At 47.4% G+C, this 273,338-nt stretch overlaps 1 protein-coding gene and 2 pseudogenes across 2 annotated transcripts; 1 reads left to right on the top strand and 2 right to left on the bottom strand.

The window, feature by feature from the left end:
* Positions 1–29,941: 29,941 nt before the first annotated feature.
* On the bottom strand, positions 29,942–147,465 carry XPA (XPA, DNA damage recognition and repair factor). 2 transcript variants are annotated; one of them, XM_063914664.1, is made up of 6 exons: positions 147,175–147,465; positions 140,315–140,425; positions 102,972–103,077; positions 96,862–97,045; positions 96,475–96,592; positions 29,942–30,157 (listed from the first exon to the last, which is right to left on the bottom strand). In XM_063914664.1, exons 1-6 carry the CDS (start codon positions 147,320–147,322, stop codon positions 30,009–30,011), a joined length of 816 nt encoding a protein of 271 aa, XP_063770734.1. In that variant the 5' UTR covers positions 147,323–147,465; the 3' UTR covers positions 29,942–30,008. The 2 variants fall into 2 exon arrangements, with proteins under 2 accessions (XP_063770734.1, XP_063770735.1); XM_063914665.1 differs by having other exon boundaries at positions 96,862–97,027; positions 147,175–147,463.
* Positions 147,466–150,174: 2,709 nt separating this feature from the next.
* LOC134950033 (5S ribosomal RNA) lies at positions 150,175–150,293 on the bottom strand (annotated as a pseudogene).
* Positions 150,294–157,322: 7,029 nt separating this feature from the next.
* LOC134946123 (5S ribosomal RNA) lies at positions 157,323–157,441 on the top strand (annotated as a pseudogene).
* Positions 157,442–273,338: the final 115,897 nt, after the last annotated feature.

The raw sequence follows: 273,338 nt of genomic DNA, 5'->3' as shown, positions 1-273,338 counted from the left end.
TGAAAGTCTTATGGGAGGTTAACTAGGAGTCTGGAGGGGCATAGAGGAGGAGCCAGTTCACACCCATTTAAAGTCTTAAAGTGTGCCATGTCTCCTGCGGATCCCATCTATACCCCATGGTTCTTGAAGCATCCCCAGCATCCTCTGGGACATATGAGAAATAAAATGTATTATATAGACATAATAACGAGTATTTGTAAACCAGATCTAAGAATTGTTTGTCTGTTTATTAGCATACAGTATGATACCATCTACACATGCTAGATACTATTAAATAAAAAGCAATTCAAAAGTATGTCTCTTTTAGTATGCAGTGTGTCTGTTCTCATATTTGCTACATTTTTGTGCATCTTTCACCTACTCTATGGGGTAAATTTACTAAGCTCCCGATTTTGACCGAGATGCCGTTTTTCATCAAAGTGTCATCTCGGTAACTATACTAAGCAATAATCACGGCAGTGATGAGGGCATTCGTAATATTTTGAAGTCCAAGAAAAAAATCACGAATGAATACACCATCGGTCAAAACGCGGCTGTTTAAGTATGAATCTCGGTCATTTCTAGAACGTGCACAGCAAAAAAAAAAAAAACACTGCGTGAAAAATTACAACTCGTAAAAAGTGCTAAAAAAAAACAGACCTACTTTTTTTTTCCGTGATTGGATAGGCATGCAGGGATCCATGAGATCCGTGCATGTATATCAGTGGGAAGGGGTGGGAAAGTTGTTATTTTATTAAAAAAAATTGCGTGGGGTCCCCCCTCCTAAGCATAACCAGCCTCGGGCTCTTTGAGCCGATCCTGGTTGCAGAAATATGGGGAAAAAATTGACAGGGGTTCCCCATATTTAAGCAACCAGCATCGGGCTCTGCGCCTGGTCCTGGTTCCAAAAATACGGGGGACAAAAAGAGTAGGGGTCCCCCGTATTTTTAAAACCAGCCACCGGGCTCCACTAGCTGGACAGATAATGCCACAGCCGGGGGTCACTTTGATATAGTGCCCTGCGGCCGTGGCATCAAAAATCCAACTAGTCACCCCTGGCCGGGTACCCTGGGGGAGTGGGGACCCCTTCAATCCCCTTCAATCCCCCCCCCCCAGCCACCCAAGGGCCAGGGGTGAAGCCCGAGGCTGTCCCCCCCCAACCAATGGTGGGAACTTTCTGCCCTGCGGTTGACCTAAAGTGACGTCACCGCTGAGCAGAAAGTTCCCAGCATTGGTTACAATGTAGCGCATAGGCGCTACATTGTAACACTGCCGTGTGCCGCCTGTCAGTTAGGACAGGAGCACACAGCCGATCAGGAGAGTGCTACAACGTGGCGCTCCCTGATTGGCTGAGGAAACCCACTTAGACATCAGTCAGAGTGGGTTTTCTGGCAGTCGGGAAAAGGGGATCCATGTGCAAACATGGGTCCCCTTTTAGTGCGTGGCTCGGGTAAGCGTTTTTTTTTTTTTTCAAGTACGTGGATTACAAAGGATTTCTCCGAGGACCCTGGGCCCCTGGATCTCGTGAGTATAATTTCTTCAACAGGTACCCCTTGGATTCTACTGGAGAAGAGGACCGACCTGCGTGGGAACATAAGGTAAGTATGTATGTATGTGTGTATGTATGTAATAAAATTATACTTTCACGGTGTGTGTGTCTTGTGTTTTTTTGGGTATTTTTTTAGTAGTAGTACTACAGGTACCAGCGGGCCCGTTTTTCCGCCGCATGCTGGTACTTGTGGTTCTCCAAGTACCAGCATGCGGGGGAGGCTTGCTGGGACTTGTAGTACTGCTACTAAAAACAATATCTTTTCATTATCACAAAAGGCTATCAGCCTCCCCATCCGCAGCCCATTGGATGGGGGGGGGACAGCCTCGGGCTTCACCCCTGGCCCTTGGGTGGCTGGGGGGGGGACCCCTTGATTGAAGGGGTCCCCACTCCCCCAGGGTACCCCGGCCAGGGGTGACTAGTTGGATTTTTGATGCCACGGCCGCAGGGCACTATATCAAAGTGATCCCCGGCTGTGGCATTATCTGTCCAGCTGGTGGAGCCCGGTGCTGGTTTTAAAAATACGGGGGACCCCTACTCTTTTTGTCCCCCGTATTTTTGGAACCAGGACCAGGCGCAGAGCCCGATGCTGGTTGCTTAAATATGGGGGAACCCCTGTCATTTTTTTCCCCATATTTTTGCAACCAGGATCGGCTCAAAGAGCCCGAGGCTGGTTATGCTTAGGAGGGGGGACCCCACGCATTTTTTTTTCTTATTTTACATTGTTTAATTAAAAAAAAAAAAAAAAAAATGAACCCCAGCACGGATCACACAGATCCGGCCGAGATTGATTGTAAAAAAAGTCGGCAGTGTTTTGCTAATCACTGCCGTAAAAAAATAAAAAAAAACACGAATGACATCGACATCGGAAGAAAAGAAAAACCCGAATACGACAGCTTAGTAAATCCATCGTAACAAATTCAAAAAGTTGCAGTTTTACACTTTCGATGTCATTCGTGATTGAACTTTGACCTTTTTTCGGAAATTACGAATGTTAGTAAATGTACCCCTATGAGTGAATTATTTAATCCATATGATGGAATCGGTCAGACCAGGTGCAACACATATACGTGACCTAAGAGGAGACCACTTTATCCTCACACCCAACAATTGTACTTTATTAAAAACTTTATTTTGATACTTTATTCTTGTTTAAACTCTCCAATGAATGATGTTTGAGCCATACACTTCAGCTTCCTGAGCTGATTGGTGGACATTACATACAATTACCTATGTATGATTTGAGAGTATTAAGCAAGTTTACTAACCATACAAATGAAAACAGTAATATCAGGGGCATAGCCAGAATGTTGTGGGCCCCACAGCAACATTTTGAAAAGGCCCTGTCCCAATGCTTCCAGAAAGACACCTCTATGCAGCAGTTAATTTAATTTTGTGCCCCATAATAGTGTACTAGTTTATTTTATGAACCATAGTAGTGCTCCAGTTCACACAATGTCACATTTTATGGCTTCCAGTACACATTATGCCACACAGTACCCCCAATTCATGTTCTGACATAGATTGTCCCCAGTCCATATTATGCAACATTATTGTGCCCCTAGTTCATAATATTCCACATTACAGTGCCCCAGTTCTTATTATGTAAAAGTATAGTCCTGTTCATTTTATGCCACATTACAATGAGCAGGTCTAGGGGCATACAGGGGCATACTAGATATATTGTAGGCCCAAAGGCAAAAGTTTGTAAATACCTCTGCATCAAACAATGCAGAAAAATGTGTATAACACACATATCTGTGACTGTGTTAGGGAAGATGGGCCCTTCAGCTCTGGGCCCCATAGCAGCTGCACTCCCTGCACCTATGGTAGCTACGCCCTTGATCGGTAGACTACCATATCTTTATAAAGCTGCTTCACCATGTTTTTTTCCATGAATTAATTCAAGCCCCTAAACTGGCCAAAACTTTACTAATGAACACTAACAAACTATTTTTTTACAGCAGCAATGAACCTGACAATTGATGCCTGAATTATTACACTACTCTGCAAAACCTTATGTAGAAAATATTTCTCCTTCTCAAAGAACCCTTTCTTTTTTGACAACTATGAATTGCTGAAGTTCTCTTCTCCTTGTCATTTACCATCTGATTTGATAACAATAGTTTAGTCATTTCCTGTCATAATAAAACATTTTTTGTTTTTGTACCAGATGATCAGAGGGATTACATGTTAAATATACATACACACTTTTTAAAGAAATTAAAACAGTGTGTACAATAGAGAAAATTCTGTCAGACTGCATCAACAATGAGTAAAACCTTATACTACAGGAATAACTCAGAGTAGTTTGGTGGTAAATACTGCTCGCACATCATCTGTCTAATTTCTCACTGCTTGTAAGAACTATTTGCTGGATTACTGAACATATTTAGGTGGTTTAAGGAAATTGCCCTCAGGAAAAGTTGTGATCTTGCACCTGGAAATAAAGAACTTATTCATGTGTCTTTTACTATATGATCTGGAAATTTCACATTTTATTCTTTATGACTTCTTTACTGTCCTCTGCTCATGTCAGTTTCCATTAAGTTGGATTATGGGATCTTCTATCTGAGTAATCCACTGTTTTGTGACATTAACTACACAATCACTCTGTGGTTAAGTGCTGTCAATTATATTATAAAAAAAAAAGAGCAATGACGGTAGTGTCCAATGTCAAATCTAGGTAGAAAAGCATTTCTCATACGTCCTAGAGGATGCTGGGGACTCCGTAAGGACCATGGGGTATAGACGGGATCCACAGGAGACATGGGCACACTATAAGACTTTGAATGGGTGTGAAGTGGCTCCTCCCTCTATGCCCCTCCTCCAGACCTCAGTTAGATTCTGTGCCCAGGAGTGACTGGACGCACACTAGGGGAGCTCTACTGAGTTTCTCTAAAACACAGGTTCTCAAACTCAGTCCTCAGGACCCCACACAGTGCATATTTTGCAGGTAACCCAGCAGGTTCACAGGTGTATTAATTACTCACTGACACATTTTAAAAGGTCCACAGGTGGAGCTAATTATTTCACTTGTGATTTTCTGAGGAGACCTACAAAACATGCACTGTGTGGGGTCCTGAGGACCGAGTTTGAGAACCTGTGCTCTAAAACACTTTATTGTTAGGTTTTTTATTTTCAGAGAGACCTGCTGGCTACAGGCTCCCTGCTTCGTGGGACTGAGGGGAGAGAAGTCAGACCTACTTCTTCTTAGTTCAAAGGCTCTGCTTCTTAGGCTACTGGACACCATTAGCTCCAGAGGGTGCGATCACTTGGTGCGCCTAGCTGCTTGTTCCCGGAGCCGCGCCGTCACCCCCCTCACAGAAGCCAGAAGAAAGAAGCCGGGTGAGTATGTGAAGAACAGAAGACTTCAGTGACGACAGAAGACTTCAGTGACGGCAGAAGACTTCAGTAACGGAGGTACAGCGCGGCGGTCGCGCTGCGCTCCATGCTCCCACACACCAACGGCACTCACAGGGTGCAGGTCACTGGGGGGGAGCGCCCTGGGCAGCAAGTTACTGAGGGTCAAATCCGCTGGCAAGAAAGGCATATTCGGTGCCCGGGCACCGTGTACGATACCCCAGCCAGTATAAAGCAGCGGCCGCGCTGCCCGCCATTGCTCCCACACACCAAAGGCTTTGCAAGGGTGCAGGGCGCAGGCGGGGGGGGGGCCCTGGGCAGCAATATAAACCTCTTTGTGGGTGATAAAACATGTATACAGTGCGTGGGCACTGTATACGGACCCTCGCCAGCATAAAAAAGTTATTTTAATAGAGGGGCTGAAGCGCGCCGAGAAGGGGCAGGGCTTAGCCCTCACAACAAGATTCAGCGCCATTTTCTCCATGTCCCCGCCAAAAGCATGTATATAGTGCAAACGAGGGGGGGCACAGTGTTTTAGTGCTATATAGAAGGAAATATAGCACTATTTTAGATAATGGGCATGTAATCATTATTGTTGTGCATATATTGCTGTGTGTTCCCCGTCAGATATACCCACTATAGCTTTTTAGTCAACATATGTCGACATGCGTGAGTGCTCTGTCACAAACAGCTGTGGGGAACACTGTCGGCATCGCCGACGCCTGTTGGTACTTGATTCGGTAGATGCAGTATCAGCAGGTTGGTAGTTGTATGATACTTGCCTAGTGGACCCTCTCCATGAGGGAGAAAATGCTCTGTTTCTGGACTTTCCTGGTAATGTATGATTGCCATCACCTGTGGTGAGCTAGTTAATTGATAAGAAAGGTGTTTCACCACAGGTGATGGCAATCATACATTACCAGGAAAGTCCAGGAACAGAGCATTTTCTCCCTCATGGAGAGGGTCAGGTAGGCAAGTATGAGTTGTATGCTTGTTAAAAGTAAACACTGTAGGGGAGACACAGTAGTATGTGGGTGGCCCTGTCGGCACCAACTGTTCTTACTGGGTGTAAATTAACATGCTGTAACTGCCTTATACCTGTATATATATATTTATATGTATGGTACGGTTTCATGGGCCTGTAGCTCGAGCACAGACATGGTAGTATATGTGGGGAGGTGTTATGAAAATTATATATGTACTAGGTGCTTCATCGCGCCCTACGGGCGCTCTTCACACCGTCGAAAGGGGCTACGCCCCCTTAACCCCTGCACGCCTTGCTGCGGTTCAATATTTGTATGAGTGGATAGAGGGGATAGAGAGACGCGGGCCGGTAGGGAGGGGATAGATAGAAGGGTGGCGGTAGGGAGAGGATAGAGAGACGCAGGGCGGCAGGGAGGGGATAGAGAGACGCAGGGCCGTAGGGAGGGGATAGAGAGACGCAGGGCGGTAGGGAGGGGATATATAGAGACGCGGGGCGGTAGGGAGGGGATAGAAAGACACGGGCGGTATGGAGGGGATAGAGAGACGCGGGTCGGCAGGGAGGGGATAGAGAGACGCGGGGCGGTAGGGAGGGGATAGAGAGACCCGGGGCGATAGGGAGGGGATACAGAGAGGCGGGGCGGCTGGGAGGGGATAGAGAGACGCGGGGCGGTAGGGAGGGGATACAGAGACGCGGGGCGGTAGGAGGGGATACAGAGACACGGGGCGGTAGGGAGGTGATACAGAGACGCAGAGCGGTAGGGAGGGGATACTGAGACGCGGGCGGTAGGGAGGGGATACAGAGGCATAGGGAGGAGGGGATAGAGAGAGGCGGGGCGGTAGGGAGGGGATATAGAGACGCGGGCGGTAGGGAGGGGATAGAGACGCGGGGCGGCTGGGAGGGGATATAGAGAAGCGGGGCGATAGGGAGGGGATAGAGAGACGCGGGGCGGCTGGGAGGGGATATAGAGACGCGGGGCGGTAGGGAGGGGATAGAGAGACGTGGGGCGGTAGGGAGGGGATAGAGAGACGCGGGGCGGCTGGGAGGGGATATAGAGACGCGGGGCGGTAGGGAGGGGATAGAGAGACGCGAGACGGTAGGGAGGGGATCGAGAGACGCGGGGCGGTAGGGAGGGGATATAGAGACGCGGGGCGGTAGGGAGGGGATAGAGAGACGCGGGGCGGTAGGGAGGGGATAGAGAGACGCGGGGTGGTAGGGAGGGGATATAGAGACGCGGGTCGGCAGGGAGGGTCCCCAGTGAGGAAGCTGATGAAGAGAGGGGGGAAAGTAGTGGAGGGGGAGGGCACCAGAAGAGGAGACTTGTGTAAAGTGGCGAGCAGACATAGAAACAGTGGGTAGGATGGCCGGAGGGACTCACCGTTGGGGCTGTGGGCGGCTGCTGCAGGCTGGTAAACAGTACAGTGTCCAGAGGCGTCACTGGGTCAGCATTTCAGCATTACTGTTACACACATCTCTCCCCTCCCGCCCCCGCGGCCAAAAAGGGGGCGTGGACAGCTGTGAAAGGGGCGTGGCCTCACGGGTCTGTTCTCTCTCGTTGCGGGGGTGTTTCCAGCTTGCCTGTAGATGCTGGCAGCCCCCGGAGACTGGAGAGTGTGTGCCGGCTGTGTGACAGGAGGAGAGTGCTGCAGGAGATGACGTCACTGCAGCACTCGCCTCCTGTCACAGCAGGAGAGCTGACAGCGGGATTTGTGCGGAGGAGGCGGCGGGTCTGTGTACACGGCGCAGGGAGGGCTATGAGAGCCTTCTCCTGCGCCACCCGTCCCTCCTAATGTGTATGCCGGGGGCGGCATCAGCCGTTGTTGTTGGGCCGGCGCCGCGGCCGGGGAATCAGAGCTGCTGATGGGTGGGGGGAGGGGAGAGAGAGAGCTGGACAGGCAGCAGGAGCAGAGACTTGCTGACTCCGCCCACCGCTGTGACTCCACCCAGCGTTACGGGCACAGAGTCACAGATTTAGACAAATATATAGGAGATACTTCCCTCGGACCCCTCGGGGTTGCAAGAATGTTATTTTGCCTGGTTACTACTCCCTGCTGTCGATGAATACTAGGTTTTCTGTCGACCATAAGGTTTCCTGCTAGATCCACAACTGGAGCATTTCAGTACATGGTCATACACATTCAGAACACATTAATGTCACTAGGGACCCGACGGTTCCGGACAATCCGCTTATATGTATGATATATATACTATATATATATACATATATATATACTATAGCAATAGCTTGGCACTCCGGATAAGATAGACATATGCAGGGTGCCCTCCCCAACGGATAGACAGTCAACTAGTTTCTTATAAATAAGAAAAGGGCGGCACTCCAGTAAACATGTGAAAAAAAAAGTTCTTTAGTAGATACTCATCTGTGTCGTCGTCAACGTTTCAAGGCTCGCAGGCCTTTTCGTCAGGACGTATGTAACAGTGTCAAGTGAATACAGAGCCAGTCGTACAATTGCCATAAACATACCGTTTATATGATGTGGCTGTCTCCTGGGTGCTGGCGTCCATCGTTCCCTCCCGCTCGGCAGCAGTGACGTACTTCCGACACAACGTCACCCAGGCGCCCGTCCGGCCCATCGCTAAGCGTCCCTAGCAATGGCCGCGGCTCTCCCCGTGCCTCACGGTGGTCCGACGTGCACCACCCAGTGGACACCACAATAAAGTGCATAGTGCATATCTATATTGTGAAAAAAATACATGTGAATACAAATTAAACACAAACATAAGTGAATCAGTGATAAATTTAAAAATGTGCACTAATAACTATTAAAAAACATTAAAAGAGACAATGAGCAAGTCAAAGAAACAGTCATATTGAAAACCTCATACTGACTGTATTAAAGATATATCTGTTTTTGTCATGACCCTATACACTCCTCTATCATTGATGGAAAACGTAAGTTATCAAATCACTATCCCGGCGTGGGTCTACCAAATATATACTCTACTTTCTATAGAAAAAATAAGAATTTACTCACCGGTAATTCTATTTCTCGTAGTCCGTAGTGGATGCTGGGAACTCCGTAAGGACCATGGGGAATAGCGGGCTCCGAAGGAGGCTGGGCACTCTAGAAAGATCTTAGACTACCTGGTGTGCACTGGCTCCTCCCACTATGACCCTCCTCCAAGCCTCAGTTAGGTACTGTGCCCGGACGAGCGTACACAATAAGGAAGGATTTTGAATCCCGGGTAAGACTCATACCAGCCACACCAATCACACCGTACAACTCGTGATATGAAACACAGTTAACAGTATGAAACAATAGAGCCTCTCAACAGATGGCTCAACAATAACCCGAGTTAGTTAACAATAACTATGTACAAGTATTGCAGATAAACCGCACTTGGGATGGGCGCCCAGCATCCACTACGGACTACGAGAAATAGAATTACCGGTGAGTAAATTCTTATTTTCTCTAACGTCCTAGTGGATGCTGGGAACTCCGTAAGGACCATGGGGATTATACCAAAGCTCCCAAACGGGCGGGAGAGTGCGGATGACTCTGCAGCACTGAATGAGAGAACTCCAGGTCCTCCTCAGCCAGGGTATCAAATTTGTAGAATTTTGCAAACGTGTTTGCCCCTGACCAAGTAGCTGCTCGGCAAAGTTGTAAAGCCGAGACCTCTCGGGCAGCCGCCCAAGATGAGCCCACCTTCCTTGTGGAATGGGCATTGACAGATTTTGGCTGTGGCAGGCCTGCCACAGTATGTGCAAGCTGAATTGTACTACAAATCCAACGAGCAATAGTCTGCTTAGAAGCAGGAGCACCCAGTTGGTAGGTGCATATAGGATAAACAGCGAGTCAGATTTTCTGACTCTAGCCGTTCTGGAAACATATATTTTCAGTGCCCTGACAACGTCTAGCAACTTGGAGTCCTCCAAGTCCCTAGTAGCCTAGGCACCACAATAGGCTGGTTCAGGTGAAACGCTGACACCACCTTTGGGAGAAACTGGGGACGAGTCCTCAATTCTGCCCTGTCCATATGGAAAATCAAATAAGGGCTTTTACAAGACAAAGCCGCCAACTTTGATACTCGCCTGGCAGAAGCCAAGGCCAATAACATAACCACCTTCCACGTGAGATATTTCAGATCCACGGTTTTTAGTGGTTCAAACCAATGTGATTTTAAGAAACTCAACACCACGTTGAGATCCCAAGGTGCCACAGGAGGCACAAACGGGGGCTGACTCTGCAGCACTCCTTTTATAAATGTCTGAACTTCAGGTACTGAAGCTAGTTCTTTTTGAAAGAAAATCGACAGAGCCGAGATCTGTACCTAAATGGAACCCAATTTAAGGCCCATAGTCACTCCTGCTTGCAGGAAATGCAGAAATCGACCTAGTTGAAATTCCTCTGTTGGGGCCCTTTCGGCCTCACACCATGCAACATATTTTCGCCATATGCGGTGATAATGAGTTGCTGTAACCTCTTTCCTGGCTTTAGTAAGCGTAGGAATGACTTCCTCCGGAATGCCCTTTTCCTTCAGGATCCGGCGTTCAACCGCCATGCCGACAAACGCAGCCGCGGTAAGTCTTGGAACAGACAGGGCCCCTGCTGCCGCAGGTCCTGTCTGAGTGGCAGAGGCCATGGGTCCTCTGATATAAATTCTTGAAGTTCTGGGTACCAAGCTCTTCTTGGCCATCCACGAGTATCGTTCTTACTCCTCGCCTTCTTATTATTCTCAGTACCTTTGGTATGAGAGGCAGAGGGGAGAACACATAAACCGACTGGTACACCCACGGTGTTACCAGAGCGTCCATAGCTATCGCCTGAGGGTCCCTTGACCCGGTGCAATATCTTTTATAGCTTTTTGTTGAGGCGGGACGCCATCATGTCCACCTGTGGCCTTTCCCAATGGTGTACAATCCTATTGGAAGACTTCTGGAGGAAGTCCCCATTCTCCCGGGTGGAGGTCGTGTCTGTTGAGAAGATCTGCTTCCCAGTTGTCCACTCCGGGAATGAACACTGCTGACAGTGCTAACACATGATTTTCCGCCTATCGGAGAATCCTTGTGGCTTCTGCCATCGCCATCCTGCTTCTTGTGCCGCCCTGTTGGTTTACATGGGCGACTGCCGTGATGTTGTCTGATTGGATCAGTACCGGCTGGTTTTGAAGCAGAGGCCTTGCCGGCCTCAGGGCATTGTAAATGGCCCTCAGGTCCAGAATATTTATGTGTAGGGAAATAACCTGACTTGACCAAAGTCCCTGGAAATTTCTTCCCTGTGTGACTGCCTCCCAGCCTCAAAGGCTGGAATCCATGGTCACTAGGACCTAGTCCTGTATGCCGAACCTGCGGCCCTCTTGAAGATGGGCACTCTGCAGCCACCACAGTAGAGATACCCTGGTCCTTGGAGACAGGGTTATCAGCCTATGCATCGGAAGATGCGATCCGGACCACTTGTCCAACAGGTCCCTCTGAAAAGTTCTTGTATGGAACCTGCCTAATGGGATTGCTTCGTATGAAGCTACCATTTTTCCCAGGACTCGCGTGCAATGATGCACCGCTACCTATTTTGGCTTCAGGAGGTCTCTGACTAGAGATGACAACTCCTTGGCTTTCTCCTCCGGGAGAAACACTATTTCTGGTTTATGTCCAGAACCATCCCCAGGAACAGTAGACGTGTCATAGGAACCAGCTGTGACTTTGGACTGTTTAGAATCCAACCATGCTGTTGTAGCACTTTCCAAAATAGTGCTACCCCGACTACCAACTGCTCCTTGGACCTCGCCCTTATAACGAGATTGTCCAAGTACGGGATAATTACAACTCCCTTTTTTTTGAAGGAGTATCAACATTTCGGCCATTACCTTGATAAAACACCCTCGGTGCCATGTACAGTCCAAACGGCAGTGTCTGGACTTGGTAATGGTAATCCTGTACCACAAATCTGAGGTACTCCTGGCGAGGATGGTAAATGGGGACATGCAGGTAAGCATCCTTGATGTCCCAGGATACCATGTAATCCCCCTCGTCCAGGCTTGGAATAACCGCCCTGAGCGATTCCATCTTGAACTTGAATTTTTGTGTTCAAGGATTTTAAATATAAAATGGGTCACACCGAACCATGCGGTTTCGGTACCCCAACCCGTGTGGAATAGTAACCCCGTCCTTGTTGAAGTAGGGGCACCTTGAGTATTACCTGCTGGGAATACCGCTTATTAATTGCCTCTAGCACAGCCTCCCTGCCTGAGGGAGTTGTCAGCAAGGCATATTTTAGGAAACGGCTGGGGGGAGACATCTCGAATTCCAGCTTGTACCCCTGAAATACTACTTGAAAGAAACAGGGATCCACCTGTGAGCGAGCCCACTAATTGCTGAAATTTTTGAGACGGCCCCCCACCGTACCTGGCTACACCTGTGGAGCACCCGCGTCATGGTGTGGCCTCACAGGAGGCGGGGGAAGAATCTTGATTCTGGGAACAGGCTGACTGGTGCAGCTTTTTTCCCTCTACCCTTGTCTCTGTACAGAAAGGAAGTGCCATTTGACCCGCTTGCTTTTCTGAAGCCGAAAGGACTGTACCTTTGTCTGTGAGGAAACCTGAGGTAAAATTATTTCTTCCCAGCAGTTGCTGTGGATACGAGGTCCCAGAGACCATCCCCAAATAATTCCTCACCCTTATAAGGCTCTCTATGCGCTTTTTAAGTCAGCATCACCTGTCCAGTGACAGGTCTCTAATACCCTCCTGACAGAATGGACATTACATTTATTTTGGATGCCAGTCGGCAAAATATCCCTCTGTGCATCCCCCATATATAAGACGACGTCTTTAATATGTTTTTATGTTTGCCAACTAGTATCCCTGTTTGACAGGGTCACCGACCACGCTGCAGCAGCACTATCTGCAGGTCTCAGTCTAGTACCTGAGTGTGTAAATACAGACTTCAGGATAGCCTCCTGTTTTTTATCAACAGGTACCTATTAAAGTGGCCGTATCCTAAGACGGCAGTGCCACCTTTTTTGACAAACGTGTGAGCGCCTTATCCACCCTAGGGGATATCTCCCAGCGTAACTTATCCACCTGGCGGGAAAGGGTACGCCATCAGTAACTTTTTATAAATTACCAGTTTCTTAACGGGGGAACCCACGCTTTCACACACTTCATTTATTCATCTGATGGGGGAACAAAACACTGCCTGTTTTTTCTCCCCAAACCTAAAACCCATTTTTAGAGGTGCTTGGGTTAAAGTCAGAAATGTATAACACATTTTTTATTGCCGGGATCACGTCACGGATGTTCCTAGTGGATTGTGTATATGTCTCCACCTTGTCGACACTGGAGTCAGACTCCGTGTCGACATCTGTGTCTGCCATCTGAGAGAGCGGGCGTTTTTGAGCCCCTGATGGCCTTTGAGACGCCTGGGCAGGTGCGGGCTGCGAAGCCGGCTGTCCCACAGCTGTTACGTCATCCACCCTTTTATGTAAGGAGTTGACACTGTCGGTTAATACCTTTCACCTATCCATCCACTCTGGTGTCGGCCCCACAGGGGGCGACATCACATATATCGGCCTCTGTTCTGTCACCATATAAGCCTCCTCATTCAACATGTCGACACAGCCGTACCGACACACCGCAGACACACAGGGAATGCTCTAAACGAGGACAGGACCCACAAAAGCCCTTTGGGGGGACAGAGTAAGAGTATGCCAGCACACACCAGAGCGCTATATATATACAGGGACTAACTGAGTTATGTCCCTAATAGCTTTTATATAATATACTGTATACAGTGCCAATTTTAATGCCCCCCCTCTCTTTTCCCTCTTACTGTACTGTAGAATTGCAGGGAAGAGCCAGGGAGCTTCCCTCCAGCCGAGCTGTGAGGGAAAAATGGCGCCAGTGTGCTGAGGAGATAGGCTCCGCCCCTTTTTCGCGGCCTATTCTCCCGTTTTTTATGGAATTCTGGCAGGGGTATTTACCTCATATATAGCCCCTGGGGCCATATATTGAGGTATTTTAGCCAGCCAAGGTGTTTTTATTGCTGCCTCAGGGCGCCCCCCCCAGCGCCCTGCACCCTCAGTGACCGGAGTGTGAAGTGTGTGAGAGGAGCAATGGCGCACAGCTGCAGTGCTGTGCGCTACCTTGGTGAAGACAGAGTCTTCATGCCGCCGATTTTCCGGACCATCTTCTTGCTTTTGGCTCTGTAAGGGGGACGGCGGCGCGGCTCCGGGACCGAACATCAAGGCTGGGCCTGCGGTCGATCCCTCTGGAGCTAATGGTGTCCAGTAGCCTAAGAAGCCCAATCCGGCTGCAAGCAGGCGAGTTCGCTTCTTCTCCCCTTAGTCCCTCGCTGCAGTGAGCCTGTTGCCAGCAGGTCTCACTGAAAATAACAAATTCTAAGACTATAACTTTCTAAGAGCTCAGGAGAGCCCCTAGTGTGCATCCAACCTCGGCCGGGCACGAAATCTAACTGAGGCTTGGAGGAGGGTCATAGTGGGAGGAGCCAGTGCACACCAGGTAGTCTAAGATCTTTCTAGAGTGCCCAGCCTCCTTCGGAGCCCGCTATTCCCCATGGTCCTTACGGAGTTCCCAGCATCCACTAGGACGTTAGAGAAATGCTCCATGAAATTTTCTCGTTTAGACCTCTAGGAGATATTGTATCAAGAATGTGAATCCATTTGGATTCACATTGACTCAAACGTTTCTTACGGTCACCCCCTCGTACATCGAGGGGGACGTGATCTATTATCTTATATTTTAAGGCTGTCAATGGATGTCGGGCCTCTCTAAAGTGACGCGCCACCGGTTGGTCACAGTCCTTGTCCTCCAATGCGGCCTTTATAGCCGATCGGTGAAGGGCCATCCTCTCTCTAAAAGTGCGTGTTGTCTGACCCACATAATAAAGCCCGCATGGGCAAATAATGATGTAAATCACATATTGTGATGTGCATGTCAGCACATGATTGATCTTAAATTTATGCCCAGTGCGGGGGTGTTTAAAGTAAGGCCCTGGTTCTAAATAATTGCATGTGGTATATTCTAGTCCAATATAGAATATACACCTAGTTTAGGTAAAAAATCAGATTCAGAAGAAAAAACCGGGGTGCTATAGGTGCATTTCATGCACCACATGCAATTATTTAGAACCAGGGCCTTACTTTAAACACCCCCCGCACTGGGCATACATTTAAGATCAATCATGTGCTGACATGCACATCACAATATGTGATTTACATCATTATTTGCCCATGCGGGCTTTATTATGTGGGTCAGACAACACACACTTTTAGAGAGAGGATGGCCCTTCACCGATCGGCTATAAAGGCCGCATTGGAGGACAAGGACTGTGACTAACCGGTAGCGCGTCACTTTAGAGAGGCCCGACATCCATTGACAGCCTTAAAATATAAGATAATAGATCACGTCCCCCTCGATGTACGAGGGGGTGACCGTAAGAAACGTTTGAGTCAATGTGAATCCAAATGGATTCACATTCTTAATAATAATAATAATAATAATAATAATTTTATTTATATAGTGCTCTTTCTCCAATAGGACTCAAGGCGCTTAACAGATACATAGCATAATATAGTACAGAAAATAATGAAGTACATTTTCATAAAATACAGAAGCATGAAGATACTAAAAGGGACACTATGGAAATGCTTGAGTAAACAGAAAAGTCTTGAGTCTACTTTTGAAGGATTCTATAGTTGGGGCCTCTCGCACTGTGCGGGGAAGTGAGTTCCATAGAGTCGGAGCCGCATGACTAAAAGCTCGACCCCCAGATGAATTACGGTAGATTCTAGGTACTGCTAAAAGTCCTTCATCTACAGTTCGCAGTAATCGAGTGGGGCAGTATGGGGTCAGAAGCTGTTTCAGGTACCTTGGGCCTTGGTCATGTAATGCTTTGAAACTCAGTAAGCCAATCTTGAAGATGATTCGCCATCGTACAGGCAGCCAGTGAAAGGAGTAGAGGATGGGTGTTATGTGGCTAGAACGGGGCTGGTTGGTTAATAGCCTGGCAGCTGTGTTTTGCACCAGCTGTAAGCGCTGCAATTTTTTTGCTGGTAGACCAAGGTAGAGAGCATTACAGTAGTCTAAACGAGATGATACAAATGCATGTATGACTTTTGGCAAATCATCTGAGGGAATTAAGTGCCTGATTCTGGCTATGTTCCTCAGGTGAAAGAATGAGGATTTGATTGTGGCTGATATCTGATGTTTAAGTGTCAAGCCACCATCCAGGACAATGCCAAGATTCCGCACACGATCACTGGTCTGTAATTCTGAATCCCCGAGTGTAAGTCCAGTTGGATGGCTATGCTGCGGTCTTGTCCTTTGATGTTGCGGTCGTATCATAAGGACCTCTGTTTTATCCGGGTTCAGTCGCAGCCAACTGGCGCTCATCCACTCCTGTAGTTCAGTTAGACAGCCATTTAGGGTTGCTATTGGGTTATCAGTGCCCGGAGCAAAGGACAAGTACAGTTGTGTATCATCTGCATAGCAGTGGTAGACCATGCCATGGCGCCTGATTATTTTGCCCAATGGGAGCATGTATACTGCAAAAAGCATGGGGGATAGTATAGAACCTTGTGGGACACCACATGGCAATGGCACTGGTGGTGATGAGTATAAACCAGATGATACTCTCTGTGACCTGCCTGTGAGAAATTATTTGAACCATCTTAAGACTGTGCCATCCAGACCACAGAAATGTATCAGTCGCTCAATCAGAAGCCCATGGTCCACGGTATCAAATGCTGCCGAGAGATCCAGAAGGATTAATATTGAACAGTCACCTCTGTCTTTTGCCATCAGAAGCTCATTTAACACACACACACACCAGGGCTGTTTCAGTGCTATGTCTTCTCCTGAATCCTGATTGAAATGGATCATAAATATCATGGGTTGTCAGGCGGGTTTCCAGTTGATTTGCAACGACTTTCTCAATAACCTTTCCTAGGAAAGGAAGGTTTGATACCGGTCTGTAGTTGGTCATGCAGTCGGGATCTAAATTAGGTTTTCTAAGAAGCGGTCTAACAATTGCTTCCTTTAGGGGTCCAGGAAAAATGCCTGTCTGCAAAGAGCATTGAACAATTTTTGTAAAGACAGGACCAATTATATCCATACAACCTATTAGAAGCTTGGTTGAGGCTGGGTCCAGACGTATGTAACAGTGTCAAGTGAATACAGAGCAAGTCGTACAATTGCCATAAACATACATTTTATATGATGTGGCTGTCTCCTGGGTGCTGGCATCCAGGAGTATCTAGGAGATCTTGATACAATATCTTCTAGAGGTCTAAACGAGAAAATTTCATGGAGCATTTTTCTATAGAAATTTTTCTATAGAAATATTTGAAAAACATTTGAGGACGGTTTATACTCCTTTTTGATTAGACTACTGAGCCTCTAACATCAAAATAACAAATATATGGGTATACCTTTTAGGTCATAAATATTTAGTCCCTCTTACGGGGATTAGACATAACCATAAGGAAGTAAATGATTTGTAGAGTATATATTAGGTAGACCAACGACGGGATAGTGATTTGATAACTTACGTTTTCCATCAATGATAGAGGAGAGTATAGGGTCATGACAAAAGCAGATATATCTTTAATACAGTCAGTATGAGGTTTTCAATATGACTATTTCTTTGACTTGCTCATTGTCTTTTTTAATGTTTTTTAATAGTTATTAGTGCACATTTTTTTATTTTTCACTGATTCACTTATGTTTGTGTTTAATTTGTATTCACATGTATTTTTTTCACAATATAGATATGCACTATGCCAGGGCTGGCCAAACCGGTCCTCGAGATCTACAAACAGTTCATGTTTTCCAGGCCTCCTGGAGATCTGTAGAATTGTCAGTTAGGAATGAATGCAGCACATCTTAATTAGTAATGACTACACCTGTGCACCAGCAAGGTGGTCTGGAAAATGTGAACCGTTGGTAGATCTCGAGGACCGGTTTGGCCAGCCCTGCACTATGCACTTTATTGTGGTGTCCACTGGGTGGCGCACGTCGGACCACCGTGAGGCACGGGGAGAGCCGCGGCCATTGCTAGGGACGCTTAGCGATGGGCCGGACGGGCGCCTGGGTGACGTCGTGTCGGAAGTACGTCACTGCTGCCGAGCGGGAGGGAACGACGGACGCCAGCACCCAGGAGACAGCCACATCATATAAAAGGTATGTTTATGGCAATTGTACGACTTGCTCTGTATTCACTTGACACTGTTACATACGTCCTAACGAAAAGGCCTGCGAGCCTTGAAACGTTGACGACGACACAGATGAGTATCTACTAAAGAACTTTTTTTTTCACATGTTTACTGGAGTGCCGCCCTTTTCTTATTTATAAGAAACTAGTTGACTACACACATATATATATATATATATATATAGATCCATATACTGCCGGCACTCTGTTCACAAAGCAGCTTGCTCCGGTGCCATTTCAAGATTCAAATAAACGTCCATGTAAGAAGGCACTCAGGAGACATCAATGATAGCAAAAGATTCAAAGTGTATTCACGGTCACGGTCGAGTACTTTCGGGGACAGCACCCCGTCCTCAGGACCACACCAATACAGCACAAACAATACAAATACAATAAACTTACCCCCTTATACCCCTACTCATGCCGCAATCTCCTCCCCTGATGCCGCCGTTCAGCTCCCGGGACCCGCCAGCCAAGGACGCACCCGATGATGCACTTCCAGAAGTCGCTCCGCCTTCACCATAGGAACGCCAGCATGCGTTTCAACAGTCGGACCAGATGCGTTCCACCAGTGTTAACTCAGAGCAGCCCCATCCGGCGAGAACCTAAGGCCAATAGTACAGCATAGAGTTAGTGACTGCAGCAGGCATAATGCTTCTAAACATTACATATAGAAAAAAAGGTACATATAGAAAAAAATAAAAATAAAATCACATGCATATACACTGTGCAGAAGGAATGTCATATCTATAAAAACAAAACGCAAACATCAACAGCAGTGTCAATATATCATATATCCCAGAGACCATATATACATAGAGGAAGACATATATTACACCAGGGAATTCCAATTGATTTTGTCATTGAGACCCCCAGGTTTAGTAGTTCCAAGCCTCAAAATCCAGCGGGACTCTTTAATCAATAATGATTTAGCCCTATCCCCACCTCGTAAGGATTCAGGAACATGGTCTATAATAAAATATCGGATAGACTCAAGGGGGTGGTTGGAATCCTTAAAATGACATGGTACTGGTTGATCTATATCTTTACCATTAAGGGAAAGTCTAATGGCGGATCTGTGGGCGTTCATTCGTTCTTTAAACTTCCGAGTGGTCTGCCCGACATAGTATAAACCACACGGACAGACCACAACATATACCACATGAGTGGTATTACAAGTTAGCACAAACCTAATGTCGTACATCTTATCACCATGAGGGTGCTTAAACTTCTTACATGGGATAATGAACTTACATGTAGTACAATCATTACAGGAATAACACCCCGCTGGTTTTATATAAGTATTAGGGGCCTTACAGATATTACGTCCTGATATATCCGTATGTACTAAACGATCTCTCAAATTTCTACCTCGCCGAAAGGCAGCAATAGGTCTCTTACCCTGAAAAATAGACAGATCTTTGTCGGTACTAATTATGGGCCAAAGAGCTTTACTAGCTCTCTTCACAATAGGGCTAGCAACAGTAAAGTCACTACTCCAAGGTAAAGTGTTCTCCTGATCTCGGACTTTGGTTTCCAACAAAGCCGCTCTAGGCATATTAAGAACTTTTACTTTTTGTTCTTCTAAGAGTTTACTGTCATACCCTCTACATGCAAACCTAGCTACCACTTTATCAACCTCACAGGATGCTTTGTCTTTATTACTAGAGATGCGAGCAACTCGCATCATCTGGGATAAGGGCAGTCCCTTCTTTAACGCAATAGGATGGTGGCTCGTTGCCACCAAAAGGGTATTCCTGTCGGTGGGTTTTTGATAAACTGTAGTCTCAAATCTATGGTTCACTATGTTAACCTGAACATCCAAAAAGTTAGTATTGGTATGACTATAGGTATACGTAAACTTAATGGGGGTCTGTAGGTTATTGATCTCACCCATCATGTCCAAAAACATTTCTACACCACCTGTCCAGAGTAGGAAAACATCATCGATGTACCTTTTATAAAGCAAAATATGTCGGCTACGATCAGGGTCAGAGAAAAATATCTTAGATTCAAAATCAAACATGTAAATATTTGCATAAGAGGGGGCGACAGAAGACCCCATCGCACACCCTCTTAATTGCAAATAATATTTACTGTCAAACAAAAAATAATTACGACATAAGGTAAGCTCCAAAAGATGTAAGAACAGATCATGGTCAAATACCTCTACTGGTACATTAGTTTCAATAAACTGCCTCATCGCCCTTATACCCCCCTCATGAGGGATGCTAGTATATAAACTACTAATATCTAAGCAGCACATCAATGTCTCAGATGGAAGATCCGGAAAGTCCTTCAGAATATTCAAAAACGAAGTAGTGTCCTTCAAAAAGGAGTCTTGATGTAACAAGCAGGGTTGCAAAATGCAATCCAGAAACTGTGATACCGGTGAGTATAAAGAGTCCCTAGCCGAGATTATCGGCCTCCCTGGGGGTTTGTCTTCATTCTTATGTATTTTTGGAATTGTGTACAGTACCGGAATTTTAGGGTACTGCATACGTAATGCTTCAAAGATCCTTTTGGAGATCTTGTGCTCAGAGAGTGCCTTTGTTAGAATTTGAAATAGTTCCTTCTGGTAGGATGCAGTCGGGTCACAGGATAACTTCTTATACACCTCTAAATCTGAAAGCTGAGAGACGATCTCAGAACGGTAATCGTCAATGTTCTGAATGACAATCGCCCCGCCTTTATCGGTGGGTCTTATAACTATGTCCTCATAACCTTGTAATGTTTTCAAAGCTATATGCTCAGATCTAGATAAATTTAAATGAGGTTTGCCCGGGGCATTAGCAAATTTATTCACTGCCTCATCCATCAATCTACAGAATGTTTTTATTGATGGATTATTGGATACTGGGTCAAAATTGGACCTGGATCTTTTCTGTAAAAACGGTCTGAATGCAAGATCTTCACTTGAAGGTGCTTTGTTCGCAAAGAATTCTTTTAATCTTAGTTTGCGGGCAAATCTATGGAGGTCACATTTCCAATTAAATTCATTGTGGAAATTAGTAGGTACGAAGCTTAGGCCACGGTTCAATACTTGAAGTTCCTCTGTGGATAAAGTCCTATTCGAGAGGTTAAAGATTAAGTTGTTTTCTTCTTCTCCTGAACTTTTCTTACCCCTCTGGTTCTGCCTGCTCCTGCGGGTGGGAGTTCGTCTAATACTCTCGCAGGATTTTTCTTTCCCGCATCTAAAGGGATAGGTCTGGTCCTACTTCCATCCTCAGACTCAGATACCACAAAGTCACTATCAGTGCTAGATCTGCCCTCTGCCCCATGAGGGGGTTGCTGCTTTCGCTTCTGCCACGGTCGCCGTCTACTTTTAGCAGCTGATCTCTCCTGCCCACCTCCGAGCCATCTATACACCCGATTTTTATCATAGTCTGCATCTACAGCAAACCTCTTGCTCCTTTTAAATTTGAGCAATTCTCTGCGATATTGATCACATTGAGACTCCAGCCGTTCGATCCATTTAACATCGGAATCCTCCTCCAGTATTTTAAGTTAGTTTTTTTCATATGTGGCAATCTTCTGACGGGTGACCTGTAGTTCCCTGTTCGCCTCCTCAACCACCAGGATCATCAGATCAAATGCACACTTGTTTAATATGGCCACCCATTTCCTTACGAACTCGGGGTTATTTCGGCCAATGGTGGGCACATTTTTCACTCTGAACCCACGTGGGATTTTATGATCTCTGAAATAATCCGATAAAGATACACTGTGTAATAAAAAATCTATTTCACGCCTTTTCATCCTGAGGAGTTGATGATACACATCATCAGGGTGATATGAAATATCAGTTGTAGATACAACTTCCTTAGATAAAATCCGGTTAATTTCATCAGCACTGTAACTGAAAGTTTCCCCCAATGGTGTCACCAGTACGCCATGTCCAGGATTCTGGTCCGCTGCCAGCGAACCCGGTATGCTTGACTCCATGGGGATGCAATCTAAACAGTAATGTTCAGTACCAGAAGGAACTATTTCAAATTCTAACAAAGGCACTCTCTGAGCACAAGATCTCCAAAAGGATCTTTGAAGCATTATGTATGCAGTACCCTAAAATTCCGGTACTGTACACAATTCCAAAAATACATAAGAATGAAGACAAACCCCCAGGGAGGCCGATAATCTCGGCTAGGGACTCTTTATACTCACCGGTATCACAGTTTCTGGATTGCATTTTGCAACCCTGCTTGTTACATCAAGACTCCTTTTTGAAGGACACTACTTCGTTTTTGAATATTCTGAAGGACTTTCCGGATCTTCCATCTGAGACATTGATGTGCTGCTTAGATATTAGTAGTTTATATACTAGCATCCCTCATGAGGGGGGTATGAGGGCGATGAGGCAGTTTATTGAAACTAATGTACCAGTAGAGGTATTTGACCATGATCTGTTCTTACATCTTTTGGAGCTTACCTTATGTCGTAATTATTTTTTGTTTGACAGTAAATATTATTTGCAATTAAGAGGGTGTGCGATGGGGTCTTCTGTCGCCCCCTCTTATGCAAATATTTACATGTTTGATTTTGAATCTAAGATATTTTTCTCTGACCCTGATCGTAGCCGACATATTTTGCTTTATAAAAGGTACATCGATGATGTTTTCCTACTCTGGACAGGTGGTGTAGAAATGTTTTTGGACATGATGGGTGAGATCAATAACCTACAGACCCCCATTAAGTTTACGTATACCTATAGTCATACCAATACTTTTTGGATGTTCAGGTTAACATAGTGAACCATAGAGTTGAGACTACAGTTTATCAAAAACCCACCGACAGGAATACCCTTTTGGTGGCAACGAGCCACCATCCTATTGCGTTAAAGAAGGGACTGCCCTTATCCCAGATGATGCGAGTTGCTCGCATCTCTAGTAATAAAGACAAAGCATCCTGTGAGGTTGATAAAGTGGTAGCTAGGTTTGCATGTAGAGGGTATGACAGTAAACTCTTAGAGAAGAACAAAAAGTAAAAGTTCTTAATATGCCTAGAGCGGCTTTGTTGGAAACCAAAGTCCGAGATCAGGAGAACACTTTACCTTGGAGTAGTGACTTTACTGTTGCTAGCCCTATTGTGAAGAGAGCTAGTAAAGCTCTTTGGCCCATAATTAGTACCGACAAAGATCTGTCTATTTTTCAGGGTAAGAGACCTATTGCTGCCTTTCGGCGAGGTAGCAATTTGAGAGATCGTTTAGTACATACGGATATATCAGGACGTAATATCTGTAAGGCCCCTAATACTTATATAAAACCAGCGGGGTGTTATTCCTGTAATGATTGTACTACATGTAAGTTCATTATCCCATGTAAGAAGTTTAAGCACCCTCATGGTGATAAGATGTACGACATTAGGTTTGTGCTAACTTGTAATACCACTCATGTGGTATATGTTGTGGTCTGTCCGTGTGGTTATACTATGTCAGGCAGACCACTCAGAAGTTTAAAGAACGAATGAACGCCCACAGATCCGCCATTAGACTTTCCCTTAATGGTAAAGTTATAGATCAACCAGTACCACGTCATTTTAAGGATTCCAACCACCCCCTTGAGTCTATCCGATATTTTATTATAGACCATGTTCCTGAATCCTTACGAGGTGGGGATAGGGCTAAATCATTATTGATTAAAGAGTCCCGCTGGATTTTGAGGCTTGGAACTACTAAACCTGGGGGTCTCAATGACAAAATCAATTGGAATTCCCTGGTGTAATATATGTCTTCCTCTATGTATATATGGTCTCTGGGATATGATATATTGACACTGCTGTTGATGTTTGCGTTTTGTTTTTATAGATATGACATTCCTTCTGCACAGTGTATATGCATGTGATTTTATTTTTATTTTTTTCTATATGTAATGTTTAGAAGCATTATGCCTGCTGCAGTCACTAACTCTATGCTGTACTATTGGCCTTAGGTTCTCGCCGGATGGGGCTGCTCTGAGTTAACACTGGTGGAACGCATCTAGTCCGACTGTTGAAACGCATGCTGGCGTTCCTATGGTGACGGCGGAGCGACTTCCGGAAGTGCATCATCGGGTGCGTCCTTGGCTGGCGGGTCCCGGGAGCTGAACGGCTGCATCACGGGAGATTGCGGCATGAGTAGGGGTATAAGGGGGTAAGTTTATTGTATTTGTATTGTTTGTGCTGTATTGGTGTGGTCCTGAGGACGGGGTGCTGTCCCCGAAAGTACTCGACCGTGACCGTGAATACACTTTGAATCTTTTGCTATCATTGATGTCTCCTGAGTGCCTTCTTACATGGACGTTTATATATATATATATATATATATATATATATATATATATATATAGTTAGGATATGTGTGTATATGTGTATTACAATATGTATATTCATATTACGATTTCTAATGAATGCTGAAGTATCAGTATTCCTTTTCATGTGCTGGTCGCTCTTTTGATAAAGCTCTAGGTCGGCCGTGACTAGCTGGTCTCAGATCCTCTCAAGGAGTCCGAATATTTATTCCTTTTCCGCCGCAGATAGAATACTGTGAAAGTCAACTCCTGGTCGACACGGGGCCCTGTCACAAAGGATCGTACACAGAAAGCTAAGTGATATTTTATTTCTATGCTTTGGAGTTATTTGCATTACATGCACATGGGGGAGTGTTTGTATCTGGAAAGGCATCCAATAGAATTATCCTACAGAGAGAGGGGATGTTTCTTATTTTGATTCTTTTCTATAACATTGCAGCAGGCTGCCGTGCGACTGCAGGAGGTGTGGCCGAGGGAATGCTGAGGCTGACTCTGAGAGAAACTGGAGTTTTTTTCCTAGGACGGTGTACCGCTGTTTGGGGATGCCTCAGTTAAGTCAATCTCGGCGGATACCACTGGGAAGTCTACCTTCGTGAGTTAATTCCCTCACAAACGTTGGTGACGCATTTTGTTGTGGGATGCAGTCATTTTAACCGGTTCAAATTTGCAGAGACAATCCATCAATATGTTCCGTTGATGAAGATGGTGCGGCCTAAGAGGCTTTTCGGTGAGCAGGTCAATTGCCAGAGTGGTTTAAATGGGGTCAGTTGGAAACGTGGTCTGCGTCTCACCTGCACATGCGCCAGAATGTAATTCTAATGGCCAGGATATCGCTCCTGTGGTGTCTGCTCAGTTCTCACATCCTAGAAGGACGAAGGTTCGGAATACAGGTGGAGATTCTGGTGTCCATGCATGCAGATCTCCGAGACTGGGGAGCAGTCCTTGCAAGGGAAGTATTTCCAGAGGAAAAGGTCAAGCTGGGAAGCTTGTCTGCAATAAGTTTTCTTGAATTTCAGTGAACGTATGCTTAATGATCTGCCCGTGTTAATTCTGTCGGACGACTTGGCAGCAGTGGTGTAAGTAAGCCGCTAGGGCGGAACAAGGAGCAAAGCGGCAATGGCAGATGCTGTAAAAGTTTTCCGCTGGGTGGAAGGACTGGTAAACGCTATATTAGCAGTTTTCGTTCCGGATGTAAACGATGGAGAAATAGATTCCTCTGCAGATGCGATCTCCATCCGGGAGACATACAGTCGCCATCAAGAAGTTTCACTGAAGCGACAAGTCTTTGAGGAGTGCCTCAACTGGACATGTTGGCGTCTCGCCTCAACGAGAGATCTCAGGGATATTGTTCCAGGTCAGGGGAAACTCAAGCTTTAGCAGTGGACGTCCTCGGGACACCTTGAGTGTTTGCAGTTGGTCTATGTGTCCCCTCCGTTTTCACTCTTCTGAAGGTGATAAACGTAAGACGATCAAAGGTTCAGGCGATCCTCATTGTTCTGGTCTAAACATGGAGGGTTGGGTATCCAGTTCTTCAAGATTTACTCATAGAAGATCCCTGGCCTCTTCCTCTACGTGAGGAACTGTTACAGCAAGATCCGGCCGTGTATCAAGACTTACCGCGGCTGCGTTTGACGGCGTGGCGATTGAACGCCATATCATAGCCAGAAAGGGTATTCCCAGTGAAGTCATTTCCACTTTTCTTCAGGCTAGAACAGAGGTAACGGCAAATCCTTACCACCGTGTTTGGAAAAAATATGTCTTGGTGTAAATCCAAGAAGGCTACTACGGAAGCTTCAGCTGGGTCCTTCTTCTCCATTCTTTGCTAGCAGGTGTGGGTGCAGGCCTAAAGTTAGGCTTCATTCGAGTGCGGTTTTTGGCCTTATAAATTTTCTTTCAAGAAAGAATTGGCGACCTTTCCGGAGGTTCGGACCTTCGTGGAAGGAGTACTGCACATCCAACCTCCATTTGTGCCCCCATTGGCACCGTGGGACTTTAACGTGGTATTGAGTTTTCTTGTGTCACAATGATTGGAACCTTTATGAAAGGTTGGGTAAAAATTTCTCTCTTGGAGAGTGGTCATGCTTTTGGCTTTGGCGTCCGCAAGGCGGGTGTCGGAAGTAGCGGCTGGGTCTCACAAGAGACCCTGTTTGATCTTCCAGGTGGATAGAGCGAAATTGAGAACTCGGATAATAGTTCTGCCAAAAGTGGTTTAGGTGTTTCGCAGAAACCAGCCTATTTGATGCCTGTGGTTACTTAAGCATTGGCTGATTCAAGGTCTCTCGCTGTAGTCAGGGCTTTGAATATTTATGTCGCCAATTTGGCTCAGATTGGGAAAACAGAGGCTCTGTTTGTCCGGTATGCTCCCAGCGTGATTGGGGTGCCTGCTTCTCTGCAGTCGGTTACACGCTAGATCTGTGATCTGATTCGGCGTGTTCATTCTACGGCTGGAGTGCAGTTACCGAATTCGGTGGTGACCCATTCTACTAGGAAGGTGGGCTTTTCTTGGGCGGATGCCCAAGGAGTCTTGGCGGTTCAACTTTGCCGAGCGGATACTTGGTCGGGTTCAAACACTTTTGCTAAGCTCTACAAGTTTGATACCCTGGCTGATGGGGACCTCATGTTGCTCAATCGGTGCTGCAGAGTCGCCCGCACTCTTCTGCCTGGTCTGGTGCTTTGGTATAAACCCCATTGTCCTTACAGAGTCCCCAGCATCCTCTAGGACATATGAGAAAATAGGATTTTAATACCTACTGGTAAATCCTTTCAATATAGTTAAATGAAATAAAGGTGCCACAGCTCATTATATTTCAACCTGAGAATACTAGATTGCATGGCTCTTCGTTTTTTAGAATGTCTTTAGCTTTTAGAGATGAGTGAAGATGTCAGGAACTTCATATTAATTTTTCACAGTAGAATGGAATGCTGTTCTGTTGCAGTAATCTCTAAGTTTTGCTTCTGGTTCATAATGCCACACTTTGCTACATTTACAAATTTCCATTTTTACAAAATACATAGCCTATGAATAAAGATAGGACAAGGACAGTAAATTAATTTAGCATTGTGGTGAATTTGGCATACGGCTAAGGCAGGCATTCCCAACCACGGTCCTCAAAGCACACTAACAGTGCATGTTTTAGTGATATCCAGGCTTCAGCACAGGTGACTTAATTAGTATCTCAGTTATTTTGATTTAACCATCTGTGCTGCAGCCTGGATATCATTTAAACCTGCACTGTTGGGGTGCCTTGAAGACCGTGGTTGGGAATGCCTGGGCTAAGGAAACGTCTGATCAAAATGTTGATCACCTATACTTTGCATGCTTCTACTTTTATAACACTGTTTGTCAAATGATTGGTGTAGTTTATGTGCTTTTTCAAAAGAAAACTAAACAAACATATACTGTAGCTATGGAGGCTACAGCTGGAGCAGTGTGTTGCACAATGCAATCACTTTACTTACGGCAGTGGCTCCCAAACTCCATCCTTAAATGCACTAACGATCCAGGTTTTAAGTATAACCACCACTTAGCACAGATGGTTAAATCATATTGACTGAGGTACTAATTAAGTCACCTGTGGTTAAGTAGGGATTCTACATAAAACGTGGACCATCAGTGCTCTAGAGCAGAGGTTCTCAAACTCGGTCCTCGGGGGCACACACAGTGCATGTTTTGCAGGTCTCCTCACAGAATCGCAAGTGAAATAATTAGCTCCACCTGTGGACCTTTTAAAATGTGTCAGTGAGTAATTAATACACCTGTGCACCTGCTGGGTTACCTGCAAAACATGCACCCCGAGAACCGAGTTTGAGAACCTCTGCTCTAGAGGATACAGTTTGAGAACCACTGTCTAAAGGTACCAGCTTCCACAACATGACGGGAAAATGGAAGAAACAATGAAGACAAGAAAAAAAAAAAAGGGATACATTTGCCTTGGATTAACATTATGAGAGCCCTATCATATAATATCTGACATTTGGGGTTTGATTCAGAGCTTTACATAAACCCAATGCTTTACATACATCACTAATGTCTGTGCGTCTGCACATGCACAGGACCTGTTATAAGCCTGTGTAGACAGAGTACTGTGCGATCACTCACAGACTTCCATCAGACCTACACATGATGCAAAAGTACAACTCGGTATAGCCCTCAATTCCTACAAAACTTTGCCCAAGTGTGAACGTCCTGTTTCCATCCAGTTACAAATGGAGATGTAACAGAGCTGCGCACAACTCTGAATTGCCCGTAGTTGCTTATGCTCCGCTATAGAGCATGCACAGTGCTAACAATCGCAAGATTCTACCTGAAGACAGAATTGCATACAACTCATCAGCTAGACTCTAGCTACACTACTATCTTGATTTTTATTGTCTAGAACTTACCACAATTGGATTTTGCTGTAAGGAGTTTACTTGGATAATGCACAAATAATTATTCTATAAAGCAAAAAAAACCTATTGATTCCCCAGGCTGCTGTATGGTCAGATACCAAAACAAGCAATAAGAATGAATAGTGGCTGGGACTGAATTCAAAGTTACATAATTTCCCCGATGCAGTAGGAGAGACCAGCTTATTTTAGTGTTTGTGGTGCAATCTTTTCAATGCAAACATTTTTAACAAATTGTATAATTTAGTAACCAAACTCTTAATACTGTCAAATTATTTAGATTTAGCATGCATTTGTGATTGTGTAGAATCTGGAATGAGAAGTCATATATATGTTGCACCAGTTCCAGCTGTGTAGCAATAAGATCTGATGAAGCACTGAAACAAGTGAAATTTGTTTGGAATTCTAGGATGAACTTCTGGTATTTATATAATTGGAGATACATGCCGATTTTCTTTCTAATTACACTATGGAGGGGAATTCAATTGTCCGCGGTAATTTCTTGAGCAGTAAAATCCAGTTTTTTTAACCACAGTCCAATTAGAGCAGGCCTGGCCAACCTGTGGCTCTCCAGATGTTGTGAAACTACACATCCCAGCATGCCCTCCCACAGTTTTAGCCTTCCCTAATAGCAAAACTGTGGCAAAGCATGATGGGACTTGTAGTTTTACAACAGCTGGAGAGCCACAGGTTGGCCAGGCCTGAATTAGAGCCTGTTATAACCACCCAATTAGAGCCTGTTTTGGGCTGCCATCAGGGCCAATTGGATAGCCTTGGGGAATCAACTGAACTTCTCCCTATGGGTTTATGCAGCTTTTCTCTTATAACTTTTTCTTTTAAGTAATATTTTTTGGTTATAAGTATAATTAATTACTTTTGATTAGTTCTAGTGCTTTCTTTAATTAATATTTGTTATAACAGTGCACTGTAATGGTGATCTGAAGATGAAATCTGTATTTCATTGGAAGAGACAGTTTCATGTAATATTTTATTATATTTACCTTTTAGGTATTATTTGACTATATACTATTTATTAGAATGTCACCTGTTTGCCATTGAACTAACCATTTGCAAAACACAATAAAAATACAAAACCTCTTGCATAGAGACTGTAACACAGCAAATACATCATATGCAAGCAACTGCATAGTGTCCAGAAATACATCTCAACCCCAGTACTTGCTCATAGTTAATACACAACAAACGTCAATAATGCATTTTTTTATTCCAAATACAAAAATGGTTCTTTTTTTATTTTTTTTTCTACCAAAATCACATCCTTTCATAATTTAATTCATAGCCGCAAGTTATGCAAGCCTTTTTGTACATATCCTCTTCAACATGTTCCTCCAGACCAAACTCATGTTGATGACCACTGGCTTCCTTTTTCCATAAACTGCTCCTGACAGCACGTCGTAGTTCTAGGACACAAACATACCATGTAAGCACATTGGGTTGGCATAATAATAATTGCATCAAGCCTACTAATCTTCAATATAGAAATGTCATATCGCTTCTCACAACAAAACATGTCATCCCACCAACAATAACAAGAGTAAATAAAAATTCAGAATGTATTTGAAGGTATCTGGTGCATTTCACAAGATAAGTTCTGCTGCATGCACAACAGTAATGGAAACAACAAATATGGGGACTTGTGAATCCCTGACAGGTTCCCAAATAATTTGTTCAGTGCTTGTTTTGAGGTTGCCAGAGTGCAGAGCAAACAAATGCATTCAATTCAGAACAGCTGGAGGTCAATGAGTAAAATGCACACTATGAATGTACCTTCCTTAGGGCTGAATCTGTTACACATTCTGCTTTATTTCCCCTGGTGTAAAGCACATGTCATTTTCCAACCACATCAAAGCAAAACCATACTATACTGTATTCACGATATCTGTTCCAGATAGGTTTATCGTAAGTTTAGGTGATAATACATTGACATCTGTAGGATACATGCTGTGGATTAAACATATAGGACAAGTATGTAGCACCACCTATCTCAATACTTGCTTAAACAATGTTTTTGCATGGGGGTGGTCTTCAGGTTGCCGGCGGCCGGGCTCCCAACGACCAGCATACCGGAGCCAGCATACCGACCACTTTTCTCCCTCTTAGGGATCTACGACACCCCCCCCCCCCCCCCACCCCCCGGAGGGAGAATAGGTAGCGCACCACCGTGCCCGCAGCGTGGCTTGGGAGCGAGCCCGCAAGGGGGTCATTTGCGCTCACCCAGCTGTCGGTATGCCGGCGGTCGGGATTCCGGTGCAGGTATGCTGGTCGCCGGGAGCCCGACCGCCGGCATTACATACTACACCCTCTGCATGGTACTAATTTAATGCAAAAGTCCATAAATGTTGACGTGTACAGCCAATAAGATTTGTGTTCATCAAAACACCCGTTGGACGAAACACTCCCTGAAAAAAAGTATCCAAATTAATATTTCTCTGACGTCCTAGTGGATGCTGGGTACTCCGTAAGGACCATGGAATAGACGGGATCCGCAGGAGACTGGGCACTCTTAAAAGAAAGATTAGGTACTATATCTGGTGTGCACTGGCTCCTCCCTCTATGCCCCTCCTCCAGACCTCAGTTGGAATCTGTGTCCGGCCAGAGCTGGTTGCACTCTAGGGGCTCTCCTGAGCTTCTAGTAAAGAAAGTATTTGTTAGGTTTTTTATTTTCAGTGAGATCTGCTGGCAAAAGACTCACTGCTACGAGGGACTGAGGGGAGAGAAGCAAACCTACCTGCTTGCAGCTAGCTTCTGCTTCTAAGGCTACTGGACACCATTAGCTCCAGAGGGTTCGAACACAGGGCCCGACCTCGATCGTCCGTTCCCGGAGCCGCGCCGCCGTCCCCTTGCAGAGCCAGAAGACTGAAGAGAAAGTTGAAAATCGGCGGCTGAAGACTTATGTCTTCATTAAGGTAGCGCACAGCACTGCCGCTGTGCGCCATTGCTCCCTCTGCACACCACACACTCCGGTCACTGATGGGTGCAGGGCGCTGGGGGGGCGCCCTGGGCAGCAATTAGAGTACCTTTACTGGCATATAAGCACATAATACAGTCTAATAAACTGTATATGTGCTAAATCCCCCGCCATTAACAATATAAAAAAGCGAGAGAAGCCCGCCGCGGAGGGGGCGGGGCTATCTTCCTCAGCACACCAGCGCCATTTTCTCTTCACAGCTCCGCTGGAAGGACGCTCCCTAGACTCTCCCCTGCAGTTTCCAGACTCCAAGGGTAAAAAAAGAGAGGGGGGGGGGGGGCACATAAATTTAGGCGCAAACTGTGTTTAACAAGCAGCTATAGGGTAAATCACTCAGTATAGTGTAAATCCCTGTCTATATAGCGCTGTGGTGTGTGCTGGCATACTCTCTCTCTGTCTCCCCAAAGGACTTGGTGGGGTCCTGTCCTCAGTCAGAGCATTCCCTGTGTGTGTGCGGTGTGTCGGTACGGCTGTGTCGACATGTTTGATGAGGAGAGTTACGTGGAGGCGGAGCAGGAGCCGATAAGTGTGATGTTGCCCCCTACGGGGCCGACACCGGAGTGGATGGATATGTGGAAGGTATTAACCGACAGTGTCAACTCCTTACATAAAAGGTTTGATGACGTGACAGCCATGGGACAGTCGGCATCTCAGCCCGCGCCTGCCCAGGCGTCTCAGAGGCCATCAGGGGCTCAAAAACGCCCGCTAGCTCAGATGGCAGACACGGATGTCGACACGGAGTCTGACTCCAGTGTCGACGCGGATGAGACAAATGTACAGTCCACAATGGCCATCCGATTTATGATTACGGCTATGAAAGATGTTTTACACATTTCTGACATAAACCCGGTTACCACTAAAAAGGGTATTATGTTTGGGGAGAAAAAGCAGCCAGTGACTTTTCCCCCATCTGATGAGTTGAATGAACTGTGTGAAGAAGCGTGGTGTTCCCCTGATAAGAAACTAGTGATTTCTAAGAGGTTACTGATGGCGTACCCTTTCCCGCCAACGGATAGGTTACGTTGGGAAACATCCCGTAGGGTGGACAAGGCGCTCACACGCTTATCTAAAAGGGTGGCACTGCCGTCTCAGGATACAGCTGCCCTAAAGGAGCCTGCAGATAGAAAGCAGGAGGCTATCCTGAAGTCTGTATATACACACTCAGGTACTATACCGAGACCTGCAATTGCTTCGGCATGGATGTGTAGTGCTGCAGCAGCATGGTCTGATACCCTGTCAGACAACATTGATACCCTCGACAGGGATACTATTTTGCTAACTATAGAGCATATAAAGGACGTAGTCTTATATATGAGGGATGCACAGAGGGACATTTGCCGGCTGGCATCCAGAATTAATGCGATGTCCATTTCTGTCAGGAGAGTATTATGGACTCGGCAGTGGACAGGTGATGCTGATTCTAAAAGGCACATGGAGGTTTTGCCTTATAAGGGTGAGGAATTGTTTGGGGACGGTCTCTCGGACCTCGTATCCACAGCGACAGCTGGGAAGTCGACTTTTTTACCTCACGTTCCCTCACAGCCTAAGAAAGCACCGTATTATCAAGTACAGTCCTTTCAGCCTCAGAAAGGCAAGCGTGTCAGAGGCGCATCCTTTCTGCCCAGAGGCAGGGGAAGAGGAAAGAAGCTGCATCAGACAGCCAGTTCCCAGGAACAAAAATCCTCCCCTGCTTCCACTAAATCCACCGCATGACGCTGGGGCTCCACAGGTGGAGCCGGGTGCGGTGGGGGCGCGTCTCCGGAACTTCAGCGACCAGTGGGTTCGCTCACAGGTGGATCCCTGGGTCCTACAAGTGGTATCTCAGGGATACAAGCTGGAGTTCGAGGCGACTCCCCCTCGCAGTTACCTCAAATCGGCCTTGCCAACTGCTCCCAGGGAAAGGGAGGTAGTACTGGCGGCTATTCACAAGCTGTACCTTCAGCAGGTGATAATCAAGGTTCCCCTCCTTCAGCAGGGACTATTCCACAATGTTTGTGGTACCGAAACCAGACGGTTCGGTGAGAACCATTCTAAATTTAAAATCCTTGAACACTTATATAAGGAAGTTCAAGTTCAAAATGGAATCGCTCAGGGCGGTTATCGCAAGCCTGGAAGAGGGGGATTTTATGGTGTCACTGGACATTAAGGATGCCTACCTGCATGTCCCCATTTACCCACCTCACCAGGAGTACCTCAGGTTTGTGGTACAGGATTTTTTTAGGGGAGATTGTTAGTGTAGGTTACTAGTGGACCTACCACTAAAAGGGGCTTAGTGTGTGGCGCACTCTTTTGAAATGATTATATTATATTAAAATATTTCAAACTTATTTCTATATTTAAAAAATTGGCATCTCGAACAGGCATTCTATCCTATCTGATGGCCTGAAAGGTGCAAAAAGAATTTTTTATTTTTTTTTTAATTTTTTATATATATATATATATATATATATATATATATATATATATATATATAATGTATAAATGTGAAATTCATATATTTTGCCTATGGAATTGAGTCATCACAATGATGCCAATTATCAATAAATTCATTATTTAGGCAAAAAAAGAAAGATGTGATTAAATAAGCAATATGAGATATTAATAAAATTAATCAGTGCTAATTTAGCTACTGCTGAGCTCTTTTGAGAGACTATGTCATAGAAGTGATTCGTATAACATCACTAGATAACGCATCCTTCAATGGAGGAAAAAATGAATGTATATCCCTATCCAAATAGCCCGTTGCAGTTTCCCAAGAGAAATATTACTTATACATATACCAAGGAATGGAAAGGAAAACAAATCCAAGTAACCCGTAATAGTATCCCAGGGATAACATTGTTTATATTATATTTATACCAGGGAGTGACAAAGGAAACAGAAAGGAAAAACATGGAGAGAGCACTATGAATTACATAAAGGTTTTGTAACATATATGCACTCTTTACATCAGTCTACTGTTCAAGACTGCAGTAATAGTGTTAATGTAATTTGATACAATTTTGCATCCACCATTCTGCAACAGTGTAGCTCAGGGGTGGCTAACCAGTCAGAGACAAAGAGCCAAAAAATCTTGTTAGGTACTTCAAAGAGCCGACATCAAGCCGAAGGCGCGTGTGCAAAAATGGGGTGTGACCTTGCGTCTGCTAGGCCACACCCCGGGTATAAAAGACAATGAAAATGCCAGATCCACATAAAATACATTTTAAAGCCAGAATCAACATAAAATACATTGAAAAAGACACTTCCACATAAAATAATGAAAAACATCCAGATCCACATAACATATATTGAAAAAGCCATATTCACATAATACACTTCAGCTCCTCCATGTGTCACTCCAGCCAGCTCCCCCATGTGTCAATGTGTCATTCCAGCCAGCACCCTCCTGTGTCACTCCAGTCAGCTCCCCATTGTGTGTCTCCTGCCAGGATTCTCCTTTGTCACTCCAGCCAGCACCCTCCTGTATCACTCCAGTCAGCTCCCCCATTATGTCTCTCCTACCAGGATCCTTCTGTGTCACTCCAGCCCACCCTCATATGTCACTACAACCCAGTATCTGACTCCCTATGTTTTCAGTCGCCGTAGTGCTGCTGTGTGTCAGGTTGGAGTGCACCAGTTTCCAGGATCTGTTGTGGTCAGGTGACTGTGGGGCAGATGTATGAACCTGGAGAAGGCATAAGGAAGTGATAAACCAGTGATATGTGCAAGGTGCTAAAGGCACCAGCCAATCAGATCCTAACTGTTAATTTACATATTGGAACTGATTGGCTGGTGCCTTTAACACCTTGCACATATCACTGGTTTATCACTTCCTTATGCCTCCTCCAGGTTAATACATCTGCCCCTGAGTGTTGGGAGCCACATTTGAATAAAGAAAGAGCCACATGCGGCTCAAGAGCCACAGGTTGGCCACGGCTGGTGTAGCTGATAAAACCACCCGTACTGGAGACCAGATAATAGATACACTGTCTCAAGTATACTTGTCAGGAGAAAAAACAAAAAGGGCTTATTACTGACTGATATAGAGTAAACAATCAAGGTTATTCTGGTACCAGTAATTTCATAGCATGAGTGAGATGTAAACATACATGTTGTATCCTATTCTAATAGTTAATTGTTGATCCTTTTTCTTCAGAAAAAAGGGGAGGGGGTTACTTGCACTATTGTTCAAATTCATACAAAAACTGTACACAATATTTCCTTGGTATAAGAGATTTAAACAAGGTTATTATTCAGTGAGGTCTTTCTCTGGGTCATAATTGAGGCTAATCGTCGGCACATGGATTAATTAATTCCTATTCTGAGTGGTGACATGATTCATTTTGTATAGGCACTATCAATTATAGGTGGTGGCCTTATAGTAATTAAGCTCTTAAGAGATAAACATTTTCGCTAGACACACTATAACTTGATGTCATTTTCTTAATTTTTCCAGGTAAATCTAAAAGCATACATTTAGGATAAGTGCATTTATATCATTTCATTACCAAGGTACAGACACCAAAGATGAAAAAAAAGAGTCCCAGGTGTGTGGAAACAGATTCCCTTTCTGCTTTTGTCCCATGTGCCCTTTTGGGTACAGGATTGTCATTACCAATTCCAGACGTTGCCGTTTGGTCTGTCCACGGCACCGAGGGTATTTACCAAGGTAATGGCCGAAATGATGATACTCCTTCGGAAGAAGGGAGTTATAATTATCCCGTACTTGGACGATCTCCTTATAAAAGCGAGGTCCAAGGAGCAGTTGTTAGCCAGCGTAGCACTATCTCGGGAAGTGCTGCAACAACACGGCTGGATTCTAAATATCCCAAAGTCGCAGCTGATTCCTGCGACGCGTCTGCTGTTCTTGGGCATGATTCTGGACACAGAACAGAAGAAAGTGTTTCTCCCAGTGGAGAAGGCCCAAGAATTGTCATCTCTGGTCAGGGATCTCCTGAAACCAAAACAGGTGTCTGTGCATCACTGCACGCGAGTCCTGGGAAAGACTGTGGCTTCTTACGAAGCAATTCCCTTCGGCAGGTTCCATGCAAGGATCTTTCAGTGGGATCTGTTGGACAAATGGTCCGGATCGCATCTTCAGATGCATCGGTTGCTCACCCTGGCCCCGAGGGCCAGGGTGTCTCTGCTGTGGTAGCTGCAGAGTGCTCATCTTCTCGAGGGCCGCAGATTATGCATACATGACTGGGTCCTGGTGACCACGGATGCAAGCCTCCGAGGTTGGGGAGCAGTCACTCAGGGAAGGAACTTCCAAGGACAGTGGTCAAGTCAAGAGACTTCCCTACACAAACATTCTGGAACTAAGGGCCGTATATAACGCCCTGAGTCAAGCGGAACCCCTGCTTCAAAACCAACCGGTGCTGATTCAGTCAGACAACATCATGGCGGTCGCCCATGTAAACCGCCTGGGCGGCACAAGAAGCAGGATGGCAATGGCATAAGCCACAAGGATTCTTCGATGGGCAGAGAATCACGTGCTAGCACTGTCAGCAGTGTTCATTCCAGGAGTGGACAACTGGGAAGCAGACTTCCTCAGCAGGCACGACCTCCACCCGGGAGAGTGGGGACTTCATCCAGAAGTCTTCAAGCTGGTTGTAAATCGTTGGGAACGACCACAGGTGGACATGATGGCGTCTCGACTCAACAAAAAGCTAAAAAGATATTGCGCCAGGTCAAGGGACCCTCAGGCGATAGCGGTGGATGCACTGGTGTCACCGTGGGTGTACCAGTCGGTGTATGTGTTCCCTCCTCTTCCTCTCATACCCAAGGTACTGAGGATAATAAGAAGGAGAGGAGTAAGAACTATACTTGTGGTTCCGGATTGGCCAAGAAGAACTTGGTACCCAGAACTACAAGAAAGCCGGATCCTAACGGAAAAGGGCATTCCAGATGAAGTAATTCCTACGCTGATAAAAGCTAGGAAGGATGTGACAGCAAAACATGATCACCGCATATGGCGAAAATATGTTGCTTGGTGTGAGGCCAGGAAGGCCCCAACAGAGAAATTCCAGCTGGGTCGATTTCTGGACTTCCTCCAGTCAGGAGGGACTATGGGCCTAAAATTGGGATCCATAAAAGTCCAGATTTCGGCCCTGTCTATTTTCTTTAAAAAAGAACTGGCTTCACTGCCTGAAGTTCAGACGTTTGTTAAGGGAGTGCTGCATATTCAGCCCCCTTTTGTGCCTCCAGTGGTACCCTAGGATCTCAACGTTGTGTTGGATTTCCTGAAATCCCATTGGTTTGAGCCACTTAAAACCGTGGAGTTAAAGTATCTCACGTGGAAGGTGGTCATGATGTTGGCCTTGGCTTCGGCTAGGCGTGTGTCAGAATTTGAGGCTTTGTCATGTAAAAGCCCTTATCTGATTTTCCATATGGACAGGGCAGAATTGAGGACTCGTCCCCAATTTCACCCAAAGGCGGTATCAGTGTTTCATTTGAACCAACCTATTGTGGTGCCTGCGGCTACTAGGGACTTGGAGGATTCCAAGTTGCTGGACGTAGTCCGGGCCCTGAAAATCTACGTTTCCAGGACAGCTAGAGTCAGAAAAACTGACTCGCTATTTATCCTGCATGCACCCAACAAGCTGGGTGCTCCTGCTTCAAAGCAGACTATTGCTCGCTGGATCTGTAGCACGATTCAGCTTGCACATTCTGCGGCTGGACTGCCGCATCCTAAATCAGTAAAAGCCCATTCCACGAGGAAGGTGGGCTCTTCTTGGGCGGCTGCCCGAGGGGTCTCGGCTTTACAACTTTGCCGAGCTGCTACTTGGTCGGGTTCAAACACTTTTGCAAAATTCTACAAGTTTGATACCCTGGCTGAGGAGGACCTTGAGTTTGCTCATTCGGTGCTGCAGAGTCATCCGCACTCTATTTCGCCCGTTTGGGAGCTTTGGTATAATCCCCATGGTCCTTACGGAGTACCCAGCATCCACTAGGACGTCAGAGAAAATAAGAATTTACTCACCGGTAATTCTATTTCTCGTAGTCCATAGTGGATGCTGGGAGCCCGTCCCAAGTGCAGACTTTCTGCAATACGTGTATATAGTTATTGCTTAACTAGAGGGTTATTGTTATGAGCCATCTGTTCAATGAGGCTCAGTTGTTATTCATACTGTTAACTGGGTATAGTTATCACAAGTTGTACGGTGTGATTGGTGTGGCTGGTATGAGTCTTACCCTGGATTCCAAATCCTTTCCTGGTAATGTCAGCTCTTCCGGGCACAGTTTCCTTAACGGAGGTCTGGAGGAGGGGCATAGAGGGAGGAGCCAGTGCACACCAGATATAGTACCTATCTTTCTTTTAAGAGTGCCCAGTCTCCTGCGGAGCCCGTCTATTCCATGGTTCTTACGGAGTACCCAGCATCCACTACGGACTACGAGAAATAGAATTACCGGTGAGTAAATTCTTATTTTTTCCACATGTGTAATTCTACAAAAGAAAACATTTTCAGCAATTTCAGCAGCAGGATTTTAAGCAGCTATTTATTTTAAAGGCAAACCCCAGCTTGTTGGCTTGGAAAACCAGCACACACACAAACAAGAGGAAAGCCATACTAACCAACTTGAACAGGAACATCAACAGCTGTACCAACATTACTTAAAGTAACAGTGCAGGAAAAACGAAGCACTGGGCTAGCGCCCAGTATCCTCTACCGACTATGAAAAAATAAGAATTTACTTACCGGTAATTCTCTTTCTCGTAGTCCGTAGTGGATGCTGGGAACTCCGTAAGGACCATGGGGAATAGCGGGCTCCGAAGGAGGCTGGGCACTCTAGAAAGATCTTAGACTACCTGGTGTGCACTGGCTCCTCCCACTATGACCCTCCTCCAAGCCTCAGTTAGGTACTGTGCCCGGACGAGCGTACACAATAAGGAAGGATTTTGAATCCCGGGTAAGACTCATACCAGCCACACCAATCACACCGAACTCCTCGTGATATGAAAAGACAGTTAACAGCATGAAACGATAGAGCCTCTCAACAGATGGCTCAACAATAACCCGATTTAGTTAACAATAACTATGTACAAGTATTGCAGATAGACCGCACTTGGGATGGGCGCCCAGCATCCACTACGGACTACGAGAAAGAGAATTACTGGTAAGTAAATTCTTATTTTCTCTAACGTCCTAGTGGATGCTGGGAACTCCGTAAGGACCATGGGGATTATACCAAAGCTCCCAAATGGGCGGGAGAGTGCGGATGACTCTGCAGCACCGAATGAGAGAACTCCAGGTCCTCCTCAGCCAGGGTATCAAATTTATAGAATTTTGCAAACGTGTTTGCCCCTGACCAAGTAGCTGCTCGGCAAAGTTGTAAAGCCGAGACCCCTCGGGCAGCCGCCCAAGATGAGCCCACCTTCCTTGTGGAATGGGCATTGACAGATTTAGGCTGTGGCAGGCCTGCCACAGTATGTGCAAGCTGAATTGTACTACAAATCCAACGAGCAATAGTCTGCTTAGAAGCAGGAGCACCCAGCTTGTTGGGTGCATATAGGATAAACAGCGAGTCAGATTTTCTGACTCCAGCCGTCCTGGAAACATATATTTTCAGGGCCCTGACAACGTCTAGCAACTTGGAGTCCTCCAAATCCTTAGTAGCCGCAGGCACCACAATAGGCTGGTTCAGGTGAAACGCTGACACCACCTTAGGGAGAAACTGGGGACGAGTCCTCAATTCTGCCCTATCCATATGAAAAACCAGATAAGGGCTTTTTTTTTTAATAAAGTAATTTTTATTCAGTAGTCTGGAGAGTAAGGTACAGACATTGCAGAACAAAATCATATCGCAAACATTACATCCATTCATATTGAATTACAGCCATGTTTTACACATATCTAACATCAATGGGATATCAGAATATTTTCAATAAGGATGTATATTAGGATTTCCTAATGTTCAGACTGTCATGATCTACAAAGTCCGCGACCAGCTATATTAGTCTTCATTATTTTTTAATATTTAAACCCGCAACCAAAACTATAAGAAAATAACAAATAACCAAAGAAAGGGCAAGGGAGGAAAAATTGAGAAGGAGATTTTGATTCAGGGCTCCATTAGTCATACACATAAATAAGTATATGGGCTCGCAGGGCCCAGCCGTCGTCGTCTCAGTAGGCATCAGGCACATTAGGTTATTGACATGCCTGCACTTCAGTGTCTACTATATTTGGGGAACAAGATGAGAGTGGGGGGAATCTAGCCATGGAGACCAAACTCTTTCAAACTTAGCTGATGCACCTTGCTTCATGTAGATGTATCTTTCCTTAATTATAGTGTCATTAATTAAGGCCTTTAGTGCGGATATTAACGGACCTTTGGGGGCCATCCACATTCTTGCAATGCAAACCTTAGCCAAGGCACATACATTTAGAGCATAGAGACCCCTTGAAACAGACTCAGGAGCAAGGCACCCCATTCCCAATATACAGAATTGTGGGGTAAGCAGTCCGCCAGGCACTCCCGTACTCTCCAGAATTGACCCGACCCCCGACCAGAACACCCTCAACCTCGGGCAGTCCCACACTAGATGCCAGTATGTTCCCACCGCCCCCCCACACTTAGGACAGAGATTAGATCTGCCCGTCCCAAACGCAGCCAGTCTAGCTGGAGTCATATATGTTCTGTGTAAAATGAAGAATTGAATCTGCTGATATCTAAGGGACTTGGTAACCTTAGCAGGGTATTCTAAAGCGAGGGCCCAGTCCTCCTCATCTATTAGACCCAAATCCTCCTCCCACTTTCCACGGAGACGCGTCAAAGGGTCCGCATGGATCTTGGTAAGAAGATATCCATACGCAAGTGAGACCATCTTAGCCTGACCCAAAGTGGTCACAAATGTCTTGATGGGAAATGGGAGGATTCGCGGAGGTGATTCAGCAAATTGGGTCTGGAGGGCATGACGAAGCTGGAGGTATCTGAAGAAGTAGGAATTGGGTAGGTCAAACTCATCCCTCAGTTGTTGAAAGGATTTTAATGTATTATCTAGATAGAGTTGAGAGACAGATATCACCGATCTAGGGGCCCAAACCTCCCGTCCCTCAAGTGCATGCAGTTCAGGGAGCCAGTCAGAGTACCACAAGGGGGTATCCGGGTCTAGGTCGTCATATCTCAAGAGGTCTCTCAGGGCCCGCCAAATCTTTAGGGCCTGAAAAATGATAGGGGGAAGAAACCTAGCTATGCTCCCACTCAGTAACACCTGCATAGGAGAGAGGTAGGGAAAGTAACAACGGATAAACTCATAATGCAAAGAGTCTGTCTCCAAGTTTTGTGCCCATGTAGTGATATGAGTCAGCTGAGCAGCGAAGTAATATATCTGAAAGTTAGGTAGAGCCAGGCCGCCGTCAGATCTCTGTCTGGTAAGGGTATTTAGCTGTATCCTAGGTCTTTTATTAGCCCAGATCAGTGAGGACAGAACGCTATTCAATTTTCTAAAGAATGTTGGATAGATATACACCGGGGATTGGAGAATAATATACAGGAGTTTGGGGAGTATAATCATTTTAATGAGATTAACCCTGCCAGAGACCGTTAGTGGAAGCTTACACCAAGTCTTAATTTTGCCCATGACCCACTGCGTGGTCGGATCCAGATTCAGGGGGACAAAATGAGAAGGGTCATTAGTTATTTGGATTCCAAGGTACTTAAATTGTACCGTCCAACTCAAAGGCAGGGGGATTCCGGGAACAGTAGGAGGGGGGCCTATGACTGGCATAATGTATGATTTAGGCCAGTTAATTCTAAGGCCCGAATGATCTCCAAAGCTTTCTATCACACGCAGCAGGATGGGCATCGACCTGGTGTAATCCTGCAAAAACAACAACATGTCATCGGCATATAGAGCTATCCTATCTTCACGTGAACCTGTACATATTCCCACAATGTCCGGGTGCGATCTAATCAAGCATGCCAGGGGCTCGATGGCCAAGGCAAACAGCGTAGGGGATAGGGGGCAACCCTGCCTAGTACCTCGGGTCAATTGAAAAGATGGGGACACATAACCGTTCACCAAGATCCTGGCAGTTGGATGTTGATACAATAGTTTAATCCATTTTATATAATTGGGTCCAAATCCCATACGAGCCAACACCTCCCACAAATAAGCCCACTCAATGCTGTCAAAGGCCTTGGCCGCGTCCAGCGAGACCACAGCCGAGTCAGAAGGGGGTCCGTGCGGGAGCTGTAGAATGGTATATAGTCTACGTAAATTGATGGACGTGGACTTTCCTGGCATGAAGCCAGTCTGGTCCGGGTGAATTAGGGAGGTTATCACTGAGTTGAGCCGTATTGCCAATATCTTTGCCAGGATCTTGGCATCGGTGGGAATCAGGGAGATCGGCCTATAGGAGTCCAGAGATTTAGGGTCTTTACCGGGTTTTGGAATCACTATTATGACTGCCTCTGACATGGAGGGGGGGAGATCGTTATTGGCAAATATATCTAAGTACAGGGCATGCAGCCTGGGGCCAAAAAAATCAATATGATTCTTGTATACCTCAGAGGGAATTCCGTCACATCCCGGAGCCTTGCCATTAGGGGACATACCAATGGCCGCAGTCACCTCCTCTAGCGTTAAAGGTGCCTCCAGCAGCTCGCAGGCCTCAGAGGAGAGTGTGGGCAGCGGAACACCCCCCATGTAGCATGAAAGATCCGAAGTGGAGCGCTGCAGCTGTGAATTATAAACCTCAGAGAAGTAAGATCGAAATAACAGCGCAATGTCCGGTGTGGTGTCTACAAGAGAGCCATCCGCTCCGGACATTTGGGTGATCGTGGTGCCAGGACGATCGTAATGTATAAGACGGGCCAGGAGGCCCCCCGTCCTATCAGCCTGCATATATATATTAGTAGCTTTAAAAAGAAGGGAGCGAGAGTTTCTATCGGACAGGTGGGCCAACCAAACTGACTGAGCCGTCAGCCATCGTGTCTTTGTCGCGGGGGCGCTGTCAGCCAAATATTGGGACTCTAAGTCCCTAGCATCTTTTTCAAGGGCCTGTTCTCTCTCCCTAGAGGCCATTTTATGAGCCGCTATGCGTCCAATATATGAACCTCTCAAAAACGCCTTAAACGAGTCCCAAACTACTGTACCCGGGGCAGACCCTACATTGTCGCCAAAGTACCCCTCCCATTGAGTCTCCAGGTCACTGCAGTCCCCCAGCTGGGTCAGCCAAGAGGGGTGCAATTTCCAATAGGAGTGCCCCCTCTGACTTTCCACAGCAAGAGTCATCATCAGAGGGGAGTGGTCGGAAACCCCTCGAGCCTCGTAGTGGACGTCAACTATCCTAGGGACTAGGGTAGGGGACACCAGCATCAGGTCAATTCTGGAGAAGGAGCCATGAGTGCTGGAGAAGCAGGAGAACTGACGAACCGCGGGATGACGAAGTCGCCACACATCTACCCATTGCAAAGTATTCAAAAAATCCGCAAACTTGGTAGGACCTCCTCCCACCAGTGCAGCCTGTGGGGAGTGCCATCGGTCTATAGACAGATCCAGGACGTTATTAAAATCCCCCAAGCAAATCACTGGGGTATTAGGGGAGGGGGCTATGAAGGACGCAGCTTGTTGCAGCACATTATATGAGAACGGGGGGGGGACATACACTGCTAAGATGTAATATGGCTGGGAGTTCAGCTTACACTCTATAAATACATATCTTCCATACGGGTCAGTTTTAAGTGATATCAACTCGAACTGCACTGTCTTTTTAATCAGTACGGAGACACCTCTAGAAAAGGAGGAGTGGGAGGCATGATATGCCCAGCCCACCCAGGCCCGTCGTAAGGACAGTAACCTATGTCCCTCCAAGTGGGTCTCGCTGAGGCATGCAATATCCGGGTCATATTTCTTAATCATATTAAGTACCAAGGAACGTTTGATGTTGTTATTCAGACCTCGAACATTCCATGCCAGAATTTTCAGATTAATCATAACCCCCTATAAGCTCTATACACCTCCCGGATGGATCTCTCCCAGAATACATTTTGAGTATAGGCATTATCAACACCCACAAAACATGACGTGTATGAGCCCTGCGTTGTAAGCCATAGCATCTGAATATAAAACATCCTTGCCTCAGTAAATACTTAAATAAGAAAAATAAGAAACTAAAGAAAAAAATAAAACCCCAAAAACAGCAAAAGGAGGCGCAACTAGCAGCTTCCCAATTAACCATTCCCTCCCCGTATACCACCCCGAACTTCGGCATACTTATATCCCGAACAATCAAGCTAACTACCAAGCGCTAGGAAGGCTAGATTCTCAACTGAACCTCCAACCTTCTCTGACCAACGCCGCTTGGCCGTGCAAGTCTTGAGCCACCAATGCAAAGAGGGGGGGCTCCCCGAACCATGATCAAGCCTTCGGTAGACCAAGTCCCGGGCTGTTTTCATAGGAGATCAGTCCGGAGCCAGTTGCCGAGCACCCGGTGTATATCTGTCCAGCCACTGGGCCGCCTCTCTAGGGGAGTTGAAAAACTTGGTCTCCCCATCCGCCACGACTCGGAGCCTCGAGGGAAACAGCATGGAATATGAAATGTTGAGGTCTCGCAGCCGTCTTTTGATGGGCATAAACTGGGCACGGTCCTTCTGAACGTCTGCGGCAAAGTCCGGGAAGGCCGATACCTTGATTCCATTGCGGACCAGCGGGCCCTTCGTGCGACCTAAACGGAGAACTGAGTCACGGTCTTTATAGTGCAGGAATTTAGCGATGAAGGTGCGAGGAGGAGCACCTGGGGGTAAAGGGCGAGACGGTATCCTATGTGCTCGCTCCACCGTAAAATGGGCCGTAAAGGACTCAGCGCCATACAGTTCTTTAAGCCAGGATTCAAGAAATTCCTCCGGCTGCGAACCCTCTTCCTTTTCAGGCAGGCCTACGAATCTGACGTTGTTCCTACGCAGCCGTCCCTCCATGTCTAAGAGCTTGGTTTGAAGTGAGGAGACCTGCTGGGTCACCACAGATACAGACTGCTTAAGGGGGCCACATAAATCTTCCAGGTTGGAGACCCGTGTCTCCGCCTCACCCACTCGCTCTCGGATACGTTGTACATCTTGGCGGAGCAAGGAGAGATCGCACTGCACCTTTTCCATCTTATCGGAGAGACGTTGTTCACTGCCGGCTATAGCCTCGAGCACTTGTTGGATAGACGGCGCCCCCACTGCCTCCGGGGAATTAGCCGCTGTCTCAGGAGGGGAGGTCGAATGTATTGGAGAGGCTTCATGAGAGGGAGCCGGTGCAGCCCTAGAGTTGGGTTGTCTGGTGAATTTTTCAAGTTTGGCCGCGGCCGCACTCCGGCCGCCTCCCACCATGTTGAGCGGGACCAGTCACACTCTTCCCAGAGTAATGTTATAGTATAGGGTTGAAGCAAGATAATGGATGCAGCCAGGCCACGTATAATCAGTGGCGGGAATCAACCGCGTCCAGTAAATATGTCAGAGTGATAAAGTAGGATGATGGTACGTAGTACACTGTGGGAGAATGATGCAGCACAGCAATGTAGGCAGATCTGATCTATGTGCAGTTCCTGTATGTTATATTGGAAGGGCCGTGCAATATAAATAGCTGACTTCGTCTCCAATCTCAGGTAGGTATTAGCATAGTTATTAGGATAGTAGTAGTAGGAGAGATCAGAGTGTGGTAAACAGATCTTGTGTGCATAAATAGATCACTGGGCAGCACAGATGAGAGCAGCCTTTTCAAGCATGTAGATCAGTTTCCCTTCTCACAAAATGGCCGCAGTGTCTTTTCCCCTTCCCCAGAAGTACCTTTTATTTTTCTCCTCTTCTCCGGGTATTAGAGCTCCGGGCCTCAGCCTATCTAGGAGAGGAGAGGCACCTTCCACCCCCCAGGCTTTTTAGGGTGCTTGTAGGTGTTATTGTCCCGTCGCTCGAGCTCCGCTGTTTTCCGCGGCCGAGGGCGCCGAAATCGAGGCCGGGGATGCAGAGGAGGGCTAGGCCGCAGGGCCGGAAGTCAGCCGGCGCCGTCCCTCGAGTCCCGGAGACCGCGACAAACGGCGTCCCGGATCGCACGGCAGAACAGGGGAGGTATGCAGCCCGGGCAGGCTCACCAGGAGGGTCAGGATGGGTAACAGGAGAAGTTTGTTCGGGGAGCTCCCGAGATCCGCTCCCTACTCCGTTGCTGCCGTGGCCACGCCCCCCAGATAAGGGCTTTTACATGATAAAGCCGCCAATTCTGACACTCGCCTGGCTGATGCCAGGGCCAATAACATGACCACTTTCCACGTGAGATATTTCAGATCCACGGTTTTTAGTGGCTCAAACCAATGTGATTTCAAGAAATTCAACATCATGTTGAGATCCCACGGTGCCACAGGAGGCACAAATGGGGGCTGAATATGCAGCACTCCTTTCACAAACGTCTGAACTTCAGGTACTGAAGCTAGTTCCATTTGAAAGAAAATCGACAGAGCCGAGATCTGTACTTTAATGGAGCCTAGTTTTAGGCCCATATTCACTCCTGCTTGCAGGAAATGCAGAAATCGACCTAGTTGAAATTCCTCTGTTGGGGCCTTTTTGGCCTCGCACCATGCAACATATTTCCGCCATATGCGGTGATAATGTTTTGCCGTAACATCTTTCCTGGCTTTAATAAGCGTAGGAATGACTTCCTCCGGAAAGCCCTTTTCCTTCAGGATCCGGCGTTCAACCGCCATGCCGTCAAACGCAGCCGCGGTAAGTCTTGGAACAGACAGGGGCCCTGCTGTAGCAGGTCCTGTCTGAGCGGCAGGGACCAAGGGTCCTCTGAGATCATCTCTTGAAGTTCCGGGTACCACGCTCTTCTTGGCCAATCCGGAACCACGAGAATTGTGTTTACTCCTCGCTTTCTTATTATTCTCAGTACCTTTGGTATGAGAGGTAGAGGAGGGAACACATACACTGACCGGTACACCCACGGTGTCACTAGGGCGTCCACCGCTATCGCCTGAGGGTCTCTTGACCTGGCGCAATACTTCTCTAGTTTTTTGTTTATGCGGGACGCCATCATGTCCACCTGTGGACGACCCCATTGATTTACAATCATTTGGAAGACTTCTGGATGAAGTCCCCACTCTCCCGGGTGGAGGTCGTGCCTGCTGAGAAAGTCTGCTTCCCAGTTGTCCACTCCCGGGATGAACACTGCTGACAGTGCTAGTACATGATTCTCCGCCCATCTGAGAATTTTTGTGGCTTCTGCCATCGCCGTCCTGCTTCTTGTGCCGCCCTGTCGATTCACATGGGCGACTGCCGTGATGTTGTCTGACTGGATCAGCACCGGCTGGTGTAGGAGCAGGGATTTTGCTTGACTTAGGGCATTGTAAATGGCCCTTAGTTCCAGAATATTTATGTGAAGGGCAGTCTCCTGACTTGACCATAGTCCCTGGAAATTTCTTCCCTTTGTGACTGCCCCCCAGCCTCGTAGGCTGGCATCCGTGGTCACCAGGACCCAGTCCTGTATGCCGAATCTGCGGCCCTCCAGAAGATGAGCACTGTTCAGCCACCACAGAAGAGACACCCTGGTTCGTGGAGACAGGGTTATTAAACGATGCATCTGAAGATGCGATCCGGACCACTTGTCCAACAGGTTCCACTGAAAGATTCTGGCATGGAACCTGCCGAATGGAATTGCTTCGTAAGAAGCTACCATCTTTCCCAGGACCCGCGTGCAGTGATGCACCGATACCTGTTTTGGTTTTAGGAGGTCTCTGACTAGAGAAGACAACTCCCTGGCTTTCTCCTCCGGGAGAAACACTTTTTTCTGGGCCGTGTCCAGAATCATTCCCAGGAACATTAGACGTGTCGTGGGGACCAGCTGTGACTTTGGGATATTCAGAATCCAACCGTGCTGGCTCAGCACTTCCTGAGATAGCGCTACTCCCACTAACAACTGTTCCTTGGATCGTGCCTTTATTAGGAGATCGTCCAAGTATGGGATAATTAAAACTCCCTTTTTTCGAAGGAGTATCATCATTTCCGCCATAACCTTGGTAAATACCCTCGGTGCCGTGGAGAGTCCAAACGGCAGCGTCTGGAATTGGTAATGGCAATCCTGTACCACAAATCTGAGGTACTCCTGGTGAGAATTGTAAATGGGGACATGCAGGTAAGCATCCTTGATGTCCAGGGATACCATGTAATCCCCCTCGTCCAGGCTTGCAATAACCGCCCTGAGCGATTCCATCTTGAACTTGAATTTTTTTATGTATGTGTTCAAGGACTTCAAATTTAGAATGGGTCTCACCGAACCGTCCGGTTTCGGTACCACAAATAGTGTGGAATAGTAACCCCGGCCTTGTTGAAGTAGGGGTACCTTGATTATCACCTGCTGGGAATACAGCTTGTGAATTGCCGCTAGCACTGCCTCCCTGTCTGAGGGAGCAATCGGCAAAGCGGATTTTAGGAAACGGCGGGGTGGAATCGCCTCGAATTCCAGCCTGTATCCCTGAGATACTATTTGAAGGATCCAGGGATCCACCTGTGAGCGAACCCACTGATCGCTGAAATTCCTGAGGCGGGCCCCCACCGTACCTGGCTCCGCTTGTGAAGCCCCACCGTCATGCGGCGGACTTGGAAGAGGAAGCGGGGGAGGACTTTTGTTCCTGGGAACCTGCTGTTTGCTGCAGCCTTTTTCCCCTGCCTCTGCCTCTTGACAGAAAAGACCCTCCTTTTCCCCGCTTATTTTTCTGGGATCGAAAGGACTGAACCTGATAAAATGGCGCCTTCTTAGGCTGTGAGGGGACATGGGGTAAAAATGCTGACTTCCCAGACGTTGCTGTGGAAACTAGGTCGGAGAGACCATCCCCAAATAATTCCTCCCCTTTATAAGGTAAAACTTCCATGTGCCTTTTGGAATCTGCATCTCCAGTCCACTGGCGAGTCCATAAGCATCTCCTAGCAGAGATAGATAGTGCACTTACTTTAGATGCCAGCCGGCAGATTTCCCTCTGTGCATCTCTCATGTATAAGACTGAGTCTTTTATATGGTCAATTGTTAACAGGATCGTGTCTCTGTCTAGTGTGTCAATATTTTCTGACAGGTTATCTGACCATGCAGCGGCAGCACTGCACATCCAAGCTGACGCAATTGCTGGTCTGAGTATAATGCCTGAGTGTGTATATACAGACTTCAGGATCGCCTCCTGCCTTCTATCAGCAGGTTCCTTAAGGGCGGCCGTATCCTGGGACGGTAGTGCCACCTTTTTTGACAAACGTGTGAGCGCTTTATCCACCCTCGGGGGTGTTTCCCAACGTAACCTATCCTCTGGCGGGAAAGGGAACGCCATTAGTAATTTCTTAGGAATCACCAATTTCTTATCAGGGGAAGCACACGCTTCTTCACACACTTCATTTAATTCATCTGACGGGGGAAAAACTACAGGTAGTTTTTTCTCCCCAAACATAATACCCTTTTTTGTGGTACCTGGATGTAAATCAGAAATATTTAACACCTCTTTCATTGCCTCAATCATGCAGCGAATGGCCTTAACGGGCATTAAATTTGACTCATCGTCGTCGACACTGGCGTCAGTATCCGTGTCGACATCTACTTGTGCCACCTGAGATAACGGGCGTTTTAGAGCCCCTGATGACTTTTGAGACCCTTGGACAGGCACGAGCTGAAGACTCGGCTGTCCCACAGTCGGCATGTCGTCAAATTTTTTATGTAAGGAGTCTATACGTGCACTCATTTCTTGCCATAATACCATCCACTCAGGTGTCTGCCCCGCAGGGGGTGACATCTCTGCTAAAGGCATCTGCTCCCCCTCCACATCATTATCCTCCTCAAACATGTCGACACAGCCGTACCGACACACTCCACACACACAGGGAATGCTCAAATAGAGGACAGGACCCACAAAAGCCCTTTGGGGGGACAGAGTAAGAGTATGCCAGCACACACCAGAGCGCTATATATATACAGGGACTAACTGAGTTATGTCCCTAATAGCTGCTTATACTGTATACAGTGCCAATTTTGTGCCCCCCCCTCTCTTTTCCCTCTTACTGTACTGTAGAAATGCAGGGAAGAGCCAGGGAGCTTCCTTCCAGCCGAGCTGTGAGGGAAAAATGGCGCCAGTGTGCTGAGGAGATAGGCTCCGCCCCTTTTTCGCGGCCTATTCTCCCGCTTATTTTGGGATTCTGGCAGGGGTATTTACCTCATATATAGCCCCAGGGGCTATATATTGAGGTATTTTAGCCAGCCAAGGTGTTTTTATTGCAGCCTCAGGGCGCCCCCCCCCAGCGCCCTGCACCCTCAGTGACCGGAGTGTGAAGTGTGTATGAGGAGCAATGGCGCACAGCTGCAGTGCTGTGCGCTACCTTGGTGAAGACAGGATGTCTTCATGCCGCCGATTTTCCGGACCATCTTCCTGCTTCTGGCTCTGTAAGGGGGACGGTGGCGCGGCTCCGGGACCGAACATCAAGGCTGGGCCTGCGGTCGATCCCTCTGGAGCTAATGGTGTCCAGTAGCCTAAGAAGCCCAATCCGGCTGCAAGCAGGCGAGTTCGCTTCTTCTCCCCTTAGTCCCTCGCTGCAGTGAGCCTGTTGCCAGCAGGTCTCACTGAAAAAAAAAACAAATTCTAAGACTATAACTTTCTAAGAGCTCAGGAGAGCCCCTAGTGTGCATCCAACCTCGGCCGGGCACGAAATCTAACTGAGGCTTGGAGGAGGGTCATAGTGGGAGGAGCCAGTGCACACCAGGTAGTCTAAGATCTTTCTAGAGTGCCCAGCCTCCTTCGGAGCCCGCTATTCCCCATGGTCCTTACGGAGTTCCCAGCATCCACTAGGACGTTAGAGAAAAGGACTTACCGGTAGGTAATTAAAATCTTATTTTCTCTTACGTCCTAGAGGATGCTGGGGTCCACATTCGTACCATGGGGATGTACCAAAGATCCCAAACCGGGTGGGAGTGGGGAGTTTCCTGCAGAACTGATTGCCCATTGAGGACCTTCAGTTTGGTCAAAGTATAGAACTTGTAAAACTTAGCAAACGTGTTCGAACCCGACCAAGTAGCTGCTCGGCAGAGTTGTAAAGCCGAGACACCCTGGGCAGCCGCCAAGGAAGAACCCACCTTACGAGTAGAGTGGGCCTTAACAGACGTAGGACACGGCAAGCCAGCGAGCAATAGACTCTTGAAGCAGGACACCAAATTTTCTTGGGATCATAGAGAACAAACAGCGAGTCAGATTTCCTGTGACGAGCTGTCCGCTTCACGTAGATCTTCAAAGCCCTCACAACATCCATGGACTTTGGAGGTAGAAGAGGTGTCAGTAAGCACTGGAACCACAATAGGTTGGTTGATATGAAACGCAGACACCACCTTAGGAAGAAATTGTTGACGAGTTCTGAGTTCAGCTCTATCTTCATGAAAAATCAAATAAAGGCTATTGTGAGACAACGCCCCCAGTACGGACACAAGCCTTGCAGTAGCTAAGGCCAATAGTGTAACGGCCTTCCACGTAAGAAACTTTACGTCAACCTCCTGCAAAGGCTCAAACTATTCCGATTGTAGGAACTGCAACACCAAGTTAAGATCCCAAGGTGCAGTGGGAGGCACAAAGGGCGATTGGATGTGCAGAACTCCCTTCAAGAACGTCTGAACCTCAGGGAGGGAAGCCAATTGTTTCTGGAAGAAAGTGGATAAGGCCAACATCTGGACCTTCAAGGAGCCCAAACGTAGGCCCGCATCCACACCTGACTGTAGAAAAGGAGAAAACGTCCCAGTTGAAATTCCACTACAGGAAATTTCCTGTTGTCACACCACGAGACATACTTTTTCCCAAATACGGTGGTAATGTTTAGACGATACCCCTTTCCGGGCTTGGATCAGGGTTAGAATAACCCTGTCCGGAATGCCTTTCCAAGCTAGAATTTGACACTCAACTTCCATGCCATCAAATGTAGCTGCAGTAAGTCTTGATAGACGAACGGCCCCTGTTGTAGGAGTACCTCTCTCAAAGAGGCAGAGGCCAAGGGTCCTCCAGGAGCATCTCCAGTAGATCCGCGTGTACCAGGCCCTTCGTGGCCAATCCGGAGCAATGAGAATTGCTTGACCTTTTTCCCTTTTTATTCTTTTGAGAATTCTTGGGATCAGTGGAAGAGGTGGAAACATGTAAACCATTTGGTAAACCCATGGAGTCACCAGAGCGTCCACTGCTTGCGGGTCCCTCCACCTGGAACAATACCGCTTTAGCTTCTTGTTGAGACGAGAGGCCATCATGTCTATTTGTGGAATTCCCCACCGACGTGTTAAGGACTCGAACACCAGCAGATGAAGGCCCCACTCTCCTGGGTGGAGGTCGTGTCTTTTGAGGAAGTCCGCTTCCCAGTTGTCTACTCCCGGAATGAAGATTTCCGACAGCGCCACCGTATGTCTTTCTGCCCAGAGGAGAATTCTTGTTACCTCTGACATTGCTGCTAAGCTCTTCGTTCCACCCTGTCGGTTTATGTACGTTACTGTCGTCACATTGTCCGACTGAACCTGAATGGCGTGATTTTGAAGAAGATGCGATGCAAGTAGCAGGGCGTTGTATATGGCCCTTAGTTCCAGAATGGTTTCCCAACCTGACCATTTTCCTTGGAACTGTTTACCCTGGGTGAATGCTCCCCAACCTCTGAGACTTGCATCTGTGGTTAGCAGAACCCAATTTTGAATCCCGAACCTTCGACCCTCGGTCAGGTGAGAAGTCTGAAGCCACCACAAAAGAGAAATCCTGGCTTTTGGTGACAGACGTATCCTCTAGTGCAGGCTTTTTCAACCAGTGTGCCGTGGCACACTAGTGTGCCGCGACCAGTTGCAAAGTGTGCCGCGGAGCCGGAGCAGCTTCCTGCACCTTCAGAGTGAACTGTTGGCCCGGGCTCTTCTTAGAGGATCAGTCGTGCTCCGGCCATGACCTATGCCTTGAAAACGATGTGATATCATTGGTCACAGCCGCCGCGTCTCACCACCCAGCCAGCCCACCCACCTGCATACACATCTTCCAGTTCCCGCCTGCATACACAGCTTTCCTTGCCCACCCACATCCACACCTGCCCGACCGCCCGCTGCTCAGTATTCGCAGAACTCCACTATGAACGGCCCCCGCCACTGAGGGACAGGGATGAGGACAGCAGATAATATTTATTTTATTTCTCCTGTGGGGAACAATAGGATTTCAATAGGATTTATGTGGGGAGAATAAGAATTTATGGATTTATGGGGGGAACAATGTGAATAATTCATGTGGGCTGTAATAGGATTTATGTGGGGAGAAATGTGATTGATTGATTTATGTGTGGAGCAATAGGATTTATGTGGGGAGCAATGTGATTGTTTTTCTGTGTAGGCCAATGTATGTGTGGATTTTTTTAATTTATTTTTTTTCACTGTGAGGGCCAATGTGTGTGTTTTGTTTTTTTCTGTGGGGAACTGATGGTGTGCCTTGGCAATTTTAAAATATTGTTCGGTGTGCCGCGAGTAAAAAAAGGTTGAAAATCACTGCTCTAGTGCATGTGAAGTTGCGATCCGGATCATTTGTCCAGCAGATCCAGCTGGAAGGGCCTTGCGTGAAACCTTCCGTACTGTAGAGCCTCGTAAGAGGCGACCATCTTCCCCAGAAGGCGAATGCATAGATGCACAGATATCCGGGCTGGTGTTAGGACATAACGCACCATCGACTGGATTACCAATGCTTTTTCCAACGGAAGGAATACCTTCTGTGCCCCGTATCCAGTATCATCCCCAGAAACGGAAGCCTCCGTGTTGGTTCCAGGTGGGATTTTGGTAGGTTCAGAATCCATCCGTGATCCTGAAATAGTTGGGTTGAGAGGGCAATGCGGTCCAACAACCTCTCCTTGGAAGGCACTTTTATCAGCAGGTCGTCCAGGTATGGTATTCTGTTCACTCCCTGCTTGCGAAGGAAACATCATCTCTGCCATTACCTTGGTGAATACCCTCAATGCCGTGGAGAGGCCAAATGGCAGGGCCTGAAACTGGTAGTGACAGTCTTGTAGTGCAAACCTCAGATAAGCCTTATGAGGCGGCCAAATCAGAATATGAAGGTACGCATCCTTGATGTCCAGGGACACCAAGAATTCCCCCTCTTCCAGACTTGAGATCACCGCTCTCAGAGACTCCATCTTGAACTTGAACACCCTTAAATACGGGTTCAGTGATATGAGGTTTAAAATGGGCCTTACCGAACCGTCCGGTTTCGGTACCACAAACAGGTTGGAGTAATCTCCCTTGTTTTGTAGTTGAAGTTGAACTGGGACAATGACCTGAGTCTGTACCAGTTTTTGAATTGCTGCCTGTAAAGTCATACTTGCTTCCGGAGAAGCTGGGAAACGTGATTTGAAGAATCTGTGAGGTGGGAGTTCCTGAAACTCCAGTCTGTATCCCTGTGTGGTAAGGTCTGTGACCCAAGGATCCTGGCAAGATGTTGCCCAAACGTGACTGAAATAACGTAACCGAGCTCCCACCTGCTTGTCTACCAGGCAGTGCGGACCACCACCATGCTAAAGGCTTTGAGGAAGCAGACCCAGAGGTCTGTTCCTGAGAGCCTGCAGCTGCTGGTTTTCTGGGTTTACCTCTATTACCTTTGAAAGCTGTAGAAGAACCTTTGGATTTGCCATTGACTTTCGCTGTCCGAAAGGACTGCAGAGTTGGAGCAGAGTAGGTTTTCCTAGCTGGGGGGTGCTGCGGCGGAAGGTACGTAGACTTACCCGCCGTAGCCTTGGATATCCACTTATCCAGTTCATCTCCAAAAAGGGCCTCACCTGTGAATGTTAGGTTTTCCACGCCTTTTCTGGAATCCGTATCCGCAGTCCACTGGCGTAGGCACAAGCCCCTGCGTGCGGACACTGCCATGGCAGTGGTGCGTGCGTTGAGCAAACCAATTTCCTTTAAGGCCTCCACCATAAAGTTAGCAGAGTCTCGAATATGCTGCAGGAGTAAAACTATCTACCCCCTTGGTAAGGTATCCAATCCGTCAATTAGGTTACCTGACCACTTTGCAATGGCTTCAGTGTTCCATGTGCAAGCAACAGTGGGTCTCTGGGCCACCCCAGCAGCAGTGTATAACGATTTGAGATTGGTCTCAATCTTGCTGTCAGCTGTGTCCTTTAAGGATGCTGCCCCAGGAACAGGTAGGACTATCTTTCGTGACAACCTAGATACCGATGTGTCCACAATCGGCAGGTTTTACCATTTCTTTCTATCTTCCAGAGGACAGGGAAAGGATGTATTAACCTTATAGGGAACTGACATTTTTTGTCCGGGTTAGCCCAAGTTTTTTCAAACAGGGCATTTAATTCCTAGTAACATAGTATCTAAGGTTGAAAAAAGACAATTGTCCATCGAGTTCAACCTATTTGTGGTCTCCTATGCACGATTATTTTGTATAAAATTTTGACTGAAGTTGATGACTGCCGTTACGTTTTACCCCTCTTTTTTATAATAACCATAGTGCGTGACTATGCCCCGTAACCCTGGATATCCTTATCCATTAGGAATTTATCTAACCCACTCTTAAAGGTGTTGACTGAGTCGGCCATTACAACTTCCTCAGGCAGGGAATTCTAAACACGTATCGTCCTTACCGTAAAAAAGCCTTTTCGCCGTATTGTGTGGAATCTCCTCTCCTCTAACCTGAGCGAGTGTCCACGAGTTCTCTGTGTTGATCTAACCAAAAATAGGTCCTGCGCATGATCTGTATATTGTCCCATTATATATTTGTAAATGTTGATCATGTCCCCTCTTAATCTCCTCTTTTCCAGTGTAAACATGCCTAGTCTTGCAAGCCTTTCCTCGTATTCCAGCGTCTCCATACCCTTAATTAGTTTGGTCGCCCGCCTTTGAACCTTTTCTAGCTCTAGGATATCCTTTTTGTAGTAAGGTGCCCAGAATTGTACACAGTACACAGGTGTGGCCTCACAAGTGATTTATATAACGGGAGTATAATACTCTCGTCCCTAGCATCAATTCCCCGTTTTATGCATGCTAATATTTTATTAGCCTTCTTTGCTGCAGTCCTACTTTGGGTACTACTGCTTAGTTTGCTATCTATGAGGACACCCAAGTCCTTTTCCAGTACAGAATCCCCTAATTTTACCGCATTTAGTAGGTAGGTGTTATTTTTGTTTTTGTTACCACAGTGCATTACCTTACACTTGTCTGTATTGAGAGCGCATTCTCCATTTCGCTGCCCAAGCTTCTAATTTAAGTCGTTCTGAAGCGACTCAGCATCCCCCTCCGCATTTATAACTTTACACAATTTGGTATCATCTGCAAAAATTGACACTATGCTCTCTAGACCTTCTGTTAGGTCGTTAATGAAAATATTGAACAATAGCGGTCCTAATACGGAGCCTTGCGGCACACCACTTAGCACTTCAGTCCAAGTTGAAAAAGATCCATTAACCACAACGCGCTGCTCCCTATTATCTAACCAGTTTTTGACCCAAGTGCATATTGTGCTTCATCGCCCTGATTCTTGTAGATAAGTCTCATGTGTGGTACAGTATCGAATGCTTTGGCAAAATCTAAAAAGATTACATCCACCTCTTTACCCTGATCTAGGTTTGCGCTTAATGTTTCATAAAAGCCAAGTAAGTTGGTTTCACAGGATCTGTCCTTCATAAACCCATGTTGATTTCTTTTAATGACCTTATTGACTTCAAGGAACTTCTGAATACTATCTCTTAGAATACCTTCCAATACTTTCCCCACTATAGATGTAAGACTTACTGGTCTATAATTACCTGGTTCAGCTTTACTTCCCTTTTTGAATATAGGCACTACTTCCGCTATACGCCAGTCTTTGGGAACCATACCTAATTCCTTTGATGCAGGAAAAGTAGCAGAGGATTTCTTTTTGACATTAAAATAAGATTCCTCCTCTACCTCCGTCATCTTGTCAGGAATGTGCAGGACATTTCTGATAGCTTCTATCAGAGCCTGTATTCCTTGTGAGAGGACTGCTCCCCCCCCCCCCCCCCCACTTGCATCCATTTCCCCCTCATCTAGATCTGATGTATCGCCATAAGTATCATCCTGCATGAGCTGGGCCAGAGTACGCTTTTGTGGGCAAATGGCGGGGGTTTGAGACGCTGGTATGGGAACTGAATCTCTATTCATCAGGTCATCCATAGACTGTCTTAGGAATTGCGTCTCTTTCTCATTGTGGGATAATTTAGTAGAAATATTAGATATCATCCCTTTAATGGAAGCTAACCATGCCCCACTAGCCTAAGAATGTGCACTATCCTGACTACAGGGTAGAGAGTCTCCGGGGGAGGAAAGACACTCAGCTGTGCAGGAAAAACCGTCCCTGGACGTGGTAACGTGAAGGGACACACACACCCACAGACAGAAGGTGAAAACACAGTTTAATCCACACAGAGCCCTCAGAGAGAGACAGAAATTGGAGCCAACCACACAGCGCCCTTGTAGCCAAGTAAAACTAAGCTGGGTTGCCACACAAAGGGGGTCATTCCGAGATGATCATAGCTGTGCTAAATTTAGCACAGCTACGATCATTCACACTGACATGCAGGGGGACACCCAGCACAGGGCTATTCCGTCCCGTATGTCAGTGCCGACTCCCCCCCCCCCCCCCCGCAGAAGTGAAAAGGCATCGCACAGCGGCAATGCCTTTGCACTTCAAGAGTAGCTCCTAAACAGCGCAGCTTTAGCGTGCTGGCCGGGAGCTACTCATCGCTCCCCGGCCCGCAGCGGCTGCATGTCCCCTGTTCGGTCCAGCCACGCCTGCATTGGCCGGACCGCGCCCACAAAAAGGCGGCCGCCGTTCCACCCCCGCCCAGCGACCACCTCTGCCTGATTGACAGTCAGAGGCGGTCGCTGGGTAGGGCGGAACGGCCAACGCAGGATCGTAGCGGCCCGACGGCCTTCTGGCATGCGCCGGCGCAGTTCTGACCCGATCGCACCGCTGTGATAATAGGATTTTAATTACCTACTGGTAAAATAAGAATTTACTTACCGATAATTCTATTTCTCGTAGTCCGTAGTGGATGCTGGGGACTCCGTCAGGACCATGGGGAATAGCGGCTCCGCAGGAGACAGGGCACAAAAGTAAAAGCTTTAGGATCAGGTGGTGTGCACTGGCTCCTCCCCCTATGACCCTCCTCCAAGCCTCAGTTAGGATACTGTGCCCGGACGAGCGTACACAATAAGGAAGGATTTTGAATCCCGGGTAAGACTCATACCAGCCACACCAATCACACTGTACAACCTGTGATCTGAACCCAGTTAACAGCATGATAACAGCGGAGCCTCTGAAAAGATGGCTCACAACAATAATAACCCGATTTTTGTAACAATAACTATGTACAAGTATTGCAGACAATCCGCACTTGGGATGGGCGCCCAGCATCCACTACGGACTACGAGAAATAGAATTATCGGTAAGTAAATTCTTATTTTCTCTGACGTCCTAAGTGGATGCTGGGGACTCCGTCAGGACCATGGGGATTATACCAAAGCTCCCAAACGGGCGGGAGAGTGCGGATGACTCTGCAGCACCGAGTGAGAGAACTCCAGGTCCTCCTCAGCCAGGGTGTGCCCCTGACCAAGTAGCAGCTCGGCAAAGTTGTAAAGCCGAGACCCCTCGGGCAGCCGCCCAAGATGAGCCCACCTTCCTTGTGGAATGGGCATTTACATATTTTGGCTGTGGCAGGCCTGCCACAGAATGTGCAAGCTGAATTGTACTACACATCCAACTAGCAATCGTCTGCTTAGAAGCAAGAGCACCCAGTTTGTTGGGTGCATACAGGATAACAGCAAGTCAGTTTTCCTGACTCCAGCCGTCCTGGAAACCTATATTTTCAGGGCCCTGACAACATCTAGCAACTTGGAGTCCTCCAAGTCCCTAGTAGCCGCAGGTACCACAATAAGCTGGTTCAGGTGAAACGCTGACACCACCTTAGGGAGAAACTGTGGACGAGTCCGCAGCTCTGCCCTGTCCGAATGGACAATCAGATATGGGCTTTTGTGAGACAAAGCCGCCAATTCTGACACTCGCCTGGCCGAGGCCAGGGCCAACATCATGGTCACTTTCCATGTGAGATATTTCAAATCCACAGATTTGAGCGGTTTAAACCAATGTGATTTGAGGAATCCTAGAACTACGTTGAGATCCCACAGTGCCACTGGAGGCACAAAAGGGGGTTGTATATGCAGTACTCCCTTGACAAACTTCTGGACTTCAGGAACTGAAGCCAATTCTTTCTGGAAGAAAATCGACAGGGCCGAAATTTGAACCTTAATGGACCCCAATTTGAGGCCCATAGACACTCCTGTTTGCAGGAAATGCAGGAATCGACCGAGTTGAAATTTCTTCGTGGGGCCTTCCTGGCCTCACACCACGCAACATATTTTCACCACATGTGGTGATAATGTTGTGCGGTCACCTCCTTCCTGGCTTTGACCAGGGTAGGAATGACCTCTTCCGGAATGCCTTTTTCCCTTAGGATCCGGCGTTCAACCGCCATGCCGTCAAACGCAGCCGCGGTAAGTCTTGGAACAGACATGGTACTTGCTGAAGCAAGTCCCTTCTTAGCGGCAGAGGCCATGAGTCCTCTGTGAGCATCTCTTGAAGTTCCGGGTACCAAGTCCTTCTTGGCCAATCCGGAGCCACGAGTATAGTTCTTACTCCTCTACGTCTTATAATTCTCAGTACCTTAGGTATGAGAAGCAGAGGAGGGAACACATACACCGACTGGTACACCCACGGTGTTACCAGAACGTCCACAGCTATTGCCTGAGGGTCTCTTGACCTGGCGCAATACCTGTCCAGTTTTTTGTTCAGGCGGGACGCCATCATGTCCACCTTTGGTCTTTCCCAACGGTTCACAATCATGTGAAAGACTTCCCGATGAAGTCCCCACTCTCCCGGGTGGAGGTCGTGCTGAGGAAGTCTGCTTCCCAGTTGTCCACTCCCGGAATGAACACTGCTGACAGTGCTATCACATGATTTTCCGCCCAGCGAAGAATCCTTGCAGTTTCTGCCATTGCCCTCCTGCTTCTTGTGCCGCCCTGTCTGTTTACGTGGGCGACTGCCGTGATGTTGTCCTACTGGATCAATACCGGCTGACCTTGAAGCAGAGGTCTTGCTAAGCTTAGAGCATTGTAAATTGCTCTTAGCTCCAGTATATTTATGTGGAGAGAAGTCTCCAGACTTGATCACACTCCCTGGAAATTTTTTCCTTGTGTGACTGCTCCCCAGCCTTTCAGGCTGGCATCCGTGGTCACCAGGACCCAGTCCTGAATGCCGAATCTGTGGCCCTTTAGTAGATGAGCACTCTGCAGCCACCACAGAAGAGACACCCTTGTCCTTGGAGACAGGGTTATCCGCTGATGCATCTGAAGATGCGATCCGGACCATTTTTCCAGCAGATCCCACTGAAAAGTTCTTGCGTGAAATCTGCCGAATGGAATCGCTTCGTAAGAAGCCACCATTTTTCCCAGGACCCTTGTGCAATGATGCACTGACACTTTTCCTGGTTTTAGGAGGTTCCTGACTAGCTCGGATAACTCCCTGGCTTTCTCCTCCGGGAGAAACACCTTTTTCTGGACTGTGTCCAGAATCATCCCTAGGAACAGCAGACGTGTCGTCGGAGACAGCTGCGATTTTGGAATATTTAGAATCCACCCGTGCTGTCGTAGAACTACTTGAGATAGTGCTACTCCGACCTCCAACTGTTCTCTGGACCTTGCCCTTATCAGGAGATCATCCAAGTAAGGGATAATTAAGACGCCTTTTCTTTGAAGAAGAATCATCATTTCGGCCATTACCTTGGTAAAGACCCGGGGTGCCGTGGACAATCCAAACGGCAGCGTCTGAAACTGATGGTGACAGTTTTGTACCACGAACCTGAGGTACCCTTGGTGAGAAGGGCAAATTGGGACATGGAGGTAAGCATCCTTGATGTCCAGGGACACCATATAGTCCCCTTCTTCCTGGTTCGCTATCACTGCTCTGAGTGACTCCATCTTGATTTGAACCTTTGTATGTAAGTGTTCAAATATTTCAGATTTAGAATAGGTCTCACCGAGCCGTCTGGCTTCAGTACCACAATATAGTGTGGAATAATACCCCTTTCCTTGTTGTAGGAGGGGTACTTTGATTATCACCTGCTGGGAATACAGCTTGTGAATTGTTTCCAATACTGCCTCCCTGTCGGAGGGAGACGTTGGTAAAGCAGACTTCAGGAACCTGCGAAGGGGAGACGTCTCGAATTTCCAATCTGTACCCCTGGGATACTACTTGTAGGATCCAGGGGTCCACTTGCGAGTGAGCCCACTGCGCGCTGAAACTCTTGAGACGACCCCCCACCGCACCTGAGTCCGCTTGTACGGCCCCAGCGTCATGCTGAGGACTTGGCAAAAGCGGTGGAGGGCTTCTGTTCCTGGGAATGGGCTGCCTGCTGCAGTCTTCTTCCCTTTCCTCTATCCCTGGGCAGATATGACTGGCCTTTTGCCTGCTTGCCCTTATGGGGACGAAAGGACTGAGGCTGAAAAGACGGTGTCTTTTTCTGCTGAGACGTGACTTGGGGTAAAAAAGGTGGATTTTCCAGCTGTTGCCGTGGCCACCAGGTCCGATGGACCGACCCCAAATAACTCCTCCCCTTTATACGGCAATACTTCCATGTGCCGTTTGGAATCTGCATTACCTGACCACTGTCGTGTCCATAAACATCTTCTGGCAGATATGGACATCGCACTTACTCTTGATGCCAGAGTGCAAATATCCCTCTGTGCATCTCGCATATATAGAAATGCATCCTTTAAATGCTCTATAGTCAATAAAATACTGTCCCTGTCAAGGGTATCAATATTTTCAGTCAGGGAATCCGACCAAGCCACCCCAGCGCTGCACATCCAGGCTGAGGCGATCGCTGGTCGCAGTATAACACCAGTATGTGTGTATATACTTTTTAGGATATTTTCCAGCCTCCTATCAGCTGGCTCCTTGAGGGCGGCCGTATCTGGAGACGGTAACGCCACTTGTTTTGATAAGCGTGTGAGCGCCTTATCCACCCTAAGGGGTGTTTCCCAACGCACCCTAACTTCTGGCGGGAAAGGGTATAACGCCAATAATTTTCTATCGGGGAAAAACCACGCATCATCACACACTTCATTTAATTTATCTGATTCAGGAAAAACTACAGGTAGTTTTTTCACACCCCACATAATACCCTCTTTTGTGGTACTTGTAGTATCAGAAATATGTAACACCTCCTTCATTGCCCTTAACATGTAACGTGTGGCCCAAATGGAAAATACGTTTGTTTCTTCACCGTCGACACTGGAGTCAGTGTCCGTGTCTGTGTCGACCGACTGAGGTAAATGGGCGTTTTAAAGCCCCTGACGGTGTTTGAGACGCCTGGACAGGTACTAATTGGTTTGCCGGCCGTCTCATGTCGTCAACCGACCTTGCAGCGTGTTGACATTATCACGTAATTCCCTAAATAAGCCATCCATTCCGGTGTCGACTCCCTAGAGAGTGACATCACCATTACAGGCAATTGCTCCGCCTCCTCACCAACATCGTCCTCATACATGTCGACACACACGTACCGACACACAGCACACACACAGGGAATGCTCTGATAGAGGACAGGACCCACTAGCCCTTTGGAGAGACAGAGGGAGAGTTTGCCAGCACACACCAAAACGCTATATTATACAGGGACAACCTTATATAAGTGTTTTCCCTTATAGCATCTTAATATATAATAATATCGCCAAATAAGTGCCCCCCCTCTCTGTTTTAACCCTGTTTCTGTAGTGCAGTGCAGGGGAGAGCCTGGGAGCCTTCCTAGCAGCGGAGCTGTGTAGGAAAATGGCGCTGTGTGCTGAGGAGAATAGGCCCCGGCCCCTTTTCGGCGGGCTTCTTCTCCCGTTTTTCTGACAACCTGGCAGGGGTTAAATACATCCATATAGCCCCAGGGGCAATATGTGATGTATTTTTAGCCAGCATAGGTACTTTCATTGCTGCCCAGGGCGCCCCCCCAAGCGCCATGCACCCTCAGTGACCGTTGGTGTGAAGTGTGCTGAGAGCAATGGCGCACAGCTGCAGTGCTGTGCGCTACCTCATGAAGACTGAGAAGTCTTCAGCCGCCGATTTCTGGACCTCTTCTCTCTTCAGCATCTGCAAGGGGGTCGGCGGCGCGGCTCCGGTGACCCATCCAGGCTGTACCTGTGATCGTCCCTCTGGAGCTAGTGTCCAGTAGCCTAAGAAGCCAATCCATCCTGCACGCAGGTGAGTTCACTTCTTCTCCCCTAAGTCCCTCGTTGCAGTGAGCCTGTTGCCAGCAGGACTCACTGAAAATAAAAAACCTAACAAAACTTTTACTCTAAGCAGCTCTTTAGGAGAGCCACCTAGATTGCACCCTTCTCGGCCGGGCACAAAAACCTAACTGAGGCTTGGAGGAGGGTCATAGGGGGAGGAGCCAGTGCACACCACCTGATCCTAAAGCTTTTACTTTTGTGCCCTGTCTCCTGCGGAGCCGCTATTCCCCATGGTCCTGACGGAGTCCCCAGCATCCACTTAGGACGTCAGAGAAATCCTTTTCTCGTAGTCCATAGAGGATGCTGGGTCCATATTAGTACCATGGGGTATAGACGGGTCCACCAGAAGCCAATGGCACTTAAAAAGTTTAATAGTGTGGGCTAATTCCTCCCTCTATGCCCCTCCAACCACACTCAGCCTAGAAACTGTGCCAGAGGAGACGACATACTTAGAGAGAAGGAAATACACAAATAGTGGCGAGATTCATACCAGCTCACACAACAGGCAAATCCGGCCAACATGCCGTAAAACTCAGCAACAGCTGAAACAGTAAATAACGCAGAACTTACCTAGGAACCAGGCAGTACTGAACTATAAAATCAATGCGAGCGCCCAGCATCCTCTTCGAAATACGAGAAAAGGATTTACCGGTAGGTAATTAAAAATAAGAATTTACTTACCGATAATTCTATTTCTCATAGTCCGTAGTGGATGCTGGGGACTCCGTCAGGACCATGGGGATTAGCGGCTCCGCAGGAGACAGGGCACATCTAAAGAAAGCTTTTAGGATCACATGGTGTGTACTGGCTCCTCCCCCCATGACCCTCCTCCAAGCCTCAGTTAGGTACTGTGCCCGGACGAGCGTACACAATAAGGAAGGATCTTGAATCCCGGGTAAGACTCATACCAGCCACACCAATCACACTGTACAACTTGTGATCTGAACCCAGTTAACAGTATGATAACAAACGAAGTAGCCTCTGAAAAGATGGCTCACAACAATAATAATAACCCGATTTTTGTAACAATAACTATGTACAAGTATTGCAGACAATCCGCACTTGGGATGGGCGCCCAGCATCCACTACGGACTATGAGAAATAGAATTATCGGTAAGTAAATTCTTATTTTCTCTAACGTCCTAGTGGATGCTGGGGCCTCCGTCAGGACCATGGGGATTATACCAAAGCTCCCAAACGGGCGGGAGAGTGCGGATGACTCTGCAGCACCGAATGAGAGAACTCCAGGTCCTCCTTAGCCAGAGTATCAAATTTGTAAAATTTTACAAACGTGCTCCCCTGACCACGTAGCTGCTCGGCAAAGTTGTAATGCCGAGACCCCTCGGGCAGCCGCCCAAGATGAGCCCACCTTCCTTGTGGAGTGGGCCTTTACAGATTTAGGCTGTGGCAGGCCTGCCACCGAATGTGCAAGTTGGATTGTGCTACAGATCCAACGCGCAATCGTCTGCTTAGACGCAGGAGCACCCATCTTGTTGGGTGCATACAATATAAACAACGAGTCAGATTTTCTGACTCCAGCTGTCCTTGAAATATATATTTTTAATGCTCTGACAACGTCCAGTAACTTGGAGTCCTCCAAGTCGCTAGTAGCCGCAGGCACCACAATAGGCTGGTTCAAGTGAAAAGCCGAAACCACCTTAGGGAGAAAATGAGGACGTGTCCGCAGTTCTGCCCTGTCCGAATGGAAAATCAGATATGGGCTTTTGTACGATAAAGCCGCCAACTCTGAAACTCTCCTGGCTGAAGCCAGGGCCAGTAGCATGGTTACTTTCCATGTAAGATACTTCAAATCTACAGATTTGAGAGGCTCAAACCAATGAGATTTGAGAAAATCCAAAACTACGTTTAGATCCCACGGTGCCACTGGGGGCACAATCGGGGGCTGTATATGTAGTACACCCTTGACAAAAGTTTGTACTTCAGGCACTGAAGCCAATTCCTTCTGGAAGAAGATTGATAAGGCCGAAATTTGAACTTTAACAGACCCCAATTTGAGGCCCATAGACAATCCTGCCTGCAGGAAATGTAAGAATCGACCCAATTGAAATTCTTCCGTTGGGGCCTTCTTGGCTTCACACCACGCAACATATTTTCTCCAAATGCGGTGATAATGTTGTGCGGTCACTTCCTTCCTAGCCTTAATCAAGGTAGGAATAACTTCCTCTGGAATGCCCTTTTCTTTTAGAATCCGGCGTTCAACCGCCATGCCGTCAAACGCAGTCGCGGTAAGTCTTGGAACATACAAGGTCCCTGCTGAAGCAGATCCCTTCTTAGAGGTAGAGGCCACGGACCCTCCGTGAGCATCTCTTGAAGTTCCGGATACCAAGTTCTTCTTGGCCAATCCGGAGCCACTAGTATTGTTCTTACTCCCCTTTTCCGAATAATTCTCAGTACCTTTGGTATGAGAGGCAGAGGAGGAAACACATACACTGACTGGTACACCCATGGTGTTACCAGAGCGTCCACAGCTATTGCCTGAGGGTCTCTTGACCTGGCGCAATATCTGTCCAGTTTTTTGTTGAGGCGAGACGCCATCATATCCACCTTTGGTTTTTCCCAACGGTTCACAATCATGTGGAAAACTTCCGGATGAAGTCCCCACTCTCCCGGGTGAAGGTCGTGTCTGCTGAGGAAGTCTGCTTCCCAGTTGTCCACTCCCGGGATGAACACTGCTGACAGTGCTATGACATGATTTTTCGCCCAGCGAAGAATCCTTGCAGCTTCTGTCATTGCTCTTCTGCTTCTCGTGCCGCCTTGTCTGTTTACGTGGGCGACTGCCGTGATGTTGTCCGACTGGATCAACACCGGCTGACCCTGAAGCAGCGGTTTTGCCAAGCTTAGAGCATTGTATATCGCTCTTAGCTCCAGTATATTTATGTGAAGAGACGTCTCCAGGTCTGACCATACACCCTGGAAGTTTCTTCCCTGTGTGACTGCTCCCCAGCCCCGTAGGCTGGCATCCGTAGTCACCAGGACCCAGTCCTGTATGCCGAACCTGCGGCCCTCTAACAGATGGGCACTCTGCAACCACCACAGGAGAGACAACCTTGTTCTTGGTGACAGTGTTATCCGCTGATGCATGTGCAGATGCGATCCGGACCATTTGTCCAGCAGATCCCACTGAAATGTTCGTGCATGGAATCAGCCGAATGGAATTGCTTCGTAAGAAGCCACCATCTTTCCCAGGACTCTTGTGCATTGATGTACTGACACAGTTCCTGGTTTTAGGAGGTTCCTGACCAGTTCAGATAACTCCCTTGCTTTCTCCTCCGGGAAAAACACCTTTTTCTGAACCGTGTCCAGAATCATTCCCAGGAACAGCAGACGTGTTGTCGGGGTCAATTGAGATTTTGGAAGATTCAGAATCCACCCGTGTTGCTGAAGCACTACTTGGGTTAGTGCTACACCGACTTCCAGCTGTTCTCTGGACTTTGCCCTTATCAGGAGATCGTCCAAGTAAGGGATAATTAATACGCCTTTTCTTCGTAGAAGAACCATCATTTCGGTCATTACCTTGGTAAAGACCCGAGGGGCCGTGGACAAACCAAACGGCAGCGTTTGAAACTGATAATGACAGTCTTGTATCACGAACCTGAGATACCCTTGGTGTGAGGGGTAAATTGGGACATGCAGATAAGCATCTTTTATGTCCAGGGACACCATGAAGTCCCCTTCTTCCAGATTCGCTATCACTGCTCTGAGTGACTCCATCTTGAACTTGAATTTCTGTATGTACAGGTTCAAGGATTTCAGATTTAGAATAGGTCTTACCGAACCGTCCGGCTTCGGTACCACAAATAGTGTGGAATAATACCCCTTTCCCTGTTGTAGGAGGGGTACCTTGACTATCACCTGCTGAGAATACAGCTTGTGAATGGCTTCCAATACCGTCGTCCTTTCTGAGGGAGACGTTGGTAAAGCAGACTTTAGGAACCGGCGAGGGGGAGACCTTTCGAACTCCAACATGTAACCCTGAGATACTATCTGCAGGATCCACGGGTCCACCTGTGAGCGAGCCCACTGATTGCTGAAAATCTTTAGTCGACCCCCCACCGCTCCTGAGTCCGCTTGTAAAGCCCCAGCGTCATGCTGATGGCTTTGTAGAACCCGGGGCGGGCTTCTGGTCCTGGGCAGGGGCTGCTTGCTGCCCTCTCTTACCCTTTCCTCTGCCTCGCGGCAGATAAGACTGTCCTTTTGCTCGCTTGTTTTTATAGGAGCGAAAGGACTGCGGCTGAAAAGACGGTGTCTTTTTCTGTTGGGAGGGGGTCTGAGGTAAAAAAGTGGATTTGCCGGCAGTTGCCGTGGCCACCAGATCCGATAGACCGACCCCAAATAATTCCTCTCCTTTATATGGCAACACTTCCATATGCCTTTTTGAATCCGCATCACCTGACCACTGTCGCGTCCATAAACTTCTTCTGGCAGACATGGACATCGCACTTACTCTTGATGCTAGAGTACAAATATCCCTCTGAGCATCTCGCATATAAAGAAACGCATCCTTTAATTGCTCTAGAGTCAATAAAATACTGTCCCTATCCAGGGTATCAATATTTTCAGTCAGGGAATCCAACCACACTACCCCAGCACTGCACATCCAGGCTGAGGCTATTGCCGGTCGCAGTATAACACCAGTATGAGTGTATATACTTTTCAGGTTAGTTTCCAGCCTCCTATCCGCTGGATCCTTGAGGGCGGCCGTATCAGGAGACGGCAACGCCACTTGCTTTGATAAACGTGTGAGCGCCTTATCCACCCTAGGGGGTGTTTCCCAGCGCGTCCTAACCTCTGGTGGGAAAGGGTATAATGCCAATAACTTCTTAGAAATTAGCAGTTTTCTATCTGGGTTAACCCACGCTTCATCACACACGTCATTCAATTCCTCTGATTCTGGAAAAGCTACAGGTAGTTTTTTCACCCCCCACATAATACCCCTTTTTGAGGTACCAGCAGTATCAGAGATCTGCAAAGCCTCCTTCATTGCCGTGATCATATAACGTGTGGCCCTGTTGGAAAATACGTTTGTTTCTTCACCGTCGACACTAGATTCATCTGTGTCGGTACCCGTGTCGACTGACTGAGGTAAGGGACGTTTTACAGCCCCTGACGGTGTCTGAGACGCCTGAGCCGGTACTGACTGGTTTTCCGGCCGTCTCATTTCGTCTACTGACTTTTGTAATGTACTAACATTATCACGTAATTCCATAACTAAAGCCATCCATTCCGGTGTCGACTCCCTAGGGGGTGACATCACCATTACCGGCAATTGCTCTGCCTCCACACCAACATCGTCCTCATACATGTCGACACACACGTACCGACACACAGCACACACACAGGGAATGCTCTAATCGAAGACAGGACCCCCTTAGCCCTTTGGGGAGACAGAGGGAGAGTTTGCCAGCACACACCAAAAGCGCTATAAATGTATATAAACAACCCTAAAAGGTGTTGTTTTTGTTATAAGCGCTTTTAATATATAAATATCGCCAATTTATGCCCCCCTTCTCTTTGTTACCCTGTTTCTGTAGTGCAGTGCAGGGGAGAGTCCTGGGAGCCTTCCTCACAGCGGAGCTGAGCAGGAAAATGGCGCTGAGTGCTGAGGAGAATAAGCTCCGCCCCTTTTCCGGCGGGCTTTTCTCCCGGGTTTTGAGAAATCTGGCCTGGGTTAAATACATACATATAGCCTTAATGGCTATATGTGATGTATTCTTTGCCACTAAAGGTATTTAATATTGCTGCCCAGGGCGCCCCCAGCAGCGCCCTGCACCCTCCGTGACTGGTCAGTGAGAAGTGTGTAGCAACAATGGCGCACAGCTGCCGTGCTGTGCGCTACCTTCATGAAGACTGAAGAGTCTTCTGCCGCCTGTTTCCGGACCTCCGATCTTCAGCATCTGTAAGGGGGGTCGGCGGCGCGGCTCCAGGACGAACCCCAGGATGACCTGTGTTCCGACTCCCTCTGAAGCTATGTCCAGTAGCCTAAGACTCCAATCCATCCTGCACGCAGGTGAGTTGAAAATCTCTCCCCTAAGTCCCTCGATGCAGTGAGCCTGTTGCCAGCAGGACTCACTGAGATTTAAAACCTAAAAAAACTTTTTCTAAGCAGCTCTTTACGAGAGCCACCTAGATTGCACCCTGCTCGGACGGGCACAAAAACCTAACTGAGGCTTGGAGGAGGGTCATGGGGGGAGGAGCCAGTACACACCATGTGATCCTAAAAGCTTTCTTTAGATGTGCCCTGTCTCCTGCGGAGCCGCTAATCCCCATGGTCCTGACGGAGTCCCCAGCATCCACTAGGACGTTAGAGAAATCCTATTTTCTCTTACTTCCTAGAGGATGCTGGGGTCCATATTAGTACCATGGGGATGTACCAAAGCTCCCAGAACGGGAGGGAGAGCGCGGAGGCTCCTGCAAAACTGCTTGACCAAACTTGAGGTCATCAGAGGCCAAAGTATCGAACTTGTAAAACTTAGCAAACGTGTTCGAACCAGACCAAGTAGCTGCTCGGCAAAGCTGTATAGCCGAGACACCCCGGGCAGCCGGCCAGGAAGAGCCCACCTTACGAGTAGAGTGGGCCTTTACAGATTTTGGACACGGCAATCCTGCCGTAGAATATGCATGCTGGATGGTGAACCTGATCCAGCGTGAAATCGACTGCTTAGGAGCAGGACACCCAATTTTCTTGGGATCATAGAGGACAAACAGAGTCAGTTTTTCTATGACGAGCCGTCCTCTTCACATAAATCTTCAAAGCCCTCACAACATCCAAGGCCTTTGAAGCAATTGAGGAGTCAGTAGCCACTGGCACCACAATAGGTTGGTTGATATGAAAAGCTGATTTAACCATAAGCAGGAACTGCGGACGAGTCCTGAGTTCTGCCCTATCTTCATGGAAGACCAGACGGGGACATTTACAGGACAAAGCCCTCAATTCCGACACGCGTCGAGGAGAAGCTAAGGCCAACAAAGGGACTGCCTTCAATGTGAGAAACTTGATTTCAGCCTCCTGTAGAGGCTCAAACCAATCCGATTGCAGGAACTGTAACACCACATCAAGATCCCAGGGTGCCTTTGGCACCACAAAGGGAGGCTGGATGTGCAGAACCCCTTTCAAAAAGGTCTGAACCTCAGGGAGGACAGTCAATTGTTTTTGGAAGAAAATGGACAAAGCTGAGATCTGGACCTTGATGGAGCCCAATCTCAGACCCATATCCACACCTGCTTGCATGAAATTTCTTGGATTCACACCAAGACACACATCTTTTCCAAATTCGATGGTAATGTTTAGACGTTAACCCCTTCCTAGCCTGTATCAGGGTAGGAATAACCTCGCTCGGAATACCCTTCCGGGCTAAGATCTGGCGCTCAACCGCTATGCCATCAAAAGTAGCTGTGGCAAGTCTTCATAAGCGAACGGCCCCTGCAGTAGCAGATCCTACCGAAGAGGTAAGGGCCTTGGATCTTCCAGCAGAAGATCCAGCAGATCCGCGTACCAAACCTCCTTGGCCAGTCCGGAGCAATGAGGATTGCCAGAACCTTTGTTCTTTTTAAAAGTTGAAGAACTTTTGGAATCAGAGGAAGTGGAGGGAACACATACACTGACGTGAACACCCACGGTGTTACGAGTGCGTCCACCGCCACTGCCTGCGGGTCTCTCGACCTGGAACAGTATCTCCGCAGCTTCTTGTTGAGGTGGGAGGCCATCATGTCTATGTGAGGAACCCACCAACCGGTTACCTCCTCGAACACCTCCGGATGGAGGCCCCACTCTCCTGGATGGAGATCATGTCTGCTGAGGAATTCTGCTTCCCAGTTGTCTACTCCCGGAATGAAGATTGCTGACATCGCCACTGTGTGCCTTTCTGCCCAGAGGAGGATTCTTGACACCTCCGACATTGCAGCCCTGTTCTTCGTTCCGCCTTGTCGGTGGTCACGTTGTCCGACTGCACCTGAACAGCCCGATCCTGTAGAAGGTGTGCTGCTTGAAGAAGGCCGTTGTATACGGCCCTTAGCTCCAGGATGTTTATTGGGAGAAGGGATTCTTGATTCGACCACCTTCCTTGGAAGGGTTCCCCCTGAGCGACTGCTCCCCAACCTCTTAGAATTGCATCCGTGGTTAGAAGGATTCAGTCCTGAACTCCGAACCTTTGGCTTTCCAGAAGGTGTGGTAGTTGTAGCCACCAGAGAAGCGAAATCCTGGCTTTCGGTGACAGACGTATCCTCTAAGCAAAAAATGAGACAGCGCTCTTTCACGTTGTATATAAAAATACTTTTACTTTATATTTTGTACAGAGTACATAAAAATACAGCACACTATGACACCGGCCAGTATCAATAAATCTAAAATAATCCTATATTAAGAACAATTCCACATACAGAAAAAATCATACAATTATATCCAGCTAAAATGGCAAAAAATCTTTGAGCTCTATTTAACTCTATAAATCTTTTAATAATGCTGTGGAGTGAGATATTCTATCCTCTTAGCGTCGCATAGTATGCGTGATTAGTAAGCAGGTAAGTTGTTTCAAAGCTCCACATGCAGATGTTAGTCAGGCAGATATGATTTGCAACCAAATAGTTATAACAATTCGTTCAACCAGACTGTTTTGTTAGTGCACTTATAATCGTAATTAATAATACAGCCGTTAGTTGAAAATCAGCTGTTGGTACTTAAAGTCATATGGTAGATGAACTTCTATTAATTATTACCGTTTTTGCTTAAAATTTAAATAAAGATAATATATATAAATAAGTCTGTTTGGATAAAATGCAGAGATAAAATGCAGAGGTGCCATATATATGTTCAACCACTAGATGTCATGGGAGTAAATCTATTGATTGATTAATAAGTATTAATATAGATATGTTATTAGTATAAATAATATGTTTTTTATATATATTATATATATTAATTAGTTGCGATTCAGCATTGAATTAGTTGCGATTCAGCATTGTGTATAGATGGTTTCTAGCAAAGGATGAAATAATGTGTCTATATATATAGGGAGACATATTCCATTAAACCAAAGTGAGATTGGGAGGAGGAATCTAAAATTAATCACAAGTGACATCTGGAGGAGAAATCTAACACCAGTGAAAAGGAGGCTTGGATCGCAGCGCTATTGCGCATGCGCAGACTCGGAAATGCCGGTATTTAAAGTCAGAAAGAGGAAGGAGAAATATTCAACACTGAGGAAGCAGCCGAAGCCGGAGGGTAGGCAGAGAAACGCGTTTGGTACACTCTCTGTGGATAAAACCACGATACGAACTGCTGCTGCTGCCGCAGCTAACGGAAGCGCCCCGACCAGCACAGGCTGTGCTACGGAGAGCAGAGATCTTCTGTGACGGCTAACACGCTGACTGCCGCGGCTGCTAAAGTGGACACTGAGGTTTGCTGCACTGAGGAGGTAAATCCATTACTGGAGAGGGGGACCAAAACCCCATTCACTATTGCCCCTTGCGGGAGAGGCTGCTACATTCATAAGTACCGGGAGGAGAGGTACTAAATAGAGTACATAGTATACTGTACCCGTGAAGTGTGGATTTTTGGTTATTGACTCCTACATCCATCTTATACCTGGCTTAATAGCGGATTACAAGTAAAGTAGTGATACATGTTTAATAGCATTAAGCTTGGTAAGATCTATGGACGGTAATAATTAATGACATATGAACGGTAATATATATGGACGGTAATAATTAATAGAAGTTCATCTACCATATGACTAAGTACCAACAGCTGATTTTCAACTAACGGCTGTATCATTAATTACGATTATAAGTGCACTAACCACACAGTCTGGTTGAACGAATTGTTATAACTATTTGGTTGCAAATCATATCTGCCTGACTAACATCTGCATGTGGAGCTTTGAAACAACTTACCTGCTTACTAATCACGCAAACTATGTGACGCTAAGAGGATAGAAAATCTCACTCCACAGCATTATTAATAGATTTATAGAGTTAAATAGAGCTCAAAGATTTTTTGCCATTTTAGCTGGATATAATTGTATGATTTTTTCTGTATGTGGAATTGTTCTTAATATAGGATTATTTTAGATTTATTGATACTGGCCGGTGTCATAGTGTGCTGTATTTTTATGTACTCTGTACAAAAATAAGAATTTACTAACCGGTAATTCTATTTCTCGTAGTCCGTGGTGGATGCTGGGGACTCCGTAAGGACCATGGGGAATAGACGGCTCCGCAGGAGACTGGGCACAATTAAAGAAAGATTCAGGACTATCTGGTGTGCACTGGCTCCTCCCCCTATGACCCTCCTCCAGACCTCAGTTAAGATACTGTGCCCGGAAGAGCTGACACAATAAGGAAGGATTTTGGATCCCGGGTAAGACTCATACCAGCCACACCAATCACACCGTATAACTCGTGATATGAACCCCGGTTAACAGTATGATAACAACGGAGCCTCTGAACAGATGGCTCGCAATAATAACCCGATTTGTGGAACAATAACTATGTACAAGTATTGCAGACAATCCGCACTTGGGATGGGCGCCCAGCATCCACTACGGACTACGAGAAATAGAATTACCGGTGAGTAAATTCTTATTTTCTCTGACGACCTAGTGGATGCTGGGGACTCCGTAAGGACCATGGGGATTATACCAAAGCTCCCAAACAGGCGGGAGAGTGCGGATGACTCTGCAGCACCGAATGAGCAAACTCAAGGTCCTCCTCAGCCAGGGTATCAAATTTGTAAAATTTAGCAAAAGTGTTAGACCCTGACCAAGTAGCCGCTCAGCAAAGTTGCAGTGCCGAGACCCCTCGGGCAGCCGCCCAAGATGAGCCCACCTTCCTTGTGGAGTGGGCTTTTACTGATTTTGGCTGCGGTAGTCCTACCGCAGAATGCGCAAGCTGAATAGAGTTACAAATCCAGCGAGCAATGGTCTGCTTAGAAGCAGGAGCACCCAGCTTATTGGGTGCATACAGGATAAACAGCGAATCAGTTTTCCTGACTCCAGCCGTCCTGGAAACATAAATTTTCAGGGCCCTGACTACGTCCAGCAACTTGGAATCCTCCAAGTCCTTAGTAGCCGCAGGCACCACAATAGGTTGGTTCAAGTGAAACGCTGATACCACCTTCAGGAGAAACTGAGGACGAGTCCTCAACTCTGCCCTATCCATATGGAAAATCAGATAAGGGCTTTTACACGACAAAGCCGCCAATTCTGATACACGCCTGGCCGAAGCCAGGGCCAACAACATGACCACTTTCCACGTGAGATATTTCAAATCCACGGTTTTAAGTGGCTCGAACCAATGTGACCTCAGGAATCCCAAAACCACATTGAGATCCCAAGGTGCCACTGGAGGCACGTAAGGAGGCTGAATATGCAGAACTCCCTTGACAAAAGTCTGAACTTCAGGCAACGAAGCCAGTTCCTTTTGAAAGAAAATCGACAGAGCCGAAATCTGGACCTTAATGGACCCCAATTTGAGGCCCATCGTCACCTCTGCTTGCAGGAAATACAGGAAACGACCCAGTTGAAATTCCTCCGTTGGGGCCTTCCTGGCCTCACACCAAGCCACATATTTCCGCCAAATGCGGTGATAGTGGGTTGCAGTCACATCCTTCCTGGCCTTGATCAGGGTAGGAATGACTTCCTCCGGAATACCTTTTTCCTTCAGGATCCGGCGTTCAACCGCCATGCTGTCAAACGCAGCCGCGGTAAGTCTTGGAACAGGCAGGGCCCCTGCTGCAGCAGGTCCCGCCTTAGCGGTAGACGCCATGGGTCCTCTGAGAGCATCTCTTGAAGTTCCGGGGTACCAGGTTCTTCTTGGCCAATCCGGAACCACGAGTATAGTTCTCACTCTTCCCCTTCGTATTATTCTCAGCACCTTGGGAATAAGAGGCAGAGGGGGAAACACGTAAACCGACTGGTACACCCACGGTGTCACTAGAGCGTCCACAGCTATCGCCTGAGGGTCCCTTGACCTGGCGCAATATCTTTGTAGCTTTTTGTTGAGGCGGGACGCCATCATATCCACCTGTGGTCTTTCCCAATGGTTTACAATCAATTGGAAGACTTCTGGATGAAGCCCCCACTCTCCCGGGTGAAGGTCGTGTCTGCTGAGGAAGTCTGCTTCCCAGTTGTCCACACCCGGAATGAACACTGCTGACAGTGCTAGCACGTGATTTTCCGCCCATCGGAGAATCCTTGTAGCTTCTGCCATTGCCCTCCTGCTTCTTGTGCCGCCCTGTCTGTTTACATGGGCGACCGCCGTGATGTTGTCTGATTGGATCAGAACCGGTTTGTTTTGAAGCAGGGGTCTTGCTTGGCTTAGGGCATTGTAAATGGCTCTTAGCTCCAGGATATTTATGTGTAGTGAAATCTCCTGATTTGACCACAGTCCTTGGAAATTTCTTCCCTGTGTGACTGCTCCCCAGCCCCGAAGGCTGGCATCCGTGGTTACCAGGACCCAGTCCTGTATTCCGAATCTGCGGCCCTCTAGGAGATGAGCCCTCTGCAGCCACCACAGTAGTGACACCCTGGTCCTTGCCGACAGGGTTATCCGCTGCTGCATCTGGAGATGCGACCCGGACCACTGGTCCAACAGGTCCCACTGGAAAATCCTTGCGTGGAACCTTCCGAATGGAATTGCTTCGTACGAAGCTACCATTTTTCCCAGGACTCGCGTGCATTGATGCACCGACACCTGTCCTGGTTTTAGGAGGTTTCCGACTAGAGATGACAACTCCTCGGCTTTTTCCACTGGAAGAAACACTTTTTTCTGGTCTGTGTCCAGAATCATTCCCAGGAACAGAAGACGTGTCGTCGGGACCAGCTGTGACTTTGGGATATTGAGAATCCAGCCGTGCTGCTGCAGCACTTCCCGAGAAAGTGCTACCCCCACTAACAACTGTTCCTTGGACCTCGCCTTTATCAGGAGATCGTCCAAGTACGGGATAATTAAAACCCCCTTCTTCAGAAGGAGTATCATCATTTCGGCCATTACCTTGGTAAAGACCCTCGGTGCCGTGGAAAACCCAAACGGCAGCGTCTGGAACTGATAGTGACAGTCCTGTACCACAAACCTGAGGTACTCCTGGTGAGGAGGGTAAATGGGGACATGCAGGTAGGCATCCTTGATGTCCAGGGAGACCATGTAATCCCTCTCGTCCAGGCTCGCAATAACCGCCCTGAGCGATTCCATCTTGAACTTGAACCTTCTGATATATGTGTTCAAGGATTTTAAATTTAAGATGGGTCTCACCGAACCGTCCGGTTTCGGTACCACAAACATTGTGGAATAGTAACCCTTTCCTTGTTGAAGGAGGGGTACCTTGACAATCACTTGCTGTGAATACAGTTTTTGGATAGCCACCAACACTGCCTCCCTGGCAGAGGGAGTTGCTGGTAAGGCAGATTTTAGGAAACGGCGGGGGGGAGACGTCTCGAATTCCAGCCTGTACCCCTGAGATACTACTTGAAGGATCCAGGGATCCACCTGTGAGAGAGCGCACTGTGCGCTGAAATTTCTGAGACGGGCCCCCACCGTACCCGGGTCCGCCTGTGAAGCCCCAGCGTCATGCTGTGGACTTACCGGACGCGGGGGAGGACTTCTGCTCTTGGGAACTGGCTGTATGCTGCAGTTTTTTCCCTCTACCTTTTCCTCTCGGCAGAAAGGATGCGCCTCTAGCCCTCTTGTTTTTATGGGGCCGAAAGGACTGTACTTGATAATACGGTGCTTTCTTTTGCTGTGTTGTAGCCTGTGGCAAAAATTTCGATTTCCCAGCCGTAGCTGTGGAAACGAGATCTGAAAGACCATCCCCAAACAGTTCCACCCCCCTATAAGGCAAAACTTCCATGTGCCTTTTTGAATCGGCATCACCTGACCACTGCCGAGTCCATAACCCCCTTCTGGCGGCAATGGACATTGCGCTTATTTTTGATGCCAGCCGGCAAATATCCCTCTGTGCATCACGCATGTATAAGACAGCGTCTTTTATATGCTCTATTGTCAGCAAAATATTGTCCCTATCCAGAGTATCAATATTATCCGACAGGGAATCTGACCACGCAGCAGCAGCACTGCACATCCATGCCGATGCAATCGCTGGTCGCAATATAATGCCCGTGTGTGTATATATAGCTTTAAGGGTAGCCTCCTGCTTTCTATCAGCAGGTTCCTTTAGGGCGGCCGTATCCGGAGACGGTAGTGCCACCTTTTTTGATAAACGTGTAAGCGCTTTATCTACCCTAGGGGGTGTTTCCCAACGTGACCTATCCTCTGGCGGGAAAGGGTACGCTGCCAATAACCGTTTAGAAATTATCAATTTCTTATCGGGGGAAGTCCACGCTTCCTCACACACCTCCTTTAATTCCTCAGATGCAGGAAAAACTACTGGTAGTTTTTTCTCACCAAACATAATACCCTTTTTTGTGGTACCTGGGGTACTATCAGAAATGTGTAATACATTTTTCATTGCCTCAATCATGTAACGGGTGGCCCTATTGGAAGGTACACTAGTCTCATCGTCGTCGACACTGGAGTCGGTATCCGTGTCAACATCTGTGTCTGCCATCTGAGGTAGCGGGCGTTTTAAAGCCCCTGATTACATTTGAGACGCTTGGACAGGCACAAGCTGAGTAGCCGGCTGTCCTATGTCGTCAAACCTTTTATGTAAGGAGCTGACACTGTCACGTAATTCCTTCCATAAGTCCATCCACACAGGTGTCGACCCCGCAGGGGGTGACATCACATTCACAGGCATTTGCTCTGCCTCCACATCATTTTCCTCATCATACATGTCGACACAGCAGTACCGACACAGCACACACACAGGGAATGCTCTGACAGAGGACAGGACCCCACAAAGCCCTTTGGGGAGACAGAGGGAGAGTATGCCAGCACACACCAGAGCGCTATATAACACAGGGATATCACTATACAGAGTGTTTTCCCCTATAGCTGCTTGTATTTATATAAACTGCGCCTAAATTTATTGCCCCCCCCTCTCTTTTTTACTCTTTCTGTAGTGCAGGACTGCAGGGGAGAGCCAGGGAGCGATCCTTCCAGCGGAGCTGTGAGGGAAAATGGCGCCAGTGTGCTGAGGGAGATGGCTCCGCCCCTTTTTCGGCGGGCTTTCTCCCGCTGTTTGTGTAAATCTGGCAGGGGTAATTTACACCTATATAACCTCTAGGGCTATATATGGTGTCAGTTTTGCCAGCCAAGGTGTTAATATTGCTGCTCAGGGCGCCCCCCCCCCCCCCAGCGCCCTGCACCCATCAGTGACCGGAGTGTGTGGTGTGCATGAGGAGCAATGGCGCACAGCTGCAGTGCTGTGCGCTACCTTGGAGAAGACAGAAGTCTTCAGCCGCCGATTTTCCGGACACTTCTTGCTTCTGGCTCTGTAAGGGGGGCGGCGGCGCGGCTCCGGGACCGGACGACGAGGTCGGGTCCTGTGTGCGATCCCTCTGGAGCTAATGGTGTCCAGTAGCCTAAGAAGCCCAAGATACCACCAGTTAGGTAGGTTCGCTTCTTCTCCCCTTAGTCCCTCGTTGCAGTGAGCCTGTTGCCAGCAGGTCTCACTGTAAAATAAAAAACCTAAACTATACTTTCTTTATACTAGCTCAGGAGAGCCCCTAGTGTACATCCAGCTCGGCCGGGCACAGAAATCTAACTGAGGTCTGGAGGAGGGTCATAGGGGGAGGAGCCAGTGCACACCAGATAGTCCTGAATCTTTCTTTAATTGTGCCCAGTCTCCTGCGGAGCCGTCTATTCCCCATGGTCCTTACGGAGTCCCCAGCATCCACTAGGACGTCAGAGAAATATAAAGTAAAAGTATATCTATTTTCTAGACATATCCTCTGGTGCATATGTAGGCGAGATCCCGACCACTGGTCCAAGAGATCCAGCTGAAAGGACAGAGCATGAAACCTTCCATACTGCAGAGCCTCATAGGAGGCAATCATCTTCCCCAGAAGGCGGATGCACTGATGAACCGAAACCCAGGTAGGCTTCAAGACATTCCGGACCATTGTTTGAATCACCAACGCTTTCTCCACCGGTAGAAACATCCGCTTCACCTCCGTGTCAAGGGTCATCCCCAGGAAAGACAGCCTCCTTTCTTCTCCAGATGAGACTTTGGAAGGTTCAGGATCCAGCTGTGTTCCTTGAGCAGATGTGTCTTGAGAGCAATGGATCTTAACAACTTCTCCCTGGACGACGCCTTGATCAGAAGATCATCCAGATACGGAATTATGTTCACCCCTTGCTTGCGGAGGAGAACCATCATCTCTGCCATCACCTTGGTGAAGACCCTCGGTGCCATGGAGAGACCGAACGGCAGTGCCTGAAACTGATAATGATCATCTATCAGTGCAAACCTGAGATATGCCTGATGCGGCGACCAAAATGAGAATGTGGAGGTACGCATCCTTGATTTCAAGGGACACCAGGAACTCCCCCTCCGTCAGTCCTGAGATGACAGCTCTCAGAGACTCCATCTTGAATTTGAACTCCCTGAGATAAGGGTTCAATGATTTTAAGTTCAGAATTAGCCGTACCGAACCATCCGGCATCGGTACCACAAAAAGGTTTAAATAGTAACCTTTGTTCCACTGAAGAGGCGGAACTGGATCAATGACCTCGGACACTACCAATTTTCGGATAGCTTCTAGAAGAATTGCTCTGTCTGCTGGCAAGCCTGATTTGAAGAAACGGTGAGTTGGGAGAGTTTGAAACGCCAGCCTGTACACCCTGGACACTATATCTTGTACCCAAGGGTCCAGGCCAGACGACACCCAGACGTGGCTAAAATGCCGGAGTCTTGTTCCCACCTGACCTTCCTTCAGGCTGTGCGGTCCACCGTCATGCGGAGGACTTTGAGGCACCAGAATCAGGCTTCTGGTATTGGGAACCTGCGGGAGCAGGCTTTTTTCCTTTAGCACGACCACCTCTGAAGAAGGTGTGAGAAGGCTTATTCTTTCTAGGCCTCGCGGGCCGAAAGACTGTGACGTGGCTGGTGAAAAAGGCTTCTTCGTAGCCGGTGCAGCGGAGGGGAGAAAAGGAAACTTACCCGCGGTAGCCATGGCAATCCGCATCCAGCATCATCCCAAACAGAGCCTTACCTGTATAGGGTAGGCACTCCACACTCTTCCTGGATTCCGCGTCCGCAGACCACTGGCGCAGCAAGAGACCTCAACGAGCCGAGACGGACATTGAGGAGATCCCCGCAGCAATGGAACCCAGGTCCTTCATGGAATCTACCAGGAACCCTGCAGAATCCTGAATATTACGTAAAAATAAGTCAACGTCACCTCTATCAAGTCCTCCTGCAGAGTGATTGACCACCTGGCTATGGTGGTCATTCTGAGTTGATCGCAGCCAGCAACTTTGAGCTACTGCTGCGATCAACTAGTACACGCCTATGGGGGAGTGTATTTTAGCTTAGCAGGGCTGCAATCGCTTTTGCAGCAATGCTAAGCTAAAAAAAAATTCAAGCAAAAGAGGACTAGCCCTATACCTACTTACCCTGTGCGACGATCCCTGCGATGCTGGAGCCGGCTTTGACGTCAGACATCCGCCTTCCGTTCTTCTGGACACGCCTGCGTTTCACTCACCACTCCCCGAAAACGGCTCCAAGCGGTCCGGATCCGCCCTGGCGTGCCTTCTTCCTGTCAATCTTCTTTGTGGTCGTCTCTGTGACCGCTTCCTTTGTAAGTCGCAACGTAACCCGGCAACCCGTCACCAGGCAACGTCGCGTACGCACACTGCGGCCGCCACCCATGCCGCACCCGTTTGCACTGCAGCGATAAACCGCTGCGTGCGAATGGGTCGGAATGACCCTCTATAGCAGGGCTGGCCAAACCGGTCCTCGAGATCTACCAACAGTTCATATTTTCTAGGCCTCCTGGAGATCTGTAGAATTGTCACTTAGGAATGAATGCAGCACATCTTAATTAGTAATGACTACACCTGTGCACCAGCTAGGTGGTCTGGAAAAATAAGAATTTACTCACCGGTAATTCTATTTCTCGTAGTCCGTAGTGGATGCTGGGAACTCCGTAAGGACCATGGGGAATAGACGGGCTCCGCAGGAGACTGGGCACTCTAAAGAAAGATTTAGGACTATCTGGTGTGCACTGGCTCCTCCCCCTATGACCCTCCTCCAAGCCTCAGTAAGGACACTGTGCCCGGAAGAGCTGACACAATAAGTAAGGATTTTGAATCCCGGGTAAGACTCATACCAGCCACACCAATCACACCGTATAACTCGTGATAGGAACCCCGGTTAACAGTATGATAACAAAAGGAGCCCCTGAACAGATGGCTCGCAATAACAACCCGATTTGTGTAACAATAACTATTTACAAGTATTAAACACAATCCGCACTTGGGATGGGCGCCCAGCATCCACTACGGACTACGAGAAATAGAATTACCGGTGAGTAAATTCTTATTTTCTCTGACGTCCTAGTGGATGCTGGGAACTTCGTAAGGACCATGGGGATTATACCAAAGCTCCCAAACGGGCGGGAAAGTGCGGATAACTCTGCAGCACCGAATGAGAGAACTCCAGGTCCTCCTCAGCCAGGGTATCAAATTTATAGAATTTTGCAAACGTGTTTGCCCCTGACCAAGTAGCAGCTCGGCAAAGTTGTAAAGCAGAGACCCCTCGGGCAGCCGCCCAAGATGAGCCCACCTTCCCTGTGGAATGGGCTTTTACAGATTTAGGCTGCGGTAGTCCCACCGCAGAATGCGCCAGCTGAATAGTGCTACAAATCCAGCGCGCGATAGTCTGCTTAGAAGCAGGAGCACCCAGTTTGTTGGGTGCATACAGGATAAACAGCGAGTCAGTTTTCCTGACTCCAGCCGTCCTGGAAACATAAATTTTCAGGGCCCTGACTACGTCCAGTAACTTGGAATCCTCCAAGTCCCTAGTAGCCGCAGGCACCACAATAGGTTGGTTCAAGTGAAAAGCTGAGACCACCTTTGGGAGAAACTGAGGACGAGTCCTCAACTCTGCCCTATCCATATGAAAATCAGATAAGGACTTTTACAAGACAAAGCCGCCAATTCTGATACTCGCCTGGCCGAAGCCAGGGCCAACAACATGACCACTTTCCACGTGAGATATTTTAAATCCACAGTCTTAAGTGGCTCGAACCAATGTGATTTCAGGAATTCCAAAACCACATTGAGATCCCAAGGTGCCACTGGGGGCACAAAAGGAGGCTGAATATGCAGAACTCCTTTGACAAAAGTCTGAACTTCAGGCAGAGAAGCCAGTTCTTTTTGGAAGAAAATCGACAGAGCCGAAATCTGGACCTTAATGGACCCCAATTTGAGGCCCAACGTCGCTCCTGCTTGCAGGAAATGTAGGAATCGACCCAGCTGAAATTCCTCCGTCGGGGCCTTCTTGGCCTCACACCACGCAACATATTTTCGCCAAATGCAGTGATAATGTTTTGCGGTGACATCCTTCCTGGCTTTGATCAGGGTAGGGATGACTTCCTCCAGAAAGCCCTTTTCCTTTAGGATCCGGTGTTCAACCGCCATGCCGTCAAACGTAGCCGCGGTAAGTCTTGGAACAGACAGGGTCCCTGCTGCAGCAGGTCTTGTCTGAGCGGCAGAGGCCAAGGGTCCTCTGCAAGCATCTCTTGAAGTTCCGGGTACCAAGCTCTTCTTGGCCAATCCGGAACCACGAGTATAGTTTTCACTCCTCGCTTTCTTATTATTCTCAGTACCTTGGGAATGAGAGGCAGAGGAGGAAACACATAAACCGACTGGTACACCCACGGTGTCACTAGAGCGTCCACAGCGATCGCCTGAGGGTCCCTTGACCTGGCGCAATATCTTTTCAACTTTTTGTTGAGGCGGGACGCCATCATGTCCACCTGTGGTCTTTCCCAACGGTCTACCAGCATTTGGAAGACTTCTGGATGAAGTCCCCATTCTCCCGGGTGGAGGTCGTGCCTGCTGAGGAAGGCTGCTTCCCAGTTGTCCACTCCCGGAATGAACACTGCTGTCAGTGCCAACACATGATTCTCTGCCCATCGGAGAATCCTTGTGGCTTCTGCCATCGCCATCCTGCTTCTTGTGCCGCCCTGTCTGTTTACATGGGCGACCGCCGTGATGTTGTCTGATTGGATCAGTACCGGCTGGTTCTGAAGCAGGGGCCTTGCTTGGCTTAGGGCATTGTAAAGTGAAGCGAAATCTCCCGATTTGACCACAGTCCTTGGAAATTTCTTCCCTGTGTGACTGCACCCCAGCCCCGAAGGCTGGCATCCGTGGTCACCAGGACCCAGTCCTGTATTCCGAATCTGCGGCCCTCTAGTAGATGAGCCCTCTGCAGCCACCACAGCAGCGACACCCTGGTTCTTGCCGACAGGGTTATCCGCTGTTGCATCTGGAGATGGGACCCGGACCATTTGTCCAACAGGTCCCACTGGAACGTTCTTGCGTGGAACCTTCCGAATGGAATTGCTTCGTATGAAGCTACCATTTTTCCCAGGACTCGTGTGCATTGATGTACCGACACCTGTCCTGGTTTTAGGAGGTTTCTGACTAGAGATGACAACTCCTCGGCTTTTTCCACTGGAAGAAACACTTTTTTCTGGTCTGTGTCCAGAATCATTCCCAGGAACAGAAGACGTGTCGTCGAGACCAGCTGTGACTTTGGAATATTGAGAATCCAGCCGTGCTGTTGTAGCACTTCCCGAGAAAGTGCTACCCCCACTACAAACTGTTCTTTGGACCTTGCCTTTATCAGGAGATCGTCCAAGTATGGGATAATTAAAACTCCCTTCTTGCGAAGGAGTATCATCATTTTGGCCATTACCTTGGTAAAGACCCTCGGTGCCGTGGATAACCCAAATGGCAGCGTCTGGAACTGATAGTGACAGTCCTGTACCACAAATCTGAGGTACTCCTGGTGCGGAGCGTAAATAGGGACATGCAGGTACGCATCCTTGATGTCCAGGGAGACCATGTAATCCCCCTCGTCCAGGCTCGCAATAACCGCCCTGAGCGATTCCATCTTGAACTTGAACCTTTTGATATAAGTGTTCAAGGCTTTTAAATTTAAGATGGGTCTCACCGAACCGTCCGGTTTCAGTACCACAAACATTGTGGAATAGTAACCCTTTCCCTGTTGAAGGAGGGGTACCTTGACAATCACTTGCTGTGAATATAGTTTTTGAATAGCCACCAACACTTCCTCCCTGGCAGAGGGAGTTGCCGGTAAGGCAGATTTTAGGAAACGGCAGGGGGGAGACGTCTCGAATTCCAGCCTGTACCCCTGAGAAAAGAAAGAGAGGCGCCCGTGACTTACAACCTCGGTGAACTTCCTGGTGCCGCACAATGTGGAAAAATGGGGAAGCTGTCAACCCCCAAAAAATAGCATTAACAAGAAAAAAGAACCAAAACGTGCGCAAAAGGAAGAGCCAATCAAAAAATAATATTTGGATTAATTTTTATTTTTATTAAATATGTATTTAATTGTAGTTAATACCAAATAAATTAATTATAAATATAATCCTTAGAGTGACCACAATAAGATATTGAAAATAATATTAAAATGAATAAAACAACACAATCATGAAATATATAACCATCTAATTAATTTCTCATATATGGTTAGTATTCCAAAAGACCAATAATAGATACAAATGTATAAAATCCTGAAGAATAAATGGTTCCTAAAACAGGTAATACTGTATCACTTAGGATACATATTTAGATCACAATGATGCAAAGAAAAAATATTATTAATGAATAGACTAAGAAGTCCACATTGGTTGGCCAGCCTTAATTAATACTTATTATATTGTGCACAAACAAAAATTTATCCAAGATCAATAGAGTAAATAAATGGAAGATGTATTGCCTGTAAGATATCATGAAATTGAATAAACAATAAGGAATCAAAATTCTTCCAATAACGATCTAAACTAGTAATAATTATCCGTTATACATGTATCCAAAAGTCTTGTGCGGCTCATTAGCTCCTAACCTCGTACGGCTGCTGATGTAAATGTTAAATGTTGGAGCAAATGGATAGAAGACAGTCCCGTCCCTTTGACCAATGCTATTTAAAAGTCTCGATAAAGGCACCTAGCTTTATGCGGCCGTTGGTGTGGGCAGCCAATGCCGTAGTATTACAGTCCCGTAATACGATGATTGTTATGAATAAATAAAAATACTAATACACAGTCCCGAATGGCTCAAATAGCCCCTAGCCTAATAAGGCCATTGGTGTGGGTGGCTATAATGACGGGATAATGTATTGATAAATAAACCCCGTCTCACTCGTAGCAATCTCACCCGTGCCAGTGAATGCAGTAGCCGTCCGTCCGGCCGGATGTTCACCGGACCTCCGCCGTTTCCAATCCACAAGCCGTTTTGTGCTGCGCTGCCTGGGTGCTCCTCCGACAGCGCAGCTGGGTAATCCTTAGGCTGGGATGAAAGAGATGGAAATAACTGTGGCGTTTTAAGGCGGGTTAGGGCTGTCGGTGATGTCCGTTCGTCTCCAAATGGCAGAGAGATGGTATAGATCCGTGGATCACTCCAAAGCCGTTCAACCTAACGCGTTTCTCGACCGTAGGCACTGGTCGTTTCATCAGAGGTAGATCTCGAGGACTGGTTTGGCCAGCTCTGCTCTATAGCTTTAGAAATTCGTGCACAGGCAATAGTAGGCCGCAGTATAGCCCCTGAAGCCGTGTATATGAATTTGAGCGTAGCACCCACCTTGCGATCTGCCATGTCCTTCAATGCGGTAAATCCCGGGACTGGTAAAACCACCTGTTTTGACAGCCTGGAGACAGAGGCGTCAACTATAGGCGGAGACTCCCATTTTTTTCTATCGTCTTCTGGGAAGGGAAAAGCAACCAGGACCCTTTTAGGGATCTGGAATTTTTTCTCTGGATTTTCCCAGGCTTTTTCAAATATAGCATTTAAGTCCTTAGATGCTGGGAAGGCGAGATGGGCCTTCTTACTGTCCGTGAAAAATGCCTCCTCAACCTGTTCAGGAGGTGTGTCAGAAATATGCAACACATCCCTTACGGCTTCAATCATCAATTGCACCTACTTAGCAAGTGATGTCGCCCCCCTCGACACATCCCCGTCACCGTCTGCAGTGTCAGAATTGGTGTCCGTGTCATCCTGCATAATCTTGGCAAGTGCACGTTTGTGAGAATGTACCGCAGGGGACCCCGAGGGAGCAGTATCAGACCATACAGCCATAGAGGATTGCAATACCCGAGTTGCATGCTCAGTTCTTGTAACCCTCTCAGAAATCTGAGAAATAGTCCCCCTACGAGAGGCTAACCACTCTAGCTGGGATCTGCGCTACAACAGTGCAATCCTGATTACATGGGATGGGATCTTCCTGAGAAGATAAATCCTCTGCAGCATATGAAATAGAGTCTCTAGACATGTTTGCTAATACACCCCACATACACACAGGGTACAGGGCAGACAGAGTTTCCCCCCCAAGAATGGCAGAGACACACAGATTGGAGCCAACCCACACACAGCGCTATTACAGGTATAGGGAGACCCTAAACCAGCGCTGTGTGCCTTAATAGGTGACACAGTCTTACACAGCCTCCCCTCCCTTCTACAACCCCCTGGTACCGTACAGATAGCTGAAGTTGCACTGGAGGGACTGTTCTTCCACTTGCATCCGACTACAGGTAGGAAAATGGCGCTGAAACACTGCTGGGTCCGCTCTGAGAAGCTCCGCCCCCTTAATGGCGCTGTCTTCACGCTCTTCTTAGATTATACTGGCCTGAGGTTTTTGTGCTGGCTGAGATCCGCAGACCACGACAGGCTTTTTTGGTCAGTGTAGGGTCAGGTGCTGGCTCCGGGGCGCCCCTCACAGAGCTGCACCCAGGTACCGCTGAGCCGTCGCGCTCCTACCCTAAAGCTGCCATCTTCACACAGACCCGCTGCTTGTTAGGGGGGGCGGTGACTCACTCGCCACCCTTCAGCTCTGTAAGGGGGTGGCAGCATGCTGCTGGGGTGAGTGTTCCCCTGCAGCGGGGTGCGATCTATCCCTTCTGGAGCCTAATGTCCAGTCAGCAGAGAGAGTGGCTCAGACCCCGCATGGCGGACACTGCTCCCCCCCTCAGTCCCTCGATGCAGGGAGGCTGTTGCCAGCAGCCTCCCTGTAAAATAAAACTCTAAGATAAACTTTTTCTAAGAAAGCTCTGTAGAGCTCCCCTAGCTGTGACCGGCTCCTCTGGGCACATTTTCTAAACAGAGTCTGGTAGGAGGGGCATAGAGGGGGGAGCAAGCCCACACTCTCAAACTCTTAAAGTGCTAATGGCTCCTGGTGGACCAGTCTATACCCCATGGTACTAATATGGACCCCAGCATCCTCTAGGACGTAAGAGAAAAACTGCAGCGTGCGATCGGGTCAGAATGACCCCCCAAGTCCCTTAATAGGGCTTAGTATACTACAACACTCCCCCCCCCCCCCCCTTCCCCCCATACCCCCCTTCTAAGACCCCCTGGTACCGCTGAGGAGACGTGGAGTCTTTGTGGAGGAGCTGCGCTTCCCTGTGATTCCTGTCAGTGTAAGCTGCAGAGTGAAAATGGCGCTGGTGAGCGGGATCCGGTCTGAAGATCGACAGTGTCTAGGTCGACAATGTTTAGGTCGGCCACTATAGGTCGACAGGATCAGAAGGTCAACAGGGTCAGAAGGTCGACATGTTGTAGGTCAACAGGAGTTTTTTGTAAGAATATTTTTTTTTTTTTTTTACTTTTTCATACTTAACAAGCGAAGCGGTAGCGGAGTGCGGTGCACTAATTGGGCTTCCCGATCACTCTACGAAGAAAACTACACCAAAAAAACAAAAACAAAAAAAACTCATGTCGACCTTTTGACCCCGTGGACCTACAGTGGTCGACCTAGACACTGTCGATCTAATGACCCAAACCCCTGGTGAGCTGCTGGATCTGCTCATAGTGAAGCCCCGCGCCCTTAATGGCGCTCGGCTTCCCGCTTTTTTTTTATACTGGCCTAAGGTAATTTTTATGCCTAACAGAGGGTTAAAACCCTTGTTAGGTATGATAGCCAGTGGGGGTATGCATTGGTGGCTCAGTGTGCCCCTCACAGCGGGACACACGTCTGCGTATGCCCTCTGAGCCCCCTGGAGAACAGCCTGCTCTCAGAGCTGCGCTCCTACCTTTGTGCCGCCATTCCTGCCGGCGACCCACTAACAGGGACGCCGGCGCTGTACTCACCACTCTATCTTCTGGCTCGGTTAGGGGTGGCGGCGTGCTGCGAGAGGGTACGCTCGCTGTGGTGGGGCTTGGCTAATGACTCCCTTAGGAGCTCAGTGTCCTGTCAGCGGAGAAATGGGACCATTAACTCTTTAGGAAGTTGGGCCGTTCTCCCCACTAAGTCCAACGAAGCAGGCAGTCTGGTGCCAATCAGACCTGCCTGAAAACAACAAACAGAAAATAAATGCAGAAAACTCTTCAGGAGCTTCCCTAAGCGTGACCGGCTCCTCCGGGCACATTTTCTAAAGTCAGGTAGGAGGGGCATAGAGGGAGGAGACCGTGCACACAATTGATTTCTTAAAGTGCCCAAGGCTCCTAGTAGACCCGTCTACACCCCATGGTATTAATGTGGATCCCAGTATCCTCTAGGACGAAAGAGAAAAGATGTTAAAACTGAAGGTTGTTATTGATGTTGATAGTAAATATAGGATTTTAATTACTTACCGGTAAATCCTTTTCTCGCAGTCCGTAGAGGATGCTGGGGTCCACATTAGTACCATAGGGTATAGACGGGTCCACTAGAAGCCATTGGAGTTTGAGACCGTGGGCTGGCTCCTCCCTCTATGACCCACCTACCATCTAGAAACTGTGCCCGAGGAGAAGGACATCTTCGAGAGAAAGATTATACACAGATCGTGGCGAGATTCATACCAGCTCTCACATACAAGGCAAATCAAACATTACTTACCCATTAACAATACAGTACTCAAATAAAAACAAAGTTGTACTGAACCAGATAACCACTGCAGGAAAATGAAGCGCTGGGCGAGCGCCCAGCATCCTCTACGGACTACGAGAAAAGGATTTACCGGTAGATAATTAAAATCCTATTTGAGGTACACCCCAAAGATCTGTTACCTCCCTGAACACCTCCGGATGGAGACCCCACTCTAGGGATGGACATCGAAAGCAAACCATCATATGATGGCAATGTTCCACCATTGAAACTTTCGATGCAATGGTTACTAACCATCACATCAAAAGTATTCGATGGTGAAAACTATTTATATGACTAGTTTATGCGCAAGAGCCTGCATTTTCGTTTGCAATGTGGGAATTGGGATTGGGGGCAGGGCCAGACTCTGAGCAACATATTACTTTATCAGTGGACATTGTGTGTATAATATACATATATAATATACACACACAATGCCCAATGATGAAGTAACATTGCCCCCTCAGTGACAAATACACATTGCCCCCACTGTGCCAGATATACAATGCCTCCAGTGCCAGATATACAATGCCCCCACAGTGCCAGATATGCAATGCCCCCACAGTGCCAGATATGCAATGCCCCCACAGTGCCAGATATGCAATGCCCCCCCCCCCCCCACAGTGCCAGATATACATTTCCCCCACAGTGCCAGATATACATTGCCCCCACAGTGCCAGATATACAATGCCCCCACAGTGCCAGATATACAATGCCCCCACAGTGCCAGATATGCAATGCCCCCACAGTGCCAGATATGCAATGCCCCCACAGTGCCAGATATGCAATGCCCCCCCCCCCCCCCACAGTGCCAGATATACATTTCCCCCACAGTGCCAGATATACATTGCCCCCACAGTGCCAGATATACAATGCCCCCACAGTGCCAGATATACAATGCCCCCACTGTGGCAGATATACAATGCCCCCACTGTGGCAGATATACAATGCCCCCTTGTGGCAGATATACATTGTCCCACTGTGCGCTCATTGCCCCCCACCCCTTACCTATGGCTCTGTTTCTTCTATGTGAGGGGAGGAGAGCGTAGCATAGCGTCTCTCTTGCCTCATAATTATCTTTGATGCCCGATCTCACTCTCCAACGGCGGCGGGGTCAATCTGAAATGATGCGCCGGTTCGTTAGCCAATCAGAGCTCGCGGACCGGCAGCCAATCAGGAGCCGCGGCTGCCGGTCCATGAGCTCTGATTGGCTAGTAAACCGGTGCCTTATTCAGATTGACCGCGCCGCCGCTGATGGAGAGTGAGACTGGCCATCCAAGAGAATTGAGGGGCAGGAGAGCGCTCTCCTCCCCTCACACAGAACGAAGCCAGCGGAATGCAGTATTGTGGACGACCCGGCAGTACGGCGTGCCGGCTGGGAATTTCTTACAATAATGTGGATGGCAACTTGCTCAGTGCACGGTTTGCTTTGCTGTCTCACATGGGACCAATTCCGATGATTATGGTGTGGAGTTTGTATGTTCTTTCCATGTTTTTTGTGTTTTCTCTTGGTTTTTCCCACAGTCCAAAACATACTCAAGCAAGGACTTTGTCCATAGCCCTCCTAAATTATTCCCCCCGATCAATGGTGGTGTATAGCTGGAGTGATATAAATATCAGTGAGGTCACTGTCTCCTCTGAATCCTCCTGAGCTCCGAGTGTCTGTGGCTTCTGCTGCTAAAGGGTAAGGTCTGGGAACTGATTGGCTCTCTGAGTCAGTGAGAGCCAATCAGAGCTTGCAGTGGGCCCTGTTGCCTAGCAGCAGCCTAGAGAGGGGAGGGGGTGAGGGGACTGGCTGAGCAGGCTCATGTCTGAAACAGACAGCCTCCAACGGACTTAGGAAGTTTCCCTGATAGACACAGCAGCAAGGGGATGCATAGCTATTTGGAATTAGAAAAAAACAAGCCACCATCGGAAGACCATCGAATGACTATCATTCGATGGTGAAAAACATCGGGAGGGCACCATTAAATGCTAAAAACACTACCAGCGAAACGAAAACATCGATGGTTCGGAAACATCGACCATCGATGTCCATCCCTACCCCACTCCCCTGGATGGCGGTCATGTCTGCTGAGGAAGTCCGCTTCCCAGTTATCTACTCCCGGAATGCCAACGCGTGTTTTTCTGCCCAGAGGATGATTCTTGTTACCTCTGACATTGCAGCTCTGCTCTTCGTTTCGCCCTGTTGGTTTATGTAAGCCACTGTCATAACATTGTCCGACTGCACTTGAATGGCCCGATTTCTCAGAAGATTGGCCGCTTGGAGAAGACCGTTGTAGACGGCTCTTAGTTCCAGAATGTACGGTAGGCCGGCTTCCAGACCTGACCACCTTCCTTGGAAGGTTTCCCCTTGAGTGACTGCGCCCCAGCCCTAGAGACATGCATCCGTGGTTAGAAGGATCCAGTCCTGAATCCCGAACCTGCGGCCCTTCAGAAGGTGAGGTAATTGCAGCCACCAGAGGAGTGAAATCGTGGCCTTTGGCGACAGATGTATCCTCTGGTGCATGTGTAGATGAGATCCCGACCACTTGCATGAAACCTCCCGTACTGCAGAGCCTCGTAAGAGGCCACCATCTTCACCAGAAGGCAAATGCACTGATGAACCGAGACCCGAGTTGGCTTCAGGACATCCCGAGCCATTGTTTGTATCACCAACGCTTTTTCCTCTGGAAGAAACACCCTCTGCACTTCCGTGTCGAGGATCATTCCCAGAAAGGACAACCTCCTGGTTGGCTCCAAATGTGATTTTGGGAGATTCAGGATCCAACCGCGTTCCTTGAGTAGATGGGTCGTGAGAACAATGGACTGTAACAGCTTCTCCTTGGACGATGCCTTTATCAGCATATCGTCCAAATATGGCATTATGTTAACCCCCTGTGTGTGGAGAACCATCATTTCCGCCATCACCTTGGTGAATATCCTCGGTGCTGTGGAAAGGCCGAATGGCAGAGGCTGGAATTGAAAATGACTGTCCAACAGTGCGAATCGGGGATAAGCTTGATGCGGCAGCCAAATCGGAATGTGGAGGTACGCATCCTTGATATTTAGGGATAGTAGGAATCCCCCCCTCTTCCAGTCCTGAAATCACCGCCCTCAGAGACTCCATTTTGAACTTGAACTCCCTCAGAAAGGGATTTAGCGATTTTAAGTTCAAAATGGGCCTGACCGAACCATCCGGTTTCGATACAACGAAAAGGTTCAAATAGTAACCTTTGTTTTGCAAATGGGGTGGAACTGGTACAATGACCTGTGCCTCCACCAACTTCTGGATGGCTTCCTGTAGGATAGCCATGTCTGCCAGCAAAGCTGGCCAGCCTGACTTGAAGAATCGGTGAGGAGGGAGATCTTGAAACTCCAGCCTGTACCCCTGGGACACAATATCCTGTACCCAGGGGTCCAGGCTGGACGACACCCAGACGTGACTGAAATGCCTGAGTCTCGCCTCCGTCGGTCCCACCTCCAGGCCGCGCGGTCCACAGTCATGCTGAGGACTTTGGCGTACTTGAAGCAGGCGTCTGTTCCTGGGAACCCGCAGCAGCAAGTTTCTTGGATTTTGGCCGACCTCCTCTAAAGAAGGTGTTGGACGGCTTGGCGTTTTTTGTTTTAGCAGCCTGAAAGGACTGTGATGCAGCTGAAGAAAAAGGCTTCTTCGTAGCAGGTGCAGCTGAGTGAAGAAAAGGAGACTTACCCACTGTAGACGTGGAAATCCACGCATCCAACGCTTCCCCAAAGAGAGCCTGACCTCTGTAGGGTAGGGTCTCCACACCTCTCCTGGATTCCGCGTCGGCAGACCACTGGCACAGCCAAAGTCCCCTGCGAGCTGAGACAGACATGGTAAATATCCCTGCAGCCATGGAACCAGGTCTTTCATGGATTCCACCATAAATCCTGCAGAATCTTGAATGTTACATAAAAACAATTCAACATCACCTTTATCCATTGTATCCAAATCCTCAAGTAACATGCCTGACCACTTTACTATAGCTTTGGAAATCCATGCACAGGCAATAGTAGGACGCAGTATCGCTCCTGACGCAGTGTATATGGATTTGACGCGGTAGATCCTGGAACAGGTTAAACCACTTTTTTTGAGAGTCTGGACACAGACGCGTCAACCATGGGTGGGTTTTCCCATTTTTTCCTGCCCTCCTCAGGGAAGGGGAAAGCAACCAGAACCCTTCTTGGGATCTGGATTTTTTTCTCCGGGATTTCCCAGGCTCTCTAAAATATAGCATTTAATTCTTTAGATGCAGGGAAGGTTAGCGAGGCTTTCTTATGGTCAGTGAAGTAAGCCTTCTCAACCTGTTTAGGTGTTGTATCAGCAATATTCAACACATCTCTAATGGCCTCTATCATCAACTGCACCCCTTTAGCAAGAGATGCGGCCCCCCTCAGCACAGCCCCATCACTGTCTGCCGTGTCAGAGTCAGTATCAGTGTCATCTTGCATAATCTGGGCAAGAGCACGTTTGTGGGAACATACAGTAGGGGGTCTTGAGGTAACAGAACCGGACCAAACTGCGATAGTGTTCTGTAAAACCTGAGTTGCAGATCCATTCTGTGCAACCCTAGTAGAAATCTGAGAAATCAAAGTTTTAATAGAGGATAACCACTCAGGCTCCCTTGCTGGTATCTGCGCTAACACAGTGTAATCCTGATTACATGGAATGGGATCATCCTGAGAGGACATATCCTCTGCAGCATATGACACAGAGTCCCTGGACATAGCTTAATGGAGACCACAGACACTCCACACACACACACAGGGAAAGGCAGACAGAGTTTCCCCCCTAAGAATGGCCAGAGAGACACATAGATTGGAGCCAACCCACACACAGCGCTAATAGATAGGGAGACCCCTAACCAGCGCTGACTGTGCACCTTAATAGGTTATACAGTCTGTAAACAGCCCCCCCCCCTTCTACAACTCCCTGGTACCGTAACAGATTGCTGGAGTTGATGTGGAGGGACAGCTCTCACTGACAGCGCTTCTGCAGGCAGGAAAATGGCGCTGAACGCTGCTGGGACCGCTCTGAAGAGAAGCTCCGCCCCCTTACATGGCTCTGTCTTCCCGATCTTCTGAAGATTATACTGGCCTGAGGAATTGTGCTGGCAGCGATCCTGGGACCCTGACAGGTTTGGAGGTTAGTGTAGGCGCTGGCTCAGAGCGCCCCTCACTGCGCCGCACTATGTAACGCTGAGCCCTGGAGCGCAGTTAGTACTACGCTCCATACCTTGTTGCTGGCATCTACACACCGGCTCCCCGCTTGCTAGGGGGGCCGGTGACTAACTCGCCACTGATATTCTAGCTCTGTAAGGGGTTGGCGGCATGCTGCTGGGGCGAGTGATCCCCTCAGGAGCTCAGTGTCCTGACAGCGGAGATAGTGGCTCAGACCCCGCAGGGCGGACACTCTCTCCCCCCCCCTCCCTTAGTCCCACGAGGCAGGGAGGCTGTTGCCAGCAGCCTCTCTGTAAAATAATAAACTCTAAAAAAAATCTTTAACCGGCTGCTCCGGGCACATTTTCTAAACAGAGTCTGGTAGGAGGGGCATAGAGGGAGGAGCCAGCCCACACTCTCAAACTCTTAAAGTGCCAGTGGCTCCTATTGGACCCGTCTATACCCCATGGTACCAATGTGGACCCCAGCATCCGCTAGGACATCAGAGAAATTAGTCATTAAGAGCATGAAATGGGACCCGGTCAGCTAATGCTGGGAACCTGACATGGATCACAATGTTGGTGCCGGAATCCTGACTGCCAGCATCCCGATAGTAAGTGTGCCTGGGTGGGTTAGGGTCAGGCTGCGGAGGTAGGTGGTTAGAGTTAGACTGTGGGTTAGCTTTAGGCACCAAGAAGGGAGGGGAGTATAGTGTTATACTACTTACCTACTAGGTGTTGGGAAGCTGCGCGTCAGGATGCCACTGTCGGTATTCTGACCACGGGCATCCCAAGTGCTGGAATCGTCATGAAATAACATGTTGCATCATGGTCCCCTCAATGTACAGTGCTACAGAATATGTTGCCATTTCAAAATGAAAGGATAACAATAACAGCACTCATTTGCATAAGTGGGCAATAAAATGGTGGTGTTAACATCAAACTAAAGTGGCAATCTGGTAAGAAACGTGTGAGCTGGGGAGGAAAGACACACTGGATTATTGTTTGCATAAAGTGGTACTGGAACACCTAGAACATATCTGACTACTGCTACTTCCTCTAACAAAGGCAAAATCCTTCAGCTGCTGCAACCTATATCAATCATAATGCGGTTGGGAAGTTGAAATGGTTCCCAGCCATATTGGTGGATCTCCAAACTGTAAATCACAGTTTGATTGCATTGTACCACTGTGGAATAAATTGTATTCCAGAAGAAGATAATATGTACACCACCAATGGGAAACAAAATACAATGCACACGTCTGCCCAAACAGACCACTTGGTAAGCTTTACACATATGTTCATCTTACCTTTTACTTTTTTGTCAAATTTCTTCTGATTCATTTTATCCCTGTTCTCTTGCCGAGCTTCTTTTGCTTCTTCAATAGCTTCCTCGGTGCCCCAAACTTCTAAAGAGCGTTTAACTATCTACGCATAGTGAAATACATTGTATTAGAGAAAAGCAGTACTAAATAGTACAACATATCAATAAGGTACAATCAATTCGTGGAAGGGTACACTGTATTTATTTACAGGCTCTGCTCTAGTGAAATATCACACATTAGGAACCTAGAAATGAACTACAATAGCACTGTTTGGGAGTACCCATCTCTATAAAGCCAGCAACATTGTGTATGATGTAGGTAATGTACATGTCTCTGGGACTTCTATAAAATATAAAAAAATATGCTTTATACCTGCAATTTTAAGTAAAGTTTCATATCTCCCCAGTGAGTATTGTGAGGGTTTTTCTTCAAAATGTATTTCAGCACAGGCTCCCGTTTATCAATATCACAGTCTTTCAGCAAATACTCCTTCTTGGCTTCAGTCCGGGTAATGAGCTTGTGCTTTTCTTCTGTGTCTCTAACATATCCAAACGTTCTCAAGTTATTTATATGTAAAAAAAAAATAACAACACTATTTTACCTAAGAAATCTCTTTTCCAAATCCTGCAGAGAGCGACATTTATGAGAGAACTGGATGTGCGGTTTCATTCGTTTAAGGTCATAATTGGGACACAGTGAAAACACCCTGTGAAATCATTACACAGGAACTAAACAGACCAGGGAACGATCTGGATAATAATAATAATTTACTCACCGGTAATTCTATTTCTCATAGTCCGTAGTGGATGCTGGGGACTCCGTAAGGACCATGGGGAATAGACGGGCTCCGCAGGAGACTGGGCACTCTAAAGAAAGATTAGGTACTATCTGGTGTGCACTGGCTCCTCCCTCTATGCCCCTCCTCTATGCCCCTCCTCCAGACCTTAGTTAGGGAAACTGTGCCCGGAAGAGCTGACATTACAAGGAAAGGATTTTGGAATCCAGGGTAAGACTCATACCAGCCACACCAATCACACCGTACAACTTGTGATAACCTTACCCAGTTAACAGTATGAACAACAACTGAGCATCACTCAACGGATGGCTCATAACAATAACCCTTACTAAGCAATAACTATTTACAAGTATTGCAGAAAAGTACGCACTTGGGACGGGCGCCCAGCATCCACTACGGACTACGAGAAATAGAATTACCGGTGAGTAAATTCTTATTTTCTCTGACGTCCTAGTGGATGCTGGGGACTCCGTAAGGACCATGGGGATTATACCAAAGCTCCCAAACAGGCAGGAGAGTGCGGATGACTCTGCAGCACCGAATGAGCAAACACAAGGTCCTCCTCAGCCAGGGTATCAAACTTGTAGAACTTTGCAAAAGTGTTTGAACCCGACCATGTAGCCGCTCGGCAAAGCTGTAAAGCAGAGACCCCTTGGGCAGCCGCCCAAGAAGAGCCCACCTTCCTTGTGGAATGGGCTTTCACTGATTTTGGATGCGGCAATCCAGCCGCAGAATGAGCCAGCTTAATCGTGCTACAGATCCAACGAGCAATAGTTTGCTATGAAGCAGGAGCACCCAGCTTATTGGGTGCATACAGAATAAACAGCGAGTCAGTCTTCCTGACTCCAGCCGTTCTGGAAACATATATTTTCAAAGCCCGGACTACGTCCAGCAACTTGGAATCCTCCAAGTCCCGAGTAGCCGCAGGCACCACAATAGGTTGGTTCAAATGAAACGATGATACCACCTTAGGGAGAAATTGGGGACGAGTCCGCAATTCTGCCCTATCCATATGGAAGATCAGATAAGGGCTTTTCCATGACAAAGCCGCCAATTCTGACACACGCCTCGCCGATGCTAAAGCCAACAGCATGACCACTTTCCACGTGAGATACTTTAGTTCCACGGTCTTAAGTGGCTCAAACCAGTGGGATTTCAGGAAATCCAACACAACGTTAAGATCCCAAGGTGCCACTGGTGGCACAAAAGGGGGCTGAATATGCAGCACTCCCTTTACAAACGTCTGAACCTCAGGCAGTGAAGCCAGTTCTTTTTGAAATAAAATGGATAGGGCCGAAATCTGGACCTTTATGGACCCTAATTTTAGGCCCATAGTCACACCTGACTGTAGGAAGTGCAGAAATCGACCCAGCTGGAATTCCTCTGTAGGGACCATCCTGGCCTCACACCAAGCATCATATCTTCGCCATATACGGTGATAATGCTTAGCTGTTACATCCTTCCTAGCTCTTATCAGCGTAGGAATCACTTAATCCGGGATGCCCTTTTCCGTTAGGATTCAGCGTTCAACCGCCGTGCCGTCAAACGCAGCCGCGGTAAGTCTTGGAACAGACAGGGCCCCTGTTGCAACAGGTCCTGTCTGAGAGGCAGAGGACATGGGTCCTCTGTGATTATCTCTTGTAGTTCTGGGTACCAAGTCCTTCTTGGCCAATCCGGAACGATGAGTATTGTTCTCACTCCTCTTTTTCTTACTATTCTCAGTACCTTGGGTATGAGAGGAAGAGGAGGAAACACATATACTGACTGGAACACCCACGGTGTCACTAGCGCGTCCACAGCTATCGCCTGAGGGTCCCTTGACCTGGCGCAATATCTTTTTAGCTTTTTGTTGAGGCGGGACGCCATCATGTCCACCTGTGGCAGTTCCCATCGATTTGCAATCTGTGTGAAGACTTCTTGATGAAGTCCCCACTCTCCCGGGTGGAGGTCGTGTCTGCTGAGGAAGTCTGCTTCCCAGTTGTGCACTCCCGGAATGAACTCCGCCCAACGAAGAATCTTTGTGGCTTCTGCCATTGCCACCCTGCTTCTTGTGCCGCCCTGGCGGTTTACATGGGCGACCGCCGTGATGATGTCTGACTGAAATAGCACTGGTTGATCTCGAAGCAGGGGCTCCGCTTGACTCAGGGCGTTGTATATGGCCCTTAGTTCCAGTATATTTATGTGCAGACAAGTCTCCTGACTTGACCACAGCCCTTGGAAGTTTCTTCCGAGTGACTGCCCCCCATCCGCGGAGGCTTGCATCCGTGGTCACCAGGACCCAGTCCTGTATGCCGAACCTGCAGCCCTCGAGAAGATGAGCACTTGCATGGAACCTGCCGAAGGGAATGGCTTCGTATGAGGCCACCATCTTTCCCAGGACTCGCGTGCAGTGATGCACCGACACCTGTTTTGGTTTTAGGAGGTCCCTGACCAGAGTCACGAGCTCCTGGGCCTCCTCCTCCGGGAGAAACACCTTCTTCTGTTCTGTGTCCAGAATCATACCCAGGAAGGGCAGACGCGTCGTAGGAATCAGCTGCGACTTTGGAATATTCAGAATCCAGCCGTGCTGTTGCAACACTTCCTGAGAGTGTGCTACGCTGATCAACAACTGCTCCCTGGACCTCGCCTTTATGAGGAGATCGTCCAAGTACGGGATAACTGTAACTCCTTGCTTCCGAAGGAGTACCATCATTTCCGCCATTAACTTGGTAAATATTCTCGGTGCCGTGGACAGACCAAACGGCAACGTCTGGAATTGGTAATGACAGTCCTGTACCACAAATCTGAGGTACTCCTGGTGAGGTGGATAAATGGGGACATGCAAGTAAGCATCCTTGATGTCCAGCGATACCATAAAATCGCCCTCTTCCAGGCTTGCAATGACCGCTCTGAGCGATTACATTTTGAACTTTAATTTTTTCATATAAATGTTCAAGGATTTTAAATTCAGAATGGGTCTTACCGAACCGTCCAGTTTCGGTACCACAAACAGTGTGGAATAGTAACCTCTTCCCTGTTGAAGGAGGGGAACCATTATTATCACTTGCTGGAGGTACAGCTTGTGAATTGCCGCCAGCACTACACCTCCCTTTCCGTGGGGGAAGCTGGCAAGGCTGATTTTAGGTAACGGTGAGGGGGAGTCACTTTGAATTCCAGCTTGTATCCGTGAGATACAATTTGAACAGCCCAGGGATCCACTTGCGAGCGAACCCACTGGTTGCTGAATTTTCGGAGACACGCCCCCACTGCACCTAGCTCCGCCTGTGGAGCCCCAGCGTCATGTGGTGGACTTGGTGGAAGCCGGGGAGGACTTTTGTTCCTGGGAACTAGCTGCATGGTGCAGCTTCTTTCCTCTACCCCTGCCTCTGGCAAGAAAGGATGCACCTCTGACCTTCTTGCTTCTCTGAGAACGAAAGGACTGCATTTGATAATACGGTGCTTTCTTAGGCGGTGAGGAAACCTGAGGCAAGAAAGTCGACTTTCCAGCTGTCGCTGTGGACACGAGGTCCGAGAGACCGTCCCCAAACAATTCCTCACCCTTATAAAAACAGTATCCCTGTCCAGGGCATCTATGTCCTCTGACAGACTATCTGTCCATGCTGCTACAGCGCTACACATCCAGGCTGAAGCAATAGCTGGTCTCAGTAGAGTACCAGAGTGTGTATACACTGACTTCAGGATAGCTTCCCGTTTCCTATCCGCAGGATCCTTTAGGGTGGCCGTATCCTGAGACGGCAGGGCCACCTTTTTAGATAAGCGTGTCAACGCCCTGTCTACCCTAGGGGAGGATTCCCAACGTAATCTTTTGGAAATCACTACTTTCTTATCAGGTGAACTCCACGCTTCTTCACATAACTCATTTAATTCATGTGACGGGGGAAAAGTCACTGCCTGCTTTTTCTCCCCAAACATATACACCCTCTTGTCAGGGACAGGGTTAACCTCTGAAATGTGCAATACATCTTTCATTGCAATAATCATGTAGCGTATGGCCTTGGTCATCTTAGGCTGTAAATGTGCCTCATCATCGTCGACACTGGAGTCGGACTCCGTGTCGGCATCTGTGTCAACCATCTGAGATAGTGGGCATTTAGGAGACCCTGACTGCCTCTGAGTCGCCTGGGCAGGCCCGGGTTGAGACCGCGGCTGTCCCAAGGCTGCAGCGTCATCAAACCTTTTATGCAATGAGCTTACATTATCATTTAAGACCTTCCACATATCCATCCAATCAGGTGTCGGCCCCGACGGCGGCGACACCACATTTATCTGCACTTGCTCCGCCTCCACGTATCCTTCCTCATCAAACATGTCGACACAGCCGTACCGACACACAGCACACACACAGGGAATGCTCCGACTGAGGACAGGACCCCACAAAGGCCCTTGGGGAGACAGTATGCCAGCACACACCACAGCGCTATATAACCCAGGGATTTTCACTATAATAAGTGATTACCCAATAGCTGCCGATTTTATGTCTTTTTGCGCCTAAATTTATGTGCCCCCCCTCTCTTTTTTACCCTTCTTGTACCTGGATACTGTAGGGGAGAGCCCGGGGAGCTGCTTCCAGCGGAGCTGTGAAGAGAAAATGGCGCTGGTGTGCTGAGGAAGAAGGCCCCGCCCCCTCAGCGGCGGGCTTCTATCCCGCTTACTGTGTGAAAAAATGGCGGGGTTTTTTACATATATACAGTGCCTGACTGTATATATGTATTTTATGCCAAAAAGGTACTTCAATTGCTGCCCAGTGCGCGCCCCCCCCTGCACCCTACAGTGACCGGAGTGTGAAAGTGTGCTGGGAGCAATGGCGCACAGCTGCGGTGCTGTGCGCTACCTTAAATGAAGACAGAAGTCTTCAGCCGCCAATTTCGCCATCTTCCAGCTTCTGTTCTTCTGGCTCTGCAAGGGGGACGGCAGCGCGGCTCGAAGAACGGACGATCGAGGACAGATGCCTGTGTTCGAAGCCTCTGGAGCTAATGGTGTCCAGTAGCCTAAGAAGCGCAACCTAGCTGCAGATAGGTAGGTTTGCTTCTTTCCCCTCAGTCCCTCGTAGCAGTGAGTCTGTTGTCAGCAGAAGCTCACTGAAAATAAAAAACCTAAAATACTTTCTTTTACTAGCAGGCTCAGGAGAGCCCACTAGGAGCACCCAGTTCTAGCCGGGCACAGATTGTAACTGAGGTCTGGAGGAGGGGCATAGAGGGAGGAGCCAGTGCACACCAGATAGTACCTAATCTTTCTTTAGAGTGCCCAGTCTCCTGCTGAGCCCATCTATTCCCCATGGTCCTTACGGAGTCCCCAGCATCCACTAGGACGTTAGAGAAATATGAAATATTCCTGGTTTTTGTGCCAATGTTACCTATTCTGTGCTTTATAACAGCTGTTTTGTGCTCTATTCCTATAATAAAAATAGTAGCGAAGAGGGACAGCATGTAGTCTTGTGAAGGATCTACAAAAGGGTATTTTACAGTGCAGGGGTGGGATCGGCATCAGTGTTAATTCTAAGCAGCATGTGTAGCATAGATTCAGCAGTATATTCAAATCTGGGAAATAAGTCCAGTCATGTTTGTTTGTTAGCGGCTTCTTTGAGACAAAGAAATTTGTACACACTGGTAACCATCGAGTAGTAGCCAGATCCTATAACAAGTTCAAGGTAAAGAGGGAAAATTAAGAAAAGGAAAGGATGACTTACTTGCAACTGTCGCACACAGCCAAATCAAAGTTATTGCTTAAGTATGAATCCATGAAGTCTTTGCCACACTCCTCACAAAATAGATAATCAAATTCTAGTACTGGACCTGCAGAGACAGATGATGTTCATCTTACGATATCTTCCATTTATTTCCTGCCAATGTTTTATCATCAGCAAAAATAAATAAAAAGATTTTACTCACCGGTAAATCTATTTCTCGTAGTCCGTAGTGGATGCTGGGGACTCCGTAAGGACCATGGGGAATAGACGGGCTCCGCAGGAGACTGGGCACTCTATAAGAAAGATTTGGTACTATCTGGTGTGCACTGGCTCCTCCCTCTATGCCCCTCCTCCAGACCTCAGTTAGGATACTGTGCCCGGAAGAGCTGACACAATAAGGAAGGATTTTGAATCCCGGGTAAGACTCATACCAGCCACACCAATCACACCGTATAACTCGTGATACTATACCCAGTTAACAGTATGAGAACAACTGAGCCTCTCAACAGATGGCTCAACAATAACCCTTTTGTTAAACAATAACTATATACAAGTATTGCAGACAATCCGCACTTGGGATGGGCGCCCAGCATCCACTACGGACTACGAGAAATAGAATTACCGGTGAGTAAATTCTTATTTTCTCTGACGTCCTAGTGGATGCTGGGGACTCCGTAAGGACCATGGGGATTATACCAAAGCTCCCAAACGGGCGGGAGAGTGCGGATGACTCTGCAGCACCGAATGAGAGAACTCAAGGTCCTCCTCAGCCAGGGTATCAAATTTGTAGAATTTAGCAAACGTGTTTGCCCCTGACCAAGTTGCAGCTCGGCAAAGTTGTAAAGCCGAGACCCCTCGGGCAGCCGCCCAAGATGAGCCCACTTTCCTCGTGGAATGGGCTTTCACTGATTTAGGATGCGGCAATCCAGCCGCAGAATGCGCCAGCTGAATTGTGCTACAAATCCAGCGAGCAATAGTCTGCTTAGAAGCAGGAGCACCTATCTTGTTGGGTGCATACAGGACAAAAAGCGAATCAGTCTTCCTGACTCCAGCCGTCCTGGAAACAAAGTTTCAAGGCCCTGACTACATCCAGTAACTTGGAATCCTCCAAGTCCCTAGTAGCCGCAGGCACCACAATAGGTTGGTTCAAGTGAAAAGCAGATACCACCTTAGGGAGAAACTGGGGACGAGTCCTCAATTTTGCCCTATCCATATGAAAAATCAAATAAGGGCTTTTACAAGACAAAGCCGCCAATTCTGACACACGCCTGGCCGAAGCCAAGGCCAATAACATGATTACTTTCCACGTGAGATACTTCAGATCCACAGTTTTAAGTGGTTCAAACCAATGTGATTTTAGGAAACTCAACACCACATTGAGATCCCAAGGTGCCACGGGAGGCACAAAAGGGGGCTGAATATGAAGCACTCCCTTTACAAAAGTCTGAACTTCAGGCAGTGAAGCCAGTTCTTTCTGGAAGAAAATCGACAGGGCCGAAATCTGGACCTTAATGGAACCCAATTTTAGGCCCATAGTCACTCCCGACTGTAGGAAGTGTAGAAAGCGACCCAGCTGAAATTCCTCTGTTGGGGCCTTCCTGGCCTCACACCACGCAACATATTTTCGCCAAATACGGTGATAATGGTTCGCGGTTACTTCTTTCCTGGCTTTTATCAGCGTAGGAATGACTTCCTCCGGAATGCCCTTTTCCTTTAGGATCCGGAATTCAACCGCCATGACGTCAAATGCAGCCGCGGTAAGTCTTGGAACAGACAGGGCCCCTGCTGCAGCAGATCCTGTCTGAGCGGTAGAGGCCATGGGTCCTCTGATATCATTTCTTGAAGTTCCGGGTACCAAGCCCTTCTTGGCCAATCCGGAACCACGAGTATCGTTCTTACTCCTCGCCTTCTTATTATTCTCAGTACCTTTGGTATGAGAGGCAGAGGAGGGAACACATAAACCGACTGGTACACCCACGGTGTCACTAGAGCGTCCACTGCTATCGCCTGAGGGTCCCTTGACCTGGCGCAATATCTCTTTAGCTTTTTGTTGAGGCGGGACGCCATCATGTCCACCTGTGGCCTTTCCCAACGGTTTACCAACAGTAGGAAGACTTCTGGATGAAGTCCCCACTCTCCGGGGTGTAGGTCGTGTCTGCTGAGGAAGTCTGCTTCCCAGTTGTCCACTCCCGGAATGAACACTGCTGACAGTGCTAGTACGTGATTTTCCGCCCATCGGAGAATCCTTGTGGCTTCTGCCATTGCCATCCTGCTTCTTGTGCCGCCCTGTCTGTTCACATGGGCGACTGCCGTGATGTTGTCTGACTGGATCAGTACCGGCTGATTTTGAAGCAGGGGTCTTGCCTGACTTAGGGCATTGTAAATGGCCCTCAGTTCCAGAATATTTATGTGTAGGGAAGTCTCCTGACTTGACCATAGTCCTTGGAAGTTTCTTCCCTGTGTGACTGCTCCCCAGCCTCGAAGGCTGGCATCCGTGGTCACCAGGACCCAGTCCTGTATGCCGAATCTGCGGTCCTCTAGAAGATGAGCACTCTGCAGCCACCACAGTAGAGACACCCCGGTCCTTGGAGACAGGGTTATCAGTTGATGCATCTGAAGATGCGATCCCGACCACTTGTCCAAGAGGTCCCACTGGAAGGTCCTCGCATGGAACCTGCCGAATGGAATTGCTTCGTATGAAGCCACCATTTTTCCCAGGACTCGTGTGCAGCGATGCACCGATACCCGTTTTGGTTTTAGGAGGTCTCTGACTGGAGATGACAGCTCCTTGGCTTTCTCCTGCGGGAGAAACACTTTTTTCAGTTCTATATCCAAAATCATCCCCAGGAACAGTAAGCGAGTGGAAGGAACCAGTTGTGACTTTGGAATGTTCAGAATCCAGCCATGCTGTTGTAGCACTTCCCGAGATAGTGCTACTCCGACCAGTAACTGATCCCTGGACCTCGCCTTTATAAGGAGATCGTCCAAGTACGGGATAATTAAAAACTCCCTTTTTTCGAAGGAGTATCATCATTTCTGCCATTACTTTGGTAAACACCCTCGGTGCCGTGGACAGTCCAAACGGTAGTGTCTGGAATTGGTAATGGCAATCCTGTACCACAAATCTGAGGTACTCCTGGTGAGGAAGGTAAATAGAGACATGCAGGTAAGCATCCTTGATGTCCAGGGATACCATGTAATCCCCCTCGTCCAGGATTGCAATAACCGCCCTGAGCGATTCCATCTTGAACTTGAATTTTGTTATGTAAGTGTTCAAGGATTTCAAATTTAAAATGGGTCTCACCGAACCGTCTGGTTTCGGTACCACAAAAGGGGGGAATAGTAACCCCGGCCTTGTTGAAGTAGGGGCACCTTGACTATCACCTGCTGGGAATACAGCTTGTGAATGGCCTCTAGCACAGCCTCCCTGCCCGATGGAGTCGTCGGTAAGGCTGATTTGAGGAAACGGCGGGGGGGAGGCGCCTCGAATTCCAGCTTGTACCCCTGAGATACTACTTGAAGGATCCAGGGATCCACCCGTGAGCGAGCCCACTGATCGCTGAAATTCTGGAGGCGGCCCCCCACCGTACCTGGCTCCGCCTGTGGAGCCCCACCGTCATGCGGCGGATTTGGAAGAAGCGGGGGAGGACTTTTGGTCCGGGGAACCTGCTGTGTGTTGCAGCTTTTTCCCCCTTCCTCTGCCTCTAGACAGAAAGGACCCGCCTTTTCCCCGCCTGTTTTTCTGGGGTCGAAAGGACTGTACTTGGTAATACGGTGCTTTCTTAGGCTGTGAGGGGACATGGGGCAAAAATGCAGACTTCCCAGCTGTTGCTGTGGAAACAAGGTCTGAGAGACCGTCCCCGAATAACTCCTCACCCTTATAAGGCAAAACTTCCATGTGCCTTTTAGAATCTGCATCTCCTGTCCACTGCCGAGTCCATAAGCCTCTCCTAGCAGAAATGGACAAGGCACTTATTCTAGATGCCAGCCGGCAGATCTCCCTCTGTGCATCTCTCATGTATAAGACCGAGTCTTTTATATGCTCTATGGTTAGCAATATAGTGTCTCTGTCTAGGGTGTCAATATTTTCCGACAGGGAATCTGACCAAGCAGCAGCAGCACTGCACATCCAGGCTGAAGCAATAGCTGGTCTCAGTATAACACCAGTGTGTGTGTATATAGATTTTAGGATAGCCTCCTGCTTTCTATCAGCAGGTTCCTTTAGGGCGGCCGTATCCGGAGACGGTAGTGCCACCTTTTTAGACAAACGTGTGAGCGCTTTATCCACCCTAGGGGGAGTTTCCCAACGTGACCTATCCTCTGGCGAGAAAGGGAACGCCATTAGTAATTTTTTTGAAATCACCAATTTTTTATCGGGGAAAGCCCACGCTTCTTCACACACCTCATTCAATTCCTCAGATGGGGGAAAAACTATAGGTAGTTTTTTCTCTCCAAACATAATACCCTTTTTTGAGGTACCTGGATTTATATCAGCAAGGTGTAATACCTCTTTCATTGCCTCAATCATGCCACAAATGGCCCTAGTGGACATTAAATTTGACTCATCGTCGTCGACACTTGCATCAGTATCCGTGTCGTCATCTGTGTCTGCCATCTGAGGTAGTGGTCGTTTCAGGGCCCCTGACGGCCTTTGAATCGTCTGGGCAGGCACGAGCTGAGAAGCCGGCTGTCCCGCATTTTGCATGTCGTCAAATTTTTTATGTAAGTAGTCGACACTTGCACGTAATTCCTTCCATAAATCCATCCACTCAGGTGTCTGCCCCGCAGGGGGTGACATCACATTTATAGGCATCTGCTCCGCCTCCACATAAGTCTCCTCATCAAACATGTCGACACAGCCGTACCGACACACCGCACACACACAGGGAATGCTCTTAAAGGAGACAGGACCCCACAAAAGCCCTTTGGGGAGACAGAGAGAAAGTATGCCAGCACACACCAGAGCGCTATAATAATACAGGGACTAACTGAATTATGACCCTTTATAGCTGCTTATTGTATTAAACTGCGCCCAAATTTAGTGCCCCCCTCTCTTTTTTACCCTTTCTGTAGTGTAGACTGCAGGGGAGAGTCAGGGAGCTTCCTTCCAGCGGAACTGTGAGGGAATAATGGCGCCAGTGTGCTGAGGGAGATGGCTCCGCCCCTTTTTCGGCGGCCTTTTCTCCCGCTTTTTTCTGTATTCTGGCAGGGGTAATTATCACATATATAGCCTCTGGGGCTATATATTGTGGTTATTTTGCCAGCCAACGTGATATTATTGCTGCTCAGGGCGCCCCCCCCCCAGCCCCCTGCACCCTCAGTGACCGGAGTGTGAAGTGTGTATGAGGAGCAATGGCGCACAGCTGCAGTACTGTGCGCTACCTTGGTGAAGACTGAAGTCTTCTGCCGCCGATTTTCCGGACCATCTTCATGCTTCTGGCTCTGTAAGGGGGACGGCGGCGCGGCTCCGGGAACGAACACCAAGGACGAGTCCTGCGGTCGATCCCTCTGGAGCTAATGGTGTCCAGTAGCCTAAGAAGCCCAAGCTAGCTGCAAGCAGGTAGGTTCGCTTCTTCTCCCCTTAGTCCCTCGATGCAGTGAGCCTGTTGCCAGCAGGTCTCACTGTAAAATAAAAAACCTAATTTAAACTTTCTTTCTAGCACCTCAGGAGAGCTCCTAGGGTGCAACCAGCTCGGGCCGGGCACAGAAATCTAACTGAGGTCTGGAGGAGGGGCATAGAGGGAGGAGCCAGTGCACACCAGATAGTACCAAATCTTTCTTATAGAGTGCCCAGTCTCCTGCGGAGCCCGTCTATTCCCCATGGTCCTTACGGAGTCCCCAGCATCCACTAGGACGTTAGAGAAATAAGAATTTACTCACCGGTAATTCTATTTCTCGTAGTCCGTAGTGGATGCTGGGGACTCTGTAAGGACCATGGGGAATAGCGGCTCCGCAGGAGACTGGGCACATCTAAAGAAAGATTTAGGACTATCTGGTGTGCACTAGCTCCTCCCCCTATGACCCTCCTCCAGACCTCAGTTAAGATACTGTGCCCGGAAGAGCTGACACAATAAGGAAGGATTTTGAATGCCGGGTAAGACTCATACCAGCCACACCAATCACACCGATACTATACCCAGTTAACAGTATGATAACAATGGAGCCTCTGAACAGATGGCTCCCAACAATAACCCGATTAGTTAACAATAACTATTTACAAGTATTGCAGACAATCCGCACTTGGGATGGGCGCCCAGCATCCACTACGGACTACGAGAAATAGAATTACCTGTGAGTAAATTCTTATTTTCTCTGACGTCCTAGTGGATGCTGGGGACTCCGTAAGGACCATGGGGATTATACCAAAGCTCCCAAACGGGCGGGAGAGTGCGGATGACTCTGCAGCACCGAATTAGCAAACTCAAGGTCCTCCTCAGCCAGGGTGTCAAATTTGTAAAACTTAGCAAAAGTGTTAGACCCTGACCAAGTAGCCGCTCGGCAAAGTTGCAGTGCCGAGACCCCTCGGGCAGCCGCCCAAGATGAGCCCACCTTCCTTATGGAATGGGCTTTTACAGATTTAGGCTGCGGTAGTCCTACCGCAGAATGCGCAAGCTGAATAGTGCTACAAATCCAGCGTGCAATAGTCTGCTTAGAAGCAGGAGCACCCAGCTTGTTGGGTGCATACAGGATAAACAGCGAGTCAGTTTTCCTGACTCTAGCCGTCCTGGAAACATACATTTTCAGGGCCCTGACCACGTCCAGTAACTTGGAATCCTCCAAGTCCCTAGTAGCCGCAGGCACCACAATAGGTTGGTTCAAGTGAAAAGCTGATACCATCTTCGGGAGAAACTGAGGACGAGTCCTCAACTCTGCCCTATCCATATGGAAAATCAGATAAGGGCTTTTACAAGACAAAGCCGCCAATTCTGATACACGCCTGGCCGAAGCCAGGGCCAACAGCATGACCACTTTCCACGTGAGATATTTCAAATCCACGGTTTTAAGTGGCTCAAACCAATGTGATTTCAGGAACCCCAAAACCACATTGAGATCCCAAGGTGCCACTGGGGGCACAAAAGGAGGCTGAATATGCAGAACTCCTTTGACAAATGTCTGAACTTCAGGCAGTGAAGCCAGTTCTTTCTGGAAGAAAATTGACAGAGCCGAAATCTGGACCTTAATGGACCCCAATTTGAGGCCCATCGTCACCCCTGCTTGCAGGAAATGCAGGAATCGACCCAGTTGAAATTCCTCCGTTGGGGCCTTCCTGGCCTCACACCAAGCAACATATTTCCGCCAAATGCGGTGATAATGTTTTGCAGTGACATCCTTCCTGGCTTTGATCAGGGTAGGGATGACTTCCTCCGGAATGCCTTTTTCCTTCAGGATCCGGTGTTCAACTGCCATGCCGTCAAACGCAGCCGCGGTAAGTCTTGGAACAGGCAGGGCCCCTGCTGCAGCAGGTCCCACCTTAGCGGTAGAGGCTATGGGTCCTCTGAAAGCATCTCTTGAAGTTCCGGGTACCAAGCCCTTCTTGGCCAATCCGGAACCACGAGTATAGTTCTCACTCCTCCCCTTCGTATTATTCTCAGTACCTTGGAAATGAGAGGCAGAGGAGGAAACACATAAACCGACTGGTACACCCACGGTGTTACTAGAGCGTCCACAGCGATCGCCTGAGGGTCCCTTGACCTGGCGCAATATCTCTTTAGCTTTTTGTTGAGGCGGGACGCCATCATGTCCACCTGTGGTCTTTCCCAACGGTTTACCAGCATTTGGAAGACTTCTGGATGAAGTCCCCATTCTCCCGGGTGGAGGTCGTGCCTGCTGAGGAAGTCTGCTTCCCAGTTGTCCACACCCGGAATGAACACTGCTGACAGTGCTAATACGTGATTTTCCGCCCATCGGAGAATCCTTGTGGCTTCTGCCATTGCCCTCCTGCTTCTTGTGCCGCCCTGTCTGTTTACATGGGCGACCGCCGTGATGTTGTCTGATTGGATCAGAACCGGTTTGTTTTGAAGCAGGGGTCTTGCTTGGCTTAGGGCATTGTAAATGGCTCTTAGCTCCAGGATATTTATGTGTAGTGAAATCTCCTGATATGACCGCAGTCCTTGGAAATGTCTTCCCTGTGTGACTGCTCCCCAGCTCCGAAGGCTGGTATCCGTGGTTACCAGGACCCAGTCCTGTATTCCGAATCTGCGGCCCTCTAGGAGATGAGCCCTCTGCAGCCACCACAGTAGTGACACCCTGGTCCTTGCCGACAGGGTTATTCGCTGCTGCATCTGGAGATGCGACCCGGACCACTGGTCCAACAGGTCCCAATGGAAAATCCTTGCGTGAAACCTTCCGAATGGAATTGCTTCGTACGAAGCTACCATTTTTCCCAGGACTCGCGTGCATTGATGCACCGACACCTGTCCTGGTTTTAGGAGGTTTCTTACTAGAGATGACAACTCCTCTGCTTTTTCCACTGGAAGAAACACTTTTTTCTGGTCTGTGTCCAGAATCATTCCCAGGAACAGAAGACGTGTCGTCGGGACCAGCTGTGACTTTGGGATATTGAGAATCCAGCCGTGCTGCTGCAGCACTTCCCGAGAAAGTGCTACCCCCACTAACAACTCTTCTTTGGACCTCGCCTTTATCAGGAGATCGTCCAAGTACGGGATAATTAAAACCCCCTTCTTCCGAAGGAGTATCATCATTTCGGCCATTACCTTGGTAAAGACCCTCGGTGCCGTGGATAACCCAAACGGCAGCGTCTGGAACTGATAGTGACAGTACTGTACCACAAACCTAAGGTACTCCTGGTGAGGAGGGTAAATGGGGACATGAAGGTAGGCATCCTTGATGTCCAGAGAGATCATGTAATCCCCCTCGTCCAGGCTCGCAATAACCGCCCTGAGCGATTCCATCTTGAACTTGAACCTTCTGATATATGTGTTCAAGGATTTTAAATTTAAGATGGGTCTCACCGAACCGTCCGGTTTCGGTACCACAAACATTGTGGAATAGTAACCCTTTCCTTGTTGAAGGAGGGGTACCTTGACAATCACTTGCTGTGAATACAGTTTTTTGGATAGCCACCAAAACTGCCTCCATGGCAGAGGGAGTTGCTGGTAAGGCAGATTTTAGGAAACAGCGGGGGGGAGACGTCTCGAATTCCAGCCTGTACCCCTGAGATACTACTTGAAGGATCCAGGGATCCATCTGTGAGAGAGCCCACTGTGCGCTGAAATTTCTGAGACGGGCCCCAACCGTACCCGGGCCCGCCTGTGAAGCCCCGGCGTCATGCTGTGGACTTACCGGACGCGGGGGAGGACTTCTGCTCTTGGGAACTGGCTGTATGCTGCAGTTTTTTCCCTCTACCTTTTCCTCTCGGCAGAAAAGATGCGCCTCTAGCCCTCTTGTTTTTATAGGGCCGAAGGACTGTACTTGATAATACGGTGCTTTCTTTTGCTGTGGGGTAGCTTGTGGCAAAAATGTCGATTTCCCAGCCGTAGCTGTGGAAACGAGATCTGAAAGACCATCCCCAAACAGTTCCACCCCCCTATAAGGCAAAACTTCCATGTGCCTTTTTGAATCGGCATCATGTATATATATATATATATATATATATATATATATATATATATATATAATAAGATTTTACTTACCGATAAATCTATTTCTCGTAGTCCGTAGTGGATGCTGGGACTCCGTAAGGACCATGGGGAATAGCGGCTCCGCAGGAGACAGGGCACAAAATAAAAGCTTGAGATATCAGGTGGTGTGCACTGGCTCCTCCCCCTATGACCCTCCTCCAAGCCAGTTAGGATACTGTGCCCGGACGAGCGTACATAATAAGGAAGGATATTGAATCCCGGGTAAGACTCATACCAGCCACACCAATCACACCGTACAACTCGTGATCTGAACCCAGTTAACAGTATGATAAATGTAAAAGAGCCTCTGAAAAGATGGCTCAACAATAATAACCCGAATTTTTTGTAACAATAACTATATACAAGTATTGCAGACAATCCGCACTAGGGATGGGCGCCCAGCATCCACTACGGACTACGAGAAATAGATTTATCGGTAAGTAAAATCTTATTTTCTCTAACGTCCTAAGTGGATGCTGGGACTCCGTAAGGACCATGGGGATTATACCAAAGCTCCCAAACGGGCGGGAGAGTGCGGATGACTCTGCAGCACCGAGTGAGAGAACTCCAGGTCCTCCTCAGCCAGGGTATCAAATTTGTAGAATTTTGCAAACGTGTTTGCCCCTGACCAAGTAGCCGCTCGGCAAAGTTGTAAAGCCGAGACCCCTCGGGCAGCCGCCCAAGATGAGCCCACTTTTCTTGTGGAATGGGCTTTTACCGATTTTGGCTGTGGCAGGCCTGCCACGGAATGTGCAAGCTGAATTGTACTACAAATCCAACGAGCAATCGTCTGCTTTGAAGCAGGAGCACCCAGCTTGTTGGGTGCATACAGGATAAACAGCGAGTCAGATTTCCTGACTCCAGCCGTCCTGGAAACATATATTTTCAAGGCCCTGACAACGTCCAGCAACTTAGAGTCCTCTAAGTCCCTAGTAGCCGCAGGTACCACAATAGGTTGGTTCATGTGAAATGCAGAAACCACCTTAGGTAGAAATTGAGGACGAGTCCTCAATTCCGCTCTGTCAGAATGAAAAATTAGGTAAGGGCTTTTACATGATAAAGCCGCCAATTCTGACACACGCCTGGCTGAAGCCAGGGCCAACAGCATCGACACCTTCCACGTGAGATATTTTAAATCTACCGTAGACCATGGTTCAAACCAATGTGATTTTAGAAATCTCAACACAACATTGAGATCCCAAGGTGCCACTGGAGGCACAAAAGGAGGCTGTATGCGCAGCACCCCTTTCACAAATGTCTGAACTTCAGGTACTGAAGCCAGTTCTTTCTGGAAGAATATCGACAAGGCCGAAATTTGAACCTTAATGGACCCTAATTTTAGGCCCATAGACAGTCCCGTTTGCGGGAAATGCAAGAAACGACCCAGTTGAAATTCTTCTGTAGGGGCCTTCTTGGCCTCACACCACGCCACATATTTACGCCAAATGCGGTGATAATGTTTTGCGGTTACTTCCTTTCTGGCTTTTACCAGAGTAGGGATTACTTCTTCTGGAATGCCCTTGTCCTTCAGGATCCGGCGTTCAACCGCCATGCCGTCAAACGCAGCCGCGGTAAGTCTTGGAACAGACAAGGCCCCTGCAGTAGCAGGTCCTTTCTTAGAGGTAGAGGCCACGGTTCGTCCGTGAGCATCTCTTGAAGTTCCGGGTACCAAGACCTTCTTGGCCAATCCGGAACCACGAGTATAGTTCTTACTCCTCTCCTTCTTATGATTCTCAATACTTTTGGTATGAGGGGCAGAGGAGGGAATACATACACTGACTGGTACACCCACGGCGTTACCAGAGCGTCCACCGCTATTGCCTGAGGGTCCCTTGACCTGGCGCAATATCTGTCCAGTTTTTTGTTTAGACGTGACGCCATCATGTCCACCTTTGGTTTTTCCCAACGGTTTACAATTTGGTGGAAGACTTCTGGGTGAAGTCCCCACTCTCCCGGGTGAAGGTCGTGTCTGCTGAGGAAGTCTGCTTCCCAGTTGTCCACTCCCGGAATGAACACTGCTGACAGTGCTATCACGTGATTTTCCGCCCAGCGAAGAATCCTTGCAGTTTCTGCCATTGCCCTCCTGCTTCTCGTGCCGCCCTGTCTGTTTACGTGGGCGACTGACGTGATGTTGTCCGATTGGATCAACACCGCCTGACCCTGAAGCAGAGGTTTTGCTTGAATTAAGGCATTGTAAATGGCCCTTAGTTCCAGAATGTTTATATAAAGAGATGTTTCCATGCTTGACCACAAGCCCTGGAAATTCCTTCCCTGTGTGACTGCTCCCCAGCCTCTCAGGCTGGCATCCGTGGTTACCAGGATCCAATCCTGAATGCCAAATCTGCGGCCCTCTAGTAGATGAGCACTCTGAAGCCACCACAGGAGAGACACCCTTGTCCTTGGCGACAGGGTTATCCGTTGATGCATCTGAAGATGCGATCCGGACCATTTTCCCAGTAGATCCCACTGAAACGTTCTTGCATGGAATCTTCCGAATGGAATCGCTTCGTAAGAAGCCACCATTTTTCCCAGGACCCTTGTGCACTGATGCACTGATACCTGTCCTGGTTTTAGGAGGTTCCTGACTAGCTCGGATAACTCCCTGGCCTTCTCCTCCGGGAGAAACACCTTCTTCTGGACTGTGTCCAGAATCATTCCTAAGAATAGTAGACGTGTCGTTGGGATCAGCTGCGATTTTGGGATATTTAGAATCCATCCGTGCTGACTTAGCACTACCTGAGATAGTGCCACTCCGACTTCTAACTGTTCCTTGGTTCTTGCCCTTATCAGGAGATCGTCCAAGTGAGGGATAATTAAGATGCCTTTTCTTCGTAGAAGAATCATCATTTCGGCCATTACCTTGGTAAAGACCCGAGGCGCCGTGGACAATCCAAACGGCAGCGTCTGAAACTGATAATGACAGTTTTGTACTACAAACCTGAGGTACCCTTGGTGAGAAGGGTATATTGGGACGTGGAGATAAGCATCCTTGATGTCCAGCGACACCATATAGTCCCCCTCTTCCAGGTTCGCTATCACCGCTCTGAGTGACTCCATCTTGAATTTGAACCTTTTTATGTAAGTGTTCAAAGATTTTAGATTTAAGATTGGTCTCACCGAGCCGTCCGGCTTCGGTACCACAAATAGTGTGGAATAATACCCCTTCCCCTGTTGTAAGAGGGGTACCTTGATTATCACCTGCTGGGAGTACAGCTTGTGAATGGCTTCCAGAACTGCCTCCCTGTCGGAGGGAGACTTTGGTAAAGCAGACTTCAGGAACCGATGAGGAGGAAACGCCTCGAATTCCAGTTTGTACCCCTGTGATACTACCTGTAGAATCCAGGGATCCACTTGTGAGTGAGCCCACTGCGCGTTGAAATTCTTGAGACGTGCCCCCACCGTGTCTGAGTCTGCTTGTAAAGCCCCAGCGTCATGCTGAAGACTTGGCAGAAGCAGGGGAGGGCTTCTGCTCCTGGGAAGCGGCTGCATGGTGCTGCCTTTTTCCTCTTCCTCTGCCCTTGGGCAGAAAAGAGTGGCCCTTTGCTCGCTTGTACTTATGGGAACGAAAGGACTGAGTTTGAAAAGACTGTGTCTTTTTCTGCTGATGTGAAGTAACCTGGGGTAAAAAAGTGGATTTTCCAGCCGTTGCCGTGGCCACCAGGTCTGTTAGACCAGCCCCAAATAACTCCTCCCCCTTATACGGCAATACTTCCATGTGCCGTTTGGAATCTGCGTCACCTGACCACTGTCGGGTCCATAATGCTCTTCTGGCAGAGATGGACATTGCGCTTACTCTTGATGCCAGGGTACAAATATCCCTCTGCGCATCACGCATATATAGCAATGCATCCTTTAAATGTTCTATAGTTAACAAAATATTGTCCCTGTCCAGGGTATCAATATTCTCAGTCAGGGAATCCGCCCATGCGACTCCAGCACTGCACATCCAGGCTGATGCGATTGCTGGTCGCAGTATAACACCAGTATGTGTGTATATACTTTTCAGGATATTTTCCAGCCTCCTATCAGCTGGTTCTTTGAGGGTGGCCGTATCTTTATTTCATCAGACTCAGGAAAAACTATTGGCAGTTTTTTCACACCCCACATAATACCCGCCTTTGTGGTACTTGTAGTGTCAGAAAGGTTCAATGCCTCCTTCATTGCCGTGATCATGTAACGTGTGGCCCTACTGGACATTACGTTTGTCTCGTCACCGTCGACACTAGATTCAGTATCTGTATCTGGATCCGTGTCGACCCACTGAGGTAGCGGCCGTTTTAGGCACTAATTGATTTGCCGGCTTTCTCATGTCGTCAACAGTTTTTTGTAAACTGCTGACATCACTTAATTGCTTAAACACAATCATCCAGTCAGGTGTCGACTCCCTAGGGGGTGACATCACTAACACAGGCAACTGCTCCGCCTCCACCTCATTTTCCTCCTCATACATGTCGACACACGCGTACCGACACACAGCACACACACCGGGAATGCTCTGATAGAGGACAGGACCCCACTTAGCCCTTTGGAGAGACAGAGGGAGAGTCTGCCAGCACACACCCAGCGCTATATATATACAGGGATAACCTTATATAAGTGTTAAACCCTTATAGCTGCTGTTTTGTTATAATCTGCTGCCAAAATGCCCCCCCTTCTCTTTTTTACCCTGAATCAGAAGCAGGACTGCAGGGGAGAGTCAGGGAGCCGTCCTTCCAGCGGAGCTGTGAGGGAAAAATGGCGCCAGTGTGCTGAGGAGATAGGCCCCGCCCCTTCACGACGTCCTCATCTCCCGCTTTTTCTGTGTAAAATGGCAGGGGAAAAAATACATCCATATAGCCCTGGAGCTATATGTGATGTATTCCTTTAGCCAGCTAAGGTATTTGATTTATATTGCGTCTCAGGGCGCTCCCCCCCTAGCGCCCTGCACCCTCAGTGACCGGAGTGTGAAGTGTGCTGAGAGCAATGGCGCACAGCTGCGGTGCTGTGCGCTACCTTAGTCTTGAAGACAGGATGTCTTCTGCCGCCGCTTTCACCGGACCTCTTCGTCTCTTCTGGCTCTGTAAGGGGGACGGCGGCGCGGCTCCGGTGACCCATCCAGGCTGAACCTGTGATCGTCCCTCTGGAGCTAATGTCCAGTAGCCTAAGAAGCCCAATCCACTCTGCACTCAGGTGAGTTCGCTTCTTCTCCCCTTAGTCCCACGGTGCAGTGAGCCTGTTGCCAGCAGGACTCACTGAAAATAAAAAAACCTAACTAAACTTTTATTCTAAGCAGCTCAGGAGAGCTACCTAGTTTGCACCCTTCTCGGCCGGGCACAAAAATCTAACTGGCTTGGAGGAGGGTCATAGGGGGAGGAGCCAGTGCACACCACCTGATATCTCAAGCTTTTATTTTGTGCCCTGTCTCCTGCGGAGCCGCTATTCCCCATGGTCCGTACGGAGTCCCAGCATCCACTTAGGACGTTAGAGAAATATATATATATATATATATATATATATATATATAGCTTTAAGGGTAGCCTCCTGCTTTCTATCAGCAGGTTCCTTTTGGGCGGCCGTATCCGTAGACGGTAGTGCCACCTTTTTTGATAAACGTGTAAGCGCTTTATCTACCCTTGGGGGTGTTTCCCAACGTGACCTATCCTTTGGCGGGAAAGGGTACGCTGCCAATAACCGTTTAGAAATTATCAATTTCTTATCGGGGGAAGTCCACGCTTCCTCACACACCTCATTTAATTTCTCAGATGCAGGAAAAACTACTGGTAGTTTTTTCTCACCAAACATAATACCCTTTTTTGTGGTACCTGGGGTACTATCAGAAATGTGTAATACATTTTTCATTGCCTCAATCATGTAACAGGTGGCCCTATTGGAAGGTACACTAGTCTCATCGTCGTCGACACTGGAGTCGGTATCCGTGTGTCTGCCATCTGAGGTAGCGGGCGTTTTAAAGCCCCTGATGACATTTGAGACGCTTGGACAGGCACAAGCTGAGTAGCCGGCTGTCCTATGTCGTTAAACCTTTTATGTAAGGAGCTGACACTGTCACGTAATTCCTTCCATAAGTCCATCCACACGGGTGTCGACCCCGCAGGGGGTGACATCACATTCACAGGCATTTGCTCTGCCTCCACATCATTTTCCTCATCATACATGTCGACACAGCAGTACCGACACACAGCACACACAGGGAATGCTCTGACAGAGGACAGGACCCCACAAAGCCCTTTGGGGAGACAGAGGGAGAGTATGCCAGCACACACCAGAGCGCTATATAACACAGGGATATCACTATACAGAGTGTTTTCCCCTATAGCTGCTTGTATTATATATATATACTGCGCCTAAATTTATTGCCCCCCCCTCTCTTTTTAACCCTTTCTGTAGTGCAGGACTGCAGGGGAGAGCCAGGGAGCGATCCCTCCAGCGGAGCTGTGAGGGAAAATGGCGCCAGTGTGCGGAGGGAGATGGCTCCGCCCCTTTTTCGGCGGGCTTTCTCCCGCTGTTTGTGTAAATCTGGTAGGGGTAATTTACACCTATATAACCTCTAGGGCTATATATGGTGTCAGTTTTGCCAGCCAAGGTGTTAATATTGCTGCTCAGGGCGCCCCCCCCCCCCCAGCACCCATCAGTGACCGGAGTGTGTGGTGTGCATGAGGAGCAATGGCGCACAGCTACAGTGCTGTGCGCTACCTTGGAGAAGACAGAAGTCTTCAGCCGCCGATTTTCCGGACACTTCTTGCTTCTGGCTCTGTAAGGGGGACGGCGGCGCGGCTCCGGGACCGGACGACGAGGTCGGGTCCTGTGTGCGATCCCTCTGGAGCTAATGGTGTCCAGTAGCCTAAGAAGCCCAAGCTACCACCAGTTAGGTAGGTTCGCTTCTTCTCCCCTTAGTCCCTCGTTGCAGTGAGCCTGTTGCCAGCAGGTCTCACTGTAAAATAAAAAACCTAAACTATACTTTATTTCTAGGAGCTCTACTTTCTAACTGAGGTCTGGAGGAGGGTCATAGGGGGAGGAGCCAGTGCACACCAGATAGTCCTAAATCTTTCTTTAGATGTGCCCAGTCTCCTGCGGAGCCGCTATTCCCAATGGTCCTTACGGAGTCCCCAGCATCCACTAGGACGTCAGAGAAAATCCATATTGGTCCTTGGCCATTCTTATATCTATATTCACCACAGACCAAGGTTGATAAATTAGTTACTAACTAGTGCAATACTGCTTCAACGTTGTTCTTTGCGAATTTATAAATGAACAAACCTATGCATTACACTTGGAGATAAACCATTTTGGTGATAATGAGGTCTATTCATGAAGCAGTGAAAAGAATGGAGAAGTAAGCCAGTGGATAAGTGGCCCATGGCTTCCAATCAGCTTTGAAGTAACATTTACAGATGGAGCCTCCCTCATCGTTGCTGTTTCGCCGACTAAACGGAGGATTAATCACGCCTAAGCGATAACTCAGGTTGTTCAGTTGTTGCACGGACAGGCGCGTTGAGGTATGACTACATACGCATCATGCAATACATATCTTCACCAATGGGTGGCTAATGCTCCACTAATCCAGTACTGTAGAGCGAATAGTGGCGGATTTATCTACAAGCTCTTGCAAATGGTCAGGGACGACTATAATGTTACTGTATACTGTACACACATACCAATCGTCAGACGGAGAGAGTCAATTTAAAAAAAAGAAAACAATAAATCAATAAAATTAGTGTATACAGACGCAAGCGAACGTATTAAAGTAATGGTCCATTGACGTTAGGGTTATGGGGGCGCCCAAGTACCAAAGACTAATCAATAAATAAAAAATAGTGTATGCAAACTAATGTGTTAAAGCAGGGGGGAACCTCCGGCCCGCGGGCCTTACCCGGCCCGGACAGGCAGTTTGACCAGCCCGGAGGCAGCTGCTGAGTGTAAAGCAGTCCACGGCGCATGGCTTCCTGGGAGATGTAGTTTTCTCACACTGTGCCCTTTATTCAGAGTACAGTGTGAGAAAACTAAATCTCCCATCATGTAGTGCGCCGCAGGTGGCTCCGAGGCCCATACTTTCCCTTTGGAGAAGACTGGATGACGCCCTTGAAGCTACCAGTGGGCGGGTCCTCAGCCTAGTACACAACGCCCGATGGATGCCCAGCCGGCTGCCTGTCTCTCCTCACTGTGGTCTGGATGCGCGGTGTGTAGCTCACTTCTCATCCACTGGCAGCTGCTGTGTTTGGTGGCAGCACCTGTGAGGCTGAACTACGGTACAATGACTGGGAGCATGAAGGGGGGGAAGGTTGTATGTGCTGGGCAGTGACTGTGGGCATGAAGCGGGGGTGTATGTGCTGGGCAGTAACTGTGGGCATGAAGAGGGAGTTATGTGTGAGCAGCTATTACTGTGGCCATGCCTATTTTCCTAAGAGAGAGCGCACATTGGTGGTGGTGGTGGTGGGGGGGGCTTAAAAAAATGGCCCGTGAATGCTTTTGAAAAAATACAAAATGGCCCTTCGCAAGAAAAAGGTTCCCCACCCCTGTGTTAAAGCAATAGTCCATTAGCGTTAGGCATACAGTACTGTAATGTGAGCGTCCAAGTCTCGTAGTCAATACAGCAAAATCCATGGGAAAGGATCATTGCTTACATTTACACATGAGCTTGTGTCTCTATCAGCAGGCGTCGTGGCCAAACGGTGAAGTGTCCCACGCTCAGGGTCCCGGGTACGATTCCCAAAGAGCAAATGCCTTTGTTTTGTTTGTTTTTTTTCTTCCTGACACTTTATTAATTTATGTATGCATGTGTGTGTATATGTGTGTGTATGTATTCGTATGTGTGTGTATGTATGTATGTATATATGTATATATACACACACACACACACACACACACACACACACACACATATATATATATATATATATATATATTTTTTTTTTTTTTAAGAACATTCATATATTTAAGAACCTTACATTCAATAGCATTATGCACACAGGAAAAAATAAGATTTTACTTACCGGTAAATCTATTTCTCGTAGTCCGTAGAGGATGCTGGAACTCCGTAAGTACCATGGGGAATAAACGGGCTCCGCAGGAGATGGGGAACTTTAAGAAAGCTTTGGATTCTGGGTGTGCACTGGCTCCTCCCTCTATGCCCCTCCTCCAGACCTCAGTTAGGGAAACTGTGCCCAGAGGAGATGGACAGTACGAGGAAGGATTTTTGTAAACCTAAGGGCACGATCCATACCAGCCACACCGTATAACTTGTGATAAACTACCCAGTTAACAGTATGAACAACAACATAGCCTCGGGTCAACCGATAAACTATAACATAACCCTTATGTAAGCAATAACTAAGAAGTCCGCACATGGGACGGGTGCCCAGCATACTCTACGGACTACGAGAAAATAAGATTTTACTCACCGGTAAATCTATTTCTCGTAGTCCGTAGTGGATGCTGGGGACTCCGTAAGGACCATGGGGAATAGACGGCTCCGCAGGAGACTGGGCACATCTAAGAAAGATTTAGGACTATCTGGTGTGCACTGGCTCCACCCCCTATGACCCTCCTCCAAGCCTCAGTTAGGAACTGTGCCCGGAAGAGCTGACACAATAAGGAAGGATTTTTGAATCCCGGGTAAGACTCATACCAGCCACACCAATCACACCATATAACACGTGATAGGAACCCCGGTTAACAGTATGATAACAAATGGAGCCTCTGAAGAGATGGCTCACAACAAAACCCGATTTTTGTAACAATAACTATGTACAGGTATTGCAGACAATCCGCACTTGGGATGGGCGCCCAGCATCCACTACGGACTACGAGAAATAGATTTACCGGTGAGTAAAATCTTATTTTCTCTGACGTCCTAGTGGATGCTGGGGACTCCGTAAGGACCATGGGGATTATACCAAAGCTCCCAAACGGGCGGGAGAGTGCGGATGACTCTGCAGCACCGAATGAGAGAATTCCAGGTCCTCCTCAGCCAGGGTATCAAATTTGTAGAATTTTGCAAACGTGTTTGCCCCCGACCAAGTAGCTGCTCGGCAAAGTTGTAAAGCCGAGACCCCTCGGGCAGCCGCCCAAGATGAGCCCACCTTCCGTGTGGAATGGGCTTTTACAGATTTAGGCTGCAGTAAGCCTACCGCAGAATGCGCCAGCTGAATAGTGCTACAAATCCAGCGCGCAATAGACTGCTTAGAAGCAGGAGCACCCAGCTTGGTGGGTGCATACAGGATAAACAGCGAGTCAGTCTTTCTGACTCCAGCCGTCCTGGAAATATAAATTTTTAGGGCCCTGACTACGTCCAGCAACTTGGAATCCTCCAAGTCCCTAGTAGCCGCAGGCACCACAATAGGTTGGTTCAAGTGAAAAGCTGAGACCACCTTTGGGAGAAACTGAGGACGAGTCCTCAATTCTGCCCTATCCATATGGAAAATCAGATAAGGACTTTTACAAGACAAAGCCGCCAATTCTGAAACCCGCCTGGCCGACGCCAAGGCGAACAGCATGACCACTTTCCACGTGAGATATTTTAAATCCACAGTCTTAAGTGGTTCGAACCAATGTGATTTCAGGAGTGCCAAAACCACATTGAGATCCCAAGGTGCCACTGGGGGCACAAAAGGAGGCTGAATATGCAGTACTCCTTTGACAAAAGTCTGAACTTCGGGCAGTGAAGCCAGTTCTTTTTGGAAGAAAATCGACAGAGCCGAAATCTGGACCTTTATGGACCCCAATTTGAGGCCCAACGCCACCCCTGCTTGCAGGAAGTGCAGGAATCGACCCAGTTGAAATTCCTCCGTCGGGGCCTTCATGGCCTCACACCAAGCAACATATTTTCGCCAAATGCGGTGATAATGTCTTGCGGTGACATCCTTCCTGGCTTTGATCAGGGTAGGGATGACTTCCTCCGGATTACCCTTTTCCTTCAGGATCCGGTGTTCAACCGCCATGCCGTCAAACGCAGCCGCGGTAGGTCTTGGAACAGACAGGGTCCCTGCTGCAGCAGGTCTTGTCTGAGCGGCAGAGGCCAAGGGTCCTCTGTAAGCATCTCTTGAAGTTCCGGGTACCAAGCTCTTCTTGGCCAATCCGGAACCACGAGTATGGTTTTCACTCCTCGCCTTCTTATTATTCTCAGTACCTTGGGTATGAGAGGTAGAGGAGGAAACACATAAACCGACTGGTACACCCATGGTGTCACTAGAGCGTCCACCGCTATCGCCTGAGGGTCTCTTGACCGGGCGCAATATCTTTTCAACTTCTTGTTGAGGCGGGACGCCATCATGTCTACCTGTGGTTTTTCCCACCGGTTGACCAGCATTTGGAAGACTTCTGGATGAAGTCCCCATTCTCCCGGGTGGAGGTCGTGCCTGCTGAGGAAGTCTGCTTCCCAGTTGTCCACTCCCGGAATGAACACTGCCGTCAGTGCTAACACATGATTCTCTGCCCATCTGAGAATCCTTGTGGCTTCTGCCATCGCCATCCTGCTTCTCGTGCCGCCCTGTGTTTACATGGGCGACCGCCGTGATGTTGTCTGACTGGATCAGTACCGGCTGGTTTTGAAGCAGGGGTCTTGCCTGGCTTAGGGCATTGTAAATGGCCCTTAGCTCCAGGATATTTATGTGAAGAGAAATCTCCAGATTTGACCACAGTCCTTGGAAATTACTTCCCTTTGTGACTGCTCCCCAGCCCCGAAGGCTGGCATCCGTGGTCACCAGGACCCAGTCCTGTATTCCGAATCTGCGGCCCTCTAGTAGATGAGCCCTCTGCAGCCACCACAGCAGCGACACCCTGGTTCTGGCCGATAGGGTTATCCGCTGTTGCATCTGGAGATGGGACCCGGACCACTGGTCCAACAGGTCCCACTGGAACGCCCTTGCGTGGAACCTTCCGAATGGAATTGCTTTGTTCGAAGCTACCATTTTTCCCAGGACTCGTGTGCATTGATGTACCGACACTTTTCCTGGTTTTAGAATGTCTCTGACCAGAGATGACAATTCCTCGGCTTTTTCCACTGGAAGAAACACTCTTTTCTGGTCTGTGTCCAGAATCATTCCCAGGAACAGAAGACGTGTCGTCGGGACCAGCTGTGACTTTGGAATGTTTAGAATCCAGCCGTGCTGTTGTAGCACTTCCTGAGAAAGTGCCACCCCCACTATCAACTGTTCTTTGGACCTCGCCTTTATCAGGAGATCGTCCAAGTACGGGATAATTAAAACTCCCTTCTTGCGAAGGAGTATCATCATTTCGGCCATTACCTTGGTAAAGACCCTCGGTGCCGTGGATAACCCGAACGGCAGCGTCTGGAACTGATAGTGACAGTCCTGTACCACAAATCTGAGGTACTCCTGGTGCGGAGGGTAAATGGGGACATGCAGGTACGCATCCTTGATGTCCATGTAATCCCCCTCCTCCAGGCTCGCAATAACCGCCCTGAGCGATTCCATCTTGAACTTGAACCTTTTGGTATAAGTGTTCAAGGCTTTTAAATTTAAGATGGGTCTCACCGAACCGTCCGGTTTCGGTACCACAAACATTGTGGAGTAGTAACCCTTTCCTTGCTGAAGGAGGGGTACCTTGACGATCACTTTCTGTGAATACAGTTTTTGAATAGCCACCAACACTGCCTCCCTGGCAGAGGGAGTTGCCGGCAAGGCAGATTTTAGGAAACGGCGGGGGGGAGACGTCTCGAATTCCAGCCTGTACCTCTGAGATACTACTTGAAGGACCCAGGGATCCACTTGTGAGAGAGCCCACTGTGTGCTGAAAAACCTGAGACGTGCCCCCACCGTTCCCGATTCCGCCTGAGCAGCCCCAGCGTCATGCTGTGGACTTACCGGACGCAGGGGAGGACTTCTGCTCCTGGGAACTAGCTGTGTGCTGCAGCTTTTTCCCCCTTCCTCTGCCCCTCGGCAGAAAGGATGAGCCTCTAGCCCGCTTATTTTTCTGGGGCCGAAAGGACTGTACCTGATAATACGGTGCTTTCTTTTGCTGTGGGGTAGCCTGTGGCAAAAAAGTCGATTTCCCAGCAGTAGCTGTGGAAACGAGGTCTGAAAGACCTTCCCCAAAAAGTTCCGCCCCTTTATAGGGTAAAACTTCCATGTGCCGCTTGGAGTCGGCATCACCTGACCATTGCCTAGTCCATAACCCCCGTCTGGCGGCAATGGACATAGCGTATTTTTGATGCCAGCCGGCAAATATCCCTCTGTGCATCACGCATGTATAAGACCGCGTCTTTTATATGGTCAATCGTTAGCAAAATATTGTCCCTATCCATGGTATCAATGTTTTCCGACAGGGAGTCTGACCACGCAGCAGCAGCACTGCACATCCAAGCTGATGCAATAGCGGGTCTCAATATAATGCCAGTGTGTGTGTATATAGCTTTTAGGGTACTTTCCAGCTTTCTATCAGCAGGTTCTTTTAGGGCGGCCGTATCCGGAGACGGTAGTGCCACCTTCTTTGATAAGCGTGTCAATGCTTTATCTACCCTAGGGGGGTGTTTCCCAGCATGACCTATCCTCTGGCGGGAAAGGGTACGCAGCCATTAACCGTTTAGAAATGATCAATTTCTTATCTGGGGAAGTCCACGCTTCCTCACACACCTCATTTAATTCGTCAGATGCAGGAAAAACTACTGGTAGTTTTTTCTCACCAAACATAATACCCTTTTTTGTGGTACCTGGGGTATCATCAGAAATGTGTAAAACATTTTTCATAGCCTCAATCATATAACGGGTGGATCTATTGGAGGGTACACTCGTCTCATCATCGTCGACACTGGAGTCGGTATCCGTGTCGACATCTGTATCTGTCATCTGAGGTAGCGGGCGTTTTATAGCCCCTGATGACATTTGAGACGCTTGGACAGGCACAAGCTGAGTAGCCGGATGTCCTATGTCGTCAAACCTTTTATGTAAGGAGCTGACACTGTCACGTAATTCCTTCCATAAGTCCATCCACACTGGTGTCGACCCCGCAGGGGGTGACATCACATTCACAGGCATTTGCTCCGCCTCCACATCATTATCCCCATCATACATGTCGACACAGCAGTACCGACACACAGCAGACACCAAGGGAATGCTCTTACAGAGGACAGGACCCCACAAAGCCCTTTGGGGAGACAGAGGGAGAGTATGCCAGCACACACCAGGGCGCTATATAACACAGGGATATCACTATACAGAGTGTTTTCCCCTATAGCTGCCTATAATATATATATACTGCGCCTAAATTGTGCCCCCCCCCCTCTCTTTTTTACCCTTTCTGTAATGCAGGACTGCAGGGGAGAGCCAGGGAGCTTCCTTCCAGCGAAGCTGTGAGGGAATAATGGCGCCAGTGTGCTGAGGGAGTTGGCTCCGCCCCTTTTTCGGCGGGCTTTCTCCCGCTATTTTATCGTTTCTGGCAGGGGTTAATATACACCTATATAGCCTCTGGGGCTATATATGGTGTTAGTTTTGCCAGCCAAGGTGTTATTATTGCTGCTCAGGGCGCCCCCCCCCCCCCCCCCCAGCGCCCTGCACCCATCAGTGACCGCAGTGTGTGGTGTGCATGAGGAGCAATGGCGCACAGCTGCAGTGCTGTGCGCTACCTTGGAGAAGACAGAAGTCTTCAGCCGCCGATTTTCCGGACCACCTTCTTGTTTCTGGCTCTGTAAGGGGGACGGCGGCGCGGCTCCGGGAACGGACGACGAGGTCGGGTCCTGTGGTCGATCCCTCTGGAGCTAATGGTGTCCAGTAGCCTAAGAAGCCCAAGCTAAGACCACTTAGGTAGGTTCGCTTCTTATCCCCTTAGTCCCTCGTTGCAGTGAGCCTGTTGCCAGCAGGTCTCACTGAAAATAAAAAACCTAAACTATACTTTCTTCTAGGAGCTCAGGAGAGCCCCTAGTGTGCATCCAGCTCAGCCGGGCACAGAAATCTAACTGAGGCTTGGAGGAGGGTCATAGGGGGAGGAGCCAGTGCACACCAGATAGTCCTAAATCTTTCTTAGATGTGCCCAGTCTCCTGCGGAGCCGTCTATTCCCCATGGTCCTTACGGAGTCCCCAGCATCCACTAGGACGTCAGAGAAATAGATTTACCGGTAAGTAAAATCTTATTTTCTCTAACGTCCTTGAGGATGCTGGGACTCCGTAAGGACCATGGGGATTATACCAAAGCTCCCAAACGGGCGGGAGAGTGCGGATGACTCTGCAGCACCAATTGAGCAAACAGGAGGTCCTCCTCAGCCAGGGTATCAAACTTATAGAACTTTGCAAAGGTGTTTGACCCCGACCAAGTAGCAGCTCGGCACAACTGTAACGCCGAGACCCCTCGGGCAGCCGCCCAAGAAGAGCCCACCTTCCTAGTGGAATGGGCCTTATCCGATTTAGGCAACGGTAATCCTGCCATAGAATGTGCCTGCTGAATCGTGTTACAGATCCAGCGAGCAATAGTCTGCTTTGAAGCAGGAGCGCCAACCTTGTTGGCCGCATACAGAACAAACAGAGCTTCAGTCTTCCTGATCCCAACCGTTCTGGTCACATAAATCTTCAAAGTTCTGACCACATCCAGGGACTCGGAATCCTCCAAGTCCCGTGTAGCCACAGGCACGACAATAGGTTGGTTCACATGAAAAGATGAGACCACTTTTGGCAGAAATTGAGGACGAGCCCTCAACTCTGCCCTATCCACGTGAAAAACCAAGTATGGGCTTTTATGTGATAAAGCCGCCAATTCTGAAACACGCCTTGCCGAAGCTAATGCCAAAACATGACCACTTTTTACGGGAGGTATTTCAACTCCACTGTTTTGAGTGGTTCAAACCAAGGTGACTTGAGGAAACGTAACACCACGTTAAGATCCCAAGGCGCCACCGGAGGTACAAAGGGAGGCTGAATATGCAGCACGCCCTAAACAAAAGTCTGTACTTCAGGGAGAGGCCAATTCTCTTTAAAAGAAAATGGATAAGGCCGAAATTTGGACCTTTATGGACCCTAATTACGGCCCAAATTCACTCCTGTTTGAAGGAAGTGAAATAGACGGCCCAAATGGAACTCCTCCGTAGGAGCAGCACTGGCCTCACACCAAGAAACATATTTTCGCCATATACGGTGATAATGTTTCAACGTCACGTCTTTCCTAGCCTTGATCAGGGTAGGGATGACCTCCTCCGAAATCCCTTTTTCCGCTAGGATCCGGCGTTCAACCGCCATGCCGTCAAACGCAGCCGCGGTAAGTCTTGGAACAGACAGGGCCCCTGCTGCAGCAGGTCCTGCCTTAGAGGAAGAGGCCACGGATCTTCTGTGAGCAACTCTTGCAGCTCCGGATACCAAGTCCTGCGTGGCCAATCTGGAACAATGAGGATTGTTCTGACCCTGCTTATTCTTATTATTCTCAACACCTTGGGTATGAGAGGAAGAGGAGGAAACACATAGACCGATCTGAACACCCAAGGTGTCACCAGAGCGTCTACCGCTACCGCCTGGGGGTCCCTTGACCTGGCGCAATACCGCTTTAGCTTTTTGTTGAGACGGGATGCCATCATGTCTATTTGAGGCAGTCCCCACCGACCCGTGATCTGTGCGAAGACTTCTTGATGAAGTCCCCACTCTCCCGGATGCAGGTCGTGCCTGCTGAGGAAGTCCGCCTCCCAGTTGTCCACCCCCGGGATGAACACTGCTGATAGTGCGCTTACATGGCCTTCCGCCCAGCGTAGAATCCTGGTCGCTTCTGCCATGGCCACTCTGCTCCTTGTTCCGCCTTGGCGGTTTATATGAGCCAGTGCCGTGACATTGTCTGACTGAATCAGAACCGGTTTTCCCCGAAGCAATTCCTCCGCTTGACGCAGGGCGTTTTATATGGCCCTCAACTCCAGGACGTTGATGTGGAGACAAGTCTCTAGATTTGACCAGAGACCTTGGAAATTTCTTCCCAGTGTGACTGCTCCCCAGCCTCGGAGGCTTGCGTCCGTGGTCACCAGGACCCAGTCCTGAATGCCGAACCTGCGACCCTCTAGTAGGTGAGCACTGTGCAGCCACCACAGGAGAGATACCCTGGTCCTGGGAGACAGGGTGACCCTTTGATGCATTTGTAAATGGGACCCGGACCACTTGTCCAAGAGGTCCCATTAAAAAGTTCTCGCATGGTTCCTGCCGAAGGGGATGGCCTCGTATGAAGCCACCATCTTCCCCAGAACCCGCGTGCAATGATGCACTGAAACCTTTTTTGGCTTTAATAGGTTCCTGACCAGGGCTATGAGCTCCTGAACCTTTTCGATCGGAAGAAAACCCTTTTTCTGGTCTGTGTCTAGAATCAGGCCCAAAAAGGTCAGACGCGTTGTAGGGACTAGCTGGGACTTCGATATATTGAGAATCCAGCCGTGTAACTGCAACGTCTTCATGGACAGAGACACGCTGTCCAGCAACTTCTCCCGAGATCTCGCCTTTATGAGGAGATCGTCCAAGTATGGGATAATTGTGACACCCTGCCTGCGCAGAAGCACCATCATTTCCGCCATTACCTTGGTGAAAATTCTCGGGGCCGTGGAAAGCCCAAACGGCAACGTCTGAAATTGGTAGTGACAGTCCTGCACTGCAAATCTCAGTAACGCCTGGTGAGGGGGGAATATCGGAACATGAAAGTAAGCATCCTTTATGTCCAGGGACACCATCCAATCCCCCCCTCCAGGCTGGCGATGACCGCCCTAAGTGATTCCATTTTGAATTTGAACCTCTTCAAGTACAGGTTCAGGGATTTTAGGTTTAAAATGGGTCTGACCGAACAGTCTGGTTTCGGGACCACAAACAGGGTTGAGTAATATCCCTCTCCTTGCTGGAGATGAGGAACTGTGACAATCACCTGTTGAATATAAAATTTTTGGATTGCTGCCAACACTATCTCCCTCTCTGACGGGGAAGCCGGCAGAGCCGATTTAAAAAACCGGCGAGGAGGCAAGTCTTCGAATTCCAGCCTGTATCCCTGAGAAACACTCTCTAATGCCCAGGGATCCACCTGCGAGTGAACCCAGACGTAGCTGAAAAACCAAAGACGAGCCCCCACTAGATCTGCCTCCCCCCGGGAAGCCCCAACGTCATGCGGTGGACTTTGCAGATTCAGGGGAGGACTTCTGCTCCTGGGAACTAGCTGTGTGCAGCTTTTTTCCCTTGCCTTTTCCTCTGGCAACAAAGGACGATCCCCGTACCTTCTTTCTCTTATTGGACGAAAGGACTGCATTTGATAATGAGGTGCCTTTTTTGTATGCTGCGGGGGGACATAAGGTAAGAAATTCGACTTACCAGCCGTAGCAGTAGAGACAAGGTCCGAGAGGCCGTCTCCAAACAACTCATCCCCTTTGTAAGGCAAGGACTCCATATGCCGCTTTGAATCGGCGTCTCCTGTCCACTGTCGGGTCCACAAGAGCTGCCTAGCAGAAATAGACATAGCGTTTATTCTGGAGCTTAATAAACAAATGTCTCTTTGAGCATCTCTCATATACAAGGCAGCATCTCTGATATGCTCTATGGTCATTAAAATGGCATCCCTATCTAAGGTGTCAATCTCCGTAGATAAGGAATCTGCCCATGCCACAACAGCACTACAAACCTAGGCTGATGCCATAGCCGTTCTAACAATAGTACCTTAATGAGTGTAAATGTGCTTCAAGGTAATTTCCTGCCTGCGATCAGCAGGATCCTTGAGGGAAGCCGTATCCTGAGAAGGCAGTGCCACCTTTTTGGATAAGCGTGTCAGCGAATTGTCTACTTTAGGCGAAGATTCCCATCGTATCCTATCCGTTTGTGGAAAAGGATACGCCATAAGAATCCTTTTGGGAACTTGTAGTCTCCTATCTGGAGATTCCCAAGCCTTTTCGCACAATTCGCTCAGCTCAAATGAGGACGGAAAGGTGACCTCAGGCTTTTTCCCTTTATACATGTGTACCCTCGTGTCAGGGACAGGGGGTTCCTCAGTAATATGCAAAACCTCTTTAATGGCAATAATCATGTACCGAATACCTTTTGCCACCCTCGGCTGTAATTTTGCATCTTCATAGTCGACACTAGAGTCAGTATCCGTGTCGGTATCTGTGTCATCGATCTGGGATATGGTGCGCTTCTGAGACCCCTGGCGCCACAGGGACAGGCATGGTCTGGCTACCTGACTGATCCCTAGCTTCAGCCTTGTCTAACCTTTTATGCAATAGATTGACATTTGCATTTAAGACATTCAGCATATCCACCCATTCAAGCACTCCCCCTCCACATTAAGCGAGCCTTCCTCGTCAAACATGTCGACACACGCGTACTGACACTTCACACACACCGGGAAACTCTTTTCTGAAGACAGTATCCCCTATAAGGCCCTTTGGAGAGACAGAGAGAGAGTATGCCAGCACACAGCGCTATACCCCTGGAAAAAACAACACAGAATGCCCTTTTCCAGAAGCGCTGAGTAGTAATTAAACGCCAATTATGTGCCCCCCCCCCCCCCTCTCCTTCAAACCCCCTTTCACCGTGTGTAAAGCAGGGGAGAGTCCGGGGAGCTTCCTGTCAGCGGTGCTGTGGAGAGAAAATGGCGCTGGTGAGTGCTGAGGGAGAAGCCCCGCCCCCTCGGCGGCGGGCTTCTGTCCCGCTCAAAGTTATTAAAAAATGGCGGGGGCTCTTTTATATACATGTACAGTGCCCACCTGTACATGTATATCGTCTTTTGCCATCAGAGAGGTGTTATATTGCTGCCCAGGGCGCCCCCCCTGCGCCCTGCACCCTTACAGTGACCGGAGTGTGTGAGGTGTATGGGAGCAATGACGCACAGCTGCAGTGCTGTGCGTTACCTCAGTGAAGCTCTGAAGGCTTCTGCCGCCTGAGACGTCTTCTGACTTAGTTTCTTCTGGCTCTGTGAGGAGAACGGCGGCGAGGCTCAGGGTTGAACGCCCAGGACGAACCTGTGTTCACCCCCTCTGGAGCTAATGGTGTCCAGTAGCCGAGGAAGCAGAGCCTATCATTTAAGAAGGTCTGCCCCTCTCTCCTCAGTCCCTCGATGCCAGCAGTGCTCCCTGTAAAAATATAGAAAAAATCCAAACAAAAATGCTTTCTAGGCAGAGAACTCAGGGGAGCTCCCTGCAGTGCACCCATTTCCCCCTGGGCACAGTGTAAAACTGAGGTCTGGAGGAGGGGCATAGAGGGAGGAGCCAGTGCACACCCAGAATCCAAAGCTTTCTTAAAGTGCCCTATCTCCTGCGGAGCCAGTCTATTCCCCATGGTCCTTACGGAGTCCCAGCATCCTCAAGGACGTTAGAGGAATAGGATTTTAATTACCTACCGGTAAATCCTTTTATTGTAGTCCGTAGAGGATGCTGGGTCCATATTAGTATCATGGGGTATAGACAGGTCCACCAGGAGCCACTGGCACTTTAAGAGTTTAATAGTGTGGGCTGGCTCCTCCCTCTATGCCCCAACTACCAGACTCAGCCTAGAAACTGTGCCCGAGGAGACGACATACTTCGAGAGATGGAATTACACAGATAGTGGCGAGATTCATACCAGCTCAAACAACAGGCAAATCCGGCTAACATGCCGGAAAAACTCAGCAACAGCTGAAACAGTAAAATAACTCAGAACTTACCTAGGAACCAGGCAGTACTGAACTATAAAACCAATGCAGGAAAACGCAGCGCTGGCCGGGCGCCCAGCATCCTCTACGGACTACGAGAAAAGGATTTACCAGTAGGTAATTAAAATCCTATTTTCTCTTACGTTCTAGAGGATGCTGGGGTCCATATTAGTACTATGGGGATGTACCAAAGCTCCCAGAATGGGAGGGAGAGTGCGGAGGCTCCTGCAATACTGCTTGACCAAACTTGAGATCATCAGCAGCCAAAGTATCGAACCTGTAAAACTTGGCAAACGTGTTCGACCCAGACCAAGTAGCTGCTCTGCAAAGTTGTACAGCCGAGACACCCTGGACAGCCGCCAAGGAAGAGCCCACTTTACGAGTAGAGTGGGCCTTTACAGATCTTGGACACAGCAATACTGCCGTAGAATAAGCATACTGGATAGTGAACCTGATCCAGCGTGAGATCGACTGCTTAGAAGCAGGACACCCAATTTTCTTGGGATCATAGAGGACACCACAATAGGTTGGTTGATATGGAAAGCCGATACAACCTTAGGCAGAAACTGTGGACGAGTCCTAAGTTCCGACATGTCTTCATGTCTTTACAAGATAAAGCCCCCAATTCCGACACACGCCGTGCAGAAGCCAAGGCTAACAAAGTGACCGCCATCCATGTGAGAAACTTGATATCAGCCTCTTGTAGAGGCTCAAACCAAGCTGATTGCAGAAACTGCAACACCAGATCAAGATCCCAGGGAGCCGTTGGCGCCACAAAGGGAGGCTGGATGTGCAGAACCCCTTTCAAAAAGGTCTGAACCTCAGGGAGGACAGTCAATTGTTTTTGGAAGAAGATGGACAAAGCAGAGATCTGGACCTTGATGGAGCCCGATCTCAGTCCCATATCCACACCTGCTTGCAGGAAAAGGAGAAAACGTCCAAGTATAAACTCCACCGCAGGAAATTTCATGGACTCACACCAAGAAACATATTTTTTCCAAATGCGATAGTAATGCTTAGACGTTACCCCCTTCCTAGCCTGTATCAGGGTAGGAATGACCTCACTCGGGATACCCTTCCGAGCTAAGATCTGGCGTTCAACCGCCATGCTGTCAAACGTAGCCGTGGTAATTCTTGATAAGTGTACGGCCCCTGCAGTAGCAGATCCTCCCGAAGAGGTAAGGGCCTTGGATCCTCCAGCAGAAAATCCAGCAGGTCCGCGTACCAAGCCCTCCTTGGCCAGTCCGGAGCAATGAGGATTGCCAGAACCTTTGTTCTTCTTACCAGTTGAAGAACTTTTGGTATCAGAGGAAGTGGAGGAAACGCATACACTGACGTGAACACCCACGGTGTTACCAGTGCATCCACCGCCACTGCCTGTGGGTCTCTCGACCTTGAACAGTACCTCCGCAGCTTCTTGTTGAGGTGGGAGGCCATCATGTCTATGTGAGGAACCCCCCCACCAACCGGTTACCTCCTCGAACATCTCCGGATGGAGGCCCCACTCTCCTGGATGGAGATCGTGTCTGCTGAGGAAGTCTGCTTCCCAGTTGTCTACACCCAGAATGAAGATTGCCGACATCGCCACTGCGTGCCTTTCTGCCCAGAGGAGGATTCTTTACACCTCTGACATGGCAGCCATGCTCTTCGTTCCGCCTTGTCGGTTTATGTAGGCCACTGTGGATACGTTGGCCGACTGCACCTGTTTTACACGGCTCTTAGCTTCAGAATGTTTATTGGGAGAAGGGATTCTTGATCCAACCACCTTCCTTGGAAGGTTTCCCCCTGAGCGACTGCTCCCCAACCTCTTAGACTTGCATCTGTGGTTAGAAGGATCCAGTCCTGAACTCCGAACCTTCGGCCTTCCAGAAGGTGTGGTAGTTGTAGCCACCAGAGGAGCGAAATCCTGGATTTTGGTGACAGACGTATCCTCTGGTGCATGTGTAGGAGAGATCCCGACCACTGGTCCAAGAGATCCAGCTGAAAGGATCGAGCATGAAACCTTCCGTACTGTAGAGCCTCGTAGGAGGCAACCATCTTCCCCAGAAGGCGGATGCACTGATGAACCGATACCCGGGTAGGCTTTAAAACATCCCGAACCATTGACTGAATCACCAATGCTTTCTCCACCGGCATAAATACCCTCTGCACTTCCGTGTCTAGTTTCATCCCCAGAAAAGACAGCCTCCTTGTCGGCTCCAGATGAGACTTTGGAAGGTTCAGGATCCAACTGTGCTCCTTGAGCAGATGTGTTGTGAGAGCAATGGATCGCAACAACTTCGCGCTGGACGACACCTTGATCAGGAGATCGTCCAGTTATGGAATTATGTTCACCCCCTGCTTGCAGAGGAGAACCATCATCTCCGCCATCACCTTGGTGAAGACCCTTGGTGCTGTTGAGAGGCCAAACGACAGCGCCTGAAACTGAAAGTGATCGTCCAACAGTGCAAACCTGAGATATGCCTGATGCGGTGACCAGATGGGAATGTGGAAATACACATCCTTGATGTCCAGGGACACCAGGAACTCCCCCTCCGTCAGACCTGAGATGACAGCTCTCAGAGACTCCATCTTGAATTTGAACTCCCTGAGGCAGGGATTCAGAGATTTTAGGTTCAGAATTGGCCGTACCGAAACATCCGGCTTCGGTACCACGAAAAGGTTTGAATAGTAACCTTTGTTCCACGGATGAGGTAGAACTGGAACAATGACCCTGGACACCACCAATTTTTGGATAGCTTCCAGAAGAATTATTCTGTCTGCCGGCAGAGCTGGCAAGCCTGACTTGAAGAAACGGTGAGGTGGGAGATCTTGAAACTCCAACCTGTACCCCTGGACACTATATCCAGTACCTAGGGGTCTAGGCCAGACGACACCCAGACGTGGCTGAAATGCCGGAGTCTTGCCCCCACCTGACCTTCCTCCAGGACTAGCTGTCCACCGTCATGCGGAGGACTTTGGGGTATCAGAAGCAGGCTTCTAGTTTTGGGAGCCAGCGGGAGCAGGCTTTTTTCCTTTAGCAGGACCACCTCTGAAGAAGGTGTGAGAAGGCTTGTTCTTTCTAGGCCTCGCGGTCCGAAAGGACTGTGACGTGGCTGGTGTAAAAGGCTTCTTCATAGCTGATGCAGCGGAGGGAAGAAAAGGAGACTTACCAGTGGTAGCTGTGGCAATCCACGCTTCCAGCGCCTCTCCAAAGTCAGCCTGACCTGTATATGGTAGGCCCTCCACACTCCTCCTGGATTCTGCGTCCGCAGACCATTGGCGCAGCCAGAGACCCCTGCGAGCCAAGACGGACATGGGGGAGATCCCAGCAGCCATGGAACCCAGGACCTTCATGGAATCTACCAGGAACCCTGCAGAATCCTGAATATTGCGTAAAAATAAATCAACGTCACCTTTATCCATTGTAGTCGATTCCTCCTGCAGAGTGATTGACCACCTGGCAATAGCTTTAGAAATGCTGTCCCCCTTGACACATCCCCATCACCGTCTGCAGTGTCAGAATTGGTGTCCGTGTTATCCTGCATAATCTTTGCAAGTGTACGTTTGTGAGAATGTACCACAGGGGACCCCGAGGAAGCAGTATCAGACCATACAACCATAGAGGATTGCAGTACCTGATTGGCATGCTTAGTTCTAGCAACCCCATCTGAAATCGGAGAAAATAGTCACCCTAAGAGAGGCTAACCATACCGGCTCTCTAGTTGGGATCTGCGCTACAACAGTGCAATCCTAATTACATGGGATGGGATCTTCCTGAGAAGATAAATCCTCCGCAGCATATGAAATAGAGTCTCTAGACATGTTTGCAATTGCACCCCAATCACCCCACATACACACAGGGTACTGGGCAGACAGAGTCCACCCCCCCCCCCCCCCCCCCCAGAATGGCAGAGAGACACAGATATTGGAGCCAACCCACACACAGCGCTATTATAGGTATAGGGAGACCCCAAACCAGCGCTGACTTTGTCCCTTGACAGGTGACACAGCCTTTATACAGCCTCCCCTCCCTTCTACAACCTCCCGGTACTGTACAGATAGCTGGAGGTGCTCTGCAGGGACCTGTTCTTTCACTGGCAGTGTGCTGCAGGCAGGAAAATGGATCTGAACGCTACTGGGTCCGGTCTCAGGAGAAGCTCCGCCCCCTTAATGGCGCTGTCTTCCCGCTCTTCTGAGAATATACTGGCTTGAGGATTTTGTGCTGGCTGAGATCCGCAGACCCAGACAGGCTTAATTTGGTCAGTGTAGGATAAGGTGCTGGCTCAGGGAGCCCCTCACAGCGCTACACTGAAGTACCGCTGAGCCGTCCGGGAGCGCAGTTAATACTGCGCCCCTACCCTTAAGCCGCCATCTTCACACTGACCCCCCCCCCCCCCCCCCATGTGAGGGGGGACAGTGACTCACTCGCCACACTTCAGCTCTTCAAGGGGGTGGCGGCCGGCTGCTGGGGTGAGCTTTCCTCTGTAGCGGGGCGCTATCTGTCCCCTCTGGAGCTTAACGTCCAGTAAGCTGAGACACTGCTCCCCCCCTCAGTCCCTCGTTGCAGGCAGGCTATTGCCAGCAGCCTCCTGTAAAAAAATAAACTCTAAAAAAAAACTTTTTCTAAGAAAGCTCTGTAGAGCTCGCCTAGCTTTGACTGGCTCCTCCGAGCACATTTTCTAAACTGAGTCTGGTAGGAGGGGCATAGAGGGAAGAGCCAGCCCACGCTATTAAACTCTTAAAGTGCCAATGGCTCCTGGTGGACCAGTCTATACCCCATAGTACTAATATGGACCCCAGCATCCTCTAGGACAGGGGTGGGCAATTATTTCAGCTGGGGGGCCGCTTAACACTTCCAGCAAATATTCGAGGGCCACACACAAAATACTCAAAGAGAGTCCCCTTTTTACACATTACGGCAGACAGCGTGCCCTTTTTTTTACACATTACGGCAGATAGCGTCCCCCTTTTTACACATTAAGGCAGACAGCATCCCTTTTTACACATTGCACATTACAGCAGACAGCGTCCCCTTTTTACACATTACGGCAGACAGCGTCCCCTATTTACACATTACGGCAGACATCGTCCCCCTTTTTACACATTACGGCAGACATCGTCCCCCTTTTTTACACATTACGGCAGACATCGTCCCCCTTTTTACACATTACGGCAGACATCGTCCCCCTTTTTACACATTACAGCAGACACTGCCCCCGATTTTACACATTACGGCAGACATCGTCTCCCTTTTTACACATTACGGCAGACATCGTCCCCCTTTTTTACACATTACGGCAGACATCGTCCCCCTTTTTACACATTACGGCAGACATCGTCCCCCTTTTTACACATTACAGCAGACACTGCCCCCGATTTTACACATTACGGCAGACATCGTCTCCCTTTTTACACATTACGGCAGACAGCATCCCACTTTATTACATATTATGGCAGACTGCGTCCCCTTTTTACACATTAAGGCAGACAGTCCCTACCCCCCTATCCCCCCCCCTCCCCTAAACCCATATTGCAGTTTTTAACTCAGCTGCCTCCCCACCCCTAAACCTATATGGCAGCTTAAGCGCTGATCCAGGGGCTGGCTGGACAGGGGGTTTACCTGTTTGTCACAGTGGCAGACAATCCCCGCTGTCCGATGATCCGCGCTGCTGCTGCCGCCTGGAGTCACTGCTGATGTGGCCTCTCCTGCTCCTGCTCGCTGGCCGCCGCTTCTTCTCCTCACTCAGCCGCCGCTCCTGCTCACTGCAGTGCCCGCCCCCCGTGCCGCCCAGCGCGCGCATGGTAACAGAGGAAATCCCGGTCAGCTGACCCTGTGACGTGACCGGGATTTCCTCAGCGGCGCCGCGTCTGAGAGCAGTGCAATGACAAGCGTCCTGTGGGGCCGCTTGTCATTTCACTCTGGTGGTGCACAGCGGGCCAGACACGATCGGTCCACGGGCCGCCTGTTGCCCACCCCTACTCTAGGATGTAAGAGAAAGACCTATTTCCATAACTAACCGGTCGGGGCGTCTGACAAGCATTTCTGTAGCACAGTACTGTACATTCACTCTGGCCGTCTCTAGCCCTTTCCCCCAACCAAAGTGACTGTAGTATCAGCCCTTCATTTACATACTGTGTTGGTAATTTACTGACAGTAAGCTGGCCTCATTGTCTGAAAAGATCAGTCTCTCAGGGGAGGGGGAAGGGGTTTCGGTTAACCAGAGGAGTTCAGAGACGCTGTCGAAAATATTCATTGTATGTCGGAACCCCCCCCCAAAAAAACAACTAAAAAAATCAATAAATAAAAATAGTGCAAACAGACCCAAACAAACGTGTTAAAGCAATGGTCCATTGACGTTAGGTTTATGTGAGCTATTAAATTAAAATGGGCTTAAAGCTTAATATCTCTGGTTCTGGGGGTCCAATCGTCTCCCATGGAAGGGGAGACGATTAGCTATTAAAGGATACAGACCACAAGCTTCTGTGACCCCCACAAGGCTAACGGCAAGCGTCGGAACCCATGGTGGGTCTGAATTAACATGCACATTATAGTCTATGGGAAAATGGGTCCAATTTGCCCCCCAATAGCTCCGGTTCTGGGTGTCCCAGAGACTCGAACCCGGTACCATATGAAAGAGGAAACTCTTGGCCACTAGTTTATATGACAACGCAAAGGGAAATGGCATGCAACCATGTGTCGGGTCACCTCAAATTGTCCGGCCAGCTTGCACGGGGTGCTGGGTTTCTGGCTAGATAGAAAATACTGTACAGAGACACTAAGTGCTTGGCATCCAGGAACCTAGGGAGGAGCTTTTATCGCTCAACTCCAGTGCCACCAATCGGTCATGTTTTGTGGACTCTTTATTATACACAGGTGAGTTTATCTATTTTTATGGATCAGTAATTATCCCATCTGCTTCCATGGGCAGAAATCCTCAAAACATGATCTGTTTGGGGTGGTTGAGAACCACTGCTTCATATAAAATTAATAAAACATACACTTACAGTACCAGTAACGCAACATGGTATGAAAAGTTGTTTAATAATTTTCCTGGTGCCGATTATTTAAATTGATTAGTACAACATGCATAATAACTAGCTCACTTTAATGAAGCTACAGACAAGAAATGGGAACAGTCCACGAAAGTTTACCTGGTTGATGTACAACATTTTCCACAATCTTCTCTTCTGTTTCTTCTTCTTCTATAAAAAATCCTCCACCTGAATCTACAACCCTTGGAGGAGCCTTCACGGCAGATATTCCTAAAGAAAAAATAAGAATTTACTCACCGGTAATTCTATTTCTCGTAGTCCGTAGTGGATGCTGGGGACTCCATAAGGACCATGGGGAATAGACGGCTCCGCAGGAGACTGGGCACATCTAAAGAAAGATTTAGGACTAACTGGTGTGCACTGGCTCCTCCCCCTATGACCCTCCTCCAAGCCTCAGTTAGGATACTGTGCCCGGAAGAGCTGACACAATAAGGAAGGATTTTGAATCCCGGGTAAGACTCATACCAGCCACACCAATCACACTGTATAACTCGTGATAGGAACCCAGGTTAACAGTATAATAACAACGGAGCCTCTGAACAGATAGCTCGCAGTAACAACCCGATTTGTGTAACAATAACTATATACAAGTATTGCAGACAATCCGCACTTGGGATGGGCGCCAAGCATCCACTACGGACTACGAGAAATAGAATTACCGGTGAGAAAATTTTTATTTTCTCTGACGTCCTAGTGGATGCTGGGGACTCCATAAGGACCATGGGGATTATACCAAAGCTCCCAAATGGGCGGGAGAGTGCGGATGACTCTGCAGCACCGAATGAGAGAACTCCAGGTCCTCCTCAGCCAGGGTATCAAATTTGTAGAATTTTGCAAACGTGTTTGCCCCTGACCAAGTAGCAGCTCGGCAAAGTTGTAAAGCCGAGACCCCTCGGGCAGCCGCCCAAGATGACCCCACCTTCCTTGTGGAATGGGCTTTTACAGATTTAGGCTGCGGTAGTCCCACCGCAGAATGCGCAAGCTGAATAGTGCTACAAATCCAGCGCGCGATAGTCTGCTTAGAAGCAGGAGCACCCAGCTTGCTGGGTGCATACAGGATAAACAGCGAGTCAGTTTTCCTGACTCCAGCCGTCCTGGAAACATAAATTTTCAGGGCCCTGACTACGTCCAGTAACTTGGAATCCTCCAAGTCCCTAGTAGCCGCAAGCACCACAATAGGTTGGTTCAAGTGAAAAGCTGATACCACCTTTGGGAGAAACTGAGGACGAGTCCTCAACTCTGCCCTATCTATATGGAAAATCAGATAAGGGCTTTTACATGACAAAGCCGCCAATTCTGACACACGCCTGGCCGAAGCCAGAGCCAACAGCATGACCACTTTCCACGTGAGATATTTCAAATCCACGGTTTTAAGTGTCTCAAACCAATGTGATTTCAGGAACTTCAAAACCACATTGAGATCCCAAGGTGCCACTGGGGGCACAAAAGGGGGCTGAATATGCAGCACTCCCTTTACAAATGTCTGAACTTCAGGCAGTGAAGCCAATTCTTTCTGGAAGAAAATAGACAGCCGAAATCTGGACCTTAATGGACCCCAATTTGAGGCCCAATGTCACCCCTGCTTGCAGGAAATGCAGGAATCGACCCAGTTGAAATTCCTCCGTAGGGGCCTTCCTGGCCTCACACCAAGCAACATATTTCCGCCAAATGCGGTGATAATGTTTTGCAGTGACATCCTTCCTGGCTTTGATCAGGGTAGGGATGACTTCCTCCGGAATGCCTTTTTCACTCAGGATCCGGTGTTCAACCGCCATGCCGTCAAACGCAGCTGCGGTAAGTCTTGGAACAGGCAGGGCCCCTGCTGCAGCAGGTCCCGCCTTAGCGGTAGAGGCCATGGGTCCTCTGAAAGCATCTCTTGAAGTTCCGGGTACCAAGCCCATCTTGGCCAATCCGGAACCACGAGTATAGTTCTCACTCCTCCCCTTCGTATTATTCTCAGTACCTTGGGAATGAGAGGCAGAGGAGGAAACACAAACCGACTGGTACACCCACGGTGTTACTAGAGCGTCCACAGCGATCGCCTGAGGGTCCCTTGACCTGGCGCAATATCCTTTTAGCTTTTTGTTGAGGCGGGACGCCATCATGTCCACCTGTGGTCTTTCCCAACGGTTTACCAGCATTAAGAAGACTTCTGGATGAAGTCCCCATTCTCCCGGGTGGAGGTCGTGCCTGCTGAGGAAGTCTGCTTCCCAGTTGTCCACTCCCGGAATGAACACTGCTGACAGTGCTACCACGTGATTTTCCGCCCAACGGAGAATCCTTGTGGCTTCTGCCATTGCCATCCTGCTTCTTGTGCCGCCCTGTCTGTTTACATGGGCGACCGCCGTGATGTTGTCTGATTGGATCAGTACCGGCTGGTTTTGAAGCAGGGGCCTTGCTTGGCTTAGGGCATTGTAAATGACTCTTAGCTCCAGAATATTTATGTGAAGTGAAATCTCCTGATTTGACCACAGTCCTTGGAAATTTCTTCCCTGTGTGACTGCACCCCAGCCCCGAAGGCTGGCATCCGTGGTCACCAGGACCCAGTCCTGTATTCCGAATCTGCGGCCCTCTAGTAGATGAGCCCTCTGCAGCCACCACAGCAGCGACACCCTGGTCCTTGCCGACAGGGTTATCCGCTGCTGCATCTGGAGATGGGACCCGGACCATTTGTCCAACAGGACCCACTGGAAAGTCCTTGCGTGGAACCTTCCGAATGGAATTGCTTCGTACGAAGCTACCATTTTTCCCAGGACTCGTGTGCATTGATGTACCGACACCTGTCCCGGTTTTAGGAGGTTTTTGACTAGAGATGACAACTCCTCGGCTTTTTCCACTGGAAGAAAAACTTTTTTCTGGTCTGTGTCCAGAATCATTCCCAGGAACAGAAGACGTGTTGTCGGGACCAGCTGTGACTTTGGAATATTGAGAATCCAGCCGTGCTGTTGCAGCACTTCCCGAGAAAGTGCTACCCCCACTACCAACTGTTCCTTGGACCTCGCCTTTATCAGGAGATCGTCCAAGTACGGGATAATTAAAACTCCCTTCTTGCGAAGGAGTATCATCATTTCGGCCATTACCTTGGTAAAGACCCTCGGTGCCGTGGATAACCCAAACGGCAGCGTCTGGAACTGATAATGACAGTCCTGTACCACAAACCTGAGGTACTCCTGGTGAGGAGGGTAAATGGGGACATGCAGGCAAGCATCCTTGATGTCCAGGGAGACCATGTAATCCCCCTCGTCCAGGCTCGCAATAACCGCCCTGAGTGATTCCATCTTGAACTTGAATCTTTTGCCAACACTGCCTCCCTGGAAGAGGGAGTTGCCGGTAAGGCAGATTTGAGGAAACGGCGGGGGGGGGGGGGGGGGGGAGAGACGTCTCGAATTCCAGCCTGTACCCCTGAGATACTACTTGAAGGATCCAGGGATCCACCTGTGAGAGAGCCCACTGTGCGCTGAAATTTCTGAGACGGGCCCCCACCGTACCCGGGTCCGCCTGAGCAGCCCCAGCGTCATGCTGTGGACTTAGCGGACGCAGGGGAGGACTTCTGCTCTTGGGAACTAGCTGTGTGTTGCAGCTTTTTCCCTCTACCTTTTCCTCTCGGCAGAAAGGATGAGCCTCTAGCCCTCTTGCTTTTCTGGGGCCGAAAGGACTGTACCTGATAATACGGTGCTTTCTTTTGCTGTGGGGTAGCCTGTGGCAAAAGAGTTGATTTCCCAGCAGTAGCTGTGGAAACGAGGTCTGAAAGACCATCCCCAAACAGTTCCACCCCCTTATAGGGCAAAACTTCCATGCGCCGTTTTGAATCGGCATCGCCTGACCATTGCCGAGTCCATAGCCCCCGCCTGGCGGCAATAGACAAAGCGCTTATTTTTGATGCCAGCCGGCAAATATCCCTCTGTGCATCACGCATGTATAAGACAGCGTCTTTTATATGCTCTATTGTCAGCAAAATATTGTCCCTATCCATAGTATCAATATTATCCGACAGGGAATCTGACCACGCAGCTGCAGCACTGCACATCCATGCCGATGCAATAGCTGGTCTCAATATAATGCCCGTGTGTGTGTATATAGCTTTAAGGGTAGTTTCCTGCTTTCTATCAGCAGGTTCCTTTAGGGTGGCCGTATCCGGAGACGGTAGTGCCACCTTTTTTGATAAACGTGTTAGCGCTTTATCTACCCTAGGGGGTGTTTCCCAACGTGACCTATCCTCTGGCGGGAAAGGGTACGCTGCCAATAACCGTTTAGAAATTATCAATTTCTTATCGGCGGAAGTCCACGCTTCCTCACACACCTCATTTAATTCCTCAGATGCAGGAAAAACTACTGGTAGTTTTTTCTCACCAAACATAATACCCTTTTTTGTGGTACCTGGGGTACTATCAGAAATGTGTAATACATTTTTCATTGCCTCAATCATGTAACGGGTGGACCTATTGGAAGGTACACTAGTCTCATCGTCGTCGACACTGGAGTCGGTATCCGTGTCAACATCTGTGTCTGCTCTCTGAGGTAGCGGGCGTTTTAAAGCCCCTGATGACATTTGAGACGCTTGAACAGGCACAAGCTGAGTAGCCGGCTGTCCTATGTCGTCAAACCTTTTATGTAAGGAGTTGACACTGTCACGTAATTCCTTCCATAAGTCCATCCACACAGGTGTCGACCCCGCAGGGGGTGACATCACATTCACAGGCATTTGCTCCGCCTCCACATCATTATCCTCATCATACATGTCGACACAGCAGTACCGACACACAGCACACACACAGGGAATGCTCTGACAGAGGACAGGACCCCACAAAGCCCTTTGGGGAGACAGAGGGAGAGTATGCCAGCACACACCAGAGCGCTATATACCACAGGGATATCACCTATAGAGAGTGTTTTCCCTTATAGCTGCATTATCATAATATACTGCGCCTAAATTTTGTGCCCCCCCCCTCTCTTTTTTACCCTTTCTGTAGTGCAGGACTGCAGGGGAGAGCCAGGGAGCGATCCTTCCAGCGGAGCTGTGAGGGAAAATGGCGCCAGTGTGCTGAGGGAGATGGCTCCGCCCCTTTTTCGGCGGGCTTTCTCCCGCTGTTTTTGTAATTCTGGCAGGGGTAATTTTACACCTATATAGCCCCTGGGGCTATATATGGTGTCAGTTTTGCCAGCCAAGGTGTAAATATTGCTGCTCAGGGCGCCCCCCCCCAGCGCCCTGCACCCATCAGTGACCTCAGTGTGTGGTGTGCATGAGGAGCAATGGCGCACAGCTGCAGTGCTGTGCGCTACCTTGGAGAAGACAGAAGTCTTCAGCCGCCGATTTTCCGGACCTTCTTGCTTCTGGCTTTGTAAGGGGGACGGCGGCGCGGCTCCGGGACCGGACGACGAGGTCGGGTCCTGTGTGCGATCCCTCTGGAGCTAATGATGTCCAGTAGCCTAAGAAGCCCAAGCTACCACCAGTTAGGTAGGTTCGCTTCTTCTCCCCTTAGTCCCTCGTTGCAGTGAGCCTGTTGCCAGCAGGTCTCACTGTAAAATAAAAAACCTAAACTATACTTTCTTTCTAGGAGCTCAGGAGAGCCCCTAGTGTGCATCCAGCTCGGCCGGGCACAGAAATCCAACTGAGGCTTGGAGGAGGGTCATAGGGGGAGGAGCCAGTGCACACCAGATAGTCCTAAATCTTTCTTTAGATGTGCCTAGTCTCCTGCGGAGCCGTCTATTCCCCATGGTCCTTACGGAGTCCCCAGCATCCACTAGGACGTCAGAGAAATATCAAGTAATGCGGTTATTTTCAATGGGTTGACAATTCAGTACATTTCTGCAAAAAAAAAAAATTAACTGAAGCTAGTTAACGTTACGATTGATCATCCAGCAGAAGACTATGGGGTCTATTCATGTAAGAATGCAATGTTTATGTTTAACTTTTCACTAAACATCGCATTCTTATTTCAGGGTTTTTTTTTTATATTTCCAACGCAATTCATTAATACTTACCTGTTCCCTGATGCAATGCGGTATCCGGCTGTTCCAGGATCCCGACTTCTCTCTTCATACCGCGGCTGGGGTTTTCTGCACATGCGCAGTGTCCGCCCTGCCTCCATGTGTCATCTGTGCATGTGCCGGGGAAACAAGACCTCCAGCGGCAGGACACAGGGGAGCGGGGAGGGAGCTGACAAACAGCTGAGCAAGGGCAGCAACAAGGTGACCCGGCATATGTGTATGCCGGGTCACATTTTAGCAGTGGCGGGGGAAGGAGAGCAGTGAGTAGTCATCAGGGCAGCAGCGGCGGGCAGTCAGGAGACCCGGCATATGCATAACTGCATATGCCCTGATCTCCTCTGATTGGCTGGCATCACCTTCTACATTCTGCTGCCAGTCTACGCCATCCTGAAATGGCGAAACCAATGTCAGGGACGAAACGGAAAGCATAGCTTTCCGTACCTACATGAATTGCAATCACCATTCATTAGAATGGTGTTGCGATTCAGCTGCGGGGACAGGAGCAAGGTAGAGAAAACAGCTGCTAGAGGGGCGGTAAGACACTACGGGGTACATTTACTAAGCAGCGATAAGAGCGGAGAAGTGAGCCAGTGGAGATATTTCCCCATCAACCAATCAGCAGGTCTGTATCATTTTATAGTATGCAAATTATAGATGTTAATTCAGTGCTGATTGGTTGCCATGGGCAACTTCTCCACTGGCTCACTTCTCCACTCTTATTACTGCTTAGTAAATGTGCCTCTGTATGAATTAAAGGGAGCAGAGAAAAGCCCTGTTTAGCGCACACCAGGGCTTTTCACTGCTCTATGAATAGACCCCTATGTATATTGTAGGTTTCCCAACATTAGTACAGTGTATGCTTATTAACAGCACTGTCCCATTAAACACGTTTTCTTCATGTACATAAAACATGTATATTAAGCTTGTGTTAGATTCTGATAATGGACACGTATTGTGCGCGTTATAGTTACCATCACCAGTGGGGTACGGTCTGCTGGCTAGCCGTGCCTGTTTTAGCATCAGCGCCCTTTGCCTATTACGCTCTATCTTAGCCATGACAGCAGCTGGCAGTGGCTTCTCCTTCTCCGGAGAAGGCTCTGTCACTAGCTCCGGCTCCATCACTACTTCAGCATGTTTTCCCCACGTTTAGAATGTGTCGGGCGTTCCGCCCGGAGGGGCTCCCCTGCTGCCCAGCACTGTAAAGCGTCCGAAAGTCGCGCAGCGCTGACGTCCATGTGTTTACGCATCGTCAGGAACGTAAGCGCAGCGCGACTTATTTTTTGCGTCACTGGCGAGTCCCACTTCCGGGGGTAGCTCCTAGACTGCAGGCCTGTGTTCCTTCCCATGTATAAAATCTGTTACCCCTGGGACGCCGCGTCACACGCTTGCCGGTGTACACAAACAGAGTGGGCTTCCTGTGGCTCTGCCGGGTGCTACTTGTTACTGCTCTCTCTGGGTAGTCTCTCTGCTCGTTTATATACAGAGTATTTTATATATATATATATATATATATATATATATATATAACCATTTCTGTCACTAAAAAACGTGAAAATGTAATGATTCTGAAAATTAGTAAGTATGTCTATATCAATACCTAATTTTGGAGTCTTTCAGCTGACTGTCATTAATAAAGAAATCGTACACTATATCAACATATACCTGGTTTAAAAACAGATCAGCTGTTGCTACATGTATATATCGACAGATTAAGTGAAATACTTATGTATAAATCCCCCTCAAGGGTAATTGTGAACTGTGAAGTATGTACCTCCATAGCAGACACTGTCGAAATTGAGAAGTTTAAAAAAAAAAATTGAATTTTTTTAAGTAAATTTCTCTGACGTCCTAGTGGATGCTGGGTACTCCATAAGGACCATGGGGAATAGACAGGCTCCGCAGGAGACTGGGCACTCTTAAAAGAAAGATTAGGTACTATATCTGGTGTGCACTGGCTCCTCCCTCTATGCCCCTCCTCCAGACCTCAGTTAGAATCTGTGCCCGACCAGAGCTGGATGCACTCTAGGGGCTCTCCTGAGCTTCCTAGAAAAGAAAGTATTTGTTAGGTTTTTTATTTTCAGTGAGATCTGCTGGCAACAGACTCACTGCTACGTGGGACAGAGGGGAGAGAAGCAAACCTACCTGCTTGCAGCTAGCTTCTGCTTCTAAGGCTACTGGACACCATTAGCTCCAGAGGGATCGAACACAGGGCCCGATCTCGATCGTCCGTTTTCGGAGCCGCGCCGCCGTCCCCCTTGCAGAGCCAGAAGACAGAAGAAAAAAGACGAAAAATGGCGGCTGAAGACTCCTGTCTTCATTAAGGTAGCGCACAGCACTGCAGCTGTGCGCCATTGCTCCCATAGCACACCACATACAGGGCCGGTTCAAGGCCGCTCTGCGCCCCGGGCAGGAAATGGGGCGTGGCCTAATACAGGGGGCGTGGTCAGTTACGCCCCCTGTACATTACTAGCGCCGCTTGAATGCTGAGCGGTGCGCGATGACGTCATCGCGCACCGCTCAGCAAAGGTACTCTCCACGAAGGGAAACTAGACGCGTAGCGTCTAGTTCCCTTCACAGGAGGCGGGGACACAGCGGGCCGGGCAGCGGAGGCGGACGGGGGACACAGCGGGCAGCAGTGGCGGATCTTGCCACGGTGCGGCGCCCTCCGGAAGGCGGCGCCCCGGGCAAAAGTCCTGCTTGCCCGTGGCAAGATCCGCTACTGACCACATACTCCGGTCACTGTTGGGTGCAGGGCGCTGGGGGGGCGCCCTGGGCAGCAATTAGATTACCTTTTGGCACAAAAAGCACATAATACAGTCTATAAAACTGTATATGTGCAAAAACCCCCGCCATTAACATTATAAAAAGCGGGAGAGAAGCCCACCGCTGAGGGGGCGGGGCTATCTTCCTCAGCACACCAGCGCCATTTTCTCTTCACAGCTCCGCTGGAAGGAAGCTCCCCAGGCTCTCCCCTGCAGTATCCACATACACAAAGGGTGAAAAGAGGGGGGGGGGGGGCACATAAATTTAGCTGCAAAATTAAATATACAGCAGCTACTGGGTAAACACTGAGTTGTAGTGTAATCCCTGGGTTATATAGCGCTGTGGTGTGTGCTGGCATACTCTCTCTCTGTCTCTCCAAGAGGCCTTGTGGGGGAACTGTCCTCAAATAGAGCATCCCCTGTGTGTGTGGTGTGTCGGTACGCATGTGTCGACATGTCTGAGGTTAAAGGCTCCTCTAAGGAGGTGATAGAGCGGATATGTGTGTGAGAGGGTGTCTCCGTCGACAACGCCGACACCTGTCTGGATATGTGTAAGTGCTAAGGTGAATTCATTGCACAAAAGGTTAGGGAACAGACAGGAAATCTACCTGTGTCTGTCCCTATGTCACAGAGACCTTCAGAGTCTCACAATGCTCACTATCCAAAATAACAAACACTGGTATCGACACGGAGTTTAACTCCACTGTCGACTATGATAATGCAAAGTTACAGCCAATAGGGAAAGAAGAAGACTCTTTTGTGGGCGCACTCTTTACTTTACATAAATATAGAAAATAGTCAAAGTAGATTAAAATACAAATTTTAATAATTCAACAAGATAATTCAACAAAATTAGGACAATTAGTGGTTCATCAAGAAGATAATGGTGGTCAAATAATTAACAAAATATTCGAAATAGCACTATGTGCTGATATGAAATGAAAACTGGGTTTTGGCTGACGGAAGGAAATTCTAGACGTTATATATTAAATGGTACATTCTACTAATAAGCCAATCACTGTTATGCATTCCCCTGTAATATAGTCTGGATACTGGTGATACTTAAGAGTAGTATAAATGTCTCTGTCTTGTCTCCTGCCAAAGAAGAGAGGGGAGGAGGGGGCGGAAGGGGGAAAGACAAAGAGTGGAAGTTGAAGAGCAGTGTGAATCTGCTGTCAGTGTTAGACACTATATGGGCTCAATCAATGAGCTCTACTGCACTGAGTATTCCTCAATGGTCACCCACTTGAGTACTGACCCAGCCCAACACTGATTAGCTTCCGAGATCGGGCAGCTTCGGGCGTTTCCAGTGTGGTATGATAGTAGAGGAAATGACCAATATTTCGAAGCTCTGGAATCACTGATGAGAGTTCACGAATTTACAAAGTTATTCAGGACAGATACCAGAAATAGAGGAAATCAGATGGATCTGCTGCCAATGTTAGACAGGGACGTGACCCTGAATCACTGGTGAGAGTCCACGAAAATAAATAAGTAGATAGTGATAAAGTCTGATAGGCTTTAAATCCCAAATATGGCAATAGTAAAATGAGCTAGAATATTTACTTTATAATTGGCAAAAATTGCCTAGATACAGGGTGCCTGAGATAACAAAGCAGAGACAAAGAAGAAAAAATGACAGAGTACCAGCTATGAAAAAGTATCCAATATTAATTATTGGTACTTTAAAGTAGCAATGAGGTTGTAGCTGAATTGCAACTAGAGTGTAACTGTTACAAAAGTATCCACTGCAGGTTGTCAATACTCCAAAAGGATATACATAAATAGCAGTGAGATTGTAACTGGGTTGCAATGATGTGTCCAGACTAGGGAGGATCTATCGAGGTTTATAGGTTGAATCACTGCCAATATCATCACACGAAGAAATGGAAATAAAACATTATAATAAAGTTTATGAATATTGCAGATATTGATGTAACTGCTAAGTCAGTCTAGTAAAAAAATGTATAGTAGTAAATGCTCACAAGAGCAAATGAAAAAACATATTAAGCTACTGCGGGCCTGCAACTCCCAATATACACTATGTAGTCAAATTGTTGTAGATAGGTAAGAAAGGAGAGTTGATATTACCCGCGCCAAATGTAGGGGTAGATTAGCCCCTTCTAAAGTATTGACATCCGTCTCCTCTCAAAAAGGTGCTGTCAGTCTGCTAAGCGCCCCGGACATCTCGAATGATGGGGGAGTTCAGGAGCCGCCGGTCTGATGGTGTCCTGTCGGATACAAGCCACCGTCAGACGTCAGCTGCTTCAGTCAGTTGCGATAGGTGAGAGTCAGGGGAGACGGAGGGCACAGGCAGATGCCAGATAACGTCCGTGGTTCCGGTCAGCCAAAAGGACAGAGGTGATGTCGGAAAACGCGTTTCACCCGTCCGCCGGGCTTGATCACTTCCTGTTGTGGTCTTGATCCCAGCAGGTTTTTAAGGAGAGGTTAAGTCAGTATCTTCCAATCAAAAAGGAGGAGGTGTATGAGTCCTTTGATTACCAGCTGAGGTCTTACGGCTTGAATACTCCAGGTAGATTAACACTAAATCACTTGTTGATTGACAGGAGAAGCCGTTATCCATGTGAAAAAATAAAATAAAGAAAAAAAGAGTTTTATAACAACCAAAGTAAAGTTCTTATTGACCGGATAATGAATCATATGCAGCATGATGCAAAGCTGAATTAGGTGAATGCAGGTGATTAGTCTAATATTGCAAACCTAATGAGAAATAATGAAAATAATAATGAAGGTAATAAGAGTAGCATGATTAGACCATATAAATAAATATTGTTGCTTGCTAAAGTGATTAACCTTTAGACCGATGAGTGCGGGTCGTCCCTATTGTATACCTGGCTTATTGGTTTTTGACAGTTTGCAGTACGAAGCCCGGACAGGGATAACTTACTAATAGGACTAGTGGTAATTGTATCTAAGCCACTATTTATAGTCACACAGTATTGTCCAAACCAAATAGGCTAATAAAATAGGTGATTGTTTAATCAACTGTTACTACACAATCTGCGGTCCTAGGTCCGAGCAAAGAAAACTAAATAGCCATTCATTTGTCATAATTAGATATGAATTGCTACAGGTGATCAAGCAATGTTGTATGTGTATTTTTTAATTGATTAACTAGTGATTCAAGGAATGCTGATTATATGGCGCGTGTATAAGATATTGTAGGGTGCCTCTACTGGTCAAATATAATAGTCACTATTGCTGCACGGTAAGAGGTCCTAAAACCGAACAAAAAGGCTCCCTGATAGGGCTGAGAAATAGCCTTACTTTAGAAATGAATTGATCTAAATTAGTGATCATACAGTATCTCGCTTATTAATAATCATCCAGTATCCTGTGTAAACAGTAAATTGTTAAGGTAGTGATATAAATGCTAATTACGTGGAACATGTCTGCTGTTTAATGCGGTTAACCTATGGGTCAGAGATGCTGAATGCTAATGCCGCATAGTCCGCGGTACTAAATACGGGCAAAAGAAAGAAAAGGGAATGAGGGGGCTCCCTAGTAGAGCTGATAAGTTACCATGATTTAATAAGAGTCACTGATAGTGAACCAGCAATATTGTATATGCAAGTTAAAAAAGTGAGTGGACACGAGTTGTACGGAGCATGCATGAAATATTAGGGGATCTCCCTATGGGTCACAGATACTTGTTACTGTTGCCGAATATTAATCCATTGATTAATGAGAATTGTGTTTATAATAACTAATTACATAAACATGGCAAGGCACTGTTCACTGCCCTTGGTTGGGTGTAATTGTAGGGCTCTAATTCAACCCGTAAAGGGTAGATGGTAGAGAATTAATATGTATAATAATAAAAACCTAAGGGAGGGGTTTGGGAGTGGGGGTTTATACTGGGAGATATAGTTGAAAAAGTGCACTTAACTAGATTGATTAGTGTTGAAATCATGTGCTAATAGACAGGTATAAGGGGCTAAGTGAAGCCCGTGGGATGTTTGCGAAAATAAGTATAGGGTCCGTTAGTGAGTACAATGGAAAGATTGAGGGTGAATGTTCTAGTATTAGGGTAAGTATCTGTGAAACAGGGTAAAGGGGGAAAGGTATAGGTTAGGAGTGCGTGCTGGGAAAAAAAAATATATATATATATATATATATATATATATGAGGAGAGGACTAGTGAGGTGTGGAGTTGTGATGGAGTTATGTGTGAAGGATAGCGTACAGACTTAATGCTTGGAATATGATCTAAAATTAGAATTAGAAAAGAGGTTAGGTTATGTATATATATATATATATATATATATATAGATATATATATATATATAGATATATATATACACATACACACACATATATATATATATATATATATATATATATACACACATACATACACATAAACACATGAAACACAGGTGTATGTGTGAATGAATAAATACCGAAATGTGAGTGAAGATGTTGTGATGCTGTTGTCAAATGGTCTGGTGGGTGTGGAATATGAGAAATCGTAGGACTATGTGCAATTATGCTGAGGGTGTGGACATTAGATTAGCGAGTAAATCCACATTGTTTGAATTGATATTAGTATCATATGAATACGCTATAGTTGATATACTCATTTAGGCCTGCTGGTTTTAGTCCCCCCAACTTGAAAGTCCATTCGCTTTCTTTTTTGATCAATTCTTTACTTAGGTCGCCCCCACGTATGCCTAAGTGAATTCTGTCGAGACCAAATGCTCGCATTTCACATGGGGAATCATGATGTTGAGCATGGAAATGCCTTGCTACCGATGTCAATTTTTTTGCCTTTCTGTAGATCAGACGAGGCATTTCTGATATTTCCCATGTGTTCCAGAATCCGGGTTTTGAATTTCCTTGTGGCCATACCGATGTAGCGTTGGTTGCAGCTACAGATTAAACAGTAGACTATTCCTTCTGTATTACAATTAAAGAAATGTTGTATTTGAATATCACGTCCTAATCTATCTGTGACCTTGTCGGTGATCTGGATCTGAGGGCAGGCTTTGCACTGCCCACAGGGGAAGGACCCTGTTATATTGCTGGTTTTGGTGGGATTACGTGTAAAGTGGCTCTGAACGATCATGTCCTTCACATTCTTGGCTCTCCTCCAACTGATTTGGAGCGTTGAATCCAATAGAGGTGATAGATCTGCATGAAGGTGCAGGACCGGTAGATGCTTGTGAATCGCGTTTTTGATTTGATGCCATTCTGGGCAGAAGGTACCTACAAAGCTAATTTTAGTATCATCTTTTTCTTTCTTTGGTTTGTCTTGAAAGATCAGAGTATCTCTTTTTATTTTGAGAACGGCTTTAGGAGCTTTTTTTCAAAGCACGTTTGCTATACCCACGTGTGTGTAGTCGGGCCGCAAGATCGTGACTTTTTTGTTTGTATATGGTATCTTCTGTACAGTTACGTCTGAGTCTGAGAAATTCCCCTTTGGGAATGTTCTCGACAGTCGGCGGAAAATGAGAACTTGTCTGGTACAGAATACTGTTGGTAGCCATATCTTTTCGATATAGTTCTGTGGCCAGGGTTCCAGTAGCTGTCTTGTAAATATTAAGGTCTAACAAGGATACCTTTTCTTTGCTTATTGTATAGGTCAAAAAAATATTAAGACTGTTGTTGTTGAGTAGATTTATAAAGTCGAGTAGAAGTTGTTCATCACTGTCCCAGATCACAAAAATGTCATCTATAAATCTCAGCCAATTCAGAATATGTTGTGTATATTTCTGGTTCTCATCCCTGAACACGATGGTTTGTTCCCACCAGCCGAGGAACAGATTTGCATACGTGGGAGCACAAGCCGCTCCCATCGCTGTCCCTCGGATCTGCTGGAAAAATTGATCACCGAAGGTGAAAAATTTCTTGTTAAGTACGAAGCTCAACATTTCACAAATAAAATCATTGAACTCATTTCTTTCTTTCATGTCCAAAAAGAACTTAGTCGCTTTTATTCCTTGTTGATGGGAGATGCTACTATACAGAGACTCATGCATGCTCCGTACAACTCGTGTCCACTCAGATACTTTTTTAACTTGCATATACAATATTGCTGGTTCACTATCAGTGGCTCTTATTAAATCATGGTAACTTATCAGCTCTACTAGGGAGCCCCCTCATTTCCTTTTCTTTCTTCCCTTTCTTTTGCCCGTATTTAGTACCGCGGACTATGCGGCATTAGCATTCAGCATCTCTGACCCATAGGTTAACCGCATTAAACAGCAGACATGTTCCACGTAATTAGCATTTATATCACTACCTTAACAATTTACTGTTTACACAGGATACTGGATGATCATTAATAAGCGAGATACTGTATGATCACTAATTTAGATCAATTCATTTCTAAAGTAAGGCTATTTCTCAGCCCTATCAGGGAGCCTTTTTGTTCGGTTTTAGGACCGCTGACCGTGCAGCAATAGTGACTATTATATTTGACCAGTAGAGGCACCCTACAATATCTTATACACGCGCCATATAATCAGCATTCCTTGAATCACTAGTTAATCAATTAAAAAATACACACACAACATTGCTTGATCACCTGTAGCAATTCATATCTAATTATGACAAATGAATGGCTATTTAGTTTTCTTTGCTCGGACCTAGGACCGCAGATTGTGTAGTAACAGTTGATTAAACAATCACCTATTTTATTAGCCTATTTGGTTTGGACAATACTGTGTGACTATAAATAGTGGCTTAGATGCAATTACCACTAGTCCTATTAGTAAGTTATCCCTGTCCGGGCTTCGCACTGCAAACTGTCAAAAACCAATAAGCCAGGTATACAATAGGGACGACCCGCACTCATCGGTCTAAAGGTTAATCACTTCAGCAAGCAACAATATTTATTTATATGGTCTAATCATGCTACTCTTATTACCTTCATTATTATTTTCATTATTTCTCATTAGGTTTGCAATATTAGACTAATCACCTGCATTCACCTAATTCAGCTTTGCATCATGCTGCATATGATTCATTATCCGGTCAATAAGAACTTTACTTTGGTGTGTTTTAAAACTCTTTTTTTCTTTATTTTATTTTTTCACATGGATAACGGCTTCTCCTGTCAATCAACAAGTGATTCAGTGTTAATCTACCCGGAGTATTCAAGTCGTAAGACCTCAGCTGGTAATCAAAGGACTCATACACCTCCTCCTTTTTGATTGGAAGATACTGACTTAACCTCTCCTTAAAAACCTGCTGGGATCAAGACCACAACAGGAAGTGATCAAGCCCGGCGGACGTGTGAAACGCGTTTTCCGACATCACCTCTGTCCTTTTGGCTGACCGGAACCACGGACATTATCTGGCATCTGCCTGTGCCCTCCGTCTCCCCTGACTCTCACCTATCGCAACTGACTGAAGCAGCTGACGTCTGACGGCGGCTTGTATCCGAAAGGACACCATCAGACCGGCGGCTCCTGAACTCCCCCATCATTCGAGATGTCCGGGGCGCTTAGCAGACTGACAGCACCTTTTTGAGAGGAGGCGGATGTCAATACTTTAGAAGGGGCTAATCTACCCCTACATTTGGCGCGGGTAATATCAACTCTCCTTTCTTACCTATCTACAACAATTTGACTACATAGTGTATATTGGGAGTTGCAGGCCCGCAGTAGCTTAATATGTTTTTTCATTTGCTCTTGTGAGCATTTACTACTATACATTTTTTTACTAGACGGACTTTGTGCTAATAGGTTCTTGCCTGCCTTAGCAGTTACATCAATATCTGCAATATTCATAAACTTTATTATAATGTTTTATTTCCATTTCTTCGTGTGATGATATTGGCAGTGATTCAACCTATAAACCTCGATAGATCCTCCCTAGTCTGGACACATCATTGCAACCCAGTTACAATCCCACTGCTATTTATGTATATCCTTTTGGAGTATTGACAACCTGCAGTGGATACTTTTGTAACAGTTACACTCTAGTTACAATTCAGCTACAACCTCATTGCTACTTTAAAGTACCAATAATTAATATTGGATACTTTTTCATAGCTGGTACTCTGTCATTTTTTCTTCTTTGTCTCTGCTTTGTTATCTCAGGCACCCTGTATCTAGGCAACTTTTGCCAATTATAAAGTAAATATTCTAGCTCATTTTACTATTGCCATATTTGGGATTTAAAGCCTATCAGACTTTATCACTATCTACTTATTTTCTTCCCTTCTTTATTTTTCGTGGACTCTCACCAGTGATTCAGGGTCACGTCCCTGTCTAACATTAGTTGCAGATCCATCTGATTTCCTCTATTTCTGGTATCTGTCCTGAATAACTTTGTAAATTTGTGAACTCTCATCAGTGATTCCAGAGCTTCGAAATATTGGTCATTTCCTCTACTATCATACCACACTGGAAACGCCCGAAGCCGCCCGATCTCGGAAGCTAATCAGTGTTGGGCTGGGTCAGTACTCAAGTGGGTGACCATTGAGGAATACTCAGTGCAGTAGAGCTCAGTGATTGAGCCCATATAGTGTCTAACACTGACAGCAGATTCACACTGCTCTTCAACTTCCACTCTTTGTCTTTCCCCCTTCCGTCCCCACCTCCCCTCTCTTCTTTGGCAGGAGACAAGACAGAGACATTTATACTACTCTTAAGTATCACCAGTATCCAGACTATATTACAGGGGAATGCATAACAGTGATTGGCTTATTAGTAGAATGTACCATTTAATATATAACGTCTAGAATTTCCTCCCGTCAGCCAAAACCCAGTTTTCATTTCATATCAGCACATAGTGCTATTTCGAATATTTTGTTAATTATTTGACCACCATTATCTTCTTGATGAACCACTAATTGTCCTAATTTTGTTGAATTATCTTGTTGAATTATTAAAATTTGTATTTTAATCTACTTTGACTATTTTCTATATTTATGTAAAGTAAAGAGTGCGCCCACAAAAGAGTCTTCATCTCTCCCTATTGTCTACGTTCCCATACTGACTCAGGGTGCACCACCATACAATTTTAGAATTAGAAAACAGCGTTTTCTTGCAATTACCTGATTTTGGTTTTAGAAAATCAATTTTCTATACTTAATATTTCCTGTGCGGTATTCCCTCCCTTCATGTAAAGTTACAGCCAAGATGGCTAAAAGGTTTTCAATATATGATTATTGTAATAAAACATGCTTTGCATATCACTGATGACTCATCTGTCCCTGACACGAGAGTACACATGTTTAAGAGGAAGAATGCTGAGGTAAATTTCCCTCCTCTCATGAGGAAAAAGAGCGGGAATCTCCAGACAAGAGACGGCAGCTTCCCACAAGAGAATTCTCAGGCTGTATCCTTTCCCCACTAGGGCCAGGATGTGTTGAGAATCTTCCCCTAGGGTATCCTGTTTGCACAGACGGTAGCACTTGCTATTCTCAGGGATCCTGCAGATAGCGTGCACATTCTAGTACACTACCCAGACCAGCGATGGTGTCGGCATGGGTTTGTAGCGCTGTGGCAGCGTGGACAGGTACCTTATCAGCAGAGATTGAGACCCTAATATATATATATATATTAAAGATGCTCTCTTAAGTGATAGATATATAACTATAAAGCATGCCCAAAGAGACATGAGTATACTGGGTCCTAGAGTCAAAGCTATGTCGACCTCTGCTTGACGTGTCCTGTAGAATATGCATTGGACAGATGATGCCGACTTAAGAGGCATATGGAAGGCTGAGGATTGTGTGGAGAAGGGTTCTCGGGCCCGGTCTCCACAGCTATAGCTGGTAATTCTGCTAGTTTGCCTTATATTAGTGCACAGCCTAAGAAAGCACTACATTATTAAATGCAGCCTTTCAAATAAAGAAACAAGAAAGTCTGACGTGCGTCCTTTCTTGTCAGAGCCGGGGACAGAGGAAAGAAGCTGCACAACACAGCTAGTTCCCTGGAACAGAAGTCCTCCCCGGCCTCTACAAAAATCCAGCAATGTCGCTGGGGCGCCACAGGCGGAGCTAGGCCCGGTGGGGACACGCCTTCGTAAGTTCAGCCACAAGTGGGTTCACTCCCTGTTAGATCCCTGGGCAATAGATATTGTGTCTCAGGGATACAAGCTGGACTGTGAGAAGATGCCCCCTCACAGACGGCCCTGCGGGCTTCCCCCCAAGAGAGGGAGCCAGTGTTAACTGCAATTCACAAATTGTATCTTTAACAAGTGGTGGTCAAGGGTCCCCTCCTTCAACAAGAGGGTGTTATTATTCGACCATGTTGTAATCCCGAAACCAGACGGTTCGGTCAGATCCATATTGAATTAAAAATCCCTGAACATATACCTGAGAAGGTTCAAGTTCAAGATGGAATCGCTAAGAACGGTCAGTGCAAGCCTAAAAAGGATCGGGACATAAGGGATGCATACCTTCATGTCCCCATTTATCCACCTCATTAGGCGTATCTCAGAATTGCGGTACGGGATTGTCGTTACCAATTTCTGATGTTGCCGTTTGGTCTCTCCACGGCCCCGAAAATATTCACCAAGGTAATGGCGGATATGATTGTGTTCCTGCGGAAGCAGGGTGTCACTATTATCACATACTTGGACGATCTCCTCATAAAAGCGAGATCAAGAGAGCAGTTGCTGAACAGCGTATCACTTTCTCTGGAAGTGTAACGGCAACACGGCTGGATTCTGTATATTCCAAAGTCGCAGTTGGTTCCTACAGCTCATCTGCCTCTCCTAGGCACGATCCTAGACACAGACCAGAAAAGGGTTTATCTCCCGATAGAGAGAGCTCAGGAGCTCATGACACTGGTCAGGAATCTATTAAAACCAAAACAGGTATCAGTGCATCACTGCACTCGAGTCCTGGGACGGATGGTGGCATCATACGAGGCCATCCCCTTAGGAAGGTTCCATGCGAGGACCTTCCAATGGGACTTACTGAACAAGTGGTCCGCATCACCTCTTCAGATGCATCGGTTAATCACCCTATCCCCCAGGGCCAGGGTGTCTCTCCTGTGGTGGCTGCAGAGTGCTCGCCTTCTTGAGGGCCGCAGATTCGGCATTCAGGACTGGTTCTTGGTGACCACGGATGCAAGGCTCTGAGGGTGGGGGGCAGTTACACAGGGAAGAAATTTCCAAGGTCTGTGGTCAAGTCAACAGACTTGCCTTCACATCAATATCCTGGAACTGAGGGCTATATACAACGCCCTAAGTCAAGCGGAGATCCTGCTTCGCGACCAACCGGTTCTGATCCAGTCAGACCGCAGCAGTTCATGAAAACCGCCAAGGCGGAACAAGGAGCAGGGTGGCGAGGGTAGAAGCCACCAGAATTCTTTGCTGGGCGGAGAATCACGTAAGAGCACTGTCAGCAGTGTTCATTCCGGGAGTGGACAACTGGGAAGCAGACTTCCTCAGCAGGCACGACCTCCACCCGGGAGAGTGGGGACTTCATCCAGAAGTCTTCACACGGATTGTAAATCGTTGGGAACGGCCTCAGGTGGACATGAGGGGCGTCCCGCCTCAACAAAAAGCTAAAAAGATATTGCGCCAGGTCATGGGACCCTCAGGCGATAGCTGCGGACGCACTAGTGACACCGTGGGTGTACCAGTCGGTTTATGTGTTCCCTCCTCTTCCTCTCATACCCAAGATACTGAGAATAATAAGATAGAGAGGAGTAAGAACTATACTCATAGTTCCGGATTGGCCAAGAAGAACTTGGTACCCAGAACTACAAGAAATGATCTCAGAGGACCCATGGCCTCTTCCTCTCAGACAGGACCTGTTACAGCGGGGGCCCTGTCTGTTCCAAGACTTACCACGGCTGCGTTTGACGGCATGGCGGTTGAACGCCGGATCCTAACGGAAAAGGGCATTCCAGATGAAGTGATTCCTACGCTGATAAAAGCTAGGAAGGATGTGACAGCAAAACATTATCACCGCATATGGCGGAAATATGTTGCTTGGTGTGAGGCCAGGAAGGCCCCAACGGAGGAATTCCAGCTGGGTCGATTTCTGCACTTCCTACAGTCAGGAGTGACTATGGGCCTAAAATTGGGATCCATAAAAGTCCAGATTTCGGGCCTGTCTATTTTCTTTCAAAAAGAACTGGCTTCACTGCCTGAAGTTCAGACGTTTGTTAAGGGAGGGCTGCATATTCAGCCCCCTTTTGTGCCTCCAGTGGCACCTTGGGATCTCAACGTTGTGTTGGATTTCCTGAAATCACATTGGTTTGAGCCACTTAAGACCGTGGAGTTAAAGTATCTCACATGGAAGGTAGTCATGCTGTTGGCCTTGGCCTCAGCTAGGCGTGTGTCAGAATTGGCGGCTTTGTCATGTAAAAGCCCATATCTGATTTTCCATATGGACATAGCAGAATTGAGGACTCGTCCTCAATTTCTCCCAAAGGTGGTATCAGCGTTTCATTTGAACCAACCTATTGTGGTGCCTGCGGCTACTCGGGACTTGGAGGATTCCAAGTTGCTGGACGTAGTCCGGGCCCTAAAAATCTACGTTTCCAGGACGGCTAGAGTCAGGAAAACTGACTCGCTATTTATCCTGCATGCACCCAACAAGCTGGGTGCTCCTGCTTCAAAGCAGACTATTGCTCGCTGGATCTGTAGCACGATTCAGCTGGCACATTCTGCGGCAGGACGGCCGCATCCTAAATCAGTAAAAGCCCATTCCACGAGGAAGGTGGGCTCTTCTTGGGCGGCTGCCCGAGGGGTCTCGGCTTTACAACTTTGCCGAGCTGCTACTTGGTCGGGTTCAAGCACTTTTGCAAAATTCTACAAGTTTGATACCCTGGCTGAGGAGGACCTTGAGTTTGCTCATTCGGTGCTGCAGAGTCATCCGCACTCTCCCGCCCGTTTGGGAGCTTTGGTATAATCCCCATGGTCCTTTCGGAGTACCCAGCATCCACTAGGACGTCAGAGAAAATAAGAATTTACTCACCGGTAATTCTATTTCTCGTAGTCCGTAGTGGATGCTGGGAGCCCGTCCCAAGTGTGGACTCCCTGCAATACATGTATATAGTTATTGCTTAACTAAAGGGTTATTGTTATGAGCCATCTGTTGAATGAGGCTCAGTTGTTGTTCATACTGTTAACTGGGTATAGTTATCACAAGTTGTACGGTGTGATTGGTGTGGCTGGTATGAGTCTTACCCTGGATTCCAAATCCTTTCCTAGTAATGTCAGCTATTCCGGGCACAGTTTCCCTAACTGAGGTCTGGAGGAGGGGCATAGAGGGAGGAGCCAGTGCACACCAGATATAGTACCTAATCTTTCTTTTAAGAGTGCCCAGTCTCCTGCGGAGCCCGTCTATTCCCCATGGTCTTTACGGAGTACCCAGCATCCACTACGGACTACGAGAAATAGAATTACCGGTGAGTAAATTCTTATTTTCTCATACGTCCTAGAGGATGCTGGGGTCCATTTCAGTACCATGGGGTATAGACAGTTCCGCAGGAGACATGGGCACTTTAAGACTTTTCTAGAGTGTGAACTGGCTCCTCCCTCTATGCCCCTCCTCCAGACCTCAGTTTAGAAAATGTGCCCAGGCAGACTGGTTGCACTCCAGTGGAGCTCTACTGAGTTTCATTGAAAAGACTTATGTTAGGTTTTTTATTTTCAGGGAGATTGCTGGCAACAGTCTCCGTGCTTTGTGGGCCTTAGGGGGAAGACGTAGGAACCAACTTCCTAAAGAGTTTCATGGCTCTGCTTCTTGCTGACAGGACACCATTAGCTCCTGAAGGGTACTGAACACTAGCTGCGGCTATGCGCTCACTCCCACAGCACGCCGTCACCCCCCTAACAGAGCCAGAAGTCAGAAGACGTGTGAGTATTATTATCGGAGATCTGCAAGAGGGACCTCCGGTCATCGTGATGGCTCAAGGTACTGCGCAGCGAGCGGGAACGCTTCGCGGACATGCTATCCAAACACAGCGCATAGCAGGGAGCCCTGGTGCGCCCTGGGCAGCATGAAAACCTACTCTAACTGGCAAAAAGGTAGCATATTGGGCTGTGGCACAATCCTACACCCCCGCCAGTATAAATAATTTAGTCATATATTCTGAGGGTAAATGCGCCATTACAGGGGGCGGGGCGTCCTCCTCAGTCAGCCAGCACACTGCTCAGCGCCATTTTCTCCAAGCTAGCTGCAGGGGACGAAACGCTGGTCCTCCTCCACTTCTGAACCAAGTATCAAGGTGCATAAAGGGGGGGGGGGCACAGTGTAAATTGGCACTGTATTGTTAATTTGGCATTATAAAAGTGCTACAGGTCTCTGTGGACATTTTATATTACACAGGGAGTTTAGTCATTAGCGCTGAGTTGTGAACTGGAAAATCCCTTCTGTATCCTTCTGACAAATTTTACTGTGGGTTTGTCCCCTATAAGCCCCGGAGTGTCTGTGTGTTTGTGCACGTGTGTGACATGCCTGAGGCAGGGAGCTCTTCCCCTGAGGGAGCCATTTTAGGGACACAGAGTTGTAATGTGGTGGTGCTGCCGGCACACCATGAGCCTAAATGGGTGAAAGAATTACGTGATAGTGTGGATAAGTCTGAGTCTCATGCAGAAACCTGGAGAAAATCCGTGGAATTTGTAATTTTTAATAGTTCTGCCTTTTCATCCACAGGGGACCTCTCTGGGTCACATAAAAGGTCATTTACACAAGTAGTACAGACTGATACCGACACGGACTCTGATTCTTGTGTCGACACTAGTGATTCCAGGGGAATAGATCCAAAATTAGCAAAAAACATTCAGTACATGATTGTTGCTATAAAGGAGGTCTTAAAAGTTACGGAGCCCCCTCCTTTACCTCAGGAGAAAGCTTACTTTTATAAAGAAAAGAAAATTAACGTAACTTTCTGCTGCGGGGTACACTGGGCTCCACAAGGATAGACATTGGGGTGTAGAGAGGATCTTGATCAGAGGCACCAACAGGCTCAAAGCTTTGACTGTTCCCAGAATGCACAGCGCTGCCTCCTCTATAACCCCGCCTCCCTGCACAGGAGCTCGGTTTTGTAGTTGGTGCTGCAGTAAGCAGGCACATAACAGAGGGGCTGCTCCAGGCAGCCCTAAGAAGAGCTTTTTTTGAAGAAAAAAGTGAAGACTTCAAGGGCAGCAGCGGTGGTAAATGTCAGAAGACATTCACTGCTGCAGCCCCAGCTCTCCCCAGCGGCGCTGTACACTCCCGAGCCCTTGTTGCCGGGTAACTACAGCAGGAGGCTCCGGTTTTCTTCTGGTCAGGCACACACGACGGGGGCTCTCCGGGATCGCATGTCCACGCTTCGGGAGGTGGTAAGTGGGTCCCACTTGCGGGACCCGGTCTTTATCGTGATCCGGCGCGGTCAGTGGGAGGCGGGCCGCGCGCGCTGGCGGTGGACACTGTAGCAGTACAGGCGATCCCACTAGATCACCAGGGCATGGGTGCAGGTCAGGTTTTCTCTCTAAACCATTTTCAGTAGACCACAGTACCCAGTGTTTTTGCCAGCAGGGGGATAAGGCTTAGACCTGAAGCCCCTCCCCCAGCCCCAGGGCACCATTTCCCACAAATGTTCCCGCCCTGGAGCTGCATATCTGTCTCTCCCTCACTCACTGTCAGTGTCTGGGTGCCATTATCCCTCAGCTTCACTGTTCCTGGGACTGCTTGGGCAAATCCTCCTGTGTAAAGCCGCCTGATTGTCAGTGCTGTGACTTTACATGACACTTAAGTATTCTACCTGCCTTTTTAGACAGTGATAGTTAAGAAAGTGCATTTAGTCAGGGTTTTCTAGTACAATTACCCTGTGATATACATCCAGTTCTTACTGTGTAGTGTTATAGCTATTGACTATATAGTTATATATATAAGCTAGTCCAGTGCAGTATTATTGTTAGTAATAACCTCTGCATTGTACAAACTGTGACTATCTGTGTGTGCATTAGATAGCTAAGTGGTGTCCATTTCGTGTCTTTCACTCAACTTGCTATCCATATATTCTGTAACCTGAGGGGGCTTGGTGCGTCAGGTTTTATATTGATATAGGATATATACTTTAATACGTATTTTTCTCTGTGATTTTAGTCACCATATCTCTCCTATATCTCTGCTAGTGCTGACTACACTGCGCAGGGGTTTGGGTAAGAGGTATTGTGCTGCTACCAATTGTACTGTGTTACTTGATACTGCAAGTTATATCATGTCTGCTTCTGAGGGTAACGGTTCTGGGGCTGAACACACTGCCGGTGTTGCTGAATCCACAGATCCCTATGAGGAGAATATAGTAGCTGTGGGCTCTGGTTCTGGGGGCTCCTTGCCCCCCAGTGGGACTGTGGCAACGGAGGTACATAATGACCCACCATGGGCCGCTTTTTCCACGCTTCTACATACGCTAGTTAATAAACTAACACCCCCTATGAGACCGCCTATGCCAGTACAACCGTATGTGGTCCCTGCAGCTAACCCGCCGTGGGCGGACGATTTATCTGCCCAATTGAAGTTGAACCAGTCCCTGACTACTAAAAAGTCTGACCATCGCTCGCCTAAGTCCAAGGGGTCCTCTAAGCGAGCGCTTCTCTCCTCACAATCCACTGCTGTCACTGACACCTCTACTACGCCAGTTCTGGCTTGCCGTATATTGTGGCTGAGATCCTGGTCCGTGGATCTGGACTCTAGAAAAACCCTGGAGGTACTCCCTTTCAAGGGAGATATTCTGTTTGGGGAGGACTTAAATAAGATAGTGGCTGACTTGGCTACTGCCAAAACTGCTTGTCTGCCAAGTACCACTCCTTCTGTGTCGAAGGCTAAAGGTACTTCCTTTCACCCCTTTCGTCCTTCAGGTAAAGCAAAAGGTCAGGCGCACAACAAGCAGGCCCGCACTTCTAAACCTGGTAAGCCAAAGCCCAAAAGAGCCTGGGTGGCCCGTCAGCCAGCTTCCAAGGCCGATAAGCCTGCCGTATGATGGGCGGGCCTCCCCCTGGGGGATCCCAGGGTGGGGGGCCGGCTTCTAGGGTATACCCAGGAATGGTTGAAGACCACTACATATGCCTGGGTACGGGAAGTCGTCACTCGAGGTTACGCCATAGCCTTCAAAAACCAACCCCTCATCGATTTTGCCAGACAGATGTCCCATTGGACCAGACAAAGGCAAACACTCTGCATTCGGTGGTACAGACCCTACTGGATACAGGAGTCGTAGTACAGGTGCCTCTTGTGCAGAGGGGCCGGGGATACTATTCTCCGCTGTTTCTAGTCCCGAAACCGAATGGGTCCTCCCGGCCCATTCTTAACCTCAAGGCATTGAACAGGTTTCTGAAGGTTTCCAAGTTCCGTGTGGAAACCCTTCGCTCTATAGTTCTGGCCTTGGAACCTGGGGACTACATGGTCTCCCTGAACTTACAGGATGCTTACCTGAATATTCCTATAGCAGCGTCACATCAGCAATACCTGAGGTTTGCTATTGGCAACCTCCATTACCAGTTTTGGGCGTTACCTTTTGGTTTAACAAAGGCTCCACGAGTCTTTACCAAAGTCATGGCGGTGATGACGGTGGTACTCCGCCGTCAAGGGGTCAGGATACTGCCGTATCTTGACGACTTGTTAATCCTGGCAAATTCCCCAGAACTTCTCCTACGTCATCTAGATATGACGGTCCGGTTTCTACAAGCCCAAGGGTGGCTCATCCACTGGAAGAAATCCTCCCTGATCCCTGCACAGAGCATGGTGCATCTGGGAGCGCTATTGAACACTCACAACCAGAGGTTGTTCTTGTGTCAGGAGAAAGTCCTGAAGCTTCAGGACAGGATTCGTTGCTTCCTTTCTCGTCCGCAAGTGTCGATACATTCGGCGATGCAGGTACTGGGCCTCATGGTATCAGCATTCAACATGGTGGAGTATGCTCAATTCCATTCTCGCCCCCTCCAGCGGCTGATTCTAGCCAAGTGGGATGGCCTGCCTCACCGGATCAGGTCTCAAATGATCTCATTGACTCCGCAGGTCTGTCTGTTGCTGCTCTGGTGGCTCCAGGACCAACAATTGTGCAGGGGGCGTCCCTTCTGGATATCCAACTGGGTCCTGTTGACGACCTATGCCAGTCTAAGAGGTTGGGGCGCGGTGCTGGAGCAACACTCCCTTCAGGGTTGGTGGACCAAGGAGGAGTCCCTCCTCTCGATCAACATTCTGGAATTGCGGGCGGTCTTCAATGCATTAAACCTAGCCCAGCATTTAATTCAGAACCGTCCTGTTCAAGTGCAGTCGGACAACGCCACCACAGTGGCTTACATAAATCATCAAGGCGGCACTCGAAGCCGTCTGGTAATGAAGGAAGTCTCACGGATTCTACATTGGGCGGAACGCCATCTACCGCCCATATCGCCAATCTTCATTCCGGGAGTCCTGAATTGGGAAGCGGACTTTCTCAGTCGTCAGGACGTACATGCCGGCGAGTGGGGCCTCCATCCAGAAGTGTTTCAACTCCTAGTGGAAAAGTGGGGTCTTCCAGACGTAGATCTGATGGCGTTTCGACACAATCACAAGGTTCCGGTCTGCGGAGCAAGGACAAGGGATCCTCAAGCAGCATTCGTGGATGCGCTGGCGGTGTCATGGAGGTTTCGGCTGCCGTACGTGTTCCCTCCGGTGTCACTCCTGCCAAGGGTAATTCGGAAGTTCAAGCAAGAAAAAGGAATTCTGCTTCTCATAGCTCCAGTGTGGCCCAGATAGCACTGGTACTCAGACCTGCAAGGCCTATCGTCAGAGCGTCCAATTCTACTTCCACAATGCCCAGACCTCCTCGTTCAGGGCCCCTGTGTCTACCAGGACCTAGCCCGGCTGGCTTTCACGGCGTGTCTTTTGAAGCTTCCGTCTTAAGGGCTAAAGGGTTCTCTGAGGCGGTCATTCAAACTATGTTGCGGGCCCGGAAACCAACTTCTGCTCGGATTTACTATAGGGTCTGGCATTCTTACTTTCTCTGACGTCCTAAGTGGATGCTGGGGACTCCGTAAGGACCATGGGGAATAGCGGCTCCGCAGGAGACAGGGCACAAAAGTAAAAGCTTTAGGATCAGGTGGTGTGCACTGGCTCCTCCCCCTATGACCCTCCTCCAAGCCTCAGTTAGGTTTTTGTGCCCGGCCGAGAAGGGTGCAATCTAGGTGGCTCTCCTAAAGAGCTGCTTAGAGTAAAAGTTTTGTTAGGTTTTTTATTTTCAGTGAGTCCTGCTGGCAACAGGCTCACTGCAACGCGGGACTTAGGGGAGAAGAAGTGAACTCACCTGCGTGCAGGATGGATTGGCTTCTTAGGCTACTGGACACTAGCTCCAGAGGGACGATCACAGGTACAGCCTGGATGGGTCACCGGAGCCGCGCCGCCGACCCCCTTGCAGATGCTGAAGAGAGAAGAGGTCCAGAAATCGGCGGCTGAAGACTTCCCAGTCTTCTTAAGGTAGCGCACAGCACGGCAGCTGTGCGCCATTGCTCTCAGCACACTTCACACCAACGGTCACTGAGGGTGCAGGGCGCTGGGGGGGGCGCCCTGGGCAGCAATGAAAGTACCTATGCTGGCTAAAAATACATCACATATAGCCCCTGAGGCTATATGGATGTATTTAACCCCTGCCAGGTTGTCAGAAAAACCGGGAGAAGAGCCCGCCGGAAAGTGGGCGGGGCCTATTCTCCTCAGCACACAGCGCCATTTTCCTTCACAGCTCCGCTGCTAGGAAGGCTCCCAGGCTCTCCCCTGCACTGCACTACAGAAACAGGGTTAAAACAGAGAGGGGGGGGGCATTTTGTGTGGCGATATTATAATATATTAAGATGCTATAAGGGAAAACACTTATTATAAGGTTGTCCCTGTATAATTATAGCGTTTTGGTGTGTGCTGGCAAACTCTCCCTCTGTCTCCCCAAAGGGCTAGTGGGGTCCTGTCCTCTATCAGAGCATTCCCTGTGTGTGTGCTGTGTGTCGGTACGTGTGTCGACATGTATGAGGACGATGTTGGTGTGGAGGCGGAGAAATTGCCTGTAATGGTGATGTCACCCCCTAGGGAGTCGACACCGGAATGGATGGCTTATTTATGGAATTACGTGATAATGTCAACACGCTGCAAGGTCGGTTGACGACGTGAGACGGCCGGCAAACCAATTAGTACCTGTCCAGGCGTCTCAAACACCGTCAGGGGCTTTAAAACGGCCATTACCTCAGTCGGTCGACACAGACACAGACACGGACACTGACTCCAGTGTCGACGGTGAAGAAACAGACGTATTTTCCAGTAGGGCCACACGTTACATGATAAGGGCAATGAAGGAGGTGTTACATATTTCTGATACTACAAGTACCACAAAAAAGGGTATTATGTGGGGTGTGAAAAAAACTACCTGTAGTTTTTCCTGAATCAGATGAATTAAAAATTGCTAATATCTAAGAAATTATTGGCGTTATACACTTTCCCGCCAGAAGTTAGGGCGCGTTGGGAAACACCCCCTAGGGTGGATAAGGCATTCACACGCTTATCAAAACAAGTGGCGTTACCGTCTCCAGATACGGCCGCCCTCAAGGAACCAGCTGATAGGAGGCTGGAAAATATCCTAAAAAGTATATACACACATACTGGTGTTATACTGCGACCAGCGATCGCCTCAGCCTGGATGTGCAGTGCTGGGGTGGCTTGGTCGGTTTCCCTGACTGAAAATATTGATACCCTTGACAGGGACAGTATTTTATTGACTATAGAGCATTTAAAGGATGCATTTCTATATATGCGAGATGCACAGAGGGATATTTGCACTCTGGCATCAAGAGTAAGTGCGATGTCCATTTCTGCCAGAAGATGTTTATGGACACGACAGTGGTCAGGTGATGCGGATTCCAAACGGCACATGGAAGTATTGCCGTATAAAGGGGAGGAGTTATTTGGGGTAGGTCTATCGGACCTGGTGGCCACGGCAACAGCTGAAAAATCCACCTTTTTACCCCAAGTCACCTCTCAGCAGAAAAAGACACCGTCTTTTCAGCCTCAGTCCTTTCGTCCCCATAAGGGCAAGCGGGCAAAAGGCCAGTCATATCTGCCCAGGGGTAGAGGAAAGGAAAAAAGACTGCAGCAGGCAGCCCCTTCCCAGGAACAGAAGCCCTCCACCGCTTCTGCCAAGCCCTCAGCATGACGCTGGGGCCTTACAAGCGGACTCAGGTGCGGTGGGGGGTCGTCTCAAGAGTTTCAGCGCGCAGTGGGCTCACTCGCAAGTGGACCCCTGGATCCTACAGGTAGTATCTCAGGGGTACAGATTGGAATTCGAGACGTCGCCTCCTCGCAGGTTCCTGAGGTCTGCTTTACCAACGTCTCCCTCCGACAGGGAGGCAGTATTGGAAGCAATTCACCAGCAGGTGATAATCAAAGTACCCCTCCTACAACAAGGAAAGGGGTATTATTCCACACTATTTGTGGTACCGAAGCCAGACGGCTCGGTGAGACCTATTCTAAATCTGAAATCTTTGAACACTTACATACAAAGGTTCAAATCAAGATGGAGTCACTCAGAGCAGTGATAGCGAACCTGGAAGAGGGGACTATATGGTGTCCTTGGACATCAAGGATGCTTACTTCCATGTCCCAATTTGCCCTTCTCACCAAGGGTACCTCAGGTTCGTGGTACTGAACTGTCACTATCAGTTCAGACGCTGCCGTTTGGATTGTCCACGGCACCCCGGGTCTTTACCAAGGTAAGGGCCGAAATGATGATTCTTCTTCGAAGAAAAGACGTCTTAATTATCCCTTACTTGGACGATCTCCTGATAAGGGCAAAGTCCAAGGAACAGTTGGAGGTCGGAGTAGCACTATCTCGGGTACTGCTACAACAGCACGGGTGGATTCTAAATATTCCAAAATCGCAGCTGATCCCGACGACACGTCTGCTGTTCCTAGGGATGATTCTGGACACAGTCCAGAAAAAGGTGTTTCTCCCGGAGGAGAAAGCCAGGGAGTTATTCGAGCTAGTCAGGAACCTCCTGAAACCAGGAAAAGTGTCAGTGCATCATTGCACAAGGGTCCTGGGAAAAATGGTGGCTTCTTACGAAGCGATTCCATTCGGCAGATTTCACGCAAGAACTTTTCAGTGGGATCTGCTGGAAAAATGGTCCGGATCGCATCTTCAGATGCATCAGCGGATAACCCTGTCTCCAAGGACAAGGGTGTCTCTTCTGTGGTGGCTGCAGAGTGCTCATCTACTAGAGGGCCGCAGATTCGGCATTCAGGACTGGGTCCTGGTGACCACGGATGCCAGCCTGAGAGGCTGGGGAGCAGTCACACAGGGAAAAAATTTCCAGGGAGTGTGGTCAAGTCTGGAGACTTCTCTCCACATAAATATACTGGAGCTAAGGGCAATTTACAATGCTCTAAGCTTAGCAAGACCTCTGCTTCAAGGTCAGCCGGTATTGATCCAGTCGGACAACATCACGGCAGTCGCCCATGTAAACAGACAGGGCGGCACAAGAAGCAGGAGGGCAATGGCAGAAACTGCAAGGATTCTTCGCTGGGCGGAAAATCATGTGATAGCAGTGTTCATTCCGGGAGTGGACAACTGCGAAGCAGACTTCCTCAGCAGGCACGACCTCCACCCGGGAGAGTGGGAACTTCATCTGGAAGTCTTCCACATGATTGTGAACCGTTGGGAAAGACCAAAGGTGGACATGATGGCGTCCCGCCTGAACAAAAAACTGGACAGGTATTGCGCCAGGTCAAGAGACCCTCAGGCAATAGCTGTGGACGTTCTGGTAACACCGTGGGTGTACCAGTCGGTGCATGTGTTCCCTCCTCTGCTTCTCATACCCAAGGTACTGAGAATTATAAGACGTAGAGGAGTAAGAACTATACTCGTGGCTCCGGATTGGCCAAGAAGGACTTGGTACCCGGAACTTCAAGAGATGCTCACAGAGGACCCATGGCCTCTGCCGCTAAGAAGGGATTTGCTTCAGCAAGTACCATGTCTGTTCCAAGACTTACCGCGGCTGCGTTTGACGGCATGGCGGTTGAACGCCGGATCCTAAGGGAAAAAGGCATTCCGGAAGAGGTCATCCCTACCCTGGTCAAAGCCAGGAAGGAGGTGACCGCACAACATTATCACCACAGGTGGCGAAAATATGTTGCGTGGTGTGAGGCCAGGAAGGCCCCCACGAAGAAATTTCAACTCGGTCGATTCCTGCATTTCCTGCAAACAGGAGTGTCTATGGGCCTAAAATTGGGGTCCATTAAGGTTCAAATTTCGGCCCTGTCGTTTTTCTTCCAGAAAGAATTGGCTTCAGTTCCTGAAGTCCAGACGTTTGTCAAGGGAGTACTGCATATACAACCCCCTTTTGTGCCTCCAGTGGCACCGTGGGATCTCAACGTAGTTCTGGGATTCCTCAAATCACATTGGTTTGAACCGCTCAAATCTGTGGATTGGAAATATCTCACATGGAAAGTGACCATGCGGTTGGCCCTGGCCTCGGCCAGGCGAGTGTCAGAATTGGCGGCTTTGTCTCACAAAAGCCCATATCTCTTTTTCCATTCGGACAGGGCAGAACTGCGGACTCGTCCCCAGTTTTTCTCTAAGGTGGTGTCAGCGTTTCACCTGAACCAGCCTATTGTGGTACCTGCGGCTAATAGGGACTTGGAGGACTCCAAGTTGCTAGATGTTGTCAGGGCCCTGAAAATATATGTTTCCAGGACGGCTGGAGTCAGGAAAACTGACTCGCTGTTTATCCTGTATGCACCCAACAAACTGGGTGCTCCTGCTTCTAAGCAGACGATTGCTCGTTGGATTTGTAGTACAATTCAGCTTGCACATTCTGTGGCAGGCCTGCCACAGCCAAAATCTGTAATTGCCCATTCCACAAGGAAGGTGGGCTCATCTTGGGCGACTGCCCAAGGGGTCTCGGCTTTACAACTTTGCCGAGCTGCTACTTGGTCAGGGGCAAACACGTTTGCAAAATTCTACAAATTTGATACCCTGGCTGAGGAGGACCTGGAGTTCTCTCATTCGGTGTTGCAGAGTCATCCGCACTCTCCCGCCCGTTTGGGAGCTTTGGTATAATCCCCATGGTCCTTACGGAGTCCCCAGCATCCACTTAGGACGTCAGAGAAAATAAGAATTTACTTACCGATAATTCTATTTCTCGTAGTCCGTAGTGGATGCTGGGCGCCCATCCCAAGTGCGGATTGTCTGCAATACTTGTACATAGTTATTGTTACAAAAATCGGGTTATTATTGTTGTGAGCCATCTTTTCAGAGGCTCCGCTGTTATCATGCTGTTAACTGGGTTCAGATCACAGGTTGTACAGTGTGATTGGTGTGGCTGGTATGAGTCTTACCCGGGATTCAAGATCCTTCCTTATTGTGTACGCTCGTCCGGGCACAGTATCCTAACTGAGGCTTGGAGGAGGGTCATAGGGGGAGGAGCCAGTGCACACCACCTGATCCTAAAGCTTTTACTTTTGTGCCCTGTCTCCTGCGGAGCCGCTATTCCCCATGGTCCTTACGGAGTCCCCAGCATCCACTACGGACTACGAGAAATAGAATTATCGGTAAGTAAATTCTTATTTTGTTTGGTGCGCATCTAACGATTATGACGCTTCCAAGTTTAGTATAGCCAAGTTGTTGGCTTTTCTTCAGCAGGGCCTGGACTTAGGCCTGCGTCTGGCCTCCCTCATGGTTCATATTTCTGTCGGTGTGGTTTCAGAGAAAAATTGCGACCTTACCTGATGTGCATACCTTTACTCAGGGTGTGTTGCGTATCCAACCTCCGTATGTCCCACCTGTGGCTCCTTGGGACTTGTCGGTGGTTTTGGAGGCGTTACAAGAGTCTCCGTTTGAACCTCTTGGTCCAGCTGATCTTAAGTGGCTTTCCCTTAAGCTGGTGCTTCTGCTGGCTATTGCTTCAGCTAGAAGAGTGTCGGATTTGGGTGCCTTGTCTATTTCACCGTGACCGGGCGGTTCTTAGGACTCGTCCCGGATATTTACCTAAGGTGGTTTCTTCGTTCCACCTTAACCAGGAGATTGTGGTTCCTGCACTTGTTTCTTCTGATCTGTCTCCCAAAGAGCGGTCTTTGGATGTGGTACGGGCTCTCTGTATCTATGTGAAGAGAACTGCTTCTATTAAGAAATCTGATTCTCTCTTTGTGCTGTTTGGATTTCACAAACGGGGCTGGCCTGCTCACAAGCAAACTTTGGCCAGATGGATTAGAATGGTGATTGCACATGCTTATGTGAGGGCTGGTCTGTCGGCTCCTGCTCACATTACGGCCCATTCTACTCGGTCTGTTGGACCTTCTTGGGCGGCCCGCCATGGTGCAACCCTTGAACAATTGCGCAAGGCGGCTACGTGGTCCTCAGTGAACACGTTCATAAGGTTCTATGCCTTCGATACTGCCGCTTCCCAGGATGCTTCCTTTGGACACCGGGTTCTTGTGCCTGCTACAGTGCGTCCCCTCCCATAAGGAACTGCTTTAGGACATTCCCAATGTCTATCCTTGTGGAGCCCAGTGTACCCCGCAGCAGAAAACGAGATTTATGGTAAGAACTTACCTTTGTTAAATCTCTTTCTGTGAGGTACACTGGGCTCCACAAGGCTCCCACCCTGACGCACTTAGCTTCTTTGAGTTGGTATGGCATTAGCCACTGACACTTCTTTTGTCGTGAGAGTGTGGTGTATGTGGCTACTAACCTTTGTCGTCTCTTTTCCTGCTACTGCATTGGGCTGGTTAACAAAAAACTGAGCTCCTGTGCAGGGAGGCGGGGTTAAAGAGGAGGCGGCACTGTGCATTCTGGGAACAGTCAAAGCTTTGAGCCTGTTAGTGCCTCAGATCAAGACCCTACTCTACACCCCAATGTCTATCCTTGTGGAGCCCAGTGTACCTTGCAGAAAGAGATTTAACAAAGGTAAGTTCTTACCATAAATCTCATTTTTCCTCCATCTCATGAGCTGAACACTCTCTTTGAGGGAGTCTGGGTAAACCCTGAAAAGAAATTTCAGATTCCCAAAAGAATTCAGTGTCAAAGTCGAAAAATATCCTGATTCACAATGCCTTGTACTAACCCCATGCACATGCCCGCTGCACGTGCACCCAGTCTGCTGTGCGTGCACATATCCGCATTTTGCGTAAGATCGCTCCGGCGATCACGCGCGTGGTATGCGCATTTACGGTAGAGTTTGTGAGCGTGTAGCGGGCGACTCGATCATAACACAGTTAACTCATATAGTGTGTTTTATAGATAATATTCCCCTTAACAATGTCAGCAAATATGTTTAGTGTAAATGATTCTTGGACAGAGGGATTCCTCTTTGCATGATAGGAAGGGTCAGAGAAAGGTAGAAAGGTGGTGTTTAGTGTCTAGCTGAAGAGTATTTTAATGGTAACATTTCAGTGTTGGTTAGGAACAGATCGCTCGCTTCTGCGTATAGTTATGTACAAAAGTAGTTTATAGACATTTACTGTATTTGCAGTTTATTACACGTGCGGCGGGAATCCTGAGGATACCTCCCACCTGGGCAGTTGGAATTAGACACAGCCCACCTGTTTAAACCCACCTATTACCTTTTGTTATAATGCAGAGACACATTCCTGTGTCCAATGAACAATGAGATTGTAGGGACCATTGAAGTGTTACAGTATGTTGTGTATATAAAGACCACCATCCCTGGGCCAGTCACTCACTCTCTCTGCAAGGTTTTCACATTGAAGGCTGAGGGCTGGAATCCAGGAACGCGTTTGCGAATCATTCCCACGTGTGTAAGTTCTCTGTAGCCATTTTGTTATTCTTTGTGTATGCCATTCATTCTCTTTCTGTTTTGCTCGTGTTTGCGATCGTACGCTATTGTTTATATTTTTCCTCGTTATTCTGTTTAGATATTGATGTTAGGACTGTAGTGTATAAGCTGTATTGTTTTTTCCCTTTTTATACTAAAAGAATCATCCACCTGGTGTTAGAGCCGGAGTGGTTTTTAAACTCATACCAGGTCTCGTGTATTTCATCATTTACTACTAAGGGTTTCTGAGCGTCTCAATCGCTCAAACAGCTTTCATATTATCAAGGTCAATAAGCGTTACATCATTGTAGTATCTCAGTACTAAGGTTTACAGTATAAACATATTCTAACTGTGTTTAAGGTTTAAAAGGTTATTGACTGTGTGTGCGCTCGCTGTGTGTATTCCGTACACTCAGCGCAGCGTGTGTATGCAATGTGCGTACCACGTACGGTACTCTGTACGCAAATAGCGTGCGAAGTGCGTAGCACGTGCACGTGGTCTAGCGGCCATAACGGCTTCACGGTATTAGTACATAGCTTATGTTCAAAGGTAAATATTTGACTTTATCAATTGGGAGCTCGTCCAGTCCTCCTCATATCCGCAACCCAACGGAACCAGGCAGACTTTATCCATCAGCAAAGGGCGGGAAGGTAGTATCCCCTGTTATCCGTTTGGTGGTTGGGGATACGGTAGTGCTGATTAGATAAGCGTCTGCTCCGCTTGGTTTGTAGGGATGCTGGTGGGATCCGGAACCGAAAGGTAAGAACGTTAAGCTATTGTCTTTTTAAATCTGTTTTAAATTTCTGTATTGGTGCAAATTGCACACGCAACACACACACACACACACACACACACACACACACACACACACACACACACACACACACACACACACACCGGTACTTTCATTTGTGTATTTTCACCTATCTACCTTTCTGTTTGCCATGTGCATTGATAACGTGCTGAGAAAATTTGCTGCTATTTTAGTTAAAAGTAAAACTAATACTTAAGGGAGTAATTGTAAAAACACGCACGCTGCCTGACCCAGTTATAAAGGTTTATACAGGAGATACTGTGTGGTGTTTTGTAAACGATTATAGTTAAATATCGTTTGCACTTATAGAAGCGTGTTATTTGTGTTGCTGCGGACGTATCCGGTCTGTGTACACGTGTCTCTGACCGAGTGGGAGACAGCGTACGCTACGCAAAGGCCTACACACGTGGCGTATAATATGCAACGTGCGTACAGATACGCCCACTAAATACAAATCACACAATAGCATTGTTTTAGTAAGGCGATACGGAAGCCACGAGATAATAGCACAAATTTGTTCAGTTTCCTAAACTTAGTTTAAAACGATCCTCCTCTCGTTGCATTATGTCTGGGATTAGCCTGTGTTACCTGAATGAAAGAAATTTTCTGTACAGAAAAATCAAAGTATATTTGAAGTGAAAGAAGCGTGTGTATGCAAGTGAATTTTTCTTTGGTGTGAACCCCGGAATTCGAGATCTCGTGGAAAGGCACCCGTGAAGTGAACACGTGGTGGCGTGGGAGAAGGCCATCTCACGTTAACAGTGAATAAGGTAAAAGGAGCAATTAGTGTTACAGCAGACCAGAAGGTCCGCGAAAGTCAGAAAGCCGTTAAAAGTACCTATACGAAGTTTCTGAAAACCCTGACTTAAGAAAGGTGTTATGATCCTGATACTCAGGTTAGGGGAGATCTTATACGGTGGGACCTGAGTACCAGGACGTAATGCTGGGAAAGGGAAATGGAATGGGAATAGCCCCTGGCACCCTATCTCCGTTGTCTCGCCCGTGCTGTCAGTATACTCTTGCGAGACTATGGTTTCTTGGGCCCATGGCAGCCGCGTTTGAAGGGCGGATTACGTCTGCCCAACTCCGATGCCCCCTCAGGTCTTAATGAGAGACAAAGAGTAAACTGAGACAGGGTGATAACAAGGGGCCCTCTAACTAAACAACAAGGCCAGGGGCTACTGGCAAACCTGAAACTAAACGTATGCGCGGATTACCGCCAGGGAAAAGAACAACCAAAATATTCCACTTGTCCACTCTCCTACACGGCACCAGTACAGTGAAATAATACTAAAGTGACCTAGGCCACAACATGCGGCAGGGCCGCAACTCACGAAACAAAGGGAGAACCTTAATCGACTGCCACAGGTAAATGCGGACCAGAAGAACTCCTTGGGACCAGATGACTAACATCAGGATACAGGAACTCAGAGAACTGGAGGGACCGGACACAGCTAACCAGGAACAGACGTTCACCAAACATGAGCAGCATGCAGGAAGCTATCACCAGCGTCTGTGTGAGGCACTGAGGAAGCATGCAACAGGGAACCCTCCAATCAGAGTCCAGAGCCCAATTACACAAAATGTTGTGCAGCTGCCCTGCTGCACGACCAGCGAAACATGTGTTAGTGCATAATTAGATGATTACTGCAACGGGGAACGCGGTCCGCCTGTGGCGTCCCCGTTGCTATGGACCCGGCGGCTCAGAACGCACGCGTCTTGGCGTTGCTAGGGACCCGGCGGCTAAGCGCGCACGGCGTCCCAGCGTTGCTAGGGACCCGGCAGCTCAGCGCGCACGGCGTCCCTAGTTGCCAGACACCGTGCGGGCAAGAGGAAAGGTGCAGCGGCCGGCTACGGACTGCTGCGCCAAACAGTACCCCCCCCCTTGAGGAGGGGTTAAAGAACCCCTAAAGCCAGGTTTCCGAGGAAATTCCTGAAAAAATAATCTCTTGAGTCTAGGGGCATGTAGATCCCCATCCAGGACCCAAGACCTTTCCTCTGGACCATAGCCCTTCCAGTGAACCAAAAAATAAAGCCGACCCGAGAAACTTTTGAATCTAAAACCTTCTCTACCAAGAACTCCTGTTGCCCCTGAACATCCACTGGAGATCTACCCTGGAAAGTCCTCCGAGGAAATCTCCTGGAAGAAACATATTGTTTCAAAAGGGAACAGTGGAAAGTATTTCCAATTCTGAGAGATCTTGGCAAGCGTAGCCGAAAAGCAACTGGGTTGACCTTCTTAATGATAAGGAATGGTCCAATAAATTTGGGTCCCAATCTAGCTGAAGGTTGTCGGAGCTTGATGTTGCGAGTTGACAACCATACCTTATCTCCCACCTTAAAAGTGCAAGGATGTCGGAGCCTATCAGAAAATTTCTTTTCTCGGAAGGCAGCTTTTATGAGGGCAAGGTGCACTTTTCTCCAAATTGCTCTGAGATGGGAGGTTAAGGTCAAGGAGGAAACTGGGGAATGATGGAAAAAAGAGTTGGCTCTAGGATGAAAACCAAAGACTGAAAAGAATGGGGACTCCTTGGTTGAGGAATGACAAGAGTTATTATAAGCAAATTCGTCCAAAGGAAGAAACTCAGACCAATCATTCTGGAATTTGGCCGAATACAAGCGTAAGTATTGTTTTAATGACTGGTTGACTCGTTCGGTTTGCCCGTTAGACTGTGGATGGTAACCAGATGTTAAAGACAGTTTCATATTCGACTTCCGGTTCCGGCATGAGAGCGTGAGCAGTGTCTCTCACCAGCTCCGCAAATCACCCCAGCTCTGGATAACATTAAAGCTGTCTACCTCACGAACCCACCGTTCAAGGTCCCCGCGCCGCACGGAGGTCACTATGGACAAATATTTGGCTGCATCTCTGGCTCCGAAAATGCCAGCCCCGGCACAACAGCCGCGTCAGGAGAAACGCCGTGGAGAACACAATATGGCGCCGGGTGCAGACTCGGCCCCGGGGACGCCAGCGTCTAAGAAGGTAATACCAGACCTCTTTTCGCAGACCCCGGCAGGTGGGGATGGGACTGTCGGCTTAGGTACATTTACCTCAACTTATGCAGATATGATAGCCGCTATACAAGCAACTGTCGAACCCCTTTTAAATAAGGCTGTGACAGACATCACTTCCCAGTTACAACAGCTTAACAGAAGAGTGTCTGATACTGAAAGCCATATAAGTACTGCTAGGGATGATATAGATACTCTTCAGAAAGAAGTTCGTATTTTAACGATTGATAATACACGTCTCTCTGAGAAGCTGGATAATATAGAAAATAGAACGCGGAGAAACAATTTAAGAATCATTGGTCTCCCTGAGTTCCTGGTCGGAGCTTCTCTTGCACACTTTGTGAGAAATACACTCCCTAAGATGTTACATATTGAAGCTGCATGTGCTGATCTTATTATTGAGCGGGTACACAGAATTGGTGGTGCAGCAAAACCTCCCCCGAACCGTCCGAGAGCAGTCATTTTTAAGACTTTGAATTATTTGCACAAGCAAGAGATATGGAAAGCATCGCGAAAAGTTAAGTCACGGGATTGGGAGGGACATTCTATAAGATTGTTTCAGGACTTTTCGGTGGAGCTTTCCAAGCTGAGGAAATCCTTTTCACCAGTGTGTTCTGCTTTAGTTGAAGATCAACGTAAGTTCTTCATGATGTTTCCAGCAAAGTTGCGGATTTTTACCGATTCGGGACATTTAGACTTTACTAATCCAGCGGATGCGGCAGCCTTTTTAAAAGAGGAAGTCGATGGGAAACGTAATTCTGACATTACCGATGGGTGATTTTTTGCCCTATAATTTTTGGCTTCTGAAACTTTAAATTTGTCTGTTTCCTAGTTTTATTCTGACATGTTTTAAATATAGGAATATAGCCATATGGATGTGGTGACAGTTTCTTTTGGATGGTATTTTATACCATAATTATGCTGGTGGTGAAAGGAGGAGCTGTGTCGGATTTTTCTTATTTTATTGGTATGTTTTTGCTAGACTTCCCTATGTTTGGAACCCTGGAGGTACGGACTGGGGATGGTAACTGGAAGTCCTATTTGCAAATATTGTTATTCTGCTCATGCTATTTCATTACCGACAAGATCCGGTCTGTTTATGTGATGTTTTGTTTTTGTTCCCTATTGTTCTTCCCTTATTCTCCCCCTCTATTTCTTTTCTGTCTGACTTCACGATTCGAAAATTTATTTAATTATATATATCCGAAAGGTATTAATGTCAGTTAAAATTGGATCGTTAAACATTCGTGGTATTCATACACCGGCTAAACGTCGGAAATTATTGCTATATCTCAATAAATTGTCTGTGGATATTATCTGCTTACAAGAAACACATTTGCTGGCCCCTGAAGTCAAAAAAATACAAATTTTAAGTTGGGTTTTACTGGGCTCATCATCTTATACCACTAAATCAAGTGGAGTGGTAATTCTTGCCAAACGCTCTCTTGATCTCCAAGTTGCCTCTGTGGATAGTGATTTAGATGGTCGCTATGTCATAGTGGAAATTGTAGTTGCAGGTATTTGTTATAATATTTGTAGTATATATGCCCCTACGCCGTATAAAAAATCCTTTATGAGACAAATGCTAGCCAAGCTTCATACTTATGATCCATCTACACTGATAATTTGTGGAGATTTTAATTTAATTGCGTCTTTTTTGGATCGTTCCCCTCCTCCGAAATCTTTATTGCGACTTCCTAGGTTAGGTATTGATTTCTTTACTAAATCACTGAATTTAATAGACTCTTGGCGAGCACTCAATCCCATAGAGAGAGAGTATTCTTGTCTTTCCATGACTCACAACACATGGTCACGTATTGATTATATTTTTGTTGCTAACTCCTTATTTCCTAAAGTTCACTTGGCAACTATTGAGCCCCCGGTTTTATCAGATCATGGTTTAATTTGTATTGTCCTACGCATTAAAAAATCTAATAATACTAACCCTATGTGGAAGTTCCCGGTTTATCTGACTAAATCGAAATTATTTAAAGACAAATTAGTGCAAAATTGGAATGATTATGTTTCTCATAATGAGGAATATGCAAAGGCTAATCCCTCAATTTTTTGGCAGACAGCCAAAGCAGTTTTAAGAGGTGATCTCATACAGTACCATTCCCAAATGTCAAAAAAGAGAAATGATTCGTATATCAGCTTCAATCTCAGCTTTCTAATGCATTTCAATTATTTAAGCAATCTCCTTCCCCTCTTACTAAGACTCAATATATTAATGCCCAAATACATTTTAATTAATTTCTTCAAATAAGTGGAGATAAATATTTGTTTAATGTAAATTCTAAGTTTTACAGATTTGGTAATAAGACTGGAAAACTTCTTACTAATCTTCTGCAAGGTTCCAGACATAAAACAGTAGTACACCCTTTAAAAACCTCGAATGGCTCTCTCACTACGTCAGATCAGCATATAGCGAATATTTTGAAGTCCTTCTAAGAAAATTTATATTCTTCTCCTTTGGATAATAGTGATTCTAGGTCTCCTTCTCTTTCTTTTTGGGATTCCCTTTCTTTACCTCAGCTTTCTGATTCCTTCTCACAAACTCTGATAGCTCCGATTACCCCAGAAGAAGTATCTAAAGTTATTAGACAGTTGAAAGTGGCAAAGGCTCCTGGCCCAGATGGCTTTTCTACTGAATTTTACCACTTGATGAGTCCGCTAATATATAAATCGTTAGCAGATTGTTTTAATCATATTATCACAAGTGGTAAACTCCCTTTACATTTTCGGATGCGATTATTAAGGTTTTACCCAAGGAAGGGCAAGATTTAAATTTACCAGGGTCATATAGACCTATATCGCTCCTAAACAATGATTATAAGATATTTACAAAATTCTTAGCAGAACGTTTAAAACCTATTCTGCCTTTACTGATCCATAAAGATCAGACTGGATTCATTACAGGACGTCACTCTGTGGTGAATGTAAGGAGGGTTTTAGCTGCGATTCAGCATGTATGTTCTAATGCTTCTTCTTCATCTTCTTCTCCGATTGTAGTCGCATTAGATGCGGAAAAAGCATTTGATTTAGTATTATGGCCCCATTTATTTAAGACTATCTAATTTTGGTTTCCCCCCCCCCCAATTCATTGCTAATCTTCGCACTATATACTCTACTCCTAAATCTCAGGTAGCTTGTAACGGTATTCTATCTTCTTCCTTTTTCTTAAGTAGAGGAACTAGACAAGGCTGTCCCTTGTCCCCTCTCCTTTTCGCTATCGCGATTGAACCGTTAGCGGTTGCTATCCGAGAGTCATCGTTGATTAAAGGTATCAAAATTAATTCAGAAGAATTAAAGATTGGACTATTTGCAGATGATGCCCTTCTTTTCCTTTCGAAACCTTCTAGTTCCTTACCAGCTTTGTTTAATTTGATTGACTCTTTTAGTAAAATATCAGGATATAAAATTAATATAACGAAATCAGAAGTACTCCTTTTAGGGACTACAAATTCTGACTTTTTGAAATCTCTGAATATTCCGTTAGCTCTCGCCTCCTCTCGCATTAAATATTTAGGAATACAGATTTGTTCAGATCTCTCTCAGATGTATTTGGCCAATTTTACTTCAGTAATCACTAAGATAGCACTGAAGCTTGAGTCATGGAGAGACTTGCCGCTCTCTCTCTTGGGAAGATTAGCTGTGGTTCAATCTATAATATTTCCGAAATTGTTTTACTGTATGCAACAAATTCCAATAGCTTTATCTGTTTCAGATATTAAGAAATTGGATGCAATATTTTCCAAATTTATCTGGCAGGGTAAACGCCCACGAATTTCCAAGGCGAAAATGGTTGTACATAGACGGAAAGGAGGATTGGGATATCCTGATTTGCCAGCTTATTCACTTTCCATCTTTTTCAGATATATCAATGCCTGGATTTTAAACAAATCTGAATATGTAGATTTTGATTTAGAATCAGCTATATTTTTTCCATATGCCCCAGGCGCTCTATTACAATCCAAATTGTCATTAATTCCTGACAAAGCCTATATATTTATCCTATTTAAAACACTTTAAAAGGTTAAGAGACACAGTACGCAATTGGCGCAAAAGGTACCGCAAGGGTACGCCCTTAACTATACCTTAAGGAATGTACTTATACTGTAAACATTTGTGCAGTGATAATGTGTAGATGTAATGCAGTGTAACCTTGTTAGCTTAAAAGCTGTATGAGCGACTATGACGCTCTGAGAACCTTTGTGCAATATAATAATCAATCAAATACCGGTCTTAGGATCTAACACCTTAAATGAACGTTCTATTGCAAAAGAATAAACAAATACAAGTTATACACTACCAAAATAACATAGAATACCTAACCGAATTTCTACACATAAAATACAATAAAAGGCACAAGTACTTTTAAGGGGAAGGAGAGAGAGAATGGCTTATAACATTAAATAAGAGACAATATGGTTGCAGAGAAACCTACACATGTGAGAAACAATCGCTGCGCAGTTAGTCAATGCTGAGAATCTTTGTGGAGAGAATACTTGAGCTTACCCATACTGGCTGTCCCTATATACACAACACCCAGCAACAACACAATGGTACCGCATGGGACAGAAGCTAGACTCCATTTTGGGAAAACTCCCATGATTCCAAAGACTGCAACACATGGTTCAAAGGGGGAGGAGAAAACACCCAGCAGCAGCCATCTTCTACAAACCAACTAATTATATTCCACATTCCAATCCAACTAATTATAATCCACATTCCAATCCAACTTCCTAGAACCATCTTATTCAATTTCACATTCCAAACAACTCAGTATCTCAATAACCAGAGCATATGGTATGCTGGCTATGCTATATGAATCATCACAAGACCAGATCACAATGTAACCACACATCCCAGCATGCCATTGCTACAAAACCCATATTCACAAGTAACTGCATGGCGGTATTCATGATTGACAAGGTATATTATAACAAACCAGCACAATCTATTTTAAATCACCATAGGCAAACAAATACCACAAATGCTATGCTACATGTTGTCTAATGTCCCAGCTACCATCACAGATTCCCAAACAAGTTACAATATCCTAGTTAAACCAGCACCATTGACCTTAAAGCCATCTGTCTATATTTCCTTATCTAGCCATGTGAATTCAATACTTAGCCTTTCGCTTGGAGGTCAGTCCTGGGGATGAACCAGCCATGCTGCTGGGTGCTAGCTTAGTTCTGAGTGTAGCTACAAGTACATCTGTCCTCTGAGATCACAAGCAACTGAACCCTGACCTCTTCTCTAGCCAGAACTACTTTCCTGTTTGACTAGTTCCTGGGGGAGGGGTCTCTCCTGCACAATTCAGTTACTATTCTCTTATGCATATGCTGATCAGGTTCAGCCCTGAAAACTGCCAAAAGGGTTGGCTTGAGTTCCCTGTTCATTGTATCATTTATTGTTCTAACAAAGTGATTTTTAGCTTTTATACATATAATCATATCTATCCGCTGCAATGTCCCACAACTTCACAAGTATCAAATTAATCTACACACCAATCTGCTTGTTTCAATAGTAAACATGACGGGTTTATCTGGTTCGGTTCAAATAATACACATTCATGACATTAATTCATTAGCTAATTTTAAATCTCCATGATGTCTGGTGCTTGATATTATTATAATTATGTACTGTATGAAATAAGTGTCAAATCCATCTCTGTGCCATGTCCGTGTAAATGCGTGTGTTACCATATATTGCTGTGCTCGCTGCGCATAATTGCAAGTATAGCGACTTAAATGTGTGCAGTTTGTATGTTCTCTCTATGTAATATTTTTAACTTTGACAGTCCACCCTTTGGCAGTCACCAATAACTGCCACTTCCTAAAACATTTCAAAAAGAGAAAAATATATGTCATATGTAAATACATTTCTATGATTGGGTAAGGGAGGAGAGAAGAAGGTGGGAAAAGGGTATGACCTAGTGAGATAGCAGAAGCATGTGTGTATGAATCCGTGTTTGGGGGGTCATGTATCATCGTGCCGTACGTGTTTTAAATCAAGCTTCGAGGTATTGCGAAGTATACATTTGAATTCCTTCTTATCCCGTATCAAGGGTCTGTGGATGGGCTGTCAAACTTTACCGAGCTCTTTTCGGCTTTTGGTTGCAACAAAATGGGGGAGCACATTTTAGTTGATGATACATGAATGGGGGAATATGTGAGTGCTGATATCTGTGCCTGTATTCCCTATCGACTATGTGTGGTATTACCTGAAGGTTGTAGAAATGAAGATAAAGAACAATTATGGGAAATGCAGTCGTATTCTATGTGAGGTTAATGAACATTTGTTGATTGAAGTCTTGTCTGGTGGCTTGTCTTGATGTACATGTTGACTGCAGTCTTCTTTGGGCTTTTGTCAAAAGTGCGAGCAAAAGCTTTGTCAATGTCCATAGACTTACAAAAAGTGTTGGGCTAGCGTAATTTTTAACGTTACTAGGGATAAGGGGGGTCTATGGCATAGTCCATCTGTTGTCTGTGTACAAGGTTGTCAAACTTCTTCTTTAGTCCATCTGTTGTCTGTATACAAGGTCGTCAAATTCCTCTTTCAAGCGGGTCTTTTTACCTTGGAGAAAAACAAAGGAGAGACAGGTGAAAGAAACGGACCGTGGAATCACATTTTCATCACAGCATTGTCTCTATCGTCGGGTCATAAATCACATCCATTGGAATTACAATGTCCTCACTCCTTAGACTCATCACCTTAGTACTTCGTTTACACTTCGTTAAAGCCTGAACGCATCTAAATATCAAGCCAATCGATATGACGACACCCAAGATACACAGAAGAAATTTCCCTACATCCATTATAACTCCTTGAGCCCATTCTCCTAAACCAGAGAACCAATTTCGCGGGTTCAACCATGACACCCAACCGGTCAGCTCATTACCCACAGCAGCAAGGGTGAGATTGTGTCTCCTGCGGAACTCCCACTTTAATTGGAGAATATCGTCCATCCCTTGGTCTATGACCTCGACCGGGTCCTCGGTACTATTCGTAATATAAGTGCAGCATTTTACGCCGTACTGCGTTGCCAGTGTGACACAATATCCGCCTGTCACTGCCGTGAGATATTTAAGAACCATCCTATGCTGAACCAGTTCTGTTTTATAAGCTTGGAGCTCCCTTCCGGTATATCTAAAAGTGTCGTCATACATTTCAGTGATATTGTCTAATAAATTTGCAAGCGCAGATATGTATCTATAATTCAACACTCCTCTGGCGGTGCGAGTGATGTCTAACGCGAGTAGAACCTGAATCCCGGTGGATTCATGGATCAGGTCAGAGGCCGGATGCTCTGCCCTTACTGTCAGTTGCCTTTTAACTACGTGCTCGTAATGAGTGCGAGTATAAGGAGCTTGGGCACCACGGTGAATATCTTTCATTTTGGTATGTGATACAGTCATTACCTCAGGCAGTACTTTTCCAATATAACACAATCCTTCTGAGTTTGGGGCAAGCCACTTATACGCCTTTCTCCCGCATATGAAATATGCATCATCGGGGAGAACATATGGGACTGAATATGTCATTACCATGTTACACATTTTCCATGTGAACTCTCCTAACCCTAATTCTCCCATCTGTTTAGTACACCTATCAGTTTGTACGATCTGTGCCCAGTATCCTGGTGATACTTCTCCAGCTCCCATGATCCTACTTCCTAGGGTATACCTATATCGGAAAGATTTTCCACTACCGGCTATGTGGCGTATGAGCTCTGTATCTGTAGGCATTCTATCGGCTCTATATGAAAAGGTCATGGTTTTGTTATTCCATGACACTTCCCAATTTCCCGGCTTTCGGGGATTGGAAATGTTAAAACATATTAGGGATCTATCCACATGATATTGGTGGAGCTTCAAACTAGGAGGACTGGAGATATTAAACCTCCTGTCCACCGGCCTCCCACCACTTAGCTCAAGTACCTCCCCTACCGTTAAAGGGAATGGTACTAATCCTGATTTGCTATGGCCTTGAAGTACTTGAGAGCATACCCAACAATCTGTCTGATTTAACACTTTACCCACTAAGGAGTGATAGTCACTCAATGGGTGCCGGTCCATGTTAATGTCAAAACTGGACTGACATTTCTTGATGCACCCATCCTCTACTACACTGTCACAGAGTCTACAGATACAGTTCTCTTTTCAGCTAACAATCCTTCACAATGTTTACAAATAACATGGCTGCTAGATCGTTTCCGGTACTCGCCTTTGCTTGGTGATTGTGTTGCTATTGGAAATTTACACCTCCGTCTCAGTCATCAGAAACCCATTCTGGATCCTTTCTCGACCTCACTGGTACTCTCACCGAAACAGACTGCTCTGGTCAACATCAGGGTCAACATGAAAACACAGATCACAGTCTCTTGAGGCGAGTCCATCTTACAGGAGGAGAAAAGGAGAAAATTGTAATGGGGGTACAGGAAAACAGTTTGAGGGGGAGAGAAACTTGTTACGATAATTAGTTCTCTAGTCTTGTTGTTCTTCTTGTTCTGCTGTCATCTCAAAGGTGCTGTCTCTCAGTCTTCTAAACATTCTGGTGATACAATATTTCTTCTAGCTCAGCGCTCTTTCTGTAAGGAGAATAAATCTTGCATTACCATTTGTCCAACTAATGTGTGACATACCATCTGTAACGTTATGAGATCATGAGAAAGAAGAGAGAGAGAGGAAAAAAAAACAACGAGAGAGAGAGAACCATTCATATATATATGCATCACATAAATCAACAATAAACAACAGAAAAAAAAACATTTTTCAAACATTTTTCAGGAGAGAAAAAAAACATTGTCAGATCTTCCGTTCACCATTAGGCTGTCACATCTACATGTCCAATGGTATACTTGCATAGTCTCTCCCACCAGTATTTCCATACCTACACTCTGTATCTGGCCAGGATACATCGATGCTGGTAGGTCATACTGGGGTTTGGTAGACTTCTGCAAGGACCAAATAGCTATGTGATATTTGGGTCCTGCCGATGAACGTCAGAGATGAGGAAAAGAACATTTACAGATAAATTACAGCGTCTACCCGGCCGTCCTTGTGCCTGCAAGGAACTGACCTCCCATTTCATTAACTGTAACCTCAGGCTTACTATCAGTCCTAATGATCACCTTTCCTGATTGCATGTTACAGGTGCGGCCCAAACTCCTTCCTATGTGATCTCTGATTACAATTTGGTGTGTCATAACTTTGCTCATATCTTTGTCTAGGGGGTTTATATGAATTTGGTCTACTTCTTGATCTACAATCTCTTGCAAAATGACCTTCCTTCTGGCAATTATAACACCTTTTCACCTTTGACTTACCCACAGGGATCTGGGGCTTCTTTGTTTCCCTGTGCTTGATGATGTTTTGCTCATGCCCAACAGCGGAGTTCCTTAATGCAGTTACTGGGTTATTTCTCCAGTTAGGTAGAGAGGCTTGTATACTCGTTCTTAATACTTCCTTTAAACCATTTATTAACACCTAAACTGCTACTTTCCTGTAGTGTACATTTGTTTTAATATATTGTGTTCACCCTGACAGGATTTTGTTCCATTATGCTATTTTGTGTTAACTCTTTGGTGTAAGATGCATTTGTCTGTGAGTAACATACAATACCGTACTTACCTGTTGACACGACCTCACCTGACCCTCCGTTAGGGGGTTCTGCTATTGCCTTTACCAACTTGGCCGTGTCCCTCTGGGTGTCTCGTATGATGACTGCTGGGTAAAGTGTTGACATCGTGTTGGTTTCACCTTCTCGCTGGTAATCCTGAGGGGAGTTTAACATGGGGTGCGACTTGCACAGGTTAACATTTGTAATTTTTACACTTTCATTTTTATAAACATTATTACATTTGTTACTTTCATTCTTAATACAGTTACTAAGTGCATTTTTATCGTACACCATCGCCATTCTCTGCAACCATACTCCTCTCCATTGCCATGTCTCTCTTCCCAAGATGAGAGTTTGATATGTAAGTTAAATTTCTTTGTATTTCACCTTTTCTGTTGCCACAATTGTAAATAGTCATAATGTTTGATCCGTCTCTTTGCTGATTTAATGAGACATATCCTTCTCCTTAGATTTTGTAACACATCTGGGCTAAAACTACCTACTCGGGGAAACTTTTCTCCGTCATGCACAGTCATTCTTTCCCATTCATCACATAAAACCTCTGTGTGTGAACCGTATTTTTCACACATTACATACCTTGCCGACCCGATTGGCCGGTTTACTGAATCAACCCGAACCGAGGTTGATCGTCCCCTACCCGAACAACTGGCCCCCATACCTGCAGGTGTTGCTTTCACTACCTCTGACCTTCAAATCAGGGTCTTCAGCGAACCCTTACAAAACCAAGATGTCCGGTGTAGGCCGACGGTGGCAGTTTACAGAGTACTCCACTCACTCGCCCACGCCGACCAATACGCCCACACACTGCCTTAGCGCTGGCGTACTCGACCCAGGGCCCCTGCGACCTGAACCGCTATTTACTGGAACATGCGAGTGTGATCCGAAGAGCACTTAACCCTTTCCAGTAACTATTGGTTGCTGGATAGTTCCTGAGTGACCAGCGAACCTCCCTTAAAATAAAAAAAATTACACAAATCACGTTAGAGTGTACAAATAGCGTTTATGACCCCTTTCGTACGCAAATGGTACTGGTCAGGTTACTAACTAATGCACACAATTACGTGCGGTACAATCGTTCTGCACATAAGCAACTAATCTTATGTGCGGAGCGACCAGTGGAATCGAAAATTGCGGCTGCAAATTCCTTCAGCCAGAGCTTCAATGGCCTATATGGGTTCCGCACCAACCCTTCCTGGTGTTGTGCTACTTCTCTCTATAGCGGACTTCCTCGTCTGCTGTACCTAGACCTCCTGGTCTGTCTGGACCTCATGGTCTGTCTGGACCTCCTGGTCTGTGCTACAATAGACCTCCTGGTCTGCTATACTCTAATGCTCTTATTTCAATATTTAACAAGGGATGCCTCCCAAGCCACCATGCACGTCACTTACATGTATGTACCTCACGAGAACTCGACTTTCCTGTGGTTCAACCTCAAAAAAATTGTAGAAACTTATATATATACACTCACTCACCACATGTACACTTTAATTGTTATTTCTGCGCAGAAATTCCTTTCATTCAGTAATAGTCTAGACCAGATGAGTCACAAATTGGAGAAGGATCTATTAGCTTAAAATTTTGGACACTAAAATTGACTTGCGCTATTTATCACGTTGCTTCCTTTTCACCTATTTAAAATAATACTATTGTGTGATTTGTATTATGTGGGCGTACCCAGACGCTCCGTTGCATCGGCCCTCGCGTCACGTACGCTCTGTCTTTGTAAGGACACGTGTACACAGACCAAGTACGTTCACAGTAACACACTACACGTTTATCAATGTGAATGATCTTTAACTGTAATCATTCACTATACACCACCCAAATCTCCCTTGTATTCTTAGGCGAGACTGTGTGCGTGCTTTTTTTACAATTATACCCTTAAATATTACTTTTTATCTTTTTAACTACCAATAGCAACAAATCTTTCTTAGCACGTTATCAATGCAAATGGCAAACAGGAAGGTGAGATGTGAAAATTACACAAATGAACATGCAATTCTAAATTTAATCTAATAACATACATTTATGTAAGCACACGCATATAGATATTACATATAAGTACCAATCACTATTACTTATGATTGACTATGATATAGATTAAATAAATGCATAAATAAAAAAAAAACTCATTAAATGATGATTTCTTTTTGACAATGGATGGCTGATTTATTTCCTGTGTCAACTGAAAATCAGCCGCTTAGGGGAAAAAAATAAAAAATTGACCTTCCCAAAATGGCCGCTGCTCCTCCCCCTTTCACCTCCCATGAGGTTTACACAAAATGGTGGACAGACCATGCGGCCTCTCCTGCCATAAAGAAAATCACCATGCAAGCTCCCAAAGTAACTTAGGCCTTTGTTAAAAAAAAAACACTATATCAAGGCTATGCAGCAACTTTTAAATGTACTTTTAAACCTACTTAAACAGATAAACAATCTAATCTTAATCAAACACGATATGATCCGTTTGAACCTTGTTTTGCGACAATAAAAATACATGTTAGCATCTTAAATATTATGAGAAACGCCTTGTCCCTTAAAATTTCCTATCAGCGTCTTACTGATACCACAATACATTAACGTGGATGTTTTTTTTTTTTTTTCAGCATTTTGCGATGCGTCCATCATTAGCCAGTCAATTACAGCCGCGTTTGTAATGTACAGTGCATCATTAAGAACGTGATATCCCGTGAGAGCCCCCAATTGACAAAGCCTATATATTTATCCTATTTAAAACACTTTAAAAGGTTAAGAGACACAGTACGCAGTTGGCGCAAAAGGTACCGCAAGGGTACGCCCTTAACTATACCTTAAGGAATGTACTTATACTGTAAACATTTGTGCAGTGATAATGTGTAGATGTAATGCAGTGTAACCTTGTTAGTGTTAGGCGCCGAGGGTCCGCCCGTCAGTGCGGCCCGGCGCCTAGCAACTAGGGACGCCGCATGCGGACAGCCGCCGGCTCCCTAGCAACGCTAGACGCCGGGCGCACGGAGCCGCTCAGACCCTAGCAACGGGGACGCCACTGTCGGACCGCGTTCCCCGTTGCTGGGTCTAGATTAATCACCTCATTGGTATCCTGGCCGTGCAGCATGCAGCTGCACGGCATGATTGTTAATTACCTTGTCTGGCTCCTGATTGGAGAGCTCCCAGTTAAAAGCACTCTCTGGACTTCTCACAGACGCCGGTAATAGCTTCCTGTTTGCTGTGTCTGTTGCAGAGAGTTTTCCAGTCCTGTCTATCCGGTCGTTCCTGTCCTCAGTGGTCCAATACTCGGAAGTTGTCATCTTTTCCTGGAGTCCTGACCGAGCACCTTTAACATCCTGTGGTGTTCGTGAGTCGCGGCGTAGCCGTGTGTTGCGGCTTGACCGCTTACTATTTATTATTTGGTTATATTGTGTTTCGGAGCTTTTGCGGAGGATTCCGCTCCCACAAATCCACTCTGGTATCCAGCGGTGCTGGATAGGAGTAACGGATTCGTGGATTTTTGGTTGTCCTTTTCCCTGGCGGTTTGTCCGCACATACTTCTGGTTTAAGTTAGTTAGCTTGTAGCCCCTGGCCTGGTTGCTTAGTCAGAGGGCCCCTTGTTATCACCCTGTCTCGGATTTCCCTTTGTCTCCCATTAAGACCTGAGGGGGCATCGGAGTTGGGCAGACATAATCCGCCCTTCAAACGCGGCTGCCATGGGCTCAAGCAACCATAGTCTCGCAGGGGATTTCTGATAACACGGGCGAGACAACGGAGTTAGGGCGCCAGGGGTTACTAGGCTTTCCTGCTCCCGTAACCAGCATTCCATTCCAGTACTCTGACCTCCGTCATAAGATCACCTCTGGTCAGACGTACTGGTATCATAACATTATTACCGGCCCAACTAAAATTTAAAATTAAACAGGGTTTGATTATTTCCCTTATTTCAGTTTGGAAGATTTGTCGGCCTCATGAATCCCACTGGTGTAGGGCCAAATCCTGGCCAGCTTCTAGTTAGTCAGATTCAAGAACTTACTCAGATGGTTCAGGATCTATCCCTTCGGGTGAGGTCACAGGAAGATCTGTTACGGACTTCCCCGAGGGTCGTTCCTGAACCAAAAATGCATTTGCCTGACCGTTTTTCTGGGGATAGAAAGCAGTTTTTTAATTTTAAAGAGTCTTGTAAACTTTATTTTCGTTTAAGACCAGTCTCCTCAGGTACGGAATCTCAGCGGGTCGGAATTATTATTTCTTTACTTCAGGGGGATCCCCAGACCTGGGCTTTTGGTTTAAGAACTGACGATCCGGCATTGTTGTCTGTAGACGCCTTTCTGGGGTCTTTAGGGCTATTGTATGATGACCCTGATAGAGAGGCATCCGCCGAGAGTCATTTGCGTGCTCTCAGACAGGGTAAGAATCCCGCAGAGATTTATTGTACGGAGTTTCGCCGTTGGTCGAACGACTGTGGATGGAATGACCCAGCCCTGCGCAGTCAGTTTCGCCTCGGCTTATCTGAGTCTATAAAAGACAGTCTCCTTCAGTATCCCGCTCCTGAGACTCTTGATAAACTCATGGAGCTTTCTATTAAGATTGATCGTCGTCTCAGAGAGCGGAGGGCTGAAAAAGGAGCATCTGTCGGGTCTACTCCTGGTGTTTTTTCCATTCCTGTGGACATAGAGGAGCCCATGCAGATAGGTCTCTCCAAGCTGTCTCCTGAAGAAAGAACCAGAAGGCAAAATTCTGGTCTTTGTTTGTACTGTGGGAGTAAGGGACATTTTGCCCGTAATTGTCCGAACAAGTCGGGAAACACCTCGACCAAGTGAATTGTGAGGGGGTTCACTTTGGTCTGCAGCTTATCTCCTCAAATAATTCACTGTTAGTCCCAGCTAAAGTTTCCTTTGGCAGCCTCTGTTCCTCGGTGTCGGCTTTTGTTGACAGTGGAGCTGCAGGGAACTTTATGGACTTAACGTGGGCCAAGGCCTTAGGTATTCCTCAGTTAGCCTTGGGTAGGTGTATCACCATGCATGGTTTAGATGGGAGTCCCTTGTCCAATGGGGTTATTTCTCTCTGTACACCTCCTGTACTATTTTCGGTAGGAGCTCTTCATTCCGAAAAAATTGAATTTTTCCTTACCCATTGCCCAGCAGTTCCAGTGGTTCTGGGTCACCCTTGGCTGGCCTTTCATAATCCCATCATTGATTGGCAGTCGGGGGAGATCTCACAGTGGGGTACCATCTGTAATAAGGAATGTATTACGCTTCCCATCAGAATAGCTGCTGTCATTCCCGCACCCATTCCTGTGGAATACCAGGATTTTGTTGATGTATTTTCCAAGGGCAATGCGGACATTCTGCCTCCCCATCGGCCTTATGATTGTGCTATTGAGCTAATTCCTGGTGCCACTTTGCCTAAGGGAAGGTTATATGCATTGTCCGGACCAGAAACTGTGGCCATGAATGAATATGTTAAAGAAAGCCTAGGGAAAGGATTTATCAGGCCGTCTAAATCCCCTTTAAGTGCAGGCTTCTTCTTTGTGGAGAAGAAGGATGGATCACTCAGACCTTGCATTGACTTTAGAGCCTTGAATAAAATCTCAGTAAAAAATACTTACCCTTTGCCGCTGATTTCTGTCCTCTTTGATCAGCTACGTTCGGCTGTGATTTTTTCTAAGATTGACCTGAGAGGAGCATATAACCTCATCCGAATCAAGTCAGGGGATGAGTGGAAAACGGCATTCAGTACTCAGTCGGGTCACTATGAGTATCTGGTTATGCCATTCGGCCTGTCTAACGCTCCGGCAGTTTTCCAGGATCTCATTAACGATGTGCTCCGTGATTTTCTTGGAAGATTCGTAGTAGTCTATTTAGACGATATCTTGATATATTCTGACTCTATTGAACAACACGTTACCCAGGTGCGTCAGGTTCTAAAAAAATTACGTGAAAATCACCTATATGCCAAGCTGGAGAAGTGTGAATTTCATGTCACGGAGGTATCCTTTTTAGGGTACATTATTTCCCCTCGAGGATTCTGTATGGAACCGAAGAAGCTCCAAGCCATCCTTAGTTGGGCGCAACCCACCAACTTAAAAGCAATTCAGCGCTTTTTAGGGTTTGCGAATTATTATGGAAGATTTATTCACTCTTTCTCCGACCTAGTTGCTCCCATTGTGGCACTGACTAAGAAGGGAGCGGATCCAACCAACTGGTCACGTGAAGCTGAGTTATCTTTTCAGGCCTTGAAACAAGCCTTTGTCTCAGCCCCGGTCCTCAGACATCCCAACCCAGAATTGCCTTTCATTGTTGAGGTTGATGCCTCGGAGGTTGGAGTAGGGGCTATCCTATCTCAGAAGGATCCGGATTCTCTAGAATTACATCCTTGTGCCTTTATGTCCAGGAAATTCTCATCTGCTGAATCCAACTACGATGTTGGTAACCGGGAATTACTGGCTATTAAATGGGCTTTCGAGGAGTGGAGGCATTGGCTTGAGGGAGCAACACATACCATTTCAGTTTTGACTGATCACAAAAATCTTCAGTACATTGAATCAGCTAAACGGCTGAATGCCCGGCAAGCTCGTTGGGCTTTATTTTTTACTCGTTTCAAGTTTATTATCACCTTCAGGCCAGGTTCCAAGAATGCCAAGGCGGATGCCCTGTCACGCAGTTTTCTTCCAGTTCATGATAACAGTCCTGTTACTCCCATACTTCCGTCTTCAGTCATTCAGGCAGGCCTCACACAAGATTTATTTACCCAGTTAAAGCAGCTTCAACATCAAGCTCCTGGAAATACTCCTGCTGGTCGTCTTTATGTCCCTGAGTTTTTGAGAGCAACCGTTTTGACGGAGTTTCATGATAGCAAAGTTGCCGGGCATCCGGGGATCGCTAAGACTTTGGAATTAGTCTCCCGCTCAGTATGGTGGCCTGGTCTTTCCAAAGACATTAAGGAGTTTGTTTTTTCGTGTCAGGTCTGTGCACAGCATAAAGTTCCCCGTTCCTTGCCTATCGGTCAACTTATGCCCTTGAATGTTCCTCTCAGGCCATGGTCTCATATTTCCATGGATTTTGTGGTGGACCTCCCTCTGTCAGCCGGATGCCGAGTCATATGGGTGGTAGTTGACCGTTTTAGCAAGATGGCCCAATTCATTGCTCTTCCCCGATTGCCATCTGCCCAGGGATTGGCAGTTTTGTTCCTCCGCCATGTTTTCAGACTCCATGGGTTACCCACTGATATTGTTTCTGATCGGGGTCCACAATTCATTGCACAATTTTTGAAGTCTTTTTGTGCCTCTTTAAAGATGAAATTGTCTTTAACGTCTGGCTACCATCCCCAATCCAACGGGCAGACTGAGCGAGTTAATCAATCATTAAAACAATATTTGCGTTTGTACTCGGCCAAACTCCAAAATGACTGGTCCGAGTTTCTTCCGTTGGCGGAGTTTGCTTACAACAATGCCTGTCATTCCTCCACCAATGTGTCTCCATTTTTTACAGTTTTTGGTTTTCACCCCAGAGCTAATTCCTTTTTTCAACATTCCTCTGTCTCCTCACTGACCTTGACCGCTCATCTCAGACTCATTTGGAGAAAAGTGCACCTTGCTCTCAGAAAAGCGGCATTTCGGGAGAAAAATTTTTCTGACAGGCTCCGGCGGCCGTGCACTTTTAAAGTTGGAGATAGGGTGTGGTTGTCGACTCGCAACATTAGACTTCGACAAACCTCAGCCAGATTGGGCCCTAAATTTATTGGACCATTTCATATTATAAAAAAAATCAATCCAGTTGCTTTCCGGTTACGTTTACCAAGAACTCTCCGGATCGGAAATACTTTCCATTGCTCCCTGTTGAAACCATACGTTTCTTCCAGTAGATTTCCTCGGAAGATCTCTCAGGGGAAATCACCAATAGATGTACAGGGTCAGCAGGAGTTCTTGGTGGAGAAGGTTCTCGATTCCAAGTTGTCCCGGGGTCGGCTTTATTTTTTGGTACATTGGAGAGGTTATGGTCCAGAAGAAAGGTCTTGGGTCCTGGATGAGGATCTCCATGCCCCGAGGCTCAAAAAGGCATTTTTTCGAGAATTTCCTCAGAAACCTGGCCTTAGGGGTTCCTTGACCCCTCCTCAAGGGGGGGGTACTGTTAGGCGCCGAGGGTCCGCCCGTCAGTGCGGCCCGGCGCCTAGCAACTAGGGACGCCGCATGCGGACAGCCGCCGGCTCCCTAGCAACGCTAGACGCCGGGCGCACGGAGCCGCTCAGACCCTAGCAACGGGGACGCCACTGTCGGACCGCGTTCCCCGTTGCTGGGTCTAGATTAATCACCTCATTGGTATCCTGGCCGTGCAGCATGCAGCTGCACGGCATGATTGTTAATTACCTTGTCTGGCTCCTGATTGGAGAGCTCCCAGTTAAAAGCACTCTCTGGACTTCTCACAGACGCCGGTAATAGCTTCCTGTTTGCTGTGTCTGTTGCAGAGAGTTTTCCAGTCCTGCCTATCCGGTCGTTCCTGTCCTCAGTGGTCCAATACTCGGAAGTTGTCATCTTTTCCTGGAGTCCTGACCGAGCACCTTTAACATCCTGTGGTGTTCGTGAGTCGCGGCGTAGCCGTGTGTTGCGGCTTGACCGCTTACTATTTATTATTTGGTTATATTGTGTTTCGGAGCTTTTGCGGAGGATTCCGCTCCCACAAATCCACTCTGGTATCCAGCGGTGCTGGATAGGAGTAACGGATTCGTGGATTTTTGGTTGTCCTTTTCCCTGGCGGTTTGTCCGCACATACTTCTGGTTTAAGTTAGTTAGCTTGTAGCCCCTGGCCTGGTTGCTTAGTCAGAGGGCCCCTTGTTATCACCCTGTCTCGGATTTCCCTTTGTCTCCCATTAAGACCTGAGGGGGCATCGGAGTTGGGCAGACATAATCCGCCCTTCAAACGCGGCTGCCATGGGCTCAAGCAACCATAGTCTCGCAGGGGATTTCTGATAACACGGGCGAGACAACGGAGTTAGGGCGCCAGGGGTTACTAGGCTTTCCTGCTCCCGTAACCAGCATTCCATTCCAGTACTCTGACCTCCGTCATAAGATCACCTCTGGTCAGACGTACTGGTATCATAACAGTTAGCTTAAAAGCTGTATGAGCGACTATGACGCTCTGAGAACCTTTGTGCAATATAATAATCAATCAAATACCGGTCTTAGGATCTAACACCTTAAATGAACGTTCTATTGCAAAAGAATAAACAAATACAAGTTATACACTACCAAAATAACATAGAATACCTAACCGAATTTCTACACATAAAATACAATAAAAGGCACAAGTACTTTTAAGGGGAAGGAGAGAGAGAATGGCTTATAACATTAAATAAGAGACAATATGGTTGCAGAGAAACCTACACATGTGAGAAACAATCGCTGCGCAGTTAGTCAATGCTGAGAATCTTTGTGGAGAGAATACTTGAGCTTACCCATACTGGCTGTCCCTATATACACAACACCCAGCAACAACACAATGGTACCGCATGGGACAGAAGCTAGACTCCATTTTGGGAAAACTCCCATGATTCCAGAGACTGCAACACATGGTTCAAAGGGGGAGGAGAAAACACCCAGCAGCAGCCATCTTCTACAAACCAACTAATTATATTCCACATTCCAATCCAACTAATTATAATCCACATTCCAATCCAACTTCCTAGAACCATCTTATTCAATTTCACATTCCAAACAACTCAGTATCTCAATAACCAGAGCATATGGTATGCTGGCTATGCTATATGAATCATCACAAGACCAGATCACAATGTAACCACACATCCCAGCATGCCATTGCTACAAAACCCATATTCACAAGTAACTGCATGGCGGTATTCATGATTGACAAGGTATATTATAACAAACCAGCACAATCTATTTTAAATCACCATAGGCAAACAAATACCACAAATGCTATGCTACAGGTTGTCTAATGTCCCAGCTACCATCACAGATTCCCAAACAAGTTACAATATCCTAGTTAAACCAGCACCATTGACCTTAAAGCCATCTGTCTATATTTCCTTATCTAGCCATGTGAATTCAATACTTAGCCTTTCGCTTGGAGGTCAGTCCTGGGGATGAACCAGCCATGCTGCTGGGTGCTAGCTTAGTTCTGAGTGTAGCTACAGTACATCTGTCCTCTGAGATCACAAGCAACTGAACCCTGACCTCTTCTCTAGCCAGGAACTACTTTCCTGTTTGACTAGTTCCTGGGGGAGGGGTCTCTCCTGCACAATTCAGTTACTATTCTCTTATGCATATGCTGATCAGGTTCAGCCCTGAAAACTGCCAAAAGGGTTGGCTTGAGTTCCCTGTTCATTGTATCATTTATTGTTCTAACAAAGTGATTTTTAGCTTTTATACATATAATCATATCTATCCGCTGCAATGTCCCACAACTTCACAACAAGTATCAAATTAATCTACACACCAATCTGCTTGTTTCAATAGTAAACATGACGGGTTTATCTGGTTCGGTTCAAATAATACACATTCATGACATTAATTCCTTAGCTAATTTTAAATCTCCATGATGTCTGGTGCTTGATATTATTATAATTATGTACTGTATGAAATAAGTGTCAAATCCATCTCTGTGCCATGTCCGTGTAAATGCGTGTGTTACCATATATTGCTGTGCTCGCTGCGCATATTTGCAAGTATAGCGACTTAAATGTGTGCAGTTTGTATGTTCTCTCTATGTAATATTTTTGACTTTGACATTCCTCAATTGATTAAGACTCATGGTCTTTTTGAAGATACCTATAAAGCATGGCTAGCCATCAATAATAAATTTAAAACTAACCCTTATGTGACCCAATTTATATCATTGTGGGGAAACCCCTCATTTCCTCCAACTTTGACTAATTCAAGATTTACAGTGTGGAAGAGGAAAGGGCTAGATTTGTCATATAAAGTTTTTGACCCAGGAGGCTCGATTTCGCCATTTTCTGATATCCGTCTTACTTATTCTATTCCACAAAATCATATGTTCATGTATTTCCAAACACGTCATTTTTTGACTTCTATTAAAGCATCAAAACCTTTCATACCCAAGATTGGTGTTCATGTATCGCAAGTAAAATCTGTTGATATGTTGTTCACTTTTCTTTTGACTAAAAATTACAAAATTAAATATTTATACCAATTAATAATGGGTGATACTGACCACGTGCAATGGGATAATTTGCTGCAGAAGTGGAAAGCGGATATTCCCTCCCTGTCTGATATTTCAGAATTGACAGAATTATCGAGTATTTCTTTGAAAGTTCTCTCTTCTGCATATTTGCAAGAGGTATATGTACGGATACTACATAGCGCATATATTACTCCACATCAAAGGAGGCATATGGTAAAGGAAGAACAGGGTACTTGTATTAAATGTGGAACTACAATTGCAAATTTTATTCATTGTACATGGGATTGCTATAAGTTGAGAAATTTTTGGTGTAAGATAATATGTTTTTTAAATTTATTGTTTGGCTTGCAGCTGAGACCGTATCCGAAGGCCTGTCTAAGACTTAGCTTCTCCACCTGGTATCTGGGACATAATAAAAAACATATTTTACCTCTTCTTATTACTATTCTTACTATATGTAAGAAATGTATATTACTTCATTGGACTAAAAAATCAGCCCCTACAGTCTTAGAGGTTAAACGTAAATTGACAAATATTTTGTATTATGAAAAGAAATATGCCTGTTTAAGTGTGGGTGTGAATATACAAAAATGTTATTCCAAATGGACTCCTTTTATAAACACTTTGGATTCGGAAATCCAATCACATATTTATAGAATCTTTGGTGATTTCCCTCTTTAAGACTGGTGTAGCTTTAACATAGGAACCAATTTCCTTTTTGAAGGTCTAATGGGATAAAAGCACAATTACATATTGGTTTTTATTTTTATTTTGATTTATTCGTTCTTAGTATTCGGAAAATGTTTTGAATCGTGGAGTATTGTTTATTATCTATTCTCTTTTTCTTTTCTTTTTCTCTCTTCTTCTATTTCTTTCTTATTTCTCCTATTCTACACCCTTTCCACCCCTCCCTCCCAGGTATTTTAATTTGTGTTTGGAGTCTACACTTAGTCAATAAGTTGTGATTACTTTAAGGCTATGTTTCAAAAATTTTTAGATAGTGATTAAGGATGAGGAAAGTGCCATTATTTGTTGTTATGGATGTATAATCTCAATATAATGATAATTCCTTTTAATATTGGCATGCATTTAACGTTTGCATTGTAACGAGATCATTCTTATGACTTTGTATTACATCTTCCCTTTCTGGAAAAGATGCTTTTCCTAACTTTCATCTGTTTTAAACTCCTATGTTTTGTATGATGAAAAATCTCAATAAAAATATCTTAAAAAAAAAAAAAAAAAAAGACAGTTTCATATTCAATGAGGCACAAAAACGTTTCCAGAATCGTGCGATGAATTGCGGACCCCGATCAGAGACAATATCAGTGGGCAAACCATGGAGCCTGAACACATGGCGGAGGAACGAAACTGCCAAACCTTGAGCAGAGGGTAATCGGGGAAGAGCAATGAAATGAGACATTTTACTAAAACGGTCCACTACCACCCAAATGACTCGAAATCCGGCTGAAAGGGGAAGGTCCACCACGAAATCCATGGAAATATGAGACCATGGCCTGAGAGGAACGGCTAAAGGCATGAGTTGCCCGATAGGCAACGAACGAGGGACCTTATGCTGTGCACAAACCTGACAGGAATGGACAAATTCCTTAACGTCTTTAGAAAGACTAGGCCACCACACCGAGCGAGAGACTAACTCCAAGGTCTTAGTGATACCTGGATGACCCGAGACTTTGTTGTCATGAAACTCAGCTAAAACAGTGCCTCTCAAAAATTCAGGGACAAAAAGATGACCAGCAGGAGTAAGTCTAGGAGCTTGGTGTTGAAGCTGGTTTAACTAAGTAAACAAATCCTCTGTGAGACCTGCCCGGATAACTGAAGATGGAACTATGGGGGTAGTAACAGGATTGCTATTGTGAACCGGAAGAAAGCAATGTGACAGGGCATCAGCTTTTGTATTCTTGGAACCAGGCCTGAAGGTGATAATAAAACTGAAACGAGTAAAAAACAGTGCCCAACGTGCCTGCCGAGCATTAAGCCGTTTAGCTGACTCGATATATTGCAGGTTCTTATGGTCAGTAAATACTGTAATAGTATGCCTAGCTCCCTCCAGCCAATGCCTCCACTCCTCGAAAGCCCATTTTACTGCCAGTAATTCTCGATTACCAACGTCATAGTTGGATTCTGCGGAGGAGAATTTCCTGGACATGAAGGCACAAGGATGTAATTCCTGAGACTCCGGATCTTCCTGAGAAAGGATAGCCCCCACTCCAACCTCTGAAGCATCAACCTCCACAATAAAGGGGAGCTCCGGATTAGGGTGTCTGAGGACAGGGGCCGAGACAAAGGCCTGCTTCAAGGCCCGGAAGGCAGACTCAGCTACAGGCGACCAATTGGAAGGATCCGCTCCAATTTTAGTCAAAGCTACTATAGGAGCGACCAGGTCAGAAAAAGTATGAATGAACCGTCTATAATAATTTGCCAACCCTAAAAAGCGCTGAATTGCTTTTAAATTAGTGGGTTGCGCCCAATTAAGGATGGCCTGAAGTTTTTCGGTTCCATGAAAAATCCCTGGGGAGAAATAACGTACCCCAAGAAAGACACTTCTGTGATGTGAAAATCACACTTCTCAAGCTTAGCGTATAAATGATTCTCTCGTAGTTTCTGAAGAACCAGACGCACCTGGGTAACATGTTGTTCCATAGACTCAGAGTATATCAAAATGTCATCTAAATAAACGACCACGAACTTCCCAAGGAAGTCACGGAGAACATCGTTGATGAGGTCTTGAAAAACGGCAGGAGCATTAGACAGGCCAAACGGCATCACCAGGTATTCATAGTGACCCGACTGAGTGCTGAATGCCGTCTTCCACTCATCTCCAGATCTTATTCGGATGAGGTTGTAAGCTCCCCTAAGATCGATTTTTGAAAAGATCACGGCGGAGCGTAACTGATCAAAAAGCACTGAAATCAATGGCAAAGGATAGGTGTTTTTAACAGAAATTTTATTTAGAGCCCAAAAATCAATACATGGTCTGAGTGACCCATCTTTTTTCTCAACAAAGAAAAAACCTGCACTCAACGGAGATTTTGAAGGCCTGTTATGATACCAGTACGTCTGACCAGAGGTGATCTTATGACGGAGGTCAGAGTACTGGAATGGAATGCTGGTTACGGGAGCAGGAAAGCCTAGTAACCCCTGGCACCCTAACTCCGTTGTCTCGCCCGTGTTATCAGAAATCCCCTGCGAGACTATGGTTGCTTGAGCCCATGGCAGCCGCGTTTGAAGGGCGGATTATGTCTGCCCAACTCCGATGCCCCCTCAGGTCTTAATGGGAGACAAAGGGAAATCCGAGACAGGGTGATAACAAGGGGCCCTCTGACTAAGCAACCAGGCCAGGGGCTACAAGCTAACTACCTTAAACCAGAAGTATGTGCGGACAAACCGCCAGGGAAAAGGACAACCAAAAATCCACGAATCCGTTACTCCTATCCAGCACCGCTGGATACCAGAGTGGATTTGTGGGAGCGGAATCCTCCGCAAAAGCTCCGAAACACAATGTAACCAAATAATAAATAGTAAGCGGTCAAGCCGCAACACACGGCTACGCCGCGACTCACGAACACCACAAGATGTTAAAGGTGCTCGGTCAGGACTCCAGGAAAAGATGACAACTTCCGAGTATTGGACCACTGAGGACAGGAACGACCGGATAGACAGGACTGGAAAACTCTCTGCAACAGACACAGCAAACAGGAAGCTATTACCGGCGTCTGTGAGAAGTCCAGAGAGTGCTTTTAACTGGGAGCTCTCCAATCAGGAGCCAGACAGGGTAATTACCAAACATGCCGTGCAGCTGCATGCTGCACGGCCAGGATACCAATGAGGTGATTAATCTAGACCCAGCAACGGGGAACGCGGTCCGACAGTGGCGTCCCCGTTGCTAGGGTCTGAGCGGCTCCGTGCGCCCGGCGTCTAGCGTTGCTAGGGAGCCGGCGGCTGTCCGCATGCGGCGTCCCTAGTTGCTAGGCGCCGGGCCGCACTGACGGGCGGACCCTCGGCGCCTAACAGTACCCCCCCCTTGAGGAGGGGTCAAGGAACCCCTAAGGCCAGGTTTCTGAGGAAATTCTCGAAAAAATGCCTTTTTGAGCCTCGGGCATGGAGATCCTCATCCAGGACCCAAGACCTTTCTTCTGGACCATAACCTCTCCAATGTACCAAAAAATAAAGCCGACCCCGGGACAACTTGGAATCGAGAACCTTCTCCACCAAGAACTCCTGCTGACCCTGTACATCTATTGGTGATTTCCCCTGAGAGATCTTCCGAGGAAATCTACTGGAAGAAACGTATGGTTTCAACAGGGAGCAATGGAAAGTATTTCCGATCCGGAGAGTTCTTGGTAAACGTAACCGGAAAGCAACTGGATTGATTTTTTTTATAATATGAAATGGTCCAATAAATTTAGGGCCCAATCTGGCTGAGGTTTGTCGAAGTCTAATGTTGCGAGTCGACAACCACACCCTATCTCCAACTTTAAAAGTGCACGGCCGCCGGAGCCTGTCAGAAAAATTTTTCTCCCGAAATGCCGCTTTTCTGAGAGCAAGGTGCACTTTTCTCCAAATGAGTCTGAGATGAGCGGTCAAGGTCAGTGAGGAGACAGAGGAATGTTGAAAAAAGGAACTAGCTCTGGGGTGAAAACCAAAAACTGTAAAAAATGGAGACACATTGGTGGAGGAATGACAGGCATTGTTGTAAGCAAACTCCGCCAACAGAAGAAACTCGGACCAGTCATTTTGGAGTTTGGCCGAGTACAAACGCAAATATTGTTTTAATGATTGATTAACTCGCTCAGTCTGCCCGTTGGATTGGGGATGGTAGCCAGACGTTAAAGACAATTTCATTTTTAAAGAGGCACAAAAAGACTTCCAAAATTGTGCAATGAATTGTGGACCCCGATCAGAAACAATATCAGTGGGTAACCCATGGAGTCTGAAAACATGGCGGAGGAACAAAACTGCCAATCCCTGGGCAGATGGCAATCGGGGAAGAGCAATGAAATGGGCCATCTTGCTAAAACGGTCAACTACCACCCATATGACTCGGCATCCGGCTGACAGAGGGAGGTCCACCACAAAATCCATGGAAATATGAGACCATGGCCTGAGAGGAACATTCAAGGGCATAAGTTGACCGATAGGCAAGGAACGGGGAACTTTATGCTGTGCACAGACCTGACACGAAAAAACAAACTCCTTAATGTCTTTGGAAAGACCAGGCCACCATACTGAGCGGGAGACTAATTCCAAAGTCTTAGCGATCCCCGGATGCCCGGCAACTTTGCTATCATGAAACTCCGTCAAAACGGTTGCTCTCAAAAACTCAGGGACATAAAGACGACCAGCAGGAGTATTTCCAGGAGCTTGATGTTGAAGCTGCTTTAACTGGGTAAATAAATCTTGTGTGAGGCCTGCCCGAATGACTGAAGACGGAAGTATGGGAGTAACAGGACTGTTATCATGAACTGGAAGAAAACTGCGTGACAGGGCATCCGCCTTGGCATTCTTGGAACCTGGCCTGAAGGTGATAATAAACTTGAAACGAGTAAAAAATAAAGCCCAACGAGCTTGCCGGGCATTCAGCCGTTTAGCTGATTCAATGTACTGAAGATTTTTGTGATCAGTCAAAACTGAAATGGTATGTGTTGCTCCCTCAAGCCAATGCCTCCACTCCTCGAAAGCCCATTTAATAGCCAGTAATTCCCGGTTACCAACATCGTAGTTGGATTCAGCAGATGAGAATTTCCTGGACATAAAGGCACAAGGATGTAATTCCAGAGAATCCGGATCCTTCTGAGATAGGATAGCCCCTACTCCAACCTCCGAGGCATCAACCTCAACAATGAAAGGCAATTCTGGGTTGGGATGTCTGAGGACCGGGGCTGAGACAAAGGCTTGTTTCAAGGCCTGAAAAGATAACTCAGCTTCACGTGACCAGTTGGTTGGATCCGCTCCCTTCTTAGTCAGTGCCACAATGGGAGCAACTAGGTCGGAGAAAGAGTGAATAAATCTTCTATAATAATTCGCAAACCCTAAAAAGCGCTGAATTGCTTTTAAGTTGGTGGGTTGCGCCCAACTAAGGATGGCTTGGAGCTTCTTCGGTTCCATACAGAATCCCCGAGGGGAAATAATGTACCCCAAAAAGGATACCTCCGTGACATGAAATTCACACTTCTCCAGCTTGGCATATAGGTGATTTTCACGTAATTTTTTTAGAACCTGACGCACCTGGGTAACGTGTTGTTCAATAGAGTCAGAATATATCAAGATATCGTCTAAATAGACTACTACGAATCTTCCAAGAAAATCACGGAGCACATCGTTAATGAGATCCTGGAAAACTGCCGGAGCGTTAGACAGGCCGAATGGCATAACCAGATACTCATAGTGACCCGACTGAGTACTGAATGCCGTTTTCCACTCATCCCCTGACTTGATTCGGATGAGGTTATATGCTCCTCTCAGGTCAATCTTAGAAAAAATCACAGCCGAACGTAGCTGATCAAAGAGGACAGAAATCAGTGGCAAAGGGTAAGTATTTTTTACTGAGATTTTATTCAAGGCTCTAAAGTCAATGCAAGGTCTGAGTGATCCATCCTTCTTCTCCACAAAGAAGAAGCCTGCACTTAAAGGGGATTTAGACGGCCTGATAAATCCTTTCCCTAGGCTTTCTTTAACATATTCATTCATGGCCACAGTTTCTGGTCCGGACAATGCATATAACCTTCCCTTAGGCAAAGTGGCACCAGGAATTAGCTCAATAGCACAATCATAAGGCCGATGGGGAGGCAGAATGTCCGCATTGCCCTTGGAAAATACATCAACAAAATCCTGGTATTCCACAGGAATGGGTGCGGGAATGACAGCAGCTATTCTGATGGGAAGCGTAATACATTCCTTATTACAGATGGTACCCCACTGTGAGATCTCCCCCGACTGCCAATCAATGATGGGATTATGAAAGGCCAGCCAAGGGTGACCCAGAACCACTGGAACTGCTGGGCAATGGGTAAGGAAAAATTCAATTTTTTCGGAATGAAGAGCTCCTACCGAAAATAGTACAGGAGGTGTACAGAGAGAAATAACCCCATTGGACAAGGGACTCCCATCTAAACCATGCATGGTGATACACCTACCCAAGTCTAACTGAGGAATACCTAAGGCCTTGGCCCACGTTAAGTCCATAAAGTTCCCTGCAGCTCCACTGTCAACAAAAGCCGACACCGAGGAACAGAGGCTGCCAAAGGAAACTTTAGCTGGGACTAACAGTGAATTATTTGAGGAGATAAGCTGCAGACCAAAGTGAACCCCCTCACAATTCACTTGGTCGAGGTGTTTCCCGACTTGTTCGGACAATTACGGGCAAAATGTCCCTTACTCCCACAGTACAAACAAAGACCAGAATTTTGCCTTCTGGTTCTTTCTTCAGGAGACAGCTTGGAGAGACCTATCTGCATGGGCTCCTCTATGTCCACAGGAATGGAAAAAACACCAGGAGTAGACCCGACAGATGCTCCTTTTTCAGCCCTCCGCTCTCTGAGACGACGATCAATCTTAATAGAAAGCTCCATGAGTTTATCAAGAGTCTCAGGAGCGGGATACTGAAGGAGACTGTCTTTTATAGACTCAGATAAGCCGAGGCGAAACTGACTGCGCAGGGCTGGGTCATTCCATCCACAGTCGTTCGACCAACGGCGAAACTCCGTACAATAAATCTCTGCGGGATTCTTACCCTGTCTGAGAGCACGCAAATGACTCTCGGCGGATGCCTCTCTATCAGGGTCATCATACAATAGCCCTAAAGACCCCAGAAAGGCGTCTACAGACAACAATGCCGGATCGTCAGTTCTTAAACCAAAAGCCCAGGTCTGGGGATCCCCCTGAAGTAAAGAAATAATAATTCCGACCCGCTGAGATTCCGTACCTGAGGAGACTGGTCTTAAACGAAAATAAAGTTTACAAGACTCTTTAAAATTAAAAAACTGCTTTCTATCCCCAGAAAAACGGTCAGGCAAATGCATTTTTGGTTCAGGAACGACCCTCGGGGAAGTCCGTAACAGATCTTCCTGTGACCTCACCCGAAGGGACAGATCCTGAACCATCTGAGTAAGTTCTTGAATCTGATTAACTAGAAGCTGGCCAGGATTTGGCCCTACACCAGTGGGATTCATGAGGCCGACAAATCTTCCAAACTGAAATAAGGGAAAAAATCAAACCCTGTTTAATTTTAAATTTTAGTCTGGCCGGTAATAATGTTATGATACCAGTACGTCTGACCAGAGGTGATCTTATGACGGAGGTCAGAGTACTGGAATGGAATGCTGGTTACGGGAGCAGGAAAGCCTAGTAACCCCTGGCGCCCTAACTCCGTTGTCTCGCCCGTGTTATCAGAAATCCCCTGCGAGACTATGGTTGCTTGAGCCCATGGCAGCCGCGTTTGAAGGGCGGATTATGTCTGCCCAACTCCGATGCCCCCTCAGGTCTTAATGGGAGACAAAGGGAAATCCGAGACAGGGTGATAACAAGGGGCCCTCTGACTAAGCAACCAGGCCAGGGGCTACAAGCTAACTAACTTAAACCAGAAGTATGTGCGGACAAACCGCCAGGGAAAAGGACAACCAAAAATCCACGAATCCGTTACTCCTATCCAGCACCGCTGGATACCAGAGTGGATTTGTGGGAGCGGAATCCTCCGCAAAAGCTCCGAAACACAATGTAACCAAATAATAAATAGTAAGCGGTCAAGCCGCAACACACGGCTACGCCGCGACTCACGAACACCACAAGATGTTAAAGGTGCTCGGTCAGGACTCCAGGAAAAGATGACAACTTCCGAGTATTGGACCACTGAGGACAGGAACGACCGGATAGACAGGACTGGAAAACTCTCTGCAACAGACACAGCAAACAGGAAGCTATTACCGGCGTCTGTGAGAAGTCCAGAGAGTGCTTTTAACTGGGAGCTCTCCAATCAGGAGCCAGACAGGGTAATTAACAATCATGCCGTGCAGCTGCATGCTGCACGGCCAGGATACCAATGAGGTGATTAATCTAGACCCAGCAACGGGGAACGCGGTCCGACAGTGGCGTCCCCGTTGCTAGGGTCTGAGCGGCTCCGTGCGCCTGGCGTCTAGCGTTGCTAGGGAGCCGGCGGCTGTCTGCATGCGGCGTCCCTAGTTGCTAGGCGCCGGGCCGCACTGACGGGCGGACCCTCGGCGCCTAACAAGGCCTAATAAAGCCTTTTTTCAGGCTTTCCTGAATGTAATTATTCATGGCCGTGGTTTCTGGCCCGGACAGGGCATATAATCTCCCCTTAGGCAAAGTGGCACCTGGTACTAACTCTATTGCACAGTCATAGGACCGATGTGGAGGCAGAATGTCCGCATTGCCTTTGGAGAACACATCGGCAAAATCCTGATATTCCACAGGAATAAGTTCTGGGATGACTGCCGCAACCCGGACTGGATGGGAAATACATTCCTTAACACAAAAAGGACCCCATTGGGAAATCTCCCCAGACCGCCAATCTATGGTGGGATTATGAAAGGCAAGCCAGGTGTGACCCAAAACTACAGGAACTGCCGGACAATGAGTAAGGTAGAATTCTAAGTCTTCTGAATGTAAGACCCCCACTGTCAGTAATACTGGAGGTGTGCGGTGAGTAATTATCCCATTGGAAAGCGGACCCCCATCCAAGCCATGCATGGTGATACGTTTATCCAACGGTATCTGTGGAATGCCTAAAGCCTTAGCCCAAGCTTAGTCCATAAAATTTCCTGCAGCTACACTGTCGACGAAGGCCGACACCAATGAACTGAGGCTGCCAAAGGAAATCTTAACAGGAACTAATAGAGAGTCATTTGAGGAGATTAGCTGCAGACCCAAGTGAACCCCCTCACAATTCACTTGGTCAGAGCGTTTCCCGACTTGTTCGGGCAGTTGCGAGCAATATGTCCCTTACCACCACAATACAAACAAAGACCAAACGTTAATCTTCTGGTTCTTTCCTCTGGGGACAGCCGGGAGAGACCCATCTGCATGGGCTCCTCAACGTCCTCAGGAAAGGTATAAACACAAGGATTAGGTCTAAAAGTTGTTCCTCTTTCAGCCCTCCGCTCACGGAGACGACGATCTATTTTAATAGCAAGCTCCATGAGTTTGTCGAGAGTCTCAGGAGCGGGGTAGTGAAGGAGACTGTCTTTAATAAGTTCAGACAAACCGAGGCAAAACTGACTGCGCAGGGCTGGGTCATTCCAGCCACAGTTGTTCGACCAACGGCGAAATTCGGTACAATACACCTCTGCTGGATTTTTACCTTGTTTAAGGGCACGCAGGTGACTCTCAGCTGATGCCTCTCTATCTGGGTCATCATATAACAGGCCTAAAGATTTAAAGAAGGCGTCTACTGACAACAAGGCAGGATCATCTGTTCTTAACCCAAACGCCCAGGTCTGAGGATCACCCTGGAGCAATGACATAACTATCCCAACCCGCTGAGACTCAGTACCAGAGGAACGAGGCCTTAAATGAAAATAAAGCTTACAAGCTTCCTTAAAATTAAAGAAATCTTTTCGGTTACCCAAAAAACGGTCAGGTAAGTGCATTTTTGGTTCTGGGACCACACTCGGGGAGGTTCGCAAAAGATCTTCCTGCGACTTCACCCGAAGAGAAAGGTCCTGAACCATCTGAGTTAGTTCTTGAATTTGGTTAACCAAAAGCTGACCGGGATTCGGCCCTAACACTGCCGGATTCATGAAGCCGAATTTTTAGACTCACAAAAACAACAAGAAATGGGAAAAAATTAAACCCCCTTTTTTAAAAATTTTTTTTAGGGCCGGTGATAATGTTATGATCCTGATACTCAGGTCAGGGGAGATCTTATATGGTGGGACCTGAGTACCAGGACGTAATGCTGGGAAAGGGAAATGGAATGGGAATAGCCCCTGGCACCCTATCTCCGTTGTCTCGCCCGTGCTGTCAGTATACTCTTGCGAGACTATGGTTTCTTGGGCCCATGGCAGCCGCGTTTGAAGGGCGGATTACGTCTGCCCAACTCCGATGCCCCCTCAGGTCTTAATGAGAGACAAAGAGTAAACTGAGACAGGGTGATAAGGGGCCCTCTAACTAAACAACAAGGCCAGGGGCTACTGGCAAACCTGAAACTAAACGTATGCGCGGATTACCGCCAGGGAAAAGAACAACCAAAATATTCCACTTGTCCACTCTCCTACATGGCACCGCTGAGTACCGGAAAGGACTATGGAAGCGGAAACCTCCGCAAATGCACCAGTACAGTGAAATAATACTAAAGTGACCTAGGCCACAACATGCGGCAGGGCCGCAACTCACGAAACCAAGGGAGAACCTTAATCGACTGCCACAGGTAAATGCGGACCAGAAGAACTCCTTGGGACCAGATGACTAACATCAGGATACAGGAACTCAGAGAACTGGAGGGACCGGACACAGCTAACCAGGAACAGACGTTCACCAAACATGAGCAGCATGCAGGAAGCTATCACCAGCGTCTGTGTGAGGCACTGAGGAAGCATTTTACAGGGAACCCTCCAATCAGAGTCCAGAGCCCAATTACACAAAATGTTGTGCAGCTGCCCTGCTGCACGACCAGCGAAACATGTGTGAGTGCATAATTAGAGGATTACTGCAACGGGGAACGCGGTCCGCCTGTGGCGTCCCCGTTGCTATGGACCCGGCGGCACGGCACGCATGCGTCTTGGCGTTGCTAGGGACCCGGCGGCTAAGCGCGCACGGCGTCCTAGTGTTGCTAGGGACCCGGCGGCTCAGCGCGCACAGCGTCCCTAGTTGCCAGACGCCGTGCGGGTAAGAGGAAGGTGCAGCGGCTGGCTATGGACCGCTGCGCCTAACAAAAGGTCAGAGGTAGTAAGCACAACCCAGGGGGTTGGCGCAGTACCCATATAGGCCCGTGTTGAGAATACGCTCCGGCTGAAGGTTTCGCAGCCTAAACAACCGATTCCGTTGGTCGTGCGGCGGATAAGTAATAGTTACTTATACGCAGTGCGACTGTACAGCATGTAACTGTGTGCATTAGTTGGTTACCTTGATACTCATTACGCAATTTGCATATGCTTTGCGGGATCATAAACGCTATTTGTATACTTAAACGTGATTTGTGTAGGTTTTTTTATTTTAAGGGAGGTTCGCTGATCACTCAGGAATACTCCAGCAACTGATATTTACTGGGGAGGGTAGCATACTCCCACATGCCCCAGTAAATAGAGGTTACACAGGGGCCCTGGGTTGAGTACGCCAGCGCTGAAGCAGTGTGTGGGCTTATTGGTCGACGTGGGCGAGAGTGGGTGAAGGCACTCATTGGACTTTCACCGTCGCCTTACCTCTGAGAACGTGGTTTTTGTAGGAATTCGCTGAGGAAGCAATGCCTGCAAAGAATGGGGGCCAGTTGCTCAAGTAAGGGACGATCAACCAAGGTTCAGGTTGATATGATGCCGCAACCAGTAGGGTCGGCCAGGTATATAATGTGTGAAAAATATGGATCACACGCCGAGGTTTTATGCAATGAATGGGAACGTATGACTGTGAACGATGGGGAAAAGTTCCCACGAGTAGGCAGTTTTAATCCTGAGGTTTTGCAAAATTTAAGGAGAAGGATATGTCAGATAAAATCCGGGAAGAAACGGATTAGACATTATGATTATTTACAGTTATGGCAACAGGAAGGTGAGATACAACAGGGATTAGCTAAAGCAGCTGGCTCCAATCCTATCAGGAAACTGATAGCTACAGCACCACCACCACCATACATAACAGGAGAGAAAGTGGCTACAGAGAATGGCATACTGGTGTATGATAAAACTGCACTTAATAAATGTATTAATGATAAGAGTAAAATAGATAAGTGTATTGATGCTAATGTTAACCATGCAAGTTGTATCCCGTCTTAAACTTCCTCCAGGGCTGCGAACAGGAAGATGAGCCTACCACAATATCGGCACTCTCTCTAGCAGCCACCATAAGAGAGACTACAGTGGGCACGGCCCAACCAGCAAGAGGAGTAGCAAAGGCTCCTAGTGGAGGGACAGGTGAGGTCGTGTCCACAGGTAAGTACGGTACTGTACATTATGCAGAAACAATTACACCACACATTGTAGAATCAACCCAGAATGATGTAATTGAACTTAATCCTGTCAGAGTAATCGCAGTCCCAAATGGAAGAACTGACGCTTCGGGAGTCACTCCCGTCAGGAACATTGCAATGCATTGTCCCTGGTCTCGGACAGAATTAAGGACAATTATGTCAGAATTTCCTGATCCTAGGAAAGATCTAGTTGCCAGCCAAAGGTTCATTAGAGAACTAGGTAACTCCGCAGAACCCAATAACAAAGATTGTCGGACATCGCTGAGGGCATGTTTGCCCTCCAATATCGACTCTGCGAGATTCATCACTGATTGTAAGTTAGATGAAGAGGTACCTCTCACTGATGAGTACAATCAGGACAATGTAGAACGGATCAACCTGCAGTTAGGAGTATATTTCCCAGCTGTTGTCAAGTGCAACAAAATCTTCTCCATAAGACAAAAAGAAGGTGAAACTGCTCCTGAGTATTTCCATCGTGCACTGCAGGAAATGGCTGGGTACACTGGAATAGAAGACATTAAGACAAATGTGCATCATAGGGAAGTGGCGGTTTCTGTATTAATGGATGGTTTAAAGGAAGTGTTGAGAACAAGGGTACAGACCACTCAACCAAGTTGGCGAGGTTTGTCGGTGGCTGCTTTGAGAGAGACCGCTATTGAACATGATCAGAACATCATGAGACACAGAGCGATAAGCTGATGGCAGTAAGCATACAAGCCCTTACAACAAGGCCACCTCAGCCCAAGCCCCAGACCCCTGTGGGTAAGTCAAATGTGGTAACATGTTACAACTGTCAGCGAGAGGGACAAATTGCACGGAATTGTATGTTTAACGACCCACATAAGGTATATCAACCCCCTAGACAACGAAATGACACACGTAATTGGGATCAGGGACCGCAGAGACAGAGTTATGGGCCACATGCAGGGGAAACAAGTAGGTACCCACCAAAAAGAGACTGGCAAGTCTCAGAAAATTCCCAGTTACCCCCTTCACATGTTGTAGCTGCCAGCGCGCTGCGGGGAGGTCACCACATACAATAGGGGTGGGGCCACACCTGTAGTCTGCAGCCAGTGAAATTAATTGCGAGCCTTGGAAGTGAACCGAGGTCACAATTGTTGTAGCTGGTAGATCTCTACCTTTCCTTGTAGATACGGGGGCGGCCAAGTCAGTGATAAATTCGACGGTGGGTATGAAGACCACTGGTAAAACAATTCCAGCCATGGGAGTAACAGGAGTAGTACAACACTACCCCTTAAGCAAACCAGCAGAGATTACGATAGGGCCTTTGCAGACCAAGCACTCCTTTTTGCTAGCTGCATCGGCTCCGACTAATCTACTTGGGAGAGATTTACTGTGCAAAATGGGATGTGTCATATATTGTACTCCTGGAGGTGTGTTCTTAGATATACCCGAGAATCACGCTCAGGAAGTGCAGGATATGCTAGACTCCCCACAAAGGTTAATGACACATACTGCTGTTACAGATAGGTGTCCATCCAAGGTAGAGGAAATGATTTCCCAGATACCGGAGTCACTTTGGACCAAGGATGGACAAGACACTGGATTGATGGCAAATGTAGCTCCTGTAGTAGTTCAAGTAAAAGATGGTAGGATAGTTCCAAAAATCCCACAGTATCCTCTGAAGCCAGAGGTGGAGTTAGGAGTTTACCCAGTAACAGAGCGCTTGCTACAACAGGGCATTCTGGTTAGGACGTCCAGCACTGCCAATAGTCCCATCTTCCCAGTGAAAAAGAGTGGGGGGAGGGGTTACAGGCTAGTGCAGGATCTAAGGGGGATCAACAAAATAGTTGAGAGCCAATTCCCCGTAGTGCCAAATCCAGCTGTCATCCTTATGCAAATCCCTCCCACTGCGAAATTTTTCACTGTAATTGACCTCTGCTCCGCTTTCTTTTCGGTCCCTCTGCACCCTGACAGCCAATACTTGTTTGCATTCACATACAGAGGAGTACAGTACACCTGGACTCGCTTACCACAAGGTTTCATTGACAGCCCAAGTATTTTCTCCCAGGCTTTGCATGATTGTTTACAATCCTTTCAACCTGAGAGCGGATCAGTATTAATACAGTATGTAGATGACACTGCTGTGTTCTGATTCACTCGAATCGTCCTTGAGAGACACGAAACAGCTTCTGTTTCATCTTTCTGATACGGGATAAAAGGTTTCAAAGGATAAGTTGCAATTATGCCAAACCAAGGTAAAATATTTGGGACATTGTTTGACACAAGGACTGAGACACCTCACCACTGATAGAATTCAGGCGATTCGCGACATGACTCTGCCACAGACTCCGCAACAGATTCGCACTTTCCTAGGAATGTGTGGGTACTGCCGCAACTGGATCCCAGGGTTTTCCATACTAGCCTTACCTTTACAAGAGATGGTCTCATCAAACAAACCAGATCGGATTTCGCACACAGATGAGTCCGAACTGGCATTTGAGAAACTTAAACAGTGCCTAACGCAGGCACCAGCATTAGGTATGCCAGATTATGGGAAACCCTTTGAACTGTACGATACGGAAAGTGCTGGGTGTGCGGCAAGTGTTTTAACCCAGAAGCATGGTGATGCCAGCAGGCCGGTAGCCTACTACAGCGCTCAGCTAGACACCGTAGCGCGATCCCTCCCCACATGCTTGCGAAGTGTTGCCGCGATAGCATTGCTAGTGAGTAAAAGCGAAGATGTAGTGTTAGGACACAACCTGACCAACCATACACCTCATGCAGTGTCAGCCTTACTAAATTCTGCCCAAACCAGACACGTCTCATCTGCACGGTTTACAAGGTGGGAATTAGCACTAATGGCCCCTGTAAACATCACCATAAGGAGATGCAGCGCACTAAATCCTGCAACGTATCTCCCAGGTGTGCCTGGACAGGCACAAAGTGTGGGGGATGAGAATGATGGTGAAGGAGGATTTAGTACAGACACTGACACACATGATTGTATGGAATATTTGACCCAAAATTTCACTGCAAGGCTTGACATCAGTGACAACCCACTGGAAGGTGTAGATTTTACTTTCTACACTGACGGTAGTTGCCACAGACAGACGGACTCTGGAGACTTGTGTACTGGATACGCAGTCGTAGATGACAAAGGTACCATAGAAGCGGAACCCCTGGGCCCACCTCACTCAGCACAAGTTGCTGAACTAGTCACCTTAACCAGAGCGTGTGAATTGGCTAAAGGTAAGTCAGCCAATATCTACACGGATTCTAGGTATGCCTTTGGAGTAGTACATGATTTCGGGGCCCTATGGCGCCTCAGAAATTTCATGACGGCAGCTGGCACACCCGTGGCGCATGCAACCCACATCAAAAGACTTCTAACAGCGATACAGGAACCCGACAAAGTGGCTGTTATCAAGTGTAAAGCCCATACATACAGCCAAGACCCGGTGTCACTTGGTAACAGCCGGGCAGACGAAGCTGCAAAATCAGCAGCCAGTAACCCCATACAGACAGACATCACACAACTGATGGTATTCAATACCGTCAGCACACAGAAATTGAGTGAAATGCAAGATTTGTGATCACCACAGGAAAAGGCAGTTTGGAGGTCAAAAGGATATGGCCAGGAGTCCTCAGGACTCTGGACAGATGGACAGGGTAAGCCAGTGGCACCCAGAGCATATCTTCCAAGTTTAGCGGAGGCGGCACATGGGCTAACTCATCTTGGCAAAGAAGGTATGTGCAAGTTGGTAAGAGCCTATTGGTGTGCACCAGGATTTTCTTCCCATGCGGGTAAGAGAGCAATGACATGCCTCACCTGCTTGAGGAAGAATATTGGAAAGGCGATACCAACAGAACCATCCCATATTCCGCCAACGGACGGCCCTTTTCAGGTGATACAGATTGATTTCATCCAATTGCCACCTTGTAGAAATTTAAAGTATGTATTGGTTTGTATTGATGTGTTTTCAAATTGGGTTGAAGCATTCCCCGCTGCCACAAATACTGGTACATTTACTGCAAAGAAAATTGTGCAGGAATTTGTGTGTAGGTATGGTATCCCTAGGATAATTGAAAGTGATAGGGGTACCCATTTCACAGGTGAAGTCTTTCAGGTAATGTGCAAATTAATGGGAATTAATAGTAAGCTGCATACTCTGTACCGCCCACAGGCGAGTGCGAAAGTGGAAAGAGTAAACAGCACTATTAAGAACAAGTTGAGCAAAGTAATGGCTGAAACTGGATTGTTGTGGCCAGAAGCTTTGCCACTTGTATTGTACAGCATCAGAACCACTCCCAGGTCCCCTCTTAACCTGTCCCCCTTTGAAATTCTTTTTGGTCGACAACCCCATGTAATGATTCGCAATTTTCTACGTTCAGGTTGCCTGATTGACCGGTGGGAAGGTCCGTACCAAGTCTTATTGACCAGCACAACAGCATTGAAGGTTGCCGAGAGAGAGACTTGGGTCCACTCATCCCACTGTAAGAAGGTCGCTGACCCAGAGAAAGCCTGTGACAAAGAGCAGAGTGTGGAGGAAACCATATCACTGGAGTGCCTGCTCTGGGAAGGCTGAGAGGCAGGACTGTTGTCACGGCACCTGAGCACAGAAAACTACAAGATCGGAGGCGGTTGTCGCGCCAAGTTCTTTTCCCTCCTAGCTATTTCCCCTTCCCCTATTACAACTTTTTCTTTCTCCTCCTGTAAGATGGACTCGCCCCAAGAGACTGCAGTCCGTGTTTTCCTGTTGACCCTGTTGTTGACCAGAGCAGTCTGTTTCGGTGAGAGTACCAGTGAGGTCGAGAAAGGATCTGGAATGGGTTCTGATGACCAGGATGGATTCGTAGAATTCCATGAGCAACACAATCACTGAGCAAAGGCGAGTATCAGAAAACAATCTGGTAGCCATGACATTAATAGACATTGTGAAGGATTGTTAGCTGAAGAGAACTGTATCTGTAGGAATTGTGACAACATAGCTGAGGACGGGTGCATCCAGAGATGTCAGTCCAGCATTAATATCGATATGGACCGTCATCCATTGAGTGACTATCACTCATTAGTGGGAAAGGTTTTAAACCAAATAGAATGCTGGATGTGCTCACAAGTACCTCAAGGTCATAGAAAGTCAGGACTAGTGCCATACTATTTAAGGATAGATGAGGTACTTGAATTAAGGGGTGGGAGACCGGTGGACAAGAAATGTTATATTTCTAGGCCTCCTAGTTTAAAGCTCCACCAATACCATGTGGATAGATCCCTCATATGTTTTAACATTTCCAACCCCCGAAAGCCGGGAAATTGAAAGGTGACATGGAACAACCAAACCAAGACATTCTCACACAGAGCCGATAGATTGCCCGTAGATTCAGAGCTCATACGCCAAATAGCCAACAGTGGAAGATATTTCCAATATAGGTACACTCTAGGAAGTAGGCCCATGCGAGTTGGAGAAGTATCACCAGGATACTGTGCGCATATCATACAACCTGATACGTGTACTAGACAAATGAGAGAGTTAGGGATAGGATTTTTCACTTGGAAGGTTTGTAATATGGTGATGTCATATTCAATCCCATATGTCCTCCCCGATGATGCATATTTCATATGTGGGAGGAAGGCGTATAAGTGGCTTGCCCCAAACTCAGAGGGATTGTGTTACATTGGAAGAGTGTTGCCGGAAGTGATGACCATTACCACTCACACCCATTACGAACACATTGTAAAGAGACACCTTGTAGATAGGGCAGAGCATGCAACCTCTGATTTGATCCATGAATCCACCGGGATTCAACTCCTACTCGCGCTAGATATCACCCGTACCGCCAGAGGAGTTATACATTTTAGGTATATTACTGCGCTAGCGAACCTGATAGACAATATCACCGAGATGTATGATGACACCTTCAGGTATACTGGGAGAGAATTGCAAGCTTACAAAACGGAACTGATCCAGCACAGGATGGTTCTCAATTACATCACAGCAGTGACAGGAGGGTATTGTGTCACCCTAGCAACTCAATATGGTGTGAAGTGTTGTACGTATATCACAAACAGCACAGAGGACCAAACAGAGGTCATAGATCAAAAGATGGATGATATCTTGCAATTGAAGTGGGAGTTCCGAAGGAGACACAACCTCACCCTGACTGCTGTGGGTAATGAACTGACCGGCTGGGTATCATGGTTGAACCCACGCAATTGGTTCTCAGGTTTAGGAGAATGGGCTCAAAATGTTATCATTGCTGTAGGGAAATTCCTCTTGTGCATCCTGGGAGTTATCATAATGATTGGTCTGGTATTTAGATGTGTTCGAATCTTAATGAATTGCAAGCAAAGTACCAAATTTAATGAGTTTGAGGAGCGAGGGCATTGTAACAACAACTAGTTTAATTTATGACCCATCAATTGAGACAATGTTGTGATGAGATGTGATTCCACGGTCCGTTTCTTTCACCCGTTTCTCCTTTGTTTTCCTCCAAGGTAAAAAGACATCTACCTGGAAGAAGAATTTGATGACCCTTTATACAGACCATTGATGAACTGTTTCATCGACAATTGGTGAACCCTTAGAGACTGTAATTTTTTTTATGGACACTTGAAGAGCTTTGCTTGCCATTTACAGCAAAGATATAGCAATCCGGACCAGACATCAACAAGACATCAACAAGACTCCAACCGACGCACAAGGACGACCACACACATAATCATACGAATGCATTTATAACGCATGTTTCTTATCTTCATCTCTACTATCTTCAGGTAGTGGCACACATAGTCGACAGGTGATATAGACACATATATTAGCACTCACATATTTTCCCCCTTCATGTATCATCGACTAATGTGCACCCCATTTGTTGGAACTAAAAAGCCGAAAAGAGCTCGGTAGAGTTTGTTAGCCCATTTACAGACCCTTAATACGGGATAAGAAGGATTCAATGTATACTTCGCAATACCTCGAAGCTTGGTTTAGAACACGTACGGCACGATGATACATGACCCCTCAGACATGGATTTCATACATACATGCTTTTACTATCTCACTAGGTCATATGTTTCCCACCTTTTCCTCTCCTCCCTACCCCCAATCATAAATAGATAGTTCATGGTATTATATATTTTTATGCTTAAATTGTTTTAGATAGTGGCAGTTATTGATGACTGCCAAAGGGTGGACTGTCAAAGTCGAAAAATATCCTGATTCACAATGCCTTGTACTAACCCCATGTACATGCCCGCTGCACGTGCACCCAGTCTGCTGTGCGTGCACATATCCGCATTTTGCGTAAGATCGCTCCGGCGATCACGCGCGTGGTATGCGCATTTACGGTAGAGTTTGTGAGCGTGTAGCGGGCGACTCAATCATAATATATTTAACTCATATAGTGTGTTTTATAGATAATATTCCCCTTAACAATGTCAGCAAATATGTTTAGTGTAAATGATTCTTGGACAGAGGGATTCCTCTTTGCATGATAGGAAGGGTCAGAGAAAGGTAGAAAGGTGGTGTTTAGTGTCTAGCTGAAGAGTATTTTAATGGTAACATTTCAGTGTTGGTTAGGAACAGATCGCTCGCTTCTGCGTATAGTTATGTACAACAGTAGTTTATAGACATTTACTGTATTTGCAGTTTATTACACATGCAGCGGGAATCCTGAGGATACCTCCCACCTGGGCAGTTGGAATTAGACACAGCCCACCTGTTTAAACCCACCTATTACCTTTTGTTATAATGCAGAGACACATTCCTGTGTCCAATGAACAATGAGATTGTAGGGACCATTGTAGTGTTACTGTATGTTGTGTATATAAAGACCACCATCCCTGGGCCAGTCACTCACTCTCTCTGCAAGGTTTTCACATTGAAGGCTGAGGGCTGGAATCCAGGAACGCGCTTGCGAATCATTCCCACGTGTGTAAGTTCTCTGTAGCCATTTTGTTATTCTTTGTGTATGCCATTCATTCTCTTTCTGTTTTGCTCGTGTTTGCGATCGTACGCTATTGTTTATATTTTTCCTCGTTATTCTGTTTAGATATTGATGTTAGGACTGTAGTGTATAAGCTGTATTGTTTTTCCCCTTTTTATACTAAAAGAATCATCCACCTGGTGTTAGAGCCGGAGTGGTTTTTAAACTCATACCAGGTCTTGTGTATTTCTTCATTTACTACTAAGGGTTATCCAGGGGTATGATGCATAGTCATGCATTATAGTTACTATAAATAGGGATAAAATGCAATGGCTGACAGCAGCATCAGTCAGAAATTTTAGTCAAATCATCATGCATAGGACACCACAAATAGGTTGAACTCGATGGACAATTGTCTTTTTTCAACCTCAGATACTATGTTACTATGTTACTATGTTACTATGTTTCTGAGCGTCTCAATCGCTCAAACAGCTTTCATATTATCAAGGTCAATAAGCGTTACATCATTGTAGTATCTCAGTACTAAGGTTTACAGTAGAAACATATTCTAACTGTGTTTAAGGTTTAAAAGGTTATTGACTGTGTGTGCGCTTGCTGTGTGTATTCCGTACACTCAGCGCAGCGTGTGTACGCAACGTGCGTACCACGTACGGAACTCTGTACGCAAATAGCGTGCGAAGTGCGTAGCACGTGCACGTGGTCTAGCGGCCATAACTGCTTCACGGTATTAGTACATAGCTTATGTTCAAAGGTAAATATTTGACTTTATCATCAGGTAGCTTATCCTTTCCTGGCAGAGGACAGGAAAAGATGGGAGTCACCCCCCGTTATAGACAGTGCCCTGTCACGATTAACAAAAAAGGTGATTCTCCCTGCGCCTGGGACGGCTTCCCTAAAGGAGCCGGCAGACCGCAAGTTAGAGACTACGTTAAAATCTATTTATGTGGCCAATAGGACACTACTCAGGCCTACCATTGCTTGTGCGTGGGTGAGTAGTGCTATTGAAAAGTGGTCAGAAAACTTGTCATCACAGATTTACACAATAGATAGACGAGATTCTCCTAACGTTGAGTCATATCAAAGATGCTGCTGCGTATATGCTAGAAGCCATGAAAGATATTGGGCTCTTGGGATCAAAAGCCGCTACCATGGCTATTTCAGCAAGGAGGGCGTTTAGATTCGCCAATGGAATGCTGACGCAGATTCCAAAAGGAATATGGAGGCTCTCCCGTATAAAGGTGAGGCCTTGTTTGGAGATGAGCTGGATGCTTTAGTTTCAGCGGCTACCACAGGTAAGTCGACATTCTTGCCTTATGCTCCTGCGCCTGCGAAAAAGACACATCACTCTCAGATGCAGTCCTTTCGGCCCAATAAATACAAAAAGGGTAAAGGTTCCCTTTTCTTTGCAGGTAGAGGGAGGGGAAAAGGAAAAAAGTCTGCAGCGTCTCCAGGATCACAGGAGCAGAAATCAACCCCTGCTTCTGCCAAATCTTCAGCATGACGCTGGGGCTCCCTTGCGGGAGTCCGCTCAGGTGGTGGCACATCTGAAACTTTTCAGTCAGTTCTGGGTTCAATCTGGCCTGGACCCGTGGATCTTACAAATTGTGTCTCACAGGTACAAATTGGAGTTTCAAGATGTTCCCCCATGCAGATTTTTCAAATCGGCCTTACCAGCTTCTCTCCCAGACAGGGAAGTAGTAGCAGCAGCTATACAAAAATTATGTCAGGATCAAGTCATTGTCCTGGTTCCCTTGTCACAACAAGGGGAAGGGTTTTATTCAAGCCTCTTTGTAGTTCCGAAGCCGGACAGCTTGGTCAGACCGATTCTAAACCTGAAATCTCTGAATCTCTACCTGCAAAGGTTCAAGTTCAAGATGGAATCTCTGAAGGCAGTGATTTCCAGCCTGGAGGAATGGGATTTCATGGTGGCAGTGGACATAAAGGATGCCTACTTACATGTTCCCATTTATCCTCCACATCAAGCTTATCTGAGATTCGCGATACAGGAGTGTCATTACCAATTTCAGACATTGCGGTTTGTACTGTCCACGGCACAGAGGGTGTTCACCAAGGTGATGGCGGAGATTATGGTCCTCCGACAGAAAGGAGTCAATATAATTCCTTACCTGGACGATCTCCTGATAAAAGCGAGGTCCAGGGAAAAGTTGGTGAAGAACATTGCACTCTCCCTGATAGTACTTCAACAACACGGTTGGATCATAAACTTTCCAAAGTCACAGTTGGAACCGACGACAAGATTGTCCTTTCTGTGGATGATACTGGACACAGAAGTACAGAGGGTATTTCTTCCAGTTGAAAAGGCTCTGAAAATCCAGAGAATAGTCAAACAAATTCTTAAACCAACAAGAGTGTTGATTCATCAATGCATTTGGTTGTAGGGAAAGATGGTAGCGGCCTATGAGGCCATACAGTATGGCCGATTCCATGCCAGAGTATTCCAGTGGGACCTGTTGGACAAGTGGTCCGGATCCCACCTACACATGCACCGTAAAATAATCCTGTCATCCAAATCCAGAATTTTGCTTCTGTGGTGGCTACACAGTTCTCACCTACTAGGGGGACGCAGGTTCGAGATTCAGGACTGGGTCCTTATAACCACGGATGCAAATCTCTGCGGCTGGGATGCAGTCACACAGGAAAAAGCTTCCAAGGAAGATGGTCAAGTCAGGAAACCTGTCTTCACATAAATGTTCTGGAATTGAGAGCCATTTACATCGGCCTTCTACAAGCGGTGCATCTTCTACAAGATCAGCCAGTGCAGATCCAGTCGGAAAATGTAACAGCAGTCGCGTACATAAACCATCAGGGCGGAACAAAAAGCAGAACGGCGATGGCAGAAGTGTCAAAGATTCTCTTCTGGGCAGAAAAGCATGCAAGAGCTCTGTCGGCAATTTTCATTCCGGGAGTGGACAATTGGGAAGCAGACTTCCTCAGCAGACACAATCTCCATCCAGGAGAATGGGGCCTCCACCAAGAAGTCTTCGCAGAGGTGTCAGGTCTTTGGGGAGTTCCTCAAGTAGACATGATGGCATCTCGTCTCAACAAGAAGCTTCAGAGATATTGTTCCAGGTCCAGAGACCCTCAAGCAATAGCAGTGGATGCACTGGTGACCCAGTGGGTGTTTCAGTCGGTGTATGTCTTTCCTCCACTTCCACTAATACCAAAAGTGCTCAAGATCATAAGAACAACAAGGGTTCGAGCGATCCTCATTGTCCCAGACTGGCCAAGGAGAGCTTGGTATCCAGATCTTCAGGAGTTGCTCGTAGAAGATCCTCGGCCTCTTCCTCTTCGCGAGGACCTGCTGCAGCAGGGGCCGTATGTGTACCAAGACTTACTGCGGCTACGTTTGACGGCATGGCTGTTGAGCGCCGGATCCTAGCCCAAAAGGGTATTCCCAAAGAAGTCATTCCCACGCTGATTCAGGCCAGGAAAGGAGTAACGTCTAAACATTACCACCGTTTTTGGAGAAAATATGTGTCTTGGTGTGAATCCAAGAAGGCTCCTACGGAAGAGTTTCAGTTAGGACGTTTTCTCCATTCTCTGCAGGCAGGTGTGGATGCGGGCCTAATATTGTGTTCAATCAAGGTCCAGATTTCGGCCTTATCCGTTTTCTTATAGAAACAATTGGTCTCCCTTCCAGAATTTCAGACGTTCGTAAAAGGGGTTCTGCACATCCAACCTCCATTTGTGCCTCCAATGGCACCATGGGATCTTAACGTAGTGTTGCAGTTCCTTCAATCGGATTGGTTTGAACCTCTACAGGAGATAGAGTTGAAGTTTCTCACTTGGAAAGTGGTCATGCTGTTGGCCTTGGCATCTGCAAGGGGGGTGTCTGAGTTAGGGTCCTTGTCTCACAAGAGTCCTTACTTGATCTTCCATGAAGATAGGGCTGAGTTAAGAACTCGTCAGCAATTTCTTCTGAAGGTGGTTTCTTCTTTCCATATAAATCAACCTATTGTGGTGCCAGTGGCTACTGACACCTTCGCTGCATCAAAGTTTCTAGATGTGGTCAGAGCTTTGAAAATTTATATCCTAGAACAGCTCGGATATGGAAAACAGAGGCTCTGTTTGTCCTGTATGCTCCCAACAAGATTGGGTGTCCTGCTTCTAAGCAGACCATTGCGCGCTGGATCTGAGGTACGATTCAGCACGCTCATTCCATGGCAGGATTGCCGATACCGAATTCAGTGAATGCCCATTCTACTAGAAAGGTGGGCTCATCCTGGGCGGCTGCCCGGGGGGTCTCGGCGTTACAACTTTGCCGAGCAGCTACTTGGTCAGGGGCAAAAAAACTTGCTAAAGTTTTACAAGTTTGACACCTTGGTCGATGAGGACTTACAGTTTGGTCAGTCGGTACTGCAGGGTCATCCGCACTCTCCCGCCTTTACTGGAGCTTTGGTATAACCCCATGGTACTGAAGTGGACCCCAGCATCCTCTAGGACGTATGAGAAAACAGGATTTTAATACCTACCGGTAAATCCTTTTCTCCTAATCCGTAGAGGATGCTGGGCACCCGGCCCAGTGCTTTCTTTACCTGCAGTTATTTTGATAAGTTGTTTCAGCATGGTTGCTGTAATGTTCATGCTCATTGGCATGAGTTTTGTTGAATGCCATGTTGTGCGGCATGGTTGAAGTGTGAGCTGGTATGAATCTCACCGTTAATTTAAAAGTAAATCCTTTTCTCAAAATGTTCATCTCCCTGGGCCCAGTTCCTATACTGAGGTCTGGAGGAGGGGTATAGAGGGAGGAGCCAGTTCACACTCTAGAAAAGTCTTAAAGTGCCAATGGCTCCTGCGGAACCATCTATGCCCCATGGTACTGAAGTGGACCCCAGCATCCTCTACGGACTAGGGAGAAAAGGATTTACCGGTAGGTATTAAAATCCTGTTTTTGTAATACTCCTGCACCCTAAAACACCACTTTCTCTAACGTCCTAGAGAATGCTGGGGTCCACATTAGTACCATGGGGTATAGATGGGTCCACAAGGAGCCATTGGCACTTTAAGAGTTTAAGAGTGTGGGCTGGCTCCTCCCTCTATGCCCCTCCTACCAGACTCAGTTTAGAAATTGTGCCAGAGGAGCCGATCACAGCTAGGGGAGTTCTCCTGAGCTTTCCTGGGAAAAGTTTAGTTTAGAGTTTTTTATTTTACAGGGAGACAGTTGGCAACAGCCTCCCTGCAGCATGGGACTAAGGGGGGGGAGCAGTGTCCGCCCTGCGGGGTCTGAGCCACTGACTCCACTGACTGGACACTGAGCTCCAGAGGGGCTGATCGGTCCCCGCTGCAGGGGCACCGCTCACCCCAGCAGCATGCCGCCGACCCCTTACAGAGCTGAAGAATGTGGTGAGTTAGTCACCGACCCCCCCTAGCAAGCGGGGGGCCGGTGTGAAGATGGCGGCAACAGGGAAGGGAGCACGGTATTACCGCGCTCCCGGATGGTTACCAGAGGCACACTGTGCGGTGCTGTGAGGGGTACCCTGGGCCAGCGCTTACCCCTCACACTTGGTCAGCAAGCCTGTCGGGCCCCTGACATCCAGCCAGTACAACTCCTCAGACCAAGGTTTAAACACTGCTGAGTGGGAAGACAGTGCCGGGTAGTGGGCGGAGCTTCTCCTCAGAGCGAACCTGCAGCGTTCCAGCGCCATTTTCCTCCATGCTGCTTGCTGAAGGAAGATCCTCATCCACTCCACAGCAGCTCCAGTTACTGTATGGTACCAGGGGGTTGTAGAAGGGAGGGGAGGCTGAATACTTGACTGTTTGTCCTATTAAGGAGCACAAGTCAGCGCTGGTAAGAGGTGTCTCTTAGTATAGAAAGCGCTGGCGTGGGTTGGCTCCAATCTCTGTCTCTCTCTTGCCATTCTTGAGGGGGGATACTCTGTCCTACCCCATCCTGTGTGTGTGTGTGGTGTGTTTGGTGGTCACTAGCAGCAATGTCAGGGATACTTTGGGGTATATTTACTAAAATTCGTATTTTCCCGACTGAGGGTAAAGTTCAAACATGAATGACATTGAAAGTGTAAATTTGCAACTTTTTTAATTTAGTACGACTAATTTACTAAGCTGTCGTATTCTGCATTTTCGTATTTACTGATTTCGATGTAATTCGTATTTTTTGGCAGTGTTTTACGGGAGTGAATTGTAAAACACTGCCGACTTTAGCACAATGAATCTCGGCCGCATCTGTGTGATCCGTGCTGGGCCTCATTGTGCATCTTTCAAAAAATGTTAAACTTGGTTACATTTATAAAAAAAAATGCGTGGGGTCCCCCCTCCTAAGCAAAACCAGCCTCGGGCTCTTTGAGCCGGTCCTGGTTGAAAAAATATGGGGGAAAAAGTGACAGGGGTTCCCCCATATTTAAACAACCAGCACCGGGCTCTGCGCCTGGTTCCAAAAATACGGGGGACAAAAAGCGTTGGGGTCCCCCGTATTTTTAAAACCAGCACCGGGCTCCACTAGCCAGGTACATAATGCCACAGCCGGGGGACACTTTTATACAGGTCCCTGCGGCCCTGGCATTACATACCCAACTAGTCACCCCTGGTCGGGGTACCCTGGAGGAGTGGGGACCCCTTCAATCAAGGGGTCCCCCCCCTCCAGCCACCCAAGGGCCAGGGGTGAAGCCCGAGGCTGTCCCCCCCATCCAAGGGCGGCGGATGGGGGGCTGATAGCCTTTGTTAAAAGTGATGAATATTGTTTTTAGTAGCAGTACTACAAGTCCCAGCAAGCCTCCCCTGCAAGCTGGTACTTGGAGAACCACAAGTACCAGCATGCGGGGGAAAACCGGGCCCGCTGGTACCTGTAGCAGTACTACTACTACTAAAAAAATACCCCAATAAAAACAGAACACACACACCTTGATAGTATAACTATTACATCCATGCACACTTACATACACACATACTTACCTATGTTCACACGCGGGTCGGTCCTCTTCAGGTAGAATCCATGGGGTACCTGTTGAGAAAATTATACTCACATAATCCATTGGAGCTCGGTCCTCTTCTGTGCTATTTGTAATCCAAAACTTGGCAAAATAACAAAACGAACACCCGACCACGCACTGAAAGGGGCCCCATGTTTTCACATGGGACCCCTTTCCCCGACTGCCAGGAACACCCCCTGACTTATGTCTAAGAGGGTTCCTTCAGCCAATCAGGGAGCGCCACGTTGTGGCACCCTCCTGATTGGCTGTGTGCTCCTGAAGTGTCTGTCAGGCAGCACACGGCTTTGTTACAATGTAGCGCCTATGCTCTCCATTGTAACCAATGGTGGGAATTTTGCGGTCAGCGGTGAGGTTACTTTCGGTCAACCGCTGACCACAAAGTTCCCACCATTGGTTACAATGGAGCGCGTAGGCGCTGCATTGTAACACTGCCGTGTGCTGCCTGACAGACACTTCAGGAGCACACAGCCAATCAGGAGGGTGCCACAACGTGGCGCTCCCTGATTGGCTGAAGGAACCCTCTTAGACATAAGTCAGGGGGTGTTCCTGGCAGTCGGGGAAAGGGGTCCCATGTGAAAACATGGGGCCCCTTTCAGTGCGTGGTCGGGTGTTCGTTTTGTTATTTTGCCAAGTTCCTGGATTACAAATAGCACAGAAGAGGACCGAGCTCCAATGGATTATGTGAGTATAATTTTCTCAACAGGTACCCCATGGATTCTACCGGGAGAAGAGGACCGACCCGCGTGTGAACATAGGTAAGTATGTGTGTATGTAAGTGTGCATGGATGTAATAAAGTTATACTATCAAGGTGTGTGTGTTCTGTTTTTATTGGGGTATTTTTTTAGTAGTAGTACTACTACAGGTACCAGCGGGCCCGGTTTTCCCCCGCATGCTGGTACTTGTGGTTCTCCAAGTACCAGCTTGCGGGGGAGGCTTGCTGGGACTTGTAGTACTGCTACTAAAAACAATATTCATCACTTTTAACAAAGGCTATCAGCCCCTCATCCGCCGCCCTTGGATGGGGGGGACAGCCTCGGGCTTCACCCCTGGCCCTTGGGTAGCTGGAGGGGGGGACCCCTTGATTGAAGGGGTCCCCACTCCTCCAGGGTACCCCGGCCAGGGATGACTAGTTGGGTATGTAATGCCAGGGCCACAGGGGCCTGTATAAAAGTGTTCCCCGGATTTGGCATTATGTACCTGGCTAGTGGAGCCCGGTGCTGGTTTTAAAAATACGGGGGACCCCTACGCTTTTTGTCCCCCGAATTTTTGGAACCAGGACCAGGCGCAGAGCCCGGTGCTGGTTGCTTAAATATGGGGGAACCCCTGTCACTTTTCCCCCCATATTTTTTCAACCAGGACCGACTCAAAGAGCCCGAGGCTGGTTTTGCTTAGGAGGGGGGATCCCACGCATTTAAAAAAAAAAAAAACACTTTCCCACCCCTTCCTACTGATAAACATGCACGGATCTCATGGATCCGTGCATGCATATCAGAACACGGTAATAAAAAGCAGGTCTGTTTTTTTTTAGCACTTTCTTACGATTTGTATTTTGTCACGGACACATTACAAATACGAATGGTTAGTAAATGACCGTGATCCATACCTAAACAGCCGCGTTTGACCGAAGGTGTATTCATTCAAAATTTTTTACTAGAACTTCCCAAAAAATACGAATGCTCTCATCACTGCCGTGATTTGTGCTTAGTAAATTCCCGAGATGACACTTTGAAGAAAAAACACCAAATCGGTCAAAATCGGGAGCTTAGTAAATATACCCCTTTGTCTTATTCTGCTGATGAGTTGTCCTCCCAGGATGATCCCATTCCATGCAATCAGACTAGCACTGGTTTAGCACAGATTCCAGCAAGGGAACCAGAGTGGTTTTCCTCTATCAGGATTTGGATGTCCCAGATTGCTGACATGGTTACCAGTACTGAGTCAGCAACCCACGTATTGCAGTCCTCTATGGCTGTGTGGCCCTTGTCGGGTACCTCGGGCCTCGCTATATATCCCCACAAACGTGCGCTTGTGCTGGTAACACAAGACGACACGGATACCAATTCTGTCACTACAGATGGTGACGGGGATGTGTTGCGGGGGTCCGCATCTCTTCTCACTGAAAACAAGAAAGCTACGCTAACCTTCCCTGCGTCAAAAGAGCTAAATGCTATATTTTAAAAGGCCTGGGTGAATCCTGAAAAGAAGTTTGAGATCCCTAAAAGGGTTCTGGTAGTTTTTCCTTTCCCTGAGGAGGACAGGAAAAAGTGGGAAAATCCACCAACGTTGACGCTTCTGTATCTAGACTCTCAAAGAAGGTGGTTTTGCCGGTACCGGGATCTACCGCCTTGAAGGAGCCGGCAGATAGGAAAATTGATAATACTCTGAAATCAGTGTACACTGCTTCAGGGGCCATATTACGTCCCACTATTGCTAGTGCGTGGATTGCTAAGGCTATAGTGAAATGGTCGGCTGCCTTGATGGAGGATTTGGATAGGATGGATAGGGATGACGTTGCATTGTATTTACGTAACAATCATGATTCTGCAGGTTTCATGGTGGAATCTATGAAAGACCTGGGTTCCATGGCTGCGGGAATTTCTTCCATGTCTGTTTCAGCTCGTCGGGGACTGTGGCTTCGCCAGTGGTCGGAAGACGCGTAATCCAGAAAAAGTGTGGAGTCGCTGCCCTATACAGGTCAAGCTCTCTTTGGGGAAGCCCTAGACGCGTGGATAACTACCGCTACTGTGGGTAAGTCTCCGTATTTTCCCTCAGCAGCTCCTGCTCCAAAGAGGTCCTTCTCCTCAGCTTCGCAGCAGTCCTTTTAGCCCAACAAGACCAGAAAGGCCAAGTCTTCCGGTTCATTGTTCAGAGGAGGTAAGGATAAGTCCAAGAAACCTGCCCTGCAGGTCCCCAAGAACAAAAGCCTGCTTCGGGTACCCTTAAGTCCTCCGCATGACGGTGGATGGGACGGCCCGGAGGTGGGGCCTGAGGGGGCGAGACTCAGACAGTTCAGTCACGTCTGGGTCTCCTCCGGCCTCGATCCCTGGGTGTTGGATATTGTCTCTCAGTGATACAGGCTGGAATTTCAGAGTCTCCCTCCTCATCGGTTTTTCAAGTCGGGCTTGCCAAGTCTGTTAGAGGACAGCACAGTACTACTGGAGGCTGTTCAATGGCTGGTAGAGGCACAAGTCATTGTGCCGTTACCACAGCACTTGCAGGCGAAAGGGTACAATTCGAACCTTTTCGTGGTACCGTAACCGGATGGTTTGGTCAGGCACATCCTGAACCTGAAATTATTGAACCCCTTTCTAAATGAGTTCAAGTTCAAGATGGAGTCTCTCAGGGCGGTAATATCAGGTCTGGAAGAGGGGGAATTCCTGGTATCCTTGGATATCAAGGATGCGTACCTTCACGATCTGGTTGCTGCATCAGGCTTATCTCCGTTTTGCATTGCAGGACTGCCATTTTCAGTTCCAGGCCCTGCCGTTCTGCCTCTCGACAGCGCCGAGGGTGTTTACCAAGGTAATGGCGGAGATGATGGTGCTGCTCCGCAAGCGGGGGGTGAACATCATTCCTTATCTGGACGATCTCCTGATAAAGGCGTCGTCCAGGGAACAGCTGCTGCAGTCCATTGCTCTCACAACAGGGCTGCTTCAGAGTCATGGGTGGATTCTGAACTTTACAATGTCACATTTGGAACCAACCCGGAGATTGTCTTTTTTGGGAATGATCCTGGATACAGAAGTACAGCGGGTTTTCCTTCCGAGGGACAAGGCGTTGGTGATCCAATCTATGGTCCGGGTTGTCTTGAAGCCTCCCCGGGTGTCGGTTCATCAATGCATTTGCCTTTTTGGGAAAGATGGTGGCCTCTTACGAGGCTCTCCAGTACGGGAGGTTCCATGCGCGGACCTTCCAACTGGATCTACTGGACAAGTGGTCGGGATCTCACCTCCACATGCATCAGAGAATTTCACTCCTCTGGTGGCTCCAATTGCCTCACCTGCTGGAGGGCCGCAGGTCGGGATTCAGGACTGGCTCCTGCTAACGACGGATGCGAGCCTCCGGGGCTGGGGAGCAGTCACTCGGGGTAACATTCCAGGGAAGGTGGTCAAGCCTAGAAGCCTGTCTGCCCATCAACATTCTGGAACTAAGTACTGTCTACAACAGTCTTCTTCAGGCGTCCACTCTTCTAAGAAACAGGGCCATTCAAGTACAGTCGGACAACGTAACAACAGTGGCTTACATAAACCGACAGGGCGGAACGAAGAGAAGGGCAGCGATGTCAGTGGTCACAAGAATACTCCTCTGGACGGAAAAGCATGCGTTGGCGCTGTCAGCCATCTTCATTCCGGGAGTAGACAACTGGGAAGCAGACCTCCTCAGCAGACACGATCTCCATCCGGGAGAGTGGGGCCTTCACCCAGAGGTGTTCAAGGAGATAACAGATCTTTGGGGTCTACCCCAAATAGACGTGATGGCCTCTCATCTCAACAAGAAGCTTCGGCATTATTGTTCCAGGTCGAGGGACCCTCAGGCAGTGGCAATGGACGCCCTGGTGTCTCCGTGGGTGTTCGAGTCAGTGTACGTGTTTCCACCACTCCCACTCATCCCAAGAATCTTAAAGCTCATAAGGAGAACAAGGGTTCAAGCGATCCTCATTGCCCCAGACTGGCCAAGGTGGGCTTGGTACACAGACCTTCTGGATCTACTGCAAGGCCTCCTCTTCGGGAGCTCCTGCTGCAATAGGGTCCGATCCCTATCAAGACTTACCGCAGCTGCGTTTGACGGCATGGAAGTTGAGCGCCTGATTCCTCCTCGGAAGGGTATTCCGAAAGAAGTGATTCCTACCCTCATACAGGCTAGGAAAGGGGTAACGTCTAAACATTACCATCGTATTTGGAAGAAATATGTCTCTTGGTGTGAGTCCAAGAAGTTTCCTGCGGTGGAATTTCAACTAGGACATTTCCACCTCTTCCTGCAGGCAGGAGTGGATATGGGGCTGAGATTGGGATCTGTGAAGGTCCAGATTTCAGCCCTGTCCATTTTCTTTCCGAAACAATTGGCTGCCCTCCCGGAGGTTCAGACCTTTTTAAATTGGGTTCTTCATATCCAACCTCCCTTTGTACCGCATACGGTGCCTTGGGACCTTAATGTGGTGTTGCAGTTTCTCCAGTCGGATTGGTTTGAGCCTCTACAGGAGATGGAGATCAAATTTCTTACATGGAAGGTGGTCACTTTGTTGGCCTTATCCAGTGTCGAACTGGGGCATGAAGGGCCCACCGGGGGGATGCAGTAATAGGGGCCCATACTTAGGGATGTGGCCAGCCTAAAAAGGGGGTGTGGCCAGCCTCCACAGAGGCTTGAAATACACAATAGTTTAGTGCAGTGTAATGCAGCATATCTACCATGTATAATACAAGTGCACAGTTTGGAACCTGATCCCTAGAGGAAGGAGTGGGCCCTCAGGCAGTGGGCGCCTACCGGTGGTTTCCCTGGTACCCCTGTGGGCCTGTCCAACCCTGGCCTTAGCTTCTGCTAGGCGTGTCTCTGAGCGGGGGCTTTGTCATGCAAAAGCCCTTACTTGATCCTCCATGAGGATAGAGCTGAGCTCCGGACTCATCAGCAGTTCCTTCCAAAGGTTGTGTCGGCATTTCATATCAATCAACCTATTGTTGTGCCAGTGGCTACTGACCCCTCAATTACTTCAAGGTCCTTGGCTGTTGTGAGGGCTCTGAAGGTTTATGTGAAGAGAACTTCTCGTCACAGGAAATCGGACTCTTTGTTTGTCCTGTACGATCCCAAGAAAATCGGGTGTCCTGCTTCTAAGCAGTCTATTTCTCGCTGGATTAGGTTCACTATCCAGCATGCCTATTCTACGGCAGGACTGCCATGTCCAAAATCTGTTAAGGCCCACTCTACTCGTAAGGTGGGGTCTTCCTGGGCGGCTGCCCGCGGGGTCTCGGCAACGCAGCTTTGCCGAGCTGTAACTTGGTCGGGGTCGAACACGTTTGCACGGTTCTACAAGTTTGATACTTTGGCCTCTGATGATCTGAAGTTCGGTCAATCAGTTCTGCAGGAGCCTCTGTGCTCTCCCTCCCATTCTGATAGCTTTGGTACATCCCCATGGTACTAATGTGGACCCCAGCATCCTCTAGGAAGTTAGAGAAAATAGGATTTTGGTACCTACTGGTAAATCCTTTTCTCGTAGTCCATAGAGGATGCTGGGCGCCCACCCAGCGCTTCGTTTTCCTGCATAAGTTATTTGGTTCAGTACCACGTAGTTTAGTTGAGTACTGCATAGTTACTGGGTAAGTAATGTTTAGGCCGGTTGCTGATTAGTTCAAGTTAGTTGACTTGATGTGATTTGTATGTGTGAGCTGGTGTGAATCTAACCACTATCTGTGTTAAGTCCTTCTCTCGAAGTATGTCGTCTCCTCGGGCACAGTTTCTAGACTGAGTCTGGTAGGAGGGGCATAGAGGGAGGAGCCAGCCACACTCTTAAACTCTTAAAGTACCAATGGCTCCTGGTGGACCCGTCTATAGCCCATGGTACTAATGTGGACCCCTGCATCCTCTACGGACTACGAGAAAAGGATTTACCGGTAGGTACTAAAATCCTATTTATTCTCTTATTTCTTCATTTCACACTAAAAGACACCCCTGAGGAAGTCGCCTAAGACAAAACGCGTTGGGCCAAAACTATGCTATATTTGTAAAAGTGAATGGGCTATTAAAAGCCTGGAAGTTGTCATTGTTATTTCCGGTGAAAAATTGTTTGTGAAAATTAAATCTTTAATATTTTAACAATTGATTTAATTGTATTTTAATAAATTAATCTATATATATGAATACATTGGGTGTATATGTGCATTAAGGTAATAACAGTCATTCCTCGGTTCATATTCTCTACCGTTCTAAATGGTTTCTAACCAATTAAGACATTTCTAATTAATCAGTACGCTCCTCAAATAAAACCTTTTTCATACAGTATATACACACACACATATATATATATATATATATATATATATATACACTGTACAGAATGTGGAGAGATGCAGCACTCTAGAGACTTCACAAGCAGTTGAATCTCACCAAAGGTTTATTGTAACATATCAATGTTTCGTGGCCATAAGGACACAAATATGTTGCTTGAAAAATGAAAAAATTTGGAAGGTTTACCAGAGGACAGAGCCATAACTAGGTGTGTGCCGATGGTGCCTTGCCCACAGCGCAAATGCACTGAAGGCGCACCATCGCCACACTCCCCCCCCCGGATGGCCGCTGTACTGGCGTTGTCGCGGTAGCGCACCTCATCCCCCTGTATCCCGCCAGGGCGCCTGCATCTTGTGAGTACCGGCACCTGGGTAGCGCACCACAGTCATCAGTGTTATGATCCAGACACTCAGGTCAGGGGAGATCTTATACTGTGAGACCTGAGTACCAGGACGAAATGCTGGAAAGGGGAAACGGAATGGGAATAGCCCCTGGTGCCCTACCTCCGTTGTCTTACCCGTGCTGTCAGTTCACTCTTGCGAGACTATGGTTTCTTGGGCCCATGGCAGCCGCGTTTGAAAGGTGGATTACGTCTGCCCAACTCCGATGTCCCCTCAGGTCTTAATGAGAGACAAAGAGTGAACCGAGGCAGGGTAATAACAAGGGGCCCTCTAACTAAACAACAAGGCCAGGGGCTACTGGCTAACCTGAAACTAAAGTATGCGCGACTTACCGCCAGGGAAAAGGACTACCAAAATAATCCACTTGTCCACTCTCCTACACGGCACCGCCGAGTACCGGAGAGGACTATGGAAGCGGAAACCTCCGCAATGCTCCAAAGCAAGAAAACAATACTAAAGCGGCCTAGGCCGCAACACGCGGCAGAGCCGCCACTCACGAGACCAAGTGAGAACCTCAATCGACTGCCACAGGAAATGAAGACCAGGAGACAAACTCCAAGATTCAGGAATTCTGAGAACTGGAGAGACCGGACACAGCAGACCAGGAACAGACATTCACCAAACATGAGCAGCATGCAGGAAGCTATCACCGGCGTCTGTGTGAGGCACTGAGGAGGCATTTAACAGGGAACCCTCCAAAAAGAACACAGAGCCTAATTACAATAAATGTCGTGCAGCTGCCACGCTGCACGACCAGAGAACATGTGTGAACACTTAATTAATAAATCCCTGCAACGGGGAACGCGGTCCGGCTGTGGCGTCCCCGTTGCTAAGGTCCCAGCGGCTTGATGCGCCCGGCGTCCTAGCGTTGCTAGGGACCCGGTGGCTCAGCGCGCACGGCGTCCCTAGTTGCTAGGCGCCGGGCGGGCAAGGAGGAGGGTGCAGCGGCCGCGGTCGTCGCTCGGAGACGAACCGAGCGACGCCACGGACCGCGGCGCCTAACAATCAGTATGAGCGGGTAAGGGACGTGGAGTGGCGCTGCTCACCCTCGTATCCTGCCTGTGAGTCCCAGTGCCTCACCCCCGCATCGCACGTCACCAACATATCTCTTCGTCCTGGCGCCTCAGCGCCGCATCGTACCTCACCTTCTGCAGCCTGTGAGTCTTGGTGCCCGTGGAAGGGACAGGCGCCGGCTGTGTATAGGATGGTCCGTCTGCGTGGAAATTGTGGAAGAATCGTCGCTCAGGTACACACACACACACACACACACACACTCTCTCTCTCGTGTAAAAAAGAACCGGTCCCTGTTGCTGTCATGTGTAAAAAGAAACCAGAGAACATGTGTGAACACTTAATTAATAAATCCCTGCAATGGGGAACGCGGTCCGGCTGTGGCTTCCCCGTTGCTAAGGTCCCAGCGGCTCGACGCGCCGGCATCCTAGCATTGCTAGGGACCTGGCGGCTCAGCGCGCACAGCGTCCCTAGTTGCTAGGCGCCGGGCGGGCAAGGAGGAGGGTGCAGCGGCCGCGGTCGTCACTCGGAGACGAACCGAGCGACGCCACGGACCGCGGCGCCTAACAGTAACCCCCCCTTGAGGAGGGGTCAAAGAACCCCTAAATCCCGGTTTCTGAGGAAACTCCTGAAAAAATAATCTTTTGAGTTTAGGGGCATGAAGATCTTTATCCAGGACCCAAGATCTTTCCTCCGGACCATAGCCTTTCCAGTGAACCAAAAAATAAAGCCGGCCCTGAGAAATTTTTGAATCTAAAACCCTCTCTACTAAGAACTCCTGTTGCCCCTGAACATCCACCGGAGATCTACCCTGGGAAGTCCTCCAAGGAAATCTCCTGGAAGAAAAATACTGTTTAAAAAGGGAACAGTGGAAAGTATTTCCAATTCTGAGAGATCTCGGCAAGCGTAGCCGAAAAGCAACTGGGTTGACCTTCTTTATGATAAGAATGGTCCAATAAATTTGGGTCCCAATCTAGCCGAGGGTTGTCGGAGCTTGATGTTGCGAGTTGACAACAACACCTTATCTCCCACCTTAAAAGTGCAAGGACGTCGGAGCCTATCAGAAAATTTATTTTCTCGGAAGGCAGCTTTTCTCAGGGCAAGGTGCACTTTTCTCCAAATTGCTCTGAGATGGGAGGTTAAGGTCAACGAGGAGACTGGAGAATGATGGAAAAAAGAGTTGGCTCTAGGATGTAAACCAAAGACTGCAAATAATGGGGACTCCTTGGTGGAAGAATGACAAGAGTTATTATAAGCAAATTCGGCCAAAGGAAGAAATTCAGACCAATCATTCTGGAGTTTGGCCGAATATAAGCGTAAATATTGTTTTAATGACTGGTTGACTCGTTCGGTTTGCCCGTTAGACTGTGGATGGTAACCAGATGTTAAAGACAGTTTCATATTCAATGAGGCACAAAAACGTTTCCAGAATCGTGCGATGAACTGCGGACCCCGATCAGAGACAATATCAGTGGGCAGCCCATGGAGCCTGAACACATGGCGGAGGAACAAAACTGCCAAACCTTGAGCAGAGGGTAATCGGGGAAGAGCAATGAAATGAGCCATTTTACTAAAACGGTCCACTACCACCCAAATGACTCAAAATCCGGCTGAAAGGGGAAGGTCCACCACGAAATCCATGGATATATGAGACCATGGCCTGAGAGGAACGGTTAAAGGCATGAGTTGCCCGATTGGCAACGAACGAGGGACCTTATGCTATGCACAAAGCAGACAGGAATGGACAAATTCCTTTACGTCTTTAGAAAGACTAGGCCACCACACCGAGCGAGAGACTAACTCCAAGGTCTTAGTGATACCTGGATGACCCGAGACTTTGTTGTCATGAAACTCAGCTAAAACAGTGCCTCTCAAAAATTCAGGGACAAAAAGATGATCAGCAGGAGTAAGTCTAGGAGCCTGGTGTTGAAGCTGGTTTAACTGAGTAAATAAATCCTGTGTGAGACCTGCCCGGATGACTGAAGATGGCACTATGGGGGTAGTAACAGGATTGCTATTGTGAACGGAAGAAAGCAACGTGACAGAGCATCAGCTTTCGTATTCTTGGAACCAGGCCTGAAAGTGATAATAAACCTGAAACGAGTAAAAAACAATGCCCAACGTGCCTGCCGAGCATTAAGCCGTTTAGCTGACTCAATATATTGCAGGTTCTTATGGTCAGTAAATACTGTAATAGTATGCCTAGCTCCCTCCAGCCAATGCCTCCACTCCTCGAAAGCCCATTTTACTGCCAGTAATTCCCGATTACCAACGTCATAGTTGGATTCTGCGGAGGAGAATTTCCTGGACATAAAGGCACAAGGATGTAATTCCTGAGACTCCGGATCTTCCTGAGAAAGGATAGCCCCCACTCCAACCTCTGAGGCATCAACCTCAACAATAAAGGGAAGCTCCTGATTAGGGTGTCTGAGGACAGGAGCCGAGACAAAGGCCTGCTTCAAGGCCCGAAAGGCAGACTCAGCTTCAGGCGACCAATTGGAAGGAACCGCTCCCTTTTTAGTCAAAGCTACTATAGGAGCGACCAGGTCAGAAAAGGTATGAATGAACCGCCTGTAATAATTTGCAAACCCTAAAAAGCACTGAATTGCTTTTAAATTAGTGGGTTGCGCCCAATTAAGGATGGCCTGAAGTTTTTTCGGTTCCATAAAAAATCCCTGGGGAGAAATAATGTACCCCAAGAAGGACACTTCTGTGATATGAAAATCACACTTCTCAAGCTTAGCGTATAAATGATTCTCTCGTAGTTTTTGAAGAACCAGACTCACCTGGGTAACATGTTGTTCCATAGACTCAGAGTATATCAAAATGTTGTCTAAATAAACGACCACGAACTTCCCAAGGAAGTCACGGAGAACATCGTTGATGAGGTCCTGAAACACTGCAGGTGCATTTGACAGGCCAAATGGCATCACCAGGTATTCATAGTGACCCGACTGAGTACTGAAAGCCGTCTTCCACTCATCCCCAGATTTTATTCGGATGAGGTTGTAAGCTCCCCTAAGATCGATTTTTGAGAAGTTCACGGCGGAGCGTAACTGGTCAAAAAGCACTGAAATTAATGGCAAAGGATAGGTGTTTTTAACAGAAATCTTATTCAAAGCCCGAAAATCAATACATGCTCTGATTGACCCATCTTTTTTCTCAACAAAGAAAAAACCTGCACTCAACGGAGATTTTGAAGGCCTAATAAAGCTCTTTTTCAGGCTTTCCTGAATGTAATTATTCATGGCCGTGGTTTCTGGCCCGGACAGGGCATATAATCTCCCCTTAGGCAAAGTGGCACCTGGCAAAGTGGCACTCTATTGCACAGTCATAGGACCGATGGGGAGGCAGAATGTCTGCATTGCCTTTGGAGAACACATCGGCAAAATCTTGATATTCCACCGGAATAAGTTCTGGAACAACTGCCGCAACCCGGACTGGATGGGAAATACATTCCTTAACACAAAATGGACCCCATTGGGAAATCTCCCCAGACCGCCAATCTATGGTTGGATTATGAAAGGCAAGCCAGGGGTGACCCAAAACTACAGGAACTGCCGGACAATGTGTAAGGTAAAATTCTATGTCTTCAGAATGTAAGGCCCCCACTGTCAGTAATACTGGAGGTGTGCGGTGAGTAATTACCCCATTGGAAAGCAGACCCCCATCCAAGCCGTGCATGGTGATACGTTTATCCAATGGTATTTGTGGATTGCCTAAAGCCTTAGCCCAAGCCAAGTCCATAAAATTTCCTGCAGCTCCACTGTCGACGAAGGCCGACACCAACGAACTGAGGCTGCCAAAGGAAATCTTAACAGGAACTAATAGAGAATCATTTGAGGAGATTAGCTGCAGACCCAAGTGAACCTCCTCACAATTCACTTGGTCAGAGCATTTCCCGAATTGTTCGGGCAGTTGCGAGCAATATGTCCCTTACCACCACAATACAAACAAAGACTAGAACTTAATCTTCTGGTTCTTTCCTCTGGGGACAGCCGGGAGAGACCCATCTGTATATGCTCCTCGACGTCCTCGGCAAAGGTATAAACACAAGGATTAGGCCTAAAAGTTGTTCCTCTTTCAGCCCTCCGCTCACGGAGACGTGATCTACAGTATTTTAATACCAAGCTCCATGAGTTTGTCAAGAGTCTCAGGAGCGGGGTACTGAAGGAGACTGTCTTTAATAAGTTCAGACAAACCGAGGCGAAACTGACTGCGCAGGGCCGGGTCATTCCAGCCACAGTCGTTCGACCAACGGCGAAATTCGGTACAATACACCTCTGCTGGATTTTTACCTTGTTTAAGGGCACGCAGGTGACTCTCAGCTGACGCCTCTCTATCTGGGTCATCATATAACAGGTCTAACGATTTAATAAAGGCGTCTACAGATAACTAAGCAGGATCATCTGTTCTTAACCCAAATGCCCAGGTCTGTGGATCACCCTGGAGCAATGACATAACAATCCCAACCCGCTGAGACTCAGTACCAGAGGAACGAGGCCTTAAACGAAAATAAAGCTTACAAGCTTCCTTAAAATTAAAAAAATCTTTTCGGTTACCCAAAAAACGGTCGGGTAAATGCATCTTTGGTTCTGGGACCACACTCGGGGAGGCTCGCAAAAGATCTTCCTGCGATTTCACCCGAAGAGTAAGGTCCTGAACCATCTGAGTTAGTTCTTGAATTTGGTTAACCAAAAGCTGACCGGGATTTGGCCCTAACCCTGCCGGATTCATGAAGCCGAATTTTACTCTCACCAAAACAAAAAATGGAAAAAATTAAACCCCTTTTTTTTTTAATGTTTTGGACCGGTGATAATGTTATGATCCAGACACTCAGGTCAGGGGAGATCTTATACTGTGAGACCTGAGTACCAGGACGAAATGCTGGAAAGGGGAAACGGAATGGGAATAGCCCCTGGCGCCCTACCTCCATTGTCTTACCCGTGCTGTCAGTTCATTCTTGCGAGACTATGGTTTCTTGAGCCCATGGCAGCCACGTTTGAAGGGCGGATTACGTCTGCCCAACTCCGATGCCCCCTCAGGTCTTAATGAGAGACAAAGAGTGAACCGAGGCAGGGTAATAACAAGGGGCCCTCTAACTAAACAACAAGGCCAGGGGCTACTGGCTAACCTGAAACTAAAGTATGCGCGGCTTACCGCCAGGGAAAAGGACTACCAAAATAATCCACATGTCCACTCTCCTACACGGCACCGCCGAGTACCGGAGAGGACTATGGAAGTGGAAACCTCCGCAATGCTCCAAAGCAAGAAAACAATACTAAAGCGGCATAGGCCGCAACACGCGGCTGAGCCGCCACTCAGGAGACCAAGTGAGAACCTCAATCAACTGCCACAGGAAATGAGGACCAGGAGAACTCCTTGGGACTAGGTGACAAACTCCAAGATTCAGGAATTCAGAGAACTGGAGAGACCGGACACAGCAGACCAGGAACAGACGTTCACCAAACATAAGCAGTGTCAAAGTCAGAAAAATATCTCTATGCACACTACCATATTTGCACCTCACACAGGTCCGTGCTGCGCGTGAATACGCTCTCCCGTACGTGCGCATACTCACAGTCGCGGGCACCCGCAGGCGCACGGTATGCGTATTTACGGTAGAGTTTATGTGATCGTAGCGTGCGACTCAATCGTTACATATTTTCACTATATAATGTATTTTGTAGATCATGGTCCCTTTGATAGATTCTGAAAGTTTGGTTAATATAGAATGTTCGTGAACAGAGAAATCCCTCTTTGTTTGATACGAAGGGTCAGACAGGAGTAATACAGTGGTGTTTAGTACCCATCGGAAGAGTATTTAATTAGCAATATTCCGGTGTTGGTTTGAAGCGGATTAATCGCTCGTGCGAATAGTTATGGACATAAGAAGTTTATGAACATTTACTGTATTTGCACTTACTTATCCATGCGGCGGGAAACCCAGTTTCCCTCCCACCTGAGCTGTTGGAAATAGTCACGGCCCACCTGTATGAATCAACCTATGACCTTTTGTTATAATGCGAGGAGGAATTCCTGTGTCCAATGAACAATGAGATTGTAGGGACCATCGAATTGCATTGTGTGTCGGGCATAAATAGACAAGCCGATCACATCCAGCTCTCACTCTTCAACGGTTATCATTGCTGAAAATCGGGAGCTGGATGTCCAGAGGCGCATGCGATCGTTTCCTTTGTGCGTAAGTGTTTCTCCGCAACTATATTGATCTTCTTGTTATTGTGAGCCAATTTCTCTCTCTCTCTCTCTTCTCCTCTTTCTCTCTTATTTTCCCTTAAATAGTAATTGTATTGTATTTCCTGTGTAGTTATCTGGTTAGGTAGTCTATGTTATATTGTAGTGTATGATTTGTATTTGTATTAATTCTTTTGCAAGTATATCATTCATAATATATATATATTAGGCGTTGGACCCTAAGCCCAGGTATCTGTGTATTTCTTATAGTGTTAAGTATTCTCAGAGCGTCGGTGACGTTAGAACAGCTTTAAAGGTAATAAGGTTATACTGTGTTGCATTTACACTCTATCATTACACTAAGGTTTTACTGCACAATACACTGTTTATGGTTTAGATACAAAGGTTTAACATAGTGAGCGTCAGCGCCGCTGGTGATCTCCTCGTGGTCCCGAGCGTCCGCTACGCTATAGCGAATCATTAAGTAAGTCGGCAGCCAATAGCGTGCCTGCCTGTGATCTCTTGGCCGTGAGCGAACGTGACGCTTGAGCGTCTCAACCACGGCTAAGCGATCGTTACGCAACGAGCGTACCCTTACGGTACTCCATACGTAAATAGCGTACAGTGTTCTTAGACCTCACAAAGGGTTTTATAAGATAAATATTTAGCTTTATCAATTGCAGGCTCGTCCTGTCCTTCACACATCTCTGCTAGGTAATTTCAGCAGACATTATTTATCAGCAAAGGGCGGGAGGTTATATTCCTCGTAGTGCTGTCAGGATAAGCGTCTGCTTCACTTAGTAAAGGGTGCTGAAGGAATCCGGGAACCGGAGGTAAGAACAACACGCTAGTCTCTTTTAAAACTGTTTATTTTTCTGTCTTGCGTACACACGCACGCACACATATATATCTGCATTTTTTTTTTTTCATTTGTGTATTTTCGTATATCACTCTCCTGTTTGCCAGTTTTATAGTTGATAAACGTGCTAAGAGAGATTTGCTGCTATTTTATAGTTTAAGAGTAAAAAGGTAATATAGTTAAAGTATAGACAAACACACAGGTTTGCCTGGGAGACAAGGCGAAGTCAGTGTGGTGTGCGGTAGATGATCAAGGATCATCTACATTTATAAACGTATAAATTGTGTTACGGTGGATCTTTGCTTTGCGTACACGTGTCTCTAACAAAGGACTGAGACTTGCGTACGCAACCCAAGGGCCGACGCACGCAGCGTATATTACGCAACGGAGCGTCCGGGTACGCCCACGTAACTCAAATCACAAGTTTTTTTTCTCCTCTCAACGCGATAAGTAGCGCAACGCGGTAAATAACGCAAGGCGATAAATCGCGCAAATCTATTTTAACATTCGAAATTTAAATTAACAGATCCTTCTCCTAATTGGTAACACATCTGGTCTAAAGAAAATTTCTGCGCAGAAATAGAAATAGAAACAAAAGTGTATATGTGGTGAGTGAGTGTTTGTTTTTACAATTTTTGAGGTTGAACCACAAGAAAAGTCGAGTTCTCGTGAGGTACATGCGTGTAAGTGACGTACATGGTGGCTAGGGAGGCATCCCTGGTTAAAACATACAATTTGAGCATTAGAGTGTAGCAGACCAGGAGGTCATACTGTAACAGACCAGGAGGTCATAGCAGACCAGCAGGTTCAGGTACAGCAGACAAGGAAGTCCGCTATACAGTCCACAGGCACAACACCAAGAAAGGGTTGGTGCAACACCCATATAGGCCATACAAGCTCTGGCTGAAGGAATTCGCAGCCGTAATTTTCGATTCCACTGGTCGCTCCGTACATAAGATTAGTTGCTTATGTGCTGAACGATTGTACCGCACGTAATTGTGTACATTAGTAAACCTGACCGGTACTATTTGTGTACGAAGGTCATAAACGCTATTTGTACATTCTAACGTGATTTGTGTAATTTTTTTTTTATTTTAAGGGAGGTTCGCTGCTCACTCAGGAACTATCCAACAACCAATAGTTACTGGAAAGAGTAAGTGTTCTTCGGATAACCCTCGCAGGTTCCAGTAAATAGAGGTTCAGGTCGCAGGGGCCCTGGGTCGAGTACGCCAGCACTATATCAGTGTGATCAGGTCGTATTGGTCGGCATGGGCGAGTGAGTGGGGTACTCGGTAAACCGCCACCGTCAGCCTATTTTGAACATTTTGGTTTGCGTAATAAAGCAACACCTTCGAACTATGGGGGCCACTTGTTCAGGTAGGGGGCGATCAACCTCGGTTCGGGTTGATTCAGTGAACCGACCAGTCGGGTCGGCAAGGTACGTAATGTGTGAGAAATACGGAAGTCACACAGAAGCTTTATGTGATGAATGGGAGAGAATGACGGTACATGACGGGGAGAAATTCCCAAGAGTAGGTAGCTTCAGCACAGAAGTGTTAACGAATTTAAGGAGAAGGATATGTCTCATTAAATCAGCAAAGAGACGAATCAAGCATTATGATTATTTGCAGTTGTGGCAACAGGAAGGTGACATACAGAGAGGATTGGCTCAGGCGGCGGGATCTGGCTCGATCAGAAAACTGATAGCCACGGCCCCGCCGCCACCATATATATCGGGAGAAAAATTGGTTGCGGAGAATGACGCATTAAGGTGTAACAAACAAACACTTAGCAACTGTGTAAATGTTAAAGATAATGTTAACCAATTAACCAATGCAAGTATTAACCCGTGCAAGTTGTACCCTGTTTTGAACTTTCCTCAGGAGTGTGATCAAGAGGACGAATCGGCAACAATTTCAGCGCTCTCTCTAGCAGCCACCATAGCAGAGACCACAGTAGGCACAGCCCCACCCCCGAGATTAGTAACAAAGGCCCCTAGCGGAGGGATAGGTGAGGTCGTATCAACGGGTAAGTACGGCACCATACACTATGCTGAAACTATTTCACCACAGCCTGTAGAATCTACACAGAATGAGGTTGTTAGAGTTAATCCTGTTAAGGTAATAGTAGTTCCAAATGGGAAAACAGACACTTCAGGAGTCACTCCTGTTAGGAACATGGCCATGTATAGCCCATTTTCCCGAATGGAATTAAGGACCATAGTGTCTGAATTCCCTGACCCTAGAAAAGACTTAGTTGCCAGCCAAAAATACATCAGAGACCTAGGTAACACGGTAGAGCCCAACAACAAAGACTGGCAGATATTGCTGAGAGCATGTTTACCCTCCAATGTCGACGCAGCTCAATTTTTAGCTGACTGTGGATTAGATCAGGATGTACCTCTTACAGAAGTGTACAACAAAGACAATGTAAAAAGAATAAGTTTACAGTTAAAGGAGTATTTCCCAGCCGTAGTTAAATGGAACAAAATATTCTCCATTAAACAGAAGGAGTCAGAAACAGCTGCAGAGTATTTTCACAGAGCATTATCAGAAATGGCAAAATACACAGGCATAGAGGACATTAAAACAAACATAAACCTTCGAGAAGTAGCAGTATCGGTACTGATGGATGGTTTAAAAGAGTCATTGAAGACTAGGGTACAGACCACACAACCATGTTGGCGAGGTCTGTCTGTGGCTACTTTGAGAGAGGCTGCTATTGATCACGATAGGAACATCACCAGACACAGGGAACAACAAGGTGATAAGTTAATGGCAGTAAGTATACAGGCCCTGACCACAAGGCAGCCTTTGTTTATATCACCAAACCCTGTGGGTAAGTCAAATGTGGTTACTTGTTATTCTTGTCATAAACAGGGACACATGGCACGAGATTGTAGAGTGAAGAATTCACGAAACTCATACCAACCCCCTAGACAACGACACGACACACGACATTGGGATCAGGGTCCGCAGAAACGGAGTTATGAGCCACATACAGGGGAAACAAAAAGATACCCCCCGAACAGAGACTGGCAAGCCTCTGGTAGCTCCCAATTAACTCCATCACAAGTAGTTGCTGCCAGCGGGATTCAGGGAGGTCACCATACCCAATAGGGGTGTGGCCATACCTGTAATCTACAGCCAGTAAAATTGATTGCAAGCCTTGGAAGTGAACCAGAAATTGCAATCAATGTAGCTGGTAAATCATTAAACTTTCTTGTAGACACAGGGGCGGCCAAATCAGTGATAAATTCGACAGTGGGCATGAGAACCACTGGTAAGACAATTCCAGCCATAGGGGTAACGGGAGTAGTCCAGCACTACCCTGTTAGCAAACCAGCCGAGATTACAGTAGGGCCTTTACATACCAAGCATTCCTTTTTGCTGGCTGCATCGGCACCGACTAATCTCCTGGGAAGAGACTTACTGTGTAAAATGGGGTGCGTCATTTATTGTACTCCTGAAGGTGTATTCTTGGACATACCTGAGAATCACGCTAAGGAAGTACGAGACATGTTAGACTCCCCATCAAAATTAATGTCACATACCATTATGACAAATAGGACTCCCTCCCAAGTAGAAGAAATGACATCTCAGATACCAGAGTAACTTTGGACTAAAGATGGACAGGACACTGGATTAATGGCAAACGTAGCTCCGGTAGTTGTACAGGTAAAAGATGGTAGGATAGCTCCAAAAATCCCACAATACCCTCTGAAGCCAGAGGTGGAGTTAGGAGTGTATCCCGTAATAGAGCGCTTGCTACAACAGGGCATTCTGGTAAGAACGTCCAGCACTGCCAATAGTCCCATCTTCCCTGTTAAAAAGAGTGGGGGGAGGGGTTACCGGCTAGTGCAGGATCTAAGGGGGATTAACAAAATAGTTGAGAGTCAGTTCCCCGTAGTGCCAAATCCAGCTGTCATCCTAATGCAAATCCCTCCCACTGCGAAATTTTTCACTGTTATTGACCTCTGCTCCGCTTTCTTTTCGGTACCTCTGCACCCTGACAGTCAATATTTGTTTGCATTTACATACAGAGGAGTCCAATACACATGGACTCGATTACCACAAGGATTCATAGATAGCCCAAGTATATTTTCCCAGGCTTTGCATGATTGTTTACAGTCTTTCCAACCAGTGAGTGGATCAGTATTAATACAGTACGTGGATGATCTACTACTGTGTTCTGATTCATTGGAAGCATCCCTGAAGGATACTAAACAGCTCCTGTTTCATCTTTCAGACACAGGACACAAGGTTTCCAAAGACAAGTTGCAATTATGCCAAACTAAGGTAAAATATTTGGGACACTGTCTAACACAAGGACTGAGACACCTGACCGCTGATAGAATTCAAGCAATTAGAGACATGACTCTGCCACAAACCCAGCAACAGATCAGAACATTTTTAGGAATGTGTGGGTATTGCCGTAACTGGATCCCAGGGTTTTCCATTCTAGCGTTACCCTTGCAGGAGATGGTCTCCTCAAACAAACCTGATCGGATTTCGCATACAGGCGAGTCCGAGACAGCATTCGAGAGACTTAAACAGTGCCTAACGCAGGCACCAGCATTAGGTATGCCAGACTATGGGAAACCCTTTGAACTATACGGAACAGAAAGTGCTGGTTGCGCGGCAGGCGTACTAACCCAAAAGCACGGTGATGCCAGCAGGCCGGTAGCATATTACAGCGCTCAGCTAGATACGGTAGCACGATCCCTCCCCACATGCTTGCGAAGCGTTGCTGCGATAGCATTGCTAGTAACGAAAAGCGAAGACGTCGTGCTAGGTCACAACCTCACAATTCATACACCACATGCAGTGTCAGCCTTGTTAAATTCTGCCCAAACCAGACACGTCTCATCAGCGCGGTTTACAAGATGGGAATTGGCACTAATGGCCCCCGTAAACATCACCATAAGGAGATGCAGTGCATTAAATCCTGCAACATATCTCCCAGGTGTGCCTGGACAGGCACAAAGGGTGGAGGATGAGAGTGGTGGGGAAGGAGGATTTAATACAAAGGAAGACACACATGATTGTATGGAATATTTGACCCAAAATTTTACCGCAAGGCCTGACATCAGTGACAACCCACTGGAAGATGTAGAACTTACGTTCTACACGGACGGTAGTTGTCATAGACAGTCAGACTCGGGAGACTTGTGTACTGGATACGCAGTCGTAGATGACCAAGGCACCATAGAAGCGGAACCGCTAGGCCCACCTCACTCAGCCCAAGTTGCTGAACTGGTCGCCCTAACCAGAGCATGTGAATTGGCTAAGGGCAAATCAGCCAATATCTACACCGATTCTAGATACGCATTCGGGGTAGTCCATGATTTCGGAGCCCTATGGCGCCTCAGAAATTTCATGACGGCAGCTGGTACACCGGTAGCGCATGCAGCTCACATAAAAAGGCTTCTAACAGCGATACAGGAACCCGACAGAGTGGCTGTTATCAAATGTAAAACACACACATATAGCCAAGACCCAGTATCACTTGGTAACAGCCGAGCAGACGAAGCTGCTAAATTAGCAGCTGCTACCCCCAGACAGACAGACACCACACAACTGATGGTATTTAATACCATCAACACACAGAAGTTGTGTGAGATGCAAAATTTGTGTTCCACACAGGAAAAGGCAGTCTGGAAGGCAAAAGGATATGGCCAGGAGTCCTCAGGACTCTGGACGGATGGACACGGTAAACCAGTGGCCCCCAGAGCATACCTTCCATGTTTAGCTGAGGCAGCCCACGGGCTGACTCATCTGGGCAAGGAAGGGATGTGCAAGTTGGTAAGAGCATATTGGTGTGCCCCAGGATTTTCATCTCATGCGAGTAAAAGAGCAATGTCATGCCTTACCTGTCTGAGAAAGAACATCGGAAAGGCAATACCTACAGAACCATCTCATATCCCACCTGCCGGCGGCCCTTTCCAGGTAATACAGATTGACTTTATTCAATTACCCCCTTGTCGAAATTTGAAATATGTACTTGTTTGTATAGATGTTTTCTCAAATTGGGTCGAAGCATTTCCGGCGGCCACAAATACCGCTATGTTTACTGCTAAGAAAATTGTGCAGGAATTTGTATGTAGATATGGTATCCCTAGAATTATCGAAAGTGATAGGGGTACCCATTTTACAGGTGATGTCTTTCAAGGAATGTGTAAATTGATGGGAATTGATAGCAAGCTGCACACTCCATACCGTCCACAGGCGAGTGCGAAAGTGGAAAGAGTGAACAGCACTATTAAAAATAAACTGAGTAAAGTGATGGCAGAGACAGGATTGACATGGCCAGAAGCTTTACCCAGTGTACTGTACAGCATCAGAACCACTCCCAGGTCCCCTCTTAATCTGTCTCCCTTTGAAATCTTGTTTGGTCGACAACCGCATGTTATGATTAACCCTCAGGATGATTTGAAGTGTAACAATGAAGTGACTGTAAAATACTTGATTAACATGAGTAAACAGTTAAGGAATCAAAATGATAATCTGAAGTTAGTGATTCCTGATTTACCAGATAGTAATTGTCATGACATTGAACCTGGGGATTATGTAATGATACGGAATTTTCTACGCTCAGGTTGCCTTATTGACAGATGGGAAGGACCATACCAGGTCTTATTGACTAGCACTACAGCATTGAAGGTTGCTGAGAGAGAGACTTGGGTTCATTCGTCCCACTGTAAAAAGGTTGCTGATCCAGAGAGGCCCCGTGATAAGGAACAGACGGTAGAGGTTTTATCACTGGAGTGTCTGTTCCAGGAGGATTGAGGCGGCACCTGAGCATTGAAAATCACAAGACCAAAAGCAGTTGTCGATCCCCTGTTCCCTTTTATTGTTTTTCTCCAACTTCCCATCCCCTCTCCCTCAAATTATTTTTTTCCCCCTTCTCATTCTTCTCCGTTTCCTCCTACAAGATGGACTTGCCCCAAGAGACTGTGATCCGGATTTTCCTGTTGACCATGATGTTGACCAGAGCAGTCTGTTCCGGCGAGAGTACCATGGAGGTCGAGAGAGGTTCTGGAATGGGTTCTGATGACAGAGATGGAGGCGTAGTTTTCCAAGAACAACTTAACCAACAAGTAAAGGCGAGTATCAGAAAACGATCCGATAGCATTGACCATAGAAGGAATTGTGAAGGATTGTTAGCTGAAGAAAACTGTATCTGTCGGCTCTGTAACAATGTCATTGAGGATGGGTGCATAAAGAAATGCCAATCCAGTTTTAATATCCATATGGACCGGCATCCATTGAGTGACTATCACTCCTTAGTGGGTAGTGTGTTAAATAAAACAGATTGTTGGGTATGCTCTCAAGTACCTCAAGGTCATAGCAAATCAGGGCTAGTACCATTTCCTTTAACGTTAGGGGAGGTACTTGAGTTAAGTGGTGGGAGACCGGTGGACAGGAGATTTAATATCTCCAGCCCTCCTAGTTTGAAGCTCCACCAATACCATGTGGATAGGTCCCTATTATGTTTTAACATCTCCAATCCCCGAAAGCCGGGAAATTGGGAAGTGTCATGGAGTAATCAAACCATGACCTTTTCGCATAGAGCAGATAGAATGCCTACAGATACAGAGCTTATACGCCACATAGTGTTAGGGTCTCCTGCCCTGTGCTGCCACATCGTCATGGCAACCGGGAGACAAGTGCTAGCGGAGTAACCTGAGCGCAGCTGATACTCCGGTTCGGGTCTTTTGCTGTGCAGTGGTTATAGGCTCTGTGCATGGCAGGGGATCCGGTGCTGGTTTTTGTGCTCACAGTCTGTGAGGTCTGAGTGGGGCGTGGACAGCACCTGCTTTATAAGGCCTCTTTTCAGGGTAAGCAGATGCTGCTGAATCTTTGTTGGTTAGTCAGTTTCTGAAAGTTAGCCAGTACTGTGTAGCTTTGTATTTGTTTGTTGCTTACTGCAAATAGGCCTGGGGATTTGGTATTACACTCTGCCAATCCAGACCTAGCAGTAAGACTGGAGTCAGTCGTTTAGCTTGCTGGGGTTCTGTTACTACTCTGTGAACTTAGCAAGTTTGCGGCTGTATTCTAAGACTTGCCTGTCTAATCCTGTCTCACTGTGCTAGGTGTCAGGGGTCAGTTAGTGGCAGTAAACCGAACCTGTGCACTGCAAGTGAGAATTAGGATTGTGGAGAATCTCCTTGTGTCTATCATTCCATCTCTGACCAAGGAGTTTACTGCCACACCCGTTGGTAACCCTTTAGGGTTTTGCTGTTGCCCTTAGCAACAGCATTTCGGGTTTTCTATGTATTAAAACACAACATCTTGCTTTTCACATCTGAGCAGTTCTAATACAAGGGAGATACCCAGTTCCTTAGCCTCTGGGCTTCTCTGTTCACGTTGTGTGTATTTTGTTACCCTACCACCTTCTGTGTACGTTATGTCATATTCCCTAGTCTGTCTGTGAGTCCATTTGTTTTGCATAACAGTTCAAACACCAGTACATTCCTGCAGGCACTGGAGTGCATAACAGTCCTGACACCAGTACTTTCCTGCAGGCACTGGTGTGCATAACATATTCAGCAGCCCAATACTCCTGTTGAAATTTTGTGGGAATATGGAGCATACCCCTCAAAATACGTTGCAACAGGTGGTTGATCAGGTGCAGGTCCTGACTCAAAAATGTAATGATTTGTCCATTAAAATGCACACCTCCCAGGCTGCTGGCGGAGCTCCCGCAGCAGCAGCACCTGCAGGGGTTAAGGAGCCGAAAGTAAATCTCCCGGATCGTTTTTCTGGAGATCGCTCGCAGTTCTTTTGTTTCAAGGAGAGCTGCAAGCTATACTTCCGGCTTAGGCCTCAGTCTTCTGGGTCGGAGATTCAGCGGGTGGGCATAGTGATTTCCTTGCTACAAGGAGACCCACAGGTCTGGGCATATGGGTTGCAGCCTGACTGTCCGTCGCTTAAAAGTGTTGATGCTTTTTTTACGGCACTGGGCATGTTGTATGATGACCCTGACAAGACGGCCTCAGCCGAGGCTCAGATTTCGATCCTTAAGCAAGGGCGAAGGCCAGTTGAGGTTTACTGTACGGAGTTTCGGAGGTTGGCCCATGATACCCAGTGGAATGACCCAGCCCTGAGACACCAGTACCGAAGAGGTCTTTCTAACCAGATAAAGGACCAACTGGTACAACATCCCTTGCCTGATAGCTTGGATCAGCTCATGCAGTTATCCATCCGGGTGGATAGACGGCTGAGAGAGCGTAGGCTTGAAAGGGAGACTGAGATTTCCTTCCTTCCCAAGGGAACCTCAGACTCTGAGGAAGTTTCCGAGGAGCCTATGCAGATTGGGGCTACCCGCCTCTCCTCGCGTGAGAAGATGCGGAGGAGACAGCAGGGGTTGTGTTTGTACTGTGGGAATAAAGGTCATGTGGTAGTATCATGCCCAGAAAAGCCGGAAAACTTCAGGGCCTGAGGGTGATGGGAAATATCCTGTCAGGCCAGAAGTCAGAATTTCCCAAGAAGACTTTTATCATTCCGGTGACCTTGAAGATCCTCGGTCAAACTGTCAAGACTGAGGCCTTTGTGGACAGTGGGGCCGACGGGGTTTTTATGGACCGCCAATTCGCCCTGAAACACTCTGTTCCCTTAGTACCCTTGGCATCGGAAATTGAGATTTGTGGGTTAAACGGGGAACCATTATCCCAAGGTAAAATTACCTCTTGCACTAGCCAGATTTCTTTGTTTATTGGAGCCACACACTCTGAAAAATTGTCCTTTTATGTGACTGTCTGTACTTTTGCCCCATTGGTGTTGGGGTTACCCTGGTTAAGGGCCCACAATCCTCAATTTGACTGGGTCTCTGGGGAGATTCTTAGTTGGAGTACTGATTGTTTCAGGAGTTGCTTGAGCCTTCCAGTCAGGTTCTCGCAGCTAAATTTGCCAGGATTGCCAGGGTGTTATGCAGATTTTGCGGACGTGTTCTCCAAAAAAGTTGCAGAGGTACTACCTCCCCATCGCTCCTATGACTGTGCCATTGATTTGTTGCCAAATGCTAAGCTTCCCAAGAGCAGGTTGTACTCCCTGTCACGTCCTGAGACTCAGGCTATGGCAGAGTACATTCAGGAGAACTTGGCTAAGGGATTTATCAGACCTTCACAGTCTCCAGTTGGGTCGGGGTTCTTCTTCGTGGGTAAAAAGGACGGTTCGTTGCGACCCTGCATCGACTTCAGGGAATTGAACCGTATCACGATTAAAAACTCATACCCACTGCCTCTCATTTCGGTCTTGTTTGACCAGCTTCGTACTGCCACCATTTTTTCTAAGATTGACCTACGCGGTGCGTACAATCTAATCCGAATAAGAGAGGGGGATGAATGGAAGACTGCCTTTAATACCCACTCGGGGCATTATGAATATTTGGTGATGCCTTTTGGGCTCTGTAATGCCCCGGCATTCTTCCAGGATTTCATGAATGATGTGCTCAGGGAATATTTGGATAGATTCTTAGTTGTATACTTAGATGACATCCTAATCTTCTCCCATTCCCTGGAGGAACATCGGAAGCATGTACGCTTAGTCCTCCAGAAACTCAGAGACCACCGGCTTGGGGCGAAGCTGGAGAAGTGCGAATTTGAAGTTCAGCAAATCGCATTTCTAGGATATATTATCTCCCCAGAAGGTTTCCAAATGGAGGGTTCCAAGGTACAGGCAGTCCTGGATTGGGTGCAGCCCACTAGTTTGAAGGCGCTTCAGCGTTTCCTGGGCTTTGCGAATTTTTATAGACGATTTATCGCTGGATTTTCGTCTATAGTGGCGCCCTTGGTGTTATGCACACCAGTGCCTGCAGGAAAGTACTGGTGTCAGGACTGTTATGCACTCCAGTGCCTGCAGGAATGTACTGGTGTTTGAACTGTTATGCAAAACAAATGGACTCACAGACAGACTAGGGAATATGACATAACGTACACAGAAGGTGGTAGGGTAACAAAATACACACAACGTGAACAGAGAAGCCCAGAGGCTAAGGAACTGGGTATCTCCCTTGTATTAGAACTGCTCAGATGTGAAAAGCAAGATGTTGTGTTTTAATACATAGAAAACCCGAAATGCTGTTGCTAAGGGCAACAGCAAAACCCTAAAGGGTTACCAACGGGTGTGGCAGTAAACTCCTTGGTCAGAGATGGAATGATAGACACAAGGAGATTCTCCACAATCCTAATTCTCACTTGCAGTGCACAGGTTCGGTTTACTGCCACTAAACTGACCCCTGACACCTAGCACAGTGAGACAGGATTAGACAGGCAAGTCTTAGAATACAGCCGCAAACTTGCTAAGTTCACAGAGTAGTAACAGAACCCCAGCAAGCTAAACGACTGACTCCAGTCTTACTGCTAGGTCTGGATTGGCAGAGTGTAATACCAAATCCCCAGGCCTATTTGCAGTAAGCAACAAACAAATACAAAGCTACACAGTACTGGCTAACTTTCAGAAACTGACTAACCAACAAAGATTCAGCAGCATCTGCTTACCCTGAAAAGAGGCCTTATAAAGCAGGTGCTGTCCACGCCCCACTCAGACCTCACAGACTGTGAGCACAAAAACCAGCACCGGATCCCCTGCCATGCACAGAGCCTATAACCACTGCACAGCAAAAGACCCGAACCGGAGTATCAGCTGCGCTCAGGTTACTCCGCTAGCACTTGTCTCCCGGTTGCCATGACGACGTGGCAGCACAGGGCAGGAGACCCTAACAGTACCCCCCCTCTGACGAGGGGTCAAAGAACCCCTACCACCGGGTTTATCGGGGAACTGCGAGAAGAAAGAGCGTATCAGTCTGGGGGCATGAAGATCACAACTGCGCACCCACGACCGCTCCTCCGGGCCATACCCCTTCCAGTGCACCAAAAATGACAGCCGACCCCGAACCACCTTGGAGTCAAGAATCCTTTCAACAACAAACTCCCTCTGGCCACGTATCAGAAGAGGGGAAGGTCTTCCATTGGAAGAAGGATTACTAATCGCCCGTTTTAAAAGGGAACAATGAAATGTTTTATTGATACCCAAAGAACGGGGCAGATCTAACTGAAATGCCACCGGATTGATAACCCTGGTGATCTTATAAGGGCCGATGAACCGGGGGCCTAACTTATGAGATGGCTGTCTCAACTTCAAATTCTTGGTAGACAACCAGACGAAGTCTCCTAATTTGAAGCTGCAGGGTCTTTTCCGCTTATCAAAAACCCTTTTGGTCACTAATGACACAGACACAAGGGCTTTCTTCACTTTCCGCCAAATACCTCTAAGGACCGAAACCACAGAGGAACCACCAGGCGTGGAGTCCAGGGGGTCAAAAGAATTGGCCTTAGGATGATGCCCGTTTAACCCACAAATCTCAATTTCCGATGCCAAGGGTACTAAGGGAACAGAGTGTTTCAGGGCGAATTGGCGGTCCATAAAAACCCCGTCGGCCCCACTGTCCACAAAGGCCTCAGTCTTGACAGTTTGACCGAGGATCTTCAAAGTCACCGGAATGATAAAAGTCTTCTTGGGAAATTCTGACTTCTGGCCTGACAGGATATTTCCCATCACCCTCAGGCCCTGAAGTTTTCCGGCTTTTCTGGGCATGATACTACCACATGACCTTTATTCCCACAGTACAAACACAACCCCTGCTGTCTCCTCCGCATCTTCTCACGCGAGGAGAGGCGGGTAGCCCCAATCTGCATAGGCTCCTCGGAAACTTCCTCAGAGTCTGAGGTTCCCTTGGGAAGGAAGGAAATCTCAGTCTCCCTTTCAAGCCTACGCTCTCTCAGCCGTCTATCCACCCGGATGGATAACTGCATGAGCTGATCCAAGCTATCAGGCAAGGGATGTTGTACCAGTTGGTCCTTTATCTGGTTAGAAAGACCTCTTCGGTACTGGTGTCTCAGGGCTGGGTCATTCCACTGGGTATCATGGGCCAACCTCCGAAACTCCGTACAGTAAACCTCAACTGGCCTTCGCCCTTGCTTAAGGATCGAAATCTGAGCCTCGGCTGAGGCCGTCTTGTCAGGGTCATCATACAACATGCCCAGTGCCGTAAAAAAAGCATCAACACTTTTAAGCGACGGACAGTCAGGCTGCAACCCATATGCCCAGACCTGTGGGTCTCCTTGTAGCAAGGAAATCACTATGCCCACCCGCTGAATCTCCGACCCAGAAGACTGAGGCCTAAGCCGGAAGTATAGCTTGCAGCTCTCCTTGAAACAAAAGAACTGCGAGCGATCTCCAGAAAAACGATCCGGGAGATTTACTTTCGGCTCCTTAACCCCTGCAGGTGCTGCTGCTGCGGGAGCTCCGCCAGCAGCCTGGGAGGTGTGCATTTTAATGGACAAATCATTACATTTTTGAGTCAGGACCTGCACCTGATCAACCACCTGTTGCAACGTATTTTGAGGGGTATGCTCCATATTCCCACAAAATTTCAACAGGAGTATTGGGCTGCTGAATATGTTATGCACACCAGTGCCTGCAGGAAAGTACTGGTGTCAGGACTGTTATGCACTCCAGTGCCTGCAGGAATGTACTGGTGTTTGAACTGTTATGCAAAACAAATGGACTCACAGACAGACTAGGGAATATGACATAACGTACACAGAAGGTGGTAGGGTAACAAAATACACACAACGTGAACAGAGAAGCCCAGAGGCTAAGGAACTGGGTATCTCCCTTGTATTAGAACTGCTCAGATGTGAAAAGCAAGATGTTGTGTTTTAATACATAGAAAACCCGAAATGCTGTTGCTAAGGGCAACAGCAAAACCCTAAAGGGTTACCAACGGGTGTGGCAGTAAACTCCTTGGTCAGAGATGGAATGATAGACACAAGGAGATTCTCCACAATCCTAATTCTCACTTGCAGTGCACAGGTTCGGTTTACTGCCACTAAACTGACCCCTGACACCTAGCACAGTGAGACAGGATTAGACAGGCAAGTCTTAGAATACAGCCGCAAACTTGCTAAGTTCACAGAGTAGTAACAGAACCCCAGCAAGCTAAACGACTGACTCCAGTCTTACTGCTAGGTCTGGATTGGCAGAGTGTAATACCAAATCCCCAGGCCTATTTGCAGTAAGCAACAAACAAATACAAAGCTACACAGTACTGGCTAACTTTCAGAAACTGACTAACCAACAAAGATTCAGCAGCATCTGCTTACCCTGAAAAGAGGCCTTATAAAGCAGGTGCTGTCCACGCCCCACTCAGACCTCACAGACTGTGAGCACAAAAACCAGCACCAAATCCCCTGCCATGCACAGAGCCTATAACCACTGCACAGCAAAAGACCCGAACCGGAGTATCAGCTGCGCTCAGGTTACTCCGCTAGCACTTGTCTCCCGGTTGCCATGACGACGTGGCAGCACAGGGCAGGAGACCCTAACACTTGGTGGCACTCACTAAGAAAGGGGCGGATGTTGCTCACTGGTCTTGTGAGGCTAAAGCGGCTTTTGCCCGTCTCAAAAGGGCATTTGTTTCGGCCAAGGTGCTGCGACACCCAGATCCAGAGCGTCCTTTTGTGGTGGAGGTGGATGCCTCTGAGATGGGTATTGGGGCAGTGCTTTCTCAGATGGGAGTGTCAGATAATCGCCTTCATCCCTGTGCTTACTTTTCCCGTAAATTTTCGCCTGCCGAGATGACTTATGACGTGGGTAACCGGGAATTGTTGGCTATTAAGGATGCACTCGAGGAGTGGAGACACTGGCTTGAGGGGGCTAAGTTTGTGGTCTCAATTCTCACTGACCATAAGAATCTGGCATATTTAGAGTCAGCGAAGCGTCTCAATGCCAGGCAGGCACGATGGGCTTTGTTTTTTGCTCGCTTTAATTTTTTGATAACATATCGCCCTGGGTCAAAAAACATCAAGGCTGATGCGCTCTCGCGGAGTTTTGCTCCAATCCAGGAGACCACCGAGGAGCCGTTGCCCATTGTTTCCCCATCATGTATTAAAGTGGGCATTACCCAGGACCTCTTATCATTAGTCCTTAGAGCACAGGAGCAGGCTCCTCCAGACCTTCCGGTAGGTCTTTTGTTTGTGCCTCCTAGGTTAAGACAGCGAGTGTTCCTGGAATTCCATGCCAAGAAGTCTGCAGGTCACCCGGGTATTGCCAGAACTCGGGAGTTGCTATCTAGGGCGGTGTGGTGGCCCTCGGTGGCTAAGGATATGGATCAGTGGGTTCGGGCATGTGACATCTGTGCCCGAAATAAGACTCCTAGAGGGGTTCCTGTTGGCCCACTACATCCACTCTCTATCCCATCTAAGCCATGGACCCACATTTCAATGGATTTTGTGGTGGACTTGCCCAAATCCTCGGGGATGACAGCCATCTGGGTTGTCGTTGACAGGTTTTCGAAGATGGCGCACTTCGTTCCACTGGTTGGGCTGCCATCGGCCAGACGCCTGTCTGAATTATTTATGCTGCATGTTGTGCGTCTCCACGGGTTGCCACTTGATGTGGTCTCTGACCGCGGATCCCAGTTTGTGGCCAAATTCTGGAGGGCATTTTGTTCCGATCTCCAGATTTCTGTCAGCTTGTCGTCGGGCTACCATCCGCAGTCTAATGGGCAGACTGAAAGGGTGAACCAGTCCTTGGAGCAGTTCCTCAGGTGTTATGTCTCCAAGTGTCAGACTGACTGGGTTGCTCATCTGTCCATGGCGGAGTTTGCCTATAACAACGCGGCTCACTCTGCTACAGGGATCTCTCCCTTCCTTTGTGTGTATGGGCATCATCCTAAGGCCAATTCTTTTGACCCCCTGGACTCCACGCCTGGTGGTTCCTCTGTGGTTTCGGTCCTTAGAGGTATTTGGCGGAAAGTGAAGAAAGCCCTTGTGTCTGTGTCATTAGTGACCAAAAGGGTTTTTGATAAGCGGAAAAGACCCTGCAGCTTCAAATTAGGAGACTTCGTCTGGTTGTCTACCAAGAATTTGAAGTTGAGACAGCCATCTCATAAGTTAGGCCCCCGGTTCATCGGCCCTTATAAGATCACCAGGGTTATCAATCCGGTGGCATTTCAGTTAGATCTGCCCCGTTCTTTGGGTATCAATAAAACATTTCATTGTTCCCTTTTAAAACGGGCGATTAGTAATCCTTCTTCCAGTGGAAGACCTTCCCCTCTTCTGATACGTGGCCAGAGGGAGTTTGTTGTTGAAAGGATTCTTGACTCCAAGGTGGTTCGGGTCGGCTGTCATTTTTGGTGCACTGGAAGGGGTATGGCCCGGAGGAGCGGTCGTGGGTGCGCAGTTGTGATCTTCATGCCCCCAGACTGATACGCTCTTTCTTCTCGCAGTTCCCCGATAAACCCGGTGGTAGGGGTTCTTTGACCCCTCGTCAGAGGGGGGGTACTGTTAGGGTCTCCTGCCCTGTGCTGCCACGTCGTCATGGCAACCGGGAGACAAGTGCTAGCGGAGTAACCTGAGCGCAGCTGATACTCCGGTTCGGGTCTTTTGCTGTGCAGTGGTTATAGGCTCTGTGCATGGCAGGGGATCCGGTGCTGGTTTTTGTGCTCACAGTCTGTGAGGTCTGAGTGGGGCGTGGACAGCACCTGCTTTATAAGGCCTCTTTTCAGGGTAAGCAGATGCTGCTGAATCTTTGTTGGTTAGTCAGTTTCTGAAAGTTAGCCAGTACTGTGTAGCTTTGTATTTGTTTGTTGCTTACTGCAAATAGGCCTGGGGATTTGGTATTACACTCTGCCAATCCAGACCTAGCAGTAAGACTGGAGTCAGTCGTTTAGCTTGCTGGGGTTCTGTTACTACTCTGTGAACTTAGCAAGTTTGCGGCTGTATTCTAAGACTTGCCTGTCTAATCCTGTCTCACTGTGCTAGGTGTCAGGGGTCAGTTTAGTGGCAGTAAACCGAACCTGTGCACTGCAAGTGAGAATTAGGATTGTGGAGAATCTCCTTGTGTCTATCATTCCATCTCTGACCAAGGAGTTTACTGCCACACCCGTTGGTAACCCTTTAGGGTTTTGCTGTTGCCCTTAGCAACAGCATTTCGGGTTTTCTATGTATTAAAACACAACATCTTGCTTTTCACATCTGAGCAGTTCTAATACAAGGGAGATACCCAGTTCCTTAGCCTCTGGGCTTCTCTGTTCACGTTGTGTGTATTTTGTTACCCTACCACCTTCTGTGTACGTTATGTCATATTCCCTAGTCTGTCTGTGAGTCCATTTGTTTTGCATAACAGTTCAAACACCAGTACATTCCTGCAGGCACTGGAGTGCATAACAGTCCTGACACCAGTACTTTCCTGCAGGCACTGGTGTGCATAACACATAGCCAGTAGAGGAAAATCTTTCCGGTATAGGTATACCTTAGGAAATAGGATTACGAGAGTTGGAGAGGTATCACCAGGATACTGTGCACATATCGTACAACCTGATACGTGTACTAAGCAGATGGAAGAATTAGGGTTAGGAGATTTCACATGGAAGGTGTGTAATATGGTTATGTCCTACTCCGTCCCATATGTTCTCCCCGATGATGCATATTTCATATGCGGGAGAAAGGCGTATAAGTGGCTTGCCCCAAACTCTGAAGGATTGTGTTATATTGGAAAAGTACTGCCTGAAGTAATGACTGTATCACATGACAAAATGAAAGACATACACCGTGTTGCCCAAACTCCTTATACTCACACCCATTACGAGCACGTAGTTAAACGGCACCTGATAGAAAGAACAGAGCATCCGGCCTCTGACATGATCCATGAATCCACCGGGATTCAGTTTCTAATCGCGTTAGATATCACTCGCACCGCTAGAGGAGTGTTGAATTATAAATACATATCTGCGCTCGCCAATTTGTTAGATAATATCACTGAAATGTATGATGACACGTTTAGGTATACTGGAAGAGAACTTCAGGCTTATAAAACAGAACTGGTACAGCATAGAATGGTTCTTAATTACCTCACAGCAGTGACAGGCGGATATTGTGTCACACTGGCAACACAATACGGCGTGAAATGTTGCACATATATTACGAATAGCACCGAGGACCCGGTCGAGGTCATAGACCAAAAGATGGACGATATTCTCCAACTGAAGTGGGAATTTCGCAGGAGACACAATCTCACTCTTGCTGCTGTAGGTAATGAGCTGACTGGTTGGGTGTCATGGTTGAACCCGCGAAATTGGTTCTCTGGTTTAGGAGACTGGGCTCAAGGAGTCATAATGGATGTTGGGAAGTTTCTCCTATGTATCTTAGGTGTTATCATAACGATTGGCTTGATATTTAGATGCGGTCAGGCTTTAATGAGGTGCAATCGTCGTACTAGGGTAATGAGTTTAAGGAGTGAGGAAACTGTAATTCCAATGGATTTGATTTATGACCCAAATGTAGAAACAATGATGGGATGAAAATGCGATTTCTACGGTCCGTTTCTTTCACCTGTTTTTCCGTTTCCTCCAAGGTAAAAAGACCCACTTGGACGAGGAATTTGATGAGCCGATATACAGACAACAGATGGATTAAAGAAGAAGTTTTGACAACCTGATACACAGATTTTTGATGAACTATGCCATGGATCCCCAGTTTCCCTAGAAATTTTAAAATTACGCTAGCCCAACACTTTTGTAAATCTATGGACATTGACAGCTTTTGCTCGCACCTTATGGGCAAAAGCACAAAGAAGACTGCATTCAACAGACACCAAACAAGACCTCAATCGACGAATGTACATTTACCTGACATAGAATACCACCGCATTTACCGTAATTATGTCTTTTCTTCATTTCTACAACCCTCAGGTAATGACACACATAGTCGATAGGGAATACAGGCACAGATATCAGCAATCACATATCTCCCCCATTCATGTATCATCAACTAAAATGCGCTCCCCCATTTTGTTACAACCAAAGCCGAAAAGAGCTCGGTAAAGTTTGACAGCCCATCCACAGACCCGTACCACGGGATAAGAAGGAATTCAAATGTATACTTCGCAATACCTCGAAGCTTGATTTAAAACACGTACGGCACGATGATACATGACCCCCAAGCACGGATTCATACACACATGCTTCTGCTATCTCACTAGGTCATACCCTTTTCCTACCTTCTCCTCTCCTCCCCTACCCAACCATGTAAATGTATTAACCCCTGACATATATTTTTCTCTTTTTGAAATGTTTTAGAAGGTGGCAGTTATTGTTGACTGCCAAAGGGTGGACTGTCAAAGTCAGAAAAATATCTCTATGTACACTACCATATTTGCACCTCACACAGGTCCGTGCTGCGCGTGCGTACGCTCTCCCGTACGTGCGCATACTCACAGTCGCGGGCACCCGCAGGCACACGGTATGCGTATTTACGGTAGAGTTTATGTGATCGTAGCGTGCGACTCAATCGTTACATATTTTCACTATATAATGTATTTTGTAGATCATGGTCCCTTTGATAGATTCTGAAAGTTTGGTTAATATAGAATGTTCGTGAACAGAGAAATTCCTCTTTGTTTGATACGAAGGGTCATACAGGAGTAATACAGTGGTGTTTAGTACCCATCGGAAGAGTATTTAATTAGAAATATTCCGGTGTTGGTTTGAAGCGGATTAATCGCTAGTGCGAATAGTTATGGACATAAGAAGTTTATGAACATTTACTGTATTTGCACTTACTTATCCATGCGGCGGGAAACCCAGTTTCCCTCCCACCTGAGCTGTTGGAAATAGTCACGGCCCACCTGTATGAATCAACCTATGACCTTTTGTTATAATGCGAGGAGGAATTCCTGTGTCCAATGAACAATGAGATTGTAGGGACCATCGAATTCCATTGTGTGTGGGGCATAAATAGACAAGCCGATCACATCCAGCTCTCACTCTTCAACGGTTATCATTGCAGAAAATCGGGAGCTGGATGTCCAGAGGCGCATGCGATCGTTTCCTTTGTGCGTAAGTGTTTCTCCGCAACTATATTGATCTTCTTGTTATTGTGAGCCAATTTCTCTCTCTCTCTCTCTTCTCCTCTTTCTCTCTTATTTTCCCTTAAATAGTAATTGTATTGTATTTCCTGTGTAGTTATCTGGTTAGGTAGTCTATGTTATATTGTAGTGTATGATTTGTATTTGTATTAATTCTTTTGCAAGTATATCATTCATAATATATATATATATATTAGGCGTTGGACCCTAAGCCCAGGTATCTGTGTATTTCTTATAGTGTTAAGTATTCTCAGAGCGTCGGTGACGTTAGAACAGCTTTAAAGGTAATAAGGTTATACTGTGTTGCATTTACACTCTATCATTACACTAAGGTTTTACTGCACAATACACTGTTTATGGTTTAGATACAAAGGTTTAACATAGTGAGCGTCAGCGCCGCTGGTGATCTCGTGGTCCCGAGCGTCCGCTACGCTATAGCGAATCATTAAGTTAGTCGGCAGCCAATAGCGTGCCTGCCTGTGATCTCTTGGCCGTGAGCGAACGTGACGCTTGAGCGTCTCGACCACGGCTAAGCGATCGTTACGCAACGAGCGTACCCTTACGGTACTCCATACGTAAATAGCGTACAGTGTTCTTAGACCTCACAAAGGGTTTTATAAGATAAATATTTAGCTTTATCAGCAGCATGCAGGAAGCTATCACCGGCGTCTGTGTGAGGCACTGAGGAGGCATTTAACAGGGAACCCTCCAATAAGAACACAGAGCCTAATTACAATAAATGTCGTGCAGCTGCCTCGCTGCACGACCAGAGAACATGTGTGAACACTTAATTAATAAATCCCTGCAAAGGGGAACGCGGTCCGGCTGTGGCGTCCCCGTTGCTAAGGTCCCAGCGGCTCGATGCGCCCGGCGTCCTAGCGTTGCTAGGGACCCGGCGGCTCAGCGCGCACGGCGTCCCTAGTTGCTAGGTGCCGGGTGGGCAAGGAGGAGGGTGACGAACCGAGCGACGCCACGGACCGCGGCGCCTAACAATCAGTATGAGCGGTTAAGGGACGTTGAGTGGCGCTGCTCACCCTCGTATCCTGCCTGTGAGTCCCAGTGCCTCACCCCCGCATCGCACGTCACCAACATATCTCTTCGTCCTGGCGCCTCAGCGCCGCATCGTACCTCACCTTCTGCAGCCTGTGAGTCTCGGTGCCCGTGGAAGGGACGGGCGCCGGCTGTGTATAGGATGGTCCATCTGCGTGGAAATTGTGGAAGAATCGTCGCTCAGGTACACACACACTCTCTCTCTCTCGTGTAAAAAAGAACCGGTCCCTGTTGCGGTCATGTGTAAAAAGGGGGACTGGCTGCCATAATGTGTAAAAAAGGGGACGCTGTCGGCCGTAATGTGTAAAAATGGGGACGCTGTCTGCCATAATGTGTAAAAAGGGGATGCTGTCTGCCGTAATGTGTAAAAAGGGGGACGTTGTCTGCCGTAATGTGTAAAAAGAGGACGCTGTCTGCCGTAATGTGTAAAAAGGGGACGCTGTCTGCCGTAATGTGTAAAAAGGGGACGCTGTTTGCCGTAATGTGTCAAAAGGGGACGCTGTCTGCCGTAATGTGTCAAAAGGGGGACGTTGTCTGCCGTAATGTGTAAAAAGGGGGACGTTGTCTGCCGTAATGTGTAAAAAGGAGGACGCTGTCTGCCGTAATGTGTAAAAAGGGGACGCTGTTATGATTCCAGCACTCTGGTCTGGGGAGGTCTTATAGCAAGGACCAGAGCACTGGAACGTAATGCTGGGAAAGGGAGCGGGAACGGAAATAGCCCCTGGCGCCCTAACTCCGTTGTCTCGCCCGTGCTGTCAGAAATCTCTTGCGAGACTATGGTTGCTTGAGCCCATGGCAGCCGCGTTTGAAGGGCGGATTACGTCTGCCCAACTCCGATGCCCCCTCCGGTCTTAATGGGAGACAAAGAGAAATCCGAGACAGGGTGATAACAAGGGGCCCTCTAACTAAGCAACAAAGCCAGGGGCTACAAGCTAACCTAAAACTAGAATATGTGCGGAAAAACCGCCAGGGAAAAGGACAACCAAACTACCCACTTGTCCACTCTCCTACCCGACACCGCCGATTTCCGGAGAGGACTTGTGGAAGCGGAAACCTCCGCAAATGCTCCGAAAAAGAATACAAAATTAAGCGGGCTGAGCCGCAGCACACGGCAGAGCCGTAACTCACGAACACCACACGAGATTCTCTGGCGACTGTTGCGGACAATTGGGGACCAGAAGACTTCTTGGGATGAGATGACAACTTCAAGATTCAGGAGCTCTGAGGACAGGAATGACCGGACACAGCAGGACTGGAACAGACGTTCAGCAAACCTAAGCAGCATGCAGGAAGCTATTACCGGCGTCTGTGTGAAGCACTGAGAAGGTATTTAGCAAGGAGTCCTCCAATCAGATGTTCAGAGCCTGATTAACCTAAATGCCGTGCAGCTGCCCTGCTGCACGCCCAGAAGACCAGTGTGTGTGTGTTACTTGATTGACACTGCAACGGGGAGCGCGGTCCGCCCGTGGCGTCCCCGTTGCTAGGGTCCAGGCGGCTCAGCGCGCCCGGTGTCCCAGCGTTGCTAGGGAGCCAGGGGCTAAGCGCGCACGGCGTCCCAGCATTGCTAGGGACCCGGCGGCTAGCACGCTCGGCGTCCCTAGTTGCTAGGCGCCGGGCCCGCGAGGACATTGCGGACCACGGCACCTAACAGTGCCCCCCCTTGAGGAGGGGTCAACGAACCCTTAAAGCCAGGTTTCTGAGGAAATTCCCGAAAAAATGCTCTCTTGAGTTTAGGGGCATGAAGATCCTTATCCAGGACCCAAGACCTTTCCTCCGGACCATAGCCTTTCCAGTGAACTAAAAAATAAAGCCGACCCCGGGACAATCTAGAATTAAGAACTTTCTCTACCAAGAACTCCTGTTGTCCCTGCACATCCACTGGAGATCTACCCTGAGAGATCCTCCGAGGAAATCTACTGGAAGAAACGTATTGTTTCAACAGGGAACAGTGAAAAGTATTTCCAATTCTGAGAGATCTTGGTAAACGTAGCCGAAAGGCAACTGGGTTGACCTTCTTAATAATAAGAAATGGTCCAATAAATTTCGGTCCCAGTCTAGCCGAGGATTGTCGAAGCCTGATGTTGCGAGTTGACAACCACACCTTATCTCCCACCTTAAAAGTGCAAGGACATCGGAGCCTGTCAGAAAATTTCTTCTCTCGGAAGGCTGCTTTTCTGAGAGCAAGGTGCACTTTTTTCCAAATTGCTCTGAGATGGGAGGTTAAGGTTAGCGAGGAGACTGGAGAATGATGAAAAAAAGAATTGGCTCTGGGGTGAAAACCAAAAACTGAAAAGAATGGAGACTCTTTGGTGGAGGAATGACAAGAGTTATTGTAAGCAAATTCAGCCAAAGGGAGAAACTCGGACCAATCATTCTGGAGTTTGGCTGAATACAAACGCAAATATTGTTTTAATGACTGGTTGACTCGTTCGGTTTGCCCGTTAGACTGTGGGTGGTAACCAGATGTTAAAGACAATTTTATCTTCAATGAGGCACAAAAACGTTTCCAGAATTGTGTGATGAATTGTGGACCCCGATCAGAAACAATATCAGTGGGCAAACCATGAAGCCTGAACACATGGCGGAGGAACAAAACTGCCAACCCTTGAGCAGAAGGCAATCGGGGAAGAGCAATAAAATGAGCCATTTTACTAAAACGGTCCACTACCACCCAAATGACTCGGAATCTGGCTGAAAGGGAAAGGTCAACCGCAAAATTCATGGAAATATGAGACCATGGCCTGAGAGGAACAGTTAAAGGCATGAGTTGCCCGATAGGCAACGAACGAGGAACCTTATGCTGTGCACAAACCTGACAGGAATGTACGAATTCCTTAACGTCTTTAGAAAGACTAGGCCACCACACTGAGCGAGAGACTAACTCCAATGTCTTAGTGATTCCCGGATGCCCTGAGACTTTGTTGTCATGAAATTCAGTTAAAACAGTGGCTCTCAAAAATTCAGGGACAATAAGATGACCAGCAGGAGTAAGTCTAGGAGCTTGGTGTTGAAGCTGGTTTAACTGGGTAAATAAATCCTGTGTGAGGCCTGCCCGGATGACCGAAGATGGAACTATGGGGGTAACAACAGGATTGCTATTGTGAACCGGAAGAAAGCTATGTGACAGGTCATCAGCTTTCGTATTCTTGGAACCAGGCCTGAAAGTGATTATAAACCTGAAACGAGTAAAAAATAATGCCCAACGTGCCTGCCGAGCATTAAGCCGTTTAGCTGATTCAATATATTGCAGGTTCTTATGGTCAGTCAAAACCGAAATAGTATGTTTAGCTCCCTCCAGCCAATGCCTCCACTCCTCGAAAGCCCATTTTACTGCCAGTAACTCCCGTTTACCAACGTCATAGTTGGATTCAGCGGAGGAGAATTTCCTGGACATAAAGGCACAAGGATGTAACTCCAGAGACTCCGGATTTTCTTGAGAAAGGACAGCCCCCACTCCAACCTCTGAGGCATCAACCTCCACAATAAAGGGCAATTTCGGATTAGGATGTCTGAGGACTGGAGCCGAGACAAAGGCTTGTTTCAAGGCCTGGAAGGACAACTCAGATTCATGCGACCAGTTGGTAGGATCCGCTCCTTTTTTTGTCAGAGCTACTATAGGAGCAACCAGGTCAGAAAAAGAATGAATGAACCTCCTATAATAATTCGCAAACCCTAAAAAGCGCTGAATTGCTTTTAAATTAGTGGGTTGCGCCCAATTAAGGATGGCCTGGAGCTTCTTTAGTTCCATGGAAAATCCCTGAGGAGAAATTATGTACCCTAAAAAAGATACTTCTGTGACGTGAAAATCACACTTCTCCAGCTTGGCATATAAATGATTCTCACGTAACTTTTGAAGAACCAGACGCACCTGGGTAACATGTTGTTCCATCGATTCAGAATAAATCAAGATGTCGTCTAAATAAACGACCACGAATTTTCCTAGGAAGTCACGGAGAACATCGTTAATGAGGTATTGAAAAACTGCCGGAGCATTAGACAGGCCGAACGGCATCACCAGGTATTCGTAGTGACCCGACTGAGTGCTGAAAGCCGTCTTCCACTCATCCCCAGATTTTATTCGGATGAGGTTGTAAGCTCCTCTTAGGTCAATTTTAGAAAAAATCACAGCAGAACATAACTGATCAAAAAGCACAGAAATTAACGGCAAAGGATAGGTGTTTTTAACGGAGATCTTATTCAGGGCCCTAAAATCAATGCATGGTCTGAGCGAGCCAACTTTTTTCTCCACAAAGAAAAAACCTGCACTTAAAGGAGATTTTGATGGTCTAATAAATCCCTTCTTTAGGCTTTCCTGAATATAATTATTCATGGCCGTGGTTTCTGGCCCGGACAAGGCATATAATCTCCCCTTAGGCAAAGTGGCACCTGGAACTAGCTCAATTGCACAATCATAAGGCCGATGGGGAGGCAGAAAGTCCGCATTACCTTTGGAGAAGATATCGGCAAACTCCTGGTATTCCACAGGAATGAGCTCTGGGACGACTGCTGCAACTCTGACTGGATACGAAATACATTCTTTAGCATAAAAAGTACCCCATTGGGAAATCTCCCCGGACCGCCAATCAATGGTGGGATTATGAAAGGCAAGCCAAGGGTGACCCAAAACAACAGGAACTGCCGGGCAATGTGTAAGGTAGAATTCAATATCTTCGGAATGTAAGGCTCCTACTGAAAGTACTACTGGAGGTGTACGGTGAGTAATTACCCCATTGGAAAGCAGACCCCCATCTAAGCCTTGCATGGTGATACATCTATCTAACGGTAACTGCGGAATGCCTAAGGCCTTAGCCCAAGTTAAATCCATAAAGTTTCCTGCAGCTCCACTGTCGACAAAAGCCGACACCAAAGAACTGAGGCTGCCAAAGGAAACCTTAACAGGAACTAAAAGAGAGTTTTTCGAGGAGATAAGCTGCAGACCTAAGTGAACCCCCTCACAATTCACCTGGTCAGAGCGTTTCCCGACTTGTTCGGGCAGTTCCGAGCAAAATGTCCCTTACCACCACAGTATAAACAAAGACCGGAATTTTGTCTTCTGGTTCTTTCCTCAGGAGACAGCCGGGAGAGACCCATCTGCATGGGCTCCTCGACGTCCTCTGGGAAGGTATATACACAAGGACTAGACCTTACATTTGTTCCTCTTTCAGCCCTCCGCTCTCGGAGACGACAATCAATCTTTATAGCAAGCTCCATGAGTTTATCGAGAGTCTCAGGAGCGGGGTACTGGAGTAGACTGTCTTTAATAAATTCAGATAAACCGAGGCGAAACTGACTGCGCAGTGCCGGGTCATTCCAGCCACAGTCGTTCGACCAACGGCGAAACTCGGTACAATAAACCTCCGCAGGATTTCTACCTTGTTTGAGAGCGCGCAGATGACTCTCAGCGGACGCCTCTCTATCTGGGTCATCATACAAGAGCCCTAATGACTTAAAAAAGCTGTCTACAGATACCAACGCAGGATCCTCAGCTTTTAAACCAAATGCCCAAGTCTGAGGATCCCCCTGGAGTAAAGAAATAATAATCCCAACCCGCTGAGATTCATTACCAGAGGATGTAGGTCTTAAACGAAAATAAAGTTTACAGGCTTCTTTAAAATTAAAAAAATATTTTCTGTCACCGGAAAAACGGTCGGGCAAATGCATCTTTGGTTCAGGGACTACCTTCGGGGAGGCTCGCAAAAGATCTTCCTGTGATCTCACCCGAAGAGAAAGATCCTGAACCATCTGAGTAAGTTCTTGAATCTGGTTGACTAAGAGCTGACCGGGATTTGGCCCTAAACCTGTCGGATTCATGAGGCCGATAAACTCTCACAAAAACAGAATGAGAAAAAATTAAACCCCGTTTAATTTTAAGTTTTGGTATGGCCGGTAATAATGTTATGATTCCAGCACTCTGGTCTGGGGAGGTCTTATAGCAAGGACCTGAGCACTGGAACGTAATGCTGGGAAAGGGAGCGGGAACGGAAATAGCCCCTGGCGCCCAAACTCCGTTGTCTCGCCCGTGCTGTCAGAAATCTCTTGCGAGACTATGGTTGCTTGAGACCATGGCAGCCGCGTTTGAAGGGCGGATTACGTCTGCCCAACTCCGATGCCCCCTCAGGTCTTAATGGGAGACAAAGAGAAATCCGAGACAGGGTGATAACAAGGGGCCCTCTAACTAAGCAACAAAGCCAGGGGCTACAAGCTAACCTAAAACTAGAATATGTGCGGAAAAACCACCAGGGAAAAGGACAACCAAAATACCCACTTGTCCACTCTCCTACCCGGCACCGCCGAGTTCCGGAGAGGACTTGTGGAAGCAGAAACCTCCGCAAATGCTCCGAAACAGAATACAAAATTAAGTGGGCTGAGCCGCAGCACACGGCAGAGCCGCAACTCACGAACACCACACGAGATTCTCTGGCGACTGTTGCGGACAATTGGGGACCAGAAGACTTCTTGGGATGAGATGACAACTCCAAGATTCAGGAACTCTGAGGACAGGAATGACCGGACACAGCAGGACTGGAACAGACGTTCAGCAAACCTAAGCAGCATGCAGGAAGCTATTACCGGTGTCTGTGTGAAGCACTGAGAAGGTATTTAGCAAGGAGTCCTCCAATCAGATGTTCAGAGCCAGATTAACCTAAATGCCGTGCAGCTGCCCTGCTGCACGCCCAGAAGACCAGTGTGTGTGTGTTACTTGATTGACCCTGCAACGGGGAGCGCAGTCCGCCCGTGGCGTCCCCGTTGCTAGGGTCCAGGCGGCTCAGTGCGCCCGGCGTCCCAGCGTTGCTAGGGAGCCGGCGGCTAAGCGCGCACGGCGTCCCAGAGTTGCTAGGGACCCGGCGGCTAGCACGCTCAGCGTCCCTAGTTGCTAGGCGCCGGGCCGCGAGGACATCGAGGACCATGGCGCCTAACAGACGCTGCCTGCCGTAATGTGTAAAAAGGGGGCGCTGTCTGCCGTAATGTGTAAAAAGGGGGCGCTGTCTGCAGTAATGTGTAAAAAGGGGACGCTGTCTGCTGTAATGTGTAAAAGGGGAACGCTGTCTGCCGTAATGTGTAAAAAGGGGGACGTTGTCTGCCGTAATGTGTAAAAAGGGGGACGTTGTCTGCCGTAATGTGTAAAAAGGGGGACGTTGTCTGCCGTAATGTGTAAAAAGGGGGCGCTACCTACCGTAATGTGTAAAAAGGGGACGCTGTCTGCCGTAATGTGTAAAAAGGGGTGCGCAGTCTGCCGTAATGTGTAAAAAGGGGTGCGCAGTCTGCCGTAATGTGTAAAAAGGGGTGCGCAGTCTGCCGTAATGTGTAAAAAGGGGGACGCTGTCTGCCGTAATGTGTAAAAAGGAGGACGCTGCCTGCCGTAATGTGTAAAAAGGGGGACGTTGTCTGCCGTAATGTGTAAAAAGGAGGACACTGTCTGCCGTAATGTGTAAAAAGGGGACGCTAACTGCCGTAATGTGTAAAAAGGGGGGCGCTGTCTGCCGTAATGTGTAAAAAGAGGACGCTGTCTGCTGTAATGTGTAAAAGGGGGATGCTGTCTGCCGTAATGTGTAAAAAGGGGGACGTTGTCTGCCGTAATGTGTAAAAAGGGGGCGCTGCCTACCTGCCGCAACACACCATAGTTTTAGAGATGCATTACATTCTGAAATGCAAACTATTAGGATTTTAAATGAAAGCAAGCTGCTAATGGGACGGATGTCAGGAAGGAACCATATAGCACAATGCTGTACCGCATGGCACTATACGGCACAGCATGATGCTATAATAATGGTGATGGCAAGCTTACCCTAAAGGTGCAAGCAGCAATTAAGTCTAAAGGTTGTAGGGAAGCTGAATACTGGATTAACCCAGATATTCAAACTATTAGGGTATTAAGAAATAGCAAGCTGGGTAGGTACTTAAAATGGTACGAAAGCACCAAATACAGCACATTGCCATGCAACACACCATAGTTTAAGAGATGCATTACATTCTGAAATGCAAACTATTAGGATTTTAAATGAAAGCAAGCTGCAAATGGGACGGATGTCAGGAAGGCACCATATAGCACAATGCTATGCCGCATGGTACAACACGGCACAGCATGATGCTATACTAACGGTGACGGCAAGCTTACCCTAGAGGCGCAAGCAGCAATTAAGTCTAAAGGTTGTAGGGAAGCTGAATACTGGTTTAATCCAGATATTCAAACTATTAGGATAATAGGAAGCAAGCTGGATAGGGACTTAAAATGGTACGAAAGCACCAAACACAGCACATTGCCATGCAACACAGCATAGTATTAGAGATGCATTACATTCTGAAATGCAAACTATTAGGGTTTGAAATGAAAGCAAGCTGCAAATGGGACGGATGTCAGGAAGGCACCATATAGCACAATGCTATGCCACATGGTACAATACGGCACAGCATGATGCAATACTAAGGGTGACAGCAAGCTTACCCTAGAGGCTCAAGCAGCAATTAAGTCTAAAGGTTGTAGGGAAGCTGAATACTGGTTTAACCCAGATATTCAAACTATTAGGATATTAAGAAAAAGCAAGCTGGGTAGGGACTTAAAATGGTACGAAAGCACCAAATA

This window comes from Pseudophryne corroboree, chromosome 1 (genome assembly GCF_028390025.1).
Source record: "Pseudophryne corroboree isolate aPseCor3 chromosome 1, aPseCor3.hap2, whole genome shotgun sequence".
Lineage (NCBI taxonomy): Eukaryota > Metazoa > Chordata > Amphibia > Anura > Myobatrachidae > Pseudophryne > Pseudophryne corroboree.
This window is presented reverse-complemented; position numbering and strand designations above follow the sequence as displayed.

Coding starts and splice junctions, on each gene's coding strand:
- XPA (XM_063914664.1), bottom strand. CDS start 147,322: ATGGAGCCGGAGCTAGTGACAGAGCCTTCTCCGGAGAAGGAGAAGCCA. Junction 97,046..102,971: donor GCTGTGTGCGACAGTTGCAA/GTAAGTCATCCT, acceptor AAATAACTTGAG/AACGTTTGGATATGTTAGAG. Junction 30,158..96,474: donor ATTTGACAAAAAAGTAAAAG/GTAAGATGAACA, acceptor TTTGTGTCCTAG/AACTACGACGTGCTGTCAGG.